Source organism: Acromyrmex echinatior, chromosome 14 (assembly GCF_024713525.1).
Source record: "Acromyrmex echinatior isolate Ae372 chromosome 14, ASM2471352v2, whole genome shotgun sequence".
Classification (NCBI taxonomy): Eukaryota; Metazoa; Arthropoda; class Insecta; order Hymenoptera; family Formicidae; genus Acromyrmex; species Acromyrmex echinatior.
In genome coordinates, this window is record NC_141865.1 from 1,340,930 (window position 1) to 1,629,287 (window position 288,358).

At 30.8% G+C, this 288,358-nt stretch overlaps 18 protein-coding genes and 5 long non-coding RNA genes across 55 annotated transcripts in view; 13 read left to right on the plus strand and 10 right to left on the minus strand.

Moving 5' to 3' along the window:
- Nucleotides 1–9,320: 9,320 nt before the first annotated feature.
- On the plus strand, nucleotides 9,321–54,041 carry Syp (synaptotagmin binding cytoplasmic RNA interacting protein). 11 transcript variants are annotated; one of them, XM_087413456.1, is made up of 13 exons: nucleotides 9,321–9,749; nucleotides 25,326–25,702; nucleotides 26,046–26,153; nucleotides 26,506–26,682; nucleotides 30,312–30,447; nucleotides 33,487–33,692; nucleotides 33,794–33,943; nucleotides 34,025–34,170; nucleotides 34,294–34,409; nucleotides 38,445–38,459; nucleotides 39,220–39,368; nucleotides 42,674–42,839; nucleotides 49,695–54,041. In XM_087413456.1, exons 2-13 carry the CDS (start codon nucleotides 25,328–25,330, stop codon nucleotides 49,940–49,942), a joined length of 1,992 nt encoding a protein of 663 aa, XP_087269582.1. In that variant the 5' UTR covers nucleotides 9,321–9,749; nucleotides 25,326–25,327; the 3' UTR covers nucleotides 49,943–54,041. The 11 variants fall into 11 exon arrangements, with proteins under 11 accessions (XP_087269582.1, XP_087269581.1, XP_011051965.1 ...); XM_087413455.1 differs by lacking the exon at nucleotides 9,321–9,749 and adding an exon at nucleotides 23,644–23,761; XM_011053663.2 differs by lacking the exon at nucleotides 9,321–9,749 and adding an exon at nucleotides 23,768–24,352.
- LOC147907311 (uncharacterized) lies at nucleotides 44,117–45,323 on the minus strand. Of its 2 annotated transcripts, none has more exons than XR_015547430.1 (2): nucleotides 45,162–45,323; nucleotides 44,117–44,973 (listed from the first exon to the last, which is right to left on the minus strand). It is a non-coding gene; the product is annotated as an uncharacterized LOC147907311 (long non-coding RNA). The 2 variants fall into 2 exon arrangements; XR_015547429.1 differs by having other exon boundaries at nucleotides 44,117–44,976.
- Nucleotides 54,042–56,905: 2,864 nt separating the features above from the next.
- wts (serine/threonine-protein kinase warts) lies at nucleotides 56,906–91,227 on the minus strand. 4 transcript variants are annotated; one of them, XM_011053658.2, is made up of 5 exons: nucleotides 90,517–91,227; nucleotides 80,652–80,993; nucleotides 78,131–80,411; nucleotides 75,878–76,155; nucleotides 56,906–69,129 (listed from the first exon to the last, which is right to left on the minus strand). In XM_011053658.2, the coding sequence occupies exons 2-5, from the start codon at nucleotides 80,928–80,930 to the stop codon at nucleotides 68,698–68,700; spliced, it is 3,270 nt and encodes a 1,089-aa protein (XP_011051960.2). In that variant the 5' UTR covers nucleotides 80,931–80,993; nucleotides 90,517–91,227; the 3' UTR covers nucleotides 56,906–68,697. The 4 variants fall into 4 exon arrangements, with proteins under 4 accessions (XP_011051960.2, XP_087269562.1, XP_011051962.2 ...); XM_087413436.1 differs by lacking the exon at nucleotides 56,906–69,129 and adding an exon at nucleotides 69,278–69,645 and having other exon boundaries at nucleotides 90,517–91,226; XM_011053660.2 differs by lacking the exon at nucleotides 56,906–69,129 and adding an exon at nucleotides 74,317–75,368 and having other exon boundaries at nucleotides 90,517–91,226.
- Nucleotides 91,228–95,705: 4,478 nt separating this feature from the next.
- On the plus strand, nucleotides 95,706–111,993 carry LOC105144642 (caspase-1). 2 transcript variants are annotated; one of them, XM_011053656.2, is made up of 4 exons: nucleotides 95,706–95,951; nucleotides 102,124–102,383; nucleotides 106,624–106,929; nucleotides 106,993–111,993. In XM_011053656.2, exons 1-4 carry the CDS (start codon nucleotides 95,875–95,877, stop codon nucleotides 107,274–107,276), a joined length of 927 nt encoding a protein of 308 aa, XP_011051958.1. In that variant the 5' UTR covers nucleotides 95,706–95,874; the 3' UTR covers nucleotides 107,277–111,993. The 2 variants fall into 2 exon arrangements, with proteins under 2 accessions (XP_011051958.1, XP_011051959.1); XM_011053657.2 differs by having other exon boundaries at nucleotides 95,708–95,951; nucleotides 107,026–111,993.
- Nucleotides 95,958–99,917, plus strand: LOC147907312 (uncharacterized). Its single transcript, XR_015547432.1, has 2 exons — nucleotides 95,958–96,877; nucleotides 97,420–99,917. It is a non-coding gene; the product is annotated as an uncharacterized LOC147907312 (long non-coding RNA).
- A 1,768-nt stretch (nucleotides 111,994–113,761) lies between the features above and the next one.
- Nucleotides 113,762–123,182, minus strand: LOC105144641 (ADP-ribosylation factor-like protein 13B). Its single transcript, XM_011053655.2, has 8 exons — nucleotides 122,858–123,182; nucleotides 122,727–122,797; nucleotides 122,304–122,437; nucleotides 118,693–118,808; nucleotides 118,358–118,534; nucleotides 118,068–118,245; nucleotides 117,931–117,961; nucleotides 113,762–114,790 (listed from the first exon to the last, which is right to left on the minus strand). The coding sequence occupies exons 1-8, from the start codon at nucleotides 122,941–122,943 to the stop codon at nucleotides 114,474–114,476; spliced, it is 1,110 nt and encodes a 369-aa protein (XP_011051957.1). The 5' UTR covers nucleotides 122,944–123,182; the 3' UTR covers nucleotides 113,762–114,473.
- Nucleotides 123,183–123,696: 514 nt separating this feature from the next.
- Nucleotides 123,697–126,493, minus strand: P5cr (Pyrroline 5-carboyxlate reductase). The gene is made up of 7 exons (XM_011053654.2): nucleotides 126,129–126,493; nucleotides 125,634–125,890; nucleotides 125,484–125,565; nucleotides 125,283–125,419; nucleotides 124,993–125,204; nucleotides 124,593–124,686; nucleotides 123,697–124,495 (listed from the first exon to the last, which is right to left on the minus strand). Exons 1-6 carry the CDS (start codon nucleotides 126,214–126,216, stop codon nucleotides 124,617–124,619), a joined length of 846 nt encoding a protein of 281 aa, XP_011051956.1. The 5' UTR covers nucleotides 126,217–126,493; the 3' UTR covers nucleotides 123,697–124,495; nucleotides 124,593–124,616.
- Nucleotides 126,494–126,995: 502 nt separating this feature from the next.
- Nucleotides 126,996–128,308, plus strand: LOC147907313 (uncharacterized). Its single transcript, XM_087413468.1, has one exon. The coding sequence runs from the start codon at nucleotides 127,027–127,029 to the stop codon at nucleotides 128,122–128,124; it is 1,098 nt and encodes a 365-aa protein (XP_087269594.1). The 5' UTR covers nucleotides 126,996–127,026; the 3' UTR covers nucleotides 128,125–128,308.
- Nucleotides 128,154–130,317, minus strand: Prp18 (pre-mRNA processing factor 18). The gene is made up of 4 exons (XM_011053653.2): nucleotides 129,743–130,317; nucleotides 129,374–129,652; nucleotides 128,852–129,280; nucleotides 128,154–128,749 (listed from the first exon to the last, which is right to left on the minus strand). Exons 1-4 carry the CDS (start codon nucleotides 129,869–129,871, stop codon nucleotides 128,513–128,515), a joined length of 1,074 nt encoding a protein of 357 aa, XP_011051955.1. The 5' UTR covers nucleotides 129,872–130,317; the 3' UTR covers nucleotides 128,154–128,512.
- A 114-nt stretch (nucleotides 130,318–130,431) lies between these two features.
- FucTB (alpha-(1,3)-fucosyltransferase 10) lies at nucleotides 130,432–135,736 on the plus strand. Its single transcript, XM_011053652.2, has 7 exons — nucleotides 130,432–130,652; nucleotides 130,728–130,770; nucleotides 130,840–130,964; nucleotides 131,045–131,264; nucleotides 133,162–133,351; nucleotides 134,408–134,585; nucleotides 134,656–135,736. Exons 1-7 carry the CDS (start codon nucleotides 130,584–130,586, stop codon nucleotides 135,148–135,150), a joined length of 1,320 nt encoding a protein of 439 aa, XP_011051954.2. The 5' UTR covers nucleotides 130,432–130,583; the 3' UTR covers nucleotides 135,151–135,736.
- Nucleotides 135,610–144,313, minus strand: TBCD (tubulin folding cofactor D). 2 transcript variants are annotated; one of them, XR_015547417.1, is made up of 18 exons: nucleotides 143,633–144,313; nucleotides 143,397–143,535; nucleotides 142,379–142,565; nucleotides 142,030–142,258; nucleotides 141,123–141,271; nucleotides 140,812–141,041; nucleotides 140,588–140,727; nucleotides 140,414–140,519; nucleotides 139,898–140,075; nucleotides 139,647–139,805; nucleotides 139,350–139,553; nucleotides 139,111–139,275; nucleotides 138,904–139,028; nucleotides 138,663–138,817; nucleotides 138,329–138,527; nucleotides 137,816–138,118; nucleotides 135,876–136,593; nucleotides 135,610–135,768 (listed from the first exon to the last, which is right to left on the minus strand). XR_015547417.1 is itself a non-coding variant. In XM_011053651.2 (17 exons), the coding sequence occupies exons 1-17, from the start codon at nucleotides 144,154–144,156 to the stop codon at nucleotides 136,312–136,314; spliced, it is 3,474 nt and encodes a 1,157-aa protein (XP_011051953.1). In that variant the 5' UTR covers nucleotides 144,157–144,313; the 3' UTR covers nucleotides 135,610–136,311. The 2 variants fall into 2 exon arrangements, 1 of the variants encoding a protein (XP_011051953.1); XM_011053651.2 differs by having other exon boundaries at nucleotides 135,610–136,593.
- A 2,121-nt stretch (nucleotides 144,314–146,434) lies between these two features.
- On the plus strand, nucleotides 146,435–151,472 carry Rac1 (ras-related protein Rac1). Of its 2 annotated transcripts, XR_015547425.1 has the most exons (4): nucleotides 146,435–147,060; nucleotides 147,534–147,921; nucleotides 148,372–151,359; nucleotides 151,429–151,472. XR_015547425.1 is itself a non-coding variant. In XM_011053649.2 (3 exons), exons 1-3 carry the CDS (start codon nucleotides 147,026–147,028, stop codon nucleotides 148,525–148,527), a joined length of 579 nt encoding a protein of 192 aa, XP_011051951.1. In that variant the 5' UTR covers nucleotides 146,435–147,025; the 3' UTR covers nucleotides 148,528–151,472. The 2 variants fall into 2 exon arrangements, 1 of the variants encoding a protein (XP_011051951.1); XM_011053649.2 differs by having other exon boundaries at nucleotides 148,372–151,472.
- On the minus strand, nucleotides 150,579–155,256 carry Exo70 (exocyst complex component 7). The gene is made up of 6 exons (XM_087413453.1): nucleotides 154,282–155,256; nucleotides 153,649–154,187; nucleotides 152,954–153,502; nucleotides 151,478–151,715; nucleotides 151,117–151,377; nucleotides 150,579–150,948 (listed from the first exon to the last, which is right to left on the minus strand). The coding sequence occupies exons 1-6, from the start codon at nucleotides 154,508–154,510 to the stop codon at nucleotides 150,677–150,679; spliced, it is 2,088 nt and encodes a 695-aa protein (XP_087269579.1). The 5' UTR covers nucleotides 154,511–155,256; the 3' UTR covers nucleotides 150,579–150,676.
- A 501-nt stretch (nucleotides 155,257–155,757) lies between these two features.
- On the plus strand, nucleotides 155,758–161,739 carry LOC105144633 (phosphoribosyl pyrophosphate synthase-associated protein 2). 3 transcript variants are annotated; one of them, XM_011053644.2, is made up of 6 exons: nucleotides 155,758–156,033; nucleotides 156,273–156,427; nucleotides 159,814–160,222; nucleotides 160,475–160,753; nucleotides 160,824–160,970; nucleotides 161,034–161,739. In XM_011053644.2, exons 2-6 carry the CDS (start codon nucleotides 156,351–156,353, stop codon nucleotides 161,190–161,192), a joined length of 1,071 nt encoding a protein of 356 aa, XP_011051946.1. In that variant the 5' UTR covers nucleotides 155,758–156,033; nucleotides 156,273–156,350; the 3' UTR covers nucleotides 161,193–161,739. The 3 variants fall into 3 exon arrangements, with proteins under 3 accessions (XP_011051946.1, XP_011051947.1, XP_011051945.1); XM_011053645.2 differs by having other exon boundaries at nucleotides 156,283–156,427; XM_011053643.2 differs by having other exon boundaries at nucleotides 156,335–156,427.
- Nucleotides 161,740–161,882: 143 nt separating this feature from the next.
- LOC105144675 (Dynein axonemal assembly factor 5) lies at nucleotides 161,883–174,109 on the plus strand. 3 transcript variants are annotated; one of them, XR_015547422.1, is made up of 7 exons: nucleotides 161,883–162,701; nucleotides 162,784–163,023; nucleotides 163,106–163,301; nucleotides 164,835–165,141; nucleotides 165,253–166,234; nucleotides 167,501–170,300; nucleotides 174,054–174,109. XR_015547422.1 is itself a non-coding variant. In XM_011053729.2 (6 exons), exons 1-6 carry the CDS (start codon nucleotides 161,999–162,001, stop codon nucleotides 167,635–167,637), a joined length of 2,565 nt encoding a protein of 854 aa, XP_011052031.1. In that variant the 5' UTR covers nucleotides 161,883–161,998; the 3' UTR covers nucleotides 167,638–170,525. The 3 variants fall into 3 exon arrangements, 1 of the variants encoding a protein (XP_011052031.1); XR_015547423.1 differs by lacking the exon at nucleotides 174,054–174,109 and adding an exon at nucleotides 170,391–170,525; XM_011053729.2 differs by lacking the exon at nucleotides 174,054–174,109 and having other exon boundaries at nucleotides 167,501–170,525.
- On the plus strand, nucleotides 170,157–180,525 carry LOC105144632 (rho GDP-dissociation inhibitor). Of its 2 annotated transcripts, none has more exons than XM_087413471.1 (4): nucleotides 170,157–170,300; nucleotides 174,024–174,209; nucleotides 177,762–177,986; nucleotides 178,166–180,525. In XM_087413471.1, the coding sequence occupies exons 2-4, from the start codon at nucleotides 174,026–174,028 to the stop codon at nucleotides 178,363–178,365; spliced, it is 609 nt and encodes a 202-aa protein (XP_087269597.1). In that variant the 5' UTR covers nucleotides 170,157–170,300; nucleotides 174,024–174,025; the 3' UTR covers nucleotides 178,366–180,525. The 2 variants fall into 2 exon arrangements, with proteins under 2 accessions (XP_087269597.1, XP_087269596.1); XM_087413470.1 differs by having other exon boundaries at nucleotides 170,295–170,714.
- A 13,440-nt stretch (nucleotides 180,526–193,965) lies between these two features.
- Nucleotides 193,966–225,063, plus strand: singed (fascin domain-containing protein singed). 5 transcript variants are annotated; one of them, XM_087413465.1, is made up of 9 exons: nucleotides 193,966–194,410; nucleotides 195,056–195,480; nucleotides 212,297–212,419; nucleotides 213,901–214,144; nucleotides 215,204–215,337; nucleotides 218,534–218,826; nucleotides 219,030–219,190; nucleotides 219,255–219,722; nucleotides 221,305–225,063. In XM_087413465.1, exons 3-9 carry the CDS (start codon nucleotides 212,357–212,359, stop codon nucleotides 221,508–221,510), a joined length of 1,569 nt encoding a protein of 522 aa, XP_087269591.1. In that variant the 5' UTR covers nucleotides 193,966–194,410; nucleotides 195,056–195,480; nucleotides 212,297–212,356; the 3' UTR covers nucleotides 221,511–225,063. The 5 variants fall into 5 exon arrangements, with proteins under 5 accessions (XP_087269591.1, XP_011051938.1, XP_011051937.1 ...); XM_011053636.2 differs by lacking the exon at nucleotides 195,056–195,480 and having other exon boundaries at nucleotides 193,966–194,403; XM_011053635.2 differs by lacking the exon at nucleotides 195,056–195,480 and having other exon boundaries at nucleotides 193,967–194,410.
- RNaseZ (ribonuclease Z) lies at nucleotides 225,036–229,398 on the minus strand. Its single transcript, XM_011053633.2, has 6 exons — nucleotides 228,936–229,398; nucleotides 228,121–228,856; nucleotides 226,895–227,211; nucleotides 226,417–226,812; nucleotides 225,972–226,315; nucleotides 225,036–225,813 (listed from the first exon to the last, which is right to left on the minus strand). The coding sequence occupies exons 1-6, from the start codon at nucleotides 229,179–229,181 to the stop codon at nucleotides 225,420–225,422; spliced, it is 2,433 nt and encodes an 810-aa protein (XP_011051935.1). The 5' UTR covers nucleotides 229,182–229,398; the 3' UTR covers nucleotides 225,036–225,419.
- A 1,242-nt stretch (nucleotides 229,399–230,640) lies between these two features.
- Nucleotides 230,641–278,458, minus strand: kar (monocarboxylate transporter 10-like protein kar). 6 transcript variants are annotated; one of them, XM_011053626.2, is made up of 9 exons: nucleotides 278,020–278,458; nucleotides 243,703–244,252; nucleotides 237,608–237,759; nucleotides 237,245–237,518; nucleotides 235,427–235,559; nucleotides 234,217–234,382; nucleotides 233,836–234,082; nucleotides 233,144–233,290; nucleotides 230,641–232,469 (listed from the first exon to the last, which is right to left on the minus strand). In XM_011053626.2, the coding sequence occupies exons 2-9, from the start codon at nucleotides 244,190–244,192 to the stop codon at nucleotides 232,234–232,236; spliced, it is 1,845 nt and encodes a 614-aa protein (XP_011051928.1). In that variant the 5' UTR covers nucleotides 244,193–244,252; nucleotides 278,020–278,458; the 3' UTR covers nucleotides 230,641–232,233. The 6 variants fall into 6 exon arrangements, with proteins under 6 accessions (XP_011051928.1, XP_011051933.1, XP_011051927.1 ...); XM_011053631.2 differs by lacking the exon at nucleotides 278,020–278,458 and adding an exon at nucleotides 267,195–268,490 and having other exon boundaries at nucleotides 243,703–244,245; XM_011053625.2 differs by lacking the exon at nucleotides 278,020–278,458 and adding an exon at nucleotides 267,195–268,487.
- Nucleotides 233,297–233,762, plus strand: LOC147907314 (uncharacterized). Its single transcript, XR_015547431.1, has 2 exons — nucleotides 233,297–233,467; nucleotides 233,644–233,762. It is a non-coding gene; the product is annotated as an uncharacterized LOC147907314 (long non-coding RNA).
- Nucleotides 234,031–234,983, plus strand: LOC147907315 (uncharacterized). The gene is made up of 3 exons (XR_015547427.1): nucleotides 234,031–234,146; nucleotides 234,250–234,366; nucleotides 234,547–234,983. It is a non-coding gene; the product is annotated as an uncharacterized LOC147907315 (long non-coding RNA).
- Nucleotides 278,459–279,085: 627 nt separating the features above from the next.
- LOC147907316 (uncharacterized) lies at nucleotides 279,086–281,547 on the plus strand. Its single transcript, XR_015547428.1, has 3 exons — nucleotides 279,086–279,226; nucleotides 279,390–280,185; nucleotides 280,323–281,547. It is a non-coding gene; the product is annotated as an uncharacterized LOC147907316 (long non-coding RNA).
- A 3,487-nt stretch (nucleotides 281,548–285,034) lies between these two features.
- Nucleotides 285,035–288,358, minus strand: part of D12 (YEATS domain containing 2 homolog D12) — an 11,598-nt gene continuing 8,274 nt past the window's right edge. For both annotated transcript variants that reach the window (XM_011053620.2, XM_011053618.2), the window contains 3 exons: nucleotides 285,945–288,358; nucleotides 285,733–285,806; nucleotides 285,035–285,648 (listed from right to left, as the gene is read on the minus strand). The exon at nucleotides 285,945–288,358 is cut by the window's right edge and continues 546 nt beyond it. In XM_011053620.2, coding sequence (XP_011051922.1) covers nucleotides 285,522–285,648; nucleotides 285,733–285,806; nucleotides 285,945–288,358 — 2,615 coding nt within the window. In that variant the 3' untranslated portion in view covers nucleotides 285,035–285,521. The remainder of the gene's footprint in view (nucleotides 285,649–285,732; nucleotides 285,807–285,944) is intronic.

The following is a 288,358-nucleotide window of genomic DNA, read 5'->3' on the forward strand; positions in this document are numbered from 1 at the left end:
ATATGTATGTATCTTCGAAATTTCCGCGTTACGAATTAAACTAGAACGAGTTTTGCATTTCGACAGTTCTAATGAGGCCTGTATTCATAGTCCGTTCTTATTTTAAAGACCATCTTAAGTAATACTAAGAAGTTAAAAATGGGCTATTAGAAATCGACGCTATAATAATTGCGCTGAATTAACAACAATATTTTGGTATGATCAATTTAATCGAATGGTTAATTTTTAGTCATCTTCAACGAGAATAATACATGTATAGGGTAACTCCGGCAAATATGATGCACTGGGATTTATGCCGCAGAACAAATAGGAGTGAGGATAATTTTCTCACAATTACTTTCTTACATGCCTTTCTGTTATATTAGTATTGTGTTATGATTTCAGTTTCTTATTGTTAATATTAATAAAATTATTGTGATTTGAATCGATTTGTCACTGTAAGTAACGCCATAAATTATAATTTACAAAAAATAACTACTGTAAGGCACGTAAAAGACTTGATAATTATTTCATGATAAATGTAGAGAAATAGTACAGCATTGTATAGCAAAATATAAGTGCTTTGCTCTTATTTGTTTAGTTTGTTTTATATATTCCATCTGTTTGGGATATATAGCATTTTTAGTGGACGGGATTTGTCTAAAGCATACAAAGTGCGCAGATTCAGTGTACTAAATGCAATAAACGCAATAATTACTACACACACATATGTATCATTCTTATTCCTTTGTAATTAAACTTTGTAAACATTTTATAAGTTATTGTGTCATTTTACGTCTTATTTATAAGACGTTATTTGTAAATTTTTCATGATCCATACATACTCCTCGTCTTCCATAAAGTAGCCGTCTCTCTGGGATACAAAAATGCAAGGGTTTTAAAAAGTTCTTTTTTTTTAATACGAAAAATAAGTATTTTGGATATCTAATATTTTGTTCATAGTAGACAGTACAAAGTTTTTATTGATATAGTTTATTTATCTTACAAATAGTAAATACTTTATAATAAATTAAATTTTTATTAGGTGCAGCGTATATACTGGAGTTACCCTAGTAAAGCTTCACATGATGTAACACGTTATTCCCGTGGTCAATCTTCAATATCATATTTCCCATAACCAGTTAGTACGCTGATGGTCAACGTCTTAAATAATGTCTTAAGTTGCTAATATGGCTCTTGATTGGTTCATAATGGTTCATTTTAAGATTGTACTTAAGACAGTCTTAGATATAAAAATGAAGTATGAATACTGACCAAAAAATATCTCTCGAATTCTTATTACAATTCCACCCAAAGGCCTTTCGCGTCGTGTCTCGTCACGCGATTTGACTCATCCCACCCTTGAATGGCGTCCGGATACGTCTCGAGTTTTACACAGGGTGTGTCGCGCGCGGAAATAAAGAAGCGCACTTCCCTTGCTACGTAAGAGTAGTTCCCAGAGTGCACAAGAGGAAAACAAAAGTCTGACTTAATACGAGATAACATTTAGGCGGCCTTTATTATGATAATCCACATAGCGCCCTGGTCCAACGACCCCCCAAGGGAATCGGGCTCTTCTTTTCCCTTTCCTGTCCCTCCTGCCATCTTTCGTCCGGGTTACGTGCGGCTGTTCCGCCGGGCAGTGGTATTATTGTCCTGCAATACAGGTTCACCCCTATTTATCTGCGAAAAAGGGAGAATTTCTCTTAGCGATAAACGAGTTTGCGAAGGAGAGCGAGAAGACAGCACGACTCGCTGGGGGTCTGCTCAGAGGACCCCACGGTTAATGCCACGCTGTTTATGCTGGCTTGCGCAGGGGGGAGGCCCTCCTGAGAAAAATCTTCCTTACTGTCTGCACTGTGGTGCGGATCGCCGATATTAACGTGGGAAACAAACCGAACCTGTATGGCGCGATGTCATTAAGTACCGTCGTCAGAAAAAATCGTCGTTCGCTGCTTTGAACCTCGATGTTCCTTTACACATGTCGGGTTCCATATATTTCTTCTATTAGTCGTAAAGATACATATTATATTGACGATATTTGGCGGAAATCATCAAATTTATATTGCTTATGATTAATACAACAATAGCGAAATATCTATCCAAGTACCAGTTACATGATAATGTGATTTAATAATAGTTTTCAACTATTTTTGTAAAGGGATAATATTATAAAGTTTACATAAAGTTTTATAGCGCGCACATAACTTCAAAAGTTTAAATTTTGAACACAATTTTAGATATATAATAAAAATGTGTCAAGTTTTTGTATAGATATATATACAGGGTGGAATAATAATTCTGTCCACTAAGAATATCTCCGTTATATTTTTAGAGATGTGAAATAATTTATTTACTGAAGTTGTATAACATTAAGAAGGATATAATATGTTACTAAGAAATTTTTCTATGGAGGAGCTTTGGAGATTTTAAGGTTTTATTTAACCTTTATTTTTTTAATTATATGATTTTTTATGTAATATATAAATATGATTCTTTTAGTTATTCTAATATAAAAATAAGGAGTAAAAATAATTTACGAGATATTTTATTCTAGCACATGTTGGCATAAAGTATTGAATATCTCGTAAACTATCTCGTAAATTAATTTTTTATTAATCGTACTTTAATACTTTTATGAACAGAATAATGAAATGAATCAATTAGTAAAGAAAACGTACAATATTATTGCTTATTTATAAATGTATTCATTTTGTCTAAATACATATTTTTTTAAAGCAATTATGTGTTTTTTTTTATACCAATTGAGTCATCTTGTTATTCTGTTTATAAAAGTATTAAAGTATTATAATTAATAGTTTAAGAAATTTAACATTTTATGTCCAAATGTGCCACAATAAAGTATAAAATATCTATTATCTCATAAACACACTTGGTTTTTGGATATCTCTTCAGCGTCAACCGTATAAGGCGCTCCTCGATCTATAATTGGTCTTTGTTGTGTGCATAATCTGTATATGATGTAAAAACGTTATAAATTAAATTACTATTACAAAGTACTTAAGTAATTCATTGCTTATAAACTTATACATATTTTTAATTATCAGTACGAATTATTTTAATCATTAATAAGACATCAATTTATATTCTCCATTAATTTTAACAAAGTATACCATATGTATCGATGTAATTTATATCAATTTCTATATTTTTATCTTTTTTCAACGTTTTACTAAAATAATTATTGAAAAATATATATACCGATCATTTGATTATATATATACCGATTGTTTGGGGTTAAATATTAGGTGTTGGAATTAATTCGTAGCGTTTTACAAGTGATGGGAAGTACTTTCATTAATGTATTTTTTAATGCTCATGTGAAATAAATAACATTCTTTCATTAAAAACGCTACGAATTAATTCCAACACCTAATAAATATTTGACACGGTTCAACATTACTTTATGAACATATTTAATTCTTTTAATTTTTTTTTTTTATATTAAAAATAGTTTATCTATTAATATTATTACAAAAATGTTTACTATACGAACGAATGCTATGAATTTATTTTTAAAATATGTAACATCTCGCTATTAAATTGATATTTTGTTATACGCTCCGGTATTAATTATGTGTACGTAATGTACAAATAGATTTTGTATATAGAAGCAACAATAATTTCTTAATAAAAATATCATTGTATATTTATATGATAACCTTAAAGTTGCTGAGAGAGTCCTGAAGTACCTTCACAATTTGTTGTATCATCATGTCTGAGCGCGCGAAATATCAGCTCCGTAATTAATAAATTTTAATCGCTATTAATTTAAAAAAATTATTATAGCCTCGATATTTTTGTAGTTGTCAAGATTTTCTTAGAATGTTCCAAAGAAATTTGTTCTTAAAAGGACGATCCCCAAGCAGAACAACAAGTCGATAACATCAAAATGACATTAAAATGAATCGGAAATAAAAAAAATGACTTTTAATGACTTTTAATGATTTCGAAGTCATTTTGATATCGTAATAACTTATTGTTCTGCTTGGAGATTGTCCTTTTAAGGGTTATGGATTACATCCCGTATATAAACTGTTACAGCCTTGATATTTTATCAAGGAGATGCTGGAATAACAGTCGAACTTGATCGAAGAAGATTTTTTAAATTTTAAATTTAAAAAAGTCAATAATAATGACATTTTTAATTGATTTCTTAAATTATATCGTTCTGTCTCACTCAAATGCATACATACATCTGTCCTTTTCTAACATACTACAACGCCATCTCTTCCAAGATCTAACACCTACTGCTAGGCACAATTAGGGGAAAATGGAGGAACTGTGCGCACCTAAGAGAAATTTATTGCCCTGGAATGGTTTTCCATGTTTAAAGCGATGTAAGTAAATGGAAATAAAAACTATAAACATTCTTCTATCATTACGTATCCTCATATTGAACAGATTTTCATTTAATAAGGTTGTATTTAACAAAAAGGAGAAAACGGAAAAGCGAAAAGATTTCTCACGCGTCGAGTAATTGTGCGCAAAGCAAAAGTCATAGGAATGAATTATGGGATATTGACAAAGAAATCAGAAAAAATATTTATTATATTACAATATAAATACATATTAAATATATTTTAAATATATATTATATATATTAAGCAAATGTACAAAACTAATATAATAATAATGCACATAGACTCTGACAAAATAAAATAATAATGTAAAGAAACGAAAAAAATTAGTATTAGTAATATAGTATATGGAAGATGGATAATTGTGAAAGATGGATTTTTGATTCCGTTCCATAAATTTGGAGATTAGTTTCGATCTGCAATGTCCCAACAATTTGGCCAGCGTTCCCTTACCATTTTATCTCAAAATGATCTCAAAAGTCTATCCTTAAACATTGTTATGGTTTTACTGGACACCCTGTATATATACACGGGTACATATGTATACCAGTAAAGACCATAACAATGTTTAAGTATAGATTTCTCTAAATCATTTTGAAATAAAAATCTTAATACTAAAATATCGAGGCTATTTTTTTAATAGTTTTTTAATTATAAGCATTTGTAATTAACGAATTATGTGATCTAAAGTTAACGCGTTTAGGTGCGATTGATATTTTGACGTCGGCATTTACCTACCATATTTGAACGCGCAAACTTTAAACGATATGATTGGTTAATTTTAAATATCTATAATTAAAAAATTATTATACTCTCAACGTTTGGGATTAAGTATTAAGATTTTTGTCTCGAAATAATTTTAGGAAATCTTTAAACGTTATTACTAACGTTACTATAGTAACGTATATACTATATTACTATATATGTTTCGGACGATACCGAGACTGTCTCGATTTGTCAACACCGAGATTGAAATCGAGACGAAATTCTGTTTTTAAATTAAGACCGAGACTGAGATTATTACGCCGAAAATCTCGGCGAAACTGAGTACTTGAATAGTCCAGAACTGGACCAGTCATCAAACCTTCATTAGAAGATTATGTATAAGAGTTATACGTTCCTGTTGCCGCACGTGGAAATCCCATACCTGTGGGACCGATCTGTCGAAGGTTTTCTTATCAAAAACTGAGATCACAAACTGAATCCTTTTATGAAAGAGTCGTTAAAAAACAAATAACATTTGAGGAAAAATAGTTTCTACTGAACGTGGAACTCGTTCGCGAACATCAGTTGTTTTAAGGTGCACCCAGATTATCGAGCCGAACCTCATTCCGCGAGCAATATTCGATAAATATTTAATTATCTTTTACCGAGTTGCGTAACAATAATGCTTTAATTACTAAAATGTTCGCGACTCAAGGTTCAGCTCGATAATTTGAGGTCTGTGAATTTTTGTGGCTAGTGTACACTTTTGGAACTTTGTGTGTGTGTGTGTGTGTGTGTGTGTGTGTGTGTGTGTACAAGGTGTCCAAACACTATAATAACTAGTCTCATCCAGTCTCGTCTCGACAAAACCGAAACACTACTTATGATCTTTACCGGACACCCCGTACATACACACACACACACACACACACACACACACACACACACACACACATATTCGCACACACACATATATATGTATGCATATATTTTTCATATAAATGATATGTAATTGAAATTATTCAGTTTCTGATAAAAAAAAGTTAATGAATATTCAGGCGATGAATAATATTTTGCACTTTGAAAATGTATTTAATTACACATGAGGATATATTGAAATATAATAGTAAAGAACACATACAGGGTTGGCCATATTCGACGGAAAGATCTGGCAAACACTGTAACTTTTGACAGAGATGTTAGATCGAGTAACGACGTTTCCCATGATTGAAAAAAAAAAAACATCTTTCCGTCGAATATGGCCAACCCTGTATGTACAAATTTAAAAATAAATCGCGATACTCTATAAAGAAATTATTTAATTCCGTTCAATTATAAGTGAAAAATGTATTAAAGGACATGTGTTTAGGAAATGATTGGAAATATTCGAATTAAGTTACGTTCTGTCTCTTAACTTTCCTTAAAATAGTTACAAATTTATGATATACGATGTACATATATAAAAAAAATAGATTTTGATTGAACTGTTTGTTTAAAAATGGGGCAAATATCTATAGATAATAAAAGAAACCTGTTTTGAGAGAAATAAAAAATTTCATGTTTCACTTTTTGAGGATTAAAACTGTATTAATGCTAACACGTCAGTTTTAGAAATATGCTATAATAACGTCGAGACTCTACCATGTCTTCTGATATTTTACGTGAAGAAAAAATTTCATTCTCCTTATTGTGTATGTCTAAATATTTTGTCTAGCAAATCAATATAAAATTGTCATATAACAGAGATCTGCGCGATGTGAATCTCCGAAAAACGCAAATAGATAAACGCAAATAGAAAACTGGTGCATCACTTAAATTTTAACCTCCCACGACAATGCCATGCGAAGACTGTGCAAAAAAAGTGCATTGTCTGCACGGTGCAGACGGTCGATTGGTGCGATGAGGATAATATAACGTGAAGAATCGAGTATTCTCGAAAGAGAAAAAGGAAAAAACAAAGAAAGATAGTGAGGGAACAGCAAGAGTAGGGCGATGTGAGAGGGAATGTGGGAAAAAGACAAAGGGAATAGAGAGAAGAAAAGAGAGAGGTGAGAGGGAAAGAAGCAAAGAAAGAATGAAACGAAACGAGAAATGGGGAAAGGAAAGCATACAGTTAACAGTATGCGATGAGATACTCGAGGAGAATTAAATTTTTGTGGCGAGAATGCAGTCTGCCGAGTTTAACCGTTGATAGTTTTTAGGATGGCCCGCTTCCGGCAGAGCCGGCGCGGCACAGCGCGACGTAACGTAATGCGGCATGGTACGGCACCCGGCCGGTTGGCCGGTCGGCCGGCTAGCCTGTCTACCCGCCTGCCTGCCTGCTTGCTTGCCTGCTGTGTGCGATTCTCAGCAGATAAAAATAATCGTCAAGAAAGTAGAAAAGTTCTGAACAGGTTTCTGCAAGGCGAGAGTGAGCGAGTCAGTCAGCCGACATATCTTCGCTCTCGCTTGCGTTTTCGTTGGGCCGCGCCACACCGTACCGTCGCCTCGTAGGAAAGATGCGGGACGCGAGTGCATGCTCCGACCAGACGGATAGCTTACAGTTAGTATGCAGGGCTGTACACATTGTCGATAAATCCCGTCCATTACGCTTGTTGAGATTACATCTCGCTGATCATTTTTCTTTCAGCGAGACGCGACATGCGAAGACGTGTCGAGGTCACAGACACACGTCATTCGTAGGTATGTCTGTCACAATTTTATACATTTACCGCATAAAATTTATATTATTAGAGAAAAAAAGAAAGGAGGAAAAAAGGTATGGAAGAAAATATTTACTGCTTCTTTTGAGAGATAGTTGTTTTTTAAAAAAACTTCGATTTCTCGCTTTTTTATGAAACGAAAAATTCCTTGATATTGTTTCGTCGTACAAAATATATAAATGCGTGTTTCTTTTATTTATTTTTCTATTTTCTTTCCTTTCTCTTATATTTTGTTAAAATATAGATAATATGTAACTCTCTCTCTCTCCCTCTCTCTCTCATAGTATTTTGATAATATAATAATTTATTATAAATATGGAAAAAAAATCTTAAAAAATTTGTTAAATGTTCATTTTCATTAAAGTTTATATCCTTATGTATTGCGTGAACAAATTTTCTGGAATATTTTCACTAGTTCTTTCATAAAAATATCATAAAAATGATGACTTATCACAGCTTAATTATTATAATTATTACATCTTAAATTAATTTTTTTTTAACATAATTACATATAATTTTTAAAAAATATAATCTAACGATGAGCTATATCAAAATATGAAAAATAATATAATTATACAAGAATAATATTCAATAATTAGTTAACGGCATCTTATATAATATGTGATTCAAACATGTATAACGGATAGATTTGAATGTAAAGAATAATTTAAATTCTAATGTAAAGTACACGTATCTCTTTAATGCGTAAAAAATGAAAATGTACAGTGGCATTTGAAAATATTAAAACTCAAAGTTGCTCTTGTCTTGGGGCAATCTGAGTTTCTTGCGACAATCCTGAGCAAGGCGGGGTCCACGTATGCTACGAAGAGAGGTAAGCGGTTGAATCGGATTGGACTGAGGTGCGTTTCTGGTAGCGAGCAAACTGGTTTCAGTTATGTGGAGCTTGCACCATTGCATCGCTCTTTCAGCGAGACAGTCCAATTTATGCATCACGGCTATGTAGGCACTATACGATCAAAACGCTGCGCCTGGGCCTTAAACTCCACTCACCGTTGTCTCGTAGTCCTCATTATAATCATCTACTACCACCACTAACACCACCACCACTACCACCACCACCACCATCACCACCACCACTATCACCACCACCACCACCATCACCACCACCACCACCACCACCACTACCACCATCACCACCACCACCACCACCACCACCACCACCACCACCACCACCACCACCACCATCACCACCACCACCATCACTGCCACCACCACCACCATCACTACCACCACCATCATCACCATCATCACCACCACCATCATCATTATTATCACTACTACCACCATTACTACCACCACCACTATTATCATCATAGTCGTCAGTATCACCGTCGCCGTCGTCATCATCGCCACCGCCACCGCCGTCGCCAATAAAATAATCTATGGGATTTGTGTGTCATCTGTTTGATCTGTTTCGGATTTTGGTTTTGATCTTACACACAAGTGCCTGCACAAAACTAAATTTAATCGTTTAAAGTAATGCACATTGGCTGTACGAGATAAAACGGACATTTCTTTCGTAACCAATTCTTCTTCACGCGCTGCACTCGCATATCACTCAGTGTAATTACGTGCAACGGCGTGATTATAACCGCGAGTGCAACCATTACCGCTGCCGCCGCCGCCGCCACCATCACCGTTACCACCGCCTCGTCGTCGCTGTCGCTGCTGCCATCGCTGTCGCTGTCGCCGCCGCCGCAGCAGCAGCCGCTGTTGCTGCCGCTGTTGCCGCCGCCGTCGCTGCTACCGCTGCCGTCGCCGCCGTTGCCATCGCCGTCATCAACCTGAAGTACGGAACACACTTCGCGAAGAAACTGTGACGTGCCAATTATGAGTTTTACGATATTCAGTGGGAGATCCTGACTGTTTTCCTGTGTTGCCGTTGCAACTAATATTTCTTCATCCAAAGCAATAAATTTGCTAAATTGATACCGGTGTGAGGAGCACGAATTTGATACAGGTACACACGCATATCTTTTATCATACATCCTTTCTGTTTCTTTCTTCCTTTCGTTTTGTCTTCGTCTTTCTTTTAACAGTACAAAGACCGCCGTTTTCCGTTCGTGTGAGATAATTGGACAAATCGCATTAACGCACAAGTGTTGCCAGGTCTGTTCGAAAGTTATCCTCACATATTGCGATTTTCTGAATATTTTAGCCATAATTTGGATATTTCTTTGTACTTTCCTCAAAAAAGTTCTCCAAAATGTCTTCTAAACTTTTTATATCCCCAAAAAATCTCTTTGTAGAAAGAAAAAACCTCCAAATTTAGGGAAAAATGCCCAACCTGGCAACAATTTAAAAAAAAATTACACATACAAATGCATTTTTTTTCTTATGTAAGAATTCAATGCGGGCAAAGTTAGGGTACAGACACAATAGAAGAAATAAGGAATTTGAATCTATCAAAAATCAGAGAGAGACATCAGAATATACAGTTTCTGATAAGTTGAAATCGCTATTGTTCCTGTACCCTTATATGCGTGGTATAGTAATAAATAAATTAACATGTTCGGAAGAATTTTTCTTTGTCTTCTACAATCGCGTATATTTCCTTTTTTTCTTAACTACTAAATTTTAATTTCGTTTCTAAACGTGAAATAGAAAATATATAATGGTGTCTTTTCATGCTGACGCTCATTTTCATCGTCAAAAAATAAATCACGCGATAAAAATTGACGAATATCAATTTTGATTACGTGACTTATTTTGATGAAAAAAATAATCGAGTGTTAGCATAAGAAGGTACTTTAACGCTCGATGATTTTGAATTGTATATTCGATATTATTCAGATGCACCGCGTGAGAGATTTTCGTGCGACCGTTATGGCTTCTCTTCACAGCTCGTATAATGCGTTTGGCGGGTTCGCGTTGATCAGTTGTCGCACATTGCGACAATGAGAGAAGCACGCTACATGGGATAAAAATCGTACTTAAAACGAATCTTGTCTTCATGAATGGAAATACGCGGCAAAGTCATATTCTTTTTGCGAATTTCACACGTTTATGAGTACGTTCGTAAATTATAATAGTGTGCTCGCGCGGAATGTAAAAGCGCGCGAAAGCGATAGCAAGCGATGTTCACCATGTTGGCAGATAAACGCGTTCATCAGAGAATCGCAATTGTATATCAACGAGATGAAAATTATAAAAGTGAGCAAAGATGTTAACTCCAATAAAATTACGAATATTCTAATAAACTTGTTTATTTTTATAATTTTCATCAAATGTGTGATACATAATCGAATCTCATATCTTAGAGTCGTGGTACAAAAAAGCTTAAATAGTAAAATGTAAACAGTAAACGAATTGGCCAATTATAGTAGATATAAGATGAGATTGCATTTTTGTGCGTTTTTGTCATACAACAAATTTTTCAAGCCTGTTAATTGACTGCAGAATTTCTCAGATCTCTCTGTCCTGCAGCCAATCAACACCAATAAAGTTTGTGCGTTGCTTACATCTACAACTTAAGGGCCACAAAGACCTTAAGACATCTAAAACGTAAGGAAATCAACATGTTAGATTGGCTACTACTTACGTTATGACTTTACGAACTCTTGTAATTGGTCAATTCGCTTACTGTTTACATTATACTTAAGTCTTTTTGTGTGCCATGGTCATAAGTCTAAGTAAGTGTTATGACAATTCTTGTGCTCTGATCCTTAAGCACATACAAAAATGTATACGACAATTAGTAATAATCGAATCGATTACATCGACCAATCACAATAGAAAATGTTATTTCTTTACGTTTTCTAATTTAATTAGAAAGATTAACCGATATGCTTACTGCTTATATTTTATTATCTTGTTTTTTTTTGTTTCTGCCTCCGCACACACTTTCCGTAACCGTAATAAGCTTTCGACAATAAGCTATTACCTAATAACGAATTCGGTTGGATGCATTAGTGCACACTGGCATTTCAAAGCCATTGTATACTAATTTAATGTGAATGTAAAAGTGAAATGCAAATATTTCGAATTATAAAATACGTATTTTATTTAAGGGAGTCCTAAAGTCGTCTGTATTATCGACTAAGCGCAACTTTTATATATATATATAACAATTACTTTTTTCTCTTTTACAAATAATTTAAACATCCTTTTTCAGAATTAAAATAATAACATATTAATATGTGTCTGTGAGATTTTATACCAAAAACGAAAAAAAAATTGTTTATAAATTAAGATCTTCTTTACCATTTCTTACTTCGTTATATCTGTCAATATCGTAGCATTTGTTTTATATAAAAGTTTCGCAACCTGTACTTACGAAATAACAATCCAAATCTAGTAATTTACATGAACAATGTGGAGTTCTTAGAATTAGACTTAGGCCAGTATTTATAGTCAGTTCTTATATTGGAGACCATCTTAAGTTCTGTCTTGAGGTGTCACGAACCAATCAGAGGGCCGCATTAGTGTCTTAAGACGGCCTTGAAATAAGAACTGACTATGAATACCGGTTTTAGATGTCTAATTAGAATTATTGTTCTATAAAAATTTTTATACAGGGTGTCCCAAAATAATCACCAAATATTTCGTGGGTAGGTAGAGTAGACTAAATTGAGTCGAAATCTATCATTTTACAATTTTCGCAGTTAACAAGATATCAATTACTAAAAATTGCCGAAAATTGGTCTTCAATAATTTTTTTACTGAAATATTAACACCTTTACCTGTCCATGAAATATTTGGCGATTATTTTGGAACATCCTGTATATGTATGCGTGAAATATTAGTGCAGTAGTATATAAAGATGTGTCGATAAAACAGCGATCTCGTCGGGCTTCACTTTACGATCTCTTTAATAGTATAATAAGATCTCCTACAGCACGAAATATAATAGCAACATTGTAGCAACATTCTTATGTCCGTTAAAATAAAATATTTTTGCAATACTTAAAGAAATATTGTAGATACATTGCTGCAATGTTATATAATATTTCAATAATTAATCTAGCTTTATTAATTGTTAAAACATTATAGCATCACACATTCCAAGAAACACACGATAAAGTTATAATCAAAAAACATTTAGGGACCTAGAAAGAATACCCAAAAAAGTGCATACGTCTTCTTGTAGACCTTAAATGTTTTCTTATGCGAAGTATGTCCGTCTTGTCCAGATTGCATGCTTATTGAATTATAATATTACAGCAATATATAGCAATATTTCCTACAAAATATTAAAATTATAATATTATCGCAATATTTCCAATAAAATATGAAAATTTCAATGTTACAGCAATATTGCTGCAATTTTTGTAATATTGCGCACTATTAAAATATTGGTGCAATATTTTGTGCTGTAAGGGATGTATTGTAGATTTCATAGTTTAATCTATTTTTATATTTATATTAAACACACATCTTTTTACATCAATTTATGACTGTTTTAACATGCACTAATGCGTACTGAGTATCAACTGAATTCGCTATAAGTTTTTAAATCTTAAATTATAAAAAAATTGATCAATCACAGTCGAATATTCTTTTCATATACGATTATGGTTGATCAATTTCTTACTGTTACAGTCTCATCATTACTGCTAATGCTATTCGATGCTTTTCAATTGCAATATCTCTAGACACTTTCGTACACACGACGACACAAGTTCCAATTGCCCATTATCATCGACACAACACTACACATCTATACTCAGCCGAGGGCTACTGGTCGGCTGTAAGCTTGTGTTTTCTAATGACAATTACATGTTATTAACCGCGTCTGTAAATGAGGTTGGAGGACGTTGAATGATCGGCACTTTTACTTTTTTTTTATTTAATAAGGCGGAAAAAGCTACATTTAATCTAACTATACGAAGCGGGTCGAAACCGTGCACATTCTGTTCCAATTGAATCGTGCACAATGCTACACTTTGTGTATTCCTGTGTACGTTTGTGTTAAAATGTGTTAAACAATTGGAAAGCATCCATTGTAAACTACGCATAAGAGTTAGCCAATCAGAATATCGATCACGTAACTTTTTTTCTAGGATGAAAATATGAAAACTTTTTATATGACCGTGTTTATATATTACTGCCAGTTGTCAGTATAGTACTATATATATATATATATATATATATATACGTTAAAGCTTTAGAGTATCAAAGTAGTGCAAAAGATTTAGACAATTAATAAAAATTTATGATTATTAATATAAATATTTCGATAATATATTATTAAATTCGTGATTTTTTATTATATAAATGCTGTATAAATAAGTATGTACACATACTTTTAATACTATAATATCTTATATATTGCCGAAAAATTACAATTTTTTCTCTGCAGTTATCATCTCCATTGATAATCAAACTCGGATGATAACATAAAAATCATAGTTTTAAATAAAAATCGAGTATTATTAAGTTTTAAACATATATACATATTTACGAAACTAATAAATTATGAAATTAGTACCGTATTACTAGTTTCTTACTTTTAAGTTTCTTACTTAAATTTTAACAGGCACGCGAATTTTCATAAGCGTCGACCATCTTTAATAGTATCTCGTTGGTGACATTAGACACGAAGTACTTGTGCGCGGCAAAATGTGATGCGGTAGCCAATAAATTTACGGCTCGTAATGGCTTCTACGCATAAAACATGGCAACGCTTGCTGCGCGGGAGCAGTTGACGTGATAGTCAATCAACATTTCGCTTGCTCGGAAGTAATAGATATATAGCAGTGCTGGGATTTAGTTGCACATTTCGGCTGATCTTCAGCCGATTGGCACTTAGGCTGCGCGCGGATTGGTAAAGTAAGAGACAGGAACCAAGCTGAAAATATAAATTCAGCCGAAATATGCAACTAAATCCCAGCACTGATGTATAGGCTACGGTTCACTTGGCGTTACAAACGCTTCGAAAGCATTTGACTGACCAATCCGAAGAAAGAATTTTACTAATTGACAATAAAAAAATGCTTTGAAACATTTGCTGGGATCCATAATTTCCACAGAAGTCATAACCGCGTAACCAATCAGAAGCGATCTATTGTTGTGATTTTATGTTTTACTGATTACGGATTGATTACGCGGTTACACGATACGCGGCAAATATATTTCATGAGTTCCACTCATAAATATATATAATGATGGGCTAGTACGACAACCACCATGGGCTACCACCACACGGCAAGTGTTTCCGCATCTAGTGTGCAGAAGCCACAAGTTGTAAGAAATTGATCAATCAAATATTAATAATCGATCATGATTAGTCAATTTCTTACAACTTGCTATTTAATACACAATATTATCTCGCAAACACAATAAGTGTAATAATCCTGAAGCCGTAAGAGACTGACCAGTTATAGTATTTTTCTTTTCACATTGATGTGATTGATTACGATTACACGGCTCGATTTACGCTGAAGTTATAGCATCGATGTTATGAAACTGGTCAATCATAACTATTTTTCTGAAGAATGGGATGACTGTAATTTAGTTTCACACACTGAAAAAAGAATTTGATTAGATTATTATTTGGAAATATGGTAGATTCAACTAGTATGTCTGTTCAAAAACGGAATTAGAATTCTTGTAAAAATTACCGGATGAATTTGATGAATTCCTTCTAGTTAAATCTACCAGAATTTCTTGTTGATAGAATAAATTATTCCCGTTAATTTTACCAAAATTTTTTGTTGATCACATAATATTTACAAAGCAATATAATCACAGAAATCCAAATTAACTGTATTACTAACTTTCAAAAATTTCTATATACTTCTCAAAATGCCATTGGCAGAGAAGTGATATTTTTTTTCGTCATATTACATAACTTCGTTCCACTTTTTTTTTAATTCCTGATTTTTTAAATTCGAATTTCTGATCTCAGTATCTACCATGGAATATGTCGGAATTAATTCCGATCAGAATTATTTCGTTTTCCCTAGAAGATGCAATAGAAATCTAGGAAATAATTGAATAATTCCGATCGGAATCCATTCCGACTTTTTTCATAATAAGTGCCCTGTTCAGACAAGTCACAGTATGACGACTTACAATTAAGCCGGCGGCATACTTATTTTCCTGTTGGATTGCTAGCTAAATTAGAATTTTGTCACTGTATTGGCTGCGGTGCTGCCACTATCGCAGCCAATACGATGGTAAGATTCTAATCCAATTAGCAATCCAGCAGGAAAACTTATCGCCGCTGGCTTTAGTTCATCCAATTGAACTTGCAATTATTGACTATATTTACACAGCACTCTTAATAGGATTTAATAACATTCGTAGTTATGGAACTAGCCAATCACAGTCGTTCCATTCTTCTGAAGAAGAACAGCTATGATTGGTCAATTTCATAACTACGGAGAGAATTTTCTTTTAAAATTTATTCTGAAAATGTGGTAGTTGTGGTACAATACAATATTTTAAAAATATTTACCATGCACTTTAGTAAAATTGATCAAATTTATTTTATACTTTATTGTAGTTTTATTAATGAATGAGAGAGATTTACATTACAATTCTTCGAAATACAATGTGCCACAACTGTCATATTTTCAGGGTAAATTCTAAGAAAAAATTTTCTCCGTGTACGGATGTTATTAAACTCGATTAAGATCCTGCGCACAATAGAAGGAATAAGGAATTAGGAATAAAGAATAAATAATTTTAACCTATCAGAAATCGGACTACATAGTTTCTAATAGGTTGAAATCTTCGTTTATTCTTTATTCCTAATTCCTTATTCCTTCTATTGTGCGTAGGGTTTAGCATGCTGTGTAACAGAGGTCATCGTTTCACCAAGACTTTATTTCAGTCACCGACGAGAGATATTATTAAAGACCCTAGGCTTTTCGTGACTATCAATGGGGATAATTGAAAAATGATGACATTACCGACAATTAATAAAAATTTATGATTATTAACATAAATATTTTGATAATTTATTATTGAATTCGTGATTTTTTATTATATAAATGCTGTATAAATACGCATACTTTTAATGCCATAATATCCTTTTTTTTCTGCAGTTATCATTACTGTTGATAATCAAACTCAGATGAAAACATTAAAATCACAGTTTTAAATAAAAATTGAGTATTATTAAGTTTTAAACACATATACATATCTACGAAACTAATAAATCATGAAATTAGCATCGTATAATCAGTTTCTTACTTTTAATCACTTAAATTTTAACAATTACACGAACTTTCATAAGCGCCCGATCGTCTTTAATAATATCTCGTCGATAGCAATATGTATTCACTCGACTCGTGCTAACTTAGCGCATAAATAGATATAAATATATGATTTAAAACTAAAGCGTTGTATGAATAAAATATAAATTACATAGAATAAAATACATTAGATGAAGATAATAATTGTAGATCCGTATTCGGAATGCGTTTTTATCTCTGAAATTCTAAAATAAGCATAACGTAAAGTATAGTATGTTAATACGCTAACATCGTTGTAAGCGCGTTCTGAATACAGGCCGTAATATATTGATATAAAAGTTATGTCAGCTATATAAGACTAAAAAGAAAGTGAATTTAATTTTTGAATGTAATATTACGTTATGCACATAATTAAAAAAAGAAAGGTATATCCGTCAAACATCATGTTATCTCGTCCACGTTTTTCATAGTCAACTAATGCTTTAGCACGGCAGTGCACGTTCCAGTTGTATCAGGTGCTTTTCATTTGATGATTGAACTTGTGTTGACTTATATCGACTTGTCATCAAATGGAAAGTATCCATTATAGTTCAGTGGTTTAGTTAGAACACTATAATATAGGTATTCGCATCTTCCATTTTTAGTTCTTTCCCCATTCTTCGTTCTCTCTTCTCTCTTCAATCTTCTTAATTTAGCGGCGAAGTAGAGAGAGATGGAAAGGGATTGAGGAAAGGAGCAAAAGAGTAAGAAATGGATTAAAAATGGCGGATGCGAATACTCATATTATAGTGCATTTAGTTTAGTTATGTTAGGTTGTGTTGGACATACGTGTCACCTGACCGTGATGGCTGTATATTATAGGGCCTTTTTCACCAATCTCGGTTAAGTTAACCGACGGTTATATGAGACTCATTTAGGCCCAGTTTACAACTGATTATTATTCATTATTCATTATAATACTCATTATTATTTAAAATAAGTTAAACCTCGATTAAAAGTTAACCATGAGTTGTGAAACTGTGTCTAATGCCCATTTCCATCAATGTAGATTTAATTTTAATCTCGATTCAACTTACTCTTCGTTTTTTTTTAATCTTTAGAATTAGAAAAAGACGAAAAGTAAGTTGAATCGAGATTAATTGGTGGAAACAAGCATAAATGAATCTCATGTTAAGAGGCTCTGAGATTCCCTAACTTAACCGAGGTTGGTGAAAGAGACTCATAACTATATAGTACTGGACGGAGCATCGAAATCATCTTGACAAACCTAGAAAAAGATAGAATGATGTTTGTGTAGTAGGACAATAATAGAGAGTTCTATCAATAGGACAATAGTAGAAAGAAAGTTCCATACCCAAACATTTACTTTATTCTTTCTGGGTTCGTCAAGATCATATATATAATATACTCATATATTGCTAACGCAGTCTCTTTTTGGGAGTGGGGAGGTGTACGAAGACAGAGAGATAGAAAATAATTCTTTTCACTTCCATACATGTGGATAAGGTTTGTTAGATATGTGCGCATGCGTATTGAAGGTTTCAAGTACATTATCTAAAGGTGCCATTACATGCAAGCATCAAGTGTCGAGCATCTGCGCAGAAGTTTAAATCTCTAGACTCCTGCGCAATAATCTTTTGCACAGCTTCTTGATACAAAATGGTAAATTATGAGAGATTATGTTCTGATATACACTATTATCCTAATATATAATGCTAAAAATTTATATTTATTTATATCATTTAGTGTAAATTATAAGATTCAACTATTAATACTCGTGTATTAAATTCAATTTCAGTAAAATTATTAAATATATTATTGCTCATGCTCTGACGCTCGACGCTTGACGCTGCCATGTAAAAGCACCTTAAGCGAGAGGTAGATATCGTCTTCGCCGTGATGTTTTTGCCAGTTCTTAAGTGGCGTTCAGGGCCAGTAAACTCCCATTTTATTTTCTTTACCCGTGTTTTCAGTGCCTCCACAAAGCGTCTATGAAGTATCAAACTAAAAATTAATATGGCTACAATCATATTTCGTTGTATTCAACTGCATTCAACTGCATTTCTTCAATAAGTGGTGGCAATATAGGAGTATTACATATATGGTCAAGATGAAAGATCAAAGACATTTCGTCGCATACTTTGTCCAGTGCTATATATCGATAATTACAGTTCACGGAGTAAAAAGGGGATCAAGCTCAAGCGACCGGTCACGAAAAAATTAGATTTAATTTCTGGTGGAAAAGCACTGTACGGAAGAATAGAGTTCCTCTAGTAAGAGTTAAGACATAAGAGCGGAAGGACGCCATTGCCGGGTATCGGGTACCAGTCAGAAACAGTACAATTTGACAGTTGATAGTCCGATTTCGCATTTGTGCCTTCTACACCATGAAATAGTTGCTCACATCAATTCACATCGAATCGTATCTGCAAATGGCGGTGTTTAAAGGGACTCGAAATTTGACCAATCAAGAATCGATGCCCCTCATGATTTAACTCTTACTAGAGAGACTTTACGGAAGAACAAATTCGAGTGCTCCTGTCGGAGAAAATTGTCAGTTTAGAGGATTTGATAAATATTTTTCCTCCCATTTTCCTGTAATTCTGTAAATTTATGTATGTTTATGCGTAGAATATATTCTGAGAAAGTTGTCGTTCAAGCCCCGTTTTATTTTTTTTAATTTTAAAGTTTTTTGATGTTAATAAGTTGAAAAACAATAATTTAATGATAATTTATGACTATGTATGAAATGTATGTATTTTTCAATAAATATTGATGCATTTACTATTTAATAAAATAAAATAAAATTTTATACAATTTGGAATTTCTGCATTAAAAATAAAATGAGCGCTAGCATGACAGACAGCTCATTGGGCCCTTATTCTTGAAAAGTATCGCCTACGGAAAACTAGGGGAATGCTATAATATACGTTGCAAATACTATAGTATATCCCTAATTTTTCGTGTGAGATACTTTTCAAAAATAGGGATCCTGAGCTTCTATTCTCGAAAAGTATCACATACAAAAAATTAGGGGATCAGTTTTACAACTCATGGTTAACTCTTAACTAAGGTTCAATTTATTCCTCATCTCTTTTTTATGCTAGAATTGGAAAGAGATGAAAAATAAGTTGAACCTCAGTTAAGGGTTAACCATGTAAAATTAGGCCTAAATGAAAAATCCGAAAATATTAAATAAACCTTAAAATATTATAAAATTTATTTATAAAAAGTTCATAATTCTTATGTGTTGATTGATATTTTCAATCTACATTCAAAAGGTGCGATTTTTAGGTTAATCTGATTGCAAATACAAATTAGCAAACTTTACATCTTTTCCATTATATTCGACAAGTTATTCTTAATCTTTTTCATTTTTTAATATTTTAATAAAATTCATTTTTAATAATACAATACGATTATTATAACTGGTATTATGAACTGAAACAGCAAGATATCCAACTTGCAAAGGCAATTGCAGCGCAGACGTTTGTCGTTCATTTACGCAATACTGAGAGCAGAGCATCCTGAGTAGAACCTCCGAGATAGCTGCACATATGGTACATCCTTGCGTAAACGAATGCCAAACTGCGCTGCAGTCGCCTTTGCAGATAGAATAAACGAACGACATCTGCGATAGTTACTGCATAAACGAATGCACCCCATGTATTCCGTACGCGTTATGATGTAGCATGTATCTAGTCATTAATGCCTTTCTGCTGAGTTGTAATGCGCAAGCGTTTCATATAGTATACATTACATATACTATAGAAATTTTAGTACATTTCGGAACGCAGTAAAAAGGTATTTCTGTCGGCAAGTGTACTTTCAACTTTTCCCGCAACGGCACTAAAATCGCATAGTCCGATTTTCCATGTATTTTCCGAAGCCATGTTTCGAGTTCATGTTTCATCCCTGAGTTCAATCTACTTTTTAATCCGTATTATGAGCCTAGTTTACACCGAGCGTTTGATACGCGTATTAAGTGTACTATATCCATACCAAATTACTTGTTACGTTTGGTACAAGCGCTGGCGGATTATTTTGATCTGATTAGTTTTAATCATGAATATCAGGCCAAGCTGATATGCGTATCAAATGGTATCAAAAAATCTCAGTGTGTACCCAGAGAAAAGGTTGCTTTGATTTAAAGAAATTTCGATTAAAAAAAAAATGTTTTTTATTTGTGAAAAAATTTCTTTGATTTAAACATTATTTTTGAAAATTAAATAAAATTTATTTTTAAATCAAAGAAATTTTTTTTTAATCAATATTTTTTTTAAAAATCAAAGCAATCTTTTCTCTGGGTGTGTTATAAACGCTTGGTTCGTTTTGGATCATATATTAAAATTTTGATTTTAAATTCAGATTAAAGTTAGAATTACAGGTTTTATATTTTGAAGACATTATGGCCTTACATCGTATATTTGATACGGGTACTAACTAGTAATTTTCTATTAAATGATCTTAATTTTGGCGATATGTTGAAATATGTACCAAATTGATATAATATACATCATAATAATGATTAATTAAATACACATGTTGTGTATATGTTTCAATGTATCGCTGAAATTAAGATCATTCAATAGAAAGTTAGTACCCGTATCAATGTACGATGTAAACTAGGCCTTATATCGTTCATTTGATACAGGCTGTGTTTCAAAATTCACTGCCAGCGCTAAAAATCTACAGTCTACGTTACATGTACTATACATTTTCAGCACTGATAATGTGTTTTGGAACACAGCCAGGTACTAATTAATAACTTTCTATTGAATTATTTTAATTTCGGCGATATGTGTAAACATATACATGATATGTGTATTTAAGTAAATAATTATTTTGATGCATATTGTACCAGTATTAGTTTAGAACATTATTCTTTGAATACATCGCTGAAATTAAAATAAATTAATAGAAAGTTAAAAATCATAATTTTATTAATATATAGGATATTACAGTTTTACAAGTATGCATACTTACTTGCGAAGCATTTATGTAATAAAAAATCATGAATTTAATAATCTTAGCCAAATATTTATGTTAATAATAGCAAATTTATATCAATTGTTGATAGTGTCAGCGTTCAATTACCTCCAAGCCCTTGGTGTTCTTTTTATGTTGCCGAAAATTTGCCAAAGGTTGACGGTCTTCAATAATATGTTCTCGTCGTATATACAGAGCCATTGCAGTTTTGTAAATTGATTCTTGAAAATTTTTTATTAATAAAATTATGTACACCTGAACTGCACTATAGTACACATCGAATGAGATATCAGAACAAATTTTTATTTTGCCTTTTTTCCAAAAAAATTGCTCTGTATAAGCCTTAAAAAATCTTTTCTAATATTGCAATTAAATCGCGACTTATTCAATATTTTAACCGTAATTTCAGCATAAAGGAATTTGTCTTCAATTACAGATTTCCATAGTCTCTTTTGTCGATCCTTAAGGCCATCACACACAAAATGAGCGGGGAGCACAGACTCTTACATAACGCATAACACATGAGATGTAAGAAATTGAACCAGAATTCTTTATTTCAAATGGAAAGGAAAGAAATGGAGGATTTTGATTGGTACATTTTTTATGTATTACGTGTTATGCGTTATGCAAGAGTCTGTGTTCCCTGCTTAAACATCTATCATAAAGACGCCATGTTGATTTACATAAGATGCTCATTGGTCTAGAAGCCTCATGCTATGGTTATGCCACGGTATATAGTAGCGCAATTCTCTTACTACGTTTAAGCGGGGAGGACAGACTCTTGCATAATGCATAATACGTAAAGCTAGTTCTACATTAGTTGCAAGCTGATCGTAAGTTGTTGCGACAGCCAATCTGAAGCTTGCAATTTGAAATCAACGCTTCATATTGGTTGTCGCAACAAACTTGCGATCAGCTTGCAACTAATATAGAACCAGTTTAATGCATAAGAAATTTAACCAATATGAGTTCTTTATTTCATGGAAAGGAAAGAAACGGAACATTGGTACATTTTCTTACGCATTAAGTGTTATGCAAGAGTTTGTGTTTCCCACTTTACATGGTATGCTTTATGCCTAATTCACACTGGACGCAGCAAGCGTCAAGCAGCGGAGCAGCAACCAACCAGCAAGGATATTGTTTACTCCACTGTAGATATCGCCTCACTGATTGGTTGCTGTTCCGCTGCTTGACGCTTGCTGCGTCCAGTGTGAATTAGGCATTAAGGTACATCCACACAACTTGCATAATCTCATAAATGCATGCATAAAGAAAATTATCCAATCGCATTTCTCTTATAAAGACGCACGTACAACGTAAAATGTACTCTTAACGTGCACTCTTAACGTTGTAGATTTTCACGTGATTGCAGATGTTCCGTTTTATGTAACGCGTTGCGAGTGGCAAGTGTAGCAAAATTCGTTCTGTTACATTTTCGATTTTAAAAAACTAATTTCGTTGTATTTTTGCGAATCATCATGAATATCCGATTTCATGCGATTTGTCGTGTACATACATATACATACATGTGTGCGCGCACGCGCGTGTAAATGAACGAGCGAGCAAGTTCTCGAATGTGTTCCGAGCTCCGATCCGAATTTTGCGAGCGCGGTACTCCGATTTAACGCGCGGAACAGTCGGCCTTTTTTCCCGTCGAGCAATTTTGCGGGCGCCAATCAGAATTCGCGGGAGCACGGCCGCGGCAAGAAAATGGCTAACGTCGTATCGCTGGGTTCGAGCGTATCTTTGCGCGTCGTTTTGTGAACCCCGTAGTCCGCAATCACGTTGACGTCTGTCGCCATTTCCTCGCGCGGAGGAGCCCGTTCGTTTATTTTGCAAGGTAACGATCGCCGTTCGTTTTACATCATCGATACGGTTAATTTTCTAACATTTGAGCCACGGCACCTTTTATCGCTACGTTTCCGCGAGCGCGAGTGAAAAATACCGAGATAAATGCATTGCGAAGTGCATATGTCTAAAGTGCATACAAGTGCATCGCGGCGACGGCCGCCGCCGCTGTGCGGAGTGCGATTGCATTTCGCCGGCCGGTGAATTAGCGCGTGGTAAAAGTGGAATCGCGAGTCTCGTCGTGAGAATAACGGCGACGTTGGAGAGGATAGAAGAATAATATCATCGCGACAATTCTTGCCGCGCGAATCCTTTGCTACAGCGGCGATTGCGCCGCTCCGTTCCTCTCCTCTCCTCTCTGCTCCGCTCCGCTCCACGCTACGCTGCGCTGTTGCCGCGCTGTTGCCGTCACCATTGCCGTCTGTGGTCTACGCCAACCGATCGGCGATCGCGTTCAATCGTCCTGCTGCCTAATCGTTGGGTTGAACTGCGAGTGTCACCGATAACGTACGGAATTATATTGGGCATCACAAATTTTCTTCCTCGGTTCCTGCTCTTCTCGTTTCTCATATCAAACGGAAATGTAATGTCTATAGTCGGTTGCTTTGATATTTTTAGTTATTTATTTTCAAGTTTGGTGCGCCAAGGAGGTCTGATCGCGGACGGTTCTCGCTCAAATTTGTGCACTCCGACGTGTATATGTACACACATACATATATATATATATATATATGTGTGTGTGTATTTGTGTATGTGTGTGTGTGTGTGTATTTTTTATATGACCGCGCGCGCGCGCACGCGTGTGTGTGAGTGAGTGAGTGAGAGATTTCTTCTTCCAGTTTTCTTTCACATATTTCGCACCTATGCATTATGGAGTGCATTGTTAAGTATATGATTGGAGTATTTGTGATTCTTTCTTCACGCACCGGCTCATTTTTCGACTTTGTTTCCAGACACTTTATCATCCTACATTTTAAGAGAACGCTCTTTTTCGTTAGAAATAAATTTTTATGTATAAATATATTTCTTGGAAGAATAAGAATTTAAGTTTGATTGACAATTTAGATTTGCTCGAAATAGTGATTGCGCGAGTTGCATTAAGAATATTACTTAAATTGTAAATTATGTATTTTGTTATTAATAGCTAGTGCTCTGTCTGCATATGTTTAAAATTTATTGCTAATTATTTTTTGTGCTTATACAGTTTTACTTATTAATAAAAAATTTGTTCAAAAGCTTTTTTTGTTTCTTTTTTATCTTTCAATGAAAAAAAATAAAAGTAAGTTGTAATCAATAATGTATTGTTATAGAAATATTAGAAAATAATATCTTATTGTTGCACAATATGTGTTTGAATTTGCATATTAAATGTTATATATTTTTTGTTGTGAAAAGAATATTTTATTATTTAATAAAATTTTATTATTTATCGTAACAAAAAAATTTGTACAAGTATCACATTTTGTGATATATATTATATAACCAAATAATTCATTATGAATTTAATTAATGTATTGCCAAAAGATTAAACATTTTTTGTTAACATATTGTTTCAGCTATGGCAGAAGGGAATGGAGAGATAAAAATGGAAGAAAAACAAGAAATAGAAAATGTAGAACGGACAGAAGATTTCAACAAACTCATGCAATACGGGCTAGACGAGAAAGTGGCTGCCAAATTGGATGAAATTTATAAGACGGGAAAATTAGCTCATATTGATCTGGATGAAAGAGCTCTTGATGCCTTGAAAGAATTTCCAGTTGATGGTGCGCTAAACGTGCTTACACAATTTCTGGAATCTAACCTGGAACATGTATCCAATAAATCGGCATACCTTTGTGGAGTAATGAAGACATACAGACAAAAGAGTCGTGCTGGTCAAGGTACAGGCACCAGCACGACACCTAAGGCCCCAGATGAAGACAAAATCAAAGTAATTTGAAGATATGCTTTTATATATATATATATATATATATATATATATATATATATATATATATATTCATATCTTTGTATATGTAAATTTCTCTAATGTCTTATGCCAAACTATGCATTGAAGAGTGAGGATTGCGAATAGAAGATTAGAATTTAATCGATTAGAACGAAACGAATTAAAGTTAAAATTATCTGTCGAAATTATTGGTTGAATTTTAATTTTTAATTTGTAATCCTCAATCTCCAATATGTAATGTAACATAAAGATATTATTTTAATTTACTTAGATATCTAAATACTCTATTTTATAATTATTTTATATTTAAATAATTATATTTTAGTTAATTCTGGAAAGAACGGGATATCCTTTGGATGTAACTACTGGACAAAGAAAATATGGTGGTCCTCCACCAAATTGGGAGGGTCCAACTCCTGGCACTGGTTGTGAGGTAAATTTATCTCTATATAAATTATACGCGCGCACGCCTTTTGTCCCCCCCTCCCTTCCCCCGCTTCTACACACGCGCGCGCGCGCGCGCATACACAATGCTGTTACATATGTATATATTTAGTTTTATGTATTACAAATGCAATGTGTAATATATTTTACTAATATTTTTAAATTATCTTTTTTGACATATAAAAATTTCCCAAAATCTCTAGCAATCATGATTTGCATTAACAAGAAACGTAATGCGTATATAGTGCAGTTATTAAAGGGAATATATAAAATATTTTGATATATAAATTGTTTATTATTAAACTTATTATTAAACTTATGTCAAATATTTTTATAAAAAGGTATTTTGTGGCAAAATCCCAAAAGACATGTATGAAGACGAATTAATTCCATTATTTGAGAAATGTGGAAAAATTTGGGACTTGAGACTGATGATGGATCCCATGTCAGGTTCCAACAGAGGATACGCATTTATCACATTCACTAATAGGGAAGCTGCGCAGCAGGCTGTTCGAGAGGTATGTTAATATTTTTCCTTAGATCTTTTCGTAATATTATTATTGTGTATATTTTCGTACAATATATAAATTTTTTTTTCTTAGTTATTAACGTATTGTCATACACACACATAGATTAAGGATCCTTTTATCTTTTTATTTTCAAAATTTTTAGAAATGTTACAAAATTGTTATTGCTACCAACATAATAGTGCTTTTTCGAAATGTTTATTAATTAAATAGAGAAGTTTGACTTTGTCACACAATGTTTCACATTTAGTTATATATTAAATTTAAAATACTGATATATTTTAGTTTTTGTTTTAAATAATATTTTAATATGAGCTGCGGCTGAATTACCCATTGATGATGAAAATACTATATATATATATATATATATATATATATATATATATGTATATATATGTTTGCGTGTGCGTGTGCGTGTGTGTATATATATGAATATATATATATATATATACACACACACTCACACGTTTGTGTTCTGTTGAACATTTCGAATGAGTGTTACTATATTCCTATGTGGCTTGTTCTATATTATCTTTTTTATATTTCGTTGTTTCCCAGTAGATTTAACGCAGATATATTAATTTATTAAATTTATTTTTATAATTTTTTGAATTTACACATTTTTAAAAATATATACACAATTTAGAAAAAATATAAATTTTGCATACATATGTACATATGCATTGTGTGCAAGAAAGAATGAAGGAACGAGGAAGAAAGAACGAATGAAAAAGCAAGACAAAGAGAGAGAGAGAGAGAGTGTGTGTGTGTGTGTGTGTGTGTGTGTGTGTGAGAGAGAGAGAAAAAGAGAGAAAGTAAAATAAAAAGGAAAATAAAAAAAAGAGTAAAAGGAAAGAAGAGAGAAAGAAAGAGGGGGGGGCATATGTACATGAGTATGTGATTCATATACATATAAGTTTTCTCATTGATATCGAGGATTTGAAATATCTTTGTTATTCTAAATAATAAGAAAAAGTTGTTGAAATTACATGGTTCTATGGTTTTGTGAATGACATATCATACCGAGTGATAAAAAAATTCGAAACCGGTAAAATATTTTAAAGAGATTTTTTGTTAACCTGTATAGTGACACAATATTTCATTATACTTATATGTGGAGATGTGAAGGAGATTTTAGGGGCAATTTGATTTAAATCAAATATGATTAAATCAAATATGATTTTTCTAAAATTTAAGTAAAATAATAATAATAGAGGTCTTTAAATAATATAAATTATAAATATATAAAATGACAGAGTATCGAAGAGCCAATCACAGAATTTGTTGTGTATAACAATTTATATATTCAATTGATAATTACATTGAGTTATTATTCAAATCTAATTTCATAAATTCGAACTGTTTACATGTTTCGGCTATTTATTCGAGCCCTTTTCAGAAAAAGCAATAAGTTTAATATAAATAAAACTTTATCTTCTGATCAAAGGTGATTTTTTCTGATTATCTTGTATAAAACTTTTCTTGTTTTATCTTGTATAAAACTGTTAACATAAAATTAAAAAATCAATAACTTATCAAAATATCTAATGTTTTAATGTGGCATAATTTGGCATAAAATATATCTCGAAAAAAATTAATTTTTTTAAATAACCTCATCTCTATATTTTTATATTAAGCCTACAGTATATAATACTGTTTTTCCTATTGAATTGTTTGCGTTTTGATAAATTAGTAGAAATTCTGCTGTCTGTGTGGTACAATTCTAATAATTTACTAAAACAAGCAATAGCAACAAAAAGATACATCGTGTACCGCAGGCTTTACTTTTATATGGGAAATAATTAGAAGATTTATGTAAGAAAAATCATATTTTAATTTTATTAAAAAAAAAGAAATATTCTCAAAATGTTTCATGTTTCTGCATAACGAAAGCATTATTACTACATTATGTGTTTTTTAAGTTTGTTAAATTTTGTAACTTGTGTGTGAATTTTTTCTATTATTTAGAATAGCAAAGATATTTAAAATGCTCGAGAGTTAGGTGAGATATTTCGAAATAAATGAAAACACATATATACGTAATTTCATTATACACATACACACATACGTAGGAACAATCCACATATTATATGTTTTATATGTATATGTCCCTGACCATTTATTCGTGTTTAAATACGCAATTACATCCACTGATCCTATTTAATAACACTGAAAAATATATATTAATGATGTCCTATGGATGAGTTTCTTTTCCAGCTCTCCTCTTTGCTCAGAGGGCAAAATTGGGAGTGGAGAACCTTTCTGAAAATCATGATGATTGTGTGGTCTAATTGGTTAGGGGTATATTTATCTAATTGGTTGATTCTCATTGGACAGTGACAATTTTTGTAACAAAATTCTGAAAATTGGTAGGCTTAAAATTTGTTTACAGGAGTACATGAAAGGCCGGTTTGCTATATTGTGAAGACTCGAGCGACAAAGCGCATGCCACTTTCTCGCTTTCGTGAACTTACATCATTGTTAATAATTAATATTCGTATTAAATTGCATATTTAGAAAATTTTTTCCCAAATTCCGTCATATCTGCCGTAATTATCTTAACTTAAAAACCATGAAACCGCCTCATTGGAACAAAATTAGGCATGTGTCTGTTTTCTGCATCCCACAGCTCGATAATCACGAAATAAAACCCGGCAAGAGTCTGAAAGTAAACATTAGCGTTCCTAATCTACGTCTTTTCGTGGGGAACATACCAAAGTCAAAAGGCAAAGAGGAGATCTTGGAGGAATTTGGTAAATTAACAGGTAAAGTGAATTCGAGGCGTGTGTACCTACCTACCTACCTATTACCTACCTGTCTACCTGTATTGTATAATTTAAGAGTGCTAGCTTTTAAGTAGTGGTTGTAGATGGTATGGAACTATGGAGCATCCAAGGATCACATTGATTTTATGATCTACGAATATACCTTATGGCACCTTTAGTTCTGGTCAGTCTCCTTGCCTCTCGGTTTATTAGTGAACAGTAACACCTCTCTGGTCCAAGTCTTCTTTTCCTTGCATATTTAGGTTGACTTATGAGTTTATCTGCTTCCTATTCTATACATGCAAATACCTTATTATCCTCTTGAGTTCCCCGTCCTTGAATTTATGCAACTGATCAATTCATCAATCTTTATTACTGATATCTTCTTCGTCTTCTTTTTTTGGAACGGTAAAAAAGAAGCGAGATAATGGAAAGAGAAAATGTGGAAGCCGTATGATACTTTTAGATTAAGAATTATTTTACGTACTGTGACAAAAATATACGCTGTCTTGCACCATTGCAATTTTGCAATATGCAAATGTAATTCATCACTAAGTCTTAAGCTTTGGGGGTATGGGAGATTTGCGTGGACCGCTGGGGCGTTTGGCTCGCTAACAAACGGACAGGCACTCCCACCCACCCTGTATAATATTGATCCTCTCAAACTATCAAAATGTCCATGATCCTTTGAATAATAGTCCTATATTTATATAAATGAAATTCATCCCACCCCTTACAACCAACCCTCTTTCCTCAAGGACATTTCATGAAATCCTACGTTCAGACAGCCAATAAGCAGGTGAAATCATAAATGGCAAGCTTAATTGGCACTCTCCTTCCACATTATTCTTACAGCTGAATGATTATGAGATTCGGAAAGGGAAAAAGATTGGTGTTACCGTATCTTATAACAATCACCGCTTGTTTGTGGGAAATATTCCAAAGAATCGAGACCGAGATGACTTGTTCGAAGAGTTTACAAAGCACGCACGTAAGTTGACAATTGTCCTTAAATCAGCAAGCAGTAACCAAATGGAAGTTCTCTGGGAGATATAATGGGACAAAAAATTTATCATCTTGTAACAAATCAGGTGTTTTTCTCTAATCAGTAGCAGAGGTGCCAGGTGGGTTAAATCCAGCCCTCTTGCATAAATGTGAAACAAAAATTTTGTTGTGAATTGGTACTCGGAGAAACGAAATTTTCATTATTCATTTTCGAAAATATTATTGATGTTTGGTAACGCTGACCAATTTATTTATAAGCCAAATGTGAACTCTTCTTATCATATAATTCCTTTCATTTCTAATAACTTTTCGTTTGCAAAACGTGCATAGTTGCAATGAGTAGACATTCGTAATTGTGTCCTACAACCAACTGAGTTTATTTTATTTGAAACATACATACACACATGTACGCGCGTGCACGACTGTCCATTTTATCCATTGATCCATCCATCCATCCATCCATCCATCCATCCATCCATCCATCCATCCATCCATCCATCCATCCATCCATCCATCCATCCATTTATATGCTCATTTAATTTTTTTCCTCCACACACACAGGCACGCGCACACGCACGCAAACACACACACACACACACACACACGCACGCACGCACAATCATAAAAACGCGCGCGTGCGTAGGTAGACAAGAGAGAAGAACAGAATGAAAGGGAGGGAAAGAGAGAGAAGGGAAGAAAGAAAAGAAAAAAGGAAAGAAGAGGGAAAGACAGAAAAAGTATATGAGTTTTTATACTTTATACAATTTTTTGAGAAATTATTACGAGTATTTGGTTTTGGGACACAAAATTCAAAATTGGAATGCAAATTTTTCAGCTAGTATCGTTTATTGATATTTTTATTTACATATAATTAAGAAATGATAACAGTTTTATTTTCTTTATTTGTATTTTGAAATAGAAAATATATATTTCTTTTGTACACAAAATTAAACATATTCATAAAATAGAGACACAATCGTATTTCATGAATGAATAATTGTGTGTTTATTGTGATATCTTTAATTTCAGATGTTAAATTTAATATGAAAGGTATATTATTTTTGTATAGTATAAATGTAAATATGGCAAAAGAGAATGATCAGTGTGATCGAATGAATGTGTTTGTGATCATCACTATATTTCGTATGTATGTGCATAAGATTCTTGCATGTAACATTAATATATGGACACAGAGAGGAGATCAATGTATAAAAGTGATGATAAAGGCAAACGCCTTGAATAATTAAATTTATATAGAAATGATCGAAAAATTAATTTTAGGAGAGCAGTCAATACGATATAATGATACAAGGCATCTAACAACAATGAGCATTTGATTTCCGCATGTCTTATATAATGTAACTGACAGACAAGAAACTAAGAGAATTGATGTATTTATTATGAATAATGAATAAAGTATAAGTGAATTATATTTTATGCATATTAGTCAATAAAGTTAGTGAGTAATTATAAAAATTACTCTATTATGATTACTCTTTGTGGATTTAGTACATACAAAATCGATGATTTACTGCTTTATTATTAAAAATTAAGATTTATTATTTTAAAAATACGTACAAAATGCCTTGTTATCTAGAGGTAGTATAACTTCTAAACTGAGAGGAAGGAGAGAAAGACTATCTCTGAAAATAAAAATTCAGAGGAATGATGTCAGATTAATTAAGTTGCCTAGTGATAATTACTAAATTGCTTTTTGTTTGGCAATCTTTCAGTACTTTTACTGCTATTTCCAGAAAAGCTCTGTTAAGTTAGATCGGAGTGAAATCAAATCGAAAAATACGAATGTATATTTAATATAACGAAAACGATATTTTTACATCTTATAAGATTAGAAGACACTGAGAGAGGAAGGATATAATAATTATATACATATGATATTAAAAATGTCGATTTCTTTATGTACATGTAATTGAATAATTATAATGCATGGGAATTCTAATAGCATGAAAATTATTCTTCTTAATAATATTTATATGCTTTTGAATTAAATAATCCTCTCAAATTCTTCAAAAATATACAGATTTAGTAAAGAAATGCTAAAAAATATATGTATATGTATTAATATACATATAACTATTCTGATAAAGAGTGTTTTACAGAATTTGGAGCTTGCAGTCTCTCTCTTTGTAGCTATTAATAGTGTCTATTTTTTCTGTTCTTTTAATCCTGATTTTCTGTAGTTTTTTATTTGAAATTTTATTATGACATAGATTGTGAGCATTTGGTGAAGTAATGTTTCTTTCATTTCTTTTATTTTTAATCCTCGAATAGTTTTTTTGTCAAAGAAATTTTACTTGATAAATTCATTTTTGAAGCTTGTTTTTCTTTTTTTATTGAATGTTACGTGTGTTTGTTCTCAAACGTGCAAATATAAATAAATAAAATTTATAATTTATGAAATAGGAACATAACAATGTCCAGAAAAGACTTAACAAACAATATAATGTAACTTTTTGTTATATAAAGATACGTATAAATGTTTTAGGATACAGATTAATTAATGTCGAACACTTAATGTAATTATATTTTTTCTTTTAATTTTATCTTTATTTAATTTTTTTCTTAAATAGTATTCTTATGCTACATATATAGATATAGAATTATAACATCTGTAAAAAAAATCAAAAATTACATATGATAACGAATTTTTACGATGTTTTTACGAATATGTAGATAATGTTAATAATATTAATGTAAACTGATATATGATAATTATTTTCTGTATGATAAAACGATTATTATAATATATAATTTAACATGAATATTGTAAATTTAAAAATATTCAAGATAGGTATAGTCATTATTACTTGAAACATAGTGCAAATCTCTCGCTCACGGCAAATATCGTATATAAAATTATAATAGCTGCTTGAATTTATATTTTATTTTGAGAATATTATTTCTATTTTTTATTATATATAACAATTCTGAACATTTTACGAGTATCGCATAAAGTTCGAATAAATCTTATCTGCTTTTTGTATGATTTTTTTTTGACATATAGCTGGCCTGACAGAGGTGATTATCTACAGTTCACCAGATGACAAAAAGAAGAATAGAGGTTTTTGCTTTTTGGAATACGAATCTCACAAAGCAGCTTCCTTAGCCAAGCGAAGGTTAAGTACTGGACGTATTAAAGTTTGGGGATGTGATATTATTGTTGATTGGGCCGACCCTCAAGAGGAACCAGACGAACAAACTATGTCCAAAGTAAATGACTCATCATATATAATCAAATATAATTATTTTTATCATTGTGTTAGTCTTCGATTTTTGCGTGTTAAAAAAATGATAAATCTATTTTGTTTTAGGTGCGTGTGCTTTACGTACGAAATTTAACGCAAGATTGTTCTGAAGAAAAACTGAAGGAAAGCTTTGAACAATATGGCAAAATTGAGCGAGTGAAAAAAATCAAGGATTATGCATTTATACACTTTGAAGATAGAGATAATGCCGTTAAGGTAAAAAATGTATCAAGTTATACTCCATTTAATAATCTCTAATAAAAATTTATTTTAAATATATGTATGTATTTTCTTAAGGCAATGAACGAATTAAATGGTAAGGAAATGGGTGGATCCCACATAGAAGTTTCATTGGCAAAACCACCATCTGATAAAAAGAAGAAGGAAGAGATGTTGCGCGCCAGGGAAAGACGAATGATGCAAATGTTACAGGGCAGAGGCGGGTAAGTTATTGCTATTTTATTTTTAATTAATCGTATTATTTGTGTGTCATTATATTCCACTGTAAATTACTTTATTTCATTTATTCATAAATTAAAGGTGTTATATAGTTTTCCTTTTTACAGTGGATCTCCTTCTCATCCGAGCATGATGGGAGGTCCAATGCCAGTTCGTGGGCCCGCACAGGGACCTCGGGGTACTGGTGCAGGTATGCGTGGACAAATGGGACGAGGCGATTATGGTTAGTACCAATTTGAATTCTTTTTTTTTTTTTACTCTTTTGCTGTATTGGTTCATGTATTTTTCGACAACGCCCTAACAGAACAGCAACTTCAATTTTTGTGCTAATAAAAATTTCAATAATTCTTTATATCACATTGATATATATTGATATATACGCTTATATAATTTTATTGTTTTCAGTTTTAATAACTTTCATTTAAATGTTAACTATTTCTCTTGTTATCACTATTGAATTATTATATTGGTACTACATGATATTTAGTATATCATGTACTAAAATTATAATTATTAAAGCTATGTAATATCAAGATTGTAATTAATATTTTATATGTGAAGAAAGAATTAACAAATTAATAATTATAATTTTATCGAGATTATAGAAGTTTTGCTGTTTAAAATATTGTAAAATATTACATATAAATTAATACGTATGTTATAATTCATTTACTAAGTGTATATAAATTTATAAGAAGATATATATAATTTTTGGGTTATACATAATTTTTTTTTATGTTTATAACTTTTTGTTTAATTTATTTCAGATTCAAAATATTTAGTATATTAAATAGTTATATATTTTGTATATACATATACACATATATATGTGTGTATGTATATATATATATATATATATATATATATATATATATATATGAATATATATGAGATATCACAAAAAAGTCGAGACATTAAATTATCTCGGAAAGATGATATTTTCAAAAAAATTTGTTCATACAAAAGTTGTAGAATACCAAGTTACCCATTATATAATGATATTAATTTGACTAATATTAGCTTGAGAATGTCATTCAGGTAATCACAATTAAGGTCACTTCAAATTTTGTAAATGGACACCCCTAATTTTTATTGTAAATCTTTGTAGCCAACATCGATTTTTTCAAAACAGTATAATTAGACTTCATTTGACTAAAAATTATTCGAGATATTTGCTGTTACTATTACGGGCGTTAAGTGCATCATACAGAGGTCACATAATCGGATTGTAATATCACCACATGATGGGTAATTTGATATTCTACTTTCATATGAAAATTTTTCCGAAAATGTTATGTTTTCGAGATAATCCAATGGCTGATCTTTTTGTGATACTCTGTATATGTATAGTGTTTGCCAAAAGTTCCAGGATACTTAAGTAACTTCTGAATGGTTCGATTATATAAGATTGAAATTTATAAGGATACAATACGATCATAAAATTATTTAACTTCGAAAATCAGGAGATGGAGCCCGAAAAATCTTAAATGACATATGGTCAGGGCGAGTGAGTAAGGGCTCGTTTGAATGGATTTTCAAGATAAAAATAACGCGGATCAATTAGGATTTTTATGATTTTTTTTGCATATAGTTATGATTATTTAGCTCACTTGGTTGTTAAATACCGCAGAAGTGTCGAACCGTGGGGTCCTGACCTCTGCCTGTGTCTTGCACGCGCGCACGCATACACACGCGCGTGCATGCACGCACACACTGCACACTCTCCGGCATGCACTTCCATCCACTCAGAAACGTGTGTCCGCGCGAAGCCTTATCTTTCTCACGCTTTTGCCGTGGGCCCTCGCTACCGCAAAATCTTGTATGCCTTCCAACAAGCGACATAGTGCGACACAGTGATCATGTCATTTTTGTTTAACATTGGCAAACAAGTATGTAATGATCCATTGTGTCACACCGTATCATTTGTGTCGCTTGTTGGAAGGTACACCTCAATAACAACGTTTAAATGATCATAATTCTGCGAAAAAAAATTGTAGAGACCTCATTCTGCGTTGTGCTCTTGCTGGAAAGCATTTTCAAACGAGTTCTCATTCGACCGACATTCCATTTAAGATTTTCCAACCCCCTTTTTCCCACACCTTTCAGGGGTGTTAGGCCCTAGATACTATGGGAGCTTTTCAGCAGAAGCACAAATTGACACAAAAGTAATTCTGTTTTGTTTCTTACTGATTATCGAACAATGACAGGATGACTCTTGTGTCAATTTGTATCTATTGCTGGAAAGCTCCCAATGTGAGACAACAGCAACAAAAACAACGATAGGAATAATATAGAAATAAGTGATAAGATGAATGTTTTCGAAGTTAAGTAATAGATTTTATGATTCATTGTATCTCTATAAATTTCAATCTTTTATCTTGAACTATTTAAAAATTATTTAGATGTCCCGAGATTTTTGATAGACAATAAATATATATATATATATATATTTTTTTTTTTTTTTTTCGAAATAATTACATAACAAACATCTGCATGCTTTTGGGAATTTTTTACTATCTCATTACATATACCTTGGCTTACGCGCATGATAAGTTATTTGAACGTGTGAATAAAAAATACTTTCTAATTTCCATAATACATTATAGTTTTTTGATCGGAATCTTTTCTTGACCAAAATCATTTTTTATTCTTTTATTACAGTTATATTATTATTTATTGCTATAAGTATGTATCATCAAACTGATAAACTGACATAAAAAAAATCTAGGAATAATTATAGATTATTTGATATAACTTTTTTATATATTTTTTGAGAATATTAATCTTTTTTCATATGTGTATTATATATACAGAGTCTCACAATCGAATTTCCTTTTAAGGACATATTCTTGAGGTAATTTTGAGATGAAAATTCTAATATAAAAATATCGAGGCTACAATAGTTTTTGAATTATAATTAGTTAAAGATAGTGTGTAATTCGAAAACTATTACAGCCTCAATATTTTCGTATTAGGATTTTTGTCTTAGAATATCCAAAAGAATTCAGAAATAATAATAGAGGCTCTAAAATGGTTTTTTACTTATAAGCATTTAAAGTTAGCTTATAATTCAAAAAATTATTTTTGTATAGATAGAGCGGACTAAACTGAATCGAAAAATCTTCTACTATTTTGCAATTTTCGCATGATTTAACGAGATATTAATTACTAAAAATCACTGAATATTGGTTTTCAATAATTTTTTACTTAAATACTATCAACTTTACAGAAAAACAGCAACAGACAAAAATTATTTATTTTCTTCTCATAAAGTTCTGAGAATTTTTTCAGAATTTTTTCAGAATTTTTTAATATCGTATTTTCTCTGTTGGTAAAAATAAGAAAATGCAGTACTAAAAGTTGATACAAAATTCTGAAAAAATTTTTAGAGCTCTATGAGAAGAAAATAAATGATTTTTGTCTCTTGCAGTTTTTCTGTAAAGTTGATAGTATTTGAGTAAAAAATTATTCAAGATATATTCGGCAATTTTTAGTAATTAACATCTAGTTATAACTAGTGCGAAAATTGCAAAATGATAGAGGACTTCGATTCAGTAGTCCGTTCTATCTAAACAAGAACACTTTATTATTAATTGCGAGACACTCTGTATATATTGATAAATTATTATTTTTATATAATTCATGTGAAACGTGTTATATTATGATATATTATAAATTGTTTTTGAATACTTAAATATGCAAATTGTTTAATTAGATTATAATTAGAGATTTTATTCAGATACATCATTAAATGATCGTAAAAATATAAATTTATTTATTTGTAATTTATTATGTCTAATTTGTATCTAGTTTTGAGATAAAACTGAAAGCATTCATTAGTTTTCTTGAACAATTCAATTACGTAAGAATAATGATTATGTTTATCACGAATATATATTGTTAATCTGTACGATATTATTACACACGCACACACATATGTATATGAATACATATATGTATGTTAGATGTGTGCTTAGCATTTTGTGTAATATGAACACCTTGTTGCCTTACCACTGCCACTTCCTGTGATATCTGTTTTTTTTTATCAAAAAATAATTGCATGTATATTTTCTCATTTGTTTTGTACTTTTGTTTAGTGCCTCAGTGAGAATTATTTTCTGATAGTACATAGAATATCATATGCATCGCCAAGGATAATTTTTATATAATTTTTTTTTCATTCATTTGTATATACGTGAGCGTATGTGAACCTCGTGTACCTAGTACAATGCATCATCAGTTCAAAATCTGTTTACAGCTCTCCAGGAAATAGGTAAGCCGTGATGAATGATGAATGCAACAGTTGTAAAGTATCATACGTAGTCCTGTGTATTTTCTTCCTTTTTATGTTAATGCCCAATTTAAGTATATATTGTGAGGTCATTGAAAATTAATTTTTTCTAATGAAATTTATAGATATTTTTCTTTATTATACTGTTTCATATATTTTTTAAATTGTAGAAGATATTCATTTTTTTTTCATTTTTAGAAATGTTTACTCTAAATGCCTTCATAGAATTTAAAAAATTAGAAATGATAAGATTATGCGCATATAAATTACATTTTATGAGAGGATTAAGTTATTTTTTTATATTTGTTAATTAATATTTCAAATATTTTGTATTTATTTTTTTTTATAAAATGATTTTACATTTCAGTAACTTTTTTATCTGGGATAAATGTGAAATTTTTGAATGGCCTTACAATTTTCTATCTCAGGAAATGTGATGGTGGTAGGGTAATCATTACGCAGTTTTGTATGATATTTGTATATACTGAGTGTTTTTACAATTTTCTTTTTTTTTTTATCGAAATCATATTTTCCACACAAATATTTTATTCTCGATATACGATTAAATTTATTTTTGTTTTTCTTTCTCTTTTATTTCTATTGTATATTAGCATTTTCCAAATTATCTTTTCCCGGCATGCCTTTCTTATAATATTGAAATAGTATTATATTATATCTCAGTAAGTTGTCAATTGGATATCGTGGCTAAATTTGGGTCTATTTGTAATGTGTGTTTTTATAGATTATGATTACGACTATTACGGTTATGGGGATTATCGAGGTGGCTACAGTGATCCCTATTACGATGACTATTATCGATATGAAGATTACTATTTCGATTATGCGCCGCCTCCGCCGCCTGCCAGAGGGAGAGGCAGGCAGCCTCAACCGGTGGGTCGCCTTTTTAATGGTTCTAAAAAGTCGTTTTCGTTCCTGAAATCATTATTACTTTTTTTTTATACTAGCAGTAGTTTGACTGTGGCACAGTGTTCACGGATTCTCCTAATATATTTCGTATTTCTCTCCAACTTTTCATCCAGATCAATATCTGTCATATATTTTCTCTATTTGAGCGTGTAAATTAACGCTGGCTAATTAGGTATGCGCTATTTTTTATTATAATCATTATTAACTCGTAGGAAGACATCTTAATATAATCCTGATTTTATAATGTTAAATACACATCCACAGTACATTATTTATCTGACCTATAAAATTTTTAATGAATCCAAGGTGTATGTGTGCGTGGGTACGTGCGTGCGTGCGTGCGTGCGTGCGTGCGTGCGTGCGTGCGTGCGTGCGTGTGCGTATGTGTGTGGGGAGGAGGAGAAGGGTAAAGAGAGCAGGAAAGAATGCTGTTAAGAGCGTACTATGAATGTTATTATATTTATATAACCCCTACATGAATCTATACTGTACTAACATCAAAACTTCGATACTAAGATTAGACCTTGTAATCCGAACACATTGCCACTTTCAAATTGCTTGCTAATCATATCTGAGCCATGGTAGACCCATTCTAAATTTTCAACCAAGATATAGCCGGGAAAAGCAATTTAAATTAAAAAACATAAAGAGAATAAAGAGAAAAGGGAAAAACATGCGGATTAAAAAACAGAAACTTGAAGATAAATATCTATCTTTATATAAATCCTCTCAAGGAAGAAGATCGCACATTTTACAGTGTTGCAGGATCCCTTAACACTATTCCACCTTCATTATTATTCTAGCGCAGCTTCAGGAGAATTCCAGATGTAGGCAGAAAGCAGTGTACAGGACTTTTTGTATATCTTGTCGTCGTTCTTTATATATTACAGTCTCCATGTACAAATAATTTATTTTTTTTTGTCTTAGAGCGACGTTGCGTCTCGTGGCTCGGATATGATGTTACACTTTTTCTATGTCAAGTTACAGGGTTATCCAAACATGACAAAAGGGAGCGTATGGGCACCCTGCGCGAAAAAAATTTACTTTATCGTTTCATTTTTATTATATTTTTATATTGCGATCAACTTTTTCTCTTGGCAGTGCCTTGCTATTGCGATAACACATGACATGCGCACTCATGTATTATTTGATGTTACTATATTCCCCGTGCTATATGATGTATACGTTATATAGTACGATGTAGTTAGCCCCGTTGCTTTCGAGAAGAGATAGACAAATAAGAATTTTTTTCGAATTGTTTTCGCATTATCTTGAACCTTTTTCTAACATTAATTTTGCTTTATTATTTATTTTGGACGTTATCTCGATTATATACCTCGATTATATTCCTAGATGATTCCTCCTGAGGAAATGTTTTAGTCTGTTCCAATTTTTTGATACCTATAAATTATGATTTATTATTTTTGTTTTGCTGCATCCGCACGATTCAATATTCACGTATCATGTTTCTTCAATTTCCATTTTTTCTTTCACAAATTTTTACCATCAGATTATCATTGTAGACATCTTCGCTTTAAGTAGAATTATCGAATCTCTTATTTCAAAAAAAAAAAAAAAAATACAAATATTTATTTTATAAATTTCTCTGAAGTAAAAAAAAGCAAATTTAAATTACAAGTATAGATAAGGATATAGAATAAAATGGAGTTTATTCTTTTGTGATTTGAGATTGAATTTTTTTCTGTTAAATTAGTTCTGTACTATTAAATATAACTATATTCGTGTAAATGATAATGTTGTATGCATCGGATTCTTGGAATTGAGTTTCTTCAAAATATAAATTAATTCTCGTATTCTTATTATGATTGATATTCTATATTTGAAGAAATCCAATCAAGTTATGTATACGCTACGTACAAAATGTGTAATCTGGTGATAATTGTATTACCTATTGTGGACAGTAAAGCGGATTAAATTGAATAAAAAAACCTATTTGTAATAATTATTAAAAAATTAATTATTGCAAACTTGCAAAATAATAAAAGATTTTTCTATTTAATTTAACCTGCTCTACTATCTGCAAGATGTTATTACTAAACACTCTGTATATAGCGCATACATAGTATGTTTACTATAATCTCTTCAAATATTCACAAATATTTCTACAAATTTTTTCACGAGAGGTGATATGATTATTGTCACTCTGTATATCCGATATACAGATGTGACTACGTAACATATACATACGTCGATTTAACTTTCAAAAAAATAAATCAATTCAATATGGCAATTTTATTTTTATTAAGCAGGAGGAAAAGTTCGTCGCAAATTATAAACAGCAGTATTGGAATTAAGGAATGATAAACGTCATTCAAACTTTTCAAATCAGTAATCTATTTACAAATGATTTATCGTATATGTGTCACGTGACGATTAGTAATACTTTATTAATAATATTTTATTACTTGTACACTGAATTATGCGTAGGTATGATAAAGACCACGGAGATAGATGACGGAATAGAGAGGATTCGTCCCCCGTATATAGCACCAGTGAACATGTTTTGCAGTTCTCGCTTTAGCCTCCCACCGTCCTTATATCCATGTATATAAAACCAAGCTTACGCTTAAATCACATTTGTTTTAACGCTTAACAATGCTGCGCCGCTTATTTATATAATACGCCTTTTGGTTGAATTTTGTTTTAGCTGCCAGTGCAATAGCTTGTGTCGCTTAAAAGTTCCTACGCCAACCAATCAGTTCGCTTTTCGCTTTACTACATTGGATAACTCTGCTAACTCCTACTGCTGTATGTAAAAACGTGGTTAGTAAAAATTTGGTTATAGGTGATTTACTTCTGCCACGTTCTCATTTTTCTTTTTTCTTCCTTCTTTCTCATTCTATCATTGTTCCTCCCTCTCCATAACTTTCTTGTTTCCCTTCTCTCTGTTATTTATTCGTCTTTTTTCATGCTATATCGTCATGGATGTATACGTATATATAAAAGTCTTGTATGTACGTCTACGCTCCAAATATGAGCATTACGAATAAAATGCACATATATATACTGAAAAAATTCTTGATCATTCAGCGATATATATACTAATTCTAATGTATTTTATTACTATATTTACTACTATATTTTTAAGGGTCTACTGCGTGATATACTGTACATAACTAAATTAGATATAAAACAGAAGAGACACATAAAAATATTAAGAAAAAGAAAAGAAAGTTAAATGAAATGTAAATATAATGCAAATTATTGTACAATTATGGGGTAACAATTTGGGTATGTTATTTGGGTAGGCTGGTCGTGGCCGTGGAGTAGTGCCACGTGGCCGAATCGGTGGCCCGCAAGCCCGTGGGCCAGTCAGGGGGGGACGCAACCCCGCAGCTTCAGGGGCCCGTGGGGTCCAGCGGCTGGCCGCTCGTGGGGGGGTCCGCGCCAAGGGAAGTTTACCAGGTGAGGATGGTCTGTATCTCCACAATAAATCGTCTTTTACACTGTTTACATTTAATTCTTAATTACACAAGTCACATTCACTACATATGCCATATACATACACACAAGCACGCGCACATTTTACCATCGTTAATTATTACGATCTTTATGAGAGTTCGTATCAATACTGTTGTGTTCTTGTTCTTATTGTATGAAAATTCTAATGATGAAGTTACTAAGACATTATTTTTAAAGATTTTTTAAAAATACATGATATTAATAATTTAATAGGAAATAATTAATCGCTTAAATATTAGGAAGGGAGAAGGAGGGGGGAGAGAGAGAGAGAGAGAGAGAGAGAGAGAGAGAGAGAGAGAGAGAGAGAGATTAGAACTTTGCATTATTTTATTATGTCAATTTGATTTTGCGGATTAATATAAGCAATAAGCTTTTAATTTAAAATAATATAAATTATTTATAACGCGTTGAAACATGATATATAAATTATTTATAACGTGTTGAAATGATATATAGTTTTAGATGTAATTTATTTTTAATATTACAGCATAAGCTGTTAGTATTGCTTGATTGTAGCGCTATACTATTTGACAAAAAATTACTTTCTCGAATACCGGAACAAAACTAATTATTTTTTAATAGTTTTTTGGATATTGAAATTAAATTTTCCAAATTGTTCTATCACGCGACAATTTTGAGAAATCTGCAATTAAAGTTGCAAAGAAGTTATTTTCATGTATTTTGTTATATTATAACTATGATATCTGGCAAAGTTGGAAAAATTTTATTGCAATCAAAATTAAATATGTTATTAGAACTTTTAACCCTCAAAAGGATTTTTTAATGTCTGCTATGAATAATAAAATATGGGATCTATTGCGGAAAAGCTATGAATTAGATTATTGATGATTTACTAAATATTCGGATTACAAGTTGCCTGCATCAATTCTCTTGAAATTATTTTTCTTAAGTTGTTTTCAGTATTGTAGAAAACAGCACTTGATTTTGTCTATTGAATTACCGATTTTTATTGCCACTGATAGTTATGAGCAATTTATTTGATAGCAACAATTGCTCTTTTAAATTGATTATATAATAGATTATATAATATAACCACAGGGCATGACGAAAACAGTTTCTGCCTAAATCTTAATCCAATAAATTGTTAATAATCCAGCGGCATGTTAAATTATTATCGCAAAAAAGGCATATTCGATACGGTTCTGCAGATAGATAAGTTATATGTTTCATTTATTTAGACATAAACATCTTAAAAAACCGTATTATACTTTTATTTTGGACTTCTTGGCTCGCTTAAAAAAATTATTTTCTTAGACATAACTGAAGAATATTTTAATGCTATGTCTTCTATATGATTTCTTAAATTCAAGAAATTTAACTCGCTTTGTCCGTCTGATGATGATGCCACGTACTGTTCGACACTCCATTTTCGTTAAATTGATGGAAATGGGGACGAAATATTTTATAAAAATAATATTTTCCAAAGAAATGTAGTGGCTTTTATAACAACAGGTTATTGTTACAGCATTTGAACTCGTTTGCACAAACAACCTTTGTCCGCATAATGTTGTCTTTAAATTGTTTTAAACGAAATTACTATTGTCCAGGATATTAGTCATGCAACTCTTCTTCTAGAGCGGAAACGTAAAAAGTTTTTAAGTATGTATGGATATTATCGATCAAAAATTTAAATTCACCCCCAGATTGATGGGAAATACATAAATAAGTTTTTCATAATTAATTCTAATTTAACAACTTTATTTTTAAGAGAAAAAGTAATACCGTACGACATAAAATATAAACTAAATTATATTTTTTTTCATTTTTGACTCTTCAAAGTATCTTCCTTTAGACCGAACAGCAGCACATATATACATATATTCTTTCTATTAACTTTTTTAAAGTAGTAGCTGTAATTTGAGTCCAACACATTTGCCAAAATTTCCAGTTGATTTTAATTAGTTGGTCACATTTGTCGCACATTGTTCAACTCGTGCCATAATAATTCGATTGGGTTCAAGTCAGATAACTAAGTGGACTAATCCATGAATTTTAACTCATTTTATTTTTCTTTGTTTGCGAGGTATTTCTTACACAATTTTGACGTGTGCTTAGAATCGTCATTCTGCTAGAAAACAAAACCACGGCTCATTATTTTCTTTCCACATGAAAAGACGTTGTAAAGTATGGTGATATTGAATTTTATCCAGAATTTCCTTAATTTTTATGAGATCTCCAATTTTATCACCGATAAAACAGCCCTAAGCCATGATCCGTAATCATACGATCATCAACAATTCATCATGCGCTCACCTGGCGACGAATATACTGTTTGTGTTTTTCCTCCGAAAATATCAAATTTTGTCTGAGAACAATACTATTGATTTACTGACAATTTTTAGTCCATTGCAATCTCTTCATTTTATTTTGTAGCAGTGATTTTTTAGCGACTATACATTCTTTTAACCCGCAGTCGCGAAAGTGGCGTTTTACAGTCATCAAAGACATTGGTCTCTGACTAGTAGAATTCAGTTCTTCACGAATTTCCGACGCAGTTCGAGTTCACTGATGCTTACTTTCACGCAGATGAACTTGTTTTCTTTCTAATGTTACCCTAGGTCTCCCAGACCGATGGCTTTTATTTAATTCGATCTGTTGCTTCCTCTTCAGCGCATTCATAATTGCAATCTGGAAAACCTTGATCTTGGATGCTATTTTCCGCGTAGAATAATCTTCTCCGTGTAATGCTACGATAACAGCACGTCAATACTTAAATCTTGTTTTCGACTTATACTTTTACACTAAAAAACAAAAAAAATGTGTGTATTTATCTTTATAATGTCATGTTCTGTATTTTTCAGAAATATAAAATCCACTTTCATTTAATTATACTATAGTACAATTATGATTTTTAAATGAGACTTACCTCAGAATAAGAAAAAAAATGAACAAAGCTATTAACACACTTGCAGAATTTACAATAATAACGCCGTCCGAACACAGTTTCAAAGTAACTTAGACTCGAGATGAATGAATCAAATACGTATTAGATTTAAAAAGATCTTAAAAATAATAATTAATCTAATTTTATTGCTAAATATTATTGATTAGCATCACATTTCAAAATACACGAAAAAGTAATCAAAACATTTGGGGCTCAAAAAATACACTTCGAAAGAGTCTTTAAGACGAGTCTCCGGGATTACATTTGCACTAAGATACTTCTTATAGGATACTTCTTGGGCGTTTTCTTTTTACAAGAAATGCGAAAGTTTTATCGTTACTCATCGAACACTCTATATAAATATAATTATACCTAATCCAGTATACAATTATATGAGCTTATATAATACTGACTAACTCATATAATTATACATACTTCCCAATTGCTTAATACATCTTTTGATGAAACTGCATACTTATCTCTTACATATGATTATACATGTATAATAAGAGATGAACGGATATTTTATAATTATTTATAATTATATATAAATTTATATATAAATTATAATGGATTATATAAAAATACGTATGAAGCTATATATTGTGTATTTATATGAATATATATATATATATATATATATATATATATATATATATTGTATATACTTATATTGTTATGTATATTCATATAAATACACATTATAAGGAATTTATAGGTTTCCATTTATAAAATCACGACACTTTCGTGTACATAGCGGCATAAGTTACGTTCCAATTGCTGTAATTGTCGACACGACACATCCGTACTCAGCCCGAGAGCTATTAATCGATTATATAAGCTTGTGTTTTCTAATGATAATTACATGTTGCTAACCGCGGCAGTTATAAATAAGATTAGAAAACATCGAGTGACTGATATTTTTACTTTTTTTTCATTCAATACAGACAGAAAAAGCTATATTTTTAAACAGAGCGAAACCGTACACAACATATACATTCTGTTCTAATTGAATCGTGTACATGCTACATTTTGCGCATTCCTGATGTGTACGTTAATGTTAAGATGTATTAAGTAATTGGAAAGTATGTATAATTATATGAGTTAGTCAGTATTATATAAGCTCATATAATTGTATACTGGATTAGGTATAATTATATTTATACAGGGTGTTCGATGAGCAACGATAAAATTTTCGCACAAGAGCAGGATGGACTAAACTGAGAAGAAAAGTCCTCTACCATTTTATAATTTTTGCAATAGTAAACAAAATATTAATTACTAAAAACTGTCGAAAATTCTTGATCAATTTTTGTCTCTTGCAGTTTTTCTGTAAAGTTGATAATATTTGAATAAAAAATTATTGAAGATCAATTTTCGCCAATTTTTAGCAATTAATTTATTAACTAATATCTTATGAACTATTGCGAAAATTGTAAAATGATAGGGGACTTTTCTTCTCAGTTTAATCCATTCTGTCCCCGTGCGAAATATTTATCGTTACCTTGTATTAACACTGTATATGTATATTTGTATAATTTTATAATGATATTTGATTATGTATGAAAATTTTTTTACTGGATGTATGCAATGATTAACTTAACTGTGTTAATAACGCTAATACAAGGTAAAATAATACCATTATTCAATTTTGATTAGGACACGTGCCCAAAATCGATTTTGATCGGGATGATTAAAACTAAATTAAAACGACTGCTTAAAACCACATTGTCCGAATTCTTTCAAATCACAAGTTAATCAGCAAATGAAAAACCAGTCTTAAATTTAAGGGGGAATCCTTTTTTTTTTATTAAAAAAAATCGATTTTTTTACGGAATATTATAGTATTGTATGAAATGTTAAAAATATGTACAGCAAATTTCAAATCGAAATTCATAAAATTAGCGAAGTTATAAGCAATAGATTCGCGCCAATTCGATGCGCAAGTATAATTTAGCGCATTGAAACTTTAAATATGTTTTTTTCGAAACAGCTTTTTCACAACTGGTGTACGATATCTACGAAACTAATAGATCGATCATCTTCCGCTTTGAACTGTATGTTGAGGAAACATTCCTTTATTGTTCGATGAAAAAGAAAAACAATACATTATATATTTTTATTTTTATTCAAAAAATTCAGCCAATTTTTAGAGCGAAATCGATGATTTTTCTCAATTATCAATTTTTTTTTTGCTTATTCATCCAACGATAACTATAGAATATAAAATTAAACGCTATCAGATTTTTATATTTCAAATGACCGGGACGGAAGATATCTTGCATACCAGTGACGAAGATTCTTCGCACAACACCATGTTTGAGGAGAAATAATAGGCGTAATATTGGCCCAAATTTAATTTAAAAAAAAACTGTAATTACATTTGAATATAGTAAAACAATATTCTAAAATTCAAATGTATTGACTTTACACTTTGATAAAAAAAAAATTCCCCAAAAAATAGAATTCTCTTAAATGAACATAATTGAAAATTATTTAGAAAATCATCAGTGACTTGCAGCTTTTCCATAATAGATCCTATATTTAATGAGTATTATATTAATCATATCATTTTAATCATCGGTTAAAAATTCCTGTTGAGAATTGAAAGTTCTAACAACATATTTAATTTTGATTGCAATCAAATTTCTTCAACATATCACATGTCGTAGCTACAATGTGACAAAATATGTAAAAATAATTCCTTCTACAATTTTAACTGCAAATTTCTCAAAATTATAATATGATGGAGCAATTTAGAAAACAGTTTGGTATTCAGCGTCCAAAAATCTACAGAAAATGGTTTGTCTTTTTCTTGTTAAACAATGTTGTTATTGTATCTTGCCACGATAGTTCTCACAAATGTACATAAAGTTTTTACTTATATACATTTATACAACTATATTGTTGTAATAGTATTAATTATAATTTTATACACAATTTTGCATATAATATTTCATATAAATCATCCTAATTGCTATAAAGTATAAGTAGTATTTTCATCGCTAGAAAGCTCTCTTATTAGATATTCGCTTTTGCTTTTTAGTAAATTTTTGCTCTTCTTTAATATGCTGTTTTAATATGCATAAACAAATATTTGAATAAAATTATTTTCTGAATAATTTTTTTTACCGGAAATAGAAACTTCTTCCAACACACATCGATTTCTTTCCTACATTTATGTCCAAAAAGTATTCTGATGTTGAAATATATGTAACGTTGACATGCTTAAAACGTTTATCTCCTCACTTCCAAAATGCAAATGCAACCATTAAATATGATTAATTATTTTGAAAAGATAATTTGCATAATGAATCTAAAAGAATCTCTTAACAAACTTATAATTATTTTATTTGGAGAAACATTTAGTTACAATTTAATTCTGTTTTTACAGATTTGCTAATGATATTTTCAGTCGTTTGAGATTTTCAAAGTGCATACATGATAATTAATTTATCAAATGATCACATGTATGTTATGAATTGTTCATATAATATTCATCTTACAGTAAACCATCCAATCCTTCTCACCAAGGTATCCAAGTCCCATCCATTTGATAGTAATAAAACTGTAGGTTAGTGAATTTCTTTATGCTTATATCACATATTAATTGAAAGACTATAATTCTTGCAATTTTGTAAAGTCAATAGAATCAATTAAATAGATAAACTTCACTATTACTATTTCATACTATTATCACAGTATGTCCGTACATATTAACATTTTTACGAACACATCACATGTATTAACACAAGAACTCTCGAAATTTTCTTCATCTTCCTTTATGTAACATTTTACAAGCGTCATGCACAATGGTAAAAAGGAGTGTTTGTTAATTTAATATTAATACTTTAGACTTTCTTTCGCATAATTATCGATCTTATCATCTTAATATCTTACAGCAGGTAAACGAAAATTTGACGGGGGTCACCAGAACCAGGGGGAATCTAAGCGTCGCTTCCAGAGCAATTGGGGAAACCAGCCCCTTGCCCAACAACCACTGGGCAATGCATATGGATTGGCGAGTGTAAATGGTGGCAGTGGTGGTGGTGGCGGTGACATAGCTTTTGGAGGTAGAGCCGGCACACTCGGCGGTGTTTCCGGCGACGATCACGAATGGTATCAAGACTCTTACCAGTCGTGGAGCTAACTTCTGCAATCCTGTGAGTGATAAAAAAATATGCACGAACAAATGCATGATAAACGAAGTGAGAAACAAAAAACATAAAATATAAGGGAAAAAAATAAAATAAAATCAGACTGACGAAACGTTGAGAGAGGGGGGGAGGGGGAACTCGAGATGAAGGGAAGGAAAGAGATCATCCATTTGTATTATTATCGCTCTTAATCGAATTCAAATAATGTAAATGTTTTTTCATATTAATGATACGCAGCAACTGTATTCTGCGCCACCACCATCGCCCACTGTTATTGTGATTATGTACAGTGATGTGCCACTGAGACTAATTATTATATCGGAGTGTGACCACCCACCCACCCCGTACTATTATTATTATTATGATACTAATACTAATCTAAGTACCACTACTGCATTGTCACATTGTTTACTGCCAAGTGATGAAGATCAGCGATGTTGACATAGGGATTGTGATGGCTTGTATTAGTTAAGAGAACTCATGGAAGCCTGCGGTTTATTACGCGATGACTAGATGTTTTGAATCTATGTGACGAAGCATGTGTGTTAGATAGGACGAAATAAATAGCATGAGGGAGAAAAACGGAGAAGTTACAAACGAAAGATAGAAATTGAAAAGACGGAAGTTCACTTTGAAGAGATAGAAAATGTAGGTCGTGTAGACAAGCAGAAGACGCAGGGCGAGAATGCGATATTTAGTAAATATGCGAGAGAAAGAGAGAGAGAGAGAGAGCGAGCGAGAGAGAGAGAGAGGAAGAGAGAGAGAGAAAGAGAGAGAAATTGTTTTTAAACGGAATGTGTCTGTGTGTGTGTATTTGTGCGTGGAGCGCGCCAAGCGTGCCACAAGACCTTCTATTGTTGGTCTATAAATGTGTACAGTGAAACTATTATTATTAAGAGTCACACAGGCAAAGTTTTGTGAAAGTAGAGAGTATGAAACGAGTTGCAACGGTTCTGCGAATGTCTCCTAAATTAGGTTTTGGTTACAGTCATGCCAGGGTTCTATTGGATAAGAAAAAGGAAAATGGAAAAAAAGAGTATTGCTCACAATCGAGAGAAAACCCACTTGTACAGTAAATTTTTCAATGACAGTATCCAAGTAGCAAGGCAAACTCGGATCTAAATTATAATATATTTATTTGTTAATGTGTTTCTTTTTTTTATATTTAAAAAATCAATCGTTGAAAACAAATATCTAAAGTGAATCTATTCCCTTTGAAAGGGAAATAAAAAAGAGTGTATTGTTTCTTCTAAATTTTATGTAAAAAGTAAATTTGTTTCTTGTATTCTTTTATAAAAAAAAAGAAAGGAAGAGAAGTTTTTAAAGATGACTGACTATGAATTTGATAATGATAGTCACAGATTGAAGTAGAATGTAAAATGTAATGTTTACAAATGCATGAAACACATACAGCACACATTTTGAGTGTTGACTTGTTGTTATTGTTAGTCTGTTAGTTAATTAGTAAGAGTTGTAAGTGCGGGCTGTAGTTGGTCCCTGTCCCTGGAGCCCAGACACCCCCTGTTCTGGATGATTATTTGAAAAAGGGGAGAAAAAAAGAAAACATATGCAAATCATTTGTATTTTACACGCACCCCCGGAATATGAAGACAAATACGGTATAAAAATAAAAAAAAAGAGAAAACGGATATTGTAATAACGGAATAGCATATCAGACTTCTGTTTGTTATAACATACCAAATGAGACGACACACACATACATATATACATACACACAACTTCACACTTATCCCGTTCATATACCTACGCATGCGCGCGCACATTCACACTCACTCATTCCATTATTACATACATATACACGCGCACATACGCGCACATGCATACATACGTACGCTCGCATGCACGTGGATACGTATGACACTTGACATATAATAATGGTTATATGTTAGCCTCTCGGATTGGATTTGGTACAATAATAGAATTGATGGATGATATATGTAATAAGATGTTGAGAGTGTTTAACATCGAACGAGTATGCCACAGATTGACTAACCAGATATACAAAAGATCGCATATACATCCTATCATAATATGATATTACCATGTATGATTTATAGATTCACATTGCACTCTTTCCTCACACACACACACACACACACACACACACACACACACACACACACACACAAAATACACACAACACAATGTGAAAAATGCGAAACGATAGACGCACCAATGGACGAAATGTTGGAATGACGATAGATTATTCGCCCGACCTCGTGTTTTACGAGCATTTTGTTAATTTTTATTCATGTTTTTACTTAAGTCTAATTCTTCTTCGTCATCGATACTGTTTTACTGATAACGATGAATTAACCACATCTAGTAATAACACGCGATTAGACGAAAGAAAAATTCCTCTTTCTTATACACATGTCTTGTCCCCAGTAATTGCGATCATTGTTTCTAAAAACGAAAAAAAAAGAAAAGGAAAGGAAAATTCGAGCGAATTGCGAAATCGCGGTTTGCATTCGCTATCTATCTATTTTTCATTCCTTTCGTGTCCCCTTCTCCCTTTCCACTATCCCTGATTATTCGCCTACCATATTTTATATCTATCTACCTACTCTTACCTACACATCCTATTTATAAAAGCATAATATCGAGGATATAATAATATTAATATTAACAATATGATAAGGATGATATTGCTAATCATAATTGAGTGGGTTTTTGTGACACATGATAATATTCCAATATAAAAGAAAAAATTCTGGTTTTTTCCGTGCAAAAAAATGTAATTAATAAAAGGAAATAATAAGAGTATGATAAAGGAATAAAGGCAAAAAAAGATAATGAAAAAAGCAAGAGGATATGTTATATATATTACACATGTATACACACACACACATGCATAGATGCAGAGATACGATTAAAGAGAGAGTTCGGCTTGCGGGGGCAAGGAAGCATAACTTGGCTAAAGCGGAGACAGTTCACGGTGACGAGATTCTTAGACTGATCTAGGTACTAGCGTTTATCGATAATACCACCGGCTCCGCCCTGGTTAAAAAGGCGCCCCAAAAGTATCACTATCGTATTCCTTTCCCATTTTTACTCTTATCATCTTCCTACCCACTTCCTACCCTTCCTATCTCGTTTCCGCTCTGTCTCTCCCTGATTTCCTTATTCCTCTTTTGTACTCTGATAATCGGTGTGGCAGCTGGGGTGCCTGGGGTGGTTATCGGTTGCATTTTAGGATAATGCACCACACATACACACACACTGTGGCTGGCGATGCCGTAGCCGCGCGCGTGCGCGCTTTTCTTTTTTTTGCCCGGCCAATGCCCCGATTAAACAATGATGAGAATATTCGCAGCACATCATGTTCTTTCTTTGAGAAAATCATTCACATCATTCGGGGTTTATATCGTGATTAGCCACCTCTCACGTGTCAGGCGGATATTGTGTGATCCATGGGCCGAAATGTTGCGAACATTAGTTCAAAGTGGCCCAAGAACCACGTGTTTTTTTAATTATATATATAAATATATTATATATTATATTCCTACGAATATGCATTTTTGTGACGTGATGTTATTTAGCACTAATTAACGAGAAAGAAGGAAATCATATAATAAACGAAAGATTCAATAAGGAAAACATCGCCTCCAAATCCCCAAAAAGGAAAACAAAATATATATATATACACACATATATATATGTATATATATATATATATGTATGTATATATATATGTTATTACTTTTTTGCGCTACATGTCAGCTCCGCGGCTGTAAACAGATATGTAAACTTTTTACCAAATTTTGCCAAATTTATATCATCGCTAATTGTATTTTGCGTTTTTTATCGGATTCTGTAATTATTCACCTCCTCTAGCAATCGTTCGCTTTTTAATTCCCGCAATTTTTATTTCTCCAAGTTGCCCCTAATTTTAGTGTAAAACGTAGTTAAACATAATGATTAATAATGAATTTAAAGACGAATGTTATAACATGGTTCCTTTTTTCGGGCTAGGAGCTTGATTTAAAGTGTCAAAGATTTTTGTGTATGACCAGATGTATTCTACATGTCTCAATAAACAGTTGTATGTGAATTACCTTTCTTAAATAATCGCTGTACTTTATTTCGTAATCCCACATCGATTTTTCATCCTTTGAGTGCAGTTATTTTATACATATGTATGGATACATATACATATATATATATATATATATATATATATATATATATATATAATATGTGCTATGTTTTATCGCTTTAAAACACTTGTAAAAATGAGCAAAAAATGTCTTCCTCCCTTTAGTCAGTAAATGGCAGGTAAAGTGAGCCTAAATTTGGACAGAAACACATGGTTTAACAGCTATTAAAATGAATAAAATATACGCTTTTACATATAAAATTTCAAGATAAGTGGATATGTAGTTTCTGCCCATTTTTAGGATTTTCATAAGTATGAGACAAGTCGTTTTCACAATTAAACAAATAACGTGAAGAATAGAGATCGAACTAGGATTTGAAGTGTGATCAAAATCAGATTTCTGAATTGGTATTGGTGGTGCTCGATAGATGGCGTTCGAATCACAAATCTCATATACGCACACATAACCTAAGAAGAGAGATGTTATTCTTTGACATCACGCTCTGACGATAACAGAAAAACGTAAATTCATATAAATTGTCATTAAAATTGCATGAAGAATGGAGCATTCTTTATGTAAAATTGATATAACTTACCATGCAAACTGCGAGAACGGTATCATGGAACAAAAGCGACATCTCGATCGAACTAATTCAGATGACCACTTTTGAACACGCTTTTATGACCTCGTCCATATAAATTCGGTCTCTTTAGTCTCTATCCTCCATGACAAATAACGAAATATGCAGCACAAATGTCGTCAAAACATCACTTTTCCACGTCTATAAGTTCAGTCATTTATCGTGGCGAAGCGCTATAATGCACACACACAAACATGAACCCATATGTATATGTGCTCGATTTCGGCGTGCCAAAAGCATATGAAAATAATAAATGGGCTCGTGTGTGTGGCTACCAGTTTCGCCAGGTCGCCGTCTGATTCTATGTCGCTGGTTGAGTAATCAGGAACTTTAACAGTCAAAGCTAGATCTTTAATACTTAAATAATTCAATCTGAATTACTATATACTGTATATATGTACATACATATATACAGCCATGTGCAAAAGTATTAGACACTTACAATTTTCTCACATTTTACGAAAAGTTAAATATCTCGGTGAAAAGAAATCTCAGAGAGGTTTTCGACCACGCATTTTATAAAGCATAAAGATGGGGCTTTAAATCTTTTGTCTAAATTTTGTTTATAAATGACATAAAATTGAAAAATGATATCTGCAATATTTTTTGTCTAATTTCAAAGCGCTACAATTCAATAAAACAGCAAATAAAAAGCATTCATGGAACTCATTGAGCATTTATGGAATGAGGTGAAAAGAAGATTAAGAAATACAGTTATTATTTAGATTTACTTTCGAAATAAACGTTGAAACGAAATATTAATGAAATATAGCAATCAATAGACGCAAAATGTTATTTCGAAGTTAGTCAATTTAATGTCTTGAGCTATAATAAAAGCAAAAGGCAGATCAACTTCTTATTAAAACTGTGAATTATTCAATTTATAACTATTAAATGTACCGTTCGAATACTTTTGTGAACTATTTATGGTGCGTGTTTACAATAAATGTATTATAAAAACTGTATGCATTGTTAAATTATTTTGTAATATCACTTATATAACCTTAAAACCTTCTCTATCCCTTGTATATACTTGTGTAATCTTAAGATCTATCCCTTGTATACATATATACCATTTTAAACGCTTCAATTTAATAAACATATTTTGAATGTTAAAAATGTTCAAATACTTTTGTGTATGAGTTTGTATATTTTATCTTTCACATTTTAACCATTAATTGATTTGATTAAAAATGAAAATGCGGTGCATGCGTATTTCATATTTATGTAGTAATTAATATATTTAGTGATATTTTACAGTATTGAAAATCCTACATGTAAAATATTTTTTATTCATTTATATTCGTCATACATTTTGTTAAAATGTCATTAAAATGAATACAACACAGAAGCAAAAGGAAATAATGCTTCAATGAATGAAATTGCCTCCTGGGAATTTAAAAATAAAAATTATGTAGAAAGTGTTTTAAAAAAAAAATTTGTTATTTTTGAAGTAAGAAATTTATTTTAAAGCAAAGAATTTTTGTTTTATGTAGCAAAACTTTTTTTGTTAATAACTTTTTAATGAGTAACGAGCGACAGCTGAAACCTGTTGGAAGCAGAGTTGGGTAATCTATGCGACAATAAGGTACTCATACTTTTACGTTACAACTTTTTTTAACTTAGTTGGATTAAAATGAAAAATTTTCTACTTATAATTTTGAATAATTTAAATAACATTTATGATTCATTTTTAAAAAAATCTTTTTTTATTCAATTAAATTGAAAAACTGCATTTCATATTCAGAATATTGAATTGAGCAGTATTCACGTTGCACAGAAATTACTGATATTATTTTTTAATTTAACCGAATTAAAAAAACTGTACTTCCTATTCACACTTCTGAATTGAGTAGTATTCACGATGCACAGAAAATGCTAATATTATTTTTAGATTGAAAGGGATAGAAATATGCTCTATGCAATTCCAATAAATGAATAGAAATGCATTCGGAATTGAAAAAGATCATTTTAACATTCATGAATCCGTATTTCTGAAAATCTGAATCCATTTTAATTCATTTCAATCTATTCTCGTTTGCTGAGAAATAAATTATACCACAAAATACTGCGATGATTCGTTTGATAGTAAAAAATTCGAGGGGATAACTATATTAGCTGAAATATTGTCCATGATTTCACGATTTCATATGATTTCATCTGATTATAAATAATTTTTTTCACTGCATATGAAATCATTTGGTAAAATATACGATTTTATTTAATATTATACAATAATTTCTCGTGATTGTATATGTAATTATCGGGTTATACAGATTCTATATGAATTTTATAATGATTTCGAGGACTCTGTCCCAAGATTAAAATTGACTCCTTGTGGTCCTGACAGAAGAGCTCGATGTTCGCAGCAGCGTTCGAGATATTATTCATATTGCACTCCGTCTTCATCGCGACGGCGTTCGCGAACGGTTCACGACGACGTTCTGCAAGTCTGTAAGCGGCTTAACTGAGCGCGGCATCAGTTGATGGAGTAAAAGTGGAGGGAATGATTTTCTGTGGTGTCCGAGGCCAAATGTGTATCACTAAATCATTTCTCCACGTGTCATTTTGAGCATACGCGGCATATATTTGGTACAACAAAGGATAAAAAATACAACGCATTTTTGTTTCTTTCTATTTAACGAGAGAGGCGCATCCATATATATATATATATATATATATATATATATATATATATATATACATATATATACATATATAAATATATATATATATATATATAAGATCTATATTTGTAATCTGTTTACATTTGACGTTAGTCTAAATTAAATTAATATAACTTTCAAAAAATAAAGATTATATTTAGCAACACCCAACGAAGCTTAACAGCCCTTCATAATTTTGCAAAATTTTCATTTTTCACGTTTCCGCTCTAGAAAAAGTATGATCGCGCGCATGATCCTGAGCACGCTAATTTTAGCAGACCTGATTCGTTAATTTTAAATACTTAGAACTCAAAAACTTATAGTTTCAGCATTAACTGGTATTAAAATTTTCATTTCAGAACAATCTCAGGAATGCATATCTGTAAGTATTGTTATACGATTTTTATGAGAGAATCTAAACATATTAGCTACAATTTCAATCGATGATTTTCCTTCAATTAAATATTGTCTATACACAAAGTGAATTACGTAAAAGAAAGATGTGCTAAAAATTCCATAATTTATTAATACCACTCTGGTCAGGTATCTATAATTATGTTTGAAATATTTCATATAATAACAAATATATATATGATTATCTCTAATATCTTACAACTTTTATATTTATTTTTTACAATAAACACACAAAGAAGATTACTAGGTTTTTGTGTCACTACTTATGTTACAATTATCTTTACACACGTTAGAGTTACATATTTCAATGTAATTTTAGTGATAAAATCGTAATCAGAGTATCTCAGATGTGTAACATATTTTAATTGCAAATAGAAAAAAAATAAAGAGCCACTTCTTATTCATCATACATTACATACAATAATTATTAAATAGCTGCAATAATGACTTCTTTCTTTATCAGAATATTACTATGTTTGTCTCGAGTCATTTGTTGAAATTAGATATTCAGTATACGTGTATGTATTATGTATATACGAGTATGTATATAGTACGTGTAATGAACACTCATACACATACATATATACACATTGAGAGATGTGTAGTGTACGTGTACATGTATTATTTTAATTGTAGCAAGACTAGTCGTCATAAAATATTTAATTAGTTACAATGCAAGAATCATGTCGCGCGCGATTATCACTGTCGCTATCAATTATGTTATAGGAATAGATATGAAAGTATAATGTGCATATAGAACAGCCACTTAAATGAATACGTTCTTATTTTTCTTACGTTGAAAAGTACACTTATTAAAGATTCTATCTTTATTGACAACGCATCATTAGAGCTAACGATAAATATATAGCATTTACTTTCAAATATATAATACATACAAATGATTAATTTAATGGTACATTATTCTCTCTCTCTCTCTCTCTCTCTCGCTCTCTACGCGCGCTTTTTTCACTTTATCATAATAATCATTAAATAGTATATTCTACAAATCAATTAGACACTGGTAGTTGTTTGCATATTTCGCAACAAACATTTTATAAAAATATATATAATTATATACAAAATATATCCATATATATTTTTCTTTTTCGTGTATCTGTTCATATATTGGAAAAATATGAATAATTGAAGAGTTTAATTCAATAATTTTTACATTATTTTTTACAAAAAAATTTATGAATGGTATATAGTAGTATTCTATATATAATTATATAAGTGTATTAAGTAAAAATTGTACATGATAAATATATTTTTATACAGGCAATTTTGCCTCACTTTCTCAAATTTAACTTTTTATTTTTAATAAAACTAGATCTTACTTTAAAAAGAAATATAATCCTAATTAATTATTTTCCAATTCTACTTAATTTCTCTATATAGAGTATACAGAAGAAGGAAAAAATATCTAAAGTGGGCCATTTTAATCTTCCATATCAAATATCTTTTTTCTATGCTTTTTATTAAAAAAATGTTTCGGACAAGTAAAACGGTTTTGAGAGGAACATATTTTGATTATATTGTTTTTCTTGGGAGAGGATATCACACATCGTTAATTGGTCAATTTAAAATACTAGAACAATACAGGCGCATACTTCGCGCGCGCTATTTATTTAATTTCATTATATGTATATGACATATATGTATATACACACACACACACACACACACACACACACACACACATATATATATATATATATATATATATATATATATGATACATAGTTTGTATGTATATATTACGTAATATACATATATGTATTAAGTGAAAAAATTTTTCATATACATATGATACATATATTATATCAAAAGTATATAAATATCTCATAAACTATTAATTTTTTTATAATCGCACGCGTGTACTAATATCAATCAAAAGTATTAAGACACGATTATCAAAAAATTAATAGTTTATGAGATATTTGATATTTTATATCAATATGTGCCAGAGTGAAGTATAAAATAGCTTGTAAACTATTGGTTTTTATATTTGTATCTTAATACCTATTTTCATATGCAGAATAATTAAAGGAATTATACTATGTAAAAAAATCATATAATTCCATTTAAAAAAATGGAAATGACCCTCGTATCTCTTGGCGCCTCCATCTAGAAGAAAAACATGACCAAAATACGTTCCCCTCGAAATCGTTCTACTTTTGTTCTGAAACATTTTTTGTGTAAAAAGCGTAGGAAAAAAATATTAAGGATGGGACAGAAAAGGCTCATCTTATACATACATATACATGAACACATTTTATATATAATTATATATATTTATATTTTTATATGGAAATTTCCCGGGCATATGCACTATAACGCCAATTGTACTTTAGTTTACATTAAGGACACAAATTAATAAGGCACTCATTGTGAGAATTCCGATACATTTGAGTTTAATTTCGACGTTGGAAGACGACTTTGGAAAACTGCGGTTCAAATCAAGATGCATTTTTAAAATGACGCATTGAAGAGAAATATTGAATTATGCCATCGTTACTACGTAAAAATAAATCTGTTGCAATTTCCGCAATGAAAAATATAGACAAAAATTGCGTTTTTACGTTACTACGTTTATAATTACAAACTCACTTCCGACATAGATACAGCTAATGATTAAACTCGTGCAGCGATATATATACATTAGTTCCTCTTTTGCTATTGTTAACGCTCTTATAATAAGGACATTAATTACAAGAGATGGCAACTTAATTACGACATATCAGATTACGAAAACGTAATCATGTCAAGTGTCGTTTTATACTTTGTTAGATCGATTTTGTCTCGGCAATCTTATTGTGTAACAAAATTTTACATTCAATGTGAACTGTTCACTGCTAACACGGTTTTCATGATACGTTGATAAATGATACGATAAATCAGAACTATTAAACGAAACTATTAACATCTTTAAAATGTATATAATATATTTAATGTATATGGTGTGCTATATAAATTCGTCTCTTCTATCTGTCTATGCCCGTTTCCATCAATGTAAGACTAACTTTAATTTCAACTATTTATTTTTTTTTTTAATTCTTAGAATTAGAAAAACTTACTAACAATTCTAAGAAGTAAAAAAAAAGATAAAAAGAAAATTGAACCGAGATTATAAAGTTAATCTTAAAATTAATCTTCCGAAACTGAGCCTTAAGATTAGATAATATTAAAAAACGTTTAAGACGATTAAAAGATGCAATAAAATATGCGATGAACACATTACATTCATTCGAAAGTCTGTACATAAAGTTATATATATATATAAGAAATATACATATACAAGTGTATGTGTGTGTGTGTGTGTGTGTGTGTATATATATATATATATATATGTACATATAATTTTTAATTATTTATAATAATTCGTAAAATATTTGAAATAAAAGATAATGTTAAATAAGACCGATACATTTAAAAACCACATATATTTCTAATTATCCTCAATATCACAGTATTTGTAGAAATGTATTAGACCGGATACTTTTATATGAGATAACTAATATAAACGAATGAAAATGGCAAGTAAAATATTTGTTTTCTATAAATGTGCTCTATGATAATACATTGTACACAATCCAATATACATATATTTTGAAATGATGCCTACTCATGAATCGTTTCATTTCTCTCCATCTTTCTCGTCCATATCAATATGTTATTCCAAATTAAATAATAATTATATATCATTAAAAAAAGGGAAAATAATCTCATTTTATTTTTCATTTAGTCACATGGTAAGGTATCAGGATTATAGACTAACTTCGAAGGATGGTACATCTTATCTAAAGAAACAACTTTTGTTAAGAATCTTATGTTCTCTATTTTCAAGCTATGTGTCCTTGTTCAGACCGGCTATGAAGTACGCAACCGATACTACTTTTTTCGTTGTTCTTTAATAAAAACAAAATAAAAAAATGTAAACTAGTATTGTCAGATGTCACACGCGACTGAACAAATAATTCCTTAAAAATGTATCAGAGGATACTATTTTTTTAACAAAAGTTGATTTTTTTTATGAGATCTACTATCCCCTGAAATTTGTTGCTAAAGTCCTGAGACACTCTGTATACTCTAATCATGTCTTATAAAATGTAAAATCATTACGCGTGTGAAAATATATCTACAATTTAGCTTGCTATGGAAATCGTAACATTGTAAGAGATTATACATCCATATTGAATACTATTTTATTAAAATTGCAAAAAAATTATAAAATTATCAATGTCGTCAATGAGTTGTTACTATGCAGGATGATTATTAGAATTGTGATAAAAGTAAATCATTACATTTTTTCTTCCCCGTTTCGATGATTGTTTTTCTAATTAAGGTTGTATATTAAAGACTTAATTAATTTCATTTGAGCTATTGTACACATGGCGTCACAAATGCCTTAACACACGAAGTTGCACGAGCATCGGTAAAGGAATGAGAAGAAAAAATATGAAAAAAAATTAACAGATAGGAAAAGGCATGTTAAGGCATTTATGACGTAATGTGTACAATCTAATTGTGTTAGCATGAATGAAGTATAAACAAAAGAGATTTCAAAATTAAAAAAAAATTTTTTAAGAAAAATGATTTAAAAAATATTAATGTAAGTAAATAGAAGTAAATAGAAGTAATTTTATTATAAATTATTATCTTGTATAATAACTTTTTGATATTTTGAATAATTTTTGAAATATAATAAAAAAACTAAAAATCGCTTTATTTATAAAATGATTTCACCTCTTAAAACTTTTTTCTCAGCATTGACTAATATTTTCTGAATTTATCTATTTACGTAACCTATATGAATACAAAGTTTTATTAAAATCATATAAAGTTTTATAAAATCAGAATTTGATACGAGATTTCTTGTAAATGTACTCTTTTACTTGAAACTTTTACTATTATATTTACTATATGTTTTTGAATGATTAATCTTTATTCACTATAAATGCACTCAAACACGTATTTTCTTCAATGATTAATGTGTTCATGCTAACAATTATAAATTGGCTTGTAATACAACGGTTCAAATGAAATTCATAATTTTCAAATACCCGAATCAGAAAAACAATTGTCAATTTGGAAGAGCAAATATAAGTTAATTTTCAACACAATCCTAATAGTCACCCTGTAAATGTTTGTTTTACTCAATTTGATTTTATGCTTGTGCACATAATTTTTTTTGCGAATTTTTCCGAAGATCATAATTTCCTCATAAAAACACAGTACTGTATTCGTACTCAATATATATATATGTGCATTTTTTAGAAAGAATATAACTTAGGGGGGAGAAAGATAATATACTTCTGATTTGTTTCTGTAATATACTTTTAATCACTTCATATTTTTTTTAAATGTTTGAAACTATATAATTAAAAAAAAATCAATCAAAATGTTCTTGAAAAATATTTAAAAGTCATTAAAACAAATTTTTTCTAAAATTTTTTACTTTATAAAATATTATCTATTTATATACTTTCAATTTTATTTAATATATAAAATCATGAAATATGTACTTTAATATGTATGTGAAATTAATAAATCTCCAATATAAAAATTGTGATATATCATAATATAAAATTTTAATTTTCATTATATTTCTTATTATTACTAAACATTGTGAATGTACATTGTAACTTTAACGATCAAATACAATATAATTATTAACATATTTTCCATCTCACTTTTTCATATTGATTTTTCTTTATATAACATTGCATAATTATTTAGCTTATTTATTTTGTTTTTTTTTTTTCATTTATGTATCCTATTTTTTTATTATTTATTCTTTGAATTTTCTCTTTGAACTTTTTCATAATCTAACGAATTCTGATGCATTTCGAGATTGTTTCTTCAAATTTATTTTTTAAAAATGTACGCATCCAAAAAAAAAATATATAAGTTTTTATATCGATACAAGAGTATCGATATAAGAACTAGAAGAGAATACCATACTATTTGCTGGTCTATACTTTTTTATTTAAAATTTTTCGAACAAAAGAAAACAAAATACGTTCGTGTATAACAGATTAATCATTATATGTTTATTTGATTTAATAGAGACAGTAACTTTAAAATTTATATAGTCTACTTTCTTGTTTTGTACTTAAGCTTATTAATATTTTATTTCATTTCTTAATTTTTTAATAATTTTAAAATATGTAAGCAATTATAGTGACTAGTCATTACAAATGTATGTAATTAAATTACGCTCGTTAGATATAAATTAAAATAAGAAAACTACATTACAGGGAATATTACCGAGAATATTCTTCTGTATGCATCAATTTCGATTTACTTACTACAATTTGTAAAATAATAAACAACAATATTATATTCATTTTATTGGCAATTATTAATATTTAATAGGAAAAATTGGAATGTTTATAGAAAACTGATGAAAATAAAAATAATATTATATATAACATATACATATATAGTATAAAAAATATTAAAAGAATTACTATCCAACATTATTTTGCAACATAAGTACAAATATAGTCTTTGCCTGTTAAACATGATTCTATTGTTAAAATTTGGCATGTCACAATTTTAAGAAACATCAAAGTTACAAAAATGATTTTGAAGATTTTTAAGGCGTTGTACCATCAGTAATAATTTTTTTTTAATTTCGTTAATGTTATGTAAAATATTAACTTTTTAAAATGCATTTTGCTTCGTTTCGATTTTTTTGTGTTCAAGATACAGCAGTTTAAAAATAGTTCTTTTCTTATATATGTTATTATTATATGGAAAAGACATTTATTCCATCTTAATATTGCATTATATGGGAAATAAATATTTTTTTACTTACATAATGTAATCAAATTATAATAAACCAAATAAGGAATATGAAATAGACAAAATACAATATTATTCAAGATTATTCTTTTTATTTTATAATCTCTTTATTTTATATTACATAAGTACAAAAGCACTTACTTGCCACATAACATTAAGATGGAATAAATTGTCTTTTTCATATATTATCTGGGAAAAGAACTATTGAAATTGCGATATTTCGAAAACGAAAGATTACTGAAATTCGCGTATTTAGACAAAATTTAGAAAAAAAATTTGCTGCTAATGCTGCAACATCACAAAAGTTCTAAAAAAATCATTGGTTTTATCTTTTTAACGTATTTTTCAAAATTGTGACATGATAAACAGACAAGGGATTCATACTCAGCAGGCTAAAGTACATCTACATGGAAATAATCAATCACATTTACAAAATGATAGAAAATATAATTTTCTAGTTTTAACCGTTAAGAGTTTTTATTTCCTATTTCCTATTGATTGTTTATACGGTCTAATAAGAAGATTCTTATCGTTTCTCAACTTTCACTAGTTTTTCATAAATTTTTTCATAAATCATTCCAATTTTTCTTATTAAACATTAACGATTGCTAATAAAATAAATATTGTTATTCATCATTTTGCAAGTATCTTTAATAAAAGTTTTATCAAAATTGGTGTGTAAATGTTAAATAGTGTTCCTTGTTGATATTCTTTTATATTTTTATATAATATTTTTATATTTTTTATATTTTGTAAAATAATATTAGAAATATATATATTTAAATACTACTGAATTTTGTAAAATTTCACACAAAAATATTATTAGGCAAGACTGGCCTTGACTAAATATGGCCCTCTTTATTCATTCATATTTTAAAATTTTGTTACTAATTGCAATATATTTCATTTTCTTTATCAATTCTTTTCTTCAGTTCTTTTCCAAATTTGATTAATAACTATATTTATCTTCATATATCGAAGATATAAAAGTATATCTTCTGTTTTTGATATTTATTTAAAAATTAAAAAATATACTACTGAAGAAATTAAAAATCAAATATAAAAAATTTGTTATCTAAATTTTAGTCTGAATAATTATAGTATATGATTATAAATAAAATGTCAAAGGCAAAATGCTTGTCAATAATATACAAAATATAAAAATTGTCACACGTATAATACCTTTCTGTCGTATGTACTACGATAGAAGGAAATTTCATCTTTAACTTTCTTGCAATTTTAATGTAGATTTTTCCATAAATTTGATAGACTTTTAGTAACATAAAAATAAGTCACAACACTTATTAAAAATAGTTTTTTTTTGTATGTATCTCTCAAATAGAAAAAATAAAGATCATTATTTTTATATGGACAAGGCCGACGAAGTCTTTAAGTTTGATCATTGTCATCTGCTGTTTCCCCATTAACATTTGTCTATCAACATTTCTTTATTTATTAGGTGTTGGAATTAATTCGTAGCGTTTTACAAGTGATGGGAAGTACTTTCATTAATGTATTTTTTAATGCTCATGTGAAATAAATAACATTCTTTCATTAAAAAACGCTACGAATTAATTCCAACACCTAATAATATATCATATTTAATTGTCTACCTAACGCAATAATCTTTGTTATATTCTCCGAATGTGTGCAGTCTATATTTTTTCTATTCTTATACCACATTTTTAATACTCAATCTTAAATTTTCTCTATTTTTAACGTTTTCTTTTATTGCTCTTCCAGTACATCGCTTATTTCATGGCATGCATCATGTATGTTTAGAATAAAAGGGTCATTATGCTTGCGTAAAATATCAACTGCACTCAATAACTATTTGTTTATCTGTATATATTGTTTTATTTTGGCTTAATAGAAAGTTTTAGGCTTATTTATCGTTTCTACTTAGAGATTTCTGTCCTTCTGAGAACGATGCAATACCACCATTTATTCACACATCCCCATCTTGAGATTAAAAATTCAGGTTACTTCGTTTCTATCACACTGGAATATTTTTCTACATATGAAAACTTCGTGTTTGTTATTTTTTATCAGTGATGATAATATAATCTTATTGCATCGTCAAAATTTTGATTACATAATAAATATAAATAATAAATCCACTTTCTCGATATTTGCGAACAATATTGCTTTTATACGGTTTGATAAAACATTATTGATGTATAATATTATTTGTATATTTTTCATGTCTTATATGCAAACTCTTTTATTATATTTATAAACAAAAACGAGAAATTATTAGTATCCATACAAGTATTTCTCATTATGTAAGAATACAAGATATTTTGTTGCGCATATAATATAATTTTGAGACAAATTTTTTATCAATGATAAATTTTTAATAGCGATTGTTGTATTGGCTCATACATTTTAAGTTAATTTTCTGATTTGTCATCGATTACGCATCTCTGGAACGAAATATCTTGTATTCTTACATTATATCTCTTACAACTTAAATAAAACAAGTAATAAGTGTTAAAATATACAAATAATAATTTTTAATTAAAATAACTATAATAAACTATACTTTTTTCTAAAAATACTATACAGGGTGTATCTAAAATAATGCCCATTAATCATACAATGCTATTCTTAATAAAAAACTGAGTTGAAAAGTTCTCTATCATTTTGCAATTTTTACAATATTTTTTTTAGTTATCCAATAAGTAAAAATCGTCGTATAAGTCAACTTTAAAATATCTATAAAAGTTCTTTAAGAAACATCTTCAAAATATTTCATAAAGAATACTGAACGATATCTTAAAATTGTTTTATATATCGATTTTATCCGTTTATTCGACAATCTTTAGAAATTAATATCTCATTAACTATTGCGAAAATTGCAAAATGATAGAGGACTTTTCGACTTAGTTTTTTATTAGGAATAGCACTGTATGATTAGCGTTATTTTAGATACACTCTGTATAATACAATACTTTTTTCTAAAAAATATGAAACTGCATTACGTAATATTTTAAAACGTAAAGTTTTATTTAAGAAAAAGACGAATTTTGCAGCTACATGCATGTATGCATGCATATTAAAAAATAATAGTGACATACAAAGTTAAGATAGCTAAAACCATTTAATTTTATCTTTTCTTTCATAACTGTTTGTTTTAGCGATATAATCCATTAGATTTCTGAAAGACACCCATTATATGTTGTTAAATACGTACTAATGTATATTGTTGCTACAACGATTGTCATCTGCACATGTCTGCATGAAAAATATACATGCTTGTCAGATCTTTATAATTTGAATTATTTTTAAGTTGAGCTTCATCATATGTTACATATTTCTTTTTACAGTTATATTTTTAAAGCTAAATGTCAATAAATTTTAAATTCGTTTCTAATATATCCGTATATCGGTCTTCCAAAATTTAGATAATTTTTAATAAAAATCTTAAAAATACAATACAGATAAAAACGTTAATCTCAGCTTGGTATGTACAAATATATACATGCGTTAAGTCATTTTAATTGAAATTATTTTAGCTTTTAAATAGTCAATTCCTTTAATTACGTCAATTTAGCACTTTGATTAACTTATAATTAAAATTTTAACAATTTTATAAATAATTAATTTGCCGACAGTTACTTTAAGTGAAAAAATAAACATTATTTTAATGAAATAATTAATCAAAAACAAATTTCAAATACAAATTCAAAATTACTTGATTCGTCACTCTTTGTCCTTTTAAGAATCTAGTATCTAATAAAGTAAAAAGAAGAAAGAAATAATGTTACATTTCTTATGAACATGCTTATCGTAAACTACTTTATTTAATAAATCTTTTATGAAGAAAAATTAAAAAATTATAGAAATACACTAAAACCTCTTTGGATTCTTAATTATTATTGTGACCATTACAATCCATTATCAAAGAAAAAGAACATTTCGTTATTATTCAGATTCATAAATTTATAATTCAAGAAACAGATATTAGACAGAGAATCATCACGTAAGACGAAATCAAATCTTAATGAAATGACAGAACCGCGTCGACGGACAAGTGTCGAAACAGGGAAATGGCAGACGACGAAGTGTCCGTAAATCGTAAATTTAACCTAATGTCATACATAGACGGGACCTTGATTGTCATTGTCGTCCAAGCTGATACGACTAGGATACGCGGGACCACCGCCGTCGTCGAAAAAACGTCTGAACGTAAATTCAAAGAAACCGTGAAACGGCTTCCCGTTATCCAGCAATTCGTCCGATTTGTTCGAGTCTGACGATTCAGAATTGCGCAGTTTATCGGGATCCACAGGATCAAAATTGCTCGTATCAGTTGGATATTCAATACGAGGTATATGCGGGGCCATTTGGCGCCGTAATCCCTTCTCGAAGTCGATATTCGCGAAGAATGGATGATTTTTCACCTCATTCGCGTTTTTACCTAAACGACGATCAGCGCCAACACAAAGTTTCAAGATTAAATCCATACTTTCCGGTGAAAGATTTGCCTGCTTCGGTATATGAAGCGTTGTCTCCCAGTTAATGACCTGCATAGAAATAAAGAAAAAAAATTTTTATAATATATAAGAAATATTCCTTTAAGAAATCCTTTATCTTTAGAAAGCTAATGAAGAATAATTTTTTTTTATAATCTATGTAACAGATTTTCATAATTTTATAAGTTTACATATTGAATTATTTTCGGTAAAAATTAATATAGATATATTCATTAATTTCACAGTTATTAGCGTTCAAACAAGATACTATAAAAAATATGCAAAATATTTCGATTCTGGATGATCTGAAATAGAAATTCCAAAAAAAAATTTTCATTTATAATATATTGTTGAAAAGCACGTCTTATAAGTTAGTCTTATAAGTTATATTAGGAATAAAGTAGATAGAATCAATTCTAATATTTGTTGCTCCGTTTGTTACTAAAAAGTTGTCAAAAAAATTTGTTGTTCTGTAAGTTTTCTTAAAAAATAATGTTTAGCTAGAGCAAGATTAAAGCTTGGTTGTTCCACCTTTCGGTAAACTTCAGTTCACTTTCAGCTCACAATCTGAAAAAATATTTTATTATAGTGTTTTGAAAAGTTCTCGAGGTTAGCGACAAGGATATTTAATGAAAAGTGGGGAGTTTCATTTAAAAAATTCAACGTGACCTTGACAACGCCACCTAAGATCTAACCAATAATACCATATTAATATTATGTCCGCCTTGAAGTCGAAAAATTTTTGTCTGACACATTTTTTAAGAAAATCCATATTTTTCAAGAAATTAGCCTGGTATCGCTCTATTACACCTTGTATATCTTAAATGGTTTTTTTATTATTATATTATTTAACAATAACATTTATTGCTATTCAAAATATTAAAAAATGTTTTAAACAAAACATTTTACACTTAAATTACTTCTATTCATCAATATTTTTGAAAAATTATTAAAAAAAATTTTTATAAATATAAATATAAAAAAAATATATAGGGGAGACCGGAATTATGAGTTACAAAAATTCAAACTCTTAAAAGTACATCTAAATATAGAAATTTTTGTATCATATTTTTAAATAATTAATAAATAATACATATTTTAAAATTTAATAAGTATATTTAGTAAATATTTATTAGTTTTTAAGAAAAAAATAAAAATTAAATATTTTTTAAGAAATGACCCATACCGCGGAGTAAGTCACACACAAAATAATAGGATTATGCAAGAAATAACGGTGATGAAAAAGTATTTAGTAACTCACAAATAACTTATACATTCTTAGCATAATTACTAATATAATAAAATATAATTACAACTAATAATTATTAAATAATATAATAGAAAATTATAAGAAAACAAATGAGAAATAATCATTAATATATTTAAGATAAAAAATTTATTACGATAAAATAAAATTAATTGCTTAGAAGTATAAACTACCTTTTTAATATACTTTCTGTATTGTCCCGTTTCATCATGAATATTTAATGAATGACTCATGGTACTCCAATTATACATTTAATATAAAACAAAAAAATAAACATTAGATTATAACATAGTAAGATGAGAAAAGATGCGCAAAAATTTGCATCTATGTTCTACTAAAAAAACAATATTAAAACATTTTTATGCAGTTAAAAAGTTACTATTGCACCACGAAAACCATTAATGATCGATGCTTCTCGATAGAATGGAACTTAATCACTATTATCTAAATAAAAAGTATAGGCAACGAAGTAACAGTTGTATTATACCATAGTATTAATTTAAACATTCTAGATTATGTTAAATAATCGATGAGCCATAGTATTCTGTGATGCCCCGATTTCCCCTATATACAGGATATTCTCGAGTTAAACCCCCAAATTTAAAATATTAATGCAAGGACCTCAAAACAAACAAAAATTTCCCTCTGGACGAATGCAAACGCTTTGTTCGAGATATTTACTTTTGAAATCGTACAGAATTGTAGGAATGAATAATTAAAATATCTCTTGTTTTTGTTTTAAAACTCGAAATTGATAGGCTTTTATTCGCAAAGCTTGTAGCTCGTAGTTCATAGCTATTAGTTTGTTGAATGCTTTTGTAGAATAAACTTATAATCATGTCTCGTATGTATTCTAATAGTGAATATACCAATATGGTACATTTATATAAGTTTTGATGAAAATGCTAACGTTGCTCGCCATGAATACGCCGCGGGATTTCCGAACAGAAGATTGCCGGATAAATCAGTATTCCCTTAAACATTTCAACGATTGGAGGAAACTGGGTCATTTAATATGGTTCTCCAAGCTGATGGAATTTTTGCACCACTGAAAAATGAAAGAATAACCATCATATTGCAGCATTTTGATCAAAATTCAACAAGTACCCGAAGATTTGGTTCTGTTAGGAATTTCACCTAGTCATATGGAAGACACTTTCAGCCAATCAACATCATCCATACCATCTTCAATGTGCTCAGTATTTATTACCGATATGTCACTAATATGTCACACAGGAGAGCATTTTGTGATTGGTTTTTAAGCCAAACAGATAACGATTCACAATCTGGCTGCTGCTATCAGGGCGTTCCAAAACTTGTCAACTTCGAGTCTTTTATCTTTATCTTTATTCAACATTCGATGACCAAAATGATATTTGAAATGACAAAGTTAAATTTTGGAACGCAACTCAGGTTGGCAGGGTCATAGAGCATACGAGTGCAAATTCCCTGCTCTGAATGTGCGGCCAACAAGCCATCTCAGCATCGTATCGGTATTGGTGCTAAATGAATAGCAAGTAAGAAGAAGAGGGAAGGAAAGACAGCCAAACGGTCAACCCAGTGAGCCGTCGACTGTCTTTTCTCTCACAGTTAGTCTCGCGGGCCTCAGGTGTTGACGAAGAAATTCCCCTCGTTCAGCCGGAAGCAGGCACGGCACCTGCTAGAAAGCGAAGGACTCCCCTATGGAGGTATGTCTGAAGGAGCTGTCTAAGCCATAACCGAGATGGCGGTAGGGTTTCTTTAAGCGAACCTGAATTACTATTTTATTCGTCGGAGCAGGATCTTTCTGCACTACCTCGACGAGAGTGATTCGGGACTGGGAATCATTACGACCTCTACACGCAAAGAAAGGACTTAATAATATCAGCTAAATATCAGTTACTGGTTCAAATTTCGCTGTTATTGACTATTAAAAATATAAAAAAAGTTATTAATTATATAAAAGTTGGCTATTGAATAGATTTGCTGCCGACATTCAATTTATTTTATTTTATTTCAGTTAAAATTAAAAGCATGCTTAACATTGCAGCTATTCGTCTATCTTAGCCGCGTAACCGAACATTCCATTTTTCTGGGGCGCTGCCTGTTGCCATTTTATTCTAGCAAAGAATATATTTCGCTGCAGCACCTAAATTTTAGCAGTTAATAAATTGAGCTTTAGCAGCAACGACATTACCTGTCCCTACAAGAACATGTTTTAACTATCAGCTCTATTTTAGCTGCGTTGACTAATTTTTTCTCTGCGTGTATCGCGTCCTCGCGGATAATCCGCGCTAAGATAATCCGAGTGATGCAGAAGAGTCGGTAGCCATATGGAGACCGACGTCCGGCTCTCCCCCTATCTTGTCTGTGGAAAGGAAGGAATTCTTAATGATGATTAAGTCTAGATTTATAAAATATTACATACTTGCATCTATTTTGACACAAAACGCAGCAATTTCGAATTTATATATTTGTATATACATACTTTATTTGGGAAAATGAATCCGTCAAATATGTAAATCAATGTTTTTTTAATTGTAATTAATTTATTCATAAACAAAAAAATATATACGAATGTTAGATTTATGTGTTCTTTAGTTTAATATGGATTTATTTGTTGTTTAGTGCATAAAAGTACACAAAGGGACAAGTACAGTTTAAAAGATGACTCACTAATCACCACGCTTGAAATCGTGTACTATGAACATTTCCGCCATTTTAACATGACATTTTTAAATCAACTGCGGTACTTTATAAATTTAATAACTTTAGTGATGATTGAGTAAGGAGCCATCTGTGTCCAGGGCTATTCTTAAAAAATATTGCATACGAAAACTAGAGAAATGCTACAGTATGTGTAACGCATACTACAGCATTTCCCTATTTTTCATATGCGATACTTTTCAATCATTACTAGTTACTAAATTTATATTTTTGCTACATGAAACCGAGCCTGTCCATCACGAATTTTGAGGCCGTGTTGGACAGACTGGCCCGGTCATGGAAGGGTGTTCGCTCCGCCCGAATCCTTGTTGCAGGAAATTTAACGCTCACTCTACGCAATGAAGATCTCCCGCACGGATAAGAGTTGAGCGATCAAAAGGTGGGTAGACGGGCTTGACCTCTGCCTGCTAAACAGGGGGAGTCGAAGTTCCGTTGTCGCAGGGAATTTATAATGGATCTGACTTGGATTTCCTTCAGCGCCATCGGTAGAATATCCGACTGAACTGGAAAGCAGACCGAGGATAGATGACAACTGAGGCTCCTCCGAGAGGGTCAATCTCAACCCGAACGTCCTCTAGACGATCCTTATGGCCCTTAACTGGGCCAAGTTAGGCCCGATTGAGGATGTAGAGAGGGAGATGGAACGACTCCGAGAAGTCTCAGTAGGACAGCCTCAGTGCGGGTTAGACCCAGACTGAAATACCTGAGACTCACCTCATCCTCAGGACAGTCAGAGACTGTTCAGGGTTCATTTCGAGTCGCTGACTCCCAAGATAGCAAGACAGATTGATCCTCTCGCTGGCCTGTTATCCTTCGCGGTCTGGCGTTGCGGCGTGCTTACATGCACACCGTTCTGACGAGAACCTATATAGAGCATGGGATGGAGAGATGCATCGTAGCCTCCGAATACAGCAAATGCTGTTTCGGGTGTAAAAGTCTCGCCCTACATATATATATATATATATATATATATATATATATATATATATATATTATATATATGTTGCACGTCGTCGTCATAGTCTTGGCGGGAACCTTTCCGCGGATCTATTAGTGTTTAGACTCGCCGAGACGTATCAGTGGATCCAAACTGTTCATATGTGGAGAACCCCACCTCGTGAGCCATAGACGCAATGAAGAAGATGGCACAATAGCCTGTTTTTTGAAGTTTAGCATGAACGCCTATCAGATTCTATCACGGTATATTGAAAACCGAACCATACAGGCCATCCACTTCTGTGCGGACAGAGGCTAGAGGGGGTTGTCAAAGCATAGCTGCTTGGGAGTACCTGTGTCGTATAGGCAAGGAGCCAATCACGCAGTGCCACCACTGCGCCACTGACCGGGACTCCGCAAGACACACTCTCGAGATGTGTCCTGCGTGGGACGCAGAGCGTAGGGTCTTGGTCGGGGTGGTGGGAGAGTATCTTCCGCTCCCGACATTGGTCCAGGCAATGCTGGACAGCGAGGAGTTCTGGATCGCCGTCTCCTTCTTTTGCGAGAACGAGAGCGGAATATAGGTTAATATATACCGGAAATATAAGGCGGAGAGAAAGAGGGAGCGGGCAAGGCCCGAGCAAGGAGGGAGGCGTTCACGCGTCTCGGCAGGACCCGAACCACTTGGATTTCTGCGTCTGACGTGACCCCCTCTCTTAGTACAAATCCGCAACGGTCGCGATACCAGCGGCGATGATAGCGGCCACAAGTCTGAGGGGACGAAGCCAAGCCCCTTCTTTCGACTTACAGCCTCGAGCGGAAGGGCAGGAGAAATGAGTCTTCTTCCGGACTCCACGCCCTCCCTTATAAAGGAGTGAGTCTGATGGGTGATAGTCCACCCGCCGGACGAGGGGGTTGAGGACCGGGCTAGAACTCAGCCTCCAGCTCTGTCTCCTCCTCATAACACCGAGTGGGAGCGAGGCGAGGGAACGTCTCTTTCTCACCTGTTAGGAAACTTGTTCGAAAATGAAAAATATTCAAAGTGCAAATAATGATATACGTTTACGAATTATACGCGTTTTTAAACTGATTTGATTTTAAGTTAAATTTTTTGTTATCAAATAAGTACTTTTAGTTGCTACTTTCTAGGCGATTCACAATAATCAAACACTACAATTTGTGAGAGCCAATCAAATTAATGTTATCCTTAGCTCTTTATTTAAAAATATACATAGAAAGTGCAAATAATGATTAGTAGGAATGCACTTGTTGAAAATGAGATATTGTAATATTAACCAGTTTCGAAAAGCGCCTCGTAGAGATCAAACGGTTCATTATAGAGGATCGTGCCTGTGAAAACTGTTTATCGGGACGACAAGATCTACAACATATCAAATTTTCAACCGATTTCATCAAAATCCAATTTCCATAAGATTTGTGTGGAGTCCTTTGAAAAAATTTGACCGAAACCCTTTTTAAAATTTGTACGAGATTCTTTGTTTCAGATCATTCAGAACTGAAGTTTTATGCACATCGCGATTTTATAGTGTCTCATTTGAAGTTAATAACTACAAAATGAACATACATAAACCAAGCTTTATTGAAGATAATTTAATATTATGTTATACAATAAATCTAAAAAAGTCTATGAAGAACTGTATAGACTTTTTAAGAGAGAGAGAGAGAGAGAGAGAGAGAGAGAGAGAGAGAGAGAGAGAGATTCCTAGAAATTCTATTATTTTTTAATTTCATTCCTAAAAATGTATTTTTATTAGATTTCTGAAGAATTAAAAAGAATTCCTTAATATGTTTTAAATATTTCATAATTTAAATATCATCTAATACTTTATTATTATTAGTATAGATATTATAATAAAGAATTATACGTACCTTATATTGAGTTTCAGCAGGAGTATTGGCAAGAAATGGTGGAGAACCAACTAACATTTCATACAAGATTACTCCTACACTCCACCAATCACATAACTGTGTATATCCTGTACGTTGTAGGACCTCCGGCGCGATATAATTCGGTGTTCCAACCAGAGAATGTGCTAAGCATCTCTGATGTTCCCTGTGTCTTCTACGTTCTAATGGCTTTAACTGTATGCATTGACATTCGTTGTTCCAATCATCAGCTGGATCCATTGAGTCTTGTTTACCATGGCCTTGAATCGCAAAAAAAACATTAATTTATTTTATACATCTTAAAATATATTTTTAAAGCGTTAATTAAAATCTTATCACAACATTCCCTGAGAACTCAGATTTTTCAGATATTTTTGTTTAAAATTCCAGCTAAGGATTTTTTTAATGCAACTTTGTGAAATAAATTGGAATACAAGCAACAAACTATACACTGAAAATTAATAAAAAATAGGAAGTCCATGATTTATCTCGTGATATCTATTTTTTGTTTTCAATTGAGAGCCGCGAAATTTATAGGATAGTAAAGGGAAGACTCACTATAAATATAATATATAATATCAGTAAATTATTCTTTTCTGTTATATATTATCTTCTAGTTGTCACAAAAATAAATTTTTTAAAATTCATGAATATAATAAAATAATGTCATTTATCGCTAACCGATTGTCAGCATTTTGCATTATTTTATTTAAAAAAAAAAGAGATAAAAAAACAATAGATTTATTCACATTGCTTGCACTTTTTGCATTTACAAAGGCTGCGTTCCACTTAATACTCATGAACATCATTTGTCCTTGTTTAACATTTGATAAACGACAAGGATGAAATGATTCTACGAGTGTTGTGAGCGTTAAACGCAGACAAAGAGGGAACAAAGAACATTCTTATCATGGATTTTGATCTCCTTCAGTATGATAAATCTACATCGAAAATAAATTCTGCCATGCCCGAACATTTTGTTAAATGAGCCCTGTAATAATATTTAATATGTGAAAAGCCTCCATATTAATTATATAAAAAATTGGATCCCGATGAAAAAAATTTTTATATATATAATGTAGCTTATAATGTGACGTATAAAAGATATAAATACGAGGCTTAATAATGGTTAGTTTTTAAGCTATGGTATATGAAAGGCATAAAACTCATGCATAAAACACTTTTGATATCAGCTCAAAAACTATCTATTATTAATTATATTATTAATTATATTATTATACCTATAGGATCTATAAACTTTTATAGATTATATATGATTCATATCATCGGATTCCAATTTTCTTGTATGATTAGTATCCTTTTTGTATTAAAAAATACAATATATAAAAAAAATATTAAAAAGTACTATTAAGAGGCGCATTTAACAAAACGCTCGGATACGACAAAATTTAATTTCGATGAAGATTCATTATATTGAAGATCAAAAAATTCGTAGAAGAATCTTATACAATAATCATTTTTTTGACCATTCGATCAATATATTATTCACAGAAGTAAAAATCATTTTCCCCTTCAAAAAAAATAAGAAGGCCATTGGACCGTAAAAATTAAAAAAAGTTCTAGTAATTAAATTCTAATAACGTTCTTTTTTTTCACAGCTCTAGCAAGAGCTAGATACTCTCTTCAAATATTGTTTTTCTCATATTTCCTCGAAATGTATTTATGGAAGACAAAAAATTGAAATTTAATTTGAAAGGAAATTTAATAAAATAAAAAAAATATAATTAAATAAAATAAAATTTGATTGTTTTACTTATCCATTATTTGGGATATACTATGGAATACTTTTTGTATTCAACAAAAAATGAAATTGTTTTTTAAAATCACGATAAAAAAGATCAAAATTGATGATGTTCACTCGATTTATGACTTATATGAGGATTTTATTACAGATTTTTCTACTTTCACTGAAAAAAAAGATTCATCATAACTTGAAATTCATTCGGTACAAAATTTCTTTTTTATGTGATTCTATATTGCAAGTACTAAATAAAAAATATTACACATCGAAGACAACCTAATGAGAAACGTTACTTGTAAGTATCAATAAAATTACATAAAAATCAAATTTTTCAAGAATAAAAAAAAAGAAATTTTCTGAAAATTACAAATTTTATCAGATAATAAATATCCCCTAGCTTTGAGTCTATTTTAAATAGACAACACTTAAATTCGATATAATAATAAATATAGAAATGATTGAAAATTTGTTACCGTTTTGTTGGTAATATTTAGAATTGTGAGTCCAACGAAATCCTGTGCAGAGGCCAAAGTCAGTCAATTTGATATGTCCATCGCGATCGATTAAAATATTATCCGGTTTAATGTCCCTATGAATGAATCCCATCTTGTGAACACTTTCAACTGCGCACGTGAGCTCGGCGATATAGAATCTCGCCAATGACTCCTTGAAGATGCCGAGTTTAATAAGTAGTGACATTAAGTCCCCGCCAGGTATATAATCCATTACAAAATATAGATTATCCTTATCCTGAAATGAGTAATAGAGCTTGACGACCCATTCATTATCAGCTTCTGCCAATATATCACGCTCGGCCTTCACATGAGCAACTTGATTCCGATTTAGTACGTCGGCTTTCCTCAAAGTCTTCATCGCATAAAACTGATTGGTGTCGAGCTTTCTCACGAGTGTGACTTCGCCGAATGCACCAACGCCGATCGGCTTGATCTTCGTGAACATCGATTTATCCATTTTCGCTCGTTTTAATCTAATGTAGTTGGATTCCTTTTGTGACAACATCTTCCTCATCATGCATTGCGCTTCTGCACTCAGACCGATCTTCGCCATCTCTGTTTCCAATTGCATACGCCGATACAGTCGCTGCTTGTGCGATTTGAGTATGTTCTCCACGTGCTGCTCCATGAAGAATTTAAAAGCCTGGGGAGAGTAATTTCTCACCTTACAATCCCTGCGCTCCTCTTCCTTCTCTATACTCATGGTCTTGCGCTCGGGTATAGGAGATTGATGCTTAATTTTATAGGACGAGGGTGTACCACCACTGCCGTCACCTTTGGTGCCATTACCACTCTTGGTACTAACAACAGTACCTTCGAGTAAGGACGAATGATTGTTATTGTTGTTCCTTGATACGGAAGTCGAGGCAACCGGTGGCAATGGTGGCGCATCCATCGTGTGTTGACAGTTATCAGCCGGCGAATATTTTCTCTGAAGTGGCGGATGATGAGCAACGGGAGACGTTCGCGATGCGCTGCCACTCTCTATCGCGGAGGAAATAATTGCAGTGTCTTCAGTAGGGGTGCTGTAAGGTGGTGGCGGCAACGGATGATGCATACCGCGCTGCGCCGCTAATGCTTGCATCGTCGTGGCGTAACTCGGTGGTTCTGTCGTCGGTATACCAACGGGTGACGAGTTATTCACAGGCGGATAAGCAGGCGGTGGTTGTTGTTGCTTCTGCTGAATGGATGACGCATAAGAAGGAGGCGGAGGCGGCGTGTTACTAGTGGTGGAGATTGACTGAGGTGCCGTGGGAGCGATAGCAGTCTGCAGCACTGGTTTTTGCACTTGTGTACTTTTCACCGATTGCATGATAATTGGTGGCTGCGTTTTCGCCTGTCGCGCACCCCATGCTTGTAACGGTGTCGGCCGTGCCATCGACGTCTGCGTAGTACTAGGTGATATCGTAGATACGGTGATGGGACTGGGTGTACCAGTAGATGTCGGACCTGAATAGATACCGGATGATGGACTTTTACGATAATCCTGCTGTGACTGTGTAGGGCTTTGCCGATTTTGCATAGAAACGCTGTAAGAAGGCGGCTGTACAGACTGACCGGACGATGAGGACGGAACTATAGGATACGGTGGCGGAGGTTCGACTTGGGTATTTGCATTGTTATTGCTCGTCTGATAAATACTGAGAGCTTGCATTTGCTGTGTCAGTTGCTGCTGCACCTGCGGACCATTTTGTACAATCATCGGCTGACGGCTGCTCGAATTGTTGGCGTTCGCCACCGGACTAGTGCCGCGTTGCGGTGGATTTACTGACGTTGATGTGGCGCCGGCCGTGCCGGGTGCCGTTGTTGTCGATCTCGTCGGCACGACCGGCGCAGGTGACATTCGCTTGAGCATCTGCTGCATATTGGAAGGCACATTGGATTGACTGTATGGTGCGTGAGGTGGCGGTGGTGGTGGTGGCGTAGAACTACATCGAGGTGGCGGTGGCGGCGGCGGTTCACGATCCACGAAATTACTGGGCGAGTACTGACGACTCAACTGTGGATGCGTGCTGAGTTCTGTGAGACGTGGACTATCGGATCGCGAGCTACCTGCTCCACTGTCCAATGCAGGACTGCCACGTTGCAGGTTCAATTCTCTCTCGAGACTCGGCTTCCTGATAAGTTTGGTATTGAGTTTGCCGAGCCCATTTAGAGATTCTCCTTGAGCCTGCTTCAAATATTCTATTGCCGCATCCAATCGCCATCCCGCAAATTTTAAGGCACGCAATCCTATTTCCTACAAGAGCAATTGCGATGATAAGTATTGCATTGATATGTAAGTTACCTTTTTGTTGTTAATATATTCATTTTAGTTTTATTTGCAATTCATAACATTTTTTTCTGAAACGAGATGAATGTTATTTCATCTCGAGTTAAAGAAAGAGCAAAAACTCTGAATGCACTAAACACAAAAAAATAAAAGATATATCCGATAATCGATTGATCTCTGTAAGAACAAAGCTGTTATTCGTTTTACTTCTGAATATCCCATAGCTAGTAGTTGTCCTAACGCTTGTCGTTGATCCGCTTTGTCAGCGGTAGAACCGGAGGCGCCAGAGAGCCCGCTGAGACCTGAGGCAGAGCTAATGCCACTGGTCGTAGATACGGTAGAGATAGTGCTAGCGGCGCTGGAACCCACTTCACCAGCCCCGCCAATATTCGCAAATGGTAATAATGAGTTGCGAATCTCAGCTAAAGCTTTTTGGTGGTATCCAGAGCCGCGAGTGCTCGATTTGCTGGCAGCGGGTGGATTCATAGTGGCCCATGCTAGGCCCTCTGGGACCTAGTTTTAATCTGGCTGTGACACATGCGAATGAATCTGCAACATAAAACAGTGATGTTTTTACTTACAAATTTCGTTGCGCTACTTCACATTGATGCATTTTAAAGATTATTATACAAAAAAATATAAAGTACAAAAGTATAAGTATTTTAGTATGTTGATCAATAAAATCCTATATATATATTATCATCATATATATATTATCATCAAAAATATGATATTTCTTAACAACAAATATTTTACTAATTAAGATAACTAATGTTTATATTATGTTTTTACAATATTGTAACTTTATGTATAATATCTAATACGCATCAGTGCAAAGTGATAGAATTCTTTATTAGTTGCAATATCTTGAGACTAAAATAAATTTCCTCTAGAAATTTATAGAAGCAAATGGAAAAAATATGACACGTAAATTTATTTAATTTTTTAATTCAAAAAAATAAGAAAATAATAAGTCAGTCTGAAAAAAGCGAATCTTCCTGAGAGTAAAAAATAAGAGAGTAAAAATTTTCCTGAGAATATTAAAAATTACCTATGTGACATGCTATTTGTATTTCAATTACATCTTACTATTTTATGTCTCTTATAAAATTAAAAATACTAATTTGAGAGAGAAAGAGAGAGAGAGAGAGAGAGAGAGAGAGAGAGAGAGAGAGAGAGAGAGTAAATTCAGTAAAGAGCAAAATTTGTATTTCGCGATACAAAAAAGATACGTATAGAAATTAAAATTTACTTTAAAATTTATTTATTATAAATAAGTTTTAAAGTAATAAATTTATTTAAATAAATTTATTTGAAATTAAATTTTAAGTATAATACATATTAAAGTACAAAACACAGAAATTAAACTATTAGGTGTTGGAATTAATTCGTAGCGTTTTTTAATGAAAGAATGTTATTTATTTCACATGAGCATTAAAAAATACATTAATGAAAGTACTTCCAATCACTTGTAAAACGCTACGAATTAATTCCAACACCTAATATGTTTTTCAAACGCATTTAAGAAAACAAAAAGAAAGTAATAATAGAGTTCATTTGAGCTATTATTGAATTATATTTCAAGAATATTGAGATCTCAGATATCGTCCCAAAAAAATAAATTTTAAAAACTAATAAATTATGAATTTTTTCGTTAAAATGATCTCATTAGTTAATTTTTCTAAATTAAATCTCACACACACACACACACACACACACACACACACACACACACACACACACACACACACACAGTTCTTTAATTTATGAGCATAATGTTGATTACTATTTTCTATTTTCTTTAAATCATTAGGTTTGACTTTACAAAAAAAGTTAGTTATTAACATGATTTGATGTCTTATCATCGATTTTTTTTTTTTAAGTGATTCAAGTTGAGATGACTTTAAGTGCTTCCTAATAAATACCGTATCTTCAAGCATTTCGTAGCTACTTTACCTCTTTATCTTTTTCTCTCTTCAATGCTTTTTCTCTCTCGAATGGCTATGTTCGAAAATTCACTATCAGTGCTTAAAACCTATATTCCGTATAATATATATATATATATATATTATATATATATATATATATATATATATATATATTATATATATATATATTTTATATATATATATATATATATATATATATATATTATATATATATATATATATATATATTATAAATTGAAATTAAACATCAATGAGAATAAATCAAATTCAGGTTGCTTTGTTCCATCTTTCGGTAAACTTCACCTATCACTCTCTTACTTTCTCATGGCACACAAAAAACTTAAGCAGTAAAACATAAGCAGTAAACGATCAATCAGACTAAGTCCACAATCTTGCTTTAAGAGGTCATAAGTTGTAAGTTAATGACGATATATCGGCCACAAAACTTATGTTTTTAGGCAAAAAATCGAGTTTAGCTCAATTCGCTTAAGTCTAACGGTTAAAGCCTAAAGACTGCACAATTTAAAGACAGAAATTATTATCATTTAATCTCTTTCGATTTATGACTTAAGGTCTCTTAAAGCAAGGTTGTGAACCAAGACTAATTTCTCATTTTCGGTCAAAGCGGACCGTGTTTAAATATTCAGTATAAATTTATATACAGATCCAATTCAATAAATCGCCCATCGAAATCTTGTTCACAATCATGAACAGAATTAGAGAAATAATATTATATATTAAATTGATGAGCAATAATATTAATTTAATAATATTATAGTTAGGAAAAGTATATTTCTTAAATATTCCTAGATAGCCAAATGTCTTCTAGCAGACTGTCAGCAGAAAATGACGGCAGTCTGCCACCAACTGCGTCCGCATTAGGCTTGTGTTCTGTTAACATTGCCTGTCGATATAATGTGAAGGTAAATTATTGGCAGAAACTGAACAGATCCTGCCGACATTATTTGACGCTTGCAGATTCTGTTACGTTTTTTTTAGCAATCTATAGTATTATGTAATATTATATAGTATTATGTACTCAGCAGTATTATGTACATCTAATTCTGTTGTCATTTTGTTGGCATAGTGTAGCATTTTTTAAAAATCTGCTTTCTACAGACTTAACTATCTGGATTTATTACAAGAACATATTTCCATTATTCAAATCTTATTGATTAATTATCACTCAACCTTCTTTTCTTTTGTCTCTCATAAATTACACACACTTTACTCACATCACTCATTACGCTCGCAATATATTTACAATTCGCCTAGCCTGACTAATGTCCATCCTGGAACAATTTCAATCTTTGCATTAAAGATTGAAACACAATATTTGACAATGTTTAATTCATAACAAATATAAAACATTAAAGGAATAAAATAATACAATAATTTAAAAAGAGAAAACATTAAAAACGCACAGACAGACAATCGCGTTTAAACTGTAAAATTTTAAATAATTTAATAATATAAGCTTATCTCGATTTAATCTTTAAATTCGCAGTTACAGTTATTCTCCTTGCCCTGATCTCATATTAAAAGATCATTAAACATCTTGATAGACTTTATGTATATCAAGGTGTCTTTCATCATCCGATACGATATATCTATCATTTCTTAAATACTTAATAACTGAATAAAATCTTTTAAATTGCGGAATTAATTTTTTAGAAACTCTTGATGTGTCAAAATTTTTAAGCATAACTAAATCACCTTCTTTATACTTATGTGAATATTTTCTTTTTTGATTAAATAGGTCCTCATTACGTCTTTGTGATTAAATTATCTTATCAGCAACTCCAAACTCGAAATCTAATTGATTCTTAATTACATTTTTCAACGTTTTCTTTATTGCTATCGTTATTTATATTTTCATACAAATATGTTACTATTTCATCTTTAACTTTATCTTGTTGTTTAATATCGAATAAAATTTTGCTAGGAGTTTCTTCATTGTACTTTATTTATTGTATTATTAAATACGTATTCAACTTCTTTTAATACTTTATATCAGTATTTATCTGTATTATCAACTAATTTAACTAACATTTTAATTAATTCTTTCAATCTGTTCGTTTGAGGGGAGCGGTTGTTATTAATAAATATGTGTATTATATCATTTTACACAACGAAATTGTGAAATTCTTGGGATGTAAAAGCAGCACCTCTATCAGAAATTATTATTTTTAGATGACTGTTATCAAAATAATTCTCTAAATAACTAATTTCAGCAGTTGAAGTAGTTTTAGTAGCATATAATTTTACATATTTAGAGAATGTATCAATAATCAAGAATATAAATCCTTTAATAGTATATATAGTTTTTTGTCGATTAGACCATAATAATCTATATTTATAGTATTAAATGGAAATTTCCCTTTGGGAATGCTGTGTAAAAACCCTTCTTTATCACAAATAAGCGTAAAAATAATTCATTAAAGATAATTCCTGATATGATTTTCTATGTTTTCTCTTAATTTAAGAAATCAGTGAGTTTTTATAATATTCACAGTATACTTATCTACACTTAAATAGCCTAATTCATCATGATATTTAAATAAAACATTTTGTTCCATAGATGAAAATATGTAAAATAAAATTTATTTTTTACGTTGAATTAAACCATTTCTCATTTCAAATTTAGAATCTTCTGATTTTCTCAATTATCTCTTAATTTTGTAATTTTCGGATCTTTACTTTGGATTATTAAGTTATATTCCAATGAATTATTCTCTATTACTAAAATATTGCTTATCCGATTAAGCGCATATGATGTATATGAAAACCTGGACCTCTCTTCTCTCTAAAAATATCGCATACGAAAAACTAGAGAAATATTATAGTATGCGATATTTTTCAAGAATAAGAGCCTTAATCTATGTTCTATAATATAATCAAAATTTTGCATTGTTGCCGAGTTATACGTGAATTCACATCTTTTTTATTAAATGTTAGCTTTAATGCTTCATAACCAGTTATAATTTTAAGCTGTATTCTTTGCAAATAAATACGAAAATGATATAACGCGTAAATTATTGCTAGAGTTTCTAGTTCACAACTATGGTAACAAGTTTTCTGTGGTCCGTTTAGAAAAATAAAAAATAGAGTGAAGTTTACAATCTTTTTTTTTCTAAACCATATAACATCATATCTTAAAATACTCGCATTGCAATATAATTCAGTTTTATTCTTAGAACTAAAAACTGTTAAAATTAAATTAGAAACTAACTTAGCTTTAATTTCTTCGAATGCCTTTGTATTAAAAGTAAATGCAGTCATCTTTCTTTAATATTTCGTATAACAGTTTAACTATAATTGCAAAGTTTTCAATAAATTTTCTAAAACAAAAACTTAACTCAAGAAAACTTTACATATCGCGTACATTTTTAGGAATTGGAAAATTTTTTATTGTGGATATTCCTTCCACTGTAAATCTACCATCTTTATATATCTTAATTATATCATAAGATATTCTATCTCAGCACATAAAAATTTATATTTTTCAATCTTAATGTCCCATGTTATTTTGTACTAATAATCGAAATACTTTAATAACTAAAACGATACTCTAAATTTTGATATCATAAGTATAATATATCATCCAAATATATCGAAATATTCCCATTATAAATTAATTCCTTGAACACTTCATAGACAAATTGTTGAAGTCTAGCGGAATCTGCTTTTATACCAAAAGGTATTCTAAGAAATTCATATTGTTCGAATGGCGTTACAAAAGCTGTATATTTTATCGATTCTAGAGACATGTGTATATGAAAAAAAACATTACATAAATCTAAATGTATAAATAATTTCTTATTATTTAAAAGTGCTAATTAATGTTCAATTATCGGGTAACTGTCCCATGCTAACTTCTTTTTAAAGTACGATAATCGACGCACAGTCGTAATTGATTATTTTTCTTTTTTACTATAAAACTATTAGGAACGCATATTCCAAATTACTAATCCTTATAATTTGTTCCCAATTATTCAAAATAAAAGTCTTATGAGTTAAAAAATAAAAAGTGAATCTTTAACTATTAATTGTAATTTGGTCTTAACCTCTAAAAATTCTGGCCGTTCAGATAATAATTTTCATAAAATCAATAACATCTGATTCAATTTTGTCTTGTCGCAATTTGAAATCTCATCATTAATTTGTAAAGTTTCTGTAATGTTTTGTTTCTGTAAACATCGTGTCATAACAAACGCCTAATCTCAAAAATGTTAAATATTAAAAAAACAGAAAAATAGCCTCAATTTACAGACAGATATGAAGGGACTTTACAAAGCATACTTTACATATCGATAATAAATAAATTATGATTTCGCTAAGATCATTTTATATGTTGTAACATATCAGTCAATATCAGACTGTCACAGCAGTCACATTAAATTTATACATTTTAATTTTTAACTTTTTGACTAGTAATTTTATATATTTATGCAATCTTTAACTTGGTGACTAATAGTTTTAATAATTTCACATATATTTATTGACCTCATAATTATAGTGACTGATACAAGCAACTTGACACGCATCTTATCTACATCATACGCTGGAAGAATGTAAGACCATAACGGTGAGTACTTTAATATAGTAATGAAATTGCTTGTAGATCTGTACCTAAAAGATTATAACTTATAGATAATCGCGAAAATTCTCTACCAATCGGTCGTTCAACCGATTGCGAGTAATTTCGTTTTCACCCTCCATCTATGGTGTTACATCGGATTCACATAAGATACGGATTATATATATTTATAAGAATATTTCATTGCGTCTTTCATAACGTTTAATGACTTAATAGTGACTATTCAAAATACATCTGACTTTTTTACTGTATTTTTGCTCTGCGAATTTAACATCTAATGATGACAATTATAATGCCGAAACATGTCATGTAATATTAAGTTGTATGTAATATTAAGTTTTTAAATTAAATTTATATTTCATATCAATTTATCAGAATGTTAAAATTTTAAACGTTTATTACACACATCTATATTCGAATTTGACTCTAATTTGTCCTTCTACATCCTTGATATTTCTATAAACAAATATCAATATTTATAATATCACTAATGATATTATATGCTTCTTTCTTTTCCTCAATTAAAATCAAATTAAATGATTTAAGTATATCACGTTCTAAAACAATATCAGACAATATAGTATTTGACATCAATAACAATAAAATTTTTTTTTTATAATTTCATTAATAATAATTTGCTCTGATTGTGCTTAAAATAATTAATTTCAAATTATTAATTCCTGCGAATTTATCATAATAATCTGTCTATCAATTCGTAATTTTTAACATACTTATTTCTTTTTAATGAAACTAATAGAACTTTCAGTATCTAACAAAACGTTTAACGGTAAATCATAACATAAATTATTGTCGCTTATCTTTAAAGAGATGTCTCTTCTAAAATCTTCTTCTCCCACTATGTGCTCGATATAGTAGACTTCCTTTCCATTTTTATAATCTTCTTTTTTGCGACACTACTTCACCTGATGTCCTAACTCTCCACATTTATAACAGGATCCTCACTCTTGTTTAAGGTGTTTACAATCTTTAAATGCCCAAACTTATTGAAATTAAAACAACGAGCATTTTCTGGAACACAATCATTTCGATCTTCTTCCTTTGCTCGTGATGTCTTTGTTTCTAGTCCCATCTTATTCCGTTCCGTTTCTTGAAATGCTTAGCTTCCGAACGAAGTGAAATCTTCTTGAAAGCTTGCAGTAACACTGATGTTGGAGGAAAATTCTCGCACGATTTTGTAACTGAAAATCAGTAATGCCATCAATAATATAATCCACTAATTTTATCCTCAGGAATTCCTATTTCACTTGCTTTAATAATTATATCGTGACAATATTCTGAAAAATTTCTCTTCATACGCTATACTCTTGTTTCAAATTGTTTCTCAGTTCTCTTATTCAAACATTTCTTTAAGTTTACACAAAAGTTCTTCGCTACTATTGTCTAAAAATTCGTTGGTTCTGTGTAAAATCAACTTTGTACTTTTTCTTTCAAATTTAGAACTATTAAAATTTTAATTATTTTAATTATCATCTAATTTGTAAATGATTATAATAATTGTATCTGCTTTTTCCATTTAGTAAAAGATCAATTGATTCCATTAAAATCATTGTAAATCTCCAATCGCTTTTATATTTGTCTTTTTTACATTGTGTTCACTCACAATGAATAGAGATGCTCACATAATTTCATTTTCACGTTTCAATAATTCTATCTCTTTCTCCAAAAGATCACATAAATTTTATCTCCGACATAGAATTTGAAGCGCTTACCTCGATTCATTGTTTATTTGCATTACTTTTTAAAACTCCTAGATCCTCTTGTAAAATAATGTCTTTCAATCGGTCTGCCTCCTTGAAAAACTTCCGTCAATCCAGTTATTAATTTGATCTGTTGTTTGATCGGTTGTTTGCTTCTCTTTTGAGCTCTTAAACTATCTTGTGGATCAATATCTTCAAACATCGACTTCTGATTTCAGCCAATCTACCTCGAAGATCTACCTCCAATAATCTAGTTATTAATTCATTATTTCTAGAGATGGGTAAACACATCTCTTTCAATACATCTTTTAATTGAAGGATCGTGAATTCACTCCATGACATCATTCTGTCTTCAAATTTTGTTCTTTCTTGTAAAAAAATCGTAATCTCTTCAATTTTTATCAATTAACTCTTCGTCTTTATCCTACTTTTGAAATATTTGTAGTCAAGAAAAGAGTATTTCTTAGATATTTGTTTACTATAAAAACGTATTCATAACTCAAATCTTATTGATTAATTCATGGAGGAATTAGAAAAATCTAATGGATTAATTATTGCTTAACTGTTATTTTTTTTTGTCTCATAAACTACACACACATCACTCACATCACTTATCACACTGACAATATATTTACAATTTTTACAATATTGATATTAATAAGCATCTCATAAGAAAATCAACAATTTGATAATCAATAAGATTCTTAAAAACGAACAATTTTAAAATATAATAGTTTATGTCACGTATACTATAGATTTTAAGCACTGACAGTAAATTTTATACACAGCCTGTATACTTATTTCATCTTAAGTGGAAGCGAATAAATTTATAGATACAACACCCGCTCTCTGAGCGCCTAAATAGCAGTCAAATGTAATTCTTACTTTTCCAACCAATCACATTTAGCTGTTACTTAGTCTTTCCGTGTTATTACTAGACACATCCATAGGTGCTAAAATTGATGATAGGCAATCAGTACAGTATGGATAAAGTTACAATACATAAAAATTAATTTCCTCTCTTTTGCTGTTTTAGTGTTAATATTTATTTTTGCGGAAAAAAAATAAGAAAAATGAGTTTTTTTATAGAAAAATTAAAGTGAAATAGTTCTAAATAAGTGAAAAGAAGTCGCTCCCATGTCCATAATTACAAATCGATGTACGAGTTTCATGGACAATTGTACAGTTGTATCGATGAGCCAAATTATAAAGTATAAATAATTATATTTAGTGTCTCGTACACACAACCAGATACTCGTATTAGTTATCAATTTATAATTACAATTTTACGTTAATGAGTTGAACAAATTTGTTTAAATCGTATCACTATTAACATCATTTATAATAAATATCAATGCTAGTAGAAGTAATTAGTACCTGAGTATCGATCATGTAACTTTTTCTCTAGAGCAGCAGAAAAGTTTATATATATATATATACACATATATATATACATATACATACAAAAACATTTTACTTTTCACGTTTCCCTAGGAAAAAATTACATGACTGACCCTCCTGTTCTTATGTTTTCTTCTTATAATAGCTGTCAATATAAAATTGTGTATGAAAAGGGAGATAAAAACAATTTTAATATATTTAACACAAATAACCAAAGAAGATATTCGGTCAAAACAACTTTTGGTGCCTAATAATATTTTTGCGTGAGCCTACAATTTCCAGTTCGATATTAATATATTTATTTAAGAATATATATAGGACAAGGCTATATTGAATATATGTCTTGACAAGTGTAAGTCTAGTTTCAAAGCGCATGGTCCTACTTAAGAGAAGATAATGCTTACAACACAAAGATCACTGTCAGTTAACTCTGCCACGGATCCTGCCCAGCGTCATGGCTGAATAGATGGTGTGTAGCTAGTTCAATTCACAACACGCTCTGAGACTCAGGGTCACTTTTATTCGAACGTCATATACAACAACGTCGTATCACAACAATACGGAGTTACGAACGACGAAATAGCGATTAATAGCGAGAAGCGTAAAAACATATAGACGAGGGATACGAAATCGACACAGCGAACTCATCCGAGTGACAAGTGCTTTACGACGTCGTGAAGAGAAATCTTCCTCGGATGTCCACCTCGCGAGGACGCTGATGAAGAGTAGGATAACAAGAAAACGATGGACATCTCTCGTAGCCGATTTTCGGCATCTTCGCGCCGCGCGCGCGCACGCGAGGGGACGATCAACGGACAGCTTAACCTATCTCCAATGAACGGATGGTCCCCGTTCCGCTGATAATACTGGTACCAAGAGAGAGATGACGGTGACCGACAGCGACAAAGTCTAGTGTCGCACACATGCGCGCGCGCGCGCGCGCACGCTCACGCTCGTTTATTCATGCACCGAGATGTTTATGGTACGGCGACGTATTGCCACTCGTCGCGGAATTCCACGGGATAGAACTCTCTTGACGAAGCAACGGCGGTGATGCGCGCGCGATTGTTAGCATTGGCAGTAGTAGTAGTAGTAGTAGTAGTAGTAGTAGTAGTAGTAGTGTAGTAGTAGTAGTAGTAGTAGTAGTGTAGTAGTAGTAGTAGTAGTAGTAGTAGTAGTAGTAGTAGTAGTAATAGTACTAGTAGTAGTGATAATAGTAATAGTAACAGTAGTAGTAGTAGTAGTAGTAGCAGCAGTAGTAGTAGTAATATCAGTAATATCAGTAATAGTAGTAGCAGTAACAGCAGCAACAGAAGCAACAACAATAACAGCGACAGCGGCAGCCGTCCGTCCGAGCATATTCCCGTCGCGCTTTCTTACGTTTGCGCCGCGTGGCGAGCCATGTGACAAAACTATGCGATATAGAGCGCGACGAATGTCAGCAATATATTAATCACATGTACCGCCGAGGTATCTTCTGATGCGCGCGTTTCATCGAACAGGCGATCGGGAAGCCTCCTCAACGAGCAAGCATGCGGACACGCACATTCATACATGCATACATACATCATACATACATGCGCAACACGCGCGCACGCGCGCGCGCGCGCACCTTCAACCTCCTACACGTGCGTGCGTGTGCGTACGGTCGTTCTCTCTCGTGCGCGCGCTCTCGCGCACACACCTTCGTCGCGACTTCAAATTCCGCCAGATTCCGCGGTGCTCGCGAGAGAACTCGCGATTAACACGCGCGACAACAAAGGCAGACACGGCCGTAAATTACTTGACTAACTGGCAGCCATTTTGAAGTGCCACATTCCTACATGCGACGACTTGGACGCTCTTCCGTAATAGTCGTAATTTACGATGTACGAGCAATTACTTGCGCGATCTATGCATAATGGTACAGAAGAAAATTCCTCTCTATCATCATTTCTCTGGTATAAACGCCTATCATGGCCTATCACGAGAAAGCCCGCGCTTGCTCGCGTTTCCGTACCTTTACCTTGTATGTAGTATGTATGTAGTATGTACATCATACACGCCGTACGCAGCGTCACAAATGCCTTAACATGCGCTTTCATGCCTTCTTATTCCCTCTCTCATGCCTTCTCATTCCTTCTCCGATACTCGTGTAACTCGTGCAACTTCGTGTTTAAGGCATTTGTGACGCCATGTGTACGTATTCATACATACTTTGTATATGTATTTGCATAAGTATGTACATATATATTGTGAGCACAATTCTGAGATATTATCTTATTCTCGAAAAATATCGCATATCCTAAGAAAATTGATATGTACATAATGCGCATATTATATGGTACTTTTGTATCCGATATTTCGATAGTCGAGGATTAGTATTTGATGACGAGAACATTGGAACAATGATTGCTAAAGGTGTCATTTCATGAAACGCTGAAAAGCAGCTGTAGCTGTGGCGCCTTGTAGCATGAGCATGATCACGTGATATCAACTTTGACGCTAGTGAGGATGCCGTCCCATAGAGAGAAAATTGACAACGGAACGGAACTTACGGAATCAACACGATGAATCACAGCCATTCCGTTTTCTTTCTTATTCTTTTCCTAAATCCTTTATGTCCCATTGAGCGGAATAAGCGAAAGCAGGACACGCGGAATAATATAAAATCATATTTTTTATGTTATTTACAATACTTGTAATAATAAAAATAGTATTTTAATGTAAATATAATAATGTATATAACAAGTCGGTAAACATTAGAACTTCTTTAGCAGTAAAATATTTTTAACATAGTTGTAAAACAATCTTATGATTGGCTGAAACTTGATGAAACTTCCGCTTCCGTGTTTACTGCTCAATGAGATATAAGAGAAAGAAAAGAAACGTAAGGCTGCTGATTAATATCTACATTCATATTTGCTGTAATTATTGAATCATTAATATTCTGCTACTGTGTCCATATTAATGGAGAAGACAAAAAACAATATGTAATCAATTGCATTATGTGGACAATGGCTTAATTTTCACCGAGAATTTAAATTGGATCAGAATGTAAGAACCAACCAACTACTAGTCGAGTATTCCTGTTATAGTCGAACAACAGGGGAATGCTCGACTGTAGTTGTTTATATTTAATTCGATTTAAACCTTCGATGGAAACTAGGCCACTGACTGCCCAGCAAACGAGAATGCATTAAAATGGATTAAAATTTTTTTAATGCGTACTTTAAATCCATGAAAATAGATTGAATGGATTGAAATGGATTGAATGGATTAAAATGGATTGGATCCGAGCTGACACTAATTTAATATTTGAAAAAAAAAAACATTTATATTTAAGAGTTACAAATTTTATAGACATTTATAATAATTATATCTGAAATCAATTACTTCAAATTGATATTAAAAAACGCACGCGTATTAATGGGATTCGGACCTCTGGACCTCTGGATTATGAATCTTCTACGTTACTCGCTACATCACTTCTTCAATTGATAAATATGTTATTCATTCTCTACTTCAATTACAATCAGTGCACAAAATTATGTAAATATAATAAAAATATCATAATTTAACAGATATAATAAAATATAAATAATTTATATTATTGGGTCATCTAAAAAGTATCCGCGGTACTTTGTCACTAGATATATGACCATCAACACACATCTAGTGATAAAAAACTGCGGATACTTTTTAGACTCAATATTATGAGACAACATTGGGTAAGTATTGGATAATCTAATCTAATCTTGGCCGATGTCGCGCGCCGTGATTAGTCTAATATCGGATTGTGTTTGACTTGGTTTGCGAGTGTTTACGTCAATCATTTATTTTATTTCTAATCAAAGAGAAACAAAAGAATATATAAAAAAAGAATATATTATATTATACAATTATTTTTACGTTATAACTTTTTTGAACTTAGTTGGATTAAAACTTAGTTGGAAAAATTTCCTATTTATAATTTTGAATAATTTAAGTATTATGGTCCATTTATGGTCCATTTTTAAATAAAAATTTTTTTGTTATTCAATTAGATTGAAAAACTGCATTTCATATTCAGAATATTGATCACAGTATAATCAGTATCGTCAGTGAACTTTTTTGTGATCTGCAATTTTTAGTGTGCATGTATCGATTTGTACACTTAATATGACAATGGAATATGGCAGACATATTACAAGCTTAATAGAAATTCAAATTTAAGAGCCTGTTCTATCATAATTCTACTGTGTACACTTTACAACATGGCGGTGAATCATGTGACCTAAGAACACTTACATTAAAGGTGCCGACGTTTAGTGTCGCTACTGGATGATTATAAGTTTAGCATGTGAACAGTTGATGCAAAACACAACCATACTGCATTCCTTCGAGTATATTCATCACGCATGTATAGAACTATCATACAATTTCGGGGTCCATTTCACATAAGCTTGTCCTAAAGAAACAACAATGTAGTAGTACATATAGAAATCTATGGCTTTGATACAGAGAGCTGATTGGTGAAAAGCCGATTGTGGAGAGAAAATCTACCTCCATCACCCATTTTTCACCAATCAGCGTTCGGTATAAAAAACTTGTGATTATATGGTAACTGTTAGTGCAGTTATAATTTGGACAACTATTATTTCAGGTAATTATTACATTTAGAATTTAGAATATCCCTATCACTTTAAATCTTAATAAAAATGTACGTACTCATTGTATGTACTCATTATAAATGTATTCAATTTTCACATTTTTTGCAAATATTGCAGACTTTCTCGACTTTGAATTCTTTGCTGCTCATTTGAACTACAATGAGATGCGGCAAAAATGTATTTTGCATTGAAAGTGCGTCATCACATGTAAAATTTTTAATCAATAACTACAAATTGCTGCCGCAGCGTGTTGCGTATGAAAAGTCAGCTTAAACGTACAAACTCATGCAGCGAAATAGCGAAACGCGGAACGAGAACAAAACCAATCACAAACGTTCTACAATTTTTGTTATGGCTTTAAATTTCTTCATCTCTATGGAGCGGAATGAGCCTAAATGAAATGAACAACAAATCCGTACAATCTTTTAAATATTGTTTTAACATTCGTTTTTTATCATCATTTATTTAAATATTAAATTAAATGAATTTCTTATTGGAAATATTAATTAAAGATATTAAAATCTTATATGAAATTAATTTTAATGTGATTTTAACTCTAATGAAATAATGACTTGTTATTGGTTGCGCAAAGTCTGCAAAACGTTCATTGTTATATGGGTATTGAGAGTTCACGGTATTGGGGGTGTCAAAGGAACAAAAATAACGGAATATGTGTTATTACATAGACGCCACGATTCTTTTCTTTCGAAAGAATCGGCTCCACGTCGCATGGGTGACACTTGGGTGAAAATTTGAACATAGCCTTGGGTGCATTTAGTACTACAATCGCTCACTGAGCGATTAGTGAGCTCTTGCACTTGTTTAGTCTATATTTTCGGATCTATTGGAATATGCCAATCAGATGAAAGAACTCACTGAGCGCTCAGTAAGTGATGCTTTTGGATGCACCCAATGCATTCACTTGCTCGCTGAGCATGCGCAGAAAAACGCGTCCTGGACTACCAAGTCGAAGTTCCATACATTTCAGTAAGCAGCATCAGTATTATTGAAGTGCATGCCTGTGGTTGTTCGATATATTCTTTGTAGACGGAACTAAACGAAGCGATCGCAGAAATTGCGCAGTGAGAAGTAGACTTTCTCCTGATAATAAGCCAATATAAAATTCACAATATGTGTTCTACTGACAACAGCATAAATAACGGCGTGCAGATTGATGATGTCGGGGACGCGTTCGGGTCATTTGGCAAGTATGTATATACGAATTGATACGAGTCGAACTTGAATCACTCGCGTCTACTTGTGGCTTGAGGCATGCGTATCACATAATTCGCCATACAATGTAAACCATTGTCATAAATATCTGGTATACAAAGCATCGTAATTATTTACATTTCAAAATTTAACAATACTTAGCTATATTATGATGGAATACATACATATATATATGTATCTAATAATTGGACTGGATATTAGCATCGTAACAAAGGAAAATATTGTTGGAGCTGATGTACACGTTATCGTGTATGAGATGTAGAACAAATTGTTTGATAGCAGTAGCCATATCTGGAAACGTCGCTCGGATGCTTCTGATTCCTTCGATTCATCATCTGTCCTTGTTCAATATTTAATATTAATTTCGAGCAACGTTTCCAAACGCAGCCAGTATCGTTTATTAGGAGACTGCTCAAAAGGAGTTGTTGCCAAATCGCATTGAATGGATTAACTTCCATCGATTTGTGAATATGTACAACTCTCAATCTATTTCAAATTAATCTTTCGCTGAATAGTGTTTCATATAATATATCATGTAGCAATTTTGTTAAGCATTTCGTAATTGGTTTGTATAACATAACAAGAGAGACTTAACTTCAATTTTTATGATTACGATTATGCTTGTCTGGCGATACAATAGTCAATAAGAATGAAGTTAGGTTAATTAATCCACGAACCGCGAAGTCGATTGATAGGTCGAATCCATCACTTTCGGTAATGTTTTTTTCAGATTCATTATTTTCCATGATAAAAAAGCAATATTTGCAATGTTATTCAGCCCTAACATTCTATTTCGCTATTAGTTGCGTTACGATCTTATATAGACAATGTTTACGTAGTTTCATTTCTTAGGACCACGACCGTTTACGATCGCAGCGTTACGATGTAATTGGCCTTTAAGGTAGTTATATTCCAAAATGCATTATTCAAGAATGTCTTGAAATTTTCGTCTCACCTGAGTGAAAATTTTTCTCATAATTTTTATACGAATTGGAACATTTTTCAGAAATACTCAGAAATATTTGGAAAGTTTACATCTTCTCTCAGAACTTCTCGTACAAGTGAATTCTGAACTATTCTGAAATTTCTCATCCCATAATTTTTAAAAAGTATTTTCAAATTTTTTAGATTTTGTATTATTTTATCAGAAATTATATTTACAAAAAAATCTTAAAAATCTTACGATATTTCATAATTAACATATATGAAAAATTTTGAGAAAAGATTTTCTGAGAAATGTTCCAATTTGTATAAAAAATATGAAAAAGTTATAAAATTATAGAGAAATTCTGAAAAATTATATAGAAATTCTAAGAAATTATATGAAAAATTCTGAGAAAAATTTTCATCAGGATTGTAATTTAGATATTAATACATATGCCTGTAAAAGATGAGTTTAAATTACTGTCTTGTTTTTGATATATAACCGATGAAACATTACAGATTTTTCTATATCTACCATTGTAGTGTAGCTATTTTTGCTGTGATGCGACACAAATTTTCATTAGAAATCACATTGAAAAATTTAATGAAAAACAAGTCTCAAATAGTTAAATTCATGAGAAAACTTGTGTAACAATACCGCAAATATTTATTAAAGTTTACATTAAAAAGTAAAGTTTGAGTCAATAAAAAAATCTTGATTTTATACATTTATATTTTCTCGAGAACTGAGGACATCTATTAGATATGGCAACATCACATTTTCGAGGACCGATAAGGAGATTGTCTTTCGCATTCTTGTCGTTTCTTCACGAGAGTCGCTTTACACTTTTTTTTTCTAAAAATGTACTTTTGATATATTTTCCTTTATAATGTAATTGTTAGGATATTTTTTTCTTTCGTATAAATATTTTGATAGATAACTTATGCTTCTTAACTAGCTACCTAACTACCTCTTATTTTCTACGTGATATGGAGGTTTTCTTTTTTTCTTAAATTAATTTATTTTATTATGATTTAATATTGTAAGTATATAAAATACTTTTATTATTTTTAGATTTTACATAGCGTTATATTTGCTTCAAATTTAGAGACATGTTTGAATCTGTCGTTGACTCGTATAGTTAGGGTATTACTACCTCAAAGACATTAAACATCTAAAGTCATTAATAAGACATCTTCTAGATATTGTACAATAGAATAGAATATATTTATATTTAAAGCCAAGAAGCAGACTTGATTTACAAACGAAAATTCTATCACTTATCCATTTATTCTTGTATTATATACAGCTAATATAATTAAATCTAAACATCTGTCTACTTTTTACACCCTTTTCCTCTCCATTCTCTTATTTTTTATTCCTTATCCTAATTATTTTCATTCTCATTATTATCCTCCTCTTTTCTTCCATTCCTTTCTTAATTCTTTGTTCCCATCTTTTCATAGTTCATAATTTCTTTAGCATTCTTCACAGATCTTCTACATTACCTACAATATATTATCACAGTTTCCCATACATCACTTACTTTATCACATTCGTATACAATACTTCTCTTATTTTACATTTATTTCAAAGTTGTTAGAAATATTGTTGTCCGATATTCATAGTCGATTCTTATACTCCATAATGAATTCGACAGGACGAAGGCACAAAATCTGAAACTTCATATTTTGGCGGCACAAATTATACCGCTTCTATTGTAGAAGTAGCGATTGGTTCTGCTCGTGGCGAAGAGTATAACTTTATTCTTAAGCCTAACAAGGATTGAAGTAGTTTTTGAAGGAACGGCGGGAGCACGAAATGTGAAACCTCATATTTTGGCGGCAAGTTATAGCTATTATGGGCAGTAACTCGGATCAATAACAGACTAGACCGTAATTGAAACCGATAATCGGACCCAAATATTGTATATGTAGGCTAATGGACTGATACGGTAATCGGAAAATGTTTTTTAGTTCAGTTTCAGTCCAGTTTTTGAATATAGGAGTAAGTAGAATAGTAATCGAGGCTACATTAAAAACAAAATACTCGAGACATGCGTAAACGTGTCTGCGCACGCAACAGCGATTGCCGCTAAATATGCTGTAACATCTTGTTGCGAACACATCTATGAGAAGTTATGCCACAATTTCAAAAACCATACATCTAAGTAAATATTTTTATTCTTACAGTTTTTGTTTTACTATCGTATATAATTGTCTGAGATATTTGATTTCTACTTAGACAGTAAGTGTAGTTCTTACTTATAAAATTCAACAGATTTTTTTTGTTTATGTGTCTCTGTTATCGTATATTGTTAATGTTTTTAAAAAATAAACGGATAGGGATAGTAGACTAATCACAGCATGGAACTGTATGACTCATTTAGTAATGACTCATAATATTTACTCAAAATTTTATTCCTTTAAAGAGATTTTCCTTAGTGGTAAATGTTATAAGTTTAGTTCCCTCATGTCTCGAAAATTAGACTTATTCGACGTGTTTTTGCACGAAACAAATTTTGCAAAAAGAAGAATTGTTTGCCCTGCGAAGCGAATGTTTGTGTTTAAAATATATTTTTATAAAAGTTTTATTAATATGTAGCCAAAAATGTAGCTTAAAATTCATTAATCTTTATTTTAATAATCTTAGTCGAATTACCCCGGTCCCGGGGTTAGTTGAATCAGATGGAATTAGAAAAATGCATTTTTTTTCATAGTTAGTTATCAGTTTCCTCTTATTATTAAAATATCATTAGGTAGTCAAATGTATATAGTAACTAATGTAGAATTAATTTTTTTGATAAGTCTCTTAATTTTGTCTGTAAAAATTCAAAATTGAAAAATGAGTCTATTAGGTCTCCCCTACAATAGGCGCTCCTTCTGTATATCTGCGCGACGCGTACCTGTTTCTTAGGTTATAACTACAAAACTATTTTGAATTTCGATCTAAAACTTTACGAGTATATTTTCGGAAAGTAATACTATTGATTAAAGCAAAAAAAAAAAATCGAAAATTTTGACCTTCTAAACCAGGTTCTCCTTTAAAAAAAAGTGAAAAAGCAGTGTTCAGTTTTCAGTGATAAAGTGATATTAATTATTACAGTGAAAAAAATGAAATTGTTTATACAGGGTGTTAAAAAAATCCATTCAACATTTATATAATGGATAATAGGATAACTGTCCCTATTAATGTGCCTTTTAGCTAATTTGCTTATTACTTATTAAATATTGTACCTTAATTATTAAATATTGTACCTTAAATTCTACCTATAATCTGCTTGCGATCAATATCGGTTTATAACTATTTCTTTTTCTTATAATACTTCTTTAATCTAAAAAATGTTAATACTTTATAATGCTTTTGAAAAATAGAAAACATGTTTTTGTCTCTATTAATGAGTCCTCTAAGTGGCGATGGCCCTGTTAATGTGCCCCCAATTTGTGTGCCTATCCACATTTGACTCATTTTAACATATAGTTACTAAAACAGATAATAAATTTAAGCTAATTATTTATGTTAATATTACATAAATCATTATTTCAATTATATTTATTTCAAAGTACACTCATAACACAACGTTCTCAGCTCCAATACAGGGCACATTAATAGGGACAAACTTAAAATCTTACGTATCTTATTGGATTCACATAAACTCCTCATATCTTTCGAAAAATATTTAAAATACTCAAAAAATAAAATATTATCTTTGGTACCGTATGTATTAATAACTTAACAAAAAAAATATTTTTTCTTATTTATTTGTGCTAATTTTCTTTATGACTTATACACACTAATAATGAAATACACACTAATAGGAACAGGCACAGTAATTCGGACAGTCATCATACATCATACATCCTATATCCTACATCATACTGACAATGAGTAAAAAAACCTTAGCGAACTATATCATATAAATGCTAAATGGTGTTTTTTAAATACCCTGTATATTTTTAGTATACTGTTATAATTGTGCATATACAATGCTCGTCAAAAATCTCACTTGAATAATTTCTGGTTCGAGATATAGGAAAGAGTTACATCTCTTGTGTGTGTATGTGTGTGTGTGCGTGCGCACAACATAAAATTGACGCACTCTACAGGATGGAGTAAATTTTTTTTCTAAATGTCATGATAATCAAGGAGATACAGTGTATCAAATTGACCTATGCATTTTATTCAATTACCGCCATTAGCATTACCCGATGCGCATGGGGAGGTTGCTGATCCAATTTTGCGCGCGTGTGAGAAGTATATTATGTGAGGATATATTTGCTTTTTTAAAATTATGTATTTCCGCCTCGTCTTCGAATGATCTGTTGTAAACGTGCACTCATATTGATGCGTGCAAGCTCCAATTGAAACCTGAGGAATTTCCTTCCATATTCGATAGAATGCTGCTTTCAGTTGTTGCACATTTGTTGGGTGTTCCTCTGATCTTCATAATCTTCTTCTCATCTCATGTTCAATAAGATTCAAATCCGCACTCATTGGTGCAGCAACTTGAAGCAGCATTGCATCAAATACAATTGAGAAATTCCTCAGGCTTCAATTAGAGTTTGCATCAATATGCGTGCACATTTACAAGAGATCTGAAGATGAGGCGGAAATATACAATTTTAAAGAGCAAGTATTTTAAAGAATATACCCCTCCACCCCTTACACACACACATACACGCGTTCGTGTAAGACCAGCAATCTCCTCGTGGTGTGCACTAATGCTAATGCTGGTGGTAATTGAATAAAATGCATAGGTAAGTGATAAACTGTATCTCCTCGAAAAAAAAATGTATAAAACTTATTTTTTTTATTTGAAAGAGAAAAGTCCATACTTTACGATGATTATTATTTATTAAAAAAAATCTACTCCACCCATAGAATGTAATCTACTCCACCAAACTATGTAAATTTAAAAAAAAAACACGTTCTTATTTTTGAACAGATTCCAGGTAGGGGTAAGAATAGATTCAAAATCCATTGAAAGCTTCATAAAATGCGGACTTTACCGTTGAAAATAAAAAAAAAACTTTTAAATGTGACCATTTTTCGCGGAGTTACGCTGAATTTATGCGAAATTTTGATATAAATTTACCTATGTGATAATTTTGTTGACCAGTATGTGTGCGTGCGTGCGTGTGTGCGTGTGTATACTTTCTGAATTTGATTCTGGATTCTAATTTCTTTTTAACTTAAACATGTAGAAAATTTTTTTTTTTCAGAACCAGCACAGTTCCTACTCCTAATGTAATTCAATCGGCACCCACCCAGCGTTATGAAGTGTACTATAATATGAATCATTCGAAGCGCGGTCTAGCTCTTATCTTCAATCATGAATTTTTCACTGTCTCGCATCTTAATGCTCGTTGTGGTACAAATGTTGATTGTGAAAATTTAAAAGCCACCCTGAAAAATCTTGGTTTCGAAGTAAACGACTATCACAATTTGACTCAAAAGGATATAGTCAAACAATTAGAAAGAGGTAAGCTGCATTTTGAAAAAAACATGTACATGTTCATTAGGCTAAGATTTAGTTTAGTGGATGATGCAACACTCGTTCTAAAGCAATAAATCCACCCTGAGCGATCTCCGAAGACTGACAGAAAATTTCTACTATTTATTATATTGAAATATAATTCTACATTTTCGTGTACCTACTTTTATATTATTTGAAACTCAGTAAACGTATATTTAATATAAAAAATAAAGGGGTATTCAGAACACCGAAAACTTATAGGCTAATCACATGTGGGTCCCAAGTATCCTCTTTAAACTTTCGTGCATTCTCACATCGAGAATAACGCAAAAAAAAAACTCTTGCTTATCATATCTATGTATATACAGTTAAAGTTTTTTTTCAGCCTCAATCCGGGTTTTCAAATTATATTATGAAAAAGTTACAGCAATGTAAAAAATCGCATAGAGTTACGTTAAACCCATACTAGGGTTAAATAAGTTTAGTGAGAAAAAAATTTTTTTTTTTTTTTGAAGGGAAGACTTATCCCATAATGACGTAACCGTGGACATAATTCGAATTTTTGTCAAGATGTTGATATATATGTGATATAGTTAGTCAGTGAATTATAAATACAAATATAAATACAAAAGAGAATATGATTAAAAACAGTGTTCTACATTTTGTCAAACTACTACAATTCTGATATTGAGAAACTATCTGTTCAGTCTGAAAGTTAAATTCAACTGGCAAGTATAATTGATTTCTTCACTAAAGTCACGAGAATAAATTATTGTAAACAATAACTGATGAGTTATAGTATGTATAAGCTATATTTTTGTCAGCAAGTTATATCTATTAAAAATTATTGAGGAGAGGTACAATAAACTTGATCAAAAAATTCAGTGTTCATTTGTCGATTAATGCTATTCTTTTGTCTTTTGATATATCTTCTCTGACATTATCTTTTATTATAGTTGCGCTCAGTATCTAAAATATCCACTTCTTCCTATTTAATTAAAATCGTGATCATGCTGTAACCTATTCGGTTATAACCGAAAGAGTAGACGTTTCTACGGATATGGTTCTTGTATCTATGTTTCGAGATTTTGGTTTTTAATTGTCTGCATGTCTGTCCAACATAAGTTACATTACAGTTATTACAAGAAATTTTGTAGACATTCTTTTTAGATGATCTGGGAAGAGGATCCTTATAGGCTTTGATTATTCCCTGAAGTTTGTTGATGCTAAAAAAAAAAGATTGGAGCCTAAATCTTTAATAATAGGTTTTGAATTTATCAGAAATATTATTGATGTATGGAATAATAAACCATAGTTTTCTAGCAACAGTTCTGATGAAGAATTATTGTCCTTAATGGTAGAAATTTTCTTGTTGCTAATCAAGCCCTTAATTCTATTATTAATTGTGTCAAAAACAAACTTCAGTGAATAATCATTATTCAAAAGAATATTAATGATGAATTCCAAATTTTTTTGATAGAACATCGGATGTGAAATGAAGAAATCTCTCTACCTAACTAACTCATAATTATATACCTCTCTTTTAACTCAAAGGGTGCTGGGACAAGAAATTGAGATATCTCTCTGAGAAAGTAGGTTTTTGATACCAATCGAAAATAATTTTTTCGTTTGATAATGGCAGTATCTAACAAGTTAATTTTATTATTGCCTATTTCTAACGTGAATTGTAGATTTCGGATAATAAGAGTTGAATCGTTCTAGTATGGTCTGAGTCATCGTCAGCGTTATCGCCATAACTATGTTATCAACGTATCTGTAATAAAACGATATCTCAAGGTCAAATGTTTCCAGCACTCTTTCCAAATCTTGTATGACTAAATCGACAACAACCGGAGACAGGGGAGAACGTTATCGGTGTGCCAAATTTTTGCCGCTATACGTAATCGTCAAATTAAAAAAAAGTTGAGTTTAAGACGAGTCGGATTGCCCCCAGGAATTCATTTTCATTCATTATATTAATTTGATTCGAGATAAAGCTCGATCACAAAGAAATGTTCTCCAAAACTAGATCGGTAGGTGCATTAATAAAAAGGGAAACCACATGTAAAGAAAGTAAACAAAAATTGTTTCCGAGATGTTTATTGTTTAATTTGTTAACTAAGTCAAAGCTGTTGATGTGAGGCTGTTGGAATGCTATTATATAAAATTAGAGACTTTAGAATCATAATTTTATCTATAGACAGTCCTCTCTACAGCTTTTCAGTTTTTCTATAGAATATTATATAATAGCATTTCAACAGCCCCAAAGCACATCAACTACTTTGTCTTACAATGAGTAATTCTGAGAGCAGGATAATATGTTTTCAACATTTTACCTTCCTGAGTCATATTATGAGCTTTCAGATGATAGTGTACAGATGTACAGAGAAAAATATATAATTATATTTATAATTATGATCGTAATTGTAATTATAATTGTAATTATATTTATTATAATTATCATTATATATATATATTATAATAATTATTATATTTCTTGTAATTACTATCATTATAACTATTTAACTTATATACACTACCGTCGAAAAGTTTCTGGATATGAAACTTAAAATTGATTAGGTCTCATATATATCAACATCTTGACAAAAATTCACGCGAATTCTGTCCACGGTTATATCATTGTAGGATGATAACCTTCCGTTAAAAAAAAAATTTTCTCACCGAATCTATTTATTTTATTATAACTGAAAAATTTCAGTCATTTTACTATCCGGCTTGGTAACTAGTGAGATTGGCTCTCTAATAGAGAATTGTTTGTCGCACAATGATTACCTTATAAACTTCTGTTCTTGTAATAAATCTGCATGGTTCTATCGTAAGAGTTGCTACTTGCTGAAGAAGGCTAAAATGCTAGCCGAAACATGTATGAAACGCGTATGAAACCTATTTTTTATTTGATTATGTAAGAAAAGTCTTTTTAAAGCTGAATTACACACCGTTCACTGTGTCAATTTCCAATTGTTCGTTTGTCATTTGTTTATATTTTTGAATTTGTTATATCTTGGGAATTTTTATATAAGCTGTGGTCAAAGTCTCGCTACAAATGCTTTGAAACGTTTGATGGACTAATTAGAAGAAAGAATTTTACAAACTGACCAATTAAAACGCTTCTAAGCGTTTGCAACATCGCATTGATCATACCCATAGTTATCTTCATTTTGAAGATAAGTTTAGCAGTCTATCAATGAAGTTGTTCACAGATTAACAAAAATGAGATAGCATTTAATAAAATTATATAATAAGAAAGCATGTCGACGAGCTTTGCATATAGTTATTAATTTTACAATTCAAGTTGATATATTGAATAAATTTTTGTCAGCAACATGTTAAACCATCAATATTTGATATATATATATCGTTGTATCGATAATCAAGGTTAATATTTTCATCATGTCCCCCTTAATATCCTACAAATTTGTATAAACATTTTTCCATATCTACATATCTGAGATATAGGGCCTGGGTTAGATTTTATGGACATCTTGTATATATGAATACCGCACTCACATAAAATGGAACTAGTCAATTAGTGGTTGCGGAAACAAAATTAATTGTTTTAATTATGATTTCGATTGTGAGAATGTCCAGGTTTTGGATGTCGAACGATTTTAAAATAATTATTTGATTTCTGAGATTGTTCATAGTTATATTCAGAAGAGTGGACTTCTACATTATATATATGCATGGCTGCTAACTAATAGCGAATTTGATTGGATGCACTCAACTGGTGTACATTAAAGCCATCGCACACATATTGATGTAAAAATATAGATGTTTAATAAAAACGAATTAAACTATGAAATCCTCAATACATCTTATTATGTTGTTAAGTAAAATCTGTTTTATAATTCGAAATACATTAAACATAATTCGAATAATAAATATAATTTGAATATTTGCATTTTATTTTTACGTAATAATTAAATCAGTGTACAATGGCTTTATATGTATTAATGCGTATTACCGAATTCGCTATAAGTTATTAAAATTTTAGACTATATAATTGTATACAGTCACATTGTTATTACATTTTAATTTATCTGAGAAAATTTCTGAAAAGTTATGAAACTACAAGAAAAATAAATTCTGAAATTACATAAAAATCCCTAAAAATTATATGCGGGATTTTAAGAAAAATTGTCACTGTTTGGGAAACGTCAAAGCGTTGTTTTATAAAAATATTATATAATAAAAATATGTAACGAGTAAATTATTGTTTTCACAGTTGCGGAAATGGATCATTCTGAGCATGATTGCTTAGTGATAGCTGTATTAAGTCACGGCGAACTTGGATTGGTCTATGCTCATGATGGTGCATACAAAGCGGATTCTCTATGGCATTATTTTACTGCCGATAAATGCCAGAGTCTTGCTGGTAAACCTAAGTTATTCTTTATTCAAGCTTGCCAGGGTGATAAGCTAGACTCGGGCATTACTCTTAAAGAGCGTACCGAAACGGATGGATATCCGTCCTCGATATTTCGCATTCCTACTCAAGCGGACTTTCTCATTGCCTACTCGACCATCCCAGGTATTATGTGTATTATTATGTCTGAATATTAAATCATTATGAAAAACTAATATTCTGTGGAAGGCAAATTGCCTGACTTAAATATTCAAAATTTAGGTTATTATTCCTGGAGGAACACCAGCCGTGGATCCTGGTTTATGCAAGCATTGTGCATAGAATTACGCGATAACGGTACTCGTTATGATTTATTGACTATGCTAACATTTGTATGCCAACGCGTTGCCGTGGATTTTGAGTCCAACACGCCCGACAACATGGCTATGCATCGGCAGAAACAAATTCCATGCATCACCACTATGCTGACGCGTTTAGTAAAATTTACACCTCCAAGGAATGGAATTGTATAGCCTGTAGGGTAATGAAAATTACATTGCATTTATATATCTATTTACGGTATTCAAGCCATATCGTTTGTTGCAAAGCTGTAAATGGTGCAAGTATCAATTTTATTCATGTAATTCACAGATTGCTAATATGATTGTCGCATATTACATGCTAGACATAGAATCATGTTTCATACGTATATATTTAATATATCATTTTTGAATGATTTTATATAAACTATTTTTCGTGTCCCACTGAAAGAATTTATCTAGATTAATCTCAATATTGCAACATGCAAATAACTTTTGTGCAACTTTGTGCTACAGGAGATTACAATAATTATTAATATAAAATAATTATTTTTCTTAACAGGGACAGATTTCTATGAAAATATATTTTTCCTTTTGCTTACGTTTGTTCCTCCTGTCTTTATCAGGAAAAAAACATCATTATTGCCAATCTCTTTTTTTTTCATATTTTTTAATTTTCATTTATATATTTCTACATGACAAAAAAGCATTTTATTGTGTTGTGATAAAAATAGCATTTCAACTTTTTTTTTAACATTTAGCATAATTCATATTTAAAGTATTAAGATATAAAATATCTGAACACATTTAAAAAGGAACTTCAGAAACTATCTTGCTCGTAATATTCTCATTTCATACAATTAAAAGGTGTGATCCACTTAATGCTGAAAATGCTTCATTGACTAATCAGAAGAAAAAATTTTACGATTTTTTTTTTATCAATCAAAAAATACTTCAAAGCATTTGCAGTATGAAGATCACATTCACATTATATAAGTACAAATACAAGAGTTATCGACTGTAAAAGAATATACAGCCATGTGCAAAAATATTAGGCACTTGCGATTTTCTCGGATTTTACGAAAAATTAAATATCTCGAAAAAAATCTCAGAGAGGTTTTAATGCATTTTAAAATATAAAGATAGGACTTTAAATCTGTTTGAATCTTTTGTCTACGATATTTTGTTCTTAAATATTACATAAAATAGAAAATATATTGATATCTTTGCAATATTTTGTTTTACTTTAAAGCGTTATAATTCAATAAAACATCAGCAAACAAAATTTAATATAAAAGTATCTTAAAGGTTTCTTAAGCTTTAAAATACTTTTTGAAAAAAAATTGTACAATAATTTTTCACAAAAATATTGTATTTTTTATTATGTGAAATTTTATTTGTAAAAACTTTTTTAAAATTAATAATCGAATAAAGTTTTTAAAAAAATTTTAAAAAAATTATACGAATCAATACAATATTTTTTCTCTTTTGTCTTTTTTCCATACTTTTTGATTTCAAAATTAAAAAACATTTTAGAAAAAATTTTTATAAAGATTCAAACACTGATGTAAGAAGCGTGATCAAAAACCTCCCTAAGATTTTTTTTTTGCCGAGATATTAACTTTTTGTAAAATGCGAGAAAATTGTAAGTGTCTAATACTTTTGCACATCGCTGTATGTCATATACAATATTCTTAAGCATATTTTTCGTTAGGTAATGACCGTTGCTCCCAATGTAAATTTAACTTTAATCTCGATTGAACTTATTTTTTTATTTTTATGAATTAGGAAAAAAAAGAGAGAAATTAAACTGAGATTAAAATTAATCTCTACATTGGTAGAAATGGACATAGTTCATATATAAATATAAAATATATATAAAAAAGATTAATAGTTATTTCATATGTCGTATTGCAGTAGTTACACACATACAAACAGAATATTTTTTAATTATATATTGTATATCATATATAATGTATATGTAATGATATGACTGTCCTAATTATTACGATTAATGTGTGTATAACACACATACATATATATTTTATATTAAATCAGTGAAAACAATGTATACATATATATTCTTTACAATAATTCCCGGTGAAAAAAATTCTCATATTTTCAAGAACTTTTTATACTTTAAATTTAAGAAGATTTATAAAAAATACTTTGAACGTTTTCAGATTGTATCAATTTTCTTCAGAAATTAAAAATGGGAAATCTTAGAATATTTCAAAATTCATATGTATAAAAAATTCTAGTAAAGATATAGACTTTTAATATTTTTTGAGTAGTTAGCCTTGATAGTCTAAAATCATAGATAACTTTGGAAACGTTTTTTGACAAAAATGAAAGTAATGAGAAGTTTGTTTGAAGCTTTTATAATAAAATTCTTTAGGAATAAAATTATATATTCATTTTTTTAAACAAAATAATGATATTGGAACTGTTACACTGATTGCTCTTTTATCAAATCAGCGTTACGAAGATCTCTGTTGGAATTGAAACAAAAACCAAAAATTTTTATTTTCGACATAGTATTTACTAAAGAAACGTATATACATATGAATATTTTGAAATATCGATTTTTAAAAATGGCGAACATTTGAAAAGAAAGTCTTATTTTCAGTCACAAAACTTTTTTTGTGTACAAATTTATAATGGCCTACTTTTTTAATTACTTACTTATGTTTTAAATACTTACAACTGTATGAGAAAACCGATACTAAAATGTGAAAAAATTCATTAAAATAATTAAAAATTGAACGGAAAGAGGTGGTTCTCTGAGAGATCTATTGTGGGTGCATTCCACTTAATGTTTGTAATGCTTGCGAGCATTTCATTTCATCAAGCAACGTAATAGCGTCCCGACGTCAAGTGCATAAAAATATCAGGGTTGCCACAGACCTGGAAAACCTGGAAAAGTCAGGGAATTTGAAAATTCATTTTTTGTGGCAACCCTGAATATGAACGGGCCGTTTGACTGCTTGATGCGTGAACGTTGTTGCGTATACATATTCGTGCCACTGCTAAATTCGCGACGCTAACTAGTTTTTTTCCGAATTTTGACATCGACAACTTTCGATTAAAATTACTTAGAAATTAAAATTGCAATAAAAAATCTAATATTTTTCATGATCATATAATGCCAGCACGATCTTTCGATTGTGACCAGTCCGAATAAATTGGTGCAGTCAATGTCGAGATCTGGAGATTGGGTCCTGAAAAGGGATCATTTTATATTTTCAAACCGTTTCAGTCACTCATATAAACCATTTTGTCTGTTAAAATGCTTTCATAATGAGAGGAGAGAGAGAGAGAGAGAGAGAGAGAGAGAGAGAGAGAGAGAGAGAGAGAGAGAGAGAGAGAGAGAGAGTCGAGGCAAGATAGGGCAGAAGAAGGCACGAAAGAGGACAAGAAAGAGAGAAAGGATGAAAGGAAGGCTATTAAATTTTATTTTTTATTTTTACATTTTATTAACCTAATATTCAATAAATATAAATTATTATTATTATTATTATTATTATTGTCTCTTTATTTTTAGAAGATTAAAATTCTATATTACGTTTTCAAAAAACAGTTGAAATCCTCAAAAACCTTCTTAAACAAAGAAAAAGTATACGCCAAGTGCATAAAAAAAATATCTAATATTATATTCTTTTTCATAAAAAACGGATAAGAAATAAATGCTATTAGCCAAGTATTTCATCACGCAAAGCACATAAAGTAGACAGAAAGTAACTAAAATGATCAACTGGATTATAGCGAACATCGAATATTGTTTGCAATATTTTTTATGCACTTGACGTATGTATATTTTTTTAAAAGGTTTTTTAGGATCTTTCTTGTCATCAAATATTAAACAAAGATAAGATACACGCGAGCGTTGCTAACGTTTAGTGGAACCAAACGCAGTGTTCTTACTCATAAAAAAATGTGATTTTCTAAAAAAAAAAATTAAATTAAATAGAAATTTTTTGAAAAATTCAGCAATTTATATAGAGAAATTCAGATAAATTACATAAACAATTCTAAAAAGAATTTTCACCGGGAACAGCCTGACATACGAAACAATATTCAATATTCGATTTTACTATGTGCGTTATAACTATAATCTGCCTGAAATAAAGTAGTTGTAATTTATTATATATATATATACAATATATGAACTGCAACTGCAATGAATATTCGAATGTTACAAAAACATTAAAAATAAAATAAGTCATATTGTAATTATATTGTTAAGATGCATTACCTTATCTGCAAATACTGAGATCATTGAATATGCGTTGCATTGGTAATTTATTATAATAAGCGTATGGGATTAGATAAAGATTTAAGAGGAACGAATTAATGTTACGGCTGAGATTGCTATTCATAAGAAAAACGGTAACGAAATTTTCGAAAAGTGATACAAGTCTTTCATAGTAAGAGTAATAAAATTTGTATGCCTTATACAATCGCTTGATAACTATGTTAAATTATATAAGACTACTAGCGTACGCATGACACGTATGACGTGATCTATATATATATATGTATAATGGTAGTTTCTGCGAATGTTCTCATTTATTGTTCCTCATAGTAAGATATATGCAGTTTATCATAAAAATTTTGCAATGTGAACATCTTATCTATGACGTTACAAAACGATTGCTCAAAGATGTAAGATGTCAAAATGTAAAATTGCACAATGTCTTGCATTGTGTTGTGATAAGTGTGTGCTAAATAAATTATGTCACATAAATTTGTTTGGAAATTACAGCTTTCAAAACAATGTTACCGAAGTATTCAAGTAATTTTGCAACATTTTTATATATGTAGCATTAATGGTATATTTTATGTGCTTGTATCGTATATATTTATAATATCTTTCTATACACGAACTTGTATACAAATTTACACAATAAATTGATGAAAATATAACATATCAATTTGTAAAATGCTGTAGTAATACAGTATATTATTGTAATTACTAATCGCGATCCACAATGAATTATGTCCGAGAGTCAGTGAATCTTCGGGAAGTCCGTTTCCCTCCAAATTCTATTATTAATTATTAGTTATATGCGAGGATATTGGAATACTTTTCGTTAGAACACATTTATTTTAGTGTTTACTAAAATCTTGTAAAAAAATTAAAATCTTAGACCGTACATATGAGAACACAATCGATACGAAGAAAGTAAATGCTTATAATAGTCAAAGCTGGATCCTTAAATAATTCAACGTAAATTGTATACATGTGTATATACCACATTTATAATCATTTAAACTGCGAATTGGTTTTCCAGACTTATAAATTATTAATTAAACTATCGCAATTAAACTATCACAATCATAAATTAAATTAAATTGACAAGCAATTTTTAATAATTCAATGCTTAATCAGGTAATGGATAATGGTCCATTTGGCGCTACAAATGCTTCGAAGTTTTTGATTGATCAATCAGAAAAAAGAATTTTACTAATTGACCAATCAAAAAATGCTTCGAAGCATTTGCAGCATCAAGTGGACCGTAGCTTATAAATCCAGAAAACCAATTCGGCACACAATTCAAATGATTATAAATATGATATATATACGCATGCATATATATAGTATACATATATATAATTCACATTGAATTATTTAAGGTTCCTGAGAAATTATCATAACCATATTGAATCATGACATTAGAAGTGAGAAATGACATATTAATTTTTATTAAGTGCCATTTATAAATAAAGAATTTAAATAAAACAGATCCTTCGTTCTTGTAAAATCTTATTGAAGAATTTTTTGATACAATATTGAAATAAATTGAATTTCAAATAACGCAGAATATATATTGTAATTTAGTAGAAGATAGTTGTTGAGTATGTACAGCAATGTATTGCTGCACGAGAATGCGAAATGATAAAAATAATTTGTGAAAAAATATAATCATATAAAATACAATATAATAAATAAAATAAATTAATGAAAATGTATCAAAATGATAAAATTGTATAATAAAAAATAATATTGGTCAGTGTTTGTTCGTTGTCGTGTTCACATTATTTATTATAACTTATTTAATTTATTATAATCGATTTTATCCTTTGATTACGGACATATTATTTATTATTTTTTATTATACAATTTTATCATTTCGACATATTTTCATTAATTTATTTTATTTATTATATTGTATTTTATATTACACTGACTGACTTTAAGTCTCTTTATTGTACACGTCCGTTATATTTGACTGATAATTGTCCATGATTGCTTAACCAGATTCTCCGCACGGTCTTCTAACCGTCATGTGAGCAGCTTTAATTATTCTGGAAGCTTACAAAAAAAAGTTCTATGTTATTATAAGAAGAAGTCACAACTATAATTAAAAAATTGTTTGGAATTTCTGAAGAGGGTTCAATCAAACAACTGAAACATATCAAGATTTTGAATTTAAATGAAAAAAGGTTTGAATATCAAACTCATGTCAATTATTATTTAGATATATAAAATAATTTTACAACAACAATAATTTTGCAACAAGTTCTGTGATTGACTCTTTAATACCCTGTAAACTTATTTCACTGTAATTAAAATTCTAAAATTTTCCTGAGTACCGATAAAAATTCATGGAAATGTTTAATTTTTAATAATAATTAAAGAAAACATTTCCTAAGAATTCCAGGTTTTTCCAAATAATAAACAAATAACAACACTGTAGTTGGATAATCCATTTATATTACATGTATATTATAAATTTCCAAAACACAATAATATTAATATTTATAAAACTAAAATTATTTTCCCGTTTTCTTCAAGTTTGAAAATTGAAATTTAACGGTATAAATCATTTTCGTATAAAAGATACAACTTTCAAACGTGTATGTAAGAGTAGGCAATGCTAGTTTAAAACTAGTAATGTTTAAAATATTATTTACTTATCTAAAAACTATAATGGTTTTCCCCTTAATATAACTCATATTTTTACAGCCATTTACAGTTTTTCATTCATACACACACACACACACACATAATTTATATATATATATATATATATATATATATATATATGTGTGTGTGTGTGTAACTTCTTTAACTTATAGCGTTTTCTCTTGGCTGTATTATCGCCCATCAGTGCAACACTCAGATAGTGTACCGTGTTTCTATGGCTGGTGATAAGCTCATTCGGAGTACCGTGTTTTCATCACTACGGTATAGTGCAAATTTTATGCACGAAGTCGGATTTTGCATTTCAAAGAGATAGTGTAGAGTCAGTGACATTTAAAATTTGAAAATGGAAGCCAACCGGGAGCAGGATTTTAGTACAATAATGAAGTAGTGTACATCATGGTATGCATCCAGTGTAATAGTATCCAGTATAATATCCCAAGAGAAAACGCTATTAATAAGTACAAAATTTACAGATGCTACTATTGAAGCACCTGACCAGGAATGTTAATTATCGTTATATCATTTGATAATCGTTGTGATCTTTCTGGCGCTGTATACGGACGGATTAGTTTTGTACTTGCATAACTTTCATTATGATCGATACTTAAATTCAACGGATCTAATATTGTAGCCATACTTATAGTTTGTGTACTTTTCTCTCCAGCAAGAATTTCTACATTGGGTGTAAGATTTCGTGAAAGACTTTTGTATTCAGTAGTTGATTGTTCAACTGGAAGAGGGGCAGTCTTATTTCTTCGTGCAAAAACTTTTATAATGCTTCTTCCTTCATTGGTACCTACAAATATTTCATATTAATTTGGAATGTTAAATATTTTATTCCAATATATGTGTGTAAGACTCTTAAGAATAAAAATTCAAAATTAACGGAATGAAGACTAGAGAGCCAAGCTGGATGTTTATATTAACATAAATAATTTAATATCTCATATATAAACATACATTTTATTCTTTATATAACAACAGGTTATCCTTAATGTAATGTTATAATAAAGAACTTAAATATTATTAGGTGTGGGAATTAATTCGTAGCGTTTTTAATGAAAGAATGTTATTTATTTCACATGAGCATTAAAAAATACATTAATGAAAGTACTTCCCATCACTTGTAAAACGCTACGAATTAATTCCAACACCTAATATTAAACCATAAATTAACCAACACGAACACATTTTAAAATTTAGTCAAAAGATAGAAAAAATATAAAAACTTCATTTATAACTTTATTAATACGCACGCAATTCACATTTTTCAAAAAATGAAATGACCTCGATGACACAACTAAAATGACTGCCAAATTGCTTATTGTTCAATAACACGGGCTCTCACTGCTTCTTTAAATTTTGATATATGTATAAAATAATGGTGTGTCCAGATTTTGCATTATGGATTGCCTCAAATAAATTATTAGCCTTTAAAGCAACAATGGATGGACCAAGGTCTCTTTCTGAATAATACGAAGATAATCATTTATGAGTCAATTTAAAAAGTGAGCACAACGAGGACTACTTTATAGTTTTTTTTTTAACGAGAAAAAAGAAAGAATATATATATATATTTTTTTTTTAAATAAATAAAACTAATTTGTTAAAGGGGATGCTGAAATTACATGTACATTACCGATACTAGCATTTTTGACGTTTTTGTTCCTGTCGTTTATTTCTTTGTAGTGGTTTCACAGAATAAAAATTCCTTTTCCACGATTAAAATGTACATGCTAATATCGTTGGTGTATTTTGTATTCAAAGCTAGAAAAAATAAAAAATTATAGATTTCTTTATCCATTTTTATCTCAGTATGGCGATCAACGCTGAAGGTAAAATGGATAAAGAAATCTGTAATTTTTTCCAGTTTTGAACACAAACTACATCGGCGACAAGTACACAGTACATACATTAGTATGTACATTTTTAATCGTAAAAAAACGTAACAAAAACGTCAAAAACGCTAGTTTTATCAGTGATATAGGTGGCTTTAGCATACTCTTAATTATTAAAAATTGCTGAATATTGATTTTCAATAATTTTTTATTCAAATACTATCAACTTTATAGAAAAACGAGAGATAAAAATTGTTTATTTTCTTCACATAAAATTCTAAGAATTTTTTCAGAATTTTTTCAGAATTTTTTAATACCCTATTTTCTCATGTTGGTAAAAATAAGACAATACAGTACTAAAAAATTGATAAAAAATTCTGAAAAAATTCTTAGAATTCTATGAGAATAAAATAAATAATTTTTGTCTTTTGTAGTTTTTCTGTAAAATTGATAGTATTTAAGAAAAAAATTATTGAAGACTAATATATTCAGCAATTTTTAGTAATTAATATCTTGTTAACTATTGCGAAAATTGCAAAATGATGATGACTTTTTGACTCAGTTCGCTCTACCTGCCCACGAGCGTTGTCGACAGAATTATCAAACACCCTGTACATGCATGTAATTGTACACATATGTATAGTATATAGGTATATAATTCACATTGAATTATTTGAGCATTAAAGATTCAGCTTCGACCGTTAGACATTTAATTTCTGATATTAATTGTGTTTTTCAGATGTACGATTTAAAATATTCTTATTGTTTAAACTTTTTTGTTATCTTTTTATATGAATTTTGGAAATATTTCTCTCAATGAAGAATAGCGTTAGATATTCTCTCCAGAATTTATACATAATCCCAGTAAAATTCGTGATTTTCAAATGATCGATGGTTAGAAATAATCAACGAGGATCCACTTTTTTATTTGTCAAACAACTTGTGTACTGGAATTCTAATTTTAAGCTGACTTTTTGTATAGTATCTCACAGTTCAAGCAATTGATTTTACAAATGAGTGGGGCACTCTAGCTAATAAGTTTTAATAAGTCAAATATTCGTCGTTATAATTTTTTTTAACGTATGACAAATTATGAAAGCAATTTGAAGATTAAGTCTTATAGAAATCGGAATAAACTTTTCAGATACAGAATTGATGGAATAGAAGGAATAGTAAAAAAAGATTTCTCTGATAAATCAGAATTACCAGAGAGAATCAAGGGAAAGTGGAGCGGATTCAGCCGGAAGACGCTGTTCGTTGGAGTGATATGATAGAGAAGTGTGATGGAACAATACGATGTTACACATACTAGTATTGTACCGCACTAGTATTGTGTGTATGTATACGTACATGCACATTTGCGGAAGTTGAGCTATAAATGGCAGAACCAATCAGAGAACAGAAACGCTATCCGCTCTCTGAGAATTACTAATGCCATCCTTATTAGTGATATTAGAAAAATTATTTTCTTATGTAAAAAAGCATTTGTTAGCCTTTGTCTAATTATGAGATATATGAAATTGATCGGATATTATTTAATAATATATTTTTATAAAATTATTTTGATAAAATTTTGGGTGAGTTAATTTAATTATTTTATCCACCATGTCAAAAAATGATGATCCTTTTTGTAATTAATAAGATAGAATAAAAATTCAAATATCTATCAAAGAAGGATGCTTTATGACATAGATCGAAAATAATTTCTCCTTCCTTTCTAATCAGGCGAACAAAAAAATATTCAAAAATACTATTGTACTTCTCAATTTTCATGAACTGTAAAGAATTTAAAGAGTATTTAGAATGATATCCAATTTATCTTTAGGATCACTAGAATGTTATCAATATTTCTCATATAAAAAGAAAGTTGGAAAGATAACAATTAGAATGTAAAGAATCTCTGAATCTTGCATTACAAGAACCGCAATAATTAACAAAAGCGAACCCATACATCTGCTTATAATAAACACTGTTAAACATGAAGTATGTTGAACATCCAGCTTAGTTCTCTAACCCATATGTTAATTTTGAATGTGTGTGTGTGTGTGTGTGTGTGTATATATTTGTAATTATTATATTAATTAACACAGGTACGTACCATTGCATGATTCACTTATTAAAACTTCATCCTGGAATTAAAAAAAAATATATTAGCGATAAATCATAAGATTGGAAAATTTGTCATTACATTTCTAAGATAATAAACATAGAGATTATGTAATTAATATTGTATACCTTTGCTGCCAAGAGATCTTTAATAGGTTTGAATGGATTAGAGTGTATAGATATTTTCGATGGTGTATTTGACGCGATAGATTGTGCCCGTTGAATGTTTTTATATTGACAGTTTTGCGACTGTTTGACTCTACTGTTCAGAACAGCGTAATTCTTCACTATGATATCCAACAACCATCTGCCAGAAAATGAATTCTGATTATCAATATGAAAGTTTATGCTATTAAACTCTTATTTCGCGCATGAATCTAAATCTTCTTAAGCATAATTAAATATAATTCTAAGCTTACTTATACCCATCCTTTATACCCATAGTATTACTCTTGGATTGCTCTTTGCTATAAATGCACGAACATGTTTCCACTCTTGTTGGACATCTCATAGCATTGGCCGCATGCTCTACATCAAGGTTTTCAACTACATCCAACTCATCGATAGCTCCATTCAGGTCTTGTTTGTTGGCGAGTCTATGCATACATTACGAAAATCTGGATAAAATTTGCATCAATGATACTACGCGATTTATTAACATCCTTGATCATTATATGCACACAAATGGTTTAATTTCCTTTTCGTATGTGCGCAAGCAAAAATTTGTGCAGAGACATAACTTCAGATCCCTTACAACAATATTGGTTTCGTCGAAATATGCTCGTGTGTGATTAATTCATTAAATACGACTTTATTTTCTGCAAGACGGGAAATATCACTGGCGTCCACCACATATATAAGACCATGTATCTAAAAGACAATTAAAACAAAGCTTCTGTTTGTCTTAGTACAGATATATAGCGAATAGATAAAATAATTTAAACACCTACGTAATATACTATTTGTTTTATAAGAGATTGATCTTTAATACAGATTCTATCCTTGTTGAAACAGAATTATACAATGCTTGAATAGTTACCAATGCAATTTAGTGTCAATTTTTCTAACAAAATTTCTTACAATTGCTTAAAAGATATTGAAGGAGAAAATATTAATCGATGATATTTAAATTAGGCACTTGTGACGATAAGTTTGTATTTCTGTAAGTTCTTATTTTATTTATGCAATCGTGTTAATTGGCAGCCAATTTTTGATTGTATTAGCCTAGCAAAATCATATATTGATATTACGGATAAACTAATACTGAGGTCACAACGTTATGTTATATATGTATGTTACATACGCTATATTCGCTACGTTAAGTGGCCACACCGAGTTTTTTATTTTTTAAAAACGTAGCGAACATAACATATGTAGCGTTCGATGTGACCAGCATAATGCAATAAAAAATTAATTGCTGCAACTAAAAATTGACTGCTGCAGCCAATTAAAAAGAGGGGGGGGGGGAGAGAGAGAGAGAAAGAGAGAGAGCGTAAGAGGGAAAGATTGGGAGAATGAGAGTGTAAAAGAGAGAAAATGAGAGCAAGGAGAGAATGAGAAAAGGCGAGAGAAAGTGCAGACAAGACAAAGCAGGAAAAATCTAGAGAGCATGAGAGAGGACAAGAAAGAGAGAAAGGAAAGAAGGCAATTAAATTTTATTTTTTTATTTTTATATTTTATTAACCTAATATTCAATAAATACAAATTATTATTATTATTTCTTCATTTTTAGAAGAATTAAATCCCTAAAAAAATCTTTTTAAAAAAATATACGCGCCAAGTGCATAAAAGAAATATTGAATATTATTATTCTTCTTCAAAAACAAATATAAAATTAACGTAATCAGCCAAGTATTTCATCACGCAAAACATATAAGATAGACTGAAAATGATTAAAATAATTAATTGGATTATAGTGAAGAAAAAACTTGGCGTGCCCGGATCCCAAATACATTTCTGTGATGTTACTTCAACAGTATTAGAATTTAAAAATATAAAAATAATAGACACATTATATATATATATATATATATATATATATATATATATATAATATATGTATATTTTACATATGTATATATTTATATAGTAACATAATTTGTGAAACATAACAATATATTCACAAATAATAGACGTGATATAAATTTTTATAGAGAAATAATATATAATATAATATTGATAATATATTTTGATAAAGAAACATTATAAAAAACATAAGAAACATTATAAAAATTTACAAGATTAGTAAATAATAATTAACATCTATTCCTTATTAAATTATTGTTTTTATATATTGCGTATTATGCAGAGATATGTACGTAATAATCTTTTTATTAATTCATATTGCAAATAATTTCTGTACTATGAAAACATATTGATCCTAGAGTATTGCGTTTTAATGCGACCCGGCACGGCAAATTTTTTCTTCATTACAATCCAGTTGGTCATTTTAGTCATTTAGTCTATGCATCTTGAATGATGAAATATTTAGTTAATTGCATTTATTTTGTATCCATTTTTGATTAAGAAGAATGTAATATCCGATACCTTTTTTACGCATATATTGGCATATATTTTTTCTTTTTTAAAAAAAGTATTACATGATTTAGATTCTGAATTGATCTTCAGATATTCGAATACACGCAATAATATTGTAAAAGAGGAACGCAATAATAAAGATAATAATATATATGCATTAGATGAGACCAAATGAATGCTTTATAAGATATATTCCATTTCACGCATAATGCGCATGATATATCATTTAACATTTTATCCTTGTTGTTCATTCAATATTAAAGAAAGATAAAATGATACATCATGCATGAAACGGATCGCATCCATAGAGAAACAAATTATTCGCACGATGATTTTCCGCAAAGATATCGAAATTCTTGTATGAAAAATCACTGTTTCCAAATTGTTGTCAAAAAGTCAACCTTATACATACTTAAAACCAGGGAATAGAAGTAATTCGTTACTTGTAACGAAGTTACAATTACAAGTTACTTTTTTGGTAGCTTTACTGGTAATCTACTTTTTTTTTTTATAACTGCAACTGTAACGTAGTTACATTTTTTTTTGGTAACGATAACACAAGTTACTTATAGCGCTTGAGACTAGGCATCTGTCCGCTGTGATTAGTGATCGTCGATTTTAAAAAAGTAACAGAAAAGTAACGAAAAGTTAGTTTCTCAAATAACGGTAATTGTAACGAGTTATTTTTAAAAAGACTTTCAATTTCCTGCTTAAAATTTATACAAAAATTATTTAAACCCTTATGAGAAGTGAGAAGTGTTGCACAGGATGATCTGGCTAATTGAGTCATCGAATTTGAATTCTCAATGTTGTACAATTTAATAAAAATAACTTCGCAAAAAATAATCATTACAAATTCAACTTTTTCAAACTTTTAACACATCTTTAAAACAGTATTTTTGCGCTGATATCGAGAGTTCTACTGAAATATAAATCTTTAAAACAAACTATAAAAGTCAAATGTATTTTTTAAACAAAAATTATTGATCGAAAACTCAATTCAAAATTTTGAAAAAATTTATACGAATCGAGCACATTATAAAAAACATTTTGTCTCTCTTATGTTTACTTTCTGTAAAGTTTTTAATTTCGGAGTTAAAAGACATTTTAGAAAAAGTGAATTTTTACACAAGATATTTTTGCAAAAAATCGTAGCAACTTTTTCGAAAAGTATTTTATATAAAGCTAGAAAATCTACTTTAAAATATTAAATTTTGTCCAAAGATATTCCATTCAAATAGAATGCTTTAAAAAATGATAAAAATATTGAAAAAATAAAAATTTTCCATTTTACGAAATTAAAAACAAAATATTATAGAAGAAATTCCAATGCTAGATTAAAATTATTCTTCCTCTTAAAAATACATTTAAAAAAAATTCTCTTCTGTTTTTGCATCGAGATACCTACTTAAGTTTTTATGAAATGCAAAAAAATCGGAAACATTCCCGAATCTATGAACATGAATATACACGAGCAAAGATATTTTATTAAAAGAAAGTTTTGAAATAGAAACATCAATCATGTTCATCGACATCAACTTTAATAAAAGATTTTATTAATAATTATTTAAACATTCTTTCTATTTCAACAAGGATAGAATTTATATGAAATGAGTGAGAGTGAGAGAAAGAGAGAGAGAGAGAGAGAGAGAGAGAGAGAGAGAAGCTTTGTATTATTAATAATAATTAAAAAGTGTATTTCTTAGATATTCATGTTATTTGCTCCAATCTCTGTAACAATTTATTATCTAATATTTTTATCGTAAACGTTTATTTATAACTGTTACGTATTGTTATTTATTTGAAAAATCTACATAAATCACTTACATCATTGTAATATTTAGGCCATAATGCTCTAATTTGGGAGCTACCTCCGAGATCATATATTTTTACAGAATATGACTTATGCTTTAAGGATACCATTCGGAATCCCATTGTGGGCAATACATTGTGATCTGGATCTATAGTAAAAGTATTAAAAGTATTAGACCAGCCACATACATTTAAGTAACTTGTCAAGTTGTCAAATACACTTGTTTAAGTTTATTGAAACATGTGTGCTGATTTGCGATAACTGTGTACCTAGTTTTGACACACAGATGCTCTAATAAACTTGTACAAGCAGATTACACTTGACAAATTTATTTGAATGTGTGACCTTATGCAGAAAAAAACCGATGTGATATATCGATAAGCTTTCCAGAGACTTTCGTTTGACATTACAATATTTTTAATTTTTTAAAAATTTACCGCCACTAATATGATTTAGTATCGTAGACTTTCCAGAATTATCCAATCCCATAATAAGCAGAACAATGGTCCTGAAGTCATAAAGAGAAATGTAAATAAAAAGACATTCCTTTCCTTTCTACAATACGTACTTTTCCGAGGCGCGATTTCTTCGCAGCCTCCTCAGCACGCTTCTGAAGCAGTTGTTCATCGTGGGAAAAGAGATTTGTGATCCCATGCTTCTCACAATTCACCTTAATCGCGCCATCATTCATCGCGCATAATCCTGCATAATCGTTGTGCGTTCCATGAATCTTTTTACACCATTAAATCGGTTAATACACGTATCAAAATTGGTGCAAACTAAATATTTCATAGATCTTTATTTACACCGATCTGTGACAGGACGGAGGTTAGGTTAGGTCACATGCAGGGTTTCCAACCTTTTGAGATTTTCCTACACGAACACTGGGTCACAGTATATACAGCGCAACTCTCTGTTGACACCTTTAATGTTAGTATTGCCAAAATGGAGTGCGTGAAATAAGTAAATTCCCTAGCCATTTAAATTTCTTTCTCAGTTACTCTTTATTTTTCCGCTCTTTCTCTCTCTCTCTCTCTATACGTACATCAAATTTAATCTAAATGTAATAAAACTGAAAGAATTAGATATTGGGTCATCTAAAAAGTATCCGCGGTTTTTTGTCATTAGATGTGTGTTGATGGTCATATATTGGGTCATCTAAAAAATATCCGCGGTTTTTTGTCACTAGATGTGTGTTGATGGTCATATATCTAGTGACAAAGTACCGCGGATACTTTTTAGATGACCCAATATATCAATGTACAATATAATTTCAGTTTTCATTGAAGGTTTAATCCGGATCAGAATGTAAGAACCAACCAATTACAATCGAGCATTCCCCTGTCGTTTGACTGTAGTTGGTTGATTTTTATATTTCGCTTCTGGTTGCATAACAAAAAAATGCCATTATTCTATAGATATTTATGTCTAATACTAGATGATTAACTCGCCTATATACATAAAATTCCAATATATATTACATATATATTACATAATGTGGTATATAGGAATAAAACGGTCAGTAGTCGCATAATGTGTAATAGCCGCAATAGGGCCACATCAATCACATGTCATGTTTGCATGATATTCATGCTTTTACATTAAGTCACAATGCCAATATCTTGCCATGTGAAAAATTATCACAGTTTAAGTGGAAAAAATCCGGAGATTCGCGTTGCTTGCACTTTTTGCACTCGGCATTTTCGCTTTCTCTCTTTTCAAAGCCAAATGTATATCTATTTCATTTTAAGTGCAAAAATATTTGAGGATCTCATGCAACGCGAACAGACCTAACATAGGTAAATTGTAATCGATCCTAAATATTGTTTGGAGCTCAGGATTGCTCTGAATGAACCCAGCATCTGTCATACGACGTCCGACATTCGTCGTAACAATGAATGTCATATGATGAACGTCGTACGTAGTGTGAATTCTATATTTCAAGTACGCCGAGTTCATTCGGAGCGACTCCCGAGAGACAAAACGAATAATACTATTATTACAATGAATGTCGGGCGTCGGATGTCGTACATAATGTATATCTTACATATTGTATATGTATGCACTACTCTTGCGCATAAAGCTGATAGGCTCGGTTCATCAGCCAATCACGTTCAACAGAGATGCTCAGCCAGTCCGTGCGTCATCCATTGACTAGTAATCTCAAATACAATGTATCAGGACTGTAAGCCGCTCATACATGCATCTGTATACATTATATGAATATAGTCTTTAAGTATTAGGTGAATATAAATTGTAACTTGAATAAACAATATCATCAACAGCTTATTTAATATACATACGTCAAAATATTAATTCAAAGGAAATTATTTTAAACGAGAAGTTAGTTCATTTGTTTTATTCACAGCAGCCTCGACAGCATTCATCATAGATCCCCTGTATTCAATTATTAAGATAAATTTCATAATTATTTAGAAATTAAATCATTACATGATCGTAACAATCATATCAATTATGGTTCTTTCATTAATTGTTGAGAACAATTTTTTAACAGTAGAGGATTTTTTTATTTAAAACTTGCTCTACTTGCCTGCGATTAAAACTGATATGATTTTTACCAGACATTCTATGATTCTATATGTATGTATGTATACATGTGTAGCATGCGCATGGTACGCACGCACCATGCACGCATTTATACTTTATTTAACAATGAGATATATAAAATATCTTTTGAAATACCTGACTCCTCCTTTTTCCATTGCATGAACGCCAGTAATAGTGGTACCTCCAGATGAACAGACCTCATCCTTCAACTGGCCAGGATGTCGTCCAGTTTCGAGAACCATTTTTCCAGCTCCTACTAGCACTTGCGCTGCGAATTTAGTTGCCATTGGTCTTGGCACCCCCATTTTTACAGCCCCGTCTGCTAATGCTTCTATGATGAGATATGCCTAAGTAAAAATGTATTGAAATTATAATATGCAACTATTTCTATTTCTTTAATTATAATAATCACTACAACAACTTACAAATGCTGGGCCACTACCTGACAAACCACCAATGCTATTTATAAGACTTTCTGGAACAATTTGGCTCATGCCGATATAAGAAAATAACATATCTACCAGTTCCAGATCTTTCATTTCAGCATTATTGCTGCAATAAACTAAAAATTATCTTATATTATCACATTAGCTAATTTATGCCACTACTGTAATTTTTTAATGTACCTGTAATTCCTTCTCCAATCATCATAGGCGTATTTGGTATGGATCTAATTATTCTTGGTGAAATCACAATTGTAGAGAGTTTCTAAAAATATTTCGTATAAGTTATCATAAAAATTGAAACATATATTACATAATATCCACTTTACTTACAATATGCAAGACATCAAGAGATATTCCAGCGAGTACTGAAATAAAGAGCTTGGTCTCAAATTTTTCACCCGATTTTTTCTCTACAATAGTCTCAAGCGCATCATCCAGCATATGTGGTTTTACTGTTAGAAATACAACGTCACAGTTGTTCACAACTTCATTGTTTTTCAATGTTGCACGAGCCCCTAAATCCTTCCAAAATCCATGTGTTCTGTCCGTACGACTAGAAACCCAGACATTATCTGGATTTAATATACCTGTTGTAGATAAATATTTAGAAAGAAAAATATTTAGTGTTTCTTCTATATAATTATCTTACTCTCATATTCATTTCTATCAATGTCTATTAATTTTAATCTCAATTTAATTTGCTCGTAATTTTTTTTAATCCTTAGAGGATAAGAAATTAATTAAATCAAAATTAGAGTTAATTTATATTAATAGGAATGGATATTATTAGTGCTGGATATTAGAGTGATGAGCAAGTATGTTTACCTCTGCGAATTAAGCCAGCGCCTATAGCACTAGCCATATTTCCGCCTCCGATAAATCCGACTTTGATGGATTTTAGATGCTGTTCCATTATAGTTGTTCACGATTACGATTTGTGTATTAAATAATTATACACCGAAGCAGTAAATAATTGCCACGTGTTTCTTACGTATGTATGTCAGTAGACCTATTTTGTAACTTTTAAAAAAGGTATAATTTCACGTGCTGCTAAAATAAGCAATTGGAACGAGAGGATAGATCTGTCCCAGACTTAGTCACTGTTATTCCAACGGTTGAAATTTTGTAGTTTGAACAGTTTCAACTGTAAGTATCAAATACTCAACGATATTGACAGTGCTGCCGCATCATGTCGACCTGTGAATTGCACATGTTCTTCTTATATTATGATCAGCCAATCGAGCGATCTGCTAATCAGGATGTGGCGCGATATTTAGATTAATTAATGATAATTCTGTAATTAATTAAACATTTTAAAAAATCGATTTGATCTTGACCTGACTTTGATGATGAACCCAAGGTCAAACAAATGTGATTAATGAATAGATTTTTTAAATCCTACAATTTTTGTCTCAAACATTTTCCGTATCTTTTATAATTTTAAAGATTTTTTGGTGTCAAAGTTAAAATGGGATACTGTATATAATTTATTTAAAGTATATAAATATTAACACACGTGTAAAAATAATCCAATACATCCTTAAAAAAAATAATTTACGAATAACCTTATTTAATTTTGTGAGAACTATCAGGGTGCGGCAGAGAAACTTACTTTTTTGAAAAACGCGTCAAACGGTAAGGGGTGAAGGTAGGGAGCTGGGAGGGGGTGCGTCCAAGAGGATAGGTCCTCAATTTTTGTTCCCCCCCACAGCTAATCTCGATCATGCTTTGGACGAGAGAGCATCGCGCGTTCGCCGTCGAGGCATACTTTAGTAATGGCCGCTCCATTGTCGCCACTCAACGTGCCTTTCGAGCGCGCTTCATTATTTCTCCTCGCAGTCCAATCCCCGGCCGGAATTCGATTCTTTCGTGGGTTACCGCATTTCAGGAATCTGGCAGCGTCGTTAAACGCAGGTTAGGAGCTGTAAGAACGGCCAGGACTCCGGAAAATATTGAGAGAGTGAGACAGTCATTTTTGCAGTCCCCCCGCCGTTCTGCTCGCAAACATGCGGCTGCTCTGAGGCTTTCGGACCGAACTGTGAGACGAATCCTTCACAACGAACTCCAATTTCATCCGTACAAACTGACTGTTGTGCAGGAGTTGACTGACCGCGATTTCGTGGCCCGCCAAACTGCATGTGAAGTTCTCCTTGAAAGCCTTCCCCACGACGCGGTAACGTTCTTCAGCGACGAGGCTCACTTTCACCTTTCCGGCTATGTCAACAAACAGAACATGCGCTACCGGAGTGCTGAAAATCCACATGAACTTCACCAAACCCCTCTCCATTGTGAACGTGTTACCGTTTGGTGCGCAATTTCGTCGGTCGGGATCATTGGTCCTTATTTTTTTGAGGAAAACGAGCGCGCTGTCACGGTGAATGCAACTCGATACAGGGAGATGATCGAAGAATTTTTCCTTCCACATCTGGAAGAAATGGACGTCGGGGATGTGTGGTTTCAACAAGACGAAGCTACGGCCCACACAGCACGGGCCTCGATGGAATTGTTGAGGGAACACTTCCCTGACCGCCTCATCTCTCTCAGAGGTGATCTCCCTTGGCCGGCGCGCTCTCCAGATTTAGCTCCATGCGACTTCTTCCTATGGGGTTATTTGAAGTCTATCGTTTACAACGATCGACCACAGACCCTAGACTCACCTGAAGACAAACATTCGGAACGCCATCGCCGAAATACCGGTGGACATGCTTCAGAAAGTGACGCGAAACTTCAGAAATCGACTCAATCAGTGCATAGACAACGGCGGTCATCATTTGATAGATGTAATTTTCAAAAGTGCATGAAAAAAAATTTGATGAGGTGATCTGTAAGGAGAAAAAAGAATTATACTGATATCTGCAAGTTTCGTTTTTATTAACCTTTAAAAAAAGTAAATTTCTCTGCCGCACCCTGTATAATATTTTGTGTCATAAATTTTGGGATACCTACATAATTTATTTATTGTATACTTATTGTAATTAATATTAATAAAATTCACAAAGACAAAATTTACATTTATTAACATATACATACGCACGCATACAAAAAATATTCTGTTCTATCCAAAAAAAATATTATGAACTAGTAATAAAATTTTGTAAAAGATGTCTGTAATATTTGATATTTCTAATACGATGTCCATATATACTACAAGTAAGCTTAAATTGTAGCGTTCTACTTTATTTTAAAAACATACACTTTGTCATAAAAATCTAATCTTTTGAATACTCTACACATCGTGAAGGATCTGTAGGATAGTATTCCTGGCATTTAGTCATCAATCTTTTGAGTGCTTGAATGTACTTCCTCTGAGTTTCATCATTCATGACATGAGCAACATTTTTAGAAAAGATTTTTTCTCTACCAGTACGAGCATGAATACCAACCATAGTTACACCAATAGGCCATGGAGAGTTGCCTATTGCCATTTGCAAATAGGCATCGCTAGCCTGAAAATTTGATTTGTCATAGACAAATATTTGTCATTACCATATTTATTATTGACAGGATATTTATTTTATATAAAATGTATATATATATTATATATGTACCAATATATAGTTTCGCTGTAGCAAATGTTTAACAATTTCTGTTAAACTGTCAGTAATATCCTCCGGAAGAGATCTGTTGTTCAATTTTCTTAGAAGTGGTTTTAAATATTCTCTTGTTTGAGCATAAGTAGCACTATTCATCTTTCCTTTTGTGCTTATTTTTTCAGTAGCTGACCGGCTGTTTAATTGATTACCCCATATTTGAACTAGATATTGTACAAACAGAGTGATAACATTCATATCAAAGTCCTTGTCTCCTTTATTCAATTTAGTTGACATCTTTTCTATGTCTTCATAAGTAACACTTTCGTCAGGCACATTTACATCTCCTTTACCATCAAGATTTTGGGACTTGGAAGATGTTAAAATCTCATTGAGATATGCTTGATCCACTTGTTCCATAGCTTCTTGAAAATCGTTTCTGAAGCCCTGTTGATAAATTATTACAATCAAAATTTTCATGTTAAGCTATTTTTTTAATCGACAGAAGTAATGTATATAATAGTATAACAGATATTTTACCTTATTCACTTCTGGCTCAAGGATTTCACATTTTCTTAATCTTTTGAACGCTTCTACCTCAGATTCACTGAACAATAATATGGGTTCTCCCCGTTCGCGTAATCGCCTAATTACTTCTTGCCTGGACAATAAATGTTCGGAACTACTGTCTGTTACTTGTTCTTCTGACTGCTGACTGACATTTAACAAAATAGCTTCATTGTTTCCCTTATCAGTTTCATATACTTCCTGTTGCTTCGATATCAACTGGCTCCTCTTGAAGTACTTCTTATTATTTTCCTAAAAGAGACATTGATACAAATACGTATTATAATGTACAATCACGAAACACTATGAAATCACAAACTACATATCACACATGCAACGTACTAAGACGTGACTTTCTTCTAACTCTTTACGTTTCTTCATTATTTCTGCTTTTAGAATATCCATTTTGCTAATAAATATTATACTCGAATCAATGAAAGTCCACCGATATAAATAGAGAACAAGTTTCATATGCTTTCATATCAGTAAATTAAATTCATTTTCCTAAGTTCATCTTCATAAGAAAAAACTTATATTTTCTTCAGTAAATATTGAGAGCCCTCCACTTCAAATTTTGATAAAAATGCACTGAATTGATGCGTTTTCGCGTAAAAATAAAGATTTGACAAGAAAACAGTGACACTCTGCTCCATAAACCGAAATATTTTAGTCAAAATATTTATTTATTCAGGTTAGGAAATCTATCAATCACAAAATATACAAAATACTGTAAAGCAAGCATGCACTGCGGAAGGGATAACATGGTGTGTTTTCCAACAAGCGACACAAATGACACACAATGGATTATTAGGAGCTCCGCACAATAAAAGAAACAAGGAACAGAGAACAGAGAATAAGAATTTCAATCTATCAGAAACTGTGTATTCCATAATACATGATTTCTGATAGGTTGAAATTCTTAAACGGGGAGCACAGCTCTTGCAAAACGTATAACCATCATGAGAAAATGAACCAATCGAAGTCCTTTATTTCCTTCCTTTCCATGTAATAAAGAACTCTGATTGGTTGATTTTCTTATGAAAGAGAGAGAGGGAGAGAGAGAGAGATGGAGACACGTTTGACATTTTGCTTCTTGGTTATGTCTCGTTAGTCATTTAGTAATTGATTTAAAAAAGATGATATCTTCTTTTTTATTCTTTATAAATATGCGTTTGAAATTATAATGCCGCGGAAAATACGCGTCATGTTTACAATTGCGATAGCACTGAGTGTATGTCTCGTGATATTTCAGGTATATGTAATAAAATTGATATCAACCAAACTGATGCTCGCATTTCCGGGGCTAATTCATTTTCATAATTTTTAGTTATGTTTAATACTCCGCGATCGCAAAAGATTGTCTTTCTCAGGTAATTTGTTAATATGCCATATCGATGCTTCTCCACAAAAATTGACGTGTCTCGATTTTCTGTACCTAGAGGACGACGTACCTGTCATACTATGGTGGACGCCATTCGGTAATAATAATCGAGTAAAAACCTGCAGGAATGCCAGATGTTACCTCACACATAATAGAACATTTGAGAATGATGTGAACTTAAAAGTATGATCCCTTTACATTTCTACCCTTTACACTTTTTTCAATCAATTTCCATATCTTGCACATATTACTGACTTTTATAGAGTGTTCTGTTTTACGGAAGTAATCTCCGTATTCATGATTTGCCCAATTGGAGGAGCAGTGCCATATCATGGGGCTTACTTCATGAAGAATCCCCTAGGAATAATCCTATACTTGTCCATGAAGAAGCACTTAATCTTTTTAATTACTCTTCGACCTTTAGCAGATTAAGTAATGTACCACTCACACTTCTTGATTTACCTGGTCTAGAAGAATTAGTAGGTAATTATAGACAAAAACATACAAGATATATCTCAGACTTATTATAACATTCGTTAATTTTAGATTTTTAAGCTCATTTTAAAAAGTTGTAAATTTTAATACCAAAACATCGAGATGACTCTACATTGGTTTTTAAATAAGAAGGGTTTTTTAAAATTAGTTAGTTGGAACTGTCTGAAATTCATGCAAAATTCGTATGTTCAGTAATGATATATTGTACAATAGTGAAGGTGTTTAGAAGAATAAAAGAGAATAGAATTGATGCTTGAAAATATCACTATTATATAATATATCATCCCTGAATGTACAAATTTTGGGTAGAACAATTGGTTAATATAAAACCCTTCTCATTTAAAAACTACTGTGCTTTGATATTTTGATTAGAATTTTCCAAAATTATCTCAAGATTTATTATTAATAGTTATCACAATAAGTCTTGGGACACCTGGTCTAACTAACAAAAGTTTTACATTCTCCAATTCTAATTTTCTATTAGTTAAGTAACAATACATATGATCGAACATTTTAAGCGACTCCTAGATGACAATATTATTAAACAATATTTAATATTGTATAATATTGTATTAATCGTCTGGAGGCAATATTAAGGATTTTTTGCAGTATATTCAGAGTTGCTATAGAAAATGATTTAAAAATTCCCTGACTTTTTCAACTGAAAATGAAAAATTTTCTATGACTAACACAAAATATGTAAATTTTAACATTTAGACTCAAGGATTGTAAGAAAGCTAGTCTATATTATTAAAAACAACACAAAAAAATTAGTAACATATTAGGTGTTGGAATTAATTCGTAGCGTTTTTTAATGAAAGAATGTTATTTATTTCACATGAGCATTAAAAAATACATTAATGAAAGTACTTCCCATCACTTGTAAAACGCTACGAATTAATTCCAACACCTAATAGTAAAATTGTAGGTGCAAATTCAAGCCAGCAAAAAATTAATTAGTTTTGAAAAAAAGAATACAGTTATGACGAAAAAAGAGATCAAATAAAAATACTGAATAAAATATAATTTTAATTATTTTATTAAAATCGTTCAAAGTGCACAAATTTTGAACATATTTGACTATAAATGTCAGATATAATATTTAAAAAATTATAATAATTATTTGGAATAGGAGCAGTTTAAGAAAATTGTAAACAAATTTCGAAATTCCAGACTTTTTTACATTTTTTCCTGACTTTTCCCGGTTTTCCAGGTCTGTTGCAACCCTGATATTGTGTCAATAAAAAATTCTTTGAAATATATTGTGCAACTTGTAAGATATTGATCAATCTGAAAGTATTATTACTTAAAAGATACCAATTTATGATGATTATTTATTTCTAGTATTATAAATGAACTATGTTTCTTATATCAAAATTAACACTTAGTAATGACATTTGAATAATTTTTTACCATTTTTTTTTCGAAAAACTAATCATAATGCATCCTTTGTTCGCTCATCATACGTAGAATGATGGCCGTTCCAGTTAAGGAAGTGCTGTCCAGTTTGGAAATGTCTTCAGAATTTGTCTTCAATAAATCTTGTTTTTTTAATCCTATTATGCTTGCTCTATGATCAGATGTCGATAGATTCTCAAATATTTTGTTTAATTCATTCGATATGATTCATGTCATAGATAATGACAATTAAAAAAGATTAAAGTGAGATGTTAAATTAATAACATAAATTAAAAGAATTAACAAATTGCACGATTTGAAAGTTATATTGAGAATTATATTGAATTGTCTACAGGGATATTGATAATATTGAAAAATATAATTGAACAATAATATTGACCGTTTACATACCACTTTATGGATAAGCCTCATGTGTGCATAAAAAGATATAAAAGATATAATGTGCATAAAAATAAAATATTTGCAGCAAATTCATATTACATGTCTACCAAAGAGAAATCTGCATTGATGCATGCAGAAAATTTAGCACCAGTATTATACATTCAATCTGACTGTGATACTGCTAGTGACAGGGATAGTTATGTCTCAGAATTAATGAAACATATTCGGATAGATTCCTATGGTGCATGTGTGAATAATGCTCAGCTTGACAATAGGTACATTTTTATTTAAACAATCTCTGTGAAGTTGATACCGCCACCATTGAAAATTGGAATAAGATACATACAAAAATTATGTGCTATTTAAGTGCTCTTTAGGAACAATGAACAGAATTGATATTTGTTAAATTTTAAAAGATACGAACTAAAAAAACAATTACATATAATACATGAACAAGAATAAAGTATCTTCTAAAATTGAACAGAAAATCGGTTTCAGTGTTAAATGTTTTCTCGATGTAGGTGCTCGCGAGATATACAATATTCGATTTTGGTGCTTATCGATTTTGGTTGCAATTTTTTTTATGACAGTAACTAACTAAAACATAAAATTGAAAAAGTAACTTGTCACTTTTGAAAAATAACTTTCTCAATTTTATGTTTTAATTAGTTATCGTTACTGTCATAAAAAAAATTGTAAAAATTGCCAAATTACGTTATTAAAGAAAATAACAGTAAAAGTAACGGTTTCTATCCATATTCTAATATAGCTGGCTTTAACACTCGGCAAGTTAAAGATGCCTCTTCGACTTGATTTTAGAAGTACTTTATTTTTGTTCATACAGAATTAGAGATGCCTTTTCAACGACGAGGGATAAGCATCAAAATTGAATATTGTATATCTTGTGAATGTCTAAATCGAGAGTATTTGATACTGAAGTCGATTCTCTATCTGAATTTTAGAAGATGTTTTACTCTTATTTATATGTTATATATAATTTTTTGGTAAACTGATATTAATTCTGTATATTATTCCTAAAAAGCACTTAAAAAGCACTTAATTTTGTGTATTGATTTTTAAATTTTTGTTCGTATATATATATTGAATTGATGGTTCTAACTTGACATGAATCTAGCTCCACCACTTTTAAACGCGGATTCCTGCTAAATGCTAAAATCAGGAATAGAGCACTAAATTAGCACCTAATTAGCGCTTTTGGCATGTATCTTATTCCAATTTTCAATGGTGGGAATGCTTCACTAAAATCTTAAAATAATAATTTTAGATTGTTAAAATTAATAATTATTAGCAGATAAAATATGCCTATTCAGGTTGAAGAACAACTATCTCGATATTTTAAGCGATCGTGAGTTCTTATTCTTTGTGGCCAAATACAAGTTTACTATAGCTTTTGAGAATGCAATTTGTGACGATTATATCACAGAAAAACTATGGAGGCCGCTTGTTGTCGGCTCTGTACCAATATATTACGGATCACCATCTTTTAAGGTATGTTTTTTAATTGTGACTTGAATCTTTCAAAATTAAACCTACTTTATCTAAATTTTTTATTTTGTAGGATTGGCTACCAAATAATAAATCTGCTATCTCAATATTAGACTTTACTAGTCCAATAGAACTCGCCCATTTTTTGCATAATCTTTTAAAAAATGATTCTGCATATGAAGAGTACTTGTCTCATAAATTAAGTTTGAAACGCGAAAATCGCGTTACAAATAGCAAGTTGTTACATGCGCTCGAAAAGAGACAAACAGGAATTCCAAACGATTTTGGAAATTATATGGAAGAATTCGAATGCTTTGTTTGTGAACGAATACAAAAGAATAGTTACGAATTAAAAAAGAGCATAGTAACAAAAAGACAGTACAATTGTTCTTTGCCAAGAGATCCAATAACAGGCGAAATTAATAAGCGCAATTGGTGGACTGAGCAGTGGAATATTGAGAAATGTGGAGCTAAGCTATTATCCCATTACATAACTAACAATATCAGTATTAATATAAAACATTTTAATGAACAGAAGATGACTATGTACGACAATAATGAATGTTGAAACATATGAAAAAAAAAATTGAAAGAATTTTTTTAGTAGTATAAAAGGTCTCCTGTTTATTCATTTACTCTCTGAACCGATGCACACGCTACAATAGATTGAATTGAAACAAATAATATACATTTGTTTCACTTCAACTTGTATCGTATTGCACTAGTTCAAAGACTGCAGGAATAAGATAAGAGGCCAGAGTGAATAAGTTTAGATTTACTTCGGACTAAATGATGAATTATATCTAAAAATATTTTGCTTAAAAACGAGGCCAACTTGAACTGTGCATTATATTATTGGCCACATATATCGCACGTGGGAGAATCAGAACACCTATCATAGAAAAAGTCAGAATGGATTCCGATTGGAATTATTCTGTTTTCTCCAGAAAACACAATCCATTCTGACTTGTTCTGTGATAGGTGCCTTGGGCCATCCAAAGAAGAGAATAATATTTATAAGTCTGAATGAATGTACAAGCATTTTTATTTTGGTATCATAGAAATAATTTTTACATATTCATTTTGTATAAAATAACGCAATAGAAATTACTAAATGCATTTTACAAAATGTATAAGTCTGCATGATGGAAAAAGATTTTCATGCGTATATAGTGAATCTTATGCGCTTTCTACAATAAGTCATTATCTTTAAGTCTTAAGTCATAAGAAATTGACCAATCATAGTCGATTATTCTTCTTACATTCGAGTGTAATTGGTCAATTTCTTATGACTTAAAAAGATGACTTAGATTATGACTTATTGTAGAAAGCCCATTAGGATCATCACACATAAAATGTAGCTTATGTCATTTCGTGTATGATGACTCTTAATGAATATCTCAACATTTTACCATAAGAGATAAATATTTCACTCTCTCTTATATGTGAATTTCACTCTCTCCGTAACTGTACTACAATTGGTAATTATCTCCCATGGTAAAACGTTGAGACATTCATTAAACTTCATTCTGTATATACAATATTTTTAATGACAGTGTTAGAGTTTAGATAGTATTAAAGCCTTATTTGACTGTGAGATTTGCAATCTTTATCTTAATTGTTCATTGCAGTGACCAAATTTTGTCTCACTTTACACCATTTAAGCGTAAAAATATAATATAATTTTAAATACAATAAAAAGTTACAATTTTCATACTTTTAGCCTTTCTCAATTTGTTGATTTTATTTGCAAAACTGGAGCAGGTACCTTCATTAGCTCACACAAATTATTTCTGATTGGACGTAAATCTGCGATTGGTTGTTCCCAATCTGTCGCGTTCAATTTTATGAGTATATTTGCTAAATCTTCTTCTGCTATATCCATCTCCTCTCCGTAAAGAGTCAATGTTTCATAAGTACGTATAGCTGTTGTCTTCCTTAAGCTCGTATATTTGTGACACAAAAATATACTTAATTGACAAAATGCTCTCTTTGCAACAGGTCCTCGTACCTAAAAATTTGAAATATTTAATAATGAAATTCGATTAATATAATATTCGATGAGACAATTTTAAATATTTAAATTATTATGAATTTTGATGTGCGTGTTGTATGTGTGTGTAGTTATGTATTAGAAATACTATCATATAATATATAATATCCCAAAATTGATATTTAGGACTATTTTAGAGCGGGCTAAACTGAGTCGAAAAGTCCTCTATAACTTTTCAATTTTTGCAATAGTTAACAAGTTATTAATTATTAAAAATCGCCATATTAGCTCGATCTACCGCCGCGCGCTTACATTCGAGCTAATATAGCGATTTTTAATAATTAATAGCTCGTTAATTATTGTGAAAATTAAAAAGTTATACAGGACTTTTTGATTCAGTTTAATCTGTTCTATCTACATATGAAAATATTTTGGAACATCCTGTACACACATGCACGCATGCACACATCAATTAATTACTATTATATAATTATTAATTGATAATACTGGGGAACACGGATTTTTTTTGTCGGGTAGGCAACTGTTTCTGATAGATTTTTTTTTCGTAGAATTCAAATCTAGAAATGAAAATAATTAATTGGCTCTAACTTTTAAAACAGGATCAAAGGTATGTATTTTTGGTCATGTGTTTCAACATGTGTAGGAAAACAATGAGAGCCTCTACAACCAGAATCTTCTAGTCTTTGCGATATTATATTCATTTATGAATATTATTTCTAACAAGCACAAGTTAATTGGAGCACTCGATTTTTTATATGATTTTTATATACGATTTATATTATTTTTTTCTATTTTATTACGATTTCTTAAACTTTGTCGCATTTAGTAAATGTTAATATTATTTCTCAATAAAATGCTTCAGGGTATTATAAAATCGCATAAATCTTTATCAAAAAAATATTCCAAATTAATGGCATCCAATATTTCAATCTATAGCCTAAAAGGGCAAGAATTAAGCGTATATTTTATCCCAACTAGAAAGTTCTAGAAGCTGCTAATGTTTTTCTACAAATGTTGAAAAATAACTAAAAGCACATTTTTTGCACTTTCGAACTCGTTTGTTTAAAAAATCAATTTAGTATTTTCAAGGCTCTATTAGTGTTTAGTGCTCTCAAATTAGTAAAAAATATGTTTTAAAAATAATTATAATGCCCTTAAAAATAATATGAAAACGATAAAATTTTTGTTTCCCAGTATTATTTTTCTCATCAATTTTTACCTGTAATAATTCGCAGAAAACATTTATACTACTAATGAGTAGTTTCATATTGTTAGAATATTTTATTTCCTGTTTTAATAATGTCAGTATACGCTCTGAAATTGTATTGCTTTCATCATCTAAGACAGACTGAATGCAACCGGAACTCAACAAACGATCCAAGAAAGCCAACATCGATGTTATCATTCTTTCATTTTTATGACTCTCTTCGAATATATCTAATATTTTTTCACATAAATCCCTTAAACCCATCTCATCGATCTCTTGTAGATAAGTAAATAAAGAAACACTCGAATATTTTACCTGATAAGAGATAAAAAATAAGAAAGGTATTTAGTTGTAAATAGAAAATTTGTTATACAATTAATAAAATTATAAATCTTATCTTTTAAAAAATCGATCAACGATCTTGCCTTTATCAAGTAATTAGCTTATGCACATAAATGCTTGAAAGATATTTTATATAGGATTAGAGAGATCTCTATTATAATTTTTAATAAATATTTGATTTACCAATGACTCGCTCAAGCCTCCGACGCTAAATATAATTCCGCGTAACAAGTTCATTTTATATGGTGGAAAATTCAACATTTTAATAAATCGTGGAAACGTTGCAGATTCCATTCGCCATTCGATAGTTTCCTTACATTCGTTATAAGGAAATATAGTTTTCAACTCGTCATGATATGGTATATTTGTAAGTGGCGGATCACTATAAAAAAAATGGCATCAATTAATCATAATTATCAAAAAATCTTGTCAATTAAACTTCTTCATGTTTTATTTTTTACGTTTTTATGAATAAAAAAATGATGGAAAATTTCAGTAAAGATATACATGTTTTTACCTGTGTATAAGAGCACTGAATACAGTACCAGCCTGAGCTCGAATTCCATCTATCCTCTCAACAGCTTGTTGTGCGATACCACCAATAATACCAGTCATTAAGTCCTCATTCAATACAGAGAATAGTTTTGCTTGCGATACTAGATTCGTCATTATCTGAATAATGTAGAAATTTTAATTGCAATCAGTTTTGTGATAATGCATATTGATAATAAAACAATTTTCTGCAATGGAATACGTACGTGTAGTCCAATCATAGCTGCTTCTCTCACCCAAGCGCCTATATCACCACGACTATCTATCGTATATTCTTTAAGAGCTAATAAATAACAATCGTATATATCTGGTACAAATGGTTGCCATTTGTCTGAAAAAAAATTTATTTATTCACAATAAAGATCTTAAATAAATCTGTTAATAAATATATGATAAAATGAATAAAGACTCACTAGCTTCATCAATTCCTAATGTTTGCAGTATCATTGTTAAAGAGTGCAAAGCTTCTTTTCTACTCTCCGCCCATTTCAATGTGTTCTTAGATATATGAGTGCATGAGATTAACGAATTTATGATATCCTTCACTCTTTCATGAATTACGAATAATGGGAAATGTCCTATAAAAAATATAATTAATGAAATAGATGGAAATATCTTGGCACTCATAAATTGAATGCACACTCGAACTTACCTATTGCTTGTGCAAATCCTATTCTAATGGACTGATTACTCGATTGTAAGGACTCCAAATAACGATTAACTATAGCACTTCGGGCATCGTAATCAATATTCACATAATATTCTAGAAAAAAGTTTGTATGTGCTTCAGCTGCTTTTAACTTAACTGTCGATACTTCGTGGCTCAAGCATTCTTCTAGTAATTTCTGCCAGTCATCTGTATTATTGATAGATATTATAAATATACACAAGTAATAGAACAAAAGTAATTGTTTAAGAAGTAAAATTTATTTTAATTATTAATACGTACCTACAATATCTGTAAAATGAACAGGAAAATGAACAATAGAACATTTCTTTATTAGTGTGGAACAAGCTTGTTTCATTAGCTCTCCTCCAAGACCTTTAAATTGTCCTCTATTTCTGATAGTGCGCACTATATCTTGTATATCAGCTACTGCTGTGGCTCCTGAATAAAAAGATCAATCTTGTTGTAATCTTTAATAGATATTTACAAAAAAATAAAAACTGATCTCTGTATATGGTTTCACATATTCTTACCGATAATACATCCAATTTTATCATTAAAGTAATTGTATAACGCTTCGAGAATTTCTGCAGTGGCTAGTACTGCACCGTGTCTAACATTTAAGTCGATAGAATTTAGCATATCTAACAAAGTCGGCAGTACTGTATTTATCATGTAATGTGCATCAGTTACTGTTAGATTAAAAAGCGACTGCAACAAATTGCTAATGACAGAACTGAAAATTGGTAAATTTTGACATCGTAAACGTTTAACCCAGCGTCATTGAGGTGCTAAAATGTTAAATGTTACATAGATAATTTTAAAAAGCTAATAACTTTTACATTTTTTTAGAAATGGTAGTCTTTTAATGTAGATAATCTGATAAAGTAAACTACTAAGAATATATAAAACACTTTTATTTATATATTGTAAAACAAGTATAATATTATTATATAACAAGAAATAGATGTTTAAAACTTTTCGAGTCATTATGACCCAGCCTCTATGACGTCGGGTTAATTAATATTACTATTGAAATTCGAACTTACTCTAGCTGAAAGCTCCCTGATTGCAGTATCCCAATGCGTAACCTTTTTTGCTACTAAATGATCTATTAAGGGCTTCGTATATTCTTCATATTGTGCAATTTGTATGCTAACGGATAGTATTATAAAAATCAACCAAGTAATAAGAAATGTCGAAATATTTATCGAATTCTTTACCTGATTTTGAGATATGTATGACTCCTTACGCCAACTTCAAAATAGTCAGCAACAGTCAGTATATCTATACCATGTGGAAAATTGCCTTGTCTGCCAACATTTTCTTGAAACGCGGCAGACGCCGCTCTCCTACAATTTATCTATCAGTGCACAACATATTACATAAATTACAAATACAATGCAAATGGAAATTAAATATGTATAAGTTTATGCACGAATTGTACCTCTCTATCGAAACATGTTACAACTAATAACATTGCAGCAATTTCTTTAACGTAACATTCGAAAACATGCGGATCGTAGGCTCTTGGAAAAGACCAACATATATAGCAAGCAGCATCTCTGATCAAATAACCGATCGATCCATAAGCTCTAGGTTCGTCAAAGACTAAGGCTTGCAGAACCACAGGAATAACATCGCTTAGACGATGAGGTAACAATAGGCCACGCCTTCCTGAAATATGCACAATAAATATATACAAGTGATGAAATAAAAATATATTGTAATATATTTGTAAACGCAAAAGAAATATACCAAGTTCCGCGAGTGCCAAACAACCACCATGCCATGCTGAATCTGACTCACGCCCAGAAAAGAGATTCAATACAAAACCAAGGACATCGTCAGCTAAGTCTATCGGCAATCTCGCGGTTATTCTGCCAATACCTTTTGCTGCAGACCATCTATGTCATATTATAATATATTATAATACAATTAATTAATAATAATATATAATAATTATTATATTAACAAAACATATAACTACAATAATATATTAATTATTATAGTTAATCTAACTCTGTTTATATAGGTATATAAATAAGCTAAAATAAATAGATACAATAATCCATTTTTTGGCTTTTTGTTTGTTTTTTATAATTTTCTCCAAAATAAAGCGAATCTCTAAAAAACTTGTTTTGTTAGTTTATCAATCCCTTACGTTTCCAATGTTTGACATTTAAATTTGGGACATTTGTGTTCCAATCATAGTCATTCCATTCTTCAGAAGAATAGCTGTGATTAGTCAGTTTCACAACATTGATGTTATAACTTCGAGCCATGTAAAATAGTTATTAAAAAAATTGCATTTGTTTTATAAGATATTTGAAAATTTTGTGACTTTAAAAATTGCTATTTTGAGTTTACATTAGTAAATTTTCAAATTTTAGAAAGACTACTAGAAAAATTTTCGATTTTAAATACTCCTTTAAAAAATTAAAAACACATTTTAAAACAATTTTTGATAATTTTTAAAAGAAAATGACGATTAATTCTATATCTGTAGATATCATAAATAATAAGAGCCAAAGCTCGGCGAGAGTTGCATATTTCGATCGATTTTCAGCTTGGTTTCGCCAAGCCCTGTTTTGTCTATGACGTTTAATGACGAGTTAATATTATCTCCAATAAATGATTAATATATGTAATGGCATATATATACCTTATAGTAATTGCTTTATCCCGAAGACCTTGTATGAGTTGTTCTATTATATCTTCAATGGCTGGAGGAATCTCCTGATCTTCATTGTCGTTTGAAATAGTTTTTTTAATACAAGTAATACTTTCAGTATTATCAATATCATTCGCTTTAACGTTAGATATGATATTTATTGGTCGACTCGTCTTCTGATAGCGCCAGGATGCTAATTTTGTTCTCAACAATATCAGACCTATCAAAAAATGTAAAAAATTTTGAACTTTTAATATTTTTCAATTTTTTTTTCAATTTACAAGAAATGGATGAGGATACAAGATATGTGAAATTAAACATATCTCAGAGCTTTTAATACCTATACGCTGAACAACTTTTATTCCAATTTTTCTAATGAGGTCTGCTGGATTGTCACTCAGTCGAAGTTTCAACATATTATCAAGAAGCATTTGACTGTATGGTTTAACATCTTCTCTGGCACTGTGCTTTAATATTGAGGCTATTACAGCTAGAGGTCCATGTCTCAAAGGATCATCTTCTATACACTAAAAAAATGTATAAGAAATACTTAAAAAATCTGCAACAAATAATAACACGGCTACTTCCAGTCACCAGAGGCATAGTAAAACTGGGACACCCAGTATATACAGAGGATCTCTGCATATAGTACCTGCTAAAACTACTATGGCGGCTTCAGTATATGAAAACAAGTCGAAAATGTATATAATAAACATATGTCTAATTCCTATCGGTTTTAGAGTTATAGGATATTGAAGTAAGAAAACATGAATCGTAGTAAATGTTGTTTAATGTTTGTTATTCTATTGTTCAGAATTCTGAATTCATTCTCAAAATCAAAACACATTAAGTGATGATTTTCTGTATGAATGTTTCTTTAGGATTATTATCCTCCCTTGGATTGGAAGAGGCTAGGACACTTCTATTAAATGGCCAGCAAAAAGTCCTAACCTCACACTATTGGATTTTTTTTAGAACAAATGAAAGATCTAGTCTACCAGAATAAGATTCAGAATTATTATGACAAGTGATACTTAATGCTGTCCAATATCATCCACAAAACTCCAAATATTTGTCATCAAGTCCAAAACAATTTATTAATTCGTGCTAAAAAGTGTGTCAAAGTAGAAGATTTTTGAATATCTTTCATAAAGCATTAAATAGAATAACGAATATTAAACAAAATTTATTATGATTCATGTTTTCTTATTTCAATATAAGAACTCTTTCTGTTTGGAATCAGATATGTTTACTAGATATTTTCGACTTGTTTTCAAATGTAGCCACTGTAGCAGTTTTGATACTGTAAAGTAACCCTGTATATATAATACATATCCTCCTTTAAAGAGAAATGTTACCTTTAAGCACCACATAATCATTTCTTCCAAGTATAACTTCTTGACATCAGATCTTGTTAAAAAATTTGCTATTAAAAACACAGCTGCTACAGCGCAAGCATCTTTTAATAGGCAATATAGTTTGCATATCTTTAAAATTCTAAAACATACATTATACAAAAGTAAAAACAATATTTTCTCATCTTTCAATGAAACTTTGCTCTAATTTTCCTTTGATTAATAGCATCAATAAATACCTGACAATAATAGTCTGCTCTGGATCTACATTTTCAGACGTCTCTAGGCGAGATAGGGGAAATGGTATCTTTGAGATAATGGACAACCAGACAAGTAAAACATATCTCGTTTCCCATGTTTCCACATCATTTGAATCTTGCTTCTCGAGCATTCTTAACACAGGCAAGAGATCGACTACTTCGTGCGGGAGGTAAGTAACGATTCTCTTGTACGTCTTCACGGACATGATAATAAATAGATACTTGAATGTATTGTGCTTGACGTTTTCCGGACAATCATCGTCCTTGATAATCGACAACAGAGATTCTAAAATTTTCTCAAGATACGGATCTAAAAGATGATGCTGATCCTGATACTGAGATAGAATAAAATTGAAACGATCCCTGTTCCGCTCTACAAGACTCGTCAACAAATCCGGTCGTCTTAATTCCGCTATCAGAGCGATCACCTCGTCCACTTCCTTAAATGTGCTAAAGCCGCATCCCACCCTCTCCGGGTCCGCGCAATCGTTCAACACCATCATCTAAATCTCGTCGGGTTCACTATTCGCTCGTAACTCGCGTGAATCAAATCGCGTGATGAAACATTCGCCGTTGAGGTAACCATAACCATGCATGCACCAATTTTGACAGCTCCGGCTCATCAGTGTCGCCAACATGCTGATAGACAGCGTTACCAAAGTTACGGTCCACTTGAAGCTACAAATGCTCCGAAGCACTTTTTGATTGGTCAATTAATAAAATTCTTTCTTCCGATTGGCCAATCAAAAGCTTAGAAGCATTTGTAGCATCAAGGACCGCACCCTAAGTTAGGAGGTTTTCCTCTAGATTTGGGGGATTTTCATCTCCAAAAATTTTTTGAGAGAACAAAAGTTTAGGGGAATTTTCAAGGGATTTTTTAGGATAAAAATCAATACAAAGATTAAAGCGGGGAACATAGACTCTTGCACAACGCATAACACATAATGCATAAAAAAATGTACCAATCCTTCGTTTCCTTCCTTTCTGTAAAATAAAGAACTCTGATTGGCTGCATTCAGAACGTTTATTTTGCAATTGTTGGAAATTTTCTTCGCGTTGATTGGGTTATGCTTTTAAATCAAGAGGGTCCTATTTCAACAGAGAATCATAAAATGATTGTAAAACTGTTGTGTTTTGCTGAACGCAGCCATTGGTTCAATTTCTTATGCCTCATACGTTATGCAAGAGTCTATGCTCTTCGGTTTCATTCCCTAAGTTCGGATCTACAATAGGTGTTTTAAGCTGTAAATCATAAGAAATTGACCAACTGTAGTCGAATGCGAGGAGAATAATTGATTATGATTCGTCCATTTCTTAGTCTGGATCTACAATAAATCTCTAACAGCACAAACGTCGATATGTCGACTATAAGTTGACTTTGTTAAGTCAAGCCTTTAGAGTCGACTGTAAGTCGATTTTGTACAGACGTCCTTCCAATGTCGACTTTAGGATGTCTAGTCAATTTACGCTCACAAAGCTTAAATGTGGAATCATTTCGTCCTTGTTGTTTAACTATAGTTAAACAAGGATAAATGCTGTTCATGAGAGTGCGGACATGAATCGGACCACAGCCTAGAATAATCAACTTAAAGTCGGCTTATAGTCGTCTTTAAAGTGGGACATTGTATGACTTAGAAACGTCTTCATGTCGTTTAAAGTCGACGTCCATTTTTCAGACGTCTAGAAACTATTATAGTCGACTTAGACTACTTAGAGTGATTAGTAGACTCAGAGATTTAGTAGATTACTAGACTCAGTATGTATTAAACTCAACGTATTATACATGATTTCATACATGGATGAAACTGTATAGTATATCATAGGTTTCAACCATGTAGTAAAATGGCGCTTCTGTTCGCACTTCGCACTACTAATTAGAAACTACATTCTACAAAATAAAAATAAAACTATAAAATAAATAGGTGTATCGATATATTAAGCGGAGTGCACTAAGCAGTCAGCCAATTATAAAATGAAAATCCTGAGCGATGTGATAAATTTCCTAATAATAGTTAATAATATATTTAGATAGGCTATAGTTTAATTTACTTATTTTATTTATATTATTTTTGATACGCTTTCAATAAATAATATTTTCGAGTCTGAACTTATTATTTCCGTGAATTTAAAGCTGCCTGTCGTAACTATCGCACATGAAATAATGAAATCATGTATAGTATACTATATAAAGGCCACAGCACTTACTGGACCAATAAGAAGATATATAAATCAAAAAGGCAACTTTTTAAGGTGAATATTAACTGATCCATGCCGATTTCCACCAATGTAGATTAACTTTAATCTCGTTTCAATTTACTCTTCATCTATTTCTAATTTTTAGAATTAGAAAAAGACGAAGAATAAGGCTGGAATCAGATTACGCATTGAAGATTGAGATTGAAGATTGAAATTTGACCAATGAAGACAAAGGAATTTTAGCTCTTATAATTTTAATTGGTCAAATTTCAATCCTTCAATCTTCAATCTCAATCTTCAATGCGTAGTCTGATTTCGACCTAAGTTGAACCGAGATTAAAGTTAATCTACATTGGAAATGGACACTAGTGATCTAATTATGCAGTACTCACTGTATTGTATTTTATTTGAAGTGGGTTTTAGAATTTTAACGTATATAACACATTTTATACGTTTTATACGATATTATACGTTTTATACGTAGGAAATATAAGAAACCTCTCGCAGCGTTAAATTCCAATCCTACCCCCCCCCCCCCCACATGAGGCGACTGTGTCGCCACCTATCGACGCTCACAAAGGCGCATCTTAATCATCTGAAATAGGCGCTTATTCACACACTATACTTATACCACTGTTCGTAGTGTTCGTAGCGCTTCGCTCGCATTCGCTCGGTCTCGGTTCGTCGTGTAGGTTGCGTATGAATCGTACATATAGGGAGGGTTTATCCCTTATCCTTGACTCCGTAAGTGTGTCGCGGCCAAGTTGTCTCCTGCTGTGATCGTCATCACGCTCTCGTCAACTCTCGTGTGCCTTCGGACCGATCAAAAGGAAATCATCCAACCGACCAATCAGTCGCTGAAGTTAATCGCGCCTCTGTCACGTATCTCCGTCGCGCTCTAACCTCAATTGTATCTCTGCGTCCATCACGCTTCCTCTTCTCTTTAACGCCCTGCCCCTCCATCCTCTCGACGCGCTCCTCTCTTTCTCCTCCTCCTCCTCCTCTTCCTCCTCCGTCGTCGCTGCCCTCTTCCTGTCGCGCGTACGTCCCGCGCCGTTTGTCTCTTCCTCTCCCGCCCTCTCTCTTTCTTTCTCTTTCTCCCTCCCTCCCTTCCATTTAGAATCGACTTAGTGCAAATTTACGTGTGTGTACTACGGACAGCATCGGACATCCAGGATGCAAGCCATCAAGTGCGTGGTCGTCGGCGACGGGTACGTAACACGCGGTGAGCCACACATCCGGGCTCGGGCGCGACGAGGACGCGACGGGGACGTTTACTCCCGGGACGCGATCCAAACTCTTACCTGCTCTCATCTCCTCTATCGACCTCTTTCCCGTTTTCCTGGAGTGCGAGCGTGATGGCCTCGTCTTGCCAACGAAGCTCTACCACGCCCGTATACGGGTCTCGCGATACGACGTTGACGTGTTCGCGAGGACGTGACATTTTTCTCTGTGCCACGGTTGATGACCGATGACGAAAAACAGCGCGGCAGACCAATTTGTTAGCTCAGTCTAGAAGAAAAGACCTGTTTCTATTGTTGTGATTGGAAAATCATTCTGCGCAATGATTCATCTAACAAGATGTTTCCTGAGAAATAAACTTATTCTTATATTCATATTTATATCAGCCAGCAGAGCAATGGATAATACTATGCATATTAATTGCTATATTTTTGTTCTCTAGTGCGGTAGGTAAAACATGCTTATTGATAAGCTACACCACCAATGCATTTCCTGGGGAATATATTCCAACGGTATTCGACAACTATTCTGCAAATGTGATGGTCGATGGAAAGCCGATTAATCTTGGCTTGTGGGACACAGCCGGACAAGAGGATTATGACAGACTACGACCGTTGTCTTATCCACAAACTGATGTCTTTCTCATCTGCTTTTCGTTGGTGAACCCGGCAAGTTTTGAAAATGTACGTGCCAAATGGTATCCAGAAGTACGTCATCACTGTCCTGCTACTCCAATTATTCTAGTTGGTACTAAGCTAGATCTACGTGAGGACAAGGAGACCATCGAGCGTTTGAAAGACAAAAAATTAGCTCCCATTACTTATCCTCAGGTTTGTTTTCATTATTTCTATGCATTGATACAAAATTTATAAAGTGATCAAAAAGTATACATTTGGATTACAATTATATGTGTATATTATAGAGAGAGAGAGAGAAAGAAAGAAAGAAAAAAAGAGTGAGATAATAATTGAAAAGTTACATTTTGATTGTGTAACAAATACATTGCAAGTTAATACAAATATTGCACAAATAACAGTTTCAATCAATATAACCAATATTGTTACGAATATCTAGAGAATGTTACTAGAAAGTTTTTGCAATACCGTGTATCCAGATATAGCGAACGCTAAAGTCATGTTATTTAGTGGAAATTTGAACTGCACATGTGCAGTTTGACTTTCCACTAAATAACATAACTTTAGTGTTTTTACCGTACCTGGAAACACGGTATTGCAAAAACTTTCTAGTAACATTATTTCAAAATGTCTCATTCATAACAGGGTTTAGCAATGGCAAAGGAGATCGGTGCTGTAAAATATTTGGAATGCTCTGCTTTGACACAAAAAGGCTTGAAGACTGTGTTTGACGAAGCGATACGCGCTGTACTATGCCCGGTTCTGCAAGTGAAGCCAAAACGCAGATGTTTCCTTCTATAATATTAAATGTATCCCTCTTTGCACGTTGGTACTGGAATGTGCTAAAAGTGTCTCATCTCATCTCCAGTGTACCAAGCACTAATCGAATCAATCGGGTAAATTATCGACTATTTGGAACCCCAGTTGTACCAGCCTATATCAGCTTAAAGGCTGCAACCATCTACCAGCATAAGCGCACAAATGTCAGTTCGGTATAAATTTCCAGCGAGCAAAACAAAAGAGGGTTCACAAGGGAGAATCGTGAATTTGAGATATAAATTCGTTTTTATGTGGCCTCTACCACATTTTAAATGAAAATATAAATTAATTATTGAAGTTTACTGCTGTCTATGCGAGCCAAATTTCCAGTTTAGACAGTTTAATCACATTATAGGCTATAAATGCAAATTGACTGGATGTTCTAAGCAAAAGGAGTGTAAAAGAAGCCAAAATAACTGAACTAACAACTGTACAGTATACTAGAAGTACGTTATTAATATTACAATTAATTAATAATTATATAATGAATGGGTAAAAGAAAAAAAGCAAATATTACTATATAATTGTCCAAACATTGACTGTATACTGATCAGTTTAATCAAAGAGGAAAACCATTTTATGCTATTCGCTATTGTACATTTTAGATAGGACACGTATAGTTAATGTATTTAAAATGAAGGAAAAAAGAGAAAAAACATAGTAGTTTTCCTTATATTATAAAAAAATTTCAATATGCATCAAGATATAAATTCAGAGAGAAAGAGAGAATATTTTTTAGAGATATGTGTGTAGAATATATGGCAAACCTCTTTGGAAGATATTCATATAGATGTTCATTATAAATGTGAATAACAGTAATGCCACGCATATATACATTTCTCCAAGTACTTAGAGCAACCATAAGTATTTTTTTTTATTCCAAGCATTCAACACAATATGTTATAAAGGCTTTAACAAAGCTTCAACAGAGTCGTGTTTTCTTTCACAAAGAGATTAATCTCTGAAAAACACTGGTCTGTTACGTTCGTAAAAATCTTAGGTTTATTTGAGAAATTGTATATAAAAATCTAATTGAAGGTGTTAGATGCATAATCAAATGCCATTCAATGTTCACTGTGCACGTCCTATATTTAATTCTGTTCACATATGCAATAGTTTAAAAATAGTTTCGCTTCGAAGATGAGTTCAATTTTGAAATGAGATAATTAACCGATAGGTACGCGAAAAATGAAAAAAAAAACTGATAACTATATTTTCCGAAGTGGAATCGGTAGCGCAGCGGCCGCATAATATGGCTTCCTTCTTCCACTAAATTGGTTAACATTAAATGTTATTAAATACCGTAATTTAAGAGAGAAAAAAATAGCTAACTGTACAAGAGTTTTAGATGTATGTGATATAAGTATAAATGTCAAATTGTGAGTTTCTCTGCTTCGTGTTGTTTCACTTGCAAGTGATGATTTTCTGATGCGATGATAATAATCTGTGATTAGTGCGCACAATTCATCGCATTCTTTCTCACAGGGAATTTCCGTGTGATCATCAGGTCGGAATTAAAAGAAAAGGAGTGTAATGCTGCATTTAAAAGAATAGACTATCGAAGCAGAGGACGCGCGAATATTTCATGTATGCGAGAAAGCGAGAGAACTATTGTATGAAAGAAAGACAAATGCGAGAAGTACGAGTGTGTAAGTATGTAATGTGAGAGAAAATCTGCTATGATATAACAACTGTGTACATAAATGCTGAACTTCGAATGTATTCTTTCTTATTATCACGTATAATGTATGATTTTGTACATTGTAAGTGGTAATACGAATCATATACATATATACATATATATATAAAAATAAATATATATATATATATACATAAGTCGCTGATCGAATCTAAATCGTTACTTGTTTTTTATATATATATTATAAATATATATAAAACAAAATGCGGGGGAGGGAAGAAGCTGGACCAAGACCTAATTAGACTCTCAATTGTCGCAGATCTATACTAATCTCTGTGCAATCTGTTTGAGAAAGAAAAGATTCGGTCCGCACGGAAAAGAATCACTAAAACTATTGTAATTAAATATGCTTTATTAAATGGGTGTTTATTAAATACTCTACTAATTCTTTGTCGAGACAAACATTTTGCGATGCGATACGCATGTATGTTATTATGCGGCGGTGTCGAAAAACGTGTTGATTAGCGTTGATATCTGATCGGGCGTGTACTTTATGTATTTCGCTGGATTCTTCGAGAACGACGTGCCGCGATACTTGTTGTAGAACGCGGTGTACAGCGGTACAATCGCCTCATGCAATTCCTTCCTTAACTCTTCGCGCAAACATCTGTCAGGCACCGAGTAAGAACGCTGACACTTGGTCACTTCCTCGAGTTCTCGTGCGAAACCCAAGAACTTCTCCTTTAACATTTTGGCGGCGAGATCTATGTGAAGGAAAAACGCGTGCGGAAATTATTGCAATTAATAATAAGTCTAGATCCACCAAGTATTGAACACTTTCATCATTGTTTCAGAAAGTAGACACATATGTTTCTATTTATTTCTGTGACTTGAGAGAATCTTGTTTACCTGATTGAAATTAAGGTACAAACCTGGTTCGTCTACGAGATATGATCGGGCCTTGGTGAATGTCGTAGTAACGTAATTGTTTTTGTCTTTAAGAAGTAGATCATAATATGTTTGTTCCGCACTTGGCTCGGCCAGTAAGAGTAGCTCCATAAGAGAACTTCGACGGAGAGCGTTAACTACATAATTATGATTATTCAGCCGAAATAAAGCTCGTAAAGCAAGATCGGAATAAGACGCATCGCTTTTACTCACTAACGCCAGATTCAGTTGAGCAAGAACTTTTTCTATAAGAGGACAAAACAATTTTCGTCAAATTAACGATATTTTTATTTCAGCTGGTTTATATTTAATTACGAAGAATAAACAATATGAGCATGGACTTACTGATGTATACACTGAGAACCATTTTATGTACATTTTCCGGCTCTTTCGAGTGTAACGCAGACTGATCTGTGAAAAGATTGCGTTGAAGAACAGTACCAGCCATATCCGCATATTCGGCCAGCTGTTCCAGAAAAATCAAGACATTGCTAGTTCCTTCCGCCACGGTACCGTCTTTTGGCAAACCCGCACCAGATTCATTTCTCACACTTTCCGCGAACTCTTCCAAAGCTTTAGCTCCCTACAAAATATTAAATAGTTTCTTACATTATATCGATTATACATCTTCTTAACAGGAAGCGGGAGGGAGGTTTGTATAGTTAAATTGGAAGAATTTGTATTTCAAGGAAAGGAATAAATGGACATCGTTTAAATGTTGTAAGTTTTACATTGTAAATCAATTTTTTACCTCTCAAGAAGAAATGATTTTGGTGAAATCTAAAATTTTACTGGAAACAAATCTAAAAATAACTTTGTTGAATTATTAAAGTAATTGTATTGGAAACTTATACTGGAATATTAAGATTTTTTGCGTTGCTTATTTTTTAGTTTTCAACATAATCATTTGTTTCAATAAAAATATTTTCAGATCTGTATCCAGCAATATTTTAAATCTGTCAGTTTAGATGTGTCTGTGGAACATTTTTATCCTCTAATAATAATTCTTCATTTTAATTAAATTTTATTACTACACATAAAGGGCTAAAATCTATATAAAAATGGCAAGGATCTTTCATCTCATTTGGCCATACAAATCTATTTTCCCTTGAGAAAGAATTTTAATTTAGAAAACGATTTTTGAAACAAATTTAATGATTTTTTTTCCAAAAGAAAGCTAAAGAAAGTAAATATAGAAATGTAAGTGTAAAAATGTAGCCTAGTACTTTGTAACTTTAAAAACATTGAGAGATTATTGATTTTCAAAAATTCATGTTAAACATAATTGTAAAATTTCATCGGTTTCTATTTATAATAATTCTCTCATCATATATTGCTATTATACCTATATTATTAGTATTTCTTAAAAGTGAATAATCTAATCTAACATATTGATTGTAATCTCCTTTGATATACAAATATATTAAAATATCGCGCATAGAACGATATCGAAAATGTATAAAACATAGATAGAAACTTCTTTTTTTATATACTGATTCATTTAATAAGCATATATCTCGCAACTGCTGTTTATATCAATCGAACGATACTGAATCAGTTACTTACATTTTTATTCTTTAAAATATTAGATAAGATATATTTACTGATAAGACACATTATCAATGTATTTTTAAAGAGTATTGATTAAATATTAGTGAGAAATGAGTAATTTCAGAAATCCTTTATGATCTTATTAATTAATTTATAAAACATCTTAATTATAAATATTAATTTAATATTTATATTTAAAATTTTAAATTTCTTTAAAATAAAAATTTAGATCATACAATCATTTAAATGTAAGAAAAAGATGAAACATACGGTTGAGTGTAACGTATCGAGTACAGATGCAAATTTGGAACGGAGAGCATAATCGCAACCTTCGACCGTTCTCTCGAAATCGGGCTTCAGTTCGCCGAGGTGCTTCAAAATTGGGAAAACCACGAGAACGGCAGAGAAGTCGCGTCTCGTGATACAACGTTTGGCGCGCGTAGCTATACTGTCTCCATCATGTGCGACCAAATCCATTGCGTCGCGTACGGTAGCTTCAAGCACTTGTGCATGCAAGGAAGCCGAAAGAATCTTCGCGACCAATGCACGCTCAGCTTGTATGAGTTTATGTAGGCCGGCCGCTAACAGAAGATAATTCTCCATCTCTTGTTCATCAGGTGCCGCATCCTCCATCGAGTACGGGATAAGCTGCGTCGGTTTCCTAGACACTGAATTCAGGGCCAGATTCAGCCTCGTCGTTTGCGACGCTTTCAACAGCATTCTGTTGGCTTTGTCCAATGCGTGCTGCAGCCGTCGCGAAGCTTTACGTCCCGCATTCTCTTGACCATCTAGAGAGTGTCGGTTAGCGAATTTTGCTCGCTGTGGATAATACATTCATATTAATAATATCTAAAAAGCATTATATTTTTACACACATACATACATATATATATATATATATATATATATGTGTGTGTGTGTAAAATTATTTATAATATATTTATAACACATATATAATTATTTACAGGCATAGGGCTTCCACCATGGGTGCTACCACCACTGGCGCTTCTCTGATGTTCTTTGAGCAGTAACAGAGATCTCAAGACGATGGTAGAACGTACAGAAGCATACATCTTCGTATGTCTACGGTGGCCCCTTTCCTCGAGCCATTCAGCGATCTTAAGCAAGTCGCTCATAACGCTCTCGGGCAATTGACACAAGGACTGTGGCGCATCCTCGCCATTGGTGTCCTCATCAGAGCCAATTAAATCCAGAAGCACAATAGGAAGGATTGGTCGACTTTGGCGATTAAGAATGTCATGGAACTCAGCATATAGAGATTCTAGGCCAATTGAAAAGAGACCTGTGATATTTTGTAACTCGACGGAGCTAGGATTGTTTTTCTGGAAGTACCGCTGAGCATTATACAGTCGATTCATCGCTTCGAGAAAACCATCTAAACCACCAGGTCCACTTGGTTCGGCACGTACTACAGCTTCTACTTCTTGACATACACCGTAATATCCAATAGCATGATCCAACACGCTTAAAGTTTTCTCTATATCTGTAATATAAGAGTGAGAAAAAATGTTATAAAAATTTTTTAGGAAGAAATTGAAAGGAATTTCAGAAATGATAATAATGAACCAAATGCTTACTGTGTTGTTGTGCTTGAAGATTTTCAGTCTCATTGTAAACTGGAAGTATTGTACGGCGGAGCGTAGCTAAACGGTCTTCTAAGGAAGAGAGTATTCCTACCACTCCATTCGTCAATCGTCGGCTGCGTTCCTCTGCCTCCTTCAGTGCTTCTAGAGCAGCGATCTCAGACTCCAGTTTGCACTGTATTTCGAATCGTCTTTCGGAGGTGTCGGCGCGTGTTGCATGCATGTTTACTTTCACTGATTTTTAAAATATATAATTGAAAACGAAATTAATTGGCTTAGCAAACAATCTATTAGAGAATTATGAATGATTGTGATATCTTTGATAGTCAATATTATCTTCAGAGTCTAATGTAAGGTTATCCAGTTATCCAGTTATCTGCAACATATCAAAAATATATATGTGTAAAAAAAGGATAAGGGTACAATACAATTTTACAATTTTCTTTAATCTTTTTTTTTCAACTGTAATCACTTATATTTGACCAGTTTTTTAAGGGTGTCTTTCATTGAATGACACAAGTCAACACAAACTCTTTTACACTGAGCACTTAGTACGCGTATTAAATTAATTAATAACTTTCTATGTATTTAACAGATAATTAAGGAACCGCACATTTTCTGTGACAGTAAAGAGTTCATGTCACTCCATGTCCCTCTCTATCCATGGCACACATTGACAGACTGACACACACAAAAACGTAAAACAGTAAAATGATTACGTTCAGCTGATTCAGCAGCTTGTATGCTTATGTAAAGCCGGAACATAATGAAAAGCACACAGGCAATAGGAAAAGGAAATAACGAATTTCAATCTATCAGAAACTATGTATACTAGAATGGACGCTTTCTGATAGGTTAAAATCTCTTATTCCCTATTCCAATTGCTTGTGCTTTTCATTGTGTTTCCGACTTAATATTCCTATGTAGGCTATTTGGAAATATTGACCCGTATTCAGAAAGTCGATCGTAGATTTTGAAAGAAGGTAAAAATTACAAAAAGGCAAAGGTTACTAGGTATTGACTAATTAAATTATGAATACTCTAGTGAATTTGCTCACTTTTGTAATTTTCACCTCTTTTCACTTCATTTCAAGGGGGTCGATTCTGTATTTTCAAACAAGGTGAAAATTACAAAAGTGAACAAATTTACTAGGTGTTGACCAATGAAATTATCAATATTCTAGTAAATTCGCTCACTTTTGTAATTTTCACCTCGTTTCAAGATACAAAATCGATTCCAAGATATACAATCGGTCTTCTGGGTGCCTCCGTATATCATCTTATTTGTTTACACGAAGGCACTCAAGTAACATTTCCGAATGCAATTTAAGTCTGTTCGCGTTTCATGCACTTTTTGCACTCAGCATCTTCGCTTTCTTTCTTTACAGCGTTCAAATATCTATATATTGTATATCCATCTCATTTTAGTTCCAAAATTTTGGGGGATTTAAAGTAATGCGAACAGACCTTGATTCTTGTTGAAAAGCTCCTGGAGTCATTATTGTCGATCACATTTGAATGCTACTCTAGATTCGGATCGCGAAGTCCACCTATGTCTTTGAAGAAATTAAAAAAATTTTTCAAATAACCTTCGTAATTGAATAGCGGTGATTATCGAACGATTTAACAGCGACTGAGGTGTGTCAAGTGATCAAATGTGGGAGTAATCTAATCAAGTTTATGGATACGACGTAATCGCGTTGTCAGAAGCGCGTGAGCTAAGTTTGATCAATTGTTTATCACGAGGTATATTGATGCATTTTCTATATGTATACACATTTCTTAGTTCTGCGTTACTCCAATAAATTTACCTGAAAACAAAATAATCTTTTTTTTAAATTATTAAAAATTTGTATAAATTATCATGTTGCGAAAGTTTCTATTGCTTTTTCGTAACAGTGAAACACGCAATTTTTTGCCTGCTCAATGTTTGGATTCGAACATTGAGAAAAGATCGGAAATTGATAAATTTACGGCCATAAAAGTTCTTTCCAGGTAAATATTTCGCCAATTTTTTCTCGAGTGTCTCGGCATCTTTGTTTCGCAGCTACAACAATTGAGCAATGGAAAAGCCAGTGTCGTCTGACATAGTCATCATCGCGGGTAATTCTCACCCGGAATTGGCAAATCTAATTGCAAGGTGAGTGGCAAACAATGGAATGTAAACATGAAAGCTAATCCATTTTTAACAGTGATATTTTGATGTATCATTATGATTGGGTTGGTACTTCTAAATGAGACATCCTTCTGATTGAGCTGAACTTTTACAGGTGATTGTTATGTTATATTGATTATTTATGAATAACTTATTTTTGAGTTATTTGTTATTTAAATGATAAAAATTAAAAGAAAAAAATTATGACTAAAAATAATTCTATTTATCCATATCTTACATTGGAGCATTTGCTAACCTTTTCAGAATGAGATAAAAATTATAAAAGTGAATCTATGATATTAATGTACGATAGATTTATTAATTTAGTAGTAAGATGAAAGATTTAAATGCTAAGATTTAAATATAAATATTTTTTCTAATGAAATAACTTAATATTTTAATAATACATTATTTGTAGTATAACAATAATATAATAATGTTGTTCAGGATGATTGAGTCTACCATATATTAAAATTATACCTAAATTCGAAAAGATTAGCAAAGGCTCCAATATACCAATATGCACATATTGGTAGAATTGGTAGAATTATTTTCAGTCATCATTTTTCTCTTTTTTATTTTTTATCATCAAATTGTAAAAAAAATCTGAAGACAAGATCTTCATAAATAATCATTATAAACCGTAACAATATTATCTATTAAATTTCAGCTCAATTGAGAGAAGATCCCATTTGGAAGATCATCCTACAATTGTTTTGCAAAATGATTTGTATCAACAATAGATCTGTTTTTTTTTCAAGAATAACACTTGGCTATGGTGGAAATAATTACTTCCACCATACTTGATGTTAGGTTATCAACAAAAAAATTAAAAAATTATGAAACTTTAGTGATACATAGAAGGTGTCCTGATATATACGCTATTTTTGTATTGTCCGATTTCACCCTAAAAGCAACCCATGGAAATTGATCTATTTTTTTGTGCTTGGTTTATTATTTACTAGCGAAAAGAAATAAAACAAAATTTTATAGAGTAATTTTTTAAAAATAAAATTGGTTGATTAGAAAATTTGTTTCATCATTAATTATTTAAAGAATAAAAATATATAAACACAAAAGCAAGATTAATCCACTTAAAAAATTAATTTGTTTCCTTTAGAGCTTGGCCGACTATCCCAAATTCCTTTAAAGGAGGGACAGTCTCAATTTTTAACTTTTCGTTCTATTTTACAATGCGTCCCAAATTTTGTCCCAAATTAAAGATTATAAATTGTTCCTTTTTAAATATAAAAATAATAAAATAATAAATTTTTTATTTATTTAAAAATCCAAATATAAAATGTGATTTCGTAACTTGATATTAAGTTTGTTATGATCTCATGTGATATTAAGTAGTATTAGTTATTTATAAATATAATGATATGATATTGTTTATGTATTTTCTTAACAATTATTTAAAAGTTTATCTATTAAAATTTAACGAAATTAATTTTACGACAATTAATATTGAATTTTTTATAATCTCTTTTCTGCAAAGGAATTATTATCCTATTTTAAAATAAATTCAGATAATGAAAGTAATATAGTACGTATCAAGATATTCTCTGTATATTGCAAAGTTGTATAATTTTTTAAATTTCCAAGTTGGAAAGCTTCCCTTGTAAGTTAATTTTTGCACTCAAGATATGAAAAAGAAAAAATTAGTATATAAATTAACATAATTTTCTAATTAATGCAACTGAAAGTAGTAGACAGTGATAATTTTTAGTTTGGAAAATTATTGATTTAAAATAGATATAAAATAATGTTATATTACCATAACAATTACATTATTTCTATATTATAATTGCTACATACATAATATAAATGTGTGCATGCATGCGTATGTGCGCGTGTGTAGAATTCTAAATTGCTTTATTTGGCAATTTAAATAAAAAATGTTATATAATTTTTTATCAAAATACAAAATTACAAATAAGCAAAATTAGATAATAACTAGTTAGTAGGTTAAAAGTTAAATGAAAAAGCTAATAACTTTTAACTTAATATTTAATTAATTTTAAATAAATTAATTTTTAACTTACTTTTAAACTTTAATTTATAAATTTTTTCTTTTTAAGTTAAAGTTTTTTTTATCTCTCTAAATGTCAATATTATTTTTTATAAAATCTTAATTATCAAAGAATTAGTTTTGAAAGAGCTCAATAATTAAATAGTGGGTGCCATTGATCATAGTGCCCAAAAATGAATATGCGTTGGATCTGTATTTAAGAAATGTTATCAATGTCATTGCGTCATGCTATCTTTGTTTTATGGGCGATAAAGAATAAAAGCTTTTTATTTGCATATCAATTTTAAAGAATACGCAGGCATGGCTAACACAAAGAAGAGTACAAGTTTATCTATATTTTAAAAAAGTTTATTTTTTTCTTTTATGATGTAAATATTAAAATGTAAAAATGCTTATATAAAAATAATAAAAATCATCAAATATGATAGGGAACGCCAACATGGTCAAAGTTAGATGTTTCGAATAATATATATATTTTTTAAATTAATTTATTTCAGATATGATTGCACACTGATAATTTTTCGAATTTTCAACAAACAGTCTGAAACTAATAATCCCTCCTAAATTAAATTAGAAAAACTATAAACTATATATATTTATTGCGTAAAATATTACCTCAACCAAAGTTCGAACTTCTCGACTTTCCGGGGCGAGTGTAATATGAGGTAATATGAGGTAATATTTTAATGTAATATGAGGTAATATTTTTGACAATAAGTTCTTTACAGTTTTTGTAATTTAATTTAGGGGGGATTATTAGCGTTTCAGACTGATTGTGTTGAAAGTCCGAAAAATTATCGACGCGCATATCTGAAATAAATTGATTTAAAGAATATATATAGTATTTGAAACATCTACCTTTGACCGTATTGGCATTCTCTATCGTATTTGATTCATATATACGGTTGTTTCTTAAGTCTTAATAATAATAAAAATCAGTTTTTATTGTACAAGAAATATCTTTGTTATCTTATAAAATTTACAAATAAAATATTGAATTCATCTACAATATATTATAATTGTTTTGTTATTTAAAGTAATCTAATTTTTAAAAATTAGATTTAATTTCTGATTTAATAAAAACAATGTTTTTCAAAATTAACTTTTTATTTAACTTTAATTAGTTCAATCTTAACTTTAACTGGATCAGTTTTTTGTTCATTCAATCTTTAATAGTTTGCCCAACCCTGCAAATAAGTATTGGTATAGATTTTAAGATATATTATAATTTGTTGCTTATCACTAATTATGATTAAAGTTAATACATTCAAATTGATTTGCTACAGAAAGGAAATGCAAAAGATATTTGTTGCAAATGTTTTTTTTTTTATGTTTAAAGTCGCTTGGGTGTGAAACCTGGTGGTTGCGCTGTATATCACAAGTCTAATCGTGAAACAATGGTGGAAATAGGGGATTCTGTACGTGGTAAAGACTTGTATTTAATCCAAACTGGTACAAAAGATGTAAACAATAACATAATGGAGCTTCTCATCATGGCCTATGCATGTAAAACATCATCAGCTAAAAATATTGTTGGAGTGATTCCATATCTACCTTATTCTAAGCAGTGCAAAATGCGTAAACGCGGATGCATAGTATCCAAGCTTTTGGCAAAGATGTTATGCACGAGTGGCCTAACTCATATTATCACCATGGATCTTCACCAGAAAGAAATCCAAGGATTCTTTGACGTTCCAGTGGATAATTTGAGAGCTAGTCCATTCCTTTTGCAGTATATTCAAGAATCCGTATGTAGTAAGATTTTAATATAACTATTATAAATTATTAATAATAATTATATTTTAAATCTTGGATTATAATAGCAATTTATTTTAAGCGTGATCAATCTTAAATTGAAATGACATAAATACAGATATGATATATTTTTCTTAATAATATCATAGAATTATATCTTTACTTTAAGATCAAAAGTTACTCCATGTCTGTGTTATTTTACATCAAACTTTTTTTTTATATAAATTATACCTTCTCTTTGTCAGATTCCTGACTATCATAATTCTGTGATCGTTGCAAGAAATCCAGGTAGTGCGAAGAAAGCGACTAGTTATGCTGAAAGACTACGCCTGGGAATTGCAGTGATTCATGGAGAACAGAGAGAAGCTGAATCAGACATGAACGATGGTCGCTATTCGCCACCTGCGCTAGCATTGGCCGCACGTACGATGGAGGTTGGCGTTGGTGTACCTTTGCATCCAGCGAAGGAAAAACCACCTATAAGCGTTGTTGGAGATGTTGGAGGACGTATCGCTATTATGGTGGTGGGTAAAATTGCATTTTGCATTTATATTGTATCAGATTAACGATTTGACGAGAGAAATAAATTCGCAGGATGACATGATAGATGATGTACAATCGTATGTAGCAGCCGCCGAAGTACTTAAAGAGAGAGGAGCTTACAAAATATATGTCTTAGCTACACATGGTTTGCTCAGCTCGGACGCTCCTAGACTCATCGAGGAGTCTCCGATTGATGAGGTAATAACATTAAAACATTAGTTTACATTAATACAAGGAAACGTTTCTATGAAATTTTTCCAGGTCGTTGTAACCAACACGGTTCCTCATGACGTGCAGAAGATGCAATGTCCGAAAATCAAGACTGTTGACATCAGTATTCTTTTAGCAGAGGCAATTCGACGTATACATAATAAGGAGTCGATGTCATATCTGTTTAAGAATGTAACCTTGGAAGATTAGAAACTAGACAATTTTACATGAAAAATTACACAGTTTAATTGAATAAATGACGATTGAAAGTCACGTAAGATTCAATGCCGGGGACCATGTCCAAAATACATATCCGTCTCTTAATTTTCTACACTATTTTTATATTTCTCCAATTTATGAAACAACAGTGAACGTATAAACTAATCCCTTGCGTTCATCAGAAAGAAGCTAATTAACTAAATGTTTTAATACATTTCTTTTTGTAGTTATCTTTTCTCTATAGTACATATTAGATTAATATAAAATAATCAATTATGAAGACGCGCGTGCGTATTCAAATACTTAACGTCCGCAACGCACGCGTATATCATTTCATCTTTGTTTGAAGATGAAATGATGTTGTTGACGTTAAGTGGAACGCATCTATAGTTGCATAATAGAAATTGTACAATTTTAGAAATTCTGTAAAGTCATTATAGATGTGTATTCTATGCTTATCAGTGATCTAGTTCTAATTTTATTGTATGATTAAAAATGTATTTTAGATCAAGACATAATAAATATATTTCAAGATAAAGATTTTCTACAAATATTTTATCAAATAAAAAGAAATGTTACAGAATACGTAAATTTATAGCATCGATAATTGTGTCCAAAAACCACAGTTTATGCCACAGATTATGTAAGAAGAGGAAATCAATCCGAATGAGTTTGTTGTCATGGAGATACACATAGTGAATCGATATATTTTCTTCTATATTCAGTAAAGTTCGTATAGAGAATTTGTTATCATTATCATTTTGATTCTAAGAGAAAGAAATCCATTTCAGATAAATATGGCATTGGATCTTGAATTAGGTAAGATTACCGTTTCGTTGCAAGCAGATGAAAAGAATCGTCGCAAACAAGCGCTAGAGGAAATATTGAAAAATATATCTCAGGAGCAAATATCAGGCAGATTAGATGACTTCGTTAAAATATGGGAAAGCATACATAGATTTCTAGTTAGAATCATGAATGATAATATGGAGGTGTGTCGAGATCTGACCGTAGGAATACTGAAAATATTTTTGGAAGCTCTGCCTCCCGATGACAAGTATATAATGTATATTATACCTATAATGTCCAGACGTTTGGGCATGCAAGAATTGATCGAGCCGTCAGAAGAAGTACGACTGAAATGCATTTCTCTTCTACGAACGATCATTTGGAAGTATAAGGATTTATTGGCACCACATATTCAAGATGTGACGGGAATATTGACACGTACCGTTACAGATAATTATCCGAATGTTAAAAAGGAGAGCTGCAGATGTATATCAGATTACGCAAAAATTCTATCGAGGCATTTTTATTCACAATCGGAATATTTAATAAAACCTATCCTGACCAATTTTATGCATCAACACTACAGAGTTCGACTCGCCGCTGTTGAAGCGATAGGCGATGTGATTCAGTATGGCAATAGCAAGTCAATGGAAGAAGTGGCAACTCCTTTGGCACAGAGACTTTTTGACCAAAGTGGGATTGTCAGAAAGGGTACGTTTCATATAGTAAACATTTAACATGATTTTATATAATTGTATTAAAACTCTGCTCGTAATTGCATCAAATCTTAAAGCTGTAATTGAAGTCTCTGGCCGCTGGTTGATAGAGCTACCTGACAGATATGGTTGGTGGCACAGACTTCTTCCCCTAATTATGACAGGATTCCACGATGAACTTGCGGAGATTCGTGTAAAAGCAGCTGAGATGTGGGACACCGCAGGAAAATTGTACATACAGGAAAATGAAAATGACGAAAAGTTGAAGGATAAAATGGACTTTCTTACGGAAGAGTTAGAGCATTATCCTCCAGAGAGTAAATTAGTGTTGAAAATCACAGTCAATCATTACAGATTAATTATCAAATTGAGAATCAAATTATATAAGATCGTTTTTAGTTTCTAGACCGAATTTAGGATGTCGTGTGATTGCGCAACAGAATTTTTGCAAACTTATTAATGGTATCAGTGCCGAACTTGGAGATTGGTTACCAGATATACGTATGCGTTCTGCGCAGTTACTCAGTATACTGATATTAAATGTTGAAGAAGATGTTACACAACATATTGAAAAGCTTTTGCCACCTATGTATCGGTAGGACTTACTTTTAATTATTTACTAGAAATTAGATAAAATTTAGATACAGAAATAAAATTTTAAAAACTTTAAAAAAAGAAAAATTTTTTAAAATAAGAATTTTATTATTGATCGTACATGTAAGAATACAATCAATAAGAAACAAGAATTAAAGGCTCATATAAAGATGAAGCTGGATTTTTAAATTGGAAATGCTTAAATAATTCAATGTGAATTTATATATAGTATATATGTATACATATATATATATATATATATATATATATATATATATATATATATACTATGTTTGTAGTCATTTTGAACTGTGCGCCGAAATTTTATCAAGTTTAAAAACGCAACTAAATTACTGAAATAATATCACAATTAAATTTTGATACTCAATAGGCACCTATTAAAGAAATCTTATAATATATTGGAAATCTGTAAATAGATTTATTTATTGCGAAAAATATTACCTCGGCAGAGAGTCAAACCTGGATCTCTGGTTTTCTGTGCAAGTCTTAAGCTTTTAGATTAATGAGATCGAAAATTTTTATTTAATGAAATGTGAAAATATTATAATTATAACTATAATTTTTATAATTACTTGAACGATTAAAATTAAAAATTATATATAAACTTAATATTTCATGTGTTGTACGATAAAACTTCTCAAGCTTATTGATCCAAGACTTCTTTGCCCTGCAGTCAATAAAAAAATTTGAAAATTCTTGTCGTACAACACATGAAATATCGGCTTAAGAATTAATATATAATATATTACAAATAACACTGTCCAACATGGATTTGAAACCATGAACGGAACAAAATAATTTTTACAGATTTTTTTGTCACTAAAAATAAATCTATAAAATGAAATTGTTTTATCACATAATATTTTTGAAAAAATGTAATCTAAAAGTGCCAAAAAAGGTATTTTTAAACTAAAATATTCCAAAAACGTGACATGACAAAGCAATTTTACAGATTTGTGTGTTTTCAGCGATAAATGAATCTATAAAAATTGTATATACCTATTATATTAGCTGTTTTATGCAAGAAGTAACAGTTACAATGAAAAGAAAGGAACTTCAATCCATATTAATAGAAATTGTTCCAAAATTTTGTCACTTAAATATTTTCCTTTTACATCATTAAAATAGCTAGTAAAATCCTATTTTCTATTTAAATAATCGTAATGACAATCGTGAAAATCAATTATCAAAATTTTAGAAAGATTATTCATACTTTTAGAAAGACAAAAAAAATTCTATCTTAGACTAAAGTTAATAAATTATAAATTAATGTACTTAAAAAAATTAATAAAATTAAAAACTTAACGTATTTGAAAATAGCATTAAATTATCAACTTTTTTTAACTTATTTTATATTATACGCACACATAATAATTGGTGCATAATAATAATTGGGTTAATTACGCGCACACACACTTAACTGCTAATTTTTTAAATAGTCACCATCTTACTCTGCAAAATTATGTTATAAGTGACAAAACTTGTGAAGAAATCTAATTATGACTCGTTATAGCGCCTGCAATGATGAGGATAAGAGAGTCATCGATTGCGTGGAAACTGCGGCGCGATATCTGGGCTATTTCGTACAACCCAAAATTTACTGTCAGTTGGTGCTTCCTACTCTAGATGAATCCCCGACGATCGGACACTTACGTGTTTTTGCAGCGATCATTAGCGGTAGCGAAAGAAAGCCTCTATCACAACAATTGGACAAGATAACGAGCTTTCTGCAGCAACCGGATATCTGTCAGAGTAAAAAGAGCAACTATCAATGTCAGATACTTTCCTGCTGTAATTCTCTTCTTGTAGTTTGTAATGAGGTCTGAATACAATTCTTTTTTCGTACACACACATCTATTACAATCATTTGTTCACTTTAAAACTTCTTTCTGGATTAATTTTTGGATTTAATAATGTATTATAATATGCAGGATTGTAAAGCGGTAACACAAGCTTTATTCACTGTAATATTCACCACGTACGCGATGAGTGTGGAGCCCTTCATTCAGGAAGAAGCCGATAGGCTCTTGGAGATACTCGTCAACATAAATTCACTAAAGAACATTGACGATCTCTTCTGCAATCACATGAAACCGTTGATAACATCAATTCACAATGATTGTGTCTCGTGGACGGTTTACAGTGCGGAATCGCAAATTTTCTGCGCTTGTTTGAGCCGCAACGAAATCGCCATATCGCATAATATGGACCTTGTGTTACCCATTTTTAAAAAAACTATGAGTAAGGATGCCGATCCTGAGTTGAAGCTGCGGCATTTTATTCTACTTTCAGAGTACTTCCTGAACAATCAGAATTTATATTATTGTATCGAGGAACCGCATAGATTTGTGAGCACAATTATCGAGGAGTTGATCATGCCTGGACTAATTTGGACCGCCGGTAGAGCAGCTGAAGCCATTCGCACGGCCGCCGTTTGCTGCCTCTGCGCTATTCTACAAAACACAATAGTTAATCCCGACAAAAAAGACGAGATTAACAAAATGCAGTTGTCTACGAATGAGGAAAACAAGGATTCTAGAATATCTATAGCGGAGCAATTCCCGTCCATCTTCGACAAGATCGTGCCTGTTTTAATTAGTCTGGTGGACGATAAAGCAAAGAAGACTCGACTGTATTCCATGCGCGCCATTTGTCTGTTAGTAAAAATTGGACAGAGATTGTCCTGTCTAGATGACGGACATGTACATCGCACGTATCCAGTGATACTGAAGAGACTCGATGATGGCTGCGACGATGTTCGCTACGCTGCAGTGGAAATGCTTGTGGACGTATGGAGCGCTGTTTCTAAAGATTACGACATTGTCTTCAGTAAGAGTCACATTGATGCTCTGTACACGACAATGATTATTCACTTGGACGATCCGGAGTCTCGCTTCCAAGAGATAATGTTAGGTAACCATCAACAGTTTTGTTCTTTCTGTTAGAAATGTGCAAATTAAACTTTTTTACGCTAAATCGATTCAAATCTCATTTTTTTTTAAATCTAAATCAAATCTAATTTTTACCTAAATTAAATCGTTGCAGTATAACTTTTAATTAACAACATAATTATTATCAGATGAAATTATAAGACATAGATAATAAAAAGATTAATAAGAAGAATGTAACAAAAAATATGAATTATAAAAGATGGAAGATTGTTTCTCTTATTTTAATGTTTGCACTGAAAATTAATTTTTAAAAATGAAAAGAGAAACAATCCAATGATCTTGATCGATTCAGAGCAGTAATATTCAAGAGGTTTTAGTCATTGGTGAGACACCTTGGATAATACTAATAATGGCGGTATTGTAACTTTCAAGCCTTATAACTTGAAAAATACTTAATGAAAATGAACTTTATTGTAGCATTTTGAAAAGCTTTTGACATTGACTATTTGATTCTGGAATCAGAAAGAAGAATAAGTTGTCCAATTAAAAAAAATCAATGTGACCTTGATGTGATTTTGGGGACGCCACCCAAGATCAAATTGATAAGATAATTAAATAGATTTTTTTAAAACCTACAACTTTTGTCTATAAAACATTTTTCTCAAAAATATTTTCCGAGATATTCAGTCGGTTCAAAACTTGGTGGGTACTGCATATACAGGGTATACGGAAAACGGACTTCTTAATATCTTAAAAAAATTAACGTTTCTGAAAGAAATATTTCATACAAAAGTTATAGAGTTTTAAGGCGTATTACATAGTATATTAATAATAGAGTAGCCTTGGATACTATTATTACATAAAAAATCACTTTAAAACTTTTAAATGTAAACCCTAATCTTTTTTATTGCGTATTCTTACAGTTGTTTTCGACAAAGGTCAAATTATGAGATTTGAAAGTTACGATATTAGCATTATCTAGGGCATATCGTATAGATTGCCTGATTGGATTTATATGGCATGTGTGTGTACATATATGTATGTATGTATCTTTCTCTCCTCCCCTTTTCTGCGTGCGTGCGTGTATAAGATTATCAATATATGTAATTTATATTCGAATATTTTATTGTCAGATTGAAAATTTTTAAATAGTTCGTACATCTCTATTCTGTCACGTTTTTCAAGATAATACGAGTAATTATATTTCATAAGTTTCAATTTAATGTAATGCAACTCTTAATATATTTCAATACATACATTTTTTACAGTTTTAATACTGTTTTTCCAGACGCATTAAAGCGTGTTGCACACATCTATCCTGAGCTACTGCATCAAAAATTGTATAGCTGTCGATCAAATTTCAGGAACAAAGCAGGAGTAGACGCACTTTTGGAATATTGCCAAAGTATATTTAAACAAGATTAAATCTTTTTTTCAAATAGACATTTTTACAATCCGATAGATATGTGTTTTAACAAATATAAGTTATATGATCTTTCTAGATATAAGTTTTTCTATCATACATGTTGAATCAATTAAGAACATTGAACTGCTTATAAACATAACGCCGTAAAGTATTCAGTCTGATACAGCAAGTTATAGATTAAATTTTTTTTTCTCCCAAGTAGAATTATCTTTAATTTATACAAATTATATACACAATTGAAATTAAGCTTTTATTCATACAAGTTCGTATGCTTTAACTCAAGAATATCTTTGTACAATATTTGGTATCATAAAATATTATTGATTGTTTAGAGGTATATTAAGGATTTATGCAATTGTACTATGTCAAACGAAAAGGTTCTTTGAAATATATTGCAAAATTTATAAAAAAGTATTGTTCAGCTGTGGACACTTATTACTCAATATGATGCCAATTCTTTTTTTTTTTAAATTAATTAAACTGTTGCTCATTAAAAAAAATTATTAAACTGTTGTATAATTAAATTGAGGGTCATAAAATTATATTGTGTATACAGGATGTCCCAATAATTATTAGCACCTGAAATATTTTAAAATCTATAATAAATCCCTTCATGTCATGCAATTTTGGTTATACAAATTTTTCTCTGGACCTCTGGTTCTTGAAAAGAATTGTATGCGAAATTCTAAGAAAATACGTAACGTATATGTAACGTATACTGTAGTATTTCTTTAGACTTGTATAAGTTTCTTGTCAAGAATAAGGGCTCTGGATCTTAGACTGGGTTTTCACCTAAAGGTGCTTTTTCATGCTGATGCTCGATGCTCATTTTCAGCGCCAAAATAAGTGATCAAAATTGATGCTTGATATTCGTCGATTTCTATGACTTATTTATTGACGCCGAAAACAAGCGTGAGTATGAAAAAACACCTACACCATAAAATTACATCTTGAAAGCATCAATTTTGATTACGTGATCTATTTTGAAGTTGAAAACAGAGAGAAACTTGAGAGACGACATGACCTGCCAAAACTGTGTCTGTAACTGCAAAATGCCACCACGCATTACTGCCCTCTGACAAAGTGAGTCATGTCCTTTCTCAGATTTCACTCTGGGCTGCGTTCAGATTTCCCACCCGGGTGCACCCAGAAAGCGTTCAAATTCCTTTATTTTTGGGTATGGCCAATAAACTCTCCTTAAGGAAATATTGAAGCAAATTATCGGGACCACGAAGAATAGAAACCAGGTAAACGTATATGAAAAATTAAGGAAATACTATACTACAGTACATTCCCTAGCTTTTGTAGTAGCGCAATACTTTTCTTTGAGGGTCAATTGTGGATTTTGAAATGAGGTGAAAATTACAAAAATGAGCAAAAGTTACTAGGTATTGATCAATTAAATTATAAATATTTTAGTGAATATTTTAGTGAATTTGCATACTTTTGTATTTTTTTACTTTATTTCAAAATCTATAATCGACCTTCTAAGCCGAAATGCCGACAATTTTCTTATTGGCTATTTCGACCGCCATTTTTTATCTAGTTGTCTGTAGTTCAATAAGTGCTTAGTAATATTGCTATATGGTTAGTGCGTTCGAGGAGACGCTATTAGCGCTTCTGTTATGATTCTTGCACACTGGACACGGAAACATTTACCGCGCGTCAAAATTTAACACAGTAGCCAATGAGCTTACAGTTCCTAACACGCTCATTGGTTACTACATCACATTTTGCCGCGCGACAAGCATTTCCGCGTCCAGTGTGCAGGAACCATTATAGTTGAACGACAGGGGAATATTCAATTGTAGTTGGTTCTTAGGGGCTCTACATAATAAAAGGAACAGGGGCCTTATTCTTGAAAAGTATCGCATACGAAAATTAAAGAAATGCTATAGTATATGTAACGCATACTATAACGTTTTCCTATAGTTTTTCGTATGCGATTATTTTCGAGAATAGGGACCCAGGGAACAGAGAACAGAGAATAAGAATTTCAACCTATCAGAAATCATGTATTGTGGAATATACAGTTTTTGGTAGATTGAAATTCTTATTCTCTATTCTCTATTTCCTGCTCCTTTTATTGTGTGGAGCCCCTTATATTTTGCAGCAGCGGTTTAAACCTTCGATGGAAACTAGGCCAGTGTTACTAATCCGTACAAATTAAAATCGTGTTGCTTAGGGGTTTTTACCAACATTACATTACCAACATTATTAGGGGGTTACTACCAACATTTTTCAGTGTAGTTTTTCGGAAAAATGTCATGTAACCCACGCATGATGTGCATGATACATCATTTTATCTTTATAGTTCACCGAATGTAAAAGAAAAATAAACTAATACATCATGCACCTAATGCGTAAAACGGAATGTATTATAGCTCAGAGCTTTACGTAATGCAGCCTGATGCGGATGCGGCCACAAGAAGTACCCGCCCTTCCGTTTCCGTGCGCACTGCGCCGACTGCGCGCCGCGACGCCATGTTGTCAGTATCTTCCGATTGGCGAAGCGTGAGACGGAAGAGTAGACAAACAGGAATTAACAATCGGCCGCCGATAATCTGATACGGATTCTCGTAAACGCCACAGTCGGTCGTATTATCATAACTTTCACAAGTCGCTTGTCAAGCCGAGCCGAGAGAGTCCGAGAGAGTCGACGGTAAGTGCTGAGCGGTGAGCGCTGTGCCGGGTACTCGAAGTGTACCGGACGAAGCGAGTAATCATTGTCACCTCGCGTTCTCCTCTCCAGGCATTAAGGCGAATTTATCACGGAACTCTTCGTCTCCCGGAGAAATTCTTTACGTTGAAGTTCTGGTCTTTGAAGCCGCGCCGTATTACGTCTTTTCGTTCTCTTCTGAAAATGAAAGAAAAAAAAAACATAGAATCGAATAATTTGAAGCTGATTTCGGATTTTAATAGTAGAAGTTGCGCGAAAATGCGCTTTACTTGCAAGAGCGAATGACAAGAGTTGCGATTAGCACCCTTTTCTGCGCAGAGATCGATCGCGGAAATTACATTTCCAGTTCTGCAAAAACAGATGAGACGAGAATCGTAAAGAGAATAATGAGAGCGAGTGAGTATGTGAGTGAGTGAGTGAATGAGTGTGAGAGAGAGAGGGAGAGAGGGAGAGAGGGAGAGAGAGGGAAACAGACCGAAAGTAGCTGAGAGGACCTCCAGCTGATCATCTTGCTCCATTTCCCCATGGATTTACTTGCCCTGTTGTATTTGGCTGCATGTTTCAAACAAAGCGAATTCAATGTTCTTTGCTTTATTGTTCTCTTTTCTTTCGACGTGAAATCATATCTATTTCATTTTAAGTATAGAAGGTATATATTGGATTAAGGAAAAAGTCCTTTTACATGTTGTTAAAAAGATTTTCTCCATCAATATCTTCGTTAAAAATGATCAAAATTTAAATTTAGAAAAATAATTTTATAGCTTGAAATCTCTATTTTCGAATGGTTACTATACTTTTTAAATTCTCTTTTAAACCTCTTAACCGAGATTCAACTTATTCCTTATCTTTTTTGCAATTCTAGAATGATTAATTAATTCTAAAATGATTAGTTAAATACACATACCATGTATATGTTTACATGTATCGCTGAAATCAAGATAATTTAATAGAAATTCACTAATTATAGTAGTATTTTATTAATACATATAATGTACCATTCAACAAAATTAAAGACTTATTCCATTCTGTAAAAATAGACACATTTTAAGATAGAAGAACTTCGTCATCGTATCGAAATATAATAAAAATCGAATTTAAATAAGCATTTTACAGCTTGAAATCTGTATTTTAGAAAACGATCTTATTGATGTTTTATGGAGTTACACGAACATAAATGAAGATGTATCAAATCTCAAAATTTTTTTACGTAATTTGCATAGTTCCACGGCGCGAATTAAAAATTGTACACAAATACGGTTTACAGCATTCGAAAAAGTGAATCTTTATCTTTAAATTGCTTTTTTATTAAATGATGATTTTTTTTTATCGAGTTATTTAATATTGAAGCAAAAAAGGTTTTTAAGACATAGTATAGACAGTTAAGGTGTTAAGGTATTAAGGTGTTAAGGTGTCACGAAGATACTAAGTAGTTATATCTATCATATTTTTCCTAATGAAACTAACTCGAACTTGAGTTTTCGAAAGTATCCACATTTGAGCGAAGCGGAATATGCGAAATGTTGATATTGGTAGAAATTCGTTTCGCCAGTTTCTTATTTCTGCAGATCCTCATTTTCGCGTCTCATGAGAATCCTCTCTTACGCTTTTCAGCCCTGCTATTCGTGATTGTTGCGACGCGTCACTGCCACTATTTTTCAAATTTTCGAAGTTTTCCTCAGCAGATTCTACAGTGTCCCAAATTTTTTAACACACCGCTTATAGGAAAGGGTAGAGCGAATTAAACTGAGTTGAAAAGTATCATTTTACATTTTAATTCTTAACGACATATTAATGTTTAAAGATTATCAAATAAAATTCGATGATCTTTAGAAATTAATATCTCGTTAATTATTGCGACAATTGCGACAATTGTGCTTACGTTTATCTGCTCCCTGGTGAAAATAAAAATTGGAACATAAGTCAAATGTAAGGGGAGAGTAACACAAGTAAAATGAAATTTTTAGGAGGCGAAAATTGAAACAGCGAAATGTAAAAGAGATGTTTACGCTTTTTCTACGTTTCATTGTTTAATTTTCACATTCTAGAAGTTTCGTTTATACTGTTACTCTCCCTTTATATTCGACTGTACTATCAAATACACGCCTATTAGGAGTGAGCGCTGGCTGCACAGAGATTTATTTACAAATGACAATAGTTACAAGTTATGCATGGCAGCAAAAGAAAACAACTTTCCGCGCGCCTAGTGACTATGATCGATAGGTATACATTTAGATATGTGTGAATCTGGCGTCTCACTCGATGGAAACATTAAATGTTGAGAGTTCTGAGTTTATTTTCAATAGTTTTATATAGGTTAAACAAATAGTTTCGACCATTAAAGCCAAGAAACCGAAAATGCAAAATGAGACGCCAGGTACACACCGCGTCAACAACTTTGTCTAACGAAGAACACAATTTCCAGACACAGTTTCTTGTAGAATTTGAAAAAATACATAATTTTAAAGAGAGTTCTGACGATTAATATCGTTATTTGGATTTTTAAATAATTTTTTTCTTTTCAAAAATGGTCTTTATAGGAACAAAGATGGGACGCTGTCCGATTTTAAATAATTCTGATAGTCTATGATAATTCTCGTGTAGTTCTGAATGTATTCTAATGCTTTTCGAAGAGTTCTGATCATTTTAACTATTTATTAATTTAAAAAATTTTTTTATTTTCATTTTTTTATTATTTTTGCACTGAAAACTCATTTTTATGTAAAAATGAGTGTAAAAATGAAAATAAGAGAAACAATCTCCAATGACCTTGATCTTAACAAATGTTATCCAGAACATAATCCTGAACAATAAGAAGTTTTAGCCGTCGGACACCTTGCGTAATACTAATGCCGGTATTGTAACTTTCAAGCCTTATAACTCGAAATGTACTTCATGGAAAAATATTTTATTATAATGTTTTGAAAAGCTCTCGAAATTAGCTACAAGAATATTTAATGAAAAATGGGGGGTTCCATTAAAAAATTCAACGTGACCTTGCCCTGACCTTGACGATGCCACCCAAGGTCAAACCAATGGCACCATTTTATATCCCCCTCGAAGTTCTAAAACTTTTGTTTGAAATATTTTTCCCTAAATTACACTGTTCAAGAGATATTTGAGTTGTGTGTGTGTGATCGATTAAAATTAATTAAACTAAATCTGATGCTTATTCTTTGATGGTTATTCTTTGTTTTTCAATAGTTTAAACAGAAGTTATGTTTAAACGTTTATGAAATAAAATAAATTGAAAATATTAAAAAATTCATATTTAGGAAATTAATGAAGATAAAAATCTAAAAAAATAACTGAATACATATTTTAATATCAGGAATATATTAAAAAGTCAATAAAAAAAAATCGGCAGAGTTGATGACGAAGGCCATCGATTTGGTGGAATGCATCATATGTATATATATATATATAGTTTGTTTAAAGTATAAATATTAACACAAATTTATACAAATAAGATACATCCTTAGATACATCCTTAACTATTGCGAAAATTGCAAACTGATAGAGAACTAATTGACTCAATTTAGTCCACTCTACTTGCCTACAAGCAGTGTCAAAAAGTTTAGACCTTGTATATCGCACAATATCATGCATCTTTTGATCCTTTTTTTTTGTTTCTTTTCTCTTTCTCGCAAGTCTTTTTATATATATATATTTATATATATATGTATATCTTTCCTGGTTTGAACATAGCGATGTCTGACTCTACGGGTGATCATGTAGATGCGTTGGATGAGGAGCCGGACGTGGAATCCAGTTATAAGCCTCCACCGGAAAAATCCATCGAGCAGATCTTGGAAACGGATAAGGAAGATGAGAGTTTGCGCAAGTATAAAGAGACGCTTCTGGGAGAAGCAAAATCCGGCGGCATTGTAATAGGTGGGCATTTACTTTTATAAATATATGTATAATCATTATCTATATATTATAGTAGATCAGTTGTGTTCGAAATTGTTTATAAGTTATCTCGCTATTTGTTCTGGCCTTTTTATCTCCGCGTTTAATACTTATATTGGATTCTATAGTATTTTCTTTCTTGTTTTAAATCATAACTGGAAAATATCTGCACATTTTGACCTTTTTGTTTGTTTTCACTTCTTACGCACACAATCTAAATGCGCCGATCAGCATTTAAAGTGCTTCTACATAATTTGTAAATAGGAAAACGTAGTTCGCAAACGTAAACGCAGAATGAAGATTGTTTGTTTTTTCATTGCATGCAATTGGTTCTCATCTGTGTCTTGCATGTGATGGATCATCGTTCTGCATCAACATTTGTGAACTATGTTTTGCGATTTGCGAGATATGTAGAGGTATTCTTAGACTACACGCGGGATAGTAAGGGATAGCAACCAAGCTGAAAATCAATTTAAATGTGCAGATATTTCTTCGCTCTATTTTAAATAATAATTTAGGTTATACATGTTTTAAAACAGGCTTGTCCGAAATTTTGAGCTGAAACGCTTCCACTTCTCCACCGTCTCAGTAGAACGACATGAGGCACAAATAACAAAAAATAGAGCCGCGTTCCGCCTGAATTCAATTCGCAAACGTTGTTGCAATATGCAATGTTGCAACATGTTGCAGCAATATTGTTACAAACTTTTGTGCTGTAAAGAACATTCATATTGTATATAATAAGAAACGAAAATGCTTGAAGATGATCGCGGATGGCATCATTATGTGTCACAAGCAGAGAATGAGGCAAAATAAAAAGCGGCTATTATAATTGCAAATTGAGAGATGGGCTCCTTTACTCTACAACGCTTAGACAGAATTCAGGCATCTATCCTTTGTTATTTACTCTCTGTTTCGCTCTACAAGAGGTGGAAGTATTGTATTTCGGTTCACAAATCGAGTTTTGAACAGGCCTGTTCTAAAAGATATTTAAAGAATTATATGATATGCATATTTATAATTTTAATAACGAATTAAAAATTGTCATATTTATACTTTTTTGTATGAAAATGTTGTATGACGTCATTATTAGCCATCAGTAGTTAACCACCTCACCTTATTTGTTGCATCATATTTGCTTATTTATGTGTTTAATCTCAAAACTGTGTTATCCACTATTATTCCATAATATGGAATATGTGTATTATACACAAGATGTCAAAAAAAAAAAACTCAAAGAGACATTATAAAATTCTGTTTTTTTTTTCACAAATATGGAAATACAAAAGATTTTCGTACCGGTATCAAAAAAACCGGAGCGAGAAAAATGAATTTTTAGTGCAAAAATAAAAATAAGAGGAACAACTTCCAATGATCTTGATCTTATCAAATGTTATCTAGAGCATGACCCTAACCTACATTAGTAAGACCCTAAATATTATAATAGTAGACCCTAAACAACATTAGTGTTTCATCAAGACAAGATTTCTTGTCTTAAATTTCCAATTTCTTGTTTTGGTCTTGTCTTGATTTAAGACAAAAGCAAAACAAAATTTCTTGAATTTCTTGATTTTGAAACACTAAACAACATTCAAAAGATTTTAACCGTTGATCGGACGCTTTGGGTAATGCTAACGTCGACACTAACTTCCAAGCCTTATAACTATTTTGTTATAGTATCTTGAAGAGTTTTCAAGATAAATTACAAAAATATGCAATGAAATGAATTCCCATTTTTTAAAAAGTTGATGTGATCTTGATCTGATCTTGGTGACGCCAATTTTGACCCAAATCCTAATGTTCATTTAAGAAAGGGAGTTTTTCCAAAAATTAGGAAGCATTAACTATGAGTTTAAAAAAAAAACTGTGAAATTGAAGCCACAGTTGAAGTCAAAAGATCAAGAAAGTTATTACATTCGTAATATTTTGGAAGCTTGGATTTTCGAAAGTGGAAGATTTCAATTGCCAATGAGACCTGCAATATTCAAGAATAGGAAAGTGAAAAAATAGATAAAATTAATTAATGTCATAAACGGATTTAAACTGATAAAATTGATGTGCGAAATCAATTGACTGCAGTCCAATCATGCGCAGAACTTGTTCAACTTGGAAACTTGGAAAATCATTGTTAATATTGTTAGTTTATAAAATTCGACACCAAAAACAATATTCCTGTACGATATACTCGAGGTGCGAGGAATTTTTATCCTCCGAAAAAATTAATGATGAAACAGAAGAAAAGTTACTTAAAAGCAACATTAGAAAGACATTTGTTCTTAATAAAAAATAAACCAAAAATGTATATCGGACTTCCAGCTAATGGATTTATAAATCTGTTAAGTAAAAAACAAACAGCGTAATATTTGTTCAACTTTATCGAAAATAAAATTAAATGACATGTTTTCTCGTTTAGATAGTTTATTTTAGATTCGATTCAACTATATGACCAATGTCATATTTCGCCAAACTTTACCGGTATTAATCGTCCATTTAAAAAAATTATTAATCTGGCCTATTGCTATATCAATACGAAGGAATTTGTCAAGGGAATTTCTTGGCAAATGTACAATCGCGATAATAGATTGCTTTGAAATTGAAATTCAAAAATCAATCAATTCAATATATAAAATTATTGCTTGGTTGGAATACAAAAAATATTTAATATTTAATATTTTTACAACACTTGATTATATTTTTTGTATTCCAACCAAATAATAATTTCATATATCGGATTAATTGGTTTTTGAATTTCAAGTTCAGAACTTATAAATTTTTATATCGGAAAATTTTGGTGGAAGAATAAGCGATGCTGTAATAGTGGAAATAAGCTAATATTTACAGGAATTTCTGAATGGCTGTGCTGTTATGACAGATCGAGGATTCAAGTACATCGATCATATGCAAAAGAAAAAATGTGTTAATATGACCATCAAGTGTATTGAGCGATAAAAAACTTTCAAAAGATGAAGTATTGAAAAGAATCGCAAGTCTTCACCCATATTAATAGAAAGGATTATCAGAAAAATAAGAGAATTCAGTGTACTCAAACTTCATTCGGGTATTCACCTTGTTGAACATTATCGATGATGTGATAACAGTTACCGCAACGTTGATAAATCTTCAAGAACTTATTATTAAACAGTAATTAACTAAATCAATCAAAATTATTCTAAGTAAATAATAAATAGTAAAGAACAATAATTATATTAACAGTATCATTTATTATAATTATTTTCCTTTACAAAACCTATAAAAATGTGTGCGTGTGCGTGCGTGCGTGCGTATGCGCACACATGTTATTTGTACAATGTTTTTATATAACTAAGGCTAATTTTATTAATGTTATTTTACAATGTGCTTTTTGTTTTCTGTTTCTTGCTGTTTGTCTCTTGTCTTATTGATCAAAAAGGTAAGAGACAAACAGCAAGAAACAGGAAACAGCATATTGTAGAATTAGCCTTACACTTGGATCCCTTTACAACATATAGTAGGCGTGACGTGACAACATTCTAAATAATTATATAATTCTCGTAGATCCTAATGATCCTAGAAAGGTAATAGTGAAGAAATTGGCATTATGCGTCGCTGATCGACCGGATATGGAATTAGACTTGACTGGTGATTTATCGCAGCTAAAAAAACAGACATTTGTCATCAAGGAGGGCGTAAGCTATAGAATCAGGATCGATTTTATTGTGCAACGCGAGATCGTGCATGGATTAAAATATGTTCAAAAGACTTATCGCCTTGGTGTACCTGGTATGATATTTATTTTTTGTATTTGAATATAATGATGTCATTCTTAATAATTACAATAAATTCGATTGCTTGTGTGTTAATGCTTCTAATGCAAATTAGGAGTTACGGGTAAATGAAATATGCAATAATTAGAATATGTAGCGTATGATAGAATTGTACATTTTTTACCTTTGTTACAGTTGACAAAATGACACATATGGTAGGCTCGTATCCTCCTAAAACAGAGCTTCAGTCTTACACTACTCCAGCTGAAGATGCGCCAGCTGGTGTTGTAGCGCGAGGCTCATACAGCGTTAGTTCTCTCTTCACAGACGACGACAAGCATGAACATCTCAAATGGGAATGGGCGTTTGAAATCAAGAAGGATTGGAAAGAATAAATCGTCTTTTGAAAGGACGATAATTTACAATTCCTTACTACTTTACGAGTAATAATTAAGGACGTAAAATGCCAAAATGCAATTGGATGGATGAATTTTAATATTCTTTAGTTGTGGTTGATGTTGCCATAAGAATTATTTACATATATTTTAAGTAATAAAAAAGGAAGAGAATATAATCGGTATTTATTAAGGTTTTCGTAATTGATTAGATATTTGATTATAGAAATAGATTCGAGAATTATGAAGAGTACACACACACACACATACACACACACACACACACATATACACACACACACACACACACACACACACATACACACACACACACACACATATACACACATATTTCACCCTAGTACAAGCAGACACCAGTAGTAGTGATTTAAGCGATACATGATGTGACAAATCGATATATTTCCGGACAAATGAGTATTAGATGCATAGCGAGTGAAAAAACAGTAAAACACAAACGTATAGTATAATCAACAGTTGATTTATACATATATATTATATATACACAAATAAGGTGTCTAATAATTATAAAACTTTCGTATAGCGGCAGAATGGACTAAACCGAGTAAAAAAATCCCTGTATGTATATATATATATATATATATATATACATATATATATATATATATATAAGGGTCAACTGAAAAATTTTGAGCCTCAATGAAGATGGCATTACTCATCAAAATCATTCTGGTACTACGATCGTACATATTTTGAAAGACCTGTGAAAATTGTACCCATTTTAGACGCTCAATTGATGCTTGACAGTCATTTGTACCAGTCGATGTCAATATTTTTATAAAAATGAAAAAAATCGAATATCGTGTCATGATTAAATTCTTGCATTTGAAAGGCAATACGCCTGCGCAAATTAAAGTCGAGTTGGACCTTGTTTACGGGAACTCTGCTCAGTTCAGGATCATTTATCACCATGAACAGATTGGCAGCTTAATTTAAATATGGTATCATACCAGCTTGGCTAATTAGCGTTTGAAACGGCCAACAACTGTGATTATCACCGATAATATCGAAAAAATTCTTCAAATCGTAGTGAACGATTGTCAAATCAAAGTTAGAGAGATAACAGAGGCTATGGGCATATCGAAAGAACGTGCTTGTCATATATTGACTGAAGAATTAGGCATGCATAAACTAACCGCGCATTGGGTGCCGCGCTTGCTTGTGGACCAAAAACCTATTCGAATGAACATTTCCAAGGCCTTGGAGCGGTTTAAGCGAAACGAGTCTGATTTTTTGCATCGATTAATAACTGTTGATAAAACTTGAATCGGCTACTTCGTTCTTGAGACAAAGGAAAAGTCAAAATAGTGGACTGGGAAGGATGCACCTGTTCGCCAAAAGACGAAGGTTTTATTGGCCAGGAAGGTGATGGCAATTATTTTTTGGGATAGTCATGAAATTGTGTTCATCGACTATTTTGAAAAAAATAAAACAATAACGGGGGTGTATTACGCATCATTAATTAATTGACGAGCTGAAGGTAGAAATTGCGAAAAAAACAGTCGCATTTAGAGAAGAAGAAAGTGCTGTTTCATCAAGATGATGCACCGTTCTCACATTTCGACGATTATCATGGCAAAAATTCATGAATTTTGGTCGAATTGATTGACCACTCACCAAATATTCATCAAGTTTGGCCCCCAGCGACTTTTTCATCGAATGAGCAGGTCATTGTATCCGTAGAAGACTAGTATTTTGCAAAGCAAGACACCAGCTATTATTTGAATGAGTTAAAGGGACGGCAGCACACACACACATCGCTGGTGGAAAAGTGTATTAACTTAAAAGGAGACTATGTTGAAAAATAAAACTGAATTTGATCGAAAAAATATTTGTTTTTATATTAGGCTCAAAACTTTTCAGACGATCCTCGTATATACACATATGTATAAAGTAAAAAGTGCTCTAAAATTTATATATTTGTACAACATGGTTTTCGGAGAGCAATCAAATTCTGCTCAATATTTTGTATGATTATCATACATTTGACACTATACAATGTATAAAATTATATGCTAAATATTTATTATTAAAAAAAATTGGTAAAAGATGGTTGCAAGGAAAAGCCAGGGTAACTCTTCTATTTTTTACTTCTATAAAATATCTGCAAAAAATATTAAATCTCTGAAAAGTAGATTTTGACTACATGTATTATATACCGACATAGGCCGGTATTTATCTACTAATAAGTCTATTCTTATTTTAAGACCGTCTTAAGTAATGTTTTCCCTGATGGAAATAAATCGCTAAAATTGACTATAAAATCATTGAAATGAGAAATGAAAATGATTGAAGTATTATTGAAAATATTTCAATAATACTTTTAATTATGAAATACTATGAATTTTAAAGATAATGAATGAAAATTAATAAGAGTGAAAAATATTGCAAGAATGAAACTAATGTAAACATGTTTAATATTCATCCTGATTTATTCAAAGAAATTGAACACTGAATTAAATTGAAATTGTACTAAAATTAATGAAGTGTAATGAAAACTAATGCAAATATATTTAATATTTATACAAATTTATTAAGAGAAATTGAATACTGAATTATATTGAAATATTGTGAATCCTAAAAATAATTTTTAAAAATGAATAATAAAAAGCAATGCAAAACATATTATATTAGGTGTTGGAATTAATTCGTAGCGTTTTTTAATGAAAGAATGTTATTTATTTCACATGAGCATTAAAAAATACATTAATGAAAGTACTTCCCATCACTTGTAAAACGAATTAATTCCAACACCTAATATAATATTTTTACAATTTATTGTACACTGAAATATGTTGAAATACTATACATTTTTAAAAACATTAATGAAAATTTTAAAAGATAATGATATTGAAACAAAATATACATTATTTTTATAGATTTATTAATGATAATTACCAAAAAAAGAAGTAGAATTAAAATGTTGGAATTAATAATTGAAAAAAATACTCAGTTTGTGTGCATTGAAATGAAAAGCATTGAAATTTGTTTTTCTAAGAGTGCCGCTAGATGGTGTCGGTTCTCGTATGTAAAATTTAATCGTGCTCTCTCTTTTCTATATGACTAAGTTTATATGGGTTACGTTCCAAAACTCGACTTTGTTGATCCGAATATCATTCTATTGTTGTTTATCGAATATTAAACAAAGATAAAAGATACTCTGAGTTGGCAGAGTTTCAAGTTTTGGAACACATCGAAGCTTAGATCATCTGCAGACATGTCACATTTGTACATGATTTTCACATTTATTTTAGTGTATTATATTTTTATACTAACGTAAGGCTAAATAATGAACTCGTAATACAATATTAAATTTTAATGAAATCGTAATAAATTTTTAATGAATTGTAATGAAATCTGAATGAAATAATATTGAAAGTAGGTCAATTAATACAGATTTCAATATAAAGTTCAGTAATATTTCATCATTATTCATTACAATTTCAGTAATATTTTATCATTATTCATTATAATTACAATTAATATTTTTCATCACTATTCATTACAATTTAAAAAAAAATTTCCATCAGGATTAAGATGCTATTACTTAAGATGGTTTTAAAATAACAATTATGAATACCGGCTTTGTGGCCGGTATTTGTAGTTCGTTCTTATTTTAAGACCGTCTTAAGATGTTAATACAGCTCTCTGATTTGTTCATAACATCTTAAGACTGTAATCAAGACAGTCTTAAATATAAGTATCGAGAAATAAATAATATGAATACCAATTTGTAATTGGTTCATGATATCCTAAGACTGTATTTAAGACAGTCATAAATATAAGAACTATGAATACCGGCCACAATGTATTTTTTAATTAATGTATTTTTTAATTACAGTAATTGCTGACCTTGCAAGCAAAGTAGACTGTAGCTAGATTTCTCACGATGAAACACGTGACACATCTCTTCCAGTTTTCACAGACACTTTTTATTATTGAATAATACAAATCCTATATATGTGTTTGTGCATTGGAAGTTCCGACAACCATGTTCTTCGTGGAAAGTATATCGTAGCAAATGTATTAATCGCAAAGTAATTGGAATTGTTGAGAAGCCTTAATCATTCAGAAACGCGCACATCCCATCGACAGCTGTTCCATGTAAAAATAAAAATGTGCATAACGTATGGCCATACAATGTAGAGTCATTTTTTCATATAACAATCGGTCGTGATAGCCGTGCATTTATATTATAATGAGCGATGAAAAGTGACGTGAAAAGAATATATTAGAATAGACGTTTTATACCTTTGTTACGTGCTTCACGAGAGAAATAAGTAGATTGAGAATAGGTACTTGAGTAGTGAAGAAAGTGAAGAAAGTGACGCAAAGTATTTTTGCCTACATAAAATTGAGCCGTCTCGCATTTTTTCATTCAGAAAATATCATATTTTTCCATTTGACGCCTATTATGCCTTCTCGACAGTGTCTCTTATACCAAGTAGCAGTGCCCAGGTTTCCTCCATGGCTTTCTTTTTTTTTAATACATTTGTTCGTACGTACTTTATAAGCAAAAAGAGAAAGAAAGAGAGTATGCATCTTGAAGTTATCTGGGATTAATTAAACTTGAGATTTTTTGTGTGTACTTCATCGTGCTTTGTATACCAAGTGTATTCATTTGTTATTGTATGGCGTAATATACAATATCTTTATTGTACGGCGAACGGTTACTGTATAGCAAATATACAATACTTATATACAATACTTTTCTTCGTCTCTTTTTAACTGTCAACGTTATATTCTGTAGTTTTATATACAGCTTTCTTTTTATCATTAGATGTAGGTTACTTTTTTTCTTATGAATTATATATTTGAGTTTTTAAAAAATTGAATGAATCGTAAAATTTGCGATACAAATTGCGCGATTTGTTCGAAAGTAATTGTAAGATAATTCCCCCAAAAGTAAATTGTGAAAATATTGCACAATAAATAACATAAACTGATGACAATTTTACAATAATTGTGCTAAGATGATTCTCTAACGCAACAATTTCAGAAAAAATATTTCTAAATGACATTTGTCAAAAAATTAGACAAATCCAATTTGAGATATAAATATTTTTTACTTTTTTTCAAGAATATAATAAATGAGATGCCGGCAGCATAACAAAGATATAAATTAGAACACGTTATCCAATTATTTTCAAATGCTTGACGAACATTTTCAAAAGATCGGTTCATATGTGTCCTAAAAGCCGTTTAAGTTTTTTAGCTTTAAAAATTTTAATTTAGTCATGTATAATATTTCATATTGCAATTTTTCTACATTATGATTTAAGAATAATGTTTCCTATAAATATCTTTATATAGAGGTCAATATTGGGGGTCAATATTATAATACAGATATCATACTAATTTTACAATGAATCGATAGTCTATAGTTTTAAAAATTGGCTAGTCAACTCTACCGATTTACCAATTCCTCACCGATTACAGATTCCCGACTCATTGTAGAATCGGCATCAGATTTATATTTGATATATGTTTCAAACTCCACTCTTTCACAGTAACGTGAAACTAACGCGCTGAATGAAGATAAATCGATTCAACCAAGTTTAACCCGAAATATATTAAAAAAAGAAATTGAAGTAAATTGAAGCTTTATAATTTATTCCTCTGTTTCAAGAAAACGAAATAAAGATCATTCATCGCAGAGTTCTACATGCGAGGTATCTCTTGTTTGGACGTTTGGATTTAAGTGTACCTTCGAATATGTACTTGTACATATCTCGTAACATGGCCGGATACAGACCCCTTAAATTCGCTTCTCTGAGATATCTTCATATTTGAAATCATATTTATCATATGAATTTGTAATGGGTCGTATTCGTCGACGGTATCTATGGCGATACCGACAACTCGGCCACGATACGGTCACGGCCACGGCCACGGCCACGGTCACGGTCTATTCCGTCACTTCTCCTCTGATCCTCTCTCTTTTCCTCGCGTGCGCAGGCATTCTCTCCGCCGGTCAGCGAACTTGGCTAACGTTGCGTTCACACAGCGACGCGTGTACGACGTGATATACAGTACATACGTTTGCGCCGAAGAATATATAGTATATACATCATATATAAACAGCGAGATGACGCGACAAAGCGTGTAATTAGGATATATGGAAAATGAAAAATCACAATCTATATTCATTTCTCTCCTACCTCTCTCTCTCTCTCTCTCTCTCTCTCTCTTTCTCATATCTACTCTCATTTTTTAAATTTTCGATCATGCACTGTCATAATCGATATTATCAGCGAGCTAAACTTTAAATTCCAAAGAACTCTTAATTTGTGCGTGAGATATATTTTTCTGATCAAGTGGGATGAGCGTATCTCTCCACATTTTCACGATCTTAGATGGCTCAAGATAAAAAGCGAAGCGTTTGAATTTCGTGCGATGCCTAACGTTTCTCACTTTTTCATTTCAGGCTTACCTTAAGTCTTTATATCTAGACTTTGAATTTTTTCAAGAAGAATAAATCGTCGTGCCGCATTAGAACTCCATAATGATTATTTTTCGCTGCCGTTGTGCTGCACGGAGTTTTTCAAGCAATCTTTTGGTAGCAGCGCTGCGACATTTTGGAATGGTATCCCACGGAACATTGTACATAAATTGTACAATTATTTATTAAGTGTAAACTCATGATTTGTATCTATGATCTGTTATGCTTGTTCTTTTATATATGTATTTGTTTTAATTTTTCTTTACTTTGCTGTTTATTAATATACTATTTTAGCGCTTGAGAGGATTCAATTCTGTAGCGCTTAATAAATAACGATATCTTTCTGTCTTTCTTCCTCCCTCCCCCCTCTCTCTCTCTCTCTCTCAAAAATAAAATTCTAACAATAAGTAAAATAGATATCGCTAAATTGGGATAAGCTTAGTTCGTCTACACTGTCTATAAAACTATTGTCTACAGCTTCATTTGCACACAATCATGTTGCACACAGCGTATTGTGTATATATACATATATATGTATATATGTATGTATGTATATATATATATATATATATATAAATTTGTTTATTAAGATGGGATGAACACATCATCCCATTGTTCAATATCTTCAGTCACTCAAGATTAATATATTTTATAAGCAATTTGACTTTCTTCATTTTGTATTCCAAAATTTCAAATGGTCTCTACAGTGGATTTGAAAGATGAAACAGAAACTTCACAAGATACCAAAGTTTAAACTTTAAAATAATATACATATACATCTCTTTATCATTATTGTACAGAATTTTATAAATGATCATTCAAATATTACATGACTAAATTAATTTTGGAATAATCTTCTATCTGTATAATTCAATTTCAAAGAAAGACTATATGACTATTTATTAAATATTTAGTGGTAAATTTAATTCTTGCTACTCGCTATTAAAGAGTACCGACTCCAATACTGGTGAGTCACGGTGAGTTCCAACGGTGAAGTCACATGTCTTTTGTATAGTTTAGACATTGTTCAAAGTGATTCAGATTTCAGGGCGTTCCGATATTCATATCAGTGCTGAAAGTATGTACAGTATACGTTACGTACGCTATAGATTTTCAATATTTGCAGTGAATATCGAAACGCACCCTCAGTTAGAATCCTAAGTTAGACTTCTCGATACCAAAGAGATTTTCTAATCGATTGAAAATGAATTTCGCGATAAACTGTTTTTCCGACATATGCTTCTTCATTTTTTCGATCAGCTGATTATCTATTATCCAAAGTGTATGATGATAAAACTCCACCAGAGAGAACATGTAGGGTTTGAATGTTTTCGGAAACGGTGATTTTGACGTGAGAGATAAAGAACGTTGAACAGCCGAAAAAATTTGAAGATGTCGAGCTGCAAGAATTTTTTGATGAAAATCCAGCTCAAACGTTTTTAGAGTTGTCGAAAATGTTAAATATTATTCCAATGGCCATCTAAAAACGCTTGCATGCCATGAGAAAAATTCATAACAGGAATTAAATTTATCATCTGATATAAATATTTTTAGGTTTTGTTATTTTATTATTATTACTTTATTTGGCCTAAAATAGACCGCTTTTCATTAATTTCTTGATACATAGATCTTCTTTCATGTTTTTCTCGATATAGTATTTTTATGGCTCAGGTATTCAAATTTTTTGTATATAAGGGTTTCAGTACACGTATAGTGATATTATTTGTCTATCCTCCGCCGGCTCTTTTTTTTAACAATAAAATTATTGTACTGTTTTATTCTTGTGTAAGAAAATCTGTGATTTTTTGAAAGTAATTAGGAGTGAAGTTTTTATCCCGATCTTATTTTTAAAATCATCTTAACTGTCTTAATGTATATACAGGGTGAATCACTTAAGACCGGCCATCCAAATAACACCCATAGGTTTAGAGATAGGAAAAAAATGTTTTAGATGAAAATGGTTTCAAGGAGTACGTATTTTGGTCATGTTATTTTTTTTCTAGGTGGAGGCGTCAAAAAGATATAAAGGTTACCTCCATTTTTAAAAATAGAATTGTATAATTTTTTTTACTTAATATGATTCCTCTAATTATTCTGCATATAAAAGATTAAGATAGAGATATAAAAAAACAATAGTTTACAAGATATTTTGTACTTTATTAACACATATTGTGACATAAAATGTTAAATAATTCGTAAAACTATTAATTTTTTAATAATCGTATCTTAATACTTTGAACAGAATAAGATGAATCAATTGGTGTAAAGAAAACACATAATTGCTTATTTAAAAAATTATCCATTTTGCATTACAATTTTTTTTAAGTAACTATATGTTTTCCTTTCAATTGATTCATCTCATTATTCTGTTCATAAAAGTATTAAAATACGATTATTAAAAAATTAATAGTTTATCAGTCATTTAACATTTTATGTCACAATATGTGTCGATGAAATATCTCGTTCACTATTGATTTTTTTATATCTCTACCTTAATACTTTTATATGCAAAATAATTAGAAGAATCATATTGTGTAAAAAAAATTATACAATTTTAAAAAATGAAGGTGACTTTCAAATCTTTTTGGCACCTCTACCTAGAAGAAAGACAACATGACCGAAGCACGTCTCCTTTGAAACTATTCCACTCTCATTTGAAACATTTTTTTATATCTCCAAAACTATGAGTGTTATTCGGTGTTAGCCGGTTTTAAAAATGACTCACCCTGTATACACGATCTCATGCTGCGTAGTCATTTTCATTGATTGGATTTTTAAAACTCATCTGAGATTGGAGTCGAAATGATCTTGAACGTAGAATTACGAATGAATACCGGGATAAAAAGTAAAGGGAAGACATTAATACGCTTTCCTAGATTTCGAGTGCAGCAAGAAAATCGAAGGACTCGCGCAGGGTGTGGCGTCCCTGCGCATATTCAATCAGAGACTATTACATGTGATGGTGTACAGTTGCGGGATAAAGATTTAACGTGTGATAAGATCGCAGGAAGTCCGCTAAAGATAATCGTTTTTTAAAAGCTAATATCGTTAGAAGTTTCGACGTCATTGACTTCATCCATGTCGATAGCGTAACGATGCGAGCGAACGCCAATGTCAGACAAAAATGTCTCGTGATTGAGATGAGCAAATTGTAAAAGAAGTTGAATCGTCGTCCTTAGCATTGCCTTGAATTACGAATATAATAAAATATTTTTTATTGCTGTGAGAATGACTGCGTTTAACAGAGAAAATTGATCAATAGAGACGCTCAGTGATTCTTTAATATGATTGGTTCTTGTCTTTAATTCTTCGCTGGATTTAAATGTAGGAATCAATTATATTAAAGAATCATTAAGCTTAGTAGGCAGCATTAGCTGCGTTCAGCAAAGAAAGCAGCTTTGTAACTGTTGTAAAATTCTTGAATATGATTGGTTTATACATTTAGATCCAATGAGGAACTAAGAGCAAGACCAATCCTATTAGAGAATTTTACAACAGTTACAAAGCTGCTTTTTCTGATGAATGCAGCCATTCAGTATTACAATCGCTTACTAAGTGATCAATGAGCTCTTGTGCATCTGATTGATCTATATTTTTGGATCTAACGGAATATTCCAATCAGATGCAAGAGCTCACTGAGGGATTGTAGTACTAAATGCACCCATTGATCAGATTTCTCTGCTAAACGCAATCATTGCGTCTCGTCGTTCTTTAATTTTATTGTGAAACTGTGTACACGTCTGTATGTTGTACAATATGTTGTATTTGGTAGCTTTACTTCGCTGGCTCAGCGAATTCGGTGCATTGCGAATTGAATGTTGATAGCGGTATTGTTCTCCTTTCGTAAGTTGAACGCGATCGCTTCAAGCTTGTGATCGAATCGCAAGATAAGATTTCTGAGTAATAGTTGCGCATTGAACAAGTCATCGAAACTCGTCCAAGATGTAACTTGTCATCAGCGAGTTAGCAATATACTTTCGAGAATTGTGCACGTATTTCGTGATGAACATACGAGATAAGCACAATTATACTTATTATATTACACGGAACTGTGTTGTTTCGTCGATCATAAATGCGTAGTAAACAGAAATCGCAAAAAGTAGCGATCTCGAAGAAAATTTAGTTATCTAATTGATCAAAATTTTCAAAACTTCGAGGATACCTTTCTCGAAATCTTCGTTGCAGATTTGCCTATTATAAGTTGTTCGAAATTCAGAGCGACATAACTATATTAAATAAATATTAAAATATGAAAAAAATATTGTCTCAAAAATAAAGTCCATAGTATAATATCGTTTTTGAGAAGGATGTGTGCATAAGTTCCAAGTTCTTCAAAATTTTGGATAAAAGAGACAAAAGCTCTGTATACAAGTCTCATGACAAATCTCATGACCATCTGAGAGATAGAGTATCATAAAAGAAAATGTAAATATCTGGAAAATGATGGTTCTCGTGAAACTTTTTTTAAGTTAACAGAGAAATGTTTTCTTATGGGTGTCATATTTTTGTAATTAGGAATTTATAAAATTTATAATTCATAGTTTATAATTAATAATTTATAGTTAATAGTTAATAAATTTTAATTTATAGTTTATAAAATATTTTATAGTTTTCTGTAATTTTATATAATTTGAAATTGCAACATTAAAAAGTGTAACTGCTGATAGTCATGAAATTAAGGAGCAGGAAATATTGCGGGCGATACTTCCCGTTTAACGTGTTGTCGAACATGATTTACGGAGCAATAAAACAAGCAAGAAGAATAAAGGAAGAGTAAGAGAAGAAGAACGGACTGGCTGAAAACGACGATGCGTTTCCGGAAACTGAACGATCCCGAGTGGACGCTCTTGTTAGATACGCTCGAAAAAGCCCCCGATTCTCTGAGCCAAATCAAATTAAGTCGCAACTATCCGACTAATTAAGGAGACCATTTTAATTGGATGCTTAGCTTGAACAGCTCAAAAGTTACTTCAATAAGTTACTCATTCGTTATTTTGTCATGGATCGATTTGTTGAATTTAGCGGGATTTGACAATATTTAATGACGGTTACTATTAATGTGAAAAAATCAATGCCTTCATCTGAAAATGTGGAACAGAATTTCTGGAAACTATCAATAATCTTCAGCAGTAGATTACCTTATCAAAGTCGACAAGTTTTTATTTGTGGTATCGAGATTAATGAACTTGGAATGTAACAAGAAAAAAATAAAAGCATCGCGCGAACGCATTCTTGCGTTGTTTTCATTCAAAAATTTCATACTATGTGTTCAGGAAACGATGAAGGACAGATTCGTCAGAATCTCCATTGTTATCATATATCAGATACGTATGATATCATTAACTACGTTCAGCAGGAAAAGCAGCTTTGCAACTGTTGTAAAATTCTTGAATATGATTCGTTTATACATTTAGATCCAATGAGGACAAGACTAATAATATTAAAGAATTTTACAGTTGCAAAGTTGCTTTTTCTGTTGAAAGCAGCCAATGTTTTGTGCATTATCATTCGAAAGCAAACAAGCATCCATTAAAGGAGATCGCGTTAGAACCCGTCTGATTAAACTTGTCCATCAATCTCCGTCTGTTGGAAATCTGCACATATTCAAGAAACCCGGTTCCGAATCTGGAACAGATCCACTTAGAGAAAAAGACTTATATACTTTATAGCAAAACTATATAGCAAAAGTGATAACTGTATAAGTTTTACACAAAGTATCAATATTTTTATTGTTAAATAAACTATTTTATAGTTATATTATAACTATAAAATAATTTATTTAACTATCCAGATAGCAAAATGCTAGCATGTTTAATGGTAGGCCCAAAAGCATTTGTTGATAGATTAACAGCAAATTCAATTAGATTCCTAAAAACTCCATAGCATTTTCTATATTCATATTAAGTTAAGATTGTCGATATAGTTTGCTGATATGCTACATTAGTAGATTAGTAGCAGAACCGAGCAAAAGCACTGCAATCCTGTTTGTGACAGTTTGCCGACATTGACAGGTATGACAGATATTATGTGTGAAATTTGTTGTCTTTCGTTCATCAGAAATAGATAGCATACTCTGCGCTCAAAATCTGTCTCCACAGATTTGGCTAATGGCTATCTACAGGGTATATGTATATATTTTGTATGTATATATATATATATATATATATATATATGTATATATTTTGTATGTATATATATATATATATATATATATATATATATACAGGGTTGATAAATATTATTTTTTTATACAGTTACCTTTGTAGTTACTACCACGTACATATTTTTCTTTGATTGTGGGTATCTGTTTTTTTCAAGAATCTCGAGTCGATTGACGCGAGAGACGGTTTACTATCGCACGCACCGTTGGATTCCACCTGGCAAGAAATCGCGGATTACGAGTGGAGTGCGACGAGATGGATTGAGCACTCGGTGAAATTTAGCTCGGCAAGATTCCCCACGATCTTGCTATTTCTCTGCGGTACCTAATCCTCGTTACCGCAGCGGCGATCGGAAATGAAAAGAAAGCCAAAATATGTCTGGCTATCACGAGATCATCAAGGAGAAAAGATGAAACGAGAGAAGAGAGGAATTCAATTCAAGATTTCAAAGCTTTGCATTTAATACGTTGGATGCGATTAAAATCTCACGACGAATACCTTGAAGTATTTGAATGAACAATCAGAATGTTTTGAAGTATTTGATTAACCAATCAGAAGAAAGCATTTTACGAATTGACTGTTTTGAATCGAATATTTTGAAGTATTTGATTAACCAATCAGAAGAAAGCATTGACTATTAGAATGCTTCAATTAAAGCATTTTATTTTAATATCACATTAACTATATCCATAAACTATCCATCATTTGTGACAGACACTTGACTTTTCAGCGATAATTATTGATAGTTATCATGTCGCGAGTATCGTATTTTTTGAAAGAAATTATAAAAGACAATGATTCAAAATTCTAGCATAACATTCTGCGTATCGATCTCGTCTTTGGAGCGTGACTCGTGCTCGAAAATAACGCAGGATTGCTATCATTATCGCACGATGACGGTTGATCAGCCGAGCCGACTGGTCAGCAATGGTCAACAATGCGGAGATCTCAGACGAGGTTCACCGCCCCTATGGAAACCTAACCTAACAGTCGACAGTTCGATGCGCATTCACCCCTTACGCGCTACCCTCTCTCTTCTACCTCCTCCTCCTCTTCTTCCTCCTCCCTCCTCTCTCTTTCTCTCTCTCTCTCTCTTTCTCTCTCTCTCTCTCTCTCTCTCTCTCTCTGTCCTCTTTCATTCCACTCCGTGCCGGAGTCAGCTGGGAGCGATGGGCCCAAACCGGTTTCGATTCACTCGCATCCATTGAACAAATGTTGCGCGAATTTGTCTATTACTATATATTTACACGGCTCGATTTACCGAAGTTATAACTAAGTTAGATGCTATAGAAATACTATTTTATGACGAAGCTACTACATCGATATATGTAAAACGTTATCGTAAAGCACAGTTTACACGGCATCTAACATGTCAGGAAATTATAACTAGGGATGCACAGGATATCTTTCCTGGATATCCGGTGTATATTCCTAATTATAACATTGGATATTATAACTTCGGTGTAATCGAGTCGTGTAAACGAACCTAGTCTATGGCTGTTTCCCAGAACATTACACCGTGCTTCATTATGTAAGATTCTTGCTGGAACGCAGTTTAGTTTTATAGTGTAACACCAGAATGTATTGTAGTCTTCCATTTTTATTATTTCTTATAATTATATTTAGCGTCAATAATAGATTTATGATTTTTATTTAGACTTAAGTTATAATTTTTTTCAGAATTGGCAATTTTTGACGGTTTTATTACAAAATAAGTACAGTTACCAAATAACTTTTTGAAAAGTTGATAACATTGATATATTTTACATGTTTGTACTTAGCTTTTTACAGTGTCGAGCAGTATAACACTGCGTGAGTTTTCCATCAGAAGTACAAATTGACACAAGAATTATTCTATCTGTTTCTTACTGATTATCGAATAAGGATAGAATGATTCTTGCATCAATTTGTGTCTTTTGTTGGAAAGTTCTCTTTATGTAAGATACAGTGTTATCCTGTGTCATCGGTGTATATTGTTGGAAAACACCCTATGTCCATAAAGAAGAGGAAATAAAATCTACAATGTGTTCTTTGTTTCCTGTTTCTTGCTTGTTCCCCCTTTGCAATCGTTTTAGTCCGGATCTACAATAGATTTTTAAGTCTTAAGCCGTAAGAAATGGACGAATCACAATCAATTATTCTTCTCGCATTTGGCTGTAATTGATCAGTTCCTTATGGCTTAAGACTTAAAATACCTATTGTAGATCCGGATTTATCGACAATTGTATTTCTTGCTACAAGTTTTCTGTTTCTTCCGAACCGTTCGTTAACTTTTATTTTGGATGACATAAAACAAAAAACCGAGTAAGAAGCAAAAAAACAAGATGTAAAAAATAGCAAAAAGCAAGAAACAGAAAACAAAAAGCACATTGTAGAATAATTATTAGAGTAATAATTATTAAATCTACAATAGATTTTTAAGCCTTAAGCCATAAGGAATGGACGAATCATAGTCAATTATTCTCCTCGTATTCGACTGTAGTTGTTCAATATCTTACGGCTTAAGGCTTAAAAATCTATTGTAGATCCGGACTAAAGGATGTCTGGATCCCCATCAAGTTTTCGCTAACAGATACTCGTTCTATTGCGCGAATGAATGACGCACGTTATTAATCCTTGCTTTTCAGAGTTCGAGGAATTTCAGATTTACGACGCTTTGCAGGATTATCTGCACAATTTTACGCGACGGTAAACAGTGTTTATACCCCGATATAGAAATTGTTATGCGAAAGACATAGAAACAGAACGCATATTTGTCAAAATCCATTAGTTCTTACTCAGTTAAAGTTCCTCAGTAAAAGTTCGTAAAAAAAAAAAAGGAAAATGTTTTCATCTCAGCGTTTAAACTTTCAAAGTCCCTCACGCGAGGGTGTCGTCGCCATCACTAGAAAACCGCGGGAGCCAAAGCAGCCCCCCACCCTTGCACGCTCTCATCGCGTCGTCGCATTGGGGCCTACTAGCAGTGCTAGCTAGCGGCATAGCGGGCCTCAGCTTGCTCGGCTTCGACTCATCTTGGCTCAGTAGCGTGACGAGCGTCGATTGTGTCGATTCGTACACGCTTTGGTGCTACGTGCATCTCTCGTGAGTGTCAGTTCCCTTTCAATCGCTTCGTGACATCCATCTCTCTATTCCGTCTGGTCATCATCGTCATCTTATCTCGTCTCCTTTCTCGCGCGAAAAAAACCGAGGCGCGGTCGAGTCGAATCGAGTCGAGTCGAGTCGAGTCGAGTCGAGTTGAGTTGAGTCGAGTCGGGACCGAGTCCGAGAGTCCGAGACGCGTGTGCCATCGATACGCTCGGTGAACGACGAACGGCAGGAGCCAACAATCGAGGGAAGCAGAACTCCGCGGTGAAGGAGCGGAAGCGGACGAGAGAGAGAGAAAGAGAAATATAAAGAGTAAGAGGTAAAGAGAAGTCGGCGGTTTCAGCTTCCTGTTCGTGCTTATCGGCGGAACGCGGCGTACTGACGACGCGACGTTGCGAATTCCATCTCCGGATGATATGCGTTTTGCCCTGTCCTTCTGAACCGTGTTTAAAAACAACGAATCCTGGAGAATTCTGGATGATCGAAAGTGCAACATCAGCTTTTAAATATCTTTGTAGAGAGAACGGGATTTCATCCTTTACTGTAGGTATCTTTATCCGAGTTGAAGTTGTGTAGTAGATGCAGGTTCAACACCCCTTGGCAATAAAGAGTGCACAAGGATGTGACGAGGATGAAGAGTCTCTTTCTATGTCGAGACGTAAACTCGAGTTGCTCGATAAATCAATTCGGAACGTCGCGACGTTTCTTGTTTCTTTTTTTTTGTATACTCCTTTCTTGTATATCTCGTGTCTACCGTAACCTTCAAAAAGTTACAGTGGAAATTGAACAATGATCAAATATTGCCTCGTATCTCAAGAAGATACGCGAAGAGACACCCTTGATATATGCTGTTAAAATTAAGCAATTGTCTAAATTAACTGTCTAAATTAAGCAATTAAATTAAATCGATTTATTATGAACTAAAGTCAATGTCTCCAAATTAAACAGAGTTTCACAATTTCAGGATGTATCAGGATAGTTCTTAATCGCAAGAGAACTTTGTATTTTGTCTACGATCTAGACAGAATTGATTAGTCGGCGCGGCGACAGAAAGGGCGGCGGACAACTCGATTTACCCCAATTCGGGCTGCATGAGTCGTCGTCACGATTCCCTGCAGGACGAACGCAATCGGGAATCCTGTGTGTAAACTCCCCGCGGGAGAGCTTGCGCAGCCTTGAAGGGCTTACGCCAAGGGTCAGTTCCCATGGTGACCGTGGTGGAGGTGGAGATCCCTTCGTAGGGCGAACAGGGCGGGCAGACGAGCGCTTGGCTTCGCGCGCGGCGTGAAAATTGCTGTTGGCGCCGCGGCCTTCGCTACTATTTTTACCGGCCTTCGCGTGCGACAGCGGGGTTGCGAGCGAGTTCGTTTCGTGCGGAAGCACCGAGTGGTGAGTCACCGATGTATGCTCTGATTTCTCTTCGTTTTGCTTGCCTGCCTGCCTGCCTGCCTGCCTGCCTGTCTGCCTGCCTTATCTGTCTGCCCGTTGGGTGGGGTCGGAGTTTCGCGTTCTAAGGGCGTACGGTATGACATCGAGGAGAAGTAATTAGGAAAAAGCAGAGAGTCGATTCACTTCTCTGTATATTTTATTCAGTCTGCGTTTTCTTATTCCGTGAGAATCGATTTGTTCTATTTGATGGCGTTGTTCATGGTTTGTGTCAACTTTCCTTCCATCTCCATGAAATCGAATGGAGATCTAGTATACAGATGGTGTAATAGAGGTATAAACATTTGATCGCTCGATTCTTTTCTTTTTTTTTCCTAACTCCAATCAGGCCTTTTTACGAAGGAAGAGTCAAGACTGTCAAGAGGCTTAATGAATAGGTCTTAAGTGTAACGTCAAATTCAGTGCACCAATTCATTAACGACTCGAACATTTATCCCAAAGACCTTCGACAGAATCTATCACTTGCTTACACAGCTAATTACATATAACAAGTAAAAGTCAACTCATTTTTTTCATTGCTGAATGCGTTCTTCCGTGAAATCGAGACGTAAGCCTATTCTACAATATGCTCTTTGTTTTCTATTTCTTGCTTTTTACCTCTTGCTTTTTTCTCCTTTTGCGACCGTTTTAACTGTGTGTAGTTTTATAACCATTTCATTTTCATTTTATCACAATAATAAAAAAAGTTTTTAAACGATTTTAATAGTTTTATTGATATGATATCAAGAAAAGTTCAAGAATCAAATTTATTGTATTTCAACAAACTTATTGTATTTCAAACAAATTGTATTTCTTGCTACTATTTTTTATTTCTTCCGAAATTCGTTAACTCGGCGACAGAAAATAAAAAACTAGATAAAAAGCAAAAAGACAAGATACAAAAAATAGTAAAAAAAAAGAAATAGGAAACAAAAACATATTATAGAATAGACTGTATAGTTGAAATAAAATAAACATATATATTTTTTTCATTTCAACCTACTGCACTGTGTGCATCAGTTCTGAATAAAACAGTGCGCGAATAAAAAAAACAGATTTATTATAAATGCACGTCTTTTAAAAATTACATTAAGATTTTTTTTACCGCATTTTGCATTATAAATTTTTAATTTAAAATAAAAATGCGTAATTTTTTATAACATACTCGTTTAGACATTTTTTTCGAGAACTCGCATTAATATATTATGAGCCGAAACAAAGTCCATCGATAATTGTTGTGCGAAAGAACGAATAAATGTTTAGAATAAATACAATATAATGTCACGCGTTATCATCATGAGATTAATGTATTCGCGAGAGTAACAATCGCGGCCATTTAACTCATCGTTATTAAGAGCGGAGTATGACAAATCCCAGATACTATAAATGTAACATTTTTATAACCCTTTCATGTTTGTCGTAATAAAAAGTTTTTAAATGATTTTAATAGCTTTGATATAATAGAGTTTAAGTCAAGAAGAGTTTAAGAATCAAACTTAATTTAAAATATTCTAAAAACTCCATGTTATTTGGATTTAAATTTAATGTTATTGGATTTAAATGTCACGTTATTAGATTTTTTAATAAATCCTATTTTTTAATCGCACTACATATAGGTAACCGTATGCATACATATAACTTGTGTGGTGGGTAATGTGCACTTTGTTTCTTCCTTCCGTTCGCCAAAGAGAATACGACGAGACATAATACATTCATCACAACTAGTTTAGAATGGTTGCTTTCGCCAACATCGGTTAACTTCGAAATAATGTGGCTTCTAGCAATTTCAAATTATATGAGAAAATGTAATTATATCTAATCATTATAACGACGAAGAAGTGCTCTCGGTGCTGTAATATACAACTTACTCCTTTGTTACACAAATTTTTTTTATACATATCTTGAGTTTTAGTACATTTTGGAGTTTCTGAATTCACTGATTCCAAATCTAAAATCGAATTTTAAAATAACAGATTGAAAATAACAGATTTAATATGATAGCTATATCAAATTAAATAAAAGTCAAATTAAACAAATTAAACTTATATGTACATGTTATACATAACTAAGTATTTTTTAAAGTTTTTTTTCTAGGTTTCTAATTTTAAATCTGCAATCAAAAATTTGAAGTGATCCAATATAAAATATCTTTGCTTGTTTTAATGAAAAAAATCTTGTTTTTACAATTAGTATAATTAGTAACTCATAAGAGGGATCGACTACTCTCTTCGATTTCAATAAGTTTTAGATATATTAAAATATAGACAAAAATAGAAGATACGTTTTTTAGGAAATGATTCACTTGCATAATTGCCCACTGCCAATCACAACGATTTTTGCGTAGGGAGTTTTACAAAAATTTTTTTTCTACCGCTGTGATTGGCTTGTGTACAATTGGTTTGTGTGCAATTGATCTACACTCGATTACAGAAAGGTTGCAACTTTTCAATAAATTTTGGATAAATTTTGGAATACAGCTTGCTTACCGAGCGATTGGTTCTTATTTATAGATCTAACCATTTACGTTCAACCGTTCTACGAGCAAGATTGAGTTCCAAAACCCATCGAAAAAAAGTGTTGCAACCATTTTGAGACCGGCTGTACACCCCGTTTTTTATACGCGCTGAGTCACACATTAAGACGTCTGCCTAGGTGGCCCCCCACTGAACCAAATCTTAATGAATAAATTATATAATAATGCTATTTATACGTTTTCAAAATCCGCAAGAAAAAATTTTTGCGCTTTTTTGTTTAAAAAAATTTTTGTGGGGGCTGAGTAGGCTGTCAGTCCCCCCCCCCCCCCCACGTGTTAATAACAATCGATTTGGAAAATCAAATACATAGGATTTATGCGCTTTCATATTCACATAATTTTAATTTTTGCGCTGCATCCCTTAAGGCACTTCCCTTTTGGGGCAAACAGTCATATTTGTCTCTAAGTCATTTTAAATTGCAAAATTACATTATCTAACTATGTAAAAAATATCTTCCATTTATGCGCTAGTATTTTCAAACAACTTCGATTTTTGCGCTGCAACCTTGAACTTCCTCGGACTTCCCTCTTGAGCAAACAATAGTATTCGTATCTAAGTTATTAATTGTGAAAATATATGCTTTAACTGTGCAAGATATATTTTTGATTTATGCGCTATGAATTCCAAGCAATTACAAAATCAGAGATGATAATATAAAAGGATTTTGAAGAAGTGTTCGATGAATACATCTAATAATTGAAAAAATTAATGAAAATATCCGTTCGAATACACTTCATTTTTATTCATTTTTATTAGGAAACGAATAAATACTTTTAATAATGTAATTGTTTGGAATACATAGCGCTTGGAATATAAATTGAAAATATACTTTACACAGTTGAAGTATGTATTTTCACAATTTTTAATGACAGATACGAATATGACTGTTTGCTCCAAGAGGGACTGTTTGCTCCCTTAAGAGTTGCAGCGCAAAAATCGAAATTGCTTGGAAATATTAGCGCATTAAGGGATTGAAAACTTCCTTTGAAAAAAATCGGTTTTTTTCTTTCAGAGTGATTATCATCGAAACTATAGAAAGATAGTAAAAAATGTTTTAAATAAAAGTTGAATGGTCTCAATCCTGTTAATAGTGTATTAAAAATGGAATATTTCAAGACTAAAAACGTAGATGTACCTAATTTCATAACACTCCACTTTTGTAAGCTGCACGAAGAAAAAAAGATTTGCTATGAACATGAAAGGGATTACAAAATGTGTTTGTCAAATTTCTTTGCTGTTTATAGCAAACAAATTTGCATATTTAACAAATATTTTGCATTTGATGCAAATAATCTTTTGTAGCGAGTAAAAAAAAACGCGCATTAATTTGTATTTGTCACTAATAGAATTGTCATTATGACAACGTATATTTGCCCACGTTTTGCATTTCAATTTTACACTGATATGCGTTCGCCCTTATGAAATGCACAGCAAGGTTCACAAAACGTTGGTATTAGCAATGGATAATGACACGGCGATAATCTACAAACCTTTTGGCATCTCTGAAGTAAAGACCTGTGAAAGACTTAAAAATATTATATTATACTTCATTGTAATTATGTTTCATATATTGCAAATTCAGTATACATGTAATAATAAAATAAAAAGAAGGAAATTCCATTTTATTTTATTTTAATTAATTAATTTAATTTCATCTTGATCTTTATCTCCAAGTATTATATATCTTTTGCTTATTTAACAAACATATTTATTTTTATTGGAACTTTTGATCGCAAATCTTGATTGCTGATCAAATATAAGTCGACAAATTTTATTTGTTACAACTGTAAATAATTTTGCGATCTCTATATTCACAAATGGCATTTGCCATTACGGCAAAGGATTAGTGATCATAGCAAATTTTTTTCTCTTCGTACGATTTCATGGTTGACCTTTCAATTCAAGTTTATGCTAAACCGAACGAACATCTAATTCGGTGATTTAATATTTAAATATTACATTAACAGACGAGTATTTTGTTACTGAAGACAAGGTGAAGTCTAATATTTTAATATAATTTAGCTCTTGTAAATCATACTGGGAGATGGTTGAGTTTGATAATTGAATAATATTGATAAATATTGTAATATATTTTGATATATCTTTGTAGTTTTCTAGAGCACCTAATTAGCACCTGATCCTGATGTATTTTTTTCTTCAATATATGTATTGGATATTCGTTTTTTTCATATGGGGGACAGTCTTAACTTAAACTAGTCTTAATTAAATCAGCTTCCCTTCTCCATTATCTAATTTTCCCCATATCTAATTTTCTATCAAACGCTATGAGCACTTAGTTTCAGATTTCAGCACCTAATTAGTACCTAACTTTTGAATATATTGAAATTTATTTGACACTGATGGGGGCTAACTTAATAGGGATTATTTTAAGAATTTTTTTATGTTGAATTTGTTAATTTTATAGAAAATATTTTTACAATTTTTTAAATCATAAAGATTCCAAATTTATGTCACTTTCAAGTACTTTTATTTTTACATGTCATATTTAATATATATTTTACACATACGTATTTTGACTCTTCAAACATATATCGTATCTTGAGGAGCAGATAGGACAAATAAAATTCTGACATGAATTACGGATCATACAAAGTAGGCTTCACAATCTCTGACCCTGAATGTCTTGGATATGGAATAATCGCATTTTTTGGTTGATTTCCTCCGGTGTGTTTGATCGAAGGGAGTGATACGGTATACCCTGTACATTATTTAAACGAAACATTCATTTTATCGCCATGCGATGTACCGGATGTCTATACCGTTCGTTACTTCTCGCATTACGCCACGTCGAACACGCGGCGCGACACGGATCTTGCCTCCGGCATTCTTTTCCTCCTGTTTTTATTTGTACTTATAATCTCACACTGGTGAAGTCTTCTTTTCACGCGCATTTCCGGGCGCGTAACGGATTCTACCGCTGGCTTCTGGATGCGACAGGGGGGGAGGGGGAGGGGGAGGGCTTGCGTGACTTTATCGGCGTGATAGAAGCGCGGCTAAATCGCTTGCAGGCTCACGCTGGAGCATAAACGTTGCGGATTTTCTCCAATTAGTGCCAATATCTCGGAATGAGAATGCTAGCTATGCCGTATTCTTACGATAATTTGGAGGCAGGCAGCAACTAATTAAATGCTTAGATGTATATTAGTCCTTTTTTTTTTTCGAATTGGATATTCTTGCTAACAAGATCGTTCTTGTTTTGGTTAGTGTAGAATTTTCACGTGCATATATTTTTATATCTTTCGGTTTAATTAAAGCTGTGGAGTCCACAAACAATGGCATGCAAGCCAAATCCGATCGTGCCTGTTTTTGGAAGAGAGAGGGGAGGGGAGGAAAGGAAGGGGAAGAGGGAGAGATTGATCTTTATTACCTTCAATAACTACAATGTGTGATACAATTTAATATAATACTTATTTATTAATTATCCAAACCGCCAGACTTAAACATTCCATACATCTACATTGCACTCTACATATCCACTCTTCATATATGGCACTAGCACTCTCCTAAAGTTTTTAAATTTTTTTTCCTTTCTTATTTTATTAGGTAAATTGTACATTTTAAACCCATCATATGACAACATTCTCTGTTCCTCTCTAGTTTTACATCTTTTAATATGTATATTTACCTCTGATCTCTTGTTTGTACTCCTTCCTCCCTTCTTACTTGCTCTATTTCATTTTTTAAATAACCCGGACAATCGCCATTTATCATTTTATGTATCAGAATACAAACTGTATTCAATTCTTTCCTTAATTGACATAAATTGCAATGCCTCAAGTATGTCTTCAATTCTTGTTCTGTAATTGCACTGTAATATAATTCTCATTTCCTTATTTTGTAATTTCTGTAAATACTGCATATTTTTATAATCGTTTAAACTCAGTAATATAGAACAATATTCAACGGAACAATTATCGCTTTGTATACAACAGACCTCATGTATGGTGTCAAATTCATACTAATTCGACGAAATAAAAGAGAGAGAGAGAGAGAGAGAGAGAGAGAGAGAGAGAGAGAGAGAGAGAGATATGTAATTATTGGATTGACTTTTATTGACACTGTATGTCGAAAAGTCACGTGGGTTTGATTATATCGGGTTCACAATTCTCTATTATTTCCTAAAGGATTTGAGAAGTTAGATCTTAAGAATGGAGCGTCGATTTAAAGAATTCTGTGTGTACAAGTAGCGTGATTTTTAAGGTTCTGCAATATGATTATAAATACGTATACATAAATGTAAAAAAACTCATGGGATCTACAATATTTTCTGAGACTGAACTAATGTATACTTTTGGAACTTTTTTAAAGTGAAATATTTGATATTTGTCGAAAGCGAGAAAGAGAGTTTTAGTGCAGGAACAGAAAATGGACCAATAATTGATATTATTAATTTCTTAAATTTCTAACAGTTGAAATTCCTATTTTAAAGCATTAATAGTGTTAATAGTGCTTTAAAACAGCAATACTATAATGATTACGTAGAATGATTCTACATTGATAATTTTATAAAAAAGATTGCACGTGTAAAATTTAACAAAATGTCAAATAATCCGAAAAAATGGCACAAATATTAATCCAATTTTATTAATTATGCAAAGATATGGATCACTTTCCAATAATTTTGACATATGTTATTAAGGTCACCTTGAGTAACCTTCAACAGGTTTTAGCCATTTGTTATTTATTAAACAGTTATTAATAAAAAAAGTTTAAGAAATAACATTTTATTTCTGCTTATACGAGAGATACAAGAAAATATCACAGGGGCATTCTTGTTCGATTCGAAGGGGCATGTATGATGAACAAAAAATTTTTCTCAAGGTCATATTTTTTGAGACTTCGAAGTCACTTTCATTTTTTGAAATGGAATTGTATGAATTTTTTACATATAATAATATGATTCCTCTAATTTATTCTGCATATAAAAGTATTAAGATAGTGATATAAAAAAAAAACAATAGTTACGAGATCAAGAGACACTGGTAGTGTCTCGGCGCTAAGCCACGCAAAGAAAGAAATTCTAGAACTCTTCGCATTTAGAATTATAATAAATTTATTTTTTGAAATATAAAATGCCAATTTCACAGAAGTGAAAAGTGTTAATTATATATTCATGATATTTTATTATTATAAATATGCATGATAAAAATTCTATTGTGATAAGCTACATGATAAATATATATTATAAAACTTGCTTATGTTGTAAGGTAAAATGTTATGCTTATCGCTATAGACAGAATTTATCTAACAATAAGAATAGAACATTAATATCGAATGACTCTATAAATGTTAGATTATATTCTCAAAGAAAAAGATTGAAGCTAAAAACTAAAAGATCGAGCTGCAGATCGACAATATACATTAGTATTTTCAACGTCAAGTTCAGTTAAAGAACATATTTGTAGTTTTTCTTAGACTGATATCTATCGTTATATGCTTGTTTATCATATGTTTCAGCTCGCAAAAGTGCCTTTGTTCAAGTGCAACTCCTAACTAATGTTTATCATTTTATGTCCTGACTGGATCCGCTTTCGAATCTCTTTATTAATCTAATTATTTATTTATCTATTGTTTATTTGCTGCAACAGCACAAAAAATTGACAGCTTTAATATTTTTAATTTATAAAATTATTAAAATGTATTAATTATTAATAAGATAAAATTGATCAATCTAGTGAAAATTGATTAATCTAGTAAAAATTGATTAAATTGATTAAGTGATCTCATTTTAATGCTACGAGATCGAAAATATAGATATATTTTTAATTCTTGTGATTGTTGTCGAATTCTCGAACCGAGTCCTCCAATGTCCTCGTGTTTCAACGTTGTCTGCTGTCGCTGCGGTTGAAAGTATTTCCGTTCGGGTTCGTGATAGGAAAATTTAAGAGCAAACTCATCCAATCATATTGACAAAGCGACTGCTTTCATTTATCCACATTTGTATTATAGTTTGGAATTTTTTGTATCAGATGGAAATTATTTTTTACACATTAAAACATATAATGTTTTATACAAATTGAAATGAAATTATTTTTTACACATAAAACATTCTAAAATTGCAATTGATATTTATAATAATAGAAGGCGAATTAAGAAAAATAAAATATTTAAATATTTATGTATTATTTTTATTAATAATAGTTACGTATTATTTTTTTTTAATATCCAATCGCTCATAGTTTCTTCTACTTGTATAAAGTGATTGGAAGTTGCAAAAAATAATTTTTCAGTTTTGAACCGATTTGACAGAATTTTTAGTTGTGTGAAGAGAGTAACTGAGTTTATTGAATTAAATAAACCATTTCCTTTTTTAATTGTCAAGCTATAAATTTCTAGAACATCGCGATCACGCTTGTCTCAAGACCGAAGGAAAGAATTCCTTTTACGAGTTCAAGGAACTCCTCCGTTATTCCTGAGTGTAAACTTTTTAAAGACATATTATGAGAATTTTCTCTCTCTCTCTCTCTCTCTCTCTCTCTCTCTCTCTTTCTCTCTGGTCAGGAAATTAATCTTTTATGATCCCGTGTGTAATTATCTCGAGATTATCAACATCTCGATCTCCAAGAATTTTGATTTCAGAATTCTGTATTGCAGTGTAATATAATACACCGGTTCAATGACACATTGCGTTCTTTACTCGTTCTACAATTTATAGTAGCTTCGCGACTGTAGTGGGATATTTTATGTGTGAATTAACTTTCAACGCAATTGATGAATGAGAAACAGAAATCGAGTTAGATTAAGGATTATTTGTTAAATGTCGATTTAGGTCGCTAGTTAAGCTCCTCAATTTTGTATTTAGTTCAGCTTTCAGGTACAGAGTAGCAAAGGTTGATATCCTCTCGAATAAGTGCTTCTCACTCGGCCGGTTAAATTAACGGTTAAAACACCGCACGAGTAGCAAATGCTTTAACAGGTGAATTGATCTTAAGTTTCCAACGAAAGATTCTCGAGAATGTGCAAGATCGAATGCGAATGATAAAGCTGGATGAAAATGTATAATTTAATAAAATCGCGTGAACTTTATTGTATGTATAAATTTGTCATTGTTAAGTGTAAGTACAAATAATACAATTGGTACACAAATGTCGTTCTATACAAATGCAATTACCGAGGAAAGAATTATTTAAAACGACTGCGACGTATATGATTTGAACATGATTTTTAATTCCATATCTTGATTGATTCTTATTTTAAATTTCAATACAGTAGAGATTTTTTTTTGTTTTTTATGTTTCAAACTATAATTTATTTAAATTTACCGATTAATAATAAAAATAATAAATCTGTCAGTCTTCAGATAGTAATACTGTCAGTAACGCTGACAGTATACATTAATATTTTTACAATGAATTTTTACAAATCTTGTATGATCAATATTATTGACGATGTTTCAGTTTATTATTAGTTTTATGTATATAATTATGCAATTATACTGACGGAAAGACTGATGTACCTTTTATTATATGGATTTGGATAGTCAATAATATCAGTATTATCAGTACATCAACAAATATACTGACAATATTATTGGTTGTATGTAATTATTAATGAATTTATATAGAATATTGATAATGATCCGGATTTTTTTATTCTCGGTCATCAATATTACTGTATGGTATGGAATATCTCCTACCACAAAACAATAATGATGCATAAAGGATTGTACGTAGTGGAAGAAATATTAGGAACAGGCATAACTATCAAGATTTCAACTTCAGAAATTGGTTCGTAATATATGGTTCGTAATATATCGTAATATATGGTTTCTATAACAGGTTAAAATCATTAATATTTATATTCCTACTTATTAATATTTATTTCTAATATTTCCTCTAATATACTGCAGGGCCTTAGAGGTCCCTGAATAGTCGCTGCCATATTGAATCGTTATAAGAGAAATAAAACAAAATTAAAATTTCTTACATACTATTTGTAAATAAAGACAATGTAGATAAAACAAAATGATTAGATCGCTTTAAAACATTTAAGTAGACGAAAGCTATTCTTACCTGCCCTGACAATAAATAGTCGTAAAAGGCACGTGAAGTGAAAATAGATTACGCATGTGCAAGTAAATGCACTTCACATGTCTTTTATCACTTTTTGCAATTATTTATTGTCTGTCCAGGGCAAATAAGGATTATAGCTTTTGTCTATCTTTACAATTGTTTTAAAACAACGTTATTACAATATTTTATTTTATTCAAAAGTTCTTTTATTTATAAATAGCAGGCAAGAAACTTTTTCAATGTCATTTCTCACTTATAACGTTACGATTCAATGTGGTCACGGCGACTACTCAGGAACCTTAAGCTTATTCTACAATAATATAGATATGTATCGAAAAATTCATGTTTTTTGAGTTTATTTGGTCTCAATCCTTAAAATTTAATTTTAAGTACTTTGTAAATTTGTACAAAAATTCTCCTCTAACATTTTTCCATACATCATAATCAATTTGTGTTATTAAAAAAATGTGTCTATATTTAAAAAGAATCATTAAGGAATTTTTGAAGTTCATTTTAACAGTTTTGATTATTAAAATGATTTTATAAAGCAATATTTAATTGTTATACGTTTATTATTAATATACATTTTTGACAGTTTTCAAGACAGCAAGATAATATGCATTTATAACTGTGTGAAAGATAAAACTAATTAAAACCGATTAGTAGCATAGATACAGGAACCATAACAACAGCAACATATACATTGTATCTTATTTGATTAATACATAAATTATTTTCTTACATAATTTTTATGTTTTTAGAGCAGAGAATTTCAAATAGAAAATTTGTATTTTTAAAGCAGAAAATATTTTAGCTGAATATTTTAACTGAATTTCTATTTCGTCAGCGATTTTCATGAACGAATTGATGCTTTTTTTTGTATTATAGTACAGATGTATCCAATATTTTAATAAACACAATAAATATGTATTAAATTTGTACTTTACTTCATAAATGAGACAATACATATACTAAAAATAAAATCAGATTTAATAAAGTAATATTTAATTTTGATCGTTTATAACTTTTTAACGAATAACAAGTGACTGCTAAAACCTATTGAAGGTCACCTATTCAGGGCCACGATCTTGACAATATACGTATGTTATTGAAGTTGCTGAGATCGGTCCTAATGTGCATAATTTACAATTTTATTGTCACATCACGTATTCTTATTAGTTTCATTTACGACAGCAATCAATAATCATTGTATTGAAAAGTTAATAATCATTGCTTGATAGAATTTTTTTTTAAATGACTAATAATAATATAATATTATGTGTACATATTTATTAATAATTAATATATTAATATATATTAATATATATATGTATGATGCTGTTGTTATAATTCATATACCTCCGTCACTGGTCAGTTTTGATCAGTTTTATCTTTCATACAGTTGTAAGTACATATTGTCTTGCTTAAATAATTGAAAGTTGTTTGAAATGTATATTTTATATTAATAATTTAAATAGATATATAATACATAAATTGATTATGATGTATGAAAAGATTATGGAAAATTTTCGCATAAATTTACAAAGTAATTCAATTTTAAAGATTAATAGTGAGAATAGTTCGAAAAATATGGATTTTTTATACATATTTATACGCAGTTTTGTATGTATACATAAAAAAAGAGATACAACTACAATTTTCGTTTGAGGATGTATAGATTACATCTGAAAACATTATCAAAAAATAAAAATTTCATAGATTGTTCTATTTATTATTACATCTGAATATCTGTATAAAATTTGAACACAGTTTTTTTATTTGTTTGAAAGTTATTTAATTTTTTCAGTCTTATATAAAATCATTTTTCATTTTTCTATAAAATCATGTTTTGCAGTACTTATTTATAAATTTGAAGAAGGAGTAACATTAAGAATCAAATAAAATTCTAAACATATACTGATCAAACAATAGTAAATATTTGTGTAAAAGTTTATTTGGATTCACTTATTCAAAAGTGATTGATTTAAAACTGTAAAAAAATATGATGATTGATTGATGTTTGATAAAAGCATTATAAACCAAATTATTCGTTGTTTTGATTTTTGTAATTGGTTTCAGAGTATATTCATGGATATTTTGACTGATTATTTGACTGATATTATATAGCCAAAACATTCTTGAACTTTTTTTCTGATATTCCTTACCGTTCACATTCAAAAAAATATATTTACATTTTTTTTAAGGGGATGATCTCACCTCCTTGAATCATAATATGAACAAAAAATAGTTCTTTGTTATGGGTGAACTACTCTATTTGCACACAATGTTTCATAATTTTCTGAATTTCCCTTCTTTAAAAACACGACTGGTCCAATAATAGATAAAAATTAAAAAGTTTTTCATTTGTGCGAAGATCAGTCTTATTAAAGTACTTGGTTTATTAAAATTGACTGACCAAATAATTTTTATAAAATACTGTTTCCGTGGCTTGTATTGGGATTCTGATAAAAAAAATCTCAATTCAGATTATAACAAATAAAAATATTTAATATTAATCACATATTGCGGCTAATTCTAATAGACCGAGTATTGATCTTCATAAAAATAAATATAAGTTTTGTTCACTATATTGATTGTGAGTCAGCATTTTTTCCCAAAGATCTGATTTTAGATTTATAATATCAGCCTTTGTTAAGATTTAAGAAAAATCTCTGTAAAATATTTCTCATATAAATTAAAATATTTTTTAAATATGTGATCCGTCATATTAAATCTATAAAAGATTAAGACTTAGTAGTGGAAAGAATTTTAGATTATTTTCCATATTTCCACAGACTTAGAACCATAATAAACAAATTTTTAATGCATGCTCTTTAAATGAATCTTTTTTCTCAAATCCAAGCTCTTCGAGATATTTAGGAGTCCTTGTGTTTCTGTGTTGAAAAGAAAAAGAATTCAGTACTTTATCTCAGTAAAAAAAAATAGCAATCGAATATGTGTTGGAAAGGATAAAAATAACTTTAATGTGACATCCACCTGGATGTTGAAAAAAATTATTAAACATTTTGTGGGTTGTTGAAAATGATCAAATATCTCCTCAGTCAGCAAAGCATGTCTCAGAAAAATTGCACAAATCTGTGTTTTAAATATATGCTCCGTCAGATTTTGAATTTTGAAAATCTAATTTCAAATTTGTTGCAGCAAAACCCTCAGGTACAAAATTTTAAATTTATACTGACACAAATAAAAATTCGTACTTCAAAGCATAAAGTTTAATGTTTTAATGAATTTTGATCTTCTTATTATATCTCTTAAACCAATTCTAGTCTCTTAAACTTAAAATTTGTTTCTGATCTCTCATAACATCATTTGATACATAATTCAATTCTAAAATCGCGAGACCAAAAAAACTTGTGCTGTTACTCCTTTTAAAAAAGTGAAAATTTCTTAAAAGGGATTTTGTAACAGACGGTGCATGTTGACGTTATAATAGCGTAAAGATGTAACAAAATTGCGATCGCGCACTATGAAATCGGAGGAAAAATCAGAGTAAAATGATGCGAAACCGCCGCATGACAGGTGCGAGCAGAATGCAGAGAAGCGGGGCTTGGCGGACGCTTACCCGGCAAATAACAGCAAATGTTTCGTTCCGAGTTGCGGGGAGCCAGACGTCGTGCGTTCGCTAGTAATAGCGTTAGGATGAGACTCGAAGAATCAATACGCGCACTGGCGAATTTCTCAATCGACGCGCAACATAAAAGCCACCCCCCCATACTTCAATGTGCCTCGTACTCTCTTCCGTAGACTTACGTTATATACACGGAAAGAACGTTTTGCTAAAGTATGTATAAAAATTAGATCAGATGCAGATCTAAAAATAATTATGTTGAATCAATTCAAGGTAATTACTAGAATGTCAAAATTTTTTACGGGATTTTTTTTACCGGTAATTATTTAATAGTATAAGAAAACCTCCAAAAAATTTTATTGCTACAGATTTAGAGTGTAGGATACTTAATATTAAATGACATGTTTAATTGCATCGAAAACATAGATACTTCATTAAGGCAAATATCTGGTTGAATATTCACTTATTTATGCAAACCATTTTTTAAGAAACAAAATAATTCATAGGTCTTACAATGTTTTTGAATGTAAGAGTTTTGATAGGAAAATGAATTGATCAATTTCAATTACAATAATGATAACTTAATGAATACAAAACCTATTGAATATTTCTGCTCAATCTTTGGGAATAATACTTATGTATTTTCCTTTTATTCTCTTTTATCACTGAATAATAATGATGGTTTTGAAATTGTTAAAAATTTTTTTTTCCTCAATTAAGTGATTTCTCTACTCTGAGTTCTCTTAAGAATAAACTGTTCATTAATATTTTTATACAATTCTCTTACATTCAATGCTTGTTGCAATTGAGTGGTAATTCCTCACTACCATCCAGTAACAGAATGAGCAATTGCATCGAGTTTATCAAAAATATTGAAAACAGTGTAAAAAAAATTGAATACTGAAGCATTATTAAATGTGAAGAAAGTTGGGCGCCAGGTCACATCGGTCACATTAAAAAATGAGATGCTAACTTCTTATCGAAAATCGAGATCGAATAGTTCTGAGCGGTCCAATATCTTTATTTTGTGAATATCTAGAATTCCTGATACATAAAAAAAATTTTTGAAAAATAAAAAAGAAATTAAGTTTTGAAAAATCAGATTTAGTAATGCAAGATGTAAAGAATAGAGCTTTGAAGATTTTCAGAATTGATTTATCATTTTATCTTAGGTATGTCGATGACATAGTGATGTCAGTCATCATTTAAACAAGTTGATATTTTTCATTTTTTTTATTCTAGAAGTTTACTTTAGAAGTTGATGAAGATAAACTAATTTACTAATAGAAGTTCTATGGACCATGCTTATTAACACGCTCTTTTTTGTGAGAAAGGGTGAGAAGTGTTAATAAGCATGGTTCATAGAACTTTTTTATTATCACATACTAAATTTCACGAGGATAACTTGGAATTATTAACCGTTTTTTAGATTATTCACTTTTTTAGAAAATGACTATCCTACTATAAATTTGTGTTGGACACGATTAACTCATGTTTAAAATCTCTATTCAAGTAAGAATTTTCAAACAGATGGAAATACAGGAGAGGAAGAAAAAACATGGTTTACAATTCCTCTCTTTCTAAGAAATTTAGAAATATTATAAAAGAGATCTTAATATAAAACCTGCTCTTTTTTACATCTCAATAAACTTGGCGGAATTATTAAAGTATAGAAAGGTTATTTTTAAAAATTCTAAAAAGAACGTAGTACATGAGATCTCATATAAAGAGTCCAATGCTTCTTCTGCCGATGAAGAGGCAGCTTAAAACGAGGATTTCAGAACAATGAAATCACATATAAATAAAAAAACAGTCACTTCCATCATAATAAAATATAAATTACAATTTAATCCTGAATTTGACTGGGAGAATATAGTTTTTTGATAGTATATTTAAAGATATATTTAAATAAGAGATTAATTTTTGAAATGTTAAAAACTCAGGGTTAAATTAGAAATCTGATACTGAATTTCTATTTTACATCAACATTAAATAAATTTTGAAATGTTAACATGAATTAATTATACCGATTGTGTATCTCATACGTAATAGATTATCGACATTATTTATTATTTTTATGTTTTTATTATTTGACATGTCGCCAAGCATGTCACTTGTCGACACTGTTTATTTTTTGATTGTTGATAGCTTTCTAATAATTAACGAGCGATTAGAACTTTTTGAAGACTACTCATCATAGCCATGACAATATGTTAAGATCGAAGTGATTGGGGCCGATTCTTTTATATTAAATATAATAATTACCATTTAAAATAATGAGGTTCGCATAAAGAAGTAAGTGCGTTGTTCTTTAACTGAAGCGAATAAATTCCGTAAATTCTTGAAGTCGAAATTTTTTTTTATTGGGGATGTGATCAAGAGTATGATCAATGTGATGATACTTTGAAGCTTTCTTTGATTGATCACTTGGTAAAATTCTTTCTTCTGATTGATCAATTAAATATATTTCAAAGCATTTGTAGAGGTTTTAATCGCATCATGACACAATGATGCATTTGGACATTTTTGATTACATTCGAATTATTAATTAATCGAAATAATCATGACATGCTCATGTGATAGAATAGAGACTGTTATTTAATTGACATACGTATTTATTTCAGATTTGAGAAACTACTTGAGATACATTTCAATAGCGACAGTAACTGAATTACGGCAATACGATGCAGAGCAACGGTTCGGAGAATGTAGGATCCGAGAATGGAGTCGACAAGTCAGGATGGACGGTGTGTACCGATTAATCGAAATTATCTTAATGTAAACTGTAGCTTGTTGGTTACGAAGATATCTCCATCAATCGAAGATTGAATCACCGCTATTTAATCTACAGTTATCTTTCTTATCTCTTTTGCATAAAATTACCTTACAGATATCTAATTGCAATTTAATTATGAATAATTGCATTAAAAAAGTGCACAAGAACGAAAATAATCGTTTTCTGTACTTTTTAGGCATTAAAAAACGATCCTCGACGAAATTATTTTATAATACATTTTTACTAAATTGTTTTATTACCATTTTTAGGAAAATTTGTGGTTAAAATTGCAAAAAAGTTGGTATATTACACTATTTGACGAGAAAAAAACCACAAGAACGCGATTGATTATTTCCCGTAGCACTGACGAGATACTATTAAAGACGACCAGTCTTATAGAAGTTCATAGTATATGTATATACTATTATATTAAAAGAAAAATATGTAGAATTCAAAATCATCTTAATGGCATACTCAAATTTAAATGGCGTATTGTTGGATATGATATGCTTTTTCTTATTTTTCTTATTCTTCTATTAATCGTCAGATCAATAAGCATATTTGTGAAGAAGGACTTCATATCCAAAGATATTAAAACATAATTTTTTTACAATACAATATCGCCTAATTTTTTATCAAATGCTGACTTTTTTTTACAAAAACTTAACGATTCCGAAATATTGCCTCGAATATTTTTTTGTAAATAATAAGCTAAATTATACAATGGGCTATTGATCGTCAAAATTATTATTCTCAATAGATTGTCGGGTTTGTGGGCTTTAGGTCATACGTTCTAAGTAGAATACCGTCAGTGATTAAAATATTTTTGTACGTCAACAGATCAATGTATTCTCTATTCTCCCCTATGGTCAAGGATTTAAAATTTCTAGTAATTTAATTCAACAGATTCTTCGTTACTTCATATGAGGAGCAGACTTTCAAAACGTGTTTTGTCCAAAATTTATAATTTTCAGAAAACGAGAAAGAAACCTACACAAGAAAATTATTTACAAAAAATAATAATATGCCAATCAGTAGAATGTGAAATATTAAACAAAATTACTAAATAATTATTAAAAATGTTAAACAAATGCAAAGCATTTTATTTGTCTCTAGTTAGAAAACATAATGCACTTTGAAATGTCTATTTTCAGCATATAAATTAACGATAAAAAAAATACTTTCTGAACATCTCAGAGTAGTTTATAAGATGAGTCTTTTAACATTAAACACTACGCTATCTCTAACTAAAATAATTAAAAAAATGAAATTTTGCACAAAATGCATTTTGGAAAATTCTGTTCTTCATATATCTTTATCCAAAAAAATAAATTCCATTTTATTTACATAATCTAATATTGAGAGCTAACTCAAACAAACATGATAAATGTCTTAAAATAGTAAAACAAAGTAAATAAGTTATGTAGTAATTACAGATATGATGTTTTCCAGGTTGGGTTAATTAATGGGAAGTTTAAGTATCTAACGGCGGAAACATTCGGTTTTAAAATCAATGCTAACGGATCGAGTTTGAAGAAAAAACAATTATGGACTCTAGAGGGCAGCGAGCAGCAGGTTTTCCTTCGCTCTCACTTGGATCGATACCTAGCGGTCGACCAATTTGGTAATGTGACGTGCGAGAGTGAGGACTCGTCGGATCCAGGATGCGCTTTTCAAATACAACTTGCTTCCGATGGTATTTGAGCTTCACTTTGTTTAATTTGCATAAAACATTATGCAACATTTGTATTAAAGAATCAGAAACATAGAAAATTCATTTTACATTCTACAAATTTTTTTATATCTTCAAGATAGATTTATTCTTCACGAAGAAAAAATAGTAAATGCATTAAAAGATAACAATCTCATGTGTCTAATAATATAAATCAATAATAAATAAGAAATTTCCGAGAGCCGACGCTAAAAGAGATACATATATATTTAATTGAATACGAGGAAATGAATGAGGAAATGGAGGGAAGGAAAATTCTCGTTTCGATACTGGAATAATTTTCACGTTGTAGTGTCCTGAATTTAAATATTTAAACTTCGGGATCATGTAGGGGATCGATAAACTAAGGAAAAAAATCCTTTAGAGATATGCTCATTTTTTCTCTGTTTGGGAGAAAATCGCGGAAAAAAGACAAAACATAATTTTAATTTTTACACTTATTTGTTACTTATTCATTCATACTTATTTATTCACACTGTCACTTTAATGCAGATATTATTCAAAATGTTGAACTCGTGCAGCAATGCATCTTGTACTGACAGTACAAAATTGTTGCAACCAAACACTGATCTTGTCGACGTAATGACTCGCCGATCCGGCACACTTCTGCCTGGAAATCGGCGCGCACACTCTCGCACTGCCTCTAAAGAATTATCGCTGAAGTTGCATTTATCATTTTCCGCTTTGAAAATAATATTCTGAAAATTATGATACGTTTTATCTTAAATTTTCTTCAAAACGAAGCAAAAACGAGCATATCTCTATAAAAGACATTTTTAAAAATTTATTTGATTTCCTACAGGCTCTCAAGTTTTGAATTTGAGATTTCTCTATATTCACAAATATCGATTCGTAAATCTTATCTTTTAATCGAACTGAACGAGATATGAGAAGCAATTTTTATGTTCTGACTTGGCGTTATCAGTCAGACGGTTATTTCAAATATCCGGATCAATCGGAGCTCTATAATGAATGGGTAAAAGTATATCAGCAATTCTCTCAAGCAATCATGACAAATTACAGGCAGCGGCCGATGGGCTCTGAAGAACCTCCAGAGGGGCTACTTCTTAGGCTCGAGTCAAGATGAATTGAAGTGTACCGCTAAGGCTCCAGGCGAGGCGGAGTATTGGCTTGTACATCTCGCCGCTAGGCCGCAGGTATACCTTATGTGCCCGTTTCGAAATTTTAAACGTGAAGCGTTTATGGCGCACCGTTTTACACAATTTAGTCATTGTTACACGCACAATTGTTACTTCACTAATATGACTGTATTTTCTCAAGAAACTGATTTTCCTTGACAGTCTTGATTTATTCGATAGTCACTTATTCTGTTATAATTGTACTGTATTTTTATACCGGGTGACGTTAAACCATCGATGTCTTTCCAAGTTCCTTTGACCAATTTGGAAATAATTTTTTACTCGAAAAACGCTTTTTTTGAAAAATTTAAAATTCCAAGATATATACATTTACACAAAAATTAAGAAAAATTAAGAAGTATTTTTTTAAGAATTGTAAATATTTTTATTTTCTGAAATACATTAAAAAGTAAAAGAAATACAAAGCAAATTTATCCATAGTTTTATCCATAGTCTTTCATCAGAAAGACTCCGAAGAAATAAATTATAGGTAGGTATAATGAGAAGCTCTTTTGTGAGACATTAATTGTTTGTGTGTGTAACAAGTAGTATAGTTATATATTAGGTGTTGGAATTAATTCGTAGCGTTTTTTAATGAAAGAATGTTATTTATTTCACATGAGCATTAAAAAATACATTAATGAAAGTACTTCCCATCACTTGTAAAACGCTACGAATTAATTCCAACACCTAATAAGATAAAATTACAAATATTTCGACCTGATTTTGAGTCCTCTTCAGTACTTATAGAATTAACAATTACTAAGCATTACTATACTTTACAATAAATTAGAGTAAGTATGGAACAAAAAGCATCATTAATCTTGTCCAGAGATAAAAAGTTAACCGTCTATAGTATCTGACAGAATACTTGAACAGTGATCAAAAATTGAACTGGAATATTAAATTTTGAAGTTATTGTAATCAGAATATAAAATGAAATACTTACATTGATCATAAAATACAAGAATAAAGCAAAGACGGAGCGAAATATATGATACTAAGTGTTGTGATATTATAAAAGATCGATATATGTTTATATATATGTATTAAATTAATAAATAAAACATGGATCATGCAAAATTTGTAAAAAGATCAAGATATAATAGATCTAAATGGGAGGGTTTCAGATATGCACAAAATAGATCAAACACAGCAGGGTACACCAATCCCAATCGGAAACGGACACATAATAGTTCCATTCGAACACAAATTGGTCCCAATTAGAAATAGATTGAAATGGACACATGATAGTTCTATCTAAATTACTTTCTTCAATATCGATGAATTTGTAGGCTTATTTGATATATTTTTGCACGAATGTGCACGTATTTTATTAAATTAAATTTTCGGCTTATACTAAATAATTATTTTAATGAGATAGTGTTGTTAAACTTTCCAAAGTTAAATTAGAGCAGAATTTTTTAATTTTATGCCCGTTTCTATCGCTATAAATTAAGGAGTTTCTCCAGCTTAAAAATGTAGAGGGGAGTCATGTGACTTTTTATCTTAACGAGAGCCATATCTTCTAATAATGAATAAAATTTAAGCAGCGAAACTAATTTGTTATTAAATATTTTCTTTTTAATAGAAAATGAATATTTATGTGGAAAATATTGAAGAAACATTGTTTGTTGTAATTATTTAAATTTAATTTTGATAAAAATATTGATAATTCTGGTAGAAACGATGTTGCCACATTTTCATTATGTGACATCATGTTTAAAAAAAATTACTGAACATTTCATATTCTTGCACGAAAATAATATGGTGAAATTTAATTTTTTTAATTTCAAAATGTTCTTTAAACATTAACTCCATTCTTTTATATCCATGTAACTCTTCAAAATTCTTATGTTTGATTTACAATTAAATTACTTCAAACTCTTCTTCTCATAAAAATTTAAGTTATTTTAGAAAATTATTTAAAGAAAATTGTACGGTCAACAAATCTGAAAAAGTCGGGAATTTCTCTCTACACATTAATTACAAACTTATTCTCAATATTTAATCAAATTCTAATATTATGTAATGAGAGAAGGAAATGAAGAGTAAATTAAATAGAAATAAAGTTATATAATTTCAAGAAAAGAAAGTATGCATTAGTTATAATGCTATTACTTTTTATAGTTACTTTATTATAATAACAATTTGATAATGACGTTATGAAGTTTTTATAGCGATAATGATAAGAGTTGAAAATTCAATTTGTATACTTGTAAAAGATTAAAAAAATCATTCGTTACTGAAGAAAGTAAATCATTATTTATAATGAATGTATTTACTTGTCACTTATAACGAATAAAGTAACACGTCAGCGTTACACAATTAGTATAAACAAATTACATTTTTTAAAATAATATGTAATAGTGATAAGTTACGTTCAAAAATAATTTCTCACTTTATTGCAACCTTAGTTAGTTATCGTTACAATCATTATGAAAAATTGCAACATCATTATAGAATCATTATTATAAAAAGTAACGGTAAAAGTAACGGCGTTACTATACTTCCATTCCCTTAATCTACATTGATAGAAATAGATATTATGATAAATGATCATTCTGTCAGGAGACAAACAAAAAGCTTTATATCCAAAGTGATTTATTATAAACATTGCGAAACAAAACAAAATTCGAAATTATTATAAAATAAGAAAAAATGATTAAATCAAGAAACAAAATTCTAATGAGGAAACACAATATCTTAATTTTAAACGCAGCATAATTAACAAACAAGTATATTTATATAGTAAACTATATAAATAATGATCACAAAATATACAAATTAACATTTTTCTTTCTTTTCCTTCCACAAATATTTGTAGTTCAATATTGTATTCCTGATAAACTCCATATAGTGTTTTCAGGTTTTTTTTTGATAAATTCATAGAATTTTTGACAATTTATGTCAATGTTCAGTTTAGTACATAATTTCGCACCAATTTTCCACGCATTTTGATACAGTTATCCCATGCATTATTAAAAATACTCTTTTTTCGTAAATTAAGGAAGTGACAAATTTCTTTAATTTGTTATTACTTTTTTTAAATTAAAAATTATGTAATGTTTTATACTTCTCTTTATGTAATTTTTTAAGTATTTCGGAGAAATAATAACTGAACTTAAAATGGACTTAAATTTTTAAAATCCGGAATCTCCAGATCAAACTCGAAGAGATAACAACCTTAATTAAGGACTTGATTATTATTTAGGTAAATCTTCGATCAGCCGGAAGGAAACGTTTTGCACATCTGAGCGCCACTCAGGATGAAATTCACGTGGATGCGCCGGTGCCGTGGGGTGAAGATACCTTATTTACTTTGGAATTTCGCCCAACGACGGGTGATGACAACAGTCACGGGAATCATTCTAAGTCCGAGGGTGGTCATTACGCGCTACATACTTGTAATAATAAGTACCTCGCGCGTGATGGCAAACTGCTGGACACTTGCACGCGAGACTGCCTCTACGCCGCGGAATTTCACGCTGGTCTTCTCGCTCTTCGGTATTACTAGTTAAATAACTTTTTTATGTCTTTTTATATATCAAAATAGAATCTTTCTAAATGAACTCATATTAATAAGAAAAAAAAAACGTATATATACAAAGTTCAAGCAATCGTTTTAAATTAATTTCAATGTTAATTAAACATTTTGACGACTTAAATTAAACTAATTGAATTTTTATTTCTATAAATTAAACTTTCAGGGATATACATGGTGCATATTTGGCACCGATCGGAAGTAAAGCAGTTTTGAAATCCAGATCAACAACTGTTACGCGTGACGAACTGTTCTCATTGGAAGAATCTCTGCCGCAGGCATCCTTCGTCGCGGCGTTGAATCAGCGATACGTTTCTGTGAAGCAAGGTGATTATTTCGTTATAGGATGAACGTGATTGAAAATTAATCGATCATTGTTCCGATTGATTAGGTGTTGATGTGACGGCCAATCAGGACGAGATCTCCGGTCACGAGACATTCCAATTGGAATTTGACCGAGTGACGAAACGATGGTATGTGCGAACAATGCAAGACCGTTACTGGAGTTTGGAGGCTGGCGGAGGCATACAAGCGTCGGATCATAAGCGCTCGTCAAACGCGCTTTTCGATCTAGCATGGCAATCAGAAGACGGCACAGTTGCGTTGCGTGCGAACAATGGCAAATTTCTGGCTACCAAGCGATCCGGCCATCTCTACGCGAACGCTGAGTTAAATGGCAATGACTCTGATGCCGCCAAGTACTACTTCTACCTTATGAACCGGCCTGTGTTGGTGTTGCGATGCGAGCAGGGTTTCGTCGGGCCGAAGAGCACGGCTAGTCCAAAGCTCGAATGTAATAAGGCTGTTTATGAAACGATTCGCGTCGAACGATGCGAGCGTGGCGAAGTCAGATTTAAAGGTGATTGCGCTTTTTCAATTTATTTAACTGGTTTTGTTACTGTAAAAAAAGGACAGGAGTTTTGCTTAGTTAAATTGAAAACAAAATTTGCGAATTTACTTCAGGAAAGGAAATGAATGCAGTTCTCTCCTTATATAAAAATATTATATTAGGTGCGCAACTAAGTTCTCGCTGTTATTTTGATGCGTTTTCATCAAAATAACAGCGAGAACTTAATTGCGCATCTAATATTTGAGTTATAGAAAATTAAGTTGTAATATAAAATTGATTAATAGGAAATAGTTATATAATTTTTATACATATACTGATTATTGCGAAGAATATTACTAAGGCCTCGGTGGTCTAAAGGCTTAGGACGTTCGCACGAAATGTTAGAGATCCGGAGAGTCTCGACTCCTGGCCGAAGTAATATTTTTTGTAATAAATTTTTTACAAATTTTTAAGACATAATATATGTAAATAAAATTTGGGGGGATTATTAATATTTCAGATGGATTGTGTTGGAGGTCCGATAGTAACGGCATGCAATCATATTTCTGACATTCATTTAAAGAATATATATATGTATTAGTTTAATATCTAATTTTGACCAAAATTAGCTTTTTTCTTATTTAGGTCTTGTCATACAATTTTGTAAATGAACATTTACAAAATTGTAAACACATTTTAGTGTTTATAATAAATAATTAAATAATTTTAATAAATAATTTAATAATTGAATCATAAATATATATAAATAAAATAATAATTTAATAATTTAAAGTAAATTATTATATGGACGGAGTCAGCACCGATGACTTTGACCTTGACATATGTTGGTCATTACGCCGAGTAACCCTCGACAAGTTTAACTCCCCATACACTTTATCCTAAGAACGTCATTTTGGGATATCGCGATAATCTTGATATCTGTGGATAGTATTTATTCAACGAATATCTAAGGGATGTACAAGTATGTGAGAGCCACGAATGTCTTAGACGATATTTGTGAAATATCCAAGGAACTCCATGAGATATCACAAATATACAGGATGTCTCGCAATTTTTTGCCAAGCGCTTTTATATAAATGGAGTGGACTTAACTGAGTCGAAAAGTCATTTTGCAATTTTCGCAATAGTTAACAAGATATTAATTACTAAAAATTGCCAAGAGAGAAAAGTTGCTTATTCTCTTCTCATAAAGTTCTGAGAATTTTTTCAGAATTTTTAAATAGTATTTTCTCATGTTGGTAAAAATAGTTGCCAATAAAAAAATCAACTAAAAAGTTGATAAAAAATTCTGAAAAAATTCTTAGAGTTCTATGAAAAGAAAATAAACAATTTTCATCTCTTGTTGTTTTTTTGTAAAGTTGGTAGTATTTAAATAAAAAATTATTAAAGACCAATATTCGGCAATTTTTAGTAATTATAATATGTAAACAAATACCTTATTTATGTAAACACCCTGTATAATAATATAAGGCGATAAGAAGGACAATCAACTAATTGTATTGTATTATATATTATTGTATATTAAGAAGTATTTGCCTCCCACTCGAATAAATTGTATCATAATATAATTTGTCTATTTATTATTTTATAGGACAAAATGGTAAATATTGGCATGCAGACAGCGAGGGAGTGACCGTGGATTCAGACATGCCGTCCGACGGTTTTTATTTGGAACTGCGCGAGCCGTCACGCATCTGCATCAAGTGCGTAGATGGTCGATATCTCACCGCGGGCAAGAATGGCGCATTGCGTTTAGGCGAGTCAGACTACGAATCCGCCACGAAATGGGAGTTCTAATGCGGAGGATAAAACGTAAATGTGTATTCAACTGCCTCCTCAGCTTTGTGGTCATAACTCGTAGCACCATGTCCCCGGAACAATAACAGCAAGAGATCGGCAGTTTGCGCTATTTCCTGCCACATACTTAATCGAGCATGCCGTATCGCGTCAAAACGACGAGTTTTCGATAATCGATGTTCCACTGCAATATATACTTTTTTTTCTTAGTAAAGTTTCGTGGATCCACAGTATATTCAAGACTGGCGATTTATACGCGGATAACATAAAAGTCCGAAAGATATTCAAAGGACCGGCTATTACAATTACGGTCTATTTTATAAGTAAAATACACACTTTTATATCTTTATATATTTATAGATATATATGAATTTGCAGTTGTCACTGCAAATTCAATTGTATATCGATGCCCTTTGTATGTATTTACACGTTTATTCATAATCCTGAGACATTGATCATAGAATTGGTTTAACAATCGTTATTAATATGCTTGTTTAGTTTATCTTATCTTATTCTGAGACAAAAGAAATTTATAAGTATAAATCGATCAATATCAATGCATTCAGCAAAAAACATTTTTCTTTCTGCTCACAGCGTAGTAATGGGTTTTGCTATCGTTATGGGTATATTTTTTATATATTAAATAGGTTTTTTTTTTTTAAAGAATATATATACATATTATATACATACAGAATGTCCAGGGTAATGGTCCGCACTGTTTTTTTTACATTTCCGACAGTTAAAAAAAAAAGGAAAGAAAAATGAATATTTATCAGTTTCATGTAGACAACAAGCCATAAAAAAATTTTAAAAAGTTTTTAATAAAAAAGTCAAGATTGAATTTTTTAAATAGTTAAATTTTTTTCCATAATATTATAAGGATCTTCAAGACGAGTTCAATACTATTGAGAATGTCACTTTTATTGATGTTTTGTTGATCTTATACACAAAAAAATATATGTATTATAAATATCCATCAATAAACAAAAACTATATAATTTATGTGAACAAATTTTATTTTTATCTTATGTGAGCTTTAATTTATATAAATGTTTCAAATTGCTTGCAATACAAAGTTCTGCTCTTTTTAACAAATTACGTATTATATTACTACGCGTAGCAGTTATTACACTATTTTGATTCAAAATTACACAATCTGTAATTATTCTCTCTCGAAGATTGAATATTATTTATTGGTGTTTGATATATACAAAAATTTCAAATGTTCCTACAAGAAAAAATCCAAAAAAATGTGCCGGCCATCGAACTGATCCATGCACTTATAACACTTTTAAAAAATATTCTGAAAATTTTGAACTATTCGTGCATTATGGGCTGAGCAATCGTTCATGAATTAAATATCAATAAAATCTGTTATAAATTAATAAAATTTATTTACGTAGTCTTTTTTTATTAATGAATATATATAATATATATATTATGTATATTTATATATATATAATCAATAAGCATCAATAAAGGTGATATTCTCAATAGTGTGTTGAACTCGTTTTGAAAACCTCTATAATATTATGAAATTGTATAGTGCTATTTACAAAAATTCAAAATAACTTTGATTTATTTTATTAAAAACATTAAAAAAATTTTTTTATCACATTGTAGTTCGTATGAAACAGATAAATATTCATCTTTTTCTTTAACTATATCTAAAAAATCGGACCGTTATATATCGGACCTAAATATTCTGTACACACAACACACACACACACACACACACACACACACACACACACACACACACACACACACATACACACACACACCACACGCATGCACGCATATATACAAGTATGTATAAAAAGTATTGGAATTTCTTTTTTATAAAACCTATATTTAAAAAGTATAAGTTTTATGAAAAATGTTTCGAACAAAAATTGTAGGTTTTAAAAAGATCTATTTACTGGTCTTATAAGTTTGACCTTGAGTGTCGTCGTTAAGGTCAGGTCAAGATTACATCCATTTTTTTAAATGGAAACCCTCATTTTTCATTGCATATTCTTGTAGCTTATTTCGAGAGTTCTTCACAACACTATAACAAATTTTTTTTTCATTAAGTATTTTTTGAGTTATAAGACTTGAAAGTTATAGTACCGACGACATTATAATATTATCTAAGGTGTCCAATTGATGGTTAGAATCCCTTAAATGTTGTTCAAGATTATGACTTTGATAACATTTAGTGTAAAAGTGAAAATAAAAGGAACAACCTCTAAAGGTTTTGATCTTAACATATGATGTCCAGATCATGACTGAACAACATTTAAGAGACATTTTAACCATCAGTTGAACCTTAGATAATGCTGGCGTAATTGTGGGTTTCAAGCCTTATAACTCAAAAAATATTTAATGGAAAAATATTTTCTTATAATGTTTTAAAGAGCTTTCGAGATAAGCTACAAGAATATGCAATGAAAAATAGAAATTTCCATTAAAAAAATCGATGTGACGCCGATCTGATATTGACAATCAAGGTCAATCTGACAAGATCAGTAAATACTTTTTAAATCCTACAATTTTTATCTAAAACATTAATTTATAAAACTTATATATTTTGAGATATTCAAAGGTTCGGTACTTTTTATTCATCTCGTATATATACATACACATATATACATATATATAATTAAGAATCACGTTTGAAAGGAGAGACACAGATCCAATTCGACCAATATTCGATTTGCTGCCTCCCAGGTCGATATTAACTTGCAGATTTCGTTATCAAGACACATCTGTTACGATTTTATAAGTTAGGAAAAGCTCGTTTAACGAGATGCACACTCAGTTTTGCTATACTAATACTGTACTAATAGTACAGTATTATCCTGCTTCACACTGTATTAGCTTACTGCGTATGTTAAGTAAATGAAATATGCCGAATTAAGGCTTGGTGATGGAAAGATTCGCAGCATACAGATTTGTGAAAATCTGTTTGCTTTTTTCTTTTTTTTTTTTACGTTTATTGGGAACGATATTTTAACAGATGTCGCGTGTGTTTTAGCAGTAAGATAAGTTTCATTTCAGTCTCCTCGCTCTTTTCATAACGATGAACAAAAAATCGACAGAATCATAATATGATTTAGGAATATAATACGTGGAAAATTAAGAATTCTTCAGTTCGAGAAAAAATGGAGAGGTGTGTGCGTGTGTGAGAAAGAGAGAAAGAGAAAGAGACATTAAGATACGTAAGTCTCTTGTAAATATGTTTGCCTCTTCAATATCATTACGTTAATTCATAATTATAGCATGGTACTATATATGCGCCTCGCGTCGCTTAATTTTAAACGAGAACAAAACGTGTGTACGAAAAGCGAACGAAAATATATGTTCGTTGAATACTTTACTTTTTTGGACAAAAATGTTGCTCAGATGTATGGGTCGATTTACAGACGACGATACACGTATTATTCTCTTAAATATAGTTGTGTAAGCCTCAATCATCTCTTTTTACTACCTTTTCACGGTAGAAACGCATTAAGAACAATGGATGTAATAAATTAAAAGATGTAATAAGATAATTTTTTATTGGTCAAGACTTCATCGCCGAATTATTTCAACCACAAATGTAGTTCCTTTCGCAAACTGATTTACATATATACAGGATTATATACAGATTTGTTGTTTTCTATTTTAGTAAGATTCTTTGATTCTTCAATTGATTTATATAAAAATCGTAAGATACATAAGCTTTGTTTACAAATCAATTGGAATGATGATTATACATGTTAAAATTAAAGAAACAAACTTTTAGCCACTAGTTAAATTCATTGCTATGCAACATTCATTAAAGTCTGTTAAAAATGTTTACTTTCAAAGTTAACGATGGAAAACTGTGAGAGGTATCAGTAAGACGAAAATTGTAATACAATTTATATTATTGTAAAATATTTATTAAGCTGCTATTCGTTGTCTTCGAGCAGCTCGATCCTCTATTTCTAAGTAATACTTATTAAACATTATTTTCAATGTCGGGTACATCAAAGGCAAGAGCGGCAATTGCGACAAGCTAATATGCATATTATCATATGCAATGCCGACATTATCTAATTTAGGACCATTTTTGTTATCCGGCAAATGAGGTATTACGGAATAGCGTTGACTAAAGTGCGTCAATAGTGTAAACTTTGATTTCATTTTTTCGCCTGCTTGTATAGCCTGCGAGACCGTCGAATGAAATTTCAGTTTCGCGTCTTCTATCAGATCGTCCTCCATTGTCGCTTCATGGATGAGTAGATCGCAATTTTGACCAAGTTCCACGAGACGAGCACAGGGCATAGTGTCGCCACTAAATATACAATATCACATACATAATTCATGTAGCATTAAAAAAGAATAAAATATTTCGAACTAAATTATAAAATAATTCAAGACTATGTTTCTACAGTTGAGTGAACAATTGACTTGGGACTTTAAAGAAAGTTTTTATAAAATTACTACACTTACCTATATACTATTTTCTTCCCATTATGGAGTGTTACAGAAACGCCATAAGAATAAGGACAATGCTCGACATATACTGTCCTCACGGCTTGCACGTTCAATGTATTGTACATATTTCTGTATTTATACAACTCTGGGTTATGCGAGTCCATACAGAACTCGTTGTTTTTTATCAATGTCATTCGATGTAAAATAGGCTCAAAATGTGTATGATACATATGCAACCACACGTTGATATGCCCTGGTGCTAACAGATACAAAGGATCTTCCGTGACCTTCCTTCTTTCCTTCAATAAACCAATCAATCCTATGTGATGATCCGCGTGCATGTGCGATATGTACACTCCCTAAAATACAATTCAAATATTACAAGTCACCATTGCGGAATTTGCAAAAAAAAAAAATGAAATAGAAAAAAGAAATATTTAGAAATAAATGATCATCTTACCTTTATCGTTTTTAAGATATTGTGCGCCCCAGACTTTCCATAGATTTTCACTATCTGACCGAACGTTCCCTCTCCGCAATCTAGTAACATACTGTGGTCTTTATCCACTTGTAGAAGTATGCCGCTCGTGTTTCTGACTTTACTTGGTATGCTAGATCCAGTGCCCAACATGACAATCTTCGGGTACTCATTGTTAATATGTAACGTCTTCGTTCGAGCGTTGATCCCTGTTTGGAGTTCTGCTAACGCATCTAAAATGCCGTCAATCTCGAAAACTTCGTTTACATATTCCTTTGGATGCAGCGATACTTCATTCTTCGTATCGAATCTCAATTGTGGCTGTAGATGAACAGTGTGATGTGTTTTGGGACGATGTATAATCGGCAGATCTCCTTCCTAAAAAAAATTATATTTAATTATTTTTAAATTACTAGCTATTTGTAAAATTAAATAATGAGTTCATAACAATGTGTCTTACCCTTGTTTTCTTTTGGAAGCTTTCCTCGTTTAAGAAAGGAAATATCTCAGGGTGCAGCATATGGAGTTTATGCTGATGTCTGTGCATCGCTTCAGTGCCCATGCATTGATTCTCTTCATTCACGACTATATGACGCGTATTAAGACCAAATTTGCTCATCCAGTTCACATAGCGAGAATTATCCATCACTTCTTGCGGAGTAAAATGAATGATGCAGTATGGTATATCATCTTTGTTCGCCGTTCCCTTTTGATGCCGCACGAAGGCAGGATGATTTATAAAATTCTCTAAGTAATCTTCAGATGGACACTCTACAACTGTACACAAGTAAAATTTAAATTAAAATAAGTAAAAGAAAACTTAACTTAACTATTAAAATGAAAACTTAAGGCTCCTATTCCCTCACCACTACTATTTCAGATTGTGATGTCAGAAATGAAAAAAATAAACAATAAAAGTTCTTGCAAACCATATTCAATATGGAAGTATTTTAATAAAAAACAATCGCTAGAACCAACCTTGTAAATATACCAAAAAAGAGGGCATTAAAAAAGTGTCGATTTTTGCCTCCAAGATATACCTGAATAAATCTTGAAAAATCATTATTGGGTCCTCAGAGAATAAAAGATAACAATCATTTGTTCTGAGAAATAATGGGAACATTACTAGAATTGCTTAAGCATAAAAAGTGACATTATTTACATATGGTTAATAAACGAAAAATGATGATTTTAGCTAGAAACGTAAGTACATTCTTCATATAAAGGTCGCGAACTACTTTAGCGCTATGTAGAGGTACACCAGGATGCATCATGCAGAGGTACAGTCCGCCTAGCATCCCTCGACAGAAAGAATAAGACTTCACAATTCATTATTCCTGTAATGTTTAGCGACTCCGAACTCTCTCTGCCATGTATGCATGCGTGCGTTCGTACGTGCGTGTGTACATCACATTGATAAAGTGAGCGAATTTACATTTCATGTGCATTTACATTTCATCAGAATCTGAAATTATCAAATTAATAACATGTAGAAATAAATGATTTAATTTCTCCCCAAAAAACAAAAATTATATTTTATAAGTCTATCTCGAAGACAAATGTTTTATTGGAAAATATTTCTATTCAAACTTATAATTTGTAAGAATTTGTTTTCTTGCTTTTGATATCACAATCTGAGACATTAGTGATAAACAGGATTTTAAATAAAATCCTTTGTTAACATACTTATAAAAGTAGGGCCTGGCTTTGCTGGCGAGCAAACATCTTTGCTCAAAACAATTGTGCCATCAGGAAGAGTAATATCTGCACCAGTTTTGAGCTGACCGAGTAAAGGCCCAGGTTTCACTCCCTTTTCTAAACACTTCTGCAAGGATAATGTACCCGCTCGAGGGTGCAATTTGCAAATGTAAGACATTACAGATGATATTCTATTGTCAGGCTTCTGATCGATCTTCTGGACTTTAGATTTTTTCTCTATCCTATCAGGTACTCGCTTGCTATTTGAGTTGATATTATAATCATAATAATTAATATCGATTATATCTTTTTCTACATGAATAGACTCTGACTCCTGCACATTTGAATTTATAATAGAAACATATGAAACCGACATTACTGAATCTATGTATGGCTCCGACTCATTACATTTGGCCTCATTAATCTTCAGAGCCTTCAGCAGCACAGTTTTCTTGATTGTATTAAATATCTCCATTGTCCCCTTGGGACAATGTATATTGATCTTTGGCACTCCAACATCCTGTATCGTTAGAAGCATTCCCGGCATGCCACCCAAGTTATTCCAAGTTGCTGATGTTATAAATACGTGCTCCAATTTTATTAGCTTGTACTTATGCTCGTATGCCAATCTCTGCGTTCCTTCGCCACAATTAAAAATGTACCTAGTATGACCTGCTGTCAAATAAACACATCGTGATGTGCCATAAGCTCCAGTACCCAGAATCTATAAGCAATAAAAAAATATTCATAATTAAATATTCAGCATTTAATCATCATCTTCGAAACATTCTCGTTCGACTGACCTGCAACGACACCTTTGTGTTTCCAATATATTTCGCTGATTTTTCTTTTAGCTTCTGTCTCATGCGTTGCATGCCAAGCATATGTTCGATAGAACGTGGCATGATCTGATTGTTGTGAATCGACGAGAATTGCTTGTAGGATACCGACAGGTTGTGCCGGAGACTTCGGCCAACGGGAAAGACCAACAACGTGCGATAATTATGCTTTATGGCGTGACATGCGAACGAGCACACGTTGGACCTCATTCGTTCGGTCTTCTTTCTTACCGTGTCAGGAACCCTCGTCAGTGATACCGGTAATCATAGACAGGAAAAAATTACGTGTGCAATGATGTAAATAAAAAGTCATTGCATCCTCATGCTCGATACTATCACGACCTCTAATAACTCTGATAACCTATAACAAACGACATGACGAAATTGCTAGGCTAACGAGTCTGACTGGGTTTGATCTGTGATATAACGGTATATTTTCATGAGTCACTCAAACCGGCTGTTTCAGGCTGCGGTCAAAGTCTCACTACAAATGCTCTGAAGCGTTTGGTTGACCAATTAGAAAAAAGAATTTTACAAATTGACCAATCAAAAATTGCTTTAAAGCAATTGTAGCATCATTTTGCTCAGCAAATGAGAATGGATTGAAATGGATTCAGTTTTTCAGAAATATTGATTCACGAATATTAAAATGAATGTTTTTCAATCCTGAATGCATTTTTATTCATTTATAGGAATTGCATGGAGTGTATCTCTATGCTTTTCAATCTAAAAATAATATTAACTTTTTCTGTGCATTGTGAATATTGTTCAATTCAAAATTTTGTATAGGAAATGCAATTCTTCAATCCAATTGCATCCAATTGAATCTAATTGAATCCAATTAAATAAAAAAAAATCGCTATTTAAAATATGCATTCGGATAGAAAAAAATTTCAATCGATTTTAATCCATCCTCGTTTGGGAACCGGCCCTTAAGGATAGAAAAGAGACCGGTATTTGATCAGAGACTCTATTCTTGAAAAGAAACGTATACGAAAGTCTAGGAAAATGCTACAGTATACGTTACATATACTATAGTATTTCCCTAGATTTTCGTATACGTTTCTTTTCAAGAATAGAGTCCCAGGTGCTCTTCCTGGCAAACAAGAATGAATTAAAATGGATTGAAATTTTTTTCTATCCGAATGCGTATTTTAAATAGCGAATACTTTTTTTAAATTTAATTGGATTCAATTGGATTTAATTACATTCAGTTGGATGCAATTGGATTGAAAAATTGCATTTCCTATTTTAATATATATATTATAAAATTTTATATATCGTAAGTTTACGTCTGCAATTTCATGGATCATGACTGTTCATCATATGTTTTTGCTGAAGAAGGCTAGAATACTAGCCGAAACATGTACAATTCTCATTTCATTAATTTAAGATAAAGCTTTTTTGAAGCGAATTACGCACCGATTACTGTGCCAATTGCTAATTGCTCGTTTATCTTTTATTCATTTTTATTATTTATTACGAGAATGTTTCTATTGAGATAACGGATATGTAGTAATTTCATTAATATACTATATAGTATATTAATTAGATATATGCGCATCAATTTAATAAAAATATACGGATAAATGTATATATAGCATTCTATACATCCGTTGCCTTAAAAAATGGATATGTTATAACAGATTAGAATAAATTTAATTCTAAATACCTTGTCATTATGGAATTTATTGTACACGCACTTTTTTAAAATTTATAATATTATGTTACAATTTTTTTTCATGTTCTTTGAAATGTTTAATACAATTTAAAACTTATCTACAAATTTGACTATTATACGCATTTTATTGTTGTTAATTTTTTTATTTCGATAACTACCCAATTTATTTGCAAAATACGAGTCATTCAATTGTTCTACTGTTTCATTTTTTCTCACAAAGAATTGTGAGCGACTTCAACATATACAAAAATTTTATACTATTAGAATTTTTATATTTGTAGATATATTATATTTTATATTTGTATATTTTTAAATTACCATTTTAATAATATAACATTTATTAAATTTTAACTATATTTAAATATTGAGAATGACCCGATAGATATTGAAACATTTGTTTCATTTTTATTATTTATTAATATACTCAGCAAACGCTACATATTCATGAAATGTTATTCTTAAAATAATGTTCCCAAAAAATATTTCAAGCATATTACAAAATATTCCGAATATTTACATAAAAGATTCGTAAAAGAAACATTCAAATGTCAGTTAAAAGTATCATTTGTATGTCGTCACATATTCCCAGCATGCTCTGTATAATATATTCTGCAAAATTTTAATTTTTTTTTAATTTCAGATCAAATCCATGAATCAGTTTTTAAACAAAATTTTACTTTGGAAAATACATTTAATGTGTTTTCACCTTGGAGTCCAATTTTGGGGCGAAGTGCTGCGTTTTTTATATTAGGAAGTTTTTGCAATAAACATGAATCCAGATACGGTGAACACTAAAGTTACGTTATCCTTTTCTTAAGTAATTGTTAAAAAGAAAACAACTTGATCTTAGCAATACCGTATTTGGATAAACGGTATTGCAAAAACTCCCTTATTCTCTCCCAGGTGATTCTTATTTATGAATAAATGCTCTTTGTGACGGCCCTCTAACGGCGGAAATGTGTACTACTCGCTCACTCGATTTTCGTGAAATATGCAAAGAATATTTACGTAATATTCTGATCATTTTATCAACATTTGCACATTCTGTGACGATTCTTTTATTATTTCGGAACATTCGGTACATTGGTAATATGAATCTTTCTATGAATATTTAGCGTTAGCTGGGATATATCACATTAAACATCCAGCTTGAGCTCATAATCTTTTCTTTCGTATTTATTAAATTTTTTTAAAATTGTTGAGTCTTTATTACCTTTGTTAGTATTGTTAGTACCTTTATATAATTATTGAATATAAAAAAAGGAACCATTTTTTAATGGATTTCGTCTTTATTTAGGCTATGTTCAGATTCCTAGGTATCATTTTATTTTTTTTGTTTATCGAATATTAAACAAGGATAACAAGATATCTGGGAAGCAACCGAATTGGAATCTGAACACACACTTGCAAGTGAATAACGAACAATGGAATTCTTCAAAGCAAAGAATTTGCTATGTAAGTCAAAATGTAAGTTTAAAACATGTAAAACATTGATAACTTATTATAAATTGTAAGAAAAAATTATTGGGTCATTTAAAAAGTATCCGCGGTTTTTAGATGACCCAATATATTCGGATATCGTCAGATTTTCTCTCTATGAAGTAATGGTTCACTCTCCGAATATCTGCAGTAATTGGCGTACTTGTGTTGATAACTATTGCATGCTGAACAGTTTTGCAATTTAACCAGTTGTTTGACACAATAGCACTGAGACGATGGCAGGGATTTGCACATTGTACTATATTTCTCTTGCATCGCTGATTCGCATGTTTGCTCGACTATGCTCGCCGGCGAAAAATCACTATTCTTCATTCTTGCTGCAAATTTAATAATTTTAAAGTACAAAATAAAATTAAATATCAATAAGTATAGGATAGAATATATTCTAGTCTAAAAATAAATACAGTTATACAAAAGTAAAGGGCGTATAAGTATGACGAAAATGCGAAAATGCACCCACGGCTTTTTGAGTTGACTTTTTTTTCTAAAGTAATAATTCTAAGGTAACAATTCTAAGGTAATAATTCTTGTATAAAAAAAACGCTTCAAATTTTAGATTTCTATGTGGAGACGTGATCAAGTTGGAGCGAAAAAACAATTTTTTTACAATTTTTTGATTTTAGCTTAATAAAAAATCAAATAAAATTCTGAAAAAATTTTGAAAAATCAGTTACATCTCAATCTAGATAATGATATTTTTGTTATATTATTTTGTTATATATTATAAAAATAAAGATCATGTCTGCTAATGATAAAAAGGAACGTAAGCGTTGCTGATAACAAAAATATTATGATAGTTAAAAATTTTATTCAATCACGTGGATAATTTAAATAAATAAACAGCAGTACAATATTGAACATTCGCGTTTCCTTTCCTCCCCTCTCTCCTTCATTCACTTTCAGTGACCCCCCCTCCCCCCCCACTAAGCAAACATATTTTTTAATGGCCCCAAATAAAATTTATAACATACAGATACCTGGTTTTACCGACCATTTTGACAATCTGTTTTGCTTGGGACATTCTCAGAATCGTTTAAACTTCCCTCATTATTTTCTTTAACGCATCTTATTAAGAACATCGTCAATGCTCCTATTATCGGAGGAACGCCGGCTAGTAAGAAAGGTAGATCGTAGGTACCTGAGAACAACACAAATAATCTAATTAAGTTATCGTTTACAAGTATGAGAAAACGGCACATATTATAATAAAATATTTCATATTTATTTTATTAAAATTATATAATATTGAATAATATTCCCGAAATATTAATGGATGCTTATATTATATTTATATGTCCACTCCTGATACTATTATGTGAGTATTAAAAATATAGGTTATAGAATTGAATATACATGAAATCATATTGAAACATTATTTAAGCATTAGGATATAGTCATAGATCTATAAGACTTTTTCGTTAGTTATTATGAATTCAAATTGCACTTATATAATAATAACTGATACTAATAAATGTTTTAATAATATTTTAGGGATATTAATACCAAGGATATTATGTAAAGTGGACATATGTAATTCCATATTTAAGAATGGCAGTGTATAATTAATTATTAATTTTAAATTGGATGATATAAAACTAAAATAAACAAAACATTTTTCTGCTCCTTATTCACTAAAAAGTACTCTCTTATTCTATTACTATGTGTAATTATGAAAATCATTACCAGTATGATCGTATAGGAGGCCTGCGATTGGTGGACCAACCGTTAGAGGTATAGAACACATCCCCAGAAGAAAACCTATGGCTTGAGTTGCGCCGCTACGGCCGCAAATATCGAATGCAATCGGACCAAGTAACGATATAAAGCATCCATCAAACAGTCCCATCCCCAATGAAATGATGAGGAGCATGAGGAACGATTTAGTGACTGGAAGGAGCATCGTGAGGACGCCGATACTCACAAATGATATCTGAAAAAAATAGTTCTTTATTTTTTTGTATCAAGATTTTAGCAAAAGAAAGAAAAGTGCTAAGGTATTTTATTTTATAAAAAAAAAATTTTAAACATATCGTTAGAAGCTCAAAGATCTTATCGAGTACTTACTTGTTGTAAGAATATTCGGTTCACTTTCGGTAGGTCGGCGATGTAACCAAAAATTAAGCGGCCAATACCGGATGTGATACCAACACACATGACCGGCAGCTTACTATCAGCATCTTTGAACGTCGTAGTCACGAACTTTCCTATGTGAACGTATGGGACGAAGTATCTAAAATAACAATCGAATTTTTTTATTTCTATAAAAACGGAATAAAACAGAATTCGTATAGAAAAAGTTCAATTCTTCATATTCAAATAAGAAAGAGATAGGCCCTAGATATAATTAGGCAAAATCTCTAATTGAAATAATCAGACGTTGATGGTATTTTTTAGGAAATTTTATTCGTGCTTATGCACACGCATCTTACAAGAACTGACGAAGGCCAACCGTTCCTAAAAACTGATCTGCGCGCGCAATCACGCCTCTTCTTCTATGGGCTAATTGAAGCCTTCCCTTCGCATTCGATTGCGAATGAGAACGCCAAGAACTAGACAGCCTCTCTGAGGTTCTCTAGCGTTAACAACTAAAAGCATCTACAGTAGAACTTCCCTAACTTCAGTACTTTGTAACTTCTTCATTTTCTCTCCCATATAAAGGAAAGCCCCCTATGAGATAGGCACCTAATACGAGATAGCGACGTTTCTGCTAAACTAATAAACTCTATCTATTGGTTCCACCATGAATTTATTGCTCTTGGATTGAAAACTATTTAGTAGAAAATTTATTATTAGATCATGCTTGTAGTCGTTGTAAAAAAATATTTTAGAAATATTTGAGTGTCTTCAAATTTTATTGAGATGAGCTTTTAAACCTTTATTATTTAATAAGTAAATATTTGACAATAAATTCTTCATGGAGTGATAGAATAAGATAGTAATAGAATAAGATGGTCGTACTAATAGAAAAATATGGGATATGTTGAAGAGATCATTTATTTGAGTTCGATTTTTATGATAGCGATTTATTGAAATCTATTTTGATTTCATTCGTACTTCCTGAAATACTTCATTATATGTATATGTCACAAACTAAGATAATCATTGTATTGTATTTTATCTATAATTATTAGTTTGACGGGCCCCATACAACATAGAATTCGCAGCAATATTGCTGCAAAATCTCTGTAATATTGCTGTAATGTCGCAGTGTTGTTGCAACTTTTATGCTATAGGGTTATTTGTAAGTATAATTATACACAAACAATCGACTTACCCAAAAAGAGCGAGAGGAATAGAAACAGCCCATACGACGTATCGTTTTTTCTTCCAGATAGATACGTTTACGAATTCTTTCATATGATTTCGTAGAGATTTGATTTTATGCGATTTGTCTCCTTGCGATGTTACTGAAAAAAAGTGCTCATTAATGTCTCTGTTAAAAGTATCGACTCGATCTCAATGATCTTAACATGTATTGTCAAGATTATGACCCTGAGTGATTTCCAACAGGTTTTAATCATTATTCGTTAAAAAGTTATTATTGTAACAAAAAAGTTTGAAGAAAATAACGTTTTATTTCTGATATTTATATAAGAAATAAGATCCGACCATTTAATTGGACCACAACATACATATGAGAGTGCCAATGATCGATCAAAGTTAGATGTTATGAATATAATATAATATATATTTTTAATTTTTTAATTTAATTATCTCAGATGTGACTGTGCGCCGAAACATTCGGACATTAACCACAATCAATTTGACATGCTAATAATAAAAATGAGGAGCCGTAACATTCGAACATTCCTATATATGAAATAATCCCCCTTCTAAATTAATTCGATAAAGAATTTATATTGTGAAAAATATTATCTCAGGATTCGAACTTAGGACCTCTCGACTTTCTGGGGCGAGTGTCTTCAGAGAACTTTAAATTTAATAACTTCTGAACAAATGATCGGAAATTAGTTTTTCAAAAAAGAATTTAAACTAAAAATATATAGATATAAATATAAATTGTCAGATATTTTTTATGATTTTTTTTTTAATTATTTGGTTTTATATTTCAAAATTTGTCAATTCTTTTCGGTTTTTTACGATTTTTCCAAAGATTTGTGTGTGCGGTTTGCATAAAACATTTTTATATGCATCGAGAAAAAAATATTTTTTGTGTTGGAACATTTCTTAATTAAATGCCGCAAAACATACCTCGATATCATTTTTTGTTTAGCCGGAAAAAATTAATAAAAAATTTACTTCCGAAAAAAACTGTTTTTGCAATTATTTAAAAAATGTAAGGTGAAAAAAACAGACAATATAGTTTTCAGTGCATTAAAATCCTACAAAAACATCTTTCAAAGTTCAAAGCATAAGACTTAAATTTTGTCGATCTGTATAATTTTTTAATGTATAATAAGCGACAGCTAAAACTTATCAGAGATTACTCGGGGTTATGACTTTGACAACATATGTCATTGGAGTCTCCTAATCGATACTTTTTTTATCAATTATACAAACAATTTAATAATTCTTGATGTTAATAAGCATCTTTAATAAGAATATTCTTTAATAAAGTAATACAATTATATTTGTATTTCAGCGAAACACAAAAATATTTTGTATTTTGTATTTCAAATCGAAAGATTGAAAGTATTTTATATTTTGTAATTTAAATAGTTTAAATAAATTTATCTTTGTATTTGAAATACAAAATATAAAATACCTTTAATCTTTTGATTTGAAATACAAAATACAAAATACTTTTATGTGCTCTGCTGAAATACGAAATTAAAATACAATTATATTACAAATACTACTTTTACAATAAAAGTATTTGAGTAAAAGTATACTTAGCCCGGTATTTCTAATTTTTTAAGTATTTCTGAAAAGTGTTTCAATTCGTTACAAAAATTTTGAGAAATTTTGAAAAAATTATTTTTAAAAAATTATGTTGAAATAAAATTATATAGAAACTATGAAAAATTTTTAAACTTTTATAGAAATTCTGAAAAATTCTATGAAAAATTCTAAAAAAAAATTTGTTCTAGGGACATAAACTTACATAAATACGAGTTTCAAAAAAACTTACGTGGAATTGGCTTAAAAAGAATTGCGCAAGCCATGATGGTAGCTGTGAGTACAGCCAAGCTCCTCAGTGTTCCTTCTAGGCCTAAACGCAGGATCAGGACCTCCATTAGGGATGGCAATAATGTCGTGAATATTGAGCTTCCGGCTGTGACAATACCGTTCACCAGTCCCAGATATTTTTTGAAGTAGTGACCCAATATCGCTAGACTAGGGGTATAAGCGAGACTTGCACCAAGCCCGTACATAACACCGTATGTCAAAAAGAGCAGTTCCACCTGACAGACACATGTAATGTCAATGTGCACAATTCCGAAACGAATTTGAATAGAGATCACAATTATTAGAAGCTTTTTATCTTTCTTACCTTGGCCGTCAGCAGTGAGGAGAGAAGCAGGCCAACGGATGCAATTGCACCTCCCACGAAGGTTGTTGTCTGGATGCCGAACTTATCCGTTAATATACCGGCAATCGGAGACAGAAAGAACGTGGTTCCAATAGTTAGCGAGCCTACTAAAGCTGAAACAATTTCGCCAAGTCTAATGAATAATAAAATGCTCATAAAGTCGAGAACGATTCTTTTTGTAAAAAAAGGAAACATTCATCATTTATTTCTTTTAATTTCCAAATTGTCATTATTTGCTGTTTTATTTTTTAATTAATACTCTCAACATTTATATTTTTTATATCTATAATTAAATTTCATATAATTAAATCGATTCAAATTCTATTAAATAAATATCAGGCCTCGAGAACAATAAGCATTTTCATCGTTTCATAACAAATAATAAAGAGATAACTAAAAATCTGGAATAATAAACATGCATGTATTAATAATAGGCAAGTTAATTAATCTAATGAGAGAGTCGATCGATCGAATGCATGTTATAAATTAACAGCGTATCTAGGTTAACAATTTATGAATTATATTTCTCTTTTCATTATGAGAATTGATGATTAAGTTGCATGAAGAAGCAGCATCAACAAGAGAATAGCACGAATTAGCTTCTATTACTATAAATGACTGTCTAATTGTCATACAATTTAAATCCTTGGTATTTAAGGGCTCTGTCTATATAAACAATCACCCTCGTGACTTTTAATTTATATGTCATTCAGATAATTCTATTAATTAATTTCGTGAGTCATTGTATTCCTATTATTAATATTTAAAAAAAAAGAGTAATATCAAACGATCTCTTTCTGTTTAAACCGATTAAAATGAACGGTCTATTCTATATTTATTACATTTAGGAATAATTCCTTCCTCTCAATGCGGTTTGATTTAAATGCGAAAAGAACAAACAACAAAGTAAGCAAAGACAAACGATAATTATTCTTTTGCTTTCATAGAAAAGCCATAAATTGGTTGACTATTGCGCTAACGTTCGCGCGGCAAGCGTTGCCGCATTCTGTGTGCCGGAGCCATAAGATTCATCTCTTCGTTAGAAGATTTCGCTTTTAATTTTTAATTCGAAGAACTTAACAACGAATTAAAATTAAATAAATTCTTTTATTTTTATTTTATTTTTTCTTCCCTCTTCCTCCTCTTTTCCATTTTTTCTTCTTATTCTTTTCTCTTTTCTTTCTTTCTCATTTTATTGATTAAATGACATTTGATTGCTTTATTATAGTTGTTATTATTATTAAAATTTACGAGTACAGTAGTATAATGTTATTATTTCTTACGTAGGGACTGAGGATGTTATACTCCGGAAATCCACCTCTACGCTTCATGTGAAGGTGCAAGTTGTAGTTAAATGTTTTGTCATCTAATTACGCGCATAAATGAATTAACGAGATTCTCACAGTTCGTACTATCTAGTGAAACCACTGCCAAGGGAATGAGTTTGAAAAAATTAGTGGGGAAAAAAGACTGATGAACTTGACTCTAGTTTGGTACTATAAAGAGATATGATAGATGTAGCATAAGTAGGAGATGGTAATATCGCCAGTGAAATATCACTACACTGAGAAAGAAAGTTGTTAACTTGACTAAATGCGTTTAGTTCAGTTTATTTAGTAATTATTTAGTGTTCAAATATTTAGGTTATTTAGAATCTTGTAATTTAAAACATGTTACTTGTTTGAATTAACGAATATTTGGTTGAATTATCAAATACCTATTTACTTGACAGTCCAATAATAACCGCTACAGCTGAATAAACTATAATACATCACGCAGGATGTTAAAAATTGTAATAAAAACAGAAAAGTTTCTAGAATTACAAATGGAAGGTTTTAAAAAAGTTTTTCAGTCGAATTTGGTCTTTAATACGAGAATAGATCAAATATAAAATTTTTTTTTATTTTTTAAATTTTATTATTTATTGGACGATAATAAAAATATAAAAAAAAAACAAATTTTTTTCTACATAGTTCTCTGTTACAATAATATATTTTTGCCAGCGGCAAATAGGCAGTTTGGCGATCCCGTTTTCATAAAAAGTAGGTTGTGTCTACAGCTAATTGCGCACAAATTCCTTTACACTAGCATCATCTACACTAGAATCGTATTATCCTCCCAATTCTTCTTTCAGTTCAAATAAATGATAATCGTATGGAAAGATCTGTCTCAATGCGATTATCATTTATTTGGGTCCCACCCGCTAAAAGAATTTGGAGGATTCAAGAACGGTGCCAGTATAACTGGATGTTTGGGTGTTAATTGAAATTTATTATATCAAAATGTATATGTAAACGTTTCGGTTTTAAATTTAGGTCATTTTTATTACAAAAATTAAATACATCTTGAAGGATCACAATATAATAAAAATCGCAATAATATAAATAGAGAGACCATCGTTGTATAGTGGTGTGGAAAATTGTCAATTAAACGTTATAGTGTAGGTAGTGACATCGAATTTCGTCCAAATAAATTTTTTATTAAAATTATTTATTTTTGAAGTCAACTTAAAATTATTCATGTTGTACAAAGTGGCAAGAGAGTGGCAATTATTATAATTATTAAAAATAAATTACAAATAATGATAGAAATAACGAATATATTTGTTCGGCACAGTTCGAAGACAAATTAATTTATCTTCGGAGAACGCTTGCACAGAATGCTAGAGATTCAGGTTCGACTTCCGATCGAGGTAATATTTTTCGTAATAAATAAATTTATTTACATTTCCAGTATATTAAGATCTCTTTAATAAATACATATTAAGTATCAAAAATTTAATGTGATATTATTTCAATAGTTTAGTTGCGTCTTTAAGTTCGATAAAATTTCGGCACACAATTCAAATGACATATATGGTATATGTATATTAGGTGTTGGAATTAATTCGTAGCGTTTTACAAGAGATGGCACAAGCAGTACACTATTTCGTTGTTACCTATAGTTCTGTATACATTGTAAACATCTATCATAGGACGTCATTTGCCGTACATAACCTTTCTTGAAATCATAAATAACAATACTGTATAATTCATTGAATATGTCAAAATTTGTGCCAGATAAAGTGTTTTTGCGGGGAGTTTTGCTTCATTACTTTAATATGAACAAAAGTGCAGCTGAAGCTCATCGTATTTTAGTGGATGTGTATAGTGAACATGCTCTGGCTGAGCAAACGTATAGGAAGTGGTTTGCACGTTTTAAAGCTGGTGATTTCGACTTGGATGACAAGGAGCGACCTGGTCAGCCGAAAAAATTTGAAGATAACGATTTGCAGGCACTGCTCAATGAAAACTCATGTCAAACACTTAAAGAATTATCTACGTCATTGGAAGTTGACTTCTCAACAATAGGAAAACGTCTTAAAAGTTTGGGCATGATCCAGAAGGAAGGACATTGGGTCCCATATGAATTGAAACCAAGGGATATTGAGAGACGTTTTCTCACGTGCGAACTGCTGCTTCAACGGCAGAAAAGAAAAGGTTTTTTGCATCGGATTGTTACCGGTGACGAAAAGTGGATCCATTATGACAATCCAAAGCGCAGAAAGTCATGGGTTAAGCCCGGCGAACCATCAACATCAGTGGCAAAGCCCAATATCCATGGCTCAAAGCTCCTGCTCTGTATTTGGTGGGATCAGAAGGGTGTCATATACTACGAACTGCTAAAACCGCATGAAACCGTTACTGGAGATCTCTACCGACGGCAACTGATGCGCTTGAGCCGTGCATTGAAGCAAAAACGGTCGGAATACTTCGAAAGACACGATAAAGTCATCTTGCTGCACGACAATGCTCGCCCATACGTTGCAAAACCGGTAAAAACATACCTGGAAACACTTAAATGGGAAGTGCTACCGCACCCGCCGTATTCTCCTGATATTGCACCTAGCGACTACCACTTGTTTCGATCATTAGCTCATAGCTTGTGCGAGCAGAAGTTCACATCTTACGAAGATTGTACAAAATAGTTCGATTCCTGGATTTCATCTAAAGATGAACAGTTCTTCCGACGCGGTATTTATTCACTGCCCGAAAGATGGTCAAAAGTAGTAGAAAGTGATGGGAAGTACTTTCATTAATGTATTTTTTAATGCTCATGTGAAATAAATAACATTCTTTCATTTAAAAAACGCTACGAATTAATTCCAACACCTAATATGTATGTAAATATATGACATATATTAATTATATGAGCATTAAAAAATCTAGCTTTGAATGTTATAACATTATTTCCTATTTCTTTATTAATTTTGATTGATAATTGTAAAAGAGTTTCAATAACATAAAATCCAAAATGTTGAAAAAACTAACTGAAAATGTTCAACTTCTAGCGTTAACGATATCCCGGTCATTGGCCAAAAATTCTTGTATAAGCTCTCATTTTTTTTCGTTGCATTGTCTATTTTTTTTCTCTAATAACAACAAAAACGTTTAAACTAGAAAAAAAGTTATATGCAAAATAGAAAAAAAGTTATACGTAAAATAGTAAAAAATTTTTATTTTTTGCAAATTTTTGTTATTTCCTTCTTCATTTTTTTCTTCTTTTTTAGATTTACAATATAAAAAAGATTTAAGTATATCGATAGGAAATTTAATTTTAATTAAATTAAATTTAATAAACAAAATAATTTTCTTAAAAGTTTTTTGCATTTTGTGTCATTTCAGAGAGAGAGAGAGAGAGAGAGAGAGAGAGAGAGAGAGAGAGAGAGAGAGAGAGAGAGAGATTAAAAATAATAAAATTGTAAATATATTGTACTATATTGTATTTTGTTCCTATTTCGTTCCTTTTCAAATATTTTCATAATTTTCCTCAGAATTCAGCATATTTCAGTGTATAATAAATTATAAGAATAGAAGAAAAGCGCCTATACTGACATAGGTCTCCTAAAGCGACACCGTATTTCTCAGAAACTAACTATTACACTTTATTAATACTAATAAAATCATGATGTGTTTAGTTAATTAAAGAAGAATTAATTATAAAGAAGAATTAATTATAATTTATATTTGTGGCTTGTTTCTATACCTAATAATTAAAAACGAATTCTATAATTGCGAAGATAGCCAGATTGTGACCGAAACGTCTAAAGATTTTTTATTAATGTAATGAATTATTAAATTTCACAAACAACATTCAGTGCTATGGTTTCATGCTTCTCTTTTTATATGTTTTGATGTATAAATCACATCATTTGTTATAATTATTTATTTTAATTTTTATAATGTTGCTTTATAATGTCAAATAACTCTATTGGAGCTGAAGACAATCGTATATATATATGGAAAAACTCCTGAAAAACTATCGCGTTACATATTTGTATCTTGCAGAACAATATAAAGCAAATATGCATATAATTCAATAAAAATATTTTATAACGAAATGAAAAGATTCTGAAAAATCTTATATATATTCACTTGTACTTTATACAGATAATTCTTGTAAAAGAAAAAGAATAGGAATACGTAGCATTTGTTATGCATGTCGTATAGCATTTTCTGAAAAAATACTTGTTTTCTAGTATATAATATATAAATTGTTAGATATAATTGTTGATAATAACAATATAAAAAACAAATTATGCTGAAAAAAATACAATGTTTTTTGTTTTAAGAATATCCAAAAAAATCACGAGAGACATTGATGTTTTATCATTCTAGCACTCTCGGAAGCAATAAATAATTATTTTAATTTTTTTTATTTAATTCTTCTTGAAATATTTGTCAACATTCCCTTCCAAATTCAGCAATTCAACACCTGGTTTTTACAGCATGAATGTGTGCACATTTTTATATCACTTTTTAGAAGAAAAATTTTGTTGACTGAACATTTGATTAAATAAAGTGCCGAAAATTTGGGGTACCTCACGAGGACCCAAAATTAAATTATATAAAATTATATAATAAATATCTATATAATTTGGATAAAGCCGTTGATCTGTTATTTTTTGTGATCATTACAATCGTAATTTTTTAAACTTTTTATAAAATTAAGAAGTAAAATTAATAATGTGCCAAAATTATCTCTTTTAAAGTTAATATCGTGGAAACGTTTCGTACCTGCTTTGGAGGAGACTTCGGTTTCGCCGGCTTCTATCAATCGTTTTTGTAGCTCTTGATAGATGAGGGAATACGAATTGATGATGCTGAAGAGTACACCGTTGATTGTGAAGCTACCGATCATAATCATCCAGGCCCTGAGACCACCATCAGGTGGCTCAATCGTATTCACCGACTCGTTTGCGTGGTTTTCATCATCGAAATCTCCTTTTCGGCACATCGCACTACCATCTGTCTGTGATGCCTCCGCATTCTCCATTTTATGTATTCTTCTCAGCTTTCCGATCGATGCATCAATCGTTACTGCTGCGCTCTCAGCCAGAAGGGGATTGCCTGAATCAAAATTATCGAGGTCGGCCTGAACATGACTTGACGTGCTAATTGGATCGTCTGTGGTTGTGCGATTGACTATTCGGATCGATCCGGCAGCGTCATCTTCTAGACCGAAGCCGCTAATGCCCCCATTACCGGTTTCTTCGCCAATCGCCATTGTTATTGTCGGTTATCTGTATTGATTATTGGCTGTGCTCGTTGAAGAAATAACTGTAAACTAAAAAAAATGTTTTATTTCAAATTTTATACGCTACATTAAAGTACATAAAAAAATTATATAGTTTGCAATACGTGTTTTTTTTTAAAAAGCAACTATGTACTTTGTTTACAACAATTGATTCATCGCATTATTCTGTGCATGAAAGTATATTAAGATTCAAAAAATAAATAATTTAGAGATATTCTATGATAGAGAAATTTCATATTAAACTGTTAGAATAAAGTATAAAATATAAACATTCGTACAAAGATAACAAAGGAAAGTCCCTTATGAGAGACGCCTAATATGAGATACCGTTTCTACTAAATTAATAAACGCTATTTATTGGTTCCACCATGAATTTATTGCTCTTGGATTGAAAACTATTTAGTGGAAAATTTATTATTAGATCATGTCTAGTCGTTGTAAAAAAACATTTTAGAATTTGGGTGTCCTCAAGTTTCATTGAGATGAGCCTTTAAATCTTTATTATTTAATAAGTAAATATTTGACAATAAATTCTTCATGGAGTGATAGAATAAGATCGTACTAATAGAAAAATATGTTGAATTGCTTAATTATAAGAGTCAGATTTGATGATCGTTAGGCATAGATCGAAAATCATTAGGCATAGATGTGTAAATCGTAATATGAGATATCCAAGGTATTTCTAATATAAAATAACCAATGCTCCTATGCCATAGCAAAAGTTATTGCTAAAGTATAAATGTTATTGTACAATAATAAAAAGGACAACCGAAATGAACATCGAGTGTTTTTGCGATGCTTGGTTCCAACTGAAGACGAGTCCTGGTACAATGTATCGCATGCTCATTTTGCGCGCACTGGCAGTGTCTGTTTGTATTTTAGAAACATTATATAAAGTTTTGTAATACTGATGTACTTTGCGTTTTATTATCGATTTCTTGGGACGTTTCCAAAGAAAGAAAATCATAGATTTTACAAAGTAATAAGACGATGATCAATTTGTAATTATAATGATTTACTGAGATCATTTATTTGAGTTCGATTTTCATGATAGCGATTTATTGAAATCTATTTTGATTTCATTCGTACTTCCTGAAATGCTTCATTGTATTTATATGTCACAAACTAAGATAATCATTGTATTGTATTTTATCTATAATTGTTAGTTTGAGTTAAACAATTCTAGAACTCCTTCAACTTTTTCTTTATGTACAGCTAACACAATGTCATCCACATAACGAAAATAAAAAGATGAAATAACATTATTCGTGGTAATAATTTCTTGTTCTAAATCTTGTAAAACTATGTTCACCAATATAGGGGACAAAGGAGAACCCATTGGCATGCCAAAAATCTGTTTAAATATTTTTTTATCAAATCTAAAAAATGTGGAATTAATTATAATCATAATTGCTTTAATAAACTCATGTAAAGGAATCGAAGTCTTGTTCTCATAAGGCTGACATAAAAAAACCTTCTTCCGAAATTTAAGTAGTTTCACGTCACCGTTTAAATGAGATGCATGAATTGGATTGGGATAATATAAGAATTTTAGATACAAAACAGTCATTAATAAAAAGACTAATTTTGGAAATGATATATATAAAAAGACAAACAAGAGGTATTAATAAGCAAAGTGACACGGAAGGTTTGCCTGATGTTTATATTCCTCTTCTTAAGAAGGATCTCTCTCTCTTTTAATAAATAATTCTACAACTTTCTGAACTGTTGACTCATATATATATATATATATATATATATATATATATAAATAGTGGTAAAATACATGATAACAACAACACAATAAATAACAACACATAATATCACGACAAAATTCTAATAAGAAATTCTTAAGAAAAAAGAGGTACTTGAGATTCATCGTTTAGTTTTTTTGCTGTAACGATTCTATTTCTGTATATTCCACCTAGAAGATATTAAAGATATACAAATTTATTTAAATTAGAATCTGGAAATTCTTGTTCTACACTTTTCGTGATATGACAATTGGCGTTGTAACATTATTGTATGAAGCATCTTCACATAGAAAAGAACACGTTTATTTAATTACAACATCCGACTGTTGAATTTAATGTCAACTAGATGTAACTCTGCGTTTTAAGAATATTATTGAATTACTGAAAATGGCCAGATTGTGGCCGAAACGTTTAATGTTTTAATTAATGTAATAATAATTAAATATCACAAACTATAACTTTTGCTGTGGTTTTTTTATGCTCTTCTTTTTATATGTTTTAAAATTATAACCACGTTACTTTTCAAGATGTATATAAATGTTATTGTACAATAATAAAAAGAACAATCGGAATGAACATCGAGTGCCTATTTCTGCGATGCTTGGTTCCAACTACTTGAAGATAAATTCTGGATATAATCCATCGCATACTCATTTCTCACGAAAATTAGCTGTGTTTGTTTGTATTTTAGAAACATCAAATTAAGTTTTTTAATTGCAATACTATTGATATATTTTACGTTTTATTATCGATTTCTCGGGGCATTTCGTATTAAAAGCACAATTTTTTTGACTTCGTGATTTGCTCACTTTTTACATTCCTTTAATTTAAAAAAAATATAATTTGAATTAAATTTTATATAACATTATCTTAAAGCTTATTAAATTGCCTTCAAAATGACCTATTATTTTTTAAAAGTCTACCCATAGACTTCTAGCATTTAACCAAAACATACTCGGTATCTCATAATAGGGATCTTTCCTCTATGTATAAGTGTATAATATGTCGATATACACATTTTTCGATTTAATCAAATCGGATTCAAGCTTTACTCTATTACTTTTATATGCGAAATAATTAGAGGAATCATTTATTATATAAAAAAATTCATAATTCCATTTTAAAAAGAGGCGATGTGTTTATATGACCTTAAAGAATTGAATAAAGGAAGGTGGATCGCGGGATAAAATGGTTCATTTACTAAATATTATTAGTAACTACCTCCATCTTCTAAATGAACATAAAATTAGCTTCCTTTTTGATGCTTTTTAACTACTAAAAACTTATGTCGTTATATCATATAATTATAAGTTATTTATAAAGAAATGTGAAATTTTTCCAAATAGATTACGTGATCTAAATTTGTAATGTTACTATTTTAAAAGGTTGCAAAATTTATTATTTTTAACAAAAATAACAAGTGTAACGTGCGAGATGTTGTGCTTATGAGAGACTGTCGAACGGGTAAACATGTTTATACAAAGAATTAATAAAAAGTATGGAAGGATAAAAAATGAAAAGGTCGAAATATAATGGATTTAAGATATTAGTATTATTTCATAAATTTTAATCCTGTGCTTTTGCTTTCAAATATGTATCATTTTGGAAATCAATCTCTTATTTAAAATTTTTTTTTCGTCTAAAATCTAATATTGTTCCAATCGAATTCATGTTTAAAATTAACTTCATATTCTGGAACAATAGAATGTTAATATTTCTGTTTAGTTCTTATTCTCGTTTTTAATAAACATCCGGTTTAACTTACGTAGAGACATTATTACTGCAATCAATTCTGTACGACATTTGAGTGCGAGAGAGAGTTGATAAATTATCTTTTTGTACTCTAATAAAAGTATTCAATTTATTGAGGCTGGTGCCCGTCATGCATATTGTAGAATTGTTTTAAAAAATCTTTTAAATTTTTCAGGGATTATAGACATGGTACAAGAATATTAGATATTCCATGCATAATGACGGCAGATTAAATCAGATCCACCAATCAAATGCTTGCCTCAGAGTCAATGAAATGCACATGGTAGCAATCAGATTCCTTTTTACAATTTGAGGCAACGTTTTGATTGGTCAAGGAGCATGTTCAAGATGATTGCGCATCCTTGTGAATAGAATATCTTATGATTAGAAGTAGTATATATATTATCCCCGTATAAGTAATAAAAAACTCCTTTTTTATCTTGTAGACTAACAGAAATAGACCTAATAAATATGATATCAAATATTAAATAGTTCTAACTTAACTCCATTACAAACAGTGATTACTTAGAAAAATTATCAATGTTAGAGAAAGGAGGGATATGCATATATATATATATATATATATATATATATATATAATTTTTGCACGTAAAGTAAATATTACGTTATAATAAAAATGATATCTTTGGTTCTAACGAATACAACAATGTATGATATAACAAAATTTTTCAAATTATGCAAGTTATTTCAGTTTAAAATTTTGCGGGCGACTAATACCTTTTCAACTTCGGTCCTGCGTTGTCGCTAACTTCCAACTGTCGCATTGATGATTAACGTGTTAACATGTTATCATCTGATCAATGCGAGAGTTAGCTACACCACAGAGCTGAAACTGAAAAGGTAGTAGTAGCCCGCAAAACTTTAAACCGAAATAACTGTATAATTTAAAAAAAAAATACTTATAAGGACCATACACTAGCTGTTTCTTTAACTTTATTATATAAATCATTATAAATATAAATGTCTTTATCTACATAGATTATTATAAATATAAACGGTTTTAACTCTATGTTTGGATCATTTTCAATATAATTCAGTAAGTAACAGATTTACAGCATTTCGTTATTAGAGAATAAAGTTGCAAATAAATCGTCCAAAATGTAATGCGTAGAATTCATGTAGTTGTTCATATAATACAGCAAAACTTCGTCAAATACAATGTAATGTACAGATACTCTGTCGAGTTTATATCTGATATTTAAATATATCTTAAAGGAATTACAATAGGTATAGTGAGTTTTTTTAAAGTAGAATAGAATATACAATATAACAGTATAAAATATAAAATTGAAATATAAGTATAAATAGAAAAATATAAATATAAAACATTATATCATCATGGTTATGGTGCTGTGGTTATTGAGTGCTGTGAGTGTACGCGTTATATATTGAGGCTAACACTAGACTAAACTAACTCTCGATACATAGCATATGTCTGACGAACTAATGACATGTCGTTTAAGAGAGGAAGTATCAAGACGTAAAAACTCTAGATAGACGGGGTCAAGAGATTCGATATCTCTTTGTAAATTTAAACCAGTAGTAATCCGCCATCGTATTTTCACGTTCCATATCTATCTCCCTATCTTCACTGCTGGTTAGTAAGAAGGGACACAAAAAAGAAAGTGAACCATAAAAGAAAAACAATTTGACAGAGTTAGATAAGTTAATTTTTTTTTAAACTAAATTAAGTTAAAGTTAACAGCCTTGAAAATTTAACTTAATTAAAATACAAGTTAACCCATAATAAAATTAATTGAATTAAAAGTAAAGTTAATAAAAAAAGTAATTAAAAAGTTATAGTTAAATTTAGTTCGAACAACCAAAAAAAAAGTTTGACTATTTTACATAATTTTTTATATTTTTCTTTTCTTATAGCTTATTTATTTAATCTAGTTATTTTTCACAAGTAAGATTATACAATATAATATACGATACAATATAAAATTATATACTAAATTATATACTCATTAGCCTCTCGCATTGTATCTAAGGATTGACTTAAAAAAAATCAAATTAAAAGTTAATAGTTACCGATAAAATGTAATTAAATTAAAATAAAAAATTAAGAGTCTAAAATATAACTAAATTAAATTAAAATTAATTAACTTTTTAACTTTTATCTTTTTAACTTTTTAACTACTCAATCTTGCAATTTGAAGACAAAAAAGTACAGTTACACAAAAAAATGAGTAGAAAGGAGTAGCATTAATGAATTCTCTTTCTATTTTCGCTCATTCGCGATCTTGTTTTAGCTGGCTGGATCATCTCAGATCTCACCTTAACTGGCACCTCAGGTATTGTCATAGCTGATTTTTTTGTGAGTAGTTAATCGTGAGTTTTTTCTTGTTAGAGCTTTTGTCTAGAGTCTAGAGTCTAGCTAGATATTGATTTTATGATTTGTGATATAATTTATGCAATTTTGGACCATTTGATACATCGTGTATCTCAGAAATTTGATACAAATTTGTGATACAAATTTTTCGACGACGGATTTGACTTTAGAATGTCAAAATATGTAGGAAACAGGTGGTCTTCTTTCAGGAACAGAAACTTTATTTTATTAATGATCCTATGTAATGATTCCAGATAATGAATAGACATTGAAGAGATTTTCCAAAAAAGCCTGTTAATAGATACATTTAAAAAATCCAACAATAAAAGATATACAAAAAAAATTAAAAACAGACAAATATAAAAAAAAGCTAAAAATAATATAATAGAATAACCACCATAATAACCATGTCCTTGCTGTTGTATCTGAATTTGACTGAGAGTGGTCAAACAGATTATTTTCATCGGGTGAAACAAATAATTATCAGCCATCTAGTATCCACCATTTTTTCAGAATTTTTTCCACTTTAGCATAATAAAAGACGTCGAAAGATAATACATTCATTGTATTGTATAAAATATATTAAAATGTAGGTAACTTAGAGCACAAACATTTTGAATCGGCCATTTTAAATTCGCTTCAATGATTCATTGATGTCTTAATTCGAATCATTGATGTTTCCATTTAATTAATAGATTCGTAGTCAACTTGCCTTACAGAGCATGCTCAGATTCATTTTGATAAAAAATTCGATTATTATAACTCTACGTATAAGGGCCACATACAAAATGACATAAACTACATAAGCATATAGCATAAGACCGCTGGATCAATGAACATGCAAATTTTATGCAAATCAATGTAGTGTCTTTTTGTCGAATGATTGGTCTAATAATCTTATGTTATGCTTATGCAGGTTTAAACTCCCTGATAAAAAAATTTCGCTGAAAATTATTCTATGTTTTGGAACATTTCAACGAAATTGCTGAAAATTTTCTGAAATTTCACTGAAAATAGATTTTTCAACTAACATATTGAAAAATTGCTGAAATTTCTCTGAAATTGAATCGAAATTTCTCTGAAATTTTGCTGAAATTTTTCTGAAATTTTTACTGAAATTTCTCTGAAATTTTGTTAAAAATGAATTTTTTAGCTAAAAATTGTTGAAATTAAATTGAAATTTTTCTAAAATGCTGAAATTTTGCTGAAAAATGTTTCAAAACATGAAATAATTTCAGCAAAATTTTTCCACCAGATCATTTTGTGTGGTGGCCCTAAAACTAAATGCCGAAGGTGCCATTTTAGATTCTCTACTTTGCATAATTTGCCATATTTAATAACAGAATCATGATGAATGATTCTTAAAATTTCTAAGTACTTATCATGAGGAAAACTTTTGCAATACATTCAATTCGTGATAAGTTCTAGCATAATATACGAAAATTCGACTTACAAAAGGAGACATATATAACATAAAAAAAATCTACTTTCTCTGACTTTCTAGGACTTGTATTTTTAGGAAATGTAAAACTATTTTTACTATTTCATGTAGGTCCTAAACGAGAACTTTTTGTGGTTAACTAAAGTTCCGCAAAGGGCCCAAAAATCGGACTTTTCCTCTTTTAGTGGCATATTATGCATCTGCAGACAGGAAGGTTGTAACTATTTTTTTGGAACATGCCAAAATAAATCTCGTCTAAAAAAAATTTTTTCGAGAGTTCATTGCACTGGAAGATGCGCAATGACATATTTATCGTCTCATTTGCTACTACACAAAAGTCCGCGATGCGAGCTTGATAATTGTCTTTGAAGCCGGATGATGTAGTTTCAAAGACTGCGACTTAACCGTTTAACTGCTGATTTGACGCATCGATGTAAGATAGGACCTTGTGTGTGTGTGTGTGTGTGTGTGTGTGTGTGTGTGTGTGTGTGTGTGTGTGTGTGTGTGTGCGTGTGTGTGCGTGCGTGCGTGCGTGCGTGCGTGCGTGCGTGCGTGTGTGTGTGTGTGTGTGTGTGTGTGTGTGTGTGTGTGCGTGCGTGCGTGCGTGTGTGTGTGTGTGTGTGTGTGTTTGTGTCGCGTGAGGAACATTTCGCTTCCTGAAGTCTACTTACATACCGATCGAACGACCACGATCAAAGTCGAAGTGAATGATAATAAAACTGTTGTGATGTAGCGCAATAAAAATGCATAGTTTTCTTCTCTTATGCGTCGCATGTGATTTACATACTATTATATATATATATATATCACATTGCAAACTTAATAATGATCAAAACAATGAATATCAAATTTATCATCGTAATGAAGTAACTTAATAGAAACTGACTCTCATTATTAATTAATACAATTATCACAATGTTGGTCTTTTTATGAGAAAATCTCTATTCAAATACTACGAAAGATATGATGTATGACTGTCATTCCATAAAATTATTAAACAGTATAACATAATAATTATTTTTCTATGATAAAAATACAAGCATTTTTATTACGAGTAAATTATTAACGCACTAACTGTTACGTCATTCATACACAGGGCGTCCCGTAATTAATGACAAAGCGCTCTTGTTTAAATAGAACGGAGTCGAAGTCCTCTACCATTTTGCAATTTTCACAGTAGTTAACAAGATATTAATTACTAAAAGTCGCCGAATATTGGTATTCAATAATTTTTTAATCAGATACAGTAGAGTCTCTCTAAATTTGGCCCATGGGGCGATAAGAGTGGAATACCAAAATTATAGAGTACTTTCTCTACAGCATGAGTCTACCAATCACCGCGTACTTGCGCAAACGCAGTTGCGCATGCTAACCTGTCAAAGTGCGCTACAATGTACATAACCTTAGCAGAATAAATCATATGTATCACATATGTATCACATATTATGTATCACAAAAGAATACATTAACAAATAATTATACATAATCTGCCTATGGAATTACATTGCATACACTGTGAGAACCTACAATTAGGTGCAAATGCGCGCGCAACACATGTCCAACCTATTATGACATGGAATTAGTGTTTGAATGATATTAGTGTTTGTAAAAGTACGTGTGAAGAATGTAAAGATTATAGAAGTCAAATTTAGAGAGATTCTACTGTATAACTTTACAAGAAAACAACAACATAAATTATTTATTTTCATTTTTTCAGAATTTTTTAACTTTTCAACTTTTTTAGTACTGCATTTTCTTATTGGCTATTTTTATCAACATGAAAAAATGCGGTACTGAAAAATTCTGAAAAAATTTTCAGAACTCTATGACAAGAAAATAAACAATTTTTGTCATTTGCTATTTTTCTGTATAGTTTATATTACTTGAGTAAAAAATTATTGAAAACTAATTTTCATTTTTAGTAATTAATATTTTGTTGACTATTGCGAAAATGATAGAGGATTTATTGACTCACCCTTGGGAAAATTTACTTTAGAAAACTTAAAAAAATTCTTAAAATTTACTGCAAAAAAAACCTAAAATAAAGGTAAATTTAAACAGTTTAAACTTTTTTTAAAAGTAATTTTAAAATTTACTTGAGAACAATTGAAAGAAATTAACGCGATTATATTAAAGTCATTCTTAAAAAACTTTAAAAATTTTAGGTTATTCTGGCTTAATCTTTTAGTTTAAATTACGTCAAAATTTTTAAGTAAATTCTTAATTATTTTTAAAAACTTCGATCGTTAAAAGTAAATTTCCCCAAGGGCAGTTTAACCTGCTCTATCTACACAAAAGCACTTTGTTAATAATTGCGGGACACCCTGTTAAATAATATTTAACTTTATAATAAACTTCTAGGAAGCCAAAGACGTTTTTATTATTTATTATTTTCACCTGAAATATTACTATATCTTATAATATTTTAATTGAAAATAATGTTTTATGGCAAAGAAAAATTAATTATATATATATAAAAAAAAACGCGTTTGATTTATTTGGATTTTACTACGAAATAAAGTATTATTCATGTGTGGACAACATCATTCATATTTGATAATCGATATGTTAAGAAATTCTAAAATTAATTCTTTAAAAAAAATACTGACTTGACTTTTTCTTACATTTTCAATATAAAGAAAAACTAACATACAAGAGAGAGAGAGAGAGAGAGAGAGGGGGGGGGGGAAGGGGAGAGAGAGAGAGAGAGAGAGAGAGAGAGAGAGAGAGAGAGAGAGAGAGATTATTGTTTTATAATAAACGATATTATATCGGTATTTCCTTCATTCTTAAAAATCAGAATTTCTACGTTTTTAAAAATAAAAATTGTTTAATTATTTCAGTCATACGTAGGTTAATTGTCAATTTTTATTACGATATTATATCAAGCCAAAATCGCTGTCGTTTGCGAAATTCAAATTCTTTCGCACATCATGACCGAAGTAAACGCGTTTAATTATCATAATTTTAAGAAAATTTATAAACAATTTATCTGTAATTTACCTTAACAAAGTAATTGTGACGAAATAATTTCGAATTTTATCCTGTACACAAAATCATTTACAATTTAAAACTTATCCATTATAAAATAATATCGCACAGACTATGATTGTGGTCATGATAAGTTTTAAATTGTAAATAATTTATTGATTCAGACACCTTTTAATAGTTGCAATTTTAATTTTAGCGATATTGTTAACGACATCATACACTGATGATGATGTGATGTTGAAACGTATGATGTCTTTTGTAATGAATTTTGAATAGAATTGTTGCGCGAAAAAGTTCTGCGTTTTAGTATTTTGCTCTTTATTATTTACTACTTAATAAAAACAATTTTAAAAATATATGCATGTCACATATTTATTAAAAATACTTAAGATAATTATGATAATGGATTATTTTTATTCAATAATAATCTTAATATGTATAATAAGAATTACCACTTTTATCACTTTTAAACGTTCGATTATTTACTAGTTTTAAATCTATTTCATTGTATTAAAATCAGTCATATTAAATTAAATATTATAACTTATACAGTCTTACTATCATTTTGAAAATTCGTGACTTCGTAAATCTTGTTATTTAATTCTATCATAATGTATATAATTATGTCATATTCGAAATCAATATTTCAAAAATCTTTTAATCTACATAAATTTTATTTTTTAGATTATTTTGGTATTCTAAAAAGGTCAACATTACAGATAGTTTTTAATTTATTATTATTACTATTATTTTATTTTGTTAATTATTATGAATTAAGATATCAGTAAATTAGTGTTTTCAATATCATACATATGTGTGTACAATTTTATTATCCTATGATATAAATAATAAAAACTTTTGGCCAATTTTTTGGATTCAGACCACTGTGTGCAGTTTCTTGCGCTTATCTTTAAGGATATAGTCATAGTCTGATCTCGGTTCCTATTCGCAAAACGAGCTTACATAGGCATCGCTTTGTATTAAACATTAATAGTCCGCAACAATTTAATAATTCATTGATATTGCATCGATCACACGCTTTTCTGTCTGCTTCTCAAAAAGTTGAAGATAAAACAAATATATAAATTATTTTTTCTTCTTGCACAAATCTTAACGTAACGCGGCATAAATTGAAAGCATGGCAGAAAACGCAATAAGCATATCATTTATATATAAATTAGAGAGAAAGTTTTTCATTATCAAAACGATAGTCTTAATGTAAAGTCTCTATTATTAGAACTTAGACTAACACACATAAACGTATATGTTTCAATTTCGTATTATACAGAAAAAAAAAGACGAGTTATCTTAAATTCGTAGTTGGATAAAGTTATTGTTTACATGTAATCAGAATATTATTAGAAAACCAGATAGTACAGCAAATCGTTATAATTTCAAAGAAAGATTCATCTTTATAAATTAGCTTAATCTGTTTGTAATAAACAAATTAATAAATGAAAGGCTCACTAGATTAAATCTAGCACAATAAAAAATAGTATATATAATATGAGTCAACATAGGATGTTCGAATGTAAATTACAAAACCATTTATTAGAAACCATTTATTTGTAATTTACATTCGAACATCTTGTGTCGACTGATTATTTATATATATATATATATATATACATATATATATATATATATACATATACTAACCCTCGATTCCTTTCCAGTAGAACTAACATAGAACATTGAAAAATAAAATTAATATCGTAAAAATTAATCGGAAAAAATGCATTAAAAAGAGAATGCTCTAATATATGAGTTAATAGTCAATCTATTGGATGTCTTAACTTGTCGAAACTTGGTCATCACATTATCCGATTGCTACATACAATTATAATATTTATATATTGTTATTATGTCGAAGAATTTATTGTTATTTATTGTTATTATGTCGAACAAATTTATGAAAATTAATAACACATGAAGTCAAACAAGTTAATTTGAACTTACATAACAAAAAGAAGAACGAAACTTCTCACAAAGATGCTGTGATAGTTCGAGTGGTAGAAACATACTGAGTAACAAAACATATTGCATAAAAAATACCAAACACAAAAAATATAAAAAAACACAGTAAAAAACATATATAAAAAAAAACAAAACAAAAAGAAGGAAGAATTATGTAAATATATTAGCATATAGCGGATCTAATAACGTGTCATTTTTTTTTAATTCGAATCTCGTTTTCTTGATGTGGATCATCTCTGATAACAAATGTTTGTTTAAAATAAACTAAAAAATTCCTTTTCGATAATAAAGAAAAGGTTCTATAGAAGTATATATTTTGACTTCTTATGAGATTAAATCGAAGTTGTTCTGAGAAAAGTTCCTTTCTGTTTGTAATAAGTTCGAAAAGAATTTCTCATTCGCGAGCAATATGCGGTACTATCTCTAAATGGACGCAGCGAAGTTTTATTTCTTGTAAAAGTAAAAAATTATATAGAATAGAATAGAAATGTGCGAATTAAAATTTTGTGACATTGAATCGAATGGAATTTCGTTCTTTGTTCGAATTTGATTCGAATCCGAATGAAATCGAATTATTGAAACGTAATTTATAATTATTGTTAGGTTAAATTTTAATATATAGATAATAAAATTTTTTTGATCTAACAATAACTACAAATCAAATTTACAGATTTGTGTTTGCAGGAATACTATCTAAAAGCTGTTTGATTTTATTGTAAATGCTTATAGACTATAAAAATATTTTCTTTTGTATTTGAAAAAGAGGGAATCTATCTCCAATGAGCTTGTTGTATGAGTAACCTCCAACAAATTTTAACTGTCCTCTAATCGATACTTTTACTCTCACCTCTATAACATATGTTAAGATCAAGGTCATCAAAGAGATGTCCCCTAATATAAAGAATTACCATTATAAGTCTAAAATGTAATTAAGTTAAAATTAAAAGTTAAGTTAAAGTTAAAATTAATTAACTTTTTAATTTTTTAATTTTTTACTTTAGCACTTCCCAATTCTGGTATATTGTACAGTATACATTTATATAGATAATTAAGGGGGAACACCACTATGACGGCCGAAAAAAAGACTATTTTTGTGAATTTTTTTAGTGAAAACTAATAGCTTGTATGAATTATTGTCTTTATATATTCAAAGTATATACATTTACGAAGTTATTACAAAAAATTAAATAATATTAATATTTCTAGCCTCATTGATATGCACCTCGTCTGGAAAAATATAGATGCACAGGCGCTCGTGCTGTGTCTGATGAATGGGAGCTCTAAAATAAAAATTTGTGTTTTTATTTTAAAGTATGAGTTAAGTATAGTTTCAGTTAAGCGTACTGATTTTTAAAATAATTTGAAACAAAATGGTACTGTTTTAAAAACGAACGATTTTGCGAAAAAAATCATTACTTCTGTTTATGGTTTTTCAAAAACTAATAATCTGATTGAAAAATTCGCTTAATTGAAGACAATTTTGTTGTAAACGTTCTGTTCAAAATTCAAGTTGTTCGAATAAAAATTGGTCGAGATATGTGAATGTCCAGTTACAAAAACGTGGTATCTAGGAAAACATGTTTAAAGTTTTACAATCGATTAATTTATGCATTGATCACGTGCTACTCTATTACATATTTACTATAGTTCCATTACGAATTTCAACATAATATTTTAGGGAATTTCAACATAATATTTTTAAGACTCTAAGCACAAAAATAGCAAAAAAAAAGGTTTTTTGAACCCGTCACAGTAGTGTTCTAATATTAATTTTCGTTTTAAAAAAATTTAAAGAAAATATATTTTTCATTTAGAGTACATATTTTTCAGTATATATTTTTTGTTTTAAACCACAAAATTGTCAATTATATATTGTATTAGATTGTGCAAAAATGTACGTACAATCTTTTAACACAAATAGTAATGTTTTTAAAGACATAGGCGTGATCAAAGTAATTCGATATGCAAAAATACATGTAATTATAGCTTGAAACGAAGAAAAGAGATAACAGTTAGTGAGATTATAATAAAAATGTACATATATATTCGTTTTTTTTACTGACAGTGAGGCACGAAATTTAAAAGCTTGGTCAGCAATACACGATAACGAATTATTCGGTCATTTGTACGATTTTGCATAGCAGATAATATTTTAACATGTTGTCTGCTCAGTAAATTATGTTTTATAAATAGAAATTACAGCAAAATTTTCATTACTATAAATATACAATGTGTTTAGTTCAAATATAAATTTATTATATAAATTTAATTTTTTTTTAAAGTAACATCTATGACAAAATTTTCTTAGAAAAATTATCTTATTTAAAAAGATCTAAAGTAATTGGACCCTATAATCTAGTATTCAATATGATCTATACGTTGTTTGTGGGTAATTACACTAATTACACGATGAATTCAACAGACACCATTAATAAGTCGTACAGGCCGGTCGGACACGATTGCATCAATTTATTGCTCAGTTATTCATTCTGTTGTTAGTAAAACAAAATGCAGAACGAGGTCATGGTATAATATTTCGTAGATAAGTAATTGCTTTCAATGATTAGAGATGGTTATTAATATTTGTAGGGCATACACATTGCCCTTTATTATATTTTATAACACACTGTATTTATAGTTTATAATACTGTATTTATTTTATATATTCGTTATAATGTTTTGTTTATAACCATTACAGAGAGAGAAAATCCCTTGTAAAGTAACATTAATATGGATAAAGAAAAGAAACATTCAAATCATGCGCAAAATTTTTTTCGCGCATATTTAAAATATTCACATAAAAAAACAATTAAATATAGACGTTTCAGCCAAGATTAAGCATTTAATTTTATTCAAAGTGACAGACACGTTATTTTTAATCATTAAAAAAAGTTTCCGTATTGGATTTCTTGAGAATTGTTTAAACTCTATTATATATGGAATGATCGTTGATTTTAACACAGATTTAGGACTCTCTCTTTTGCATAACGATCGATTTAAATAGAACTAAATGTAAGAATAATAAATAAAAAAATACAGCGAAAAAGAAATTATAAAATTGAACAATATCATAAAGAATCCGTTACATTCTAACGTTTATTACGGTTTAATTTTTAACTGTAATAACACTAAATAGGTAATCTAATTTTTAATATTTGTTCCTCTATTTTTCTATGATCGTGCTACTAACACTTTTATTGTATTGATATTGTATTATTATTTTAAATTATACATTTGTTTTTTATTGTTATGACATACTGAAGATGGCCTAATTTTGGCTGAAACGTCTATGATTAATTATTTTTTATGCACATATTTTAAATATAATGACTGCACGAAGAAGATGCTGCGTATGACTTGAATGCTTCTTTTCTTTATTTTATTTATACAGTAACTATTTTCTCTTTTGTTTGTAGAAACAATATAACTTAGGTATATACTGAATGTTATACATACATCGACATGTAACGTTTTTTTGCTGCTTTTATTATTCCAGACTATTCTAATCAAAATATAAGAAAGCCAAAACTATTTTAATTCACTTGCTAAACTTATATCTACATCGTGGAGATAAGTAAATAAGTAGATAAGTAAATAAGTAGATAAGTCGATTGCTTGGAAAATAGGTTTTTGTGTATTCTTAAGGTGAGTCTAAATTATCTGCTGAACTTCGAACAATAATTTCCATAAACATTCATTATATGGCTCGGCAAAAAATAATGAAAAACTCACAACCTGAGGTTCGGCTTAATATTCGATTTGATAATCTAGACGTATCTTTACATGTTAAAAATATTCCAACATGTTAATAAACTTATAATTATTATAAAAATAACATTGTCACTTTATTTTCCATTTTTCTAACATTTTTTGCGAAAAGGAGAAAATATATACTTAGGCTATATTAAATACCCAATACGTGTATTTCAATATGATCTAGACGTTATTTTTTTCTTAGAATTTTTATTGCTCACATATAAATGTTTGAAAATTTATTTGATGTCTTATATTTATTCAAAAATGTTTTCTCTTTTGAATCTGACCATTAGTTTTCAATTTTGGACTTAGAAAAAAATTATTAAAAAAATTGTAAAGCTTAAATTGTCCATAGAGTCCGATAACTTGTAATCGATTAATAACTTTAACAGATTAATAGTTACAAGTTATTAATATTATAAAAACAAATAAATAGTTTAATTGCGTTTATAAATATAAAAAACTACCCTTACGAAAAAAACTCAAAATTTCTGTGTTTATACTTAAAAGACCTCGCACTTATTCTATATGAAATTGGATCCCGGTGAAATCAAATGGTTTTCTCATATGTTATAGCTGATGACATATTAAACAAAATATATATGTTTTAGCGCAAAAAAAAAAGAATAGTTTTCGTGTCGATTCACGTATAGTCGTTGACATACAGTCTCACCATAAAATACTCAATAATTTTTAAACGATTGACCTAAAATGGATAAAATTATAGTGTTTTGAAAAAGTTTTAATAAGAAAATGAAAGAAAAAGTGAGGGGTTTCACTTAAAAAGTCCGAAACGCCTTTGCCCTACCTTAGCGACGCCACCCAAAGTCAAAGCTGGTGAAGTCAGCGGCTATTAATCTAGGCCTTTTTAAACTCTACAACTTTTATCTGAAACATGTTTTTATAAAACTTATATTTTCCAGATATTTTGTCGTCACGGAATATTTTATGTTCCTTATATGATTATATATGGTGCCACATATAATTATATTCCACAGTTTTAGCAGGTCATAAGCTATAACATATGAGAAAACCATTTGATTTCACTGGGATTCAATTTCATGTAGGATTAGTATGGGGTCCTTTAAACATCAAATTTTGGGAGTTTACGCTCAAATTTGGGTGTATACTTAAATTGTGAGTATTTACACAGCAGATTAAGTGTTTACGCTCAATCATTGAGTATTCAATAACTGAGTGTTCACACTTAAGTTTGAGTGTACACGCTATAAACATTTAAAAATATATTCTCAACACTTGTATATAGCACTCATTAACAATATTATACGGTTTAAATCTTCTTGTCAATTTTAAAAATTAAATGTAAAAGTCAATTAAGTATTAATCTTTATGATTTAACATTAACGTTAAAATGTTGAATATAGACGTCGCAGGTTTAATTTATGAAAGATATATATTTTAATTATATGTGAAACTTTTTTTGATAATATCTATTGACCAGATATATCACAACTATATATCAATTAATATTAAGAGTTTTTAGATCATCGAAGTAGCAGTTCCCGTAAAATTGTAGAGATTAAGTATCATTGGATGAAGTACAAGATTTGGGTGACCGCATAGGGAAATAAGGAAATTAATTCTCAAATGAGGGGGGTAAAGCGTTTTTTTTTCAATTATAATTTTCTCGTGTGTATTCCAGAATATGATGTAGACTAATAATATGTATTTTAGCAATAACTGAATTAAGTAATTATATAGAATAAATAATAACTCCCAAGTTGAGGATAACGCTCAAATTCAGCGTTTAAAATAATTCTAAATAGAATGCAAACTCAAATTTTGAGTTTGTTTTTCATAAGAGTAATTCGGTGCATAGTGAAATACTAATGAACGAATACGAATGACTATAAATATGGTATATATGCATGTATATAGTATATGTACATATGTAAGTAATTCAGATTGAATTACTTAAGCATTAAAAATCTTAAAGCTGTTTAGGGCCATTACTTTTATTCCTTTGAATAAAAATAAATGTCACTTAACATAAAATTTTGAATGAGATGTAAATGAGATAATAGATAACAATGTAAAATAAACGTTTGTCAATGACTATTGTTTTGCCAATGACTATCATGACAATAATCAATATGTTAATTCGTTTCGCTTTTCAGTCTAGAATAATCTAGAATCTAGAATGGATTCTTATGTGTCACTAAGCCATTGTTGCATCAGACAGGTTGACGTACATGTAACGAAATGACCATATAGGGTAAAAGACTAAATACCCCTACAGCACAAAAGTTACAGCAACAATGCTACAACATTACAACAATATTACAGCGTTGTTGCAGCGTTGTTACTGCAAATTCTGTGCTGTATGTATAATTGACAGTGTCCCAAATATTGTCAATTTGATTTTAAATGTTTCTTCAAATATATAAATTATATTATAATTTAACTATAATTTTACTTAAATTTTGAATCTACTTATAAGTAAAATTAAATACAATTTTACTTATAATATAATTTATACACTGAGAAAAAAATGCTGTTAAATGAATAAAAAGATAGATTGAGTCAATTAAATGCACGTATCACGGACTGTCAAACATAATAATCAATTTAACTCTATTTGTTATTGACTTAATTTTAATTTTTTTTATTTGTAACAATAACATATCAATTTGACTTGAGGATATATAATGATAAATTAAAAGTACGTTGAATTGAAGGAACATTTCCTTGTGTTAAATCAATATTGAATTTAGTATAAAATATTTATAAAGTTGACGGAACTATATTATAAAATAACAGGAACTTAATAAATTATTGGTAGTACGAATTTCGAAATAAATTCAACTTTAACTTCAATTACATTGATTCGAATGTTATATTTTTTCAAAAAATAATTGTTTTTAATTTTTACATAAAAGGTTCTTTTTTATTATTCTTATGTAGAATTATTTCACACAGTCTATTAATTATAATTACACATCAGATACTTTATAATTTTTAAAAACGGTATCGACGGGATTCAAACCTAAAATCTCTAAGATGATAATCTAACACGCTGACGCTGAGTTATATAATCGCATGCTTGTTTGAAGACTACAGCATTCGATGTTATTTGACCCGTTCTAGGTACCTATCATGAAACAAGTCAGAATGGATTTCGATCGAAATTATTCCGTTTTCCTTAGAAAATACAATAAAAATCTAAGGAATAATAGAATAATTCCGATCGGAATCTATTCCGACTTGTTTCTTGATAGGTGCCCTGATCATGTCTCGCGAATCAATGTATTGATGATATGATCAATGTGAAACAATTTCTATTTGCCCATTTGTTGATTAATTTTTATTATCTTTAAATCAAATATGTATGATTCATGTAATATTTAAACAAATAATATATGATAAATAATTTATACAATTGTACAAAAAGATTCTTAGATCAACTAAATATATTTCAATCAACTACAAGATTATTAATTATAACGAAATTGACTATATTGTTAGATAAATGTATTGATAATTGTATAGTATATTTCAGTTGTATCACACAAGCAGATATGTAATCAATGTGAAATAATTTCTACTTGCCTATAAATTAAATGATTCATGTAATGAATATAATGTTTAAATATATAATACATGATAAATAATTAAGATAATTGTACAAAAAGTTTTTATATCAGGTAAATTATATTTCAATCAACTACAAGACATATTCGTATTAATTGTAACGAAATTGATTATATTGTTAGATAAATGAATTGATAATTGTATATTTTAATTGTATCGAGCATATGTGTAATTATATAATATAAAATAATTTCTATTTGACTATAAATCAAATGCTAATTCATGTAATATATTTAAATTTAACATGATAAATTATTTACTATATAAGAAACTATAATATATACAAAAATTGTTGGATTATGTAAATTATATTATTTAATCAACTTGAAGAAGTATTTATATTAACTATAACGTACTCGCGCTTAATTGATTATATTGATTTGTATTAATCATTTTATGCAATTAAACTAATAACAAGTTCAATTTAATTGATTAAACTAAATTCAATTGCATTACAAGAGCTTTTTTTATTTCGTATGCAATTAAAATAAAAAAATATTTGTTTAATGTAATTATATATATGATTGATATAAGAAAATTTTTCAACTACTACTGTATAATTGAGAAAAATACTTGTTTATTGAAATAGGAGTATGACATATTTGTTTCATTTATACTGTCATTGAATTAACAAAATTATTCCCAATTAGACTGATACTGTTGATTCAATAGCATTTTTTTCTCGATGTATATTCGAAAAATTTAAAATCAGATTGTCAGTATTTGGGATACTGTTAGTAATTGGGTCTTTTACCCCATAACGTAATGAAATAGGGCCACAACACACAGAAAAACTTAAGCAAGTTTAAATAAGACGTAAGCAATATCGAAATCGATATGTTTTGGACTTGATACTGCTTATGTTATAGTTTTGCAATCTCTACTGCTTTTGTTATAATTTTGCAATCTCTATTATGATTGACCAATTTGCTTATTACTTCTGTTTTAATGCTTAAATTTTTTTGTGTAATAATAATATTGTGTCATAATTTATAAGATTATGACATATACAAAAACGTAAGACAATAAGATGTAAATAACAAGGTTGATTCACTTACTGTTTATTGCTACATTTTTCTATGTGTTTTTATTTGTGCGTGGCTATTTGAAGATCTTTTCTCATGTTTTTATCTAGGTAAGATGTTCGTGGGATAAGACGAGACTTCACGAATATCATTTTTGTGATATTTTGCGATACCTAATGCTAATTTGCGTAATTTTGTGTAATTTAAGCTTACCCCTCCCCTCCTATTGCGTATACGTATGATTACGATTTTAAGAGATATTTCAATATTTTAAAATTATGAAAAAATTACATTACATATTAAATTATTCTAAATCGCATTTAAAAGTATTAATTTAGATTGTTGTTGACATTTTAGAGTTCATAATAATAAAAATAACAAATAAAATAAAGTATAAAAATATGTTGTTCAATAAAAACAAAATGTTATGCAACATAACTTTTAGATATATGTAATATATAGTTTGTTTAAAATACAAATATTAATACATTTGTAACAATTACTCAGATACATCTTTAAAAGGAATTGCATTAGTGTTTACTTTTTATTAATTGTTAAATTTAATGGCAAATGCACGTCTTGTAAATTAGATCAATCGCGGGTTCCAATAACTTGTCATAACAATAATCGCGGTACGCCATAAATCCCCAAAAACGAAATTGGAATTCTGAAAATTTTAAGATCCCAGTTTCTTCTTATATCACGATTGTTCGTTGTTTACGGGAATGAAGAACAAGAATCATAAAATTATGCGAAAATGTAAATGGTAGTTGCTACATGGAAAAATAAATACGATTAAAATTAATAATAAAAATAACATTAAAATGATATATTATTGTTTAACTATTACTGTTTAATAATAAAGCACGAATTAAAATGTACATAAGTCGAATAAACAAATTAATCAAATGAATATGTAATAAAACGATAAAGTTTAACGATATGTTTTGAAAGTACATCATCATATTAGCATCGTATTAGCACAACTGTTATAGATAATAACGAAATGACTACAGAGTAGACATATATTTATTTTACTTCTTTTTATTACTTTTTTTGGCCAGGAATTTTTATTATCTTTTCCTTTAATACATTGGTCCAGCTATCGAAATAGTTGAGGGGGAGGGGGAGGGGGAGGGGGAACAGAGTTTTAGAAATTCAGAACATTAAAATAAACGTCAGCTCCTCTTAGACATACGATTTTCTGAATTTTATGTTTCCTCTCTTTTTTTCCTTTATGAAAATTATTATCTTAAGGTCACAATCCTTAATTTCTAACGTTATCGATCAATTGATGGACTTAACTGAATTTATTTTACATAAGTAAATAAAAGATAAATAAAGAATAAAATCAACTTGAAAAATTAACTAACAATAAGTCGACGCTTCAATCGACACGTCAAGAAAAAAAGAAGTTGACAAATAAAAATGAGATTTGTTTTTACTAGTCAAAATATTTATTCTCTATAAATTATACTATGTTACTGACTCAGTATCTTTATTGTATTATATATTTAACCGAATCTTTGATGGAAAATTTAGATTACACATTTTTTATATAAATTACCAATATCATAAAATAATTAAAGAATTCTCAAATCGTTTGATACAAGTCTGTAACAAACTCGATCTCAATCGAAGAATTGGCAAATCTATTTTATCGATGAACATAATTGATCTGTTGACTAAAGTATCCAAATGTTCCTAGCTTTTTGTCATCTGGCGGGATACTTATTGACGTTCGAATTTTTAATTTGTTTATATTCTTTTATTTTTTTATATTTTGATACTTCACCATTGAAGTTTTTTAAAGTTTGTATCCGTTATTCTTTATTCGTTAATGTAAGATTGTATTTCTGTATTGCGACACTAAAGAAGGCTTTGTAAGCCGAAATGTCAATTATATTAATTTAAAATTATTTTAATTATAGCTCGATAAGCCATGACATTGTGTTAATACTTTATGTAATCGTTCATAAAATATTGTCATTTACGTTACTTTTAGATATAAACAAAAATAAAATATCTCTAATAAAAAAATGTTTATTAATCTTTATTTAAAATATTGCTAAAACTGCTAAGATTAATAAATCTTGTTATTGTAGACATTTCTTATTAGATGTTCAGGAGAAAAAAAGAGAAACGATGAAAAGTAAAGTTTAAAAAACAAAAATAAGTACAATAAAAATATCGAATCAGCTTTGTGTCCTATGTATTCTAATTTTCTCTCTGTATTCCATTTTTCTCTCCAACATCCTACAGAGAACAAAGCTACGACTGGAGAAACGACGCGCTTGTTATATCATACCGACTTAAACGATCCTCCAGCACGTGGCAAGCATCATGCGTCTGACGATTGGCAAACTTCCCGGAATTGTAACAGTTTTAAAAGGAGAGAAACACGATAGTAAAAGAAAAAGGAGAGAAGAAAATGAAAGAGGGGAGCACGAGATATCAACATCAGACTGTTCTACTTCGGTGATAAGCAAGTTGATCGCGACGTCGTCGGCGCCCGGCGGTCGGACGTAAACTAAAAAGGCGAATGAAACGAGACGCCTGTTTCAGCGGGACGGGACGACGGGACAGACCAAAAAGTTCCAAGCTCTAAAGAACGCGGCACTAGGCACCAATGACGCGTATAAAAACGTTTTAAGGAGATCCTAAAGACGTCTGTTTTACCGATAAAACTTAAATTTTTATATAACAATTACTTTTTTTACACATTTGAAAATCCTTTTCCAGAATTAAAATACGCACACAAAGAAAAGACACGTACATGTATATTCAATATGACTCGTCTACCTTTCAGAGGACCCGCGTTTTCTGTCTGGTATTTTGGTATCAAATTAAACAAATGTATATTTAATTAAATGTGTAAAAATATATATAATATTAGGTTTTCTCATAAGTTTTTTCGTTTTAGTAATAAAGAAAAAATATACAATTGTGTTATATGAGAATTTATTGAATTTTATATGATCCATTCTAATCTATTACCTTTCTCCGGCTCTCCGGAAGCCTCATAATCTTCCCAAAACTTCTGAGATTTGTTAGTAAAATATTGATCAAGGTGCATTTTTATATCATTTATTGAATTAAATATTTTACCACGGAGAAAATTTTTTAATGAAAGAAATAAATAATAATCGAAAGGAGCAATATCCGAAGAGTATGGAGGTAGAACATCCCAGGCAAATGTATCCAGACAATAATCGCTTCCTTCAGTTTATTTAATTAACAACAGTATTTCATCGAATTGATCATTTGATGGTATGTTCGTGGACTATCCATTATTACCCATAGTGGCGGATTTGGAAGGGATAGCATTAGAAAGATTATCACTCGGAATCGTTCTATTTCAGATATGTGGATGACATATTAATGGCTGCTCCTTTCAACAAAATAGATCACATATTGGAAGTTTTTAACTCCTTAGATGAACATCTTAAGTTTACGATTGAAACAGAAAATAACAATCAATTAAACTTTTTGAATATAAAATTAATTAGAGAAGAACATTCAATTAAATTTGATTTATTCCATTATGGAATAAAGCCACATTTTTAAGTGGATACCTTAATTATAATTCACAACATCCTATTGAATTTAAAAAAAAGAATAATTTATGGAATGTTAGACAAAACTATTTTACTAACACATCCGGATTATGATAAAAAAAACTTAAAAGATAGCATCAACATTTTATCAAATAATAGCTACCCACTGAATTTTATATTTAACACGATTAAAAGAATAAAATATCATATTTATAAAAATAACGATAATAATAAAGATAAGTTTAATAAATGTGAATTCATCAAATAAAAAAGGATTTCACAATACCGTTTGTAAAAGGTTGTTCTAGAGAGTTTTCAACTATATCCAAAAAGTTCAAGTTACAACCAGCTTATATATATTCTAAATTTTAAATGCAATCTATTATGTTAAATTTCAGTGTTTTTTTAGTTAGGTTTTTAAAATTCTTTTTACGAAAACATATATAGTTGAAAAATGTGATAAGCAAATACCGAAACAAATATTATAATATCTATAACAAATATTATAATATTATAATACAATTAGTTGATATCAATCAACAGATGTTTGAAAAAAATTATTCTTTTCATTTTTCACTGCTAATTTTTACATAATTGAAATGTTTCACATTATTAAGAAAATATATATTTTTACATAAATTTATTTTTTGTATTTTTTCAATTTTACAACTAGAATAATTATTTAATAATCTATAAATAGTGACTGAATTTCATATACAATACATTACTAAATATACATAGAAATTAGGTATATTTGATGAATAAGTACGCAGTCTACAATGTATTACGTATAGAATATATTTTATTTAATATATGTAATTCTCACAAATATTATTTCACTCTTGTTTTTATCAAATGTTAAACAAGAATGAAATGAGCACACGAGCGTTGCGAACATTAAGTGGAATATACCAATAGAAATTATCATTTGTTTGATTTTGTGAGACGTATATTATCAAAAATAAAGGCGGAATGAGATGTGAAATATTGAGGCAAATGGCCCTGTGTTTAGCGGACACAACAATTGCGTGAGCGTTCAGTAATTATAACTGCCTGTAATTGGAATAGATCTTAGATTTAGGATAAATCTAAAAGAATATACAATAGCAACAAGGAAATATAAAGAATGGAGGAAATATAAAGAATATAAAGAATATGGCCTCGATCAATTTTTACAAATGTTTTTACGCTATTTCATTTTATTTTATCCAAATTTTCTTTATTTGCAAATGGCATGCAAGAAACTTCAACATGTATCTCGCTTATAACGATTCTGTATGACTGCGGCGATTACTACAGGAGCAGTGTTGGATAGTATCTCTATACATAATGTATTTATATACACATGTACAGAGACATATTTTGTATGTCGAACCTGTATCTGAAATACAATTAAATTTGAGTATTTGTATTTGTAGCTAAATATAAAACACAGTATCTGAATTGATTTTCAGATATACTTTCAGATACATTTCTTCATGAGTAAAAGCACGATTCCATTATATGTGTGATAACATCATTAATCACTTAATGACCTGTGATTAAGGTCTGATCAAATATAAGTTTGGTTTCTAAAACTAATAACGAATAATGTCTGAAAAGCAATAATATTTAAATTAAAATACAAGGTCTATTATATTAAACGAGCAATGTTAAGATGACCGATAAAAAAAACATATTTTATTATTCTAAGATGACATTTTTATAAAACGTTTCGAACTTTACTTACACTCTAAATCTGTTACAATGAAATTTCACTGCATTAAATTGAAGTTTCAATACAGGCATTAGTGACAATTGCGCCAATATTACTGTCAGTGAATTTTACTACAAGCTGGGAATTAAAAAATTATCCATTCGATAATTAGAGTGAAAAATTTATTCCAAAAAGAACTGAATTTGAAAGTTAGAATAATGTCATTCCAAATCCAGATGTCATTCCAAAGCCTACGAAGACAAATTTTGAACAGAGCATGCTATCAATTTATTAACTTTATTTTTAATTAATATTAACTTTATTTTTAATTAATATTAACTTTATTTTTAATTAATATTATTTTATTTTTAATTATTTTATTCTGTCTCTTATGTTTATGTTATGCACTGTCGCTAAATTCACTTCTTGCAATAACATTCAATGCAATTTGCAATGCATTATCAACTAATGCTTAAACCACTTCGATTAATCGAATGAAATAGTTCACTCTTTTATGTAAGAATAGACAGACTAACTTCAAAGCAGTGAAAATCCATACTTAAAGCAATGATTTTGCTACTCACTTGTGTTAGTAAAATTTTCTTTGCTACAAATTTAGAGTGTAGCTTTCCTCAGCCGTGTATAACTTCAATTAACTTTCTATATCTTGAAATGTATTCTACATCTTGAAAATGTAGTTGAAATATTTATTAAGATATAGAAAGTTAATTGAATTTATACACGGCTGAGAGGAGGGTAAGTAAACCTCAAAACGTTCTGTAAAAATATCATCGTAGAATAACAAAGTATGTTTTTGTTTATCGGTCATTTTAATATTGCTCGTTTAATATATTGTAATAGACCCTGTATTTTAATTTGTTGTAATTTAGCAGTTTATACAAGTGTGTAATAAAAACTTTTAATGTCTCTAATATCTGGAAAGTTTTATTGTAAATTATTTTACGACAATTGTAAGTTTTTGCAATTTCATTTTCGCTTGTCGAATTTTCGTATCATGTTAAGTGGGGTAATAATGTCAGGATTAAAAATAATAAAATTATTCTGACTTAAATTTTTTAGAAAATAAATTGTTAAAGAAAAAGGCTGAGTCAAAGCTGGTTATTAATTGTTAATAATTAATCAATATTCCCCAAATCCGATCACTGTAAATATTTAAAATTCAAACGTTTCAACCTTCATTAGGTCATCAGTGTAACACATAAAAATTACAATTAAAAAATACAAACGTTTCAACCTTCATTAAGTCTTCAGTGTAACACATAAAAATTACAATTAAAAAATAAAAATAAAAATAATAAGATCGCAATATCAGTTATATAATAATTACATGTTTAAATACAAAAATTGAGTAAAAATTGTCACATGATTAAATATTTAAAAATGTTCAAATATAAAAAAATAAAAGACTTGTTGCATGATTAAAACGTTTTATGATTCGCACGAAGTCGCATGATAAAAACATTACATATACATATATATATTCTCTCTTCAGTGGCATCGTCAATTTTCAGTATATATTGTCGTTGGTAAAAGATTTACTCTCTCACTGCAATCACTTGAAAGATAATAAAAGCCATCGCTCTATGTATTTGCCTCAGTAAATCGACACTGTTTTTTATAGTGAAACTAAACCGTAAGGCAAAAAGATTGTATTTTAAAAATTTATTCTCAATATTAAATTTGAATTTAGTCGTATTTTAAATATCGTCTACACATTTTCTTAGTTCACATGATTCATTACATTGGATTCGCAAATTTCCTCAAAGATATATTATATTGATTGTCGCTTAATTAGTTAAGCGACAATCAATATAATGTATCTTTGAGGAAGTTTTCTTCTCTCCAAGGTGATGTTACAGGTAATAGGAAAGGAGATCTCCGAAATCAATCTTTTGTTATATGAAAAAATTAAAGATTATACATTTGGATTAGTAAATAATAATAGTTAATTAAGTAAATAATAATAAAGATAGTATTAGGTTTTATTTTTTATTTTGACAGTAAAATTTAACTTAGCGCCAGTTGTTGATATCAAATCTTTTATACAAATGATACATATCATTAGATTAATATTCATTATTTATTGTACTTAATTTGGCATGGTATAAAGAAAAGGGATTTAACTTGGCGCCAGATCTTGATATCAAATCTTTTATAGGAATGATACATATCATTAAAGTTAATATTATTTATTTAATTGGTATCCGAATTACATGGAATTTAATTTGCGTCAATTGTGGATATCAAATTTTTTTTATGAATAATACATAAAATTTTGAGGAATTTCACTTAGCGCCAATTTTATTGATATTAAATCTTTTATACGAATAATATTATTACAGTTAAGTAAATAACAAGAGACAATACATTTATGTTTTATTTTTTAATTTGATAGAATTTAATTTGATTAATTAAGATTGTAGCATCTGAATTTTAATTTTTTATTTGATACATTCATTTTTTTCTTACTTGAGTTGGAACAAGATCTTCAATAAAAATATCCTTGAAGAAAAATTAAAACTACTTAGTGTGTTTTTTACTTTTTAATCTGATAGAACTTAACCGTCTAGCAGATTGGTAGCCTTCTATGGGAAGGCTTTGTAATTGGTCAGCACTAATTGCACATTCCGGAAATTCCGCTCCATAGAACATAGGAAAACACATTTTAGCGTAACGGAATTGGCTGAATGAAACCACGATCAATCACGAGCGTTCTGTCAATTCCGCACCAAGGGACCATATCCTCAGGGTGCGCTCCCATGGGATGTGAAACTACTGATATGCGAAACGTTGATTGGTCGTGGTTTCATTCCGATTCTGTCATGCAAATTTATTGGCCGCAGCACAGACTTTTGCATAACGTATAATGCATAGTGCATAAGGGAATCAACCAATCAGAGAATTTTTTTTCATGGGATGGGAGGAAGGGGAAGATTCTGATTAGTTGATTCGCTTACTCACTATACGTTATGCATCATGCAAAAGTCTGTGCTGCGGCCTTATTTCTTTTGCAAATTCCGCCGATGCTTGCGTGTATAACCGGTCACAGAAAGGTTGCAACACTTCTTTTTTGATGGGTTTCAGAATGCAGCTTGTTCACCGAGCGATTGGTTCTTATTTGTAGATCCATGAGTAAGAACCAATCACTCGGAGAGCAAGCTGGGTTCCGAAACCCATCAAAGAAAAAGTATTGCAACCTTTTTGTGATCAGCTGTACATGTACAACATAAACTCATAAAAATTAACCTTATTAAGTTGATTTAAATGGAGAAAATTATCTCCTAGCGCATAATTAGGTTCTGCATACAATAGATAGAATAAGAAATTAGAAATAAAGAATTTTAACTTATCAGAAATACATCGGATTACAATAAATGGAATAAGAAATTAGAAATAAAGAATTTTAATTTATCAGAAATACATCGGATTACAGGGTTTCTGATAAGTTGAAATCGTTAATTTTTTATTCCTAATTTCTTATTCCTTCTACTTCTTAATCAACATGCTGAGGAGTGTTCGGATTCCCATTTGTGTTTTCCGGATGCTATGTCATCCTTGTTTAACATTCGATAAATAATAAGAATAGAGTGATACCTGGGTAGCACTCAAGTGGGAATCTGAACTCGGGTGATAATCCTAAAGGTAATTAATTGTTTCCAGATAAATATGGAGATCAATATGATCAGAACATGAATATCGTATAGTATACAGAAAGACGAAAATGCAAATCAAAATTAAAATGAGTACATAAAACACAGTCGGCAATGTTCCTGTGTATGTATATGTGATTTCCGATCCGCAGGAATTCATTTTCCTATGTCCCATTGAGCGGAATTTGCGGATGTGGAATCAATGCGAGCCGCTATTCCGATAGATCTAAAGCAGAGAAATGAAAATTTTACTGCAGTGTATGCTTACAATTATATTTCATCGTTGTGACCAACTTTTTAATCTGAATAGTCATCGACTTCAACGACTAATCATGATACATGAGACAGAGCGACACTTTTTTTTATCAAACTTTTACTTATTTTTATGCGAAAACGTTTGGATATATTTTCTTATTAAACCTTTATTAAACCGTTATTAAACCCGATTAAGAGTGCCGCACAAATGTGGTCATAGTTCCTCAACGACAATCTCAATATTATTTGGATAACCTCGACATTTAATTACGCGAAAATACATCGGCTAAAATTTTTATCAATATTTGAAGTAGCCAGAACTCAATATTACATAGCTTTAGCCACAATCGCACTTATTCAACTCCTCCGCAATCGCATGACTGTAACAATAACGTCAATAGCTTCAACTTATAATCTCTGCAGAGTGAAGAATGTGTAAAATGTGCACGCTTGCAACGCTCGCTGACCATGTGTGATGTGACCATGCTAGCGCCACATTTGCTTCTTGCGCCAAAAATTCCAAAAGGACATTTCTCCGTAGCGGCGATGACGACGACGACGACGTTTCTTAATTTTTTCTTAATAAAAGTTTCAGATTCATATTTTGTGTTGCAATATCCCCGCTCGTAAAAAAAAAATAAACACTTTCATTATATATTCCGAGCGGTCGCAATCGATTGAGCACACTTAGAACTTGATCGGTTCAGCCCTTATTAAGATCCGATAATCTCGATCTGGCGCAATTCGGCCGGCTCACGTAAGTAGCCACGGCAATGTCGCTGCGCTTAGCGCTGAGACACTGCCAGTGTCTCCAGATAAAAATTTATAAAATAGATGCAATGCAGTTAATTCGTCGAACTATAAATTATCAGAATTAATGCATAAGTCATACTTTTGATAGAAATTATCAGAAATTGTAAGATGATGTAATACTCAGACCGAAGCGAGAAGACAGTTATCTCGGCCGAGCTATCCTATACGAATGATAAAATTTGACGAAGAACAGAAACCTAGACTAGATGTTTGTAACTTATAGGCCGGTATTCATAGTCAGATCTTATATTCCGGACCGTCTTAAGACATTACTTAAGATGGTCTTGAAATAAGATTCGATTATGAATACCGGCCTAGATAATATTATAGAAAAATGATATAAAGTCTTTAGTGAGCATAAAGCCTTTCTTACCTTCACTAACTAGTAAAAATAAAGTCACTTTAAAAAAACTGATTTCATCAAGTAAAAAAAATATTTGTTATAAATTTTGATAATTATCGATAAGGGCCTTTTTCAGATTTTGATATTTTTTTGTCGTAATCTTGATAGAAATCTTTGTTGTGACTCTGAGAATCAATCAGAAGAGGTCCCAAAATTTATATATAATTTATATATTTTAAATAATTTAGTAAAAGTTTAGATTACTCACTAAGTTTAGGGGAACTCAAAAAAACACTCCAATAACTTGACATAAAGATCATAACCGATGGCCTTTGACAGTTTTAGTCGTCGTTCGTTTTTCATTAAAAAGTTAACAAAAAAACTAATAAATAAAACGTAATTTTTGAATATAAAATGACATTCACTATATATTCTACTGTATATTCTGCTACATAATTTACATTTCCACGTCTGACTTTCCACGAAGTGAGATCTACTTTATACTTCTGTTTAGGCCGGAATCAGACTATGCATTGAAGATTGAGATTGAAGATTAAAGATTGAAATTTTACCAATGAGGACAAAAAAATTTTGACTCCTTTTGTTCTGATTGGTCAAACTTCAATCGTTCAATCTTCAATCTTATTCTTCAATGCGTAGTCTGAGGGATGTCCGAGGGATGTCTCCGGCCTTAGGGATGTCCGACTTCCCATTCGAAACGAGGTTCATCCGATACTTTCCTTTGCCTAGAAAGGAATAGACCTCGCTTCGTATGGAAAATCATGCAAGAAGAATTAAGATTTGGAGCAATACATACAGCAGAAATAAAACGTTATTTAAAAAATTTTTTTGTTAATAACTTTTTAATGAATAACGAGCGACGACTAAAATCTGTTAGAAGTTTTTCAGAATCATGAGCTTGACAACATATGTTAAAGTCAAGATCATCGGAGTGAAGTTCCCTAATCTGAACTTTCATCAATACCTTTTTAAAAACAGATACATTACATATTTTTGGACTTTGATTATCACTGTCGGAGTCACAAAGATGATTTCTATCAAGATTATGATATTTAAAAAAATATCAAATTCGGAAAAGGTCCAATTGTCGATAATTACCGTTTAATGTATAATACTATCGATCCGACGCAACTCGTTGGCTTGCGTAAAAGAGCACGACAGTATCTTGCGCCATAATGCACTTATTTTAGTTTGAGACACTACTGTGTCTTCAGATCATCAGTCATTTCTAAAAAAAATTACATATTTAAGTGTGACAAAATAAGAGCTAATGTAATATAATAGTTTAATTTGAGAAAACATCAATATAATATTAATTAATAGTTAATATGACTTTCTTTAGCTTCAATAACTTTTAAGGCCAAATTTCACAATATATATGGTTATCTAAAGATTATCAAAGTAACCAAGAAATTCAGTGAATGAATTTCAATGATAAATCTATTAGTAACCTTTATACTTAAGTAATATATTGTGAAAACGGGCCTAAGTCTTCTTGGTATATTTTCAATTAAATTTTCCAATTGTGTTTTCAAATTCTTCTATGTCAATTGTAATGGTTCAAAACAGGAGATCTTATTAGTTATTTCGTATTTGTCAACTATTATCCAGAATTGCCCATAGATTTTCAATGAGATTTAAATTTGAAGATTGCGTAGGCCATTCGAGTTGTTTGATGCGATAATAACGGAAAGAGCTTTTCTTTCCTGCATATTTTGGATCGTTATCTTCCTGAAAAATAAAATTATCTTCTAACCCGAACTTTAACTTCTAAATTTTCATTAATTACATTAATATAAACATCTGCTGTCATAATCCCATCAATTTTGACAAGATTTCCTATTATTGTCCACGAGAAATGTTTCTTCTAATCCGCTTCTTTTGCTCAAATAATCAATTACTCGAAATTCAATTAAAATCTGGAGAAAATATGAAGAAAGCTTTAAAATTATCATATTAAGAAAACTGTAAAATATGATAGAGGAAATATTATGATTTGGAGGTGTTTCTCATGAGCAGAAATAGGAATTTTTTTCAAAGTTGATAGGATTATGACGGCGATGTTCATATTGATATGATTAATGAAAATTTAAAGGAATCTAGGTTGAAGTTTGGACTAGAAAATAATTAATTATTTTTAATAAGATAATGACTCAAAACAGTAAAAAAAGAATCAAATTTTTATTCATTTCTACCATATCAAATATTCAAATGGTCTCCACAATCTTTAAGTTTAAATATTGAAGATCTGTGGACAATTTTAGATAAAAAGATTGATAAATGTAGAATAATTAATAAGAACTCCTGTATTAAAGCACTAAAACTGGCATGGAAAATATCTGGACACACATTTAAAAAATTTAATTAAAAATATTCCAAAGATTAGAAAAAGTTATGTTGAAGTTAAATTAGTTATTGTTTTCTAAAATTAAAATTCTATATTATCTTTTTTATTTTGTCGCATTTAAATATAATCTTTTAGAAATAAATATAGCATTATACATTACAACTAATGAAATTGATTCTTTTTTAAATTTTATTCAATCATTTAATTAATGAATAAATTTTAAATTTTAGTACAGAAAGTTTATAACATAAATATTTGTTTAAACTTCATAAAACAAATCAGTTTTATAGATAAGATGACTTTTTTTATCAATCACTGTAAATCAGTATTTTGTAACTGAAAGACAATTGACTGAGAAATTCGAGCACCTCTTATTGCATTCATCTAATTGTAAATATAATCCAGCTAATCGACCTATTGACTGACTGACCTACTTATTGAAGCACATGAACATCTGTGGAAATTATACGAGTTGCGCGACGATACAATCGATTTACGGTTTAATCTCCATCTCCATCTCCACTACATTACACAAGATTTGCAGTTTTCGACGCCGCAAAAAACTCCGCGGTCATCTCGGCCTTAATCGATGACTGGTCGTGACGTGTCATTGACGCAGGGATCAACGATAACGCGCCGGCCAGCCGAGTGACATACTGACATGCGCCAATATCCGTCGGAAAGGTGAAAATTCTGCCCTGCGTGTTTCGCTCCGCATTTGACATTTTTCTGCTTCTCCTTTTCTTCTTCTGAATTGTCGATGTTCAACTCCTAGGGATCTACGATATCGCGGTTTACCACAATTTATTTAATTTTATTCGGGTTTACCGTTCGAGGAATACGCCTCGAGTGCATTGATAATCGATTACGTTTCGCATCCTCGTATGGAGAATGTAAATCATGATGGAACTTCCACCATGTTCAGTACTATAACCGCTCACTGAACGCTCTTGCATCTAATTGGCATATTCCGTTAGATCTAAAAATATGGACTAATAAAATGCAAGAGCTCACTGAGCGCTTAGTGAATGCACCCATTGGTTGCGTTCGGAGAGTGCCCTATCAACGCTATTTGTGTCATATCATCCTTGTTTTACATTTAATGGACGATGGAAAATAAGCACAGACTTTTGCATAACGCATAAAGCCGGTTCTACATTTAGTTGCAAGCCGATCGCAAGTTTGTTGCGACAACCAATCTTAAACGTTGATTTCAAAATACAAGCTTCAAATTCAGCTTGCAATTAAAGTAGAACCGGCTTTACGCATAGTGCATAAGCGAATCAATTAATCAGAATCTCCCTTCCTTCCATTCCATAAAAAAAAAGAATTTCAGTTGATTGATTCCCTTATGCATTATGCAAGAGTCTGTGCCGTGGCCAATAGAATAACACAAGTACATCGACATATTAGATGCATTCGTTTAAACAGTGGCTAGTGCATCCACTGCTTTCTCATCTGCTAGTCACATGACCTAAATTGATCGAACAGACCTCTGCATGAATAGCTGCTCGGTATCGTATCTTCCAATAAAAAAATCGGATGAAGCTAAGAACTGTTTACAGTATAAATAAAGAGAATGGATCGTAATTAGTTGGAAAGAGACTTTACAAATAATTATAATTATAATTCAAAAGGTGTGTATTTTTAAATTAATCTAATCGTAAATATGAATTAGCAAACTTTATAACGTTTCTACTACATATCTCACTTCGCATTATTTTTACTTTACTAGGATCGATTTTCATAAGTTTTTTGTCCTTTTTACTTAATATTTTGATATATGAAATTCATTTTCAGCAATATACAACCAACTATTAGCTGGCGATATTACGAACAGCAAGATATCCTATGAAGGCGAGAACTAGAATAAGATAAAAGAGAGTAGCGCCAATGCATGTGCCTAAAGTTGGAAACAGGGATGGGCAAAATACTCAAAAAATTGTATTTAAATACAAAATACAAAATATTCTAAAAAAAGTATTCAAATACAAAATACAAAATACTCTCAATAAAATAAAAATATATTTGTTGTAAATGTTAAATACGTATTTTAAACACATATTATATTTCAAACACTGCCTACTGAGACATAACGCTAGACGTTGTTCATCAAATGTAAACAAAGATAAAGGATGCATTATGCACATCATGCGTGAGATAGGCACTTTAAATTGAGTCAATAATAGTGTGATTTTAACTTTAATTAAAAAATTTTTTATATTTAAATGTATTTAGTATTTACAAATTTAAAATACAAAATATTAAAAAAAAGGTATTTAAATACAAAATACTCTAAAAAAAATATTCAAATACGAAATACAAAATACAAAAATGTATTTAAATACATATTTTAAATACGTATTTTAAATACATGTCTTTCAAATACTGTCCACCCCTGGCTGGAAACATTAATAATGATACCAATAATCACTGAACTATATATACACTGGAATGGACAAAATTCGTGGCTGCAATTGATCAACTGCCATTTTAGTTGAAACGATTTTTGAACGAATCAGAAACGTTCGTGCGCACGTTGCGATCGATATGTCGATGTACTATCGATGTATAGAAATCTATATGGACATGAATGGTATATAAACAAAAATAATGTCACTTTAATTTTATTAGTACATTCAAAAAAACTTTAATAACACTTCATATCCTATATCGTTAACACATATGCAGGAATTGATATATTTAATACAAAAATTTTTACCTATGATACAGTACAAATACATACAGTATGGACACTGATCTTTTTATATGGACCCCAATTTTTAATGTGCATACATCGATTTCCAATCAGGAATGTGACTGTCTTCAGCAAGTTGAAATTGCAGATTAGATTGGGTTAACTGGATCTTCTCATAAAATACAATTAACCCTTTCGTCTAACAACATTGTGTGAGACTCGTGGTAAGGAAATCGGACTAAACATAAGTATCATGGATGAGAGCCGTGGTACGTCGTTCGTACAAAGCTTAATTTTTTTTTAATTTATAAGAGAAAAGTATGGCAAAGGGTTAATGAAATTAAGTTTTACTAAAAAATTAAATCAAATTTTTTGGAGACGCTATATTGTGTAGACTATTATATTTGTATACGATAAAGTATGCATGTGTGTGTGTGTGTGTGTGTGTGTGTGTGTGTGTGTGTGCGCGTATATCATTAAATTACAATTTTACATTAAATTGCAATAGTTGCTAGAAAATTATCCTCATTCCTTCTATTTTTTCATTTTCATTTTTTCTGATTTCTGTGGCGTAAATCTCAGCACGGTGTATTTGCCGGTGTATTTACTCAAATTGAAGTTGTAACTTAAAATGAGAAGTTTATTTCTTGTCATGAAAAAAAAGAATTGATATTTTCTTTATTATACTTTGCTAACTAGCAAATATTAAATTTTTTTTTTTTCAATTTACTTTATTGAAAATTTGTTCTCTTTTTGTAGATATTGTACTTTGGTTTCAAAACGCCGATTTGTTATATGTAAAGAACTCTTGAACATTAAAATTTTACATATCCATTTTGAACATAAACATAAAACTCAATATTATGAATATGTCGAAATTGATTGTCAGAACAGAAAATTTGATATTTTTATATTATATCATTAAAAAGGTATTTAAATTTGTATCATAATATTCAAGAGCCACAAAAATCTATAAGTCACAATAAAACAAGATTAGAAAGTAGTGAGCAAGATCATATGCACAATGTTTATAATTACAATGATAATTCCTTCGAAACTTCTAATTCCGAAAATTTATATCATTCACGATGACATGCAAAATCATACAATCGATGAAGTTATTTCTTTCTTTGCAAGGCTTTTATCAAATTAAGTCCTTTCGAAACATGTTCAAAATCTGTATCTGATTGTCTTGGAAAAATTGAATATTATGCTTAAATAATATCTTAATGTCAGACAATAACAACTGCTAAAATGAAATTCAAACAATTTATAAAGATTATAAAGATTCTTTCACTGTTATATCAACGGAGCATTGCAGAATAAAATATTTTACAAAAAGTGGACAATACGTGGCTCCACAATTATATATAATTGGACGTAACACTGAACAACGCGCCAATAAGACTTAACAATTTATTTCTTTAAGACAAATGTTACAGCTTTTTTTCCTACTTTAAATGATATATTTCCACATATAAATTCTTTAAAAAAATAATACAGATCGAATAAGTAATTATGTACAAACTGATATGTAAAAAAACAAGTTATCATTTTATAAATCAAATGACATAGTTTTACCTTTAATGTTTTATTTTGACTTTGAATCAAATCTACTTAGTCCAAAATTATATAAATTCGGTATAATTTATGTAACATTACTTTACCTTCCACCTGAATGTCAGTTTAATTCAGATAATATTCTTCTTACATTAATTTTTGAAAGTATTAATAGAAAAATATATAGTAATAAAAAAACTTTTGCTTCTCTTTATTGATGATTTAATTAAAACATTTTTATTACAACTAATAATGGAGAAATAAAAAAAAAATATACAATATTTTATTATTGAATTTTATACTGATGATAATTTAGGAATTAATTCTATTTTTGTAGAAAGTTTCAACGCTCATTATTATTGTAGAATTTGCAAAAATAAAAAACAAAATATATAAATGCAAAAATAAAAATGATGTATTTCACAGTAGGAATCCAGAAAATTATGAAGAAGATATTACAAACAAGGAAACTGTAACAGGTATAAAAGAAAGACGCGTTTTTAATAAATTAATAAATTTTCATGTAACAGGCAATTCTGATTTAGATTCGATGCATGATCTTGATGAAGGAATTTTTCACGATATATATTATAATATAATTAAACATTGCATAGAATGTAATTATTTTACACTCGATCAATTAAATAGTCGAATGTGCATGTTTGATTATCCATTGATAAATCATTTAAACCTCCTTTAATCTTACAAAACCATTTAAATAATTTAATATTAAAAATGAGTGTTATTTAAATACTGTGTTTTGTAAAATATTTTGATCTTTAGGTGATTTAGTTTCTGATAATGATCCTTTTGGATATTATATAAACTTTTAAGAGAAATCATTGAGATAGTATTTGTCAAAAGTAATCACAAAAATCAGCCTAATATTTTACGAGTACTTGTTAATGAACATCATAAATTATATTTATAAATAATAAATGACAATTTGAAATCAAAGTATCGAATTTATATTGCTTATGATCTTCTTTCTTGACTTGGATTGCATTTGGATTTCGACTTTATTATTTTTTTAATTTCTGATTCGTATGCGATTTCAATTTTTATAAACTTTTACTTGTTATAACACTGATAATGACTTCACATATAAATCGAAATGTTTGTTTAAGAACATGAAATTTATTCTATTAAAATAATTTAATTGTCTCGTAGACCTTGTTCAATTAAATTTAATTGCGCTTTATTTTAGAATTTTTGCCTGTTTAAAAACACAACTGCAAGATTTCAGTGTTGGTTATCACATACAGTACATGACGTAAATCAGTCGTCATTTTTTAAGATACTTAATCTTTTTAAAAATTGATCAGTTATTATATAACTAATTCATATTTATTGTTCATTATAAATTCAAACTGCCTATCGTTATCTTGATAAAACCCAACTGACTATTTTTCTAATACAAATTGCTTCTTACCATTATGAAGATCCTAAAGTATCCCTATTAAGCTAGACCCCCCACCATCCTGCAGCGAAATTTCACATCGCCCGTAATATATCTTATGCCGGGTAAGTTCAGGACAATTTGATACGTAAATAATAAATTATAAAAATAATAAGGCTCAATAAATTTAAATAAAGAATAAAAGGCTACGAGCCTAAAAATCAAACAACAAAATAACAATCTACATTAAACGATTAAAAAATAAAATAAACAATGTCATGAAATTAAAAAAACGTGAAATATAATTTAAAAATCAGTAAGTGGATTATCGGAGATAACGGTGAACCCATCGGAGTGCCGAACACCTGTCTATAAGTTATATTATTGAAGGTAAAAAAGGTTGAATATAAAATAAATTTAATAGCAATAAAAAATTCGTTTTTTGGTATGCTTGTCTTAGCCGAGATGTAAACCCATCTCCTATCGATGTTATTTAATGCTAGCTTAATAGGAATATTAGTAAAAAAGGATACTACATCCAACGAAGCCAATACATGTTCAGGATCAAAAACAGTACCATTTAACTGCTTAACCAAATGGAAACTGTCTCTGATGTAACTGGGAGCTTTTGGTATACTATCACTAATCAATTTATGTAAAAAAAGAGAAAAATAATATAATGGACTATTGACAGATGAAACAATCACTCTCAACTTACTATCTTTAAAAAACAGAAACAGGGTCTTAATAGACAAAATGATACTGAATCTTTACCTGAAACCTACTCACAGATTATCCAATCTCTTTCTCCTTTGTAATTGCTTTCCTTCCTTTATCTATCTTTTTCTCTCCCTACTTTCTCTCCCCTCTACTTTACTTTCTCCTTCTTATGTTTCCCTTCTTTTTTAGTTTTTCATTTCAACCTTCCTGTCTTTATATGTCATATTTCACTTTATCTCTTAGCTTCTTGGAGAGATGATCAATTTTGATTCCCATCGCATTGTCTAATTGATAATATACCAGTTTGACACACATACTAAGGTATTTATTCTTATTTTGTACTAAACTCATTATACATATACAACGAATGACGGTTTCTTACTTTTTCTCTCGAATTAATATTTCTTTTGTATATATCTCATAATATCAAAAATAACTTTCGCCTCTTTCTATTAATTTAATTTTATTAATTGCGATCTTGTTTTTGCCTTTTCTTTATTATTTGCGACTCGATTGTACTTTTCTTATTATTTTTATTTATTCCGTTTGTTAATTTATTATTACAATTTGTACTTGCTAACATGTTCTTTTGCATACGCACATTTCGGAGGAATTGGTGTCAACAATCGTTTATTTGGTTTTCTCTCAATTTGGAGTGAGTTTTATAGTTGATATTGTGTCCTTATGCGGATTTTTATTTTGTTTTTACATTGAAAATGATCCAACAGGGATCGAAACGATTCTATTCTTGTCATTTATTCTTGTTTACTTACTGATTTTTAAATTATATTTCACGTTTTTTTTAATTTCATGACATTGTTTATTTTATCTTTTAACCGTTTAATGTAGATTGTTATTTTGTTGTTTGATTTTTAGGCTCGTAGCTCTTTTTTTTATTCTTTTATTTATGTAAGTAACAAAGATGTACAAATGAAATTATATAACAAACGATTTGATAGGTTGCTTAGGAAACTTTTTGCAAGTACAGCTATTTCAAAGAATGCGACATTTATGGTTCGAAGAATGCGGGAACGTTCTTAAGGTTGGAAAAAGATTCAACTGCATAAATTCTTATAAAATAATAGCTTTAATTCTGATTTTTTTCGAAAATAAGAAAAAAGATTTAAAAAATAACTTCCCTACAATATATATCTAAATACTTCATTCGATTATGGAAAACATAGAAAATAATGTACGAATGTATATAAAAGTGATTATGACTCAGTTTATGCTTTCAGGTCGATCATGAAACTTGGAAGTAAAGCAAATTGGAGAAACGCGCTATATTTTCTAATAAAATATTCCGAGTATCGCATAGAGCCGCTTTTATCTTACTACAAATCAGTCCGTGAGTGGCTGCAACATGAAATTGAATGTCACAGGATTCCAGTTGGCTGGGATTGAAATGAATCGAGTAGCTAGAGTAGTTTTTCCATGTAGAAAACCCGCATCTGTGTTTTCTTTTACTGTATTTAAGAATGACACCGATTACTTAGTTGTATTCTGGAGTCCGGTATGATTAAGTGATCATTTGCTAACGATAGCTTGAATGTTGTTACAAGTTTGTTGTCTCAGAATTTAATTCTTGTCTCGAACCCAAACCTTCATTCGTAAAAATGTCGAATTCTTCTCGATTTGCAAGAGCATTACGGACATCGTTCAGCGTAATAAGTTTGGGACATCTACAATGGGCAATACAAATTAATGAGATACATAAGTTGTTATTTACAAAATGCAATAAAAATACAAAAAGTAAGTATAAGTACTCATTTCCATTATTTCTTTCCCAAGCTCTTGCCAATGACGATCGAGTGAGATCTTCTACGAAACATTCGACAACCTAAACATAGTAACAATGCAATTTTTATTCTATAATAACGGCAGTGACAATGCAATTTTTATTCTATAATAACGACAGTGACAGTGCAATTTTTATTCTAATACAAAAGTGAATATAATTTATATCAGAAATATTTACCTGCATTATTACGCGACTAGCTGCACAATATAGAACACCAGGAATAATCTCCTCCGGTTCGATTTTAATGCCAATTTCTTGCGCAGTGTCGCACACGAAATTATGGAACGGTAGCAAATTTTCATCAAGTTCAATCGGTATTAATGTAGAATCGGTTGAATAATTGCTATTCTTATTACCGTTTTTTCTTCGATCGATTGTAATTCTGCGCGGACATTCTTTAATACTTTCAACATCAATTTCTTCATCATTGATATAATTATCTGACTGACGATTAGGCTCTTGCTGGCAAGTTTGCAACCATTTTTGCAACGTAATTGGTTCTGTATATGTAGATACAATCATAGTGGCTGTCATGGTATCGGGTAGTTTTTTCGTATCACTTGTTCCTGCTGTTTCCTGAACGCTGAAGACACTTTGGCTCGGTGTATAGCCGTGCAGTCTCGCCCATAGCATAATCTCCTTGATGCTCCACAATTGATCACTTAAGATCAGCTTCATTTGTAGAAAGCTTCTAATTATCTTTGCGCGGTACCACTCTATGGCTCGTTGCTTTCCGACGTTGTACGACAAGTATTCCTCTTTGCTGTAACACGCATAAGGATGCAACCGTCTATAATCGGGATCGCGAACGTCTTGTGTAACAATCGGCAATCGACGTATGATAAATCGTATCAATGCCTCCACATCGGCAATATTCGCGGTATCAATCGACTGGAGAACCGCTTCATATAGATCCTTTTTGCTCTGGATTTTGAATTTGTCTTTACCCAGCGTGATCTTCGTCCGCTGTACAATGGTCTTATCCTCCGATTTTGCGCACGATACGAACTCTTGCTTGCCAACCGACGGAATGCCTCCTATTGCCTCGGCGATGCTGTAATTGTATTGTGAATCATGCGAGTCCACTATTTTCAGAATCGGCACGTTCTCGTTAACGTTCAGCAGCAGACTATTACTGTCTTTCAGTTTGAGTAGCGCTGTCTTTTTTTTGTTATTGTTAACGGTATCTTTCTGTTGTGCATTTGCCTTAATATTAGGCAGCTTCTTTAGAATGCTAACGCCCTGAGAAACAGGAACATTTAGTTTTGCGACGCTCGGAACAGAAACTTTCACACTATCGACAAACATCCTCAAGTTTTCTCTAGATTTTGATGGAATATTTTTGAAATCCACCGGTACCGATTTTTCATCCTTTAATAGAAGTATATGCTTACTGCTTGATGCGATTATGTTCGGTGGTATGGAGATTTGCAGAGGTTTTAAATGCAAATTGCAGGTTTCCGAAGAATTTGCAGTTTTCTGTAAATTATTGAAACAATCGAGTGAATTACTGAACGATTTGCGAAAACCATTAATAGCCGTCACTGTATCATTAGTCGAAGAAGTTCCTAAAATTTTGAAAGTATCACTTTTCGAATTTTGTAAAGATTTATCCGTATCGGATAATAGATCTTTTCGATTATTGTTCTCTTGGAATGCTGCATTTATTGACGTTACTTGTGAATCATTTATAATTATATTTGAAGATGCCAAAGATTGGTAATTACTGGAAGACTGAATATCACCATTAATTCTATGCGTGGAAACCATTATATCAGATGTTGTCCTTTTGTTATTTTCAACTGTTGAATTAATCGATGTTTTGTTGTCATTTTCCGGAAAGTGTTCCACGGTCATGTTTCCTTCTCTTACTGTAAAATGACGAGAATTGAAATACTGTTTGCAAAAATAATTATGATCATGTTTAATATGACATATTGCTTCTTTATGTTTATCATTAGATATGTAAGTGTTTAGTGTGTCGTTAGATTTAGTTTTTATTCTTTCTGAATTTTTCATTAACATGAAATCCAATGGTGAATTATATCGTTCATGTACTTCCGAATCAGATATTTCTTTTTTTACTTGAATTTCGTTGAAAATGTTAAGTCGTGACATGTCCCTAAATTTCTCTGATTGTTTATCAATAGATTCAGAACTATCATTTAATTCTATTTTTACGAAGGTATCATTAATTGAAGATTTACGATTATTATTCTGCTCGGAATTATGGGATTCAGCCGTATGAATCCACACGTCGACCAAAGTCTCAGAACCCAAAGTTTGCAGTCCTGTATAAGTACGATCCAATTTCAGATGATGAATTATATCCATGGGCTTATTTAAGGTATTCTTGAAGTGCAATTGTACTCTAAGAGGAAATTCGCCCCATCCTCGTCTGGACAAATGAAACGGATACGATGTGACCTCAACGATGTCATTTGGATGATAGCTGGGATGCAGGAAAAACCTCACCTTGCTGACGAAAGTGCTGATGTTAGCTTTCTCGTCTTTGTCGCCACGCACATACATCGTCCACTTGTGACTAGACGCATCCTCTCGCCAATCTGGCGGGATCCACTTGGAAATAT

Excerpts from the sequence above, each read along its gene's own strand:
- Syp (XM_087413456.1), top strand. The coding sequence starts at position 25,328 with ATGGCAGAAGGGAATGGAGAGATAAAAATGGAAGAAAAACAAGAAATA. Across the intron at positions 26,154-26,505 it reads CTCCTGGCACTGGTTGTGAG|GTATTTTGTGGCAAAATCCC; the intron begins GTAAATTTATCT and ends TTTTATAAAAAG. Across the intron at positions 26,683-30,311 it reads CGCAGCAGGCTGTTCGAGAG|CTGAATGATTATGAGATTCG; the intron begins GTATGTTAATAT and ends TTATTCTTACAG.
- wts (XM_011053658.2), bottom strand. The coding sequence starts at position 80,930 with ATGAATCCACCCGCTGCCAGCAAATCGAGCACTCGCGGCTCTGGATAC. Across the intron at positions 80,412-80,651 it reads TAGCTATGGGATATTCAGAA|GAAATAGGATTGCGTGCCTT; the intron begins GTAAAACGAATA and ends TTGCTCTTGTAG. Across the intron at positions 76,156-78,130 it reads TAAATATTACCAACAAAACG|GCCATGGTAAACAAGACTCA; the intron begins GTAACAAATTTT and ends TTGCGATTCAAG.
- LOC105144642 (XM_011053656.2), top strand. The coding sequence starts at position 95,875 with ATGTGTTCTACTGACAACAGCATAAATAACGGCGTGCAGATTGATGAT. Across the intron at positions 95,952-102,123 it reads GCGTTCGGGTCATTTGGCAA|AACCAGCACAGTTCCTACTC; the intron begins GTATGTATATAC and ends TTTTTTTTTCAG. Across the intron at positions 106,930-106,992 it reads TGCCTACTCGACCATCCCAG|GCAAATTGCCTGACTTAAAT; the intron begins GTATTATGTGTA and ends ATTCTGTGGAAG.
- LOC105144641 (XM_011053655.2), bottom strand. The coding sequence starts at position 122,943 with ATGGGATCACAAATCTCTTTTCCCACGATGAACAACTGCTTCAGAAGC. Across the intron at positions 122,798-122,857 it reads AGAAATCGCGCCTCGGAAAA|GACCATTGTTCTGCTTATTA; the intron begins GTACGTATTGTA and ends TTATGACTTCAG. Across the intron at positions 118,809-122,303 it reads GGCCTAAATATTACAATGAT|ATACATGGTCTTATATATGT; the intron begins GTAAGTGATTTA and ends ATTGTCTTTTAG.
- P5cr (XM_011053654.2), bottom strand. The coding sequence starts at position 126,216 with ATGGAACAGCATCTAAAATCCATCAAAGTCGGATTTATCGGAGGCGGA. Across the intron at positions 125,566-125,633 it reads CTCTTGATGTCTTGCATATT|AAACTCTCTACAATTGTGAT; the intron begins GTAAGTAAAGTG and ends AAATATTTTTAG. Across the intron at positions 125,420-125,483 it reads GATTGGAGAAGGAATTACAG|TTTATTGCAGCAATAATGCT; the intron begins GTACATTAAAAA and ends GATAATTTTTAG.
- LOC147907313 (XM_087413468.1), top strand. The coding sequence starts at position 127,027 with ATGCTTTGGACGAGAGAGCATCGCGCGTTCGCCGTCGAGGCATACTTT.
- Prp18 (XM_011053653.2), bottom strand. The coding sequence starts at position 129,871 with ATGAAACTTGTTCTCTATTTATATCGGTGGACTTTCATTGATTCGAGT. Across the intron at positions 129,281-129,373 it reads TTGAGCCAGAAGTGAATAAG|GGCTTCAGAAACGATTTTCA; the intron begins GTAAAATATCTG and ends ATTTATCAACAG. Across the intron at positions 128,750-128,851 it reads TACAGCGAAACTATATATTG|GCTAGCGATGCCTATTTGCA; the intron begins GTACATATATAA and ends TCAAATTTTCAG.
- FucTB (XM_011053652.2), top strand. The coding sequence starts at position 130,584 with ATGCCGCGGAAAATACGCGTCATGTTTACAATTGCGATAGCACTGAGT. Across the intron at positions 130,965-131,044 it reads AGAATGATGTGAACTTAAAA|AGTGTTCTGTTTTACGGAAG; the intron begins GTATGATCCCTT and ends TGACTTTTATAG. Across the intron at positions 133,352-134,407 it reads AATGCTCAGCTTGACAATAG|GTTGAAGAACAACTATCTCG; the intron begins GTACATTTTTAT and ends ATGCCTATTCAG.
- TBCD (XM_011053651.2), bottom strand. The coding sequence starts at position 144,156 with ATGATGGTGTTGAACGATTGCGCGGACCCGGAGAGGGTGGGATGCGGC. Across the intron at positions 140,520-140,587 it reads CATACATATCTCAAAATCAG|CATACAAATTGCACAATATG; the intron begins GTAAAGAATTCG and ends ACTATCCGTTAG. Across the intron at positions 138,818-138,903 it reads CAGCTATGATTGGACTACAC|ATAATGACGAATCTAGTATC; the intron begins GTACGTATTCCA and ends TACATTATTCAG.
- Rac1 (XM_011053649.2), top strand. The coding sequence starts at position 147,026 with ATGCAAGCCATCAAGTGCGTGGTCGTCGGCGACGG. Across the intron at positions 147,061-147,533 it reads TGCGTGGTCGTCGGCGACGG|TGCGGTAGGTAAAACATGCT; the intron begins GTACGTAACACG and ends TTTGTTCTCTAG. Across the intron at positions 147,922-148,371 it reads CTCCCATTACTTATCCTCAG|GGTTTAGCAATGGCAAAGGA; the intron begins GTTTGTTTTCAT and ends CATTCATAACAG.
- Exo70 (XM_087413453.1), bottom strand. The coding sequence starts at position 154,510 with ATGCATGCAACACGCGCCGACACCTCCGAAAGACGATTCGAAATACAG. Across the intron at positions 154,188-154,281 it reads TCTTCAAGCACAACAACACA|ATATAGAGAAAACTTTAAGC; the intron begins GTAAGCATTTGG and ends CTTATATTACAG. Across the intron at positions 151,378-151,477 it reads GGTTCTCAGTGTATACATCA|AAAAAGTTCTTGCTCAACTG; the intron begins GTAAGTCCATGC and ends GTCCTCTTATAG.
- LOC105144633 (XM_011053644.2), top strand. The coding sequence starts at position 156,351 with ATGGAAAAGCCAGTGTCGTCTGACATAGTCATCATCGCGGGTAATTCT. Across the intron at positions 160,223-160,474 it reads TGCAGTATATTCAAGAATCC|ATTCCTGACTATCATAATTC; the intron begins GTATGTAGTAAG and ends TCTCTTTGTCAG. Across the intron at positions 160,754-160,823 it reads GACGTATCGCTATTATGGTG|GATGACATGATAGATGATGT; the intron begins GTGGGTAAAATT and ends ATAAATTCGCAG.
- LOC105144675 (XM_011053729.2), top strand. The coding sequence starts at position 161,999 with ATGGCATTGGATCTTGAATTAGGTAAGATTACCGTTTCGTTGCAAGCA. Across the intron at positions 163,024-163,105 it reads AGAGCATTATCCTCCAGAGA|TTTCTAGACCGAATTTAGGA; the intron begins GTAAATTAGTGT and ends GATCGTTTTTAG. Across the intron at positions 165,142-165,252 it reads TTCTTGTAGTTTGTAATGAG|GATTGTAAAGCGGTAACACA; the intron begins GTCTGAATACAA and ends TATAATATGCAG.
- LOC105144632 (XM_087413470.1), top strand. The coding sequence starts at position 170,600 with ATGACAAGAGTTGCGATTAGCACCCTTTTCTGCGCAGAGATCGATCGC. Across the intron at positions 170,715-174,023 it reads AAAGAGAATAATGAGAGCGA|CGATGTCTGACTCTACGGGT; the intron begins GTGAGTATGTGA and ends GTTTGAACATAG. Across the intron at positions 177,987-178,165 it reads TTATCGCCTTGGTGTACCTG|TTGACAAAATGACACATATG; the intron begins GTATGATATTTA and ends CCTTTGTTACAG.
- singed (XM_087413465.1), top strand. The coding sequence starts at position 212,357 with ATGCAGAGCAACGGTTCGGAGAATGTAGGATCCGAGAATGGAGTCGAC. Across the intron at positions 215,338-218,533 it reads ATCTCGCCGCTAGGCCGCAG|GTAAATCTTCGATCAGCCGG; the intron begins GTATACCTTATG and ends ATTATTATTTAG. Across the intron at positions 219,191-219,254 it reads ATACGTTTCTGTGAAGCAAG|GTGTTGATGTGACGGCCAAT; the intron begins GTGATTATTTCG and ends CCGATTGATTAG.
- RNaseZ (XM_011053633.2), bottom strand. The coding sequence starts at position 229,181 with ATGAGGTCCAACGTGTGCTCGTTCGCATGTCACGCCATAAAGCATAAT. Across the intron at positions 226,813-226,894 it reads GCTTCCAAAAGAAAACAAGG|GAAGGAGATCTGCCGATTAT; the intron begins GTAAGACACATT and ends AATTTTTTTTAG. Across the intron at positions 226,316-226,416 it reads ATATCTTAAAAACGATAAAG|GGAGTGTACATATCGCACAT; the intron begins GTAAGATGATCA and ends ATTGTATTTTAG.
- kar (XM_011053626.2), bottom strand. The coding sequence starts at position 244,192 with ATGGCGATTGGCGAAGAAACCGGTAATGGGGGCATTAGCGGCTTCGGT. Across the intron at positions 237,760-243,702 it reads CGAAGTCTCCTCCAAAGCAG|CTTTAGTAGGCTCGCTAACT; the intron begins GTACGAAACGTT and ends AAATTGTTTCAG. Across the intron at positions 237,519-237,607 it reads CCTCACTGCTGACGGCCAAG|GTGGAACTGCTCTTTTTGAC; the intron begins GTAAGAAAGATA and ends TGTGTCTGTCAG.